We start from the raw sequence: 212,929 nt of genomic DNA on the forward strand, positions 1-212,929 counted from the left end.
TCCAAAGAAAGGTGACTTAATAGAATGCTCAAGCTTTGTTATTATTCGGTGCCATAGAGTCACCTCCAATCCATAGTGACCATATGCACAACAAAGTGAAATGCTGCATAGTCAGACAACAAAAACACTGCATAGTCCTGCGCCATCCTCACAACTGTTCCTATACCCGAGCCCATTGATGCAGTCACTGTGTCAGTCCATCTTGTCAAGAGCCTTCCTCTTTTTTGATATTACTGATACAGAACACAAGTGAAATTTTAAAGATCATCCAACAACAATTGAAACAGTACATTGACAAGGAATTGCCAGAAGTTCAGGTCGGATTCAGAAGAAGATGTGGAACAAAGGATATCATTGCTGATGTCAGATCTTGACTCAAAGCAGAGACTACCCGAAAGATATTTATTTGTGTTTCATTTGACTATGCGCACCATAATAAACTGGATAACTTTGAGAAGAATGGGAATTCCAGAATACTTCATTGTGCCCATTTAGAATTGTACATGGGTCAAGAAGCATTAGTGCAAACAGAACATGGATCAAGAGGCAGTTGAGCATACTGCATGGTTTAAAATCAGGAAAAGTGTGTGTCAGGGATGCACCCTTTCACCATACTTTTTCAATCTGTATGCTGAGCAAATAATTAGAGAAGCTGGATTATATGAAGAAGAGTGTGGCACCAGGATGGGAAGAAGGCTTTGGAAAGACAAGTTGCATTAGGTTAATACGCTACACAAGACCTCTTTAGCATATTGAAGACCAAGGGTGTTACTTTGAGCACTAAGTTGCACCTGACCCAAGCCATGGTATTCTCCACTGCATCATATGCATGTGAAAGCCGGACACCGAATAAGGAAGACCATAGAAGAACCAGTGCAGGGTAATGAATGTACAAATGAGGGTAACGAATGTACAAATGTGCTTTACACAATTGATGTGTGTATGGATTGTGGTAAGAGTTGTATGAGTCCCAATAAAATGATTTTTTTTAAAAAGATGATCCAGTGCATTTGAATTGTGGTGCTGGAGAAGGTTAGTGAAAGTACCATGCACTGCTCAAAGGACAAACCTATCTGATTTGGAAGAAGTAAGGCCAGAGTGCTCCTTACCGGCAAGCATGGCAAGACTTTGTTTTACATACCTTAGTCATATTATTAGGAGAGACCAGTCCCTGGAGAAGGACATCATGGTTAGTAAAGTGAAGGGGCCGTGAAAAAGAGGAAGGCCCTCAAAGAGAAGATGGATATAGTGGCTACATCGATGGGCCAGGCGTGGGAACAATTGTGTGGGTGGCGTAGGACTGAAGTGTTTTGTTCAGCTGTGTATAGGGTCACTGTGGGTTGGAGCTAACAACACACAGCTAGTAACTGGTAGGCTGTGACTTAAACCTTAAGCCATCTGGTTCTATTTGTGTATTTATTGTCCTAAACTGAAGAAATGTGGAATAGCTGAAGGGGACTGGGTCATTATGGCAGAAATGAAAAACACAGGTCCTGAAAGAAGCAAAATGTTACTTAGAAGTCAAGCCAAAAATTTATTTGTGGTACTGAAGGGGGTCTCCCATTCAGTTTCTATATGTGAGCAGAATTGATGAATGGATTACCGGGCTGCTCATTGAAATTGGAGGTGAGGTTGCTGATCTTGATGGTGAGCTCTGAGGAGCTGTGAGGAACAAGACACAACCCAATAGTAGAAATGAAAGTGGCATCCCGATTGTGAAAACAGGCTCACACTGATTTCTGAAAGAAATGTCTTTTACAATAATGTTTTGGATTTAGGCCTCGTATATACTTTAACAACAAGCTCTTGCTCCAAGCTCACTGCTATGGAGTCTTTTCTGTTTCCTAGTGACCCTATAGGACACGACAGAACTGCCCCTGTGGTTTTCAGAGACTAACTATATGGGAGTAGAAAGCCTCATCTACCTCCCACAGAGCAGCTGGTGGTTTTGAACTGTTGACCTTGTAGTAAGAAGCCATACACATAACCACTATACCACCTGAAAAAAATGAGGCCTCAGTGTGAATACGTGGTGTTGAAGCAATTCCTAGATTGAACAAAATTAAGAACATAAGAGAATTTTCTACTGGAATGTACATTTTTTAAGGTTTTCTTTTCTATAAAGGTTGGATGTAGCAGTGTTCCTACACACTTTCTGGTTTCATTCTAAATAAAACAGTGGCATTCTACAGCACAGCTCAAGAGGAACCCAGTCCGTTTCTGTTGTGGCAACAGCCTAGTGTTTTGTTATTGAACTCCTAGTTGCTTCCTCAATGACTGCTTGAAAGTTTCTGTACTCTCATTTACTCTGAGCAGGAAGTAAATTAGGTTCTCTTTTCTCATCAGAAACATCACTGAATTTTGTTTTGTTTGCAAGTCAACCAGACGACAGCACTGCTCTTCACAGAAATTCTTTCCCCCCACTTTTTTCCTTAATATTTGCCATGTCTTCTTAATACCCATATCGATATGAGCAAGCTCTCCTTATAGTTTTGTTTTAGCCAATGGAAAAGATAATATGAACTGTTTCTCCCATCATGCCACAGAATGAACACATGTGCATTAGGAACTACTTCTGGATCATGACCCCAAGGCATTAAAACAGGATGGCTGGTAGAGTTCCAGTGTACACATGCATGGTTTTATTCCAAGCAAAACATGTTTGAACATGTCTCTGTGATAACTGGATGGCTGCAAACAAGTAATACATTTGTCCTAGTCTTGTTTGAGTGCCTTCCCAAATAAGTTCATTCCATACAATGGCTTCCAATGGGATTTGCTAGGCCAGTTAAGTTCGACAAAGGGAGGTCAACTCAGAAGTTATAGTGATTGTTTTTTGGGGGCCTCCAAAGGCATACACTTGATTTTCTTAAGGCACATAGGATGAATATTGGGGCTTATTAGAAAGAAAATTTAAGAACATTGAAAATCTATTGGTGAGATAGGGACGGGAAAGTTGCATGGACATATGTTTTTTCATCATGATAATGCACCTGCTCATTTCTTCGAGGGTCATAAGGAGTGTCCTATGAGAATTTCATTAGGGAACCTTACTCCATCCACCCTACAGTTCTGATCTGGCCCATTCAGACTTCTTTTTGTTCCTCAAACTCAAACAATATCTAAAAAACACATGACTTGAATCCTTTGAGGATATTAAAACTGCCATTTTTACAGTTTGGTAAATCAAAGAATGTAAAATTCTTGAGGAAGCATTTCAAAAAACCTGTCACTGAGTCAGTTGAGACCCATAGAGACCGATACAGGATTTCAAAGACAGTATTTATGTAAGCACACTTCATGGAAACACCACTTTCAAAGGACATAGGTGGAGGATATATTGAGAAATAGTAATTTCACATTTTTATATTTTTGTTCCTATGATATTATAGCAATACTTTTTTATTTACTCTTACACTGTTTGGGACCATTTGCTCAACACTGAGATTCATCCAAGATGTAGGTCTTAAACTTTCATTTTAAAAATTCACAGCCATCAAGTTGATTTTGACTCATAGTGACCCTATAGGATAGGAACCCTCTGACTTTCTGAGATTGTAAATCTTTATGGAAGTAGAACTTGTCATCTTTCACCCACAGAATGGCTTGTAGTTTTGAAGTGCTGACCTTGTGATTAGCAGCCTCATTATACCATCAGGGCTCCTTAACGTTCATTACTGTATGGTATTTCACGCTATGAATATAACCAATTTATCCATAAGAGTCTGGTGATGGAGTGGGTTACACATTGGGTGCTACCCTCAAAGCCAGCAGTTCCAAGGGAGAAAGATGACACTTTCTCCCCCTGTAAATATTTTCCATCTTGGAAACCCACAGGGGCAGTTCTCTGCCGTCATGTAGGGTTGCTATGAGTCAGAATTGACTGGATGGCAGCGAGCTGGTCTGGTTTTGTTTATTGTTGATGGCCATGGAAGTTTCCAGGTTTTATCTATTATAATAATAGTACTGCTGTAAATACTCTAGCTACTTTTCTTAACTTTCAGCAGCATTAATAGCGTTCAGTTAAAATACGATGTATCTGTGTCTTTGTGCTGTCTTTGTCCGTTTTAAGATGTAATAAATGTTTTCCTTAAATTAAAAATAAAATAAAATACCATGTAATTTAGCTCACTCTCAAGTGTACAGTTTGATGAAGTTTTAGTAAATATATATAGTTGGGCAACAATAACCACAGTTCAGTTTCAAAACATTCCTAACTCACCCCAAACTTGGGTTATATCTGGTCATAGTCAATTTCTTCTCTCACCCAAAGGTCCAGACAATTACTGATCTTTGTTCTATAGTTTTGCATTTTCTACAATTTCACATACATGGAATACAGACTTCGATACTTCTTTGTTGTGTGGCTTCTTTGACTTAGCATAGCATTCTTAAGGGTCATTCATGTTAGTGCATGTGTCAGTAGGTTGCTCTTTTTAGTAGGTAAGTGGCATTCGATTGTAAGGGTACAGAATATTATGTTTCTTTAATCATCATTTTTTGGGTCCAGTTTAATTTAAAAAAACCCATTTATTTGACACTTTTACTTGGTGCAATACACCTAAAAATTTAAATCAAGGGCTCAGAATTTCATCCAAATACCAAGACCAAAATCCTAAATATTGGTATTGAGTTTCATTTTTCCCATGAATGTAAAAAAACAAAAAACGGTGGGGTGGTGATGTAACTAAAATGTACATGCTTTCCTATCTCTCTCTATAAGATAGGCAAGACAAACAATCCTGAGAAGAAAACAATGGAACCAGGGGTCCTAGGGGGACATGGGAGAAGACAGGGTGGGGATGAGGAGTGGGGACCCAACAAACTCAGGGATGAGGGAACAACAAGAGATCTAAAAATGATGGTGAGAAGGCCTGGTGGGGTTTGATCAAGTGCAATGTATCCAAGAGGAGAGCCAAGTAGGTGCCAAGAGGTGAGCATGATAGTGGGACAGGAAGGTGAAAGGAGGTAGAGGAAAGAAGTAGGAAGCAAAAGCTATTTATAGAGGTATAGCTATAGGCATATATATATGTGCTAATATATAATGAAAAGGATAGAGGCCAGTGTATTTATATGTTAAGTATTAAGATAGCAGACAGACTTTGGGCCTCTACTAAAGGCCTCCCTAAACATAAGAACACTTTGTTGTAATAACCTGGCACTTTTTGATACCTTCCCAACATGATCACTGAAGACAAGATGGATACATAAGCAAATGTGGTGCAGAAAGGAGATGGTGCCCGGCTATCAAAAGATATAGTGTCTAGAGTCTTAAAAGCAGGAAAGATAGCCCACATGGAAGAAACACACTTGCCTGTGTGACGATGCAGTGTTGAAGGGATCAGGTATCAAAAAATCCAAAACAATTATATCGATGTGAGTGGGGGAATGGAGTGGAGACCCAAAACTCATCTAGACAATTGGACATCCCTCCACAGAAGGGTCACAGGACGGGACAATTCAACCAAGGTGCAGTATAGCAATGACGAAACACACATAATGCCTCTAGTTCCTCATGCTTCCTCCCCCCCCCCACTAGTATGACCCAGTTTACCTTACAAATCTGGCTAGACTGGAGTACACACATTGGTACAGATAAGAGCTCTCAACACATGGAGTCCAGGAAAGATAAAACCCTCAGGAACAGCAGTGGGTATCGATATCATGAGGGTAGGAGGATGGGGTGTGGTGAGGAGGGGGAAAAGGGGGAATCTATTTCAAGGTTGGATATATAGCCCACCCCCCCAGGGGAAGGAATAACAGAAATGTGGGTGAAGGGAGACAGTGACAGTATAAGACAAAATAACAATAATATATCATTGATCAAGGCTCACAAGGGGTGGGGAGGATGGGGGAAGGAGGGGGAAAACATGGATACCAAGGGCTCCAGTGGAAAGATGCTTTGGAAATGTTGGCAATGTATACCCAAGTGTGCTTAATACCATTGAATGATGGGGTGTCAAGAGATTTGTAAGCCCCCCAATAAAATAATTTAAAAAGAAACAAAAATATCAACAAAAATTACATGCTTCATGAGTTATTAAAGCTAGAATTAACAAACATGCTAATGGTTCATTTTTAATTAGACACAGCTCCTGTATTTGAGCCTTGCTTACAGAAAGGCATGTTTTTCAACATGCATTCAGATACTCATCATTTTTACTAGTTTTTTTTTGTACGTTTTCCGTTTTTCAGGTAAATATCTAGGAGTGGAATGTCTGGGTTAACGGCAAGTCTGTGCTTAACGTTTTAATTGTCAAACTTTTCCTGAGTGGTGGTATCATCTTCCATCATCACAAACTGAAGCTTGTTTCCTGCCAATGTCACTTTTGACACAAGTGTGGATATTTCGCTATCAGATGCTATCTACATTTTATGGATAGAGAAGCTGAGGCTCAGGGAGATAAGAATTTGGCCACTTTCCCATAGTTAGTGTCAGAACTGGGATTTCTCACTTTGGTTTCTGTCACTAGGCCCATATTCTATTTGCATAAATTCAGAATTATGCACTCTTCAGAAAGAGTTTGAGGCCTACAAAAGTAATTCAGTATTTTTGGCTCTGAGCAGCAAAACTATCTTTTAGAAAGGCTTTTTCCCCTGGCTTTTACATTTTACTCATGGATACATTCACTTTCCATTGTACCAGGTACTCTGCTAAAGGCTGGAAGATACAACACCCCTATACATACTTGCAGAGAAGGTACAGGCTAATGGGCAAAGAAAACGGTGGCAGTGTGGCCCAGGTGTGGGAGCTTGTCAGAAGGGCACCTGAGTTCCTCGTGTGTTTCAAGACCCAGTGAATGTCTAAGAAATAACAGGATTGGGCTGGCTCCAATCCCAGCTGCATTGGCCCCCTCCCCAGAAGAATGCAGTACCAAGACAGCACTGAAGATAAAGCCCAGGGAGAGTGGCAGAGCTGCCCAGACCACATGGAAACAGAGAGAGAGAGAGAGAGATAGAGAGAGAGAGAGAGTATGAGAAGACCGCATCTGCGTCCACCAAGCCTCGAGGATGACATTTCTGCTTGGAGCAGTCAATGCACAGAGACTATTATGGGACCAGCTCACCACAAGACATGATGTCCCCTCACTGACTCACAGCACTATGAGGGACAGCACTGGGGACACTGGAAGTTGTGCATAATCTGACACCCCACCACCACCATCAGAATGAAACACGAAGGGAGTGCAACAGAGCAGCAAAGAGGTCAAAACAAAATCCCCGAGGAATCCTGAAAATAGACTTGGGGGACAAGATTTGACAACTCATCAGGCTTGATCAGAAAACATACATAAGGGTCAGCAGACAGACCTGGAACTATTTATAGCAGCCCCCCCCCTTTTCTTTTTTTTTTTTTTCATGTCTATCTCTGTAAGATAGGCAAGATAAATGACCCTGAGAAGACAATGGGGGACAGGGGAAAGGGAGAGGTGGGGGAAAGGGAGGGGAAACCAATAAACCCAGGGACAAGGGATCAACATGAGATCTAAAATCAATGGCAAGGAGGGTGTAGAATGTCTGGTGGGTTTTGATTAAGTGCAAGAAGAATTACTGAGAGCCAAATGAAGGTCAAACATGATAGTGGGACAGAAGGAAAGTAAAAGGAAATAGAGGAAAGAAGTAGGAGGTAAAATATTTATAGAGGTATAAAGACAGGCATGTATATATGTAATTTATATATTTATAACGATAGGGCTATAGGTCTATGTACATATATGTTAAGTATTAAGGTAGCAGATGGTAGCCCAATATTGTATTGGTTCCTACTCAAGTCCTCTCTTAATGCAAGAACTCTTTGTTCTAATAACTTGGCATTCTGTGATGCTCACCTTCCTGACATGATCACTGAAGACAAAATGGGTGCATAAGCAAATGTGGGGAAGAAAGTTGATGGTACCTGTCTATTCGAAGATATAGCATCTGGAATCTTAAAGGCTTGAAGTTAAACAAGTGGACTTCTAGCAGGGAAGCAACAAGCCCACATGGAAGAAGCACACCAGCTTACATGATCACGAGGTGTCCAAGGGGTCAGGTATCAGGCACCAGAAGACCCAAAACAATCATATTTATGCAAACTAGTGGGGTTGGAGTGGAGACCCAAAGCCCCTCTGTAGACAAGTGGACATCCTCGCACAGAAGGGTCACAAGGAAGGGATGAGTCAGCCAGAGTGCAGGATAGCACCAACGAAACACAACATTCCTCTAGTTAGTTCTTTAATGCTTCCTCTCCCATACTATCGTGACCCCAGTTGTACTTTACAAATCCAGCTAGACAGGATCATGTACACTGGTACAGATAAGAGCGCTCGACTCACAGAATTCAGGAGAGAGAAACCCCTCAGGAACAGTAATGGGAATAGCATACCATGGGAGTAGGGGGAAGTTGGGGGGGGAGAACTGATCTCAATGATAGACATACAACACTCCTCCCAGGGGGACGAATAACAGAAACGTGGGTGTAGGGAGACAGCGGATAGTGTAAGAAATGAAAATAATAATTTATAATTTATCAAGGGGTCACAAGGGTGGGAGGATGGGGAAGGGAGGGAAAACAGTTGATACCAAGGGCTCAAGTAGAAAGAAAATGTTTTGAAAATGATGGCTGATACAATTGATGTATGGATTGTTATAAGGGCTGTAAGAACCCCTAATAAAATGATTTATAATAAATAAAAGATTAGAGAATTAAAAAGAAATAACAGGAGCAGGCAAGGTAATACATGCTAAAATATTTGTGCCCCTTATCAGAAATTGCTTTCTTTAGAGACAGCTGCTCAATGGAGCCTCTATTGTAAGGGTGTAAAACTGGTGGCCCACCGGCTGCATGCGGCCCCCGAGGTAAATTTTTGTGGCCCTCAATGCTCTGAAATAAAATGAAAATAGAAAAAAATTGTTAGGAAGAAAATAGTGCTTAGGAGAGATGGAGTCAATCCTGTACACACAATTCCCTCGTTAACCCTTTAACTACTGAAGATGAGTATACATGTGGCCCAGTGCCTTTCCTGGGGGTTTGTGGACATGTATAAACGCGCTGACTCAGTTCCGGTGACGTTTGGAAGTGATATGTCTGCCACTGTCAGTGTCACGTAATGTAAACAGATCCCAATAGCAAAAGAGCACTTCTGGGTTGTGCTGTTATGAATCATACCTAGCGGCAGCGCTAGTTAGCATTTTAGAGGGAAGCCATTGTGTGAGAAACTATTTTCCTCCATGAAATTAAAACGGCATACAGATCAAGATTAACTGATAAACATCTATCTGCCTTAATTGAGATCATCTGTTCTCAGTCTTTGAATCCAGATATTGGAAAACTAGTAGGAGGAAAGTGCTGGCAAGTTTCAGGTACAAAAGAATAATTTTAGTTTTATAAACACATTAAATAAAATAAATGTTTAAATAAAAGCAATTATATAGTGATTTTTTAAAGTTATATTGTATTTTAATTCTATCTATATTCCTGAATCCTCACTTCCAAATAATAAATTTAACAAAATTTGTAAATGTGATGGGGCCCGCGTGAATCTTGCCTGTTGCACCAAATGGCCAGCGTTTTAATTGAGTTTGACAGCCCTGCCCTATTGGAACCTCCGGAGATGATGAGTCCATGGCTACCCAAATGATTTGGTTCAGAAGCTGGAAAATATCTTGTTGGAGAGATTGCTGTATGTTATTTAAAAGATGTGAACATTATCATTTACTATTCTTTCTTTACACTCGCCTCCAAATGGAATCTTACCAAGCCTCATTCTTTAGTTACTATATTATTTACTTACCCTCACCATCAGTACCGTAGGTAGGACCAGCTTCTCTCCGTGTATGGATTTTGACCAAAGCCTCATCTTCCTACCACCATACCCCCTTCCTCCTTAAACACTTCAGTGGCTTCATGTTACCCCAGAACACTGTTCACAATTTTTAATGCATGTCTTCAGGCTTCCCTGGCCCTTGTTCTTTTCTTCATCTCCATCTCTCTCAGCACTTCCCATTAAGTCCCCAACCCAGCCATATGCTGGTCCCCAACGCAGCCATCTGCTGCAGCTACCTCAGTCTTGCCTTGAGTCCTGCCTCGACACAGTTGTTCCTTTTGGCTGGACAACTCCTACTTTTTCTTTGGTGTCAATTGAAATGTTACTTCCTCCAAGGAGCTCCCCAGTCCCCAAGCTAGGTTACAATGGGCTCCCTCTTTTGAATCCTTTGTACTTTTAAAATTTTAAATCATTCTGTGTGGTAATTAAGGGTTTATTCTACCATCTTTCATAGAAATGAGCTCATTGAAGGCAGAGTTGAACTTGTTCCCCTCACTACCTAGTAAAATGTGTGGCTCACTGTGTAGGCACAATGAATATTAGCACTTGTTTAGATCGCATTCTGTAATTTTCTGAGTGTCTTACACAAATTGACTAATTTGTAAGGTTCGATTACATTTCCTAACATCCACTTCTTCTTTAAAAAATACTGCCCTGGGAGGGAGGGGAAAAAAGGACCTGATGCAAAGGGCTTAAGTGGAGAGCAAATGCTTCGAAAATGATTAGGGTAGGGAATGTACAGATGTGCTTTATACAATTGATGTATGTATATGTATGGATTGTGATAAGAGTTGTATGAGCCCCTAATAAAATGTTAAAAAAAATTTTTTTAAATACTGCCCTTCCTTGATGCATACCTTCCTGACACGATCACTGAAGACAAATGTGTGCATAGGCAAATGTGATGAAGAAAGCTGATGTTGCCTGGCTATCAAAAAATAAAGTGTCTGAGGGCCTAAAGGTTCACAGGTAAACAAGCAGCCACCTAGCTCAGAAGCAACAAAGTCCACATGGAAGAAGCACACCAGCCTGTGTGACCACAAGGTGTCGAAGGGATCAGGTGTCAGGCATCAAATAACAAAAAATCATATCCTTGTGAATGAAGGGAAGTGCGGAGTGGAAACCCAAAATCCATCTGTAGGCAACTGGACACCCCCTTACGGAAGGGTTGCGGGAAGGAGATGAGCCAGTCAGTGTGCAGTGTAGCAGTGATGAAACATACAACTTTCATCTAGTTCTTTAATGCTTTCCCCCACCACCACTATCATGATCCCAATTCTACCTTACAAATCTGGCTACCAGAGGATATACACTGGTACAGATAGGAACTGGAAACACAGAGAATCCAGGGCAGATGATCCCTTCAGGACTAGTGGTAAGAGTGGCGATATTGGGAGGGTGGTGGGAAGGTGGGGTAGAAAGGGGGAACCAATTACAAGGATCTACTATGACCTCCTCCCTGGGGGGTGGACAACAGAAAAGTGGGTGAAGGGAGATGTTGGACAGTGTAAGATATGACAAAACAATAATTTATAAATTATCAAGGGTTCATGAGGAAGAGGGAGGGGAAAACGAGCTGATATCAAGGGCTCAAGTAGAAAGCAAATATTTTGAGAATGATGATGGCAACAAATGTGCTTGACACGATGGATGGATGGGTTGTGATAACAGTTAAAAGTACAAGCCCCCAATAAAATAACAATATAAAAAAATACTGTCTTAAGCAAAAAAAAGAGAAAGAAAAATAAAAAGATTGCCTTTACTTACCAGATTGCTGTCAGGACAGTTCCCATTCGATCATCAATGTGGGTGAAAGCTAAGGCCCTGTCCTGTTGAGGTTCACAGTCTCAGAAACCCACGGGCAGTTCTACTCTGTTCCAAAGTGTGGCCGAGTTGGAACCGATGTCATGGATGGCAGGCAGGTTAGTTTCACTGATCACCAGGGTGACTGCGTCAGTTCCCAAGCAATCTCATGTTGGGCTGATTCTGCCCAAACCAGAAGAATTTGTGTAAATGCATTCTTTCAATGACGACTACAGGTGGGTGTCTAGCGGTGGTGGGGAAAGTGGTGCACAGAACTAAGAGACAGGTCTTCTGTGTGTCCCTCAGCTGGTGTCTGGCCTCAGTTATTTCTCACTCCTGGCTTGGTGACAGAAGGGGGCCAAGACTTCCAAGGCCCTCTGTGGTTTGGAGGAAGCTCTTAGTGCAGCACCTTAGTTAGAATCATGGGCTGAGGAGTTTGCTTCCACCTTTCACATAGCAGGGAAGGAGATCTATCCAACTAGTTTTTTGATGTTGTAGTTGAACATTTTATTGCGCTTTTGGTAAAAAATCAACTCGATGGCAGTAAATGAGGTAGGTAAAAACTAACAAATCAGTTTCCCATCAACATATAAATTGTTACATCAATACACAGATTGTTCCCCGACATTGGCTGCAATTCCTATAATGTGTTAGCACTCTCCCCATTTCTTCTCTGGTTTCCCCATTCTCATTCATGTGGTTTCCTTGTCCCATCCTGCCCTCTTGTCCTTAGTTTGGGGCAAATGCTGCCCTTGTGGTCTTCTGTAATTGATTATTCTAAGGAGCACATTCTTTACTTTATTGCCCCGTCTAATATGTGACTAACAGGTGACCTCCAGGTGTGTCTTGAGTTTCAAGTTCCAAGGTTGTTTTAGGGCACTGGGCTCAAGTCTCTTTCAGGCCAGTCAGTTTAGTCTTTTTTTAAATATTAGAATTTTGTTCTCCATTTCCCCCCATTCTAACTGGGACCTTCTTTTGTGGTCCTGGTCAGCATGGAGGTAGTGGTGGCTGGGCTCTATCTAATTTTGCTTTCAGGTTAGAGGAGCCTATACGTTCATGCACTTTGGATTAAATCCTTTCTGAGTTTGTCTTCATCTTTCGTTCTCCTTTGCTCTAGGCAGTAAGATAGTAATGGTTGCTTCTTAGGTGCCACTTGAAAGCTTTTAAGACCCTAGATGCTTCTCATCAGATTAGGGTGTACAGCATCATCATTATGAACTAGGTAACTGTGTTTTGCTAATTGATCTGGATGTCCTATGCGGCTATGGTGCTAGCTTTCAAGTCCAGTAATTCAGCCACAGAGCCTTAAGTAGTTTCTGTATTGTGCCCTCTATCTCTGTGTGCGTGTACACACACACACACGCAGAATTTACAAATCTGTGTGGAGAAATATCCTAAACCATACCTGTATATGTCCATGAGTGTACCCCTTCACCTCCAATCTACTCACAAGTTATTGTTTACTACTACTGCTGTTGCAGGATTGTTTGTTATAGTACTGACCATAGTTGTCCTTCTTTCTTTCATAGCTCTCGTTGTCTTCCTTTGCCTTGGTTGCATTGTTCTGATTTCTCCAATCCCATCCCAAGTCATCATCAAAGAATGATTTGTGGTTATTTCTAAGTAATTGGATACACTATTGGTCCTTTTGAGCTTGGCTTGCTTTAATCAGCATATCCTTCAGATTCATCCACACTGTGAAATGTTTAAATTCTTCATCCCTATTCTTTACCGTTGTATAGTTGTGGGATCTAGCCTCACATCCGGTGGGTTCTAGGGGATGTTTGTATAATTGAAGGGAAGCAATTAAGAAACAGACAAAAGTTTCAGGGTGCTCACCTCCCTGGTGTCAGGAACCAGGTCCAGGCAGGAGAGAGAGAAAATGTATTCTTATATTGAGCCTTGGGACATGCAAGCCCTCCGAGTTACAGGTAACCACATAGGTAACAAAGTGGGCTGTACCTTAATCCTAGAGGTCCCTGGGTTCATGGGGGGAGTAACCTAACACCAGTGCTGGGTGTAGGTAAGGGAGATTAAGCAGGGAGAGCAATGGCAGCATGCTGGCTCCTATAGAGAAAGCTGCCACCCAGATAGCCAGCAGCCCCTTGCTGCTAAGAGCTAACTCTAAGGTAGCCCTACTATGGGAAGATATTGTGAGGATTAATCTTAATTATGAGAATGTGATTGGGACTCACCTCTAACTCACAACTATAAAGACCTCCCTCCACCTAGAACCCTGGCCTCCCAGGCTTCTTAGATACGAGAATAAAGAATTCATCTGTGCACATTCTCTTCCCAGGCCTCAGTTTCTCACATGTTCCACAATTTGTTTATCCATTCATCCAGCTTGCTTCTACCGTTTTGCTATTGTGAATGATGCTGCAATGAACAGGAGGGTGTGTATGTCTGTTCCTGTCATGGCTCTTATTTCCAAACATATCTACTTAGGGGTGGGGTTAGGGATCACATGGTTTGCCTAACCTTTTAAGGAAGCACCGTCCCTTTTCCATTGTGGTTGTGTTAGGTTTTGGGATGGTTTTCCCTGGTTCTCGCTTCCCTACGCTGCAAGAATTCTCACAGCAGAAACACCATTGTAAATCCAAATAAGCTTTTATGAGTGAAAAGGAAGTTTAGGGGAGTACAGCCTCACAGAGTATGCACTGTGTCTGGAGAGCACAGAGGGCCCAGCGGGGAGCCGGGCTAGAGTCGGGGACCCAAAATGGGACCCTTCTGGGAGCTTTGAGAGGCATGTGGAGTTTCCAGGGGAGAACCACCTAAAACGCCTAGAAAGGTTGGGCAGTGGAAAGAAAGAGCCGGGACCCACTTCTGCTTGTATCCCTTCTCATCCCCACCTCGAGGGCGTGGTTGAGGGAAGCAGTAGGTTTTTAGTGGATGCGTTTAAGGGCGTGACTGGTGTTGCTGGCTTCTACTTCGCATGCCCAAGCTTTGGGTTCTTTAACCAAATACGTCCAGACCTTGAGTCTGTCACTAGATAGGTTTCCCCCCAAAAGGGTTCCAATGTGCACCTCATGTATTTTCACAGGAAGCCCTGTATTTGTGGCCTGGCCAGGTAATTTTCGTTTAGCACAGGCATGCAGCGGAGACAACCCCCTGCCCCCAGGCTTTCTGCCTGCAGTCCCACCAGCAGCGTAAGGGTTCCAGTCTCTCCCAGAACTCTCCAGCGTCTTTGTTCTGTTGGTTATCAGTGCTCATTGTAGCGTTGACTTGCATTTCTCTAGCAGTGTCTTTGGTAAAGCGTTCATGACCTTTGTCCATGTTTAAATTGGGCTGTTTGCCTTTTGGCGGTTGACATGTTGGTGTTTTCTATAAACCTTAGAGATTAGGCATTTGTCAGTTACGTTGTTGCTAAAAAAAATGTTCCAAGTCCGTAGGTTCTCTCTTTTCCCCCCAACAGTTTTATTTGGCACCTAATGCACATATTATACAATTCAGTAGTTCAATCATTGGATCGTATCAAGAAGAATTGTACAATTATTCTCCTGCCCATGGTTAAATCGCCTGTAAAATGAGTTGGGTATCACAATGAGTTCTAGTGCTCCCTCCCTGCTCCTGCCTTCCTAGTGTTCTCCTGAAATCCCCTTATCCTCCCTGTCACCCATCCCCCACCCCTTCATCCCCTATAAACCCTTGCATCAGGTATTATTACTACACATCCACTCCTGTGCTTTACAAACTGGGAAACTCAACAGAAACAATAAAAACAAAGTTGAAGTAAAGTGGTAGGGATAACATAATAAAAATAATATAAAGACAAAAATACAAATAATAAGTAAGAAAGAAAAAAATCATTATTTTAAAAGTCAGGGAAGAAATTTTTGTCATGGAACAAGCAAGAGATTTTTTCACCTAGTAAGGCAGCCACACAGGCAACCAAGTAAGATTGTTAGAGACGCTTGCCTGTGGCTAGAGGGGAGGTGCCAGAGGCGTCATCTGAACAGATTGTCCGCAGGTGGGTTTTGGGCTCCCACTGTCCTCCAGAGCCTCCTACAAATTAGATGTTCATCATTTTAGCTCTGATACTCTTCCCTTTGCCATATTTGAGTTTTATAATTGTCAACTGTCTTTGGATCACACAAGCAAGGGTCTCTGTTTAGTATGCAGGGTGGCTAAAGATGGAGGATGGAGGTTGTCATCTTTCATTGGTTCAATGGTGCTGGAACGGGGAGTGTTGATCTCAGTGGGCATGGTGGCAAATGAAGTGGGAACTGTGGGTGAGTGGGGGCATGGGAGTAGGTTCTCCTCTGCTTGTTGGGCTCTGTTTTCTGGCCAGGGGTGGACTGTGGGCTAGGGCAGCACAGGAATGAGCTCTCTATCTGCTTGGGTCAGTGGGTTGGGATGAAGGGTGGTTGGGAGAGACTCAGTAGATCAGGGTTGTGGCTCAAAGGTTGGGAGAGGGGAGGTGATCAGGTGACAGTGCAGAACGCAGAGACCCATTCATTTGAGGTCTCCTCCCACTACACTTCCTTGTCCCTCTCCCAAAGCCCAGAGGCTGAAGTCACTAGGCTCCTGATCCCAATAAAAATATCTTGTACAATAATTTATCACTTATCTCTTTCAGTGTCATCATTTGGATAGCACTCTGTAGGTAGATAGATAATGGGTTAATATTTCTTTATAGAAGTTAGTGGAAGGTACAGTTCCTGGCCTCTAGGAACTTACAAGAGTCAATTCTGACTTATAGTAATCCTATACTGGGTTTCTCAGACTGTAAATCTTTATAGGAGCCAACAGCCTCATCGTTCTCATGAAAAGCAACTGATGTGTTTGAACTCATCACTTTGTGGTTTAGCAGCCTAAAGACTAGCCCACAGTGATATCAGGTCCCCTTTTTGCACATGTCAGTCAAGTCAGCACAAAAATTAATCTTTTACATTATGCATTGAATTTAAATGCCATATATCAGGCCAAAGCAGACATTAAATTACAATACTTTTTACATTTTGCCTTAGTTTGAATTAGAGTCTGTGGAGATCATCTACAATTATAATTTGGGCACTGCTGAAGAGGCATGGATAGTCATGCTTTCCTAGGGTGTGGAGGATTGAGAGAGAGGAGGAGCCTGCGTCTCACATGCTTTATGAGATCAATGACCCTCCAAACAGGCAGATCACTCGGTAGGCAAAATAAGCACAAACTTCTTTTGCTTACTGATCTGTAGTGAACAATTCCAGATTTTTATTATTATTATTTTTTTACCATATCAGAGACTCTGCTTTGGGGTATGACTGGTATCTGTCTCTTTCCCAAGTCCACAGCACCTTCCTACAGACCTCAGGTGGACACTCCCTGATAGGTGTGGTGTACCTAGTCAGTGAGGTAAGCATGGGTCCCCACTGACTCCAGGGCAGTGAGTTTGGCTTGGTGCTATTAGGCAATCAGCCCCTGACAACAAGTCTGAGAGGTCAGGTTGACTATCTCCACTTTCCTGGCATAAAGATCCCACTGTGGTGAGGGCGAGATGTGGATGCGTCTGCCATAGCAAGGCTGCCTAGCAGCGGAAAAAGACAAGGATATTCTGGGTTTCTGTGATCCCTTTGAAAGATGGTCAGTCTGAAGTTTGTAAGGGAATAATGTGTTGCCCTCACTCTTGTGCCCTTTTTGGTGATCACTTTAGAAATGTCGTCTTTAAGAGGTTTCCTTCCCACAGGAGGGAAGGCAGGCAAGGAGCAGAGCTTGGTATTGAGATGGATGAGGAGGCAAATATTTTGCCAAGAGTCTCCCACAGGTGCTCGAATGCACCTCCCTGGGGGCCTCCGCTGGTGATCTGACCTTCCCAGGAGTTGCTTCCTGCTGGCAGAAGGCGGTGGCTTGGAGGAATCCCTCTCCTGGTCCTTCCAATGACAAAACCTTGGAGCGTTGGGCCACTGGGATCACACCCTGCTCTTACCGATGGCGTAGCTCAAGCCCTAAAACGCTTGGCAATTAGTCCAAAGTCACCGGACAAGAGCGCAGAGGGAAGTGCTGGCTCGTGAGGTCAGCTCGCCTGCTGACCGGACCGAGCCTCAATCTGACAAATTGGGAGTGAGAAGGGAAAATGCTGTCCAAAAATGAGACGGCAGAAAAGAAGCGTGAATTCCTTTATTGAATCAAAATTATTTTCTGAAAATTCTGAGTCCAGCTACTTTAGGTCCTTGGGCCACCGTCTATCTGTCTATCTCTGCCTCCATTCCCTGCAAGCTCCCCAGCCTTTCTAGGTCCAGCAGGGAGTGGGGCCTGTCTGGGGACAGGACTCCCGTGGCTTCCTTTCATCCTGTCACCTTCCCTCTCCGCTCTCCCCTCCCTCCCACCTGTCGCCATGTCGCGGATTCCTTTGGTCTCAAGGCTATACAAGTGTGTCTCTCTAAGACGTCTGTGGCAGTTCTCTGCCGCAACAAGCAGCTTTCCGCTGGCCTTGTCCTTCCATCGACGTTTGTACTGCGCTCACAATGCACGTTCACCTCCAGCTTCTCACGGGATCCTCCTCACCCCTCTGGGAGTCAGTCAGGGACGGAATGATTCCCCCATCGGACAGGACAGGGAACCAGGGTTTCTCTTCATTGTCCAGAGTCTCCTGGGAATAGTTACAAGCCTCAGCCTTGCGTTGGCCTGGCATCTACTCCTTTGGCACCAGTCCTGGGTTTCCTCTTCTTCCCCCCTCGGGTTTTCTGAGTGGCAGGCATGTCACAAACGTAGGTGAAGATCCAGCGGTTACCCCAAGGCTGTGCTCCCTACACTTTGTGTGGCCTTTTCGTGTCTCTAGACATGTGGGCTGATGTCCGGCTGAAGTGTCCCAGGCTTGCAGTCTTCCCTGTTTGTGCCTCATTATCTAACCAGATGTTCAGGGGACACGAGTTTACAAACCTTGGTTTTATTGAAAACTTCCATTTGATCCAAGTGGATCTATTTGGGTTTATTTTCTCTTGCCTAAATGTTAGGCATCCGACCTAATGGATTTATAAAATTAATATAATTCACGTTTTCATCTTGCCAGTGCAAAGCTAAGTGTCTTTAAGACAAGGTGCTAAAAATAGGAGTTTTTCCTTCTCCCTACCTCTGGGAGTCCTACAGCAAGTAGACAGTTCTGTAAACACGGGTGGTGAGCCTGGGCCCACGTGGGCATGGGTCGACTGTTGGCGTCCATCCTTTGGCCTTCTGGTCGTATTCAAAATGAAGATTCCCGTAATATCTGGACTTTCATCAAGGCCCGTTTCAGCTGTTCATAGGTTACAAACATCATCACGTTCCAGGCTCCCAGCCGCAGAAAGGAAGGCACAAATCTGAGGAAATAAACAAGCATAACATCAGGTGGACTAGACAGAGTCGAAAACTCCATCTCTTCGCATGCTTGCCCCAAAACACAGCATCAGACTCAGGACCAAGAGTCATCGGGACTAGAGTCCCCGTCATCAGGAGCAGGCAGAGTTTACCATCCCCACTGACGTGATTTAGGCAGACATGTCAGAAAAGGACAAAGAAAACATGTATCTTGAACCTGGGCCATGTGCCAGTGAGTTTCACACATACTGCCCAGTTAATTCTCACGACACTTCTCCAGGGTGACTGTTAGAGTTGCCAGGTGTCCCTTTCAGAAACTGGGACACAGGCACGCTGCGTGACTCGGGTGCAGTCACAGGACGAGTACACCCCAGAGATGACCTGACTGCCCTGCTGCTGAGTTTCACTGAGTCTGCATGGTCAGTGCCGAGGAGGCTCCCTGCCAGGACACCCTTTAGAAGCTGGAGCTCAACCCAGGGCCAGCACCCACAGGAGTTTGGCACCAAATCCAGTGACTCTCCAGAGTCCTGCCTGTGCCATCAACAAATGTGTTTCTGAGAGTCCCCTGCCGCAGCTGTGCTTCACAGACTCAGCGAGTCTTTTGACTTCTTTGTTGACCTCTTCAGCCTCCCTCTCCACCAACCCCCTCAGAGCCCCATCTCTTAGCACAGTTCTCTGGTGATGCTGGGCTCGCTTGCTGCGATGCATTTGCTCACGTTGCTTCCTCTGCTTGGCATGTCCTGCACTCACTTCTCCCCCTGGCAAGGTGCCCTTTGCCAGGAACCAGCTCAGGAACCACCACCTTGGCCCATGTTTTTCTTGAATCCAGTCTATGCCCCTCCAAAGGAGGATGGCCTGGTGGTAGAGAGGGTGAACTCTGGATCCAGACCCCAGATTTACCTGTCTCTAGCCGTAGACCTTGGCTACGTAACTCAGTCTTTTGGAGCCTTGGTTTAAAAATGAGGAAAGTGGTATCTCATGAAGTGTTCAGGAGGGTAAAAGGAACTAATGTTGTAAGGCACATATGTGCACAGGGCCAGGATCAGTTATATATCTTTCTTGGCTGCTCCTTGAGGGCAGTATAGCTCCGGGCCTGGTGCATCCAGATGCTCAGTGGTGTCTGGTGAGTGAAAGAATGAATTGAGAGGGTAGATCAAAGAAAGACGAAAGCTAGCGGCACATGCAGGAAAGGGACAGCTGGCCAGTTGAAATACCATTTTATAATGCCATCCCCATGCTCCAGAGCTTCCCAAGCCAAACTCACTGCCATAGAGTCAATGCTGACTCATAGCAACCCTGCAGGACAGGGTGGTTCCCTGTGCATTCCCCAGACCATGGAAGCAAGTACCCTGCAGGCACATTGGAGTAGTGAGCAGGGCATTTCAGCTCCTTGTTGGTCATGCCCTTGGCCATGGTAGTGGACTGGGTAGTCTCAGGCTCGCTACTCTGCACACATTGATCACCATGAGTGGAAACCGACTCAGTAGCAACTAACCACAACAGACTCCTTATTCTCAGCCTTCCTCGCCTCTCTGAATCAGGTTCAGGTCACTCTGTTTGGCTTGTTTAACTTCTATAGATGTTTCCTTTGTGATATTTACATCCATGCTTTCCCCTCCATAGCCTGGATTGACCCAGAGCAGGTACTTTGCACATGAAAAAAGAAGGAAGGAAAGAAGGAGAAGCCAGTACCCCTGTCTTCTCTGGGAGAGAATGTGGAGGCAGAGGAGGAGGCTCACCCCTTATAGAAGGCTGTGGGGCCCTCCTGGGCCACCATCTTCAGCATACAGTCCACGGGGCTACGGTAGCGTCCTTGGGGTGAATTCATATACCGGGTCTTCACCACATCCACTGGGGATGCCACTACCGTGGCACAGAAACCAGCTCCAAAAGCAGAGACAAAGTGGCAGGGGAAGTTATCTGTAGACGGGAAGGGAGAGCAAACATCAGGCTGTGGAACGGGCACACACACGCTGTGTTCCATGCGTGCTCATTGCTTGTCCCCAGCTCCTTGAGGACAAGCAGCGAACGCCTGGAGCCTAACCGTGCCCAGGGCTCAGCTCTTTTTAAAATTTTAATTATTTTATTGGGGCTCATACAACTCTTATCACAATCCATACATCCATTCATTGTGTCAAGCACATTTGTTGCCATCATCCTTCTCAAAACATTTGCTTTCTACTTGAGTCCTTGGTATCAGCTCCTCATTTTTTCCCTCCCTCCCCACACCCCCTCATGAACTTTTGATAATTTATAAATTATTATTATTTTGTCATGTCTTACACTGTCCAATGTCTCCCTTCACCCACTTTTCTGTTGTCCATCCCCCAGGAAGGAGGTGATATGTAGATCCTTGTAATCTGTTCCCCCTTTCTACTCCACCTTCCTGGTATCGCCATTCTCACCATCTGTCCTGGATTCCCTGTGTTTCCAGTTCCTATCTGTACCAGTGTACATCCTCTGGTCTAGCCAGATTTGTAAGGTAGAATTGGGATCATGATAGTAGTGGGGAGGAAGCATTAAAGAACTAGAGGAAAGTTGTATGTTTCATCGTTGCTACACTGCACCCTGACTGGCGGGCTCAACTCTTTTTAAGAAAAAAGCCCCCCCCCCCCCATTGCTGTTGAGTTGATTTTGACTCACAGCGACTCCGTGTGCTGTCAGCCGGGATTCCCACGACTAAGGTTTTCAGTAGAGGACCGGGGCTTTTTTTCTGAGGCACTCTGGGTAGATTCAAACCTCCAACCTTTCCATTAGCAGTCCAACCTGCTAATGTTTGAGTCACTTTGAGACTCGGAGCTCATGGCAAATACTGGCAAAATCGAGCTGCCGTGTCTCAGAATTGGAGAGATAAGAAGTGCAGCTGCATTTGACTGGCATGGACCTGAAGTCATAGAGTGACCTTGAGTTCAAGGTTACACAGGAAGAGGTGGCACTGGAGCGGGAGCGGGAGCCCTGGTCTCCCTCCAGGGCTCTTTCCTGCCCACCTCTTTACTGGACGCCAGTTCTCGCTCTGCTCCTTCTGAAGCCCAGCTGTCTTTGGGTGCTCTCTCGTCTGGCTTTCTAGGTTCTCTGGCCCACTGTGCCCCCAAGAACTCTGGAAAGGCCTGGCGGGCTGCTTTGGGAGAGCAGTCAACCTGGGACCCACAGCCTCACCAGTCATCAGGTGATAGTCTAGCAGCTTCTCCTTGATGATGTCATAGGTCACCATCTCAGCACAGTTGACAATGGCATTCCTTGTGATGTTTGGCAAAGTTCCTGTTAGGCAGTAGAGAGGGGGGCTGATGAATGGGGATGGGAGAAGCAGACACCCTGGCCATAAGTCATTTTTTCCCGTCACGCCCTCCATCGGTGGGTAACGTGGCACCCTACTCCCGTGGCCTTAGCCAGAGGATCCCATGGCAGCTGAGCAGATTCTACATCCTCCTTCACACTGTTTTACAACCCTCACAGTCCCCATGTCCTCACCAAGACAGGAAACAGGCCTCCGTGTGAGTGTGTGTGTGTGTGTGTCACAATTTGAAAGATAATCAGCGATAGCTTTCAAAAGTAAAATATGCTTCTCCTCCAAGACCCAGCTGGAGTGCAAACACGAAGTCTTTCTTTGTAAGAGGGAGTCTGGATCGCAAGTGCGCGTAGAGCCAGGGCTATGCCCAGGCGCTTGCTCTTCCAAATGGTGTAGTCTTGAACAACTTGACTCGGTCATGGTTTCTTCTGCAAGGATTCATGTGGCCACAGGCCCCATATGGCAGAGAGCCCAGAGCCCATGAGGTCACCAATGTATAGTCACAGAGGGGATCCTAAACCTCTGCTCCTAAGAAAGCCCTCTTCTCCCCACCTCTCCCTGCACACACCTCCCCCACCCCCGACCCCTACCCCAGTCCTCACCACCGCCCTCTTCCTGTGTTTCTCCTGTGTCCTGTAGTTGCCCCTCTCAGATGGTTTCTGGGAAGACTCGACCCAGGTCCACACATCTGGAGCCTGCTCAGCCTTTGAGGCCCAAGTGACATGTCATCTTCTCGCCCCTCTGGGCAGGACACCGAGCACATCCTGCCTTGTGACATGGTGTTTCTCGGTAGGTCTTAGCCCCTCGGGGTGGCTAAAGAGCTTTGAGGGTGTGGAAGGCAGTTTGTATTCATTTCGGACTCCTTCAGGGCAGCCTCTGCGAGGAGAGGCGAGGGGTTGGTAAAATGAAATGAATTTTAAACATTGTGGCAAGTGGCTGAGGTAGGCTGGGCTGGAATGTTCTTTCAGAATTACTGCAGTAGCACAGGCTGGGAGCGCCCCTCCTTGCCCTATTCCTCCCCCCACTTTGGCCCCCTCCAGAACCCAGAGCCCACACCTACCCTTCCACAGGCCCCTGATGCCTTCCTCCTTGGCGATGGTTCTGTAGGCATCCATCGTCCCACGGTATTTCCTGTCACTCCCAGGCCCCAGGTGCATGCTGGCCTGAAACCGGACCTTGACTACATCCGTGGGCTGGGCGCAGGTCACCGCCATGGCTCCCGTGGTGCAGCCCGCCAAAATCCGGATGGTGATGCTGGAGTCTGGGTTGGTGGAGAGGGAGAGGAGGGGGTGGGCTACCAGTTTCCTGCACCCCCAGCTCGGGCCCTCTTGTGGAGTGTCTGCTTCTGCCCAGTCCAGGTGGTACCCAGACACTCACGCTCCGATCCTTTGGGGGTGTAGAACTGCTTGACCGAGTCGTAGAGGCCGATGCGGATGGAGGCGAAGCTCATCTGGCGCTGCAGGCCGGCAACCAGCCCGTTGTAGGGGCTGCAGGGGCCCTCTGTGCGCATCATGGTCAGGATGGTGCCCAGCACGCCGCGGTACTGCAAGCTCCGGGCCACTCGGGCCCCCTGGTTCTCGCCCTGGATCTGAGGGACAATCGCAGCATGGTGTGAGGAGCTGGGCTGGGGCAGCAAGGAGAAGCAAGGGGGGCAGAGCAGCCCTGTGGGATCAGACTGCCGGGGATGGACCTTGAGAAGAACATGCATGCTGGTCATAGACATGGCACCGCAGCACACATGACTTAGGCGTGTGCAGCATTTCCCGAGCAGTGGTATGCTCAGAGCTGGTCAGAGGTGCAGGCCATTTTCCCATCTACAAAGGGTCAGTGTCTTTATCAAGGTCACAGCCAGTTCCTTATCTTCATCTCACACCTGTGACTTCCAGAGTCCAGGCTGCCACACTGAGCCAAGGAATTTAGATATTTTCTAACCTGGGCCATGGGAATGGGGGTGGCCTTGGGGATGGGGAGGAGCGAAGGGCCTGGTCAGGATTGGGAAGAGCGTGTTGGGGAGAGGTGTGGGGTAAATGCAGACCCTCCTTTGATGTGAACCACGACCCTGGGCCAAACAGCACCTACCTGCAGGCGGACCTTGGCTGTGTCCAGTGGAAAAGTGAGGAGGTCAGCAAAACAGGCTGCTGTGCCTGCCCCCAGGAACTTCACAGCTGTTGTAGGAGGCACCTCTGAAGGCTTCAGTCCAACCATGATCCCAGAAGACTGAACGATCCCTCTGGGGCCCGGTGGAGGTTCAAGGAGAAAGGCTGAGCTGCAGCCCTGGGTTTACTGCAGGGAGGGGGCAAGAGGTAAGAGACAGGCCAGGCGGATTCTGTGCTCCCTGGTCTTGGTTCCCAGGCTCCCCTCCACACCTGAGGCCTTTAGGTACAGTGAGGAGGCTGGACATTGCCAGGCTTGGGCTGGGTGAATCTGGTCCACAAGCACACCAGTGGAAGAATGGATAAATGAGCTTTGGTGTGTACACACCATAGAATACTATGCATCACTAAAGAAGGATGAGACTATGAAGCTTCTGTGTGAGTCCAGGTACACTAGAGAAACAAATCCAGGGAGACTCAGATGTGAATAAGAAAAAGCTTTATATATAAGAGCAATTAAATATTGAGTAAACATCCCAATCCAGTCCAGATCAAGTCCATAAGTCTGATATTAGATCATATAGCTGATACCAATCTATAAAGTCCTCTTCAGACTCACGAAACACATGCAATGATGCTGAATGCAGGAAGATCAAGGGCCAGTGGGTGGAAAGTCTTGTGGATCCAGTGGTGGCAGAAGCATCTTGGCACTGGTGTGGGTCTCCACGTGACTCTTCCAGTTCCAGGGCTCTCACTGCCATCAGTGTACCTCCATGTGTCTTGTCAGTAGAGTCTCTCCAGGAGTGAGCTGAGAGAGTGTGTTTAATAGCGGAGTTCCCAGAATCCTCAGGAGAAGGCCATGCCCACACAGAGGCCTCACTGGTTATGACCCGATTGACAGGCTAGACTCCACCCCTTCACTCTTAATCCTCTCAAATTGACAACAGATAATGTAATTATCGTACCACACTTCACATGGCATGGTGCTTGGAGAACATCATGTTAAGGAAAATGAGCCAATCACCAAAGGGCAAGTATTGTATGAGACCTTGTTATAAAGGAAAAATCAAGACCGAGGTTTTCATATCAAGAGAAGTAGACTTTGATGCCTGCCAGGTGTGGAGGGAAAGGGAGAGAAGGGGAAGTAATGGGCCAGCCCAGGGGTCGGCAAACTGGCCCTGGAGTCATCATTGGCTAAGCTTTGGTATGTGCATGTGACTCTGAGGTAAAACTGAAAAAATATAGAGGATATTATTCAGATTATGGCAATATCATTTGTTTGTAAAAATGTATTTGTGGCTGTGAAATAAGTTTTAGATTGTTGTGAGGGACAGGACTGGCTCTTCCGTCTCAATAGTTTGCCGACCCCCCCGGGTTGGAAAGTGGAGCGATGTTAACTTGGTGGAGAGCAGGGTGCTAGTCTACACCACAGAAGAGACGCCTAAGGCGGGCAGGGCAAGCTACTGGGAGACTGGCCAAGTGGTTTCCGTTGGTGAGCACACACTTGATGATCTGAAATGTACACCTTCACCTAATTTACAAGGAAAAGTAACAACCGAAACAAAACAGGCCACTATCCCATAGCCCATAGTTTATCACCTGTAATCATCCACCTGTAACCAACCAACCCTTTCCCTGACACCCCCCACCTCCAACCTGCAGGCAGGCTGCTGGTGGTAACCTCATTGTAGAAATGGGGCAACTAAGGCTCAGACAGGGACCAGACCCAGCTTCTGACTTCAAATCCCAGGTCCTCTGTCCCCAACCTCAAGCTGCCTCCTGGGAAAAGCCTCCTTTGCACCTGTGCCCCCGAGGGTCAAGTGTCACTCATCGCTTTAGATCATTATCCGCAGTAAATGCAGTAAACATTCCTCCAGACTCGACACTGAATGCTCTGCCTCTGGGCCACGGGCGCCCAAGAATGCACGCACGCCCATTTAAATCAGTCCCCCGCAAAACAAAACAAAACAACAAACCAGTCCCACAGCTCCCCAGCCTTGTCAGAACAGAGTCCAAAGCCCTTTCCTAACCTGTCTCCTGCTCTGAGTCTCAGCCCCAGGGGTACCCTTGACCTGGAGCAGGCAGACACTTGTTTCTTGCTTCCGTACTTCCTTCTGGTTCTCAAGTGTCACCTCACCACTCCTTACTCTGTCCTCCCAGCCTCCTCTGCCCATCTTCACAGCACTGGTGGCCCTTCAGGGGTCTACTGCCTGGCTCTCGCACTCGGATGCACTGTCCTTGGGAGCAGCGCCTTGATCTGTTCACTGCTGTGCTCTCCGTGTTGAGAACAGCAGCTAGGCCTGTTCAAAGAGTGAAGGTGGGGGGGCGCTTTAGCAGGAAGCCCCTTCGCACCGTGTCCATTTATGTGCTCACTCATTCCCTTGTGGTACTAAAGCATTCAATTCTGTTAAAACCAGCCCACAGCTGGCGAGAACCACCCCCTGCCAGGTTCTGAGCCTGGCACCCTGAGAAATCCAGAGATTTGGAAAAAGTCTCGGTGGACCTGCCCGTGGGGACACTCAAGGAGCCTTGCCAGGGGGCCTTAGACACATCCACCAAGGACTGAAATGCAAATTGTGATCAATGTCAGAGGGGAAGGGCAATCAGGAGGGCACTCTAAGGAGGGAGAGACCTTTTTTTGAGATGGAATATGAGCAACTTCAAGCAGGGGGGAGAGCCCTGGTGGCACTGGCCTGCGATCCACATGGTCAGCAGTTTGAAACCACCCGCTGCTCCACAGGAAAAAGACAGGCTTGACACGCGTGTAACAAGTTACAGTCTTGGAAACTCACAGGGGCAGTTCTACCCTGTCCTATAGGGTCACTATGAGTCATCATCGACTCGATGGCAGTGTTTGTTTGAGCTGTGTCATGTGGGGGGCGGGAAGATGGCAGACCTTAAAGAGTGGGCAGATGTCAACTGCTGGAGCAGTGAGGAAGGCTGTTCCAATTGGGGGTGGGATGGGAGAAGGGGAGGGCTTGATCACTGCTTGAGCTCAGAGAAGGTCCGTTCCCTAGGGCCTCTGGTAGGTGGTATCAGGCAGAGTCTCGGCCTGTGTCTCTGGAAACATGTCCTCTTTGGTCGGAGAGTCTGAGTTGAGAGGGTGAAAGTCGATCTCTGCTGTCTCTCTGGGAATAATCAGGTCTCCAGTTCAAATATATTAATTTCTCACATTGGTTTCATATGAGTAGGGCCAGAGAGACATTGAAGACTAGTATGTTACATCTCCCTATCTTCAAGATTTAGAAGTCAGGGAATTTATTTCTGTTTATGTATCAAGGCTAGTTTACAGAGTCTAATATCCTTTCACAGTATATAGGGGTGAGGTCAACTTAAGGTTTGTTTAACATATTCTTCACATATATTTATGCTCTAAGTTCAGAAATTGTTTAGGCTTACATCACATTATACTTAATTTATGCATCTATGTTTTAAGATCATTAGCGAAGCAATACAACAATTGCCAAAACATGGATCTATGAAGGGGCTTCATAATCTTTTGGAAAATTTTCATCACCTTTTAATTTCACTTTTCCACCAACTTTTTGAAGCTCCCTTGTATGTAGTCTGTTAGTAAATAAAAGGATACTTAAAAAATTACCAAAGGGCATGGTTTGCAAAAATTAAATAGTGTCAGAGCAGACACTAGGGTGGGTATTGCAAAGGGCAGTGGACAGGGAGGAGAATTTTTTAATCTGAGGGTCTCAGGAGTCAAGGTAGGAGGTGGAGTGGGCATGGTAAGCCTGATTGCAGGGATGGTGGGTCTGTGGGTCACCTGAAGGGTCATTAGGTCCTGAATTTGAATGGATAGGAGAGATTGGGATGAGGAAGAAACCAGGAAGAGAAGATGACAAGTCAGTAAGAAACATGGAGTCAGGGAAGACCGGTAAACGGAGAATGGAATTACGCTGTGTGGGAGAGTGGCCACTGCTGAAACTCAGAGAAGGAAGGAATGGCCCTGGGCCAGAGGGCCCTCCGAGTCTTATTTAATTCTCACAACTTCCCTGAAAGATAGCTGCCCTGGGACCCTACTTTTTTTCCCTAATAATTTTACTCTTCACATTCATGTCCTCAGTCCATCTTGACTTTGTTGTTGTTTGCTGTGTGGCATGAGGCCAGGGTCCTTTTTTATTTTTCTGCATGTGGACGTCCAATTTCCCAACGTTCACTTACTGAGAAGGCTCTCCTTTTTCCCTCGGATGGACTTCGCACCCTTGTCAAAGTCATTTGTCCACAGATGTATGGCTTCTCGCTGGGCTCGCGGTCCTCTTCCGTTGGTCTGTGTGTCTTGTTAGACCAGCCTTTTCCCCTACTTTGGATGCACAGGCTAAGGGTCAGCAACATTAACATGCTGGGGGAGACCTGCCTCTGGGGCTGAAGCCTGGGTCCACTCTACTAAATGAGGCTCAAAAAAAAGCCAATTACAGCTGAGAAACCAGATGGTCAACATGGGGAGGGACTGGCCCAGTCATGGTGCCCAACGCAACACTCCCGATGCCACTGTTCTACCTAGGGGCCCTGGCAAGGCGTTACTATGGCTCCCATGATCTTGCCTTCTGTTGAGCATATTCAACGCCCTCTGCAGTTACTAAATTATATGCAAAACTCATCTATGAGAAATCAAGTGGCAAGCATATGAAACAGTCATGCCGAGGAAGGCTGGGTGGGCATCAGCACCTTTTGGGGTCGATGAAGAAAACTGGCCCAGAAAGGCTCAGATTTGCACATGACAGCAGTCAGGCCCCAGGCTCCCTTTCCACAGCTGTCTTCCCAGTTTTCCAAATTGCCTCCCTGAGGGAACAACCCAAGAGGATTGATCTCCCCAGGAGAGTGGGGTGGAAGCCTATGGGCCCAGGGAGCTAAAGAGTCAGCATGACTGGGAAATGCCATCCTTCGGCCTGCCTCCTTCCCCAGTCCCCTTTGTCCTCCAGAAGGGCAGTTGTCCATGTTCAGCCACCAGCAGGGCAGCTCTGGCTCCTTTGCCTAGAGGTTGGGATCTGCAGTGCGTGCGTGCGTGCGTGTGTGTGATCTGCAGTGTGTATGTGTATGAGAGGAGAGAGAAACTCAACAACTGCCTTTCCTAATACCCACATCCTGTCAGCCTCTCTTTTTGTAAGCTCTGACAGACCCGAGAGACCTCCACAGCCCTTCCCCTCCTGTGAAGTGAGCTGGAAAGCTCAGAATGTCAGCATGATGAATCTAAGAATCTGACCCTCAGAGGTGTGGTGCCGGAGACTTTCGGAAGCTTGGTCTGAGGGTCTCCAAGCTCTCAGGCTGCAGTGGGATACTGTCAGAGCAGCCTTATGGGACGCAGCAGAATGTCCCCCTGGGGTTCCTCGATGGTCCTCTTTCTGTGGAGTGGCTGATGGGTTGAAACCACTGGGTAGCAGCTGAGTGCTTAAGCACTGCTCCAGACCAAGCTCCACTAGAGTCACATCCTCTACCCACAAACCTAGACCTATCGCTTTTGAGTGGAACTCGAACCCAGAGACCCTAGAGGACAGAGTGGAACTTCCTATGGGATTCCCAGGACTGTAACTCTTTCCCAAAGGAGACTGTCAAATCTTTTCCCATGGAGTGGTTGCTGGATTTGAACTGGTGGCTTTTCTGTTGGGAGCTGAGAATTTAACCCCTGTTCCATAGTACGAGAATACTGTTCCCAGAAGAACCCCACCAGTTAACGACTCTTATAGTCACAAACTAAGGCCCAGTGAAAGAACAAGCCGAAAGCAGTCTAGGTGGATTCCTACGCAGAGCTGTGCGACTCCAGGGCATCCTGTGGTCCAAGCCACCTGCTGTGGGATGTGCCCTGTGCCAGGCCCTACAGCGGTCACTGCACGGACTCTGCCTCCTGCTGCAGCAGGATCTGACTTCCCGTGGGAACCTGTTCCCCTGGCCAGAGGGCTCAGCAGGCAGGCGGGAATTCTCTGAACCCATGTTGGGTTCTAGGCCTTCTGGTGGCAGTCGCACGTCACTTGGTCACCCTCCAGATATGGATCCCACAAAGCAGGGACAGGGTTGACTCATCCTGCTTCTCTGCTAAAAGGTTGGTGTTCAGAGTGGCCCAAGGAGGATCAGCTGTCTAGTGACCCTACTCCCTGAAATGGGGGACCAGGACACAAGATTAGAATCCACCGCAGGGGCTTGGGCATGCTTGAATGCTGGGGTCCCTCAGTCTGGTGGGGAACATGAAGTGGCTGGTGGTGTACAGGTCGGGGATGACACGACGGACCTATGGCCCAGCTTGCTGGTGGCAGGTGAGCCGGCAGGCTGAGTCTCAGCGAGGAGCTTGGAGATGCTGAAGTCTCTCTCTCTCACCCCCCTGCAGGTCCCTACTCCTAGGCAGAGGCGCCAGAGCTGCTCTGCTGGTGGCTGAACTTGGACAGCTGGTCTTCTGTGGGGTAAGAGGGAGTGGGGAAGGAGGCCAGACCAGCAGCACTGGAGCCTCTTCCAGGGCTGCTCCGAGCTACCCAGAGGGTGAGAGTAGATGGGTATGAGCTTGGGGCAAAACCACGCCTGAGGGGCCCTTGGCCTTTCACTGGTCACAAGGATGGGGGACCAGACACAATGGTGGGCATGGGCAAGGGCTCTTGCTCCTCTCTCCAGAACAGAAGCCACTGGTCAGTGTCTCCTCAACCAGCAGCTCTGCTGGGCACGGGAGGGGTGCAGGGGTGGAGTGGCGCCTCTGAACGTTTGCTGAGGACTTCTTCTTTTTTTTTTTTTTTTAATGGGAGCTATTCCGCACCCTGGATTGATTATCCTTTCTGTTGGGTGCTGAGGACTTCTATACTGGCACTGGCCTGGCCTCGCTGAATCCCTTTGTCAGGCGACGTGGTTTTTACTTCTGCACAAAGGAACCGGAGGGCCAGGAAGTGACACCTTTGGGCCGGGCGCTCAGCTCTGCGCGACACCAGAGCTGTGCCCGATCCACTGCCCAGCATGCTTCCGTCAGAGCCTCAGGATCCCTTGAGCTGCTTGTTTACCCGCAGCCCAGAGATCTCGATTCCGGTCTGGGCTGGAGTCCAGGAACGGCGTCAGAAGCCAGTACCCGAGGTAGTTCTGATTCTCAAGCAGGGGCCAGATGGTCCATCTTGAGACATCTTGCCCGGCGCCCAGGTTGTCCCCTGGCCCCCCGACTGACCCAACCCTCCTAGCCAAGCTTCCACAGCACCCTTGCTGAGGGGACCGCGTGAGTTTACACCTTGGGCTAGGTGCCACTGCCCTCATTACAGAAGGGGGCCATGCCAGGCCCCTCAGTGCGGGAGGACCAAGCTCTGGAGGAACTCTGAGGCTCTGGGTCAGGCCCAGGAGAACCTCTCTTCTTAGTAACAGGGGTTTGTCAAGCAAATGGCAGCAGAGGCAGCCGGCAGAGTGAGGGGCAGTCTGTTTGCAGTGGGTGGCAGACGTTGGACCCAAGCCTCTCACTAGGGCTGCACTTCCCTCAGCTTGAGACAAGTGGGGCTGGACTGAACATCAGCTCTGTCCCGAGGTGGCTAGTGGTCCTGTAGCTCCAGGCTGCTCTGACCAGGGGTGTGTGGGGGATGGGAGTATGGAGAAGGGAGAGAGTGGAAGAAAAGAATGGGGTCTTACCTGTGAGTCCAGTCTGGGAGAGAGGAAGAGAGGGGTCTTTACAGCTTCTTATTGCTCCATCCGGGAGGGCAGCAGCAAGGAGCTGACCATCCCTCATTCACTGTTTCCTCTGCTGCCTCTGCCTTGGCACTGATCTTTATACAGCCCAGCTGGCTTGAAACCTTATCCTGGAAAGGCGAGTTGACAGCCCACATCACTTGACAAGAGGTGGCCAGTGAGGGGCAGGGAGGCGAGGGGAAAGGTCAGTGTGTTTCAGATCTGGTTCAGTTCGCTTGGCCTGGGGCTCTTTAAAATAGCTCCTTGAAGCTGCTGAAAGAAGAGCTACCTCAGGTGACAAGAGTGTATGAGGAAGCAGGTGGACCTGTCCCCGTGGAGAGTCCAAAGACCAAGGCCTCCCATGATAGCTGGGCAGGGCTACTTCAGGGCCTCCTCGCTGTCATCACGGTGGGCAGCCTCTCATAGGCCCCTCGCGTCGAGGGAGGTACTACTAGATTCTAAAGGGCTGAAGATGACAGCTGTATGGAGGCAGGACGCCCATGCCATACAAGTCTATGTAGACGGGCCGTCCATGCTTTCTCAACATTCTCAACCGCCATCACCATCAATTTCAGAACATTTTCCTCGTGCCCCAAAGAAATCTTGGACTCATTTGCAGCCACGTCCCAGTCCTCCTGCCCCCAACCCCTGGCAGCCACCAGTCTGCCTTCAGTCTCTCGATCTCTGGACAGCCCGTGCAGGTGGAACCTTACGGGACGTGGTCATTTGAGACAAACTTTTTTCACCTCGTTTCGGGGTTCAGGTTTACCTACGATGTAGCACCCCTGGTCCCGTGTGCTGCTGTGCATCTTAAACCTGCTCGTTTCACAGAGGCGAGGGCTGAGGCTCAGGGAGGACAGTGACTGGCCCAGGTCAGACAGCTCCTACACGGGAGGGCCTGTGGTGGATGGGGAACTGCTGTGGGTCTCTCAGCTGTGAGTGCTCTGACCAGAGCCTTGGAGGCTTCAGCCTGGACAAGGCCAGAGCTCAAGGAAGCTGGGCGAGGGTGTTTGCGGGTGGCCTGGCCCCGGTCTTAGGTACTGAGGGCAGGGTTGGGGCAGCCTAACCCTGGGACCCAGGCAACATTGAGAGGCAGGTGGAGAGGGAGTAAACTGGCTGAGGCAGAGGGAGGGTAGACGGGGGGCATTTCTGGCCTTGTGTAGATACTCTAATGCCAAGCCTGGGCTGTTCCCTGGACTGGGTCCTTCCTGGTATGTCTGCAGGACAGGAGACTGCACCAAGTGGCTGCTGAGATGGGGAGGGCTCCTCATAGGAAGTGGCCGCTGGGTTCAATCTGGAATGACTCAGTGGTGGGGTCAACTATCGGGAGGAGGCCAGGCAGATGTACAAGGAGGGGGACATGGTAGGAACCCCAACAAGGGGGCAGCGGCCGGTATAGGAGGGCCTGGTTAGCTAGCAGCATGAAGAGGTGTGGAGTGGAGGGCTAGGCACCGAATGCTGGCTATGGACACCAAGGTTTGTCTTGTGGGCGCTGGCCCGGAATGAGAGGGGCCTGACCATTCACGGAGCATCTTCAGTGTGTGAGGTGCGGGCTGGTTTTCAGTACTGTCCCTTATCCCAGTGATTACACTGATATCCTCGGGAGCTGGTTAGAAATGCAATTCATACGCTGTCATCTTGACCCGCTGAACCAGACTCTGGCGATGGGTCGAGGAGCTGTTTGAACCACTGTCTAGGTGAGTCCCACACGTGAAAACTGAGCCGCTTTCGCCCTCTCAAGCACGCATCTCTCGCAGGTCTTCTGTGGGTGCTGGACCTTGAGGGCACCATCGTTTGCCCCGTGCCCGGGTCCGCACACTAGCCTCCACACTGGCACAGTCCTTGCATGCGAGGGCTGGCTCTCGGCAATACGAGGCAGAGGCTCGTATCTGTAGTTTGGTCCCAGAAGCCACAAGACATCCTCCCAAAGCTGTGACACCCTCAGTGGGGCCCCACGAGATGGGCTGGGCCCTGGGAGGGAATCTTTGGGGTGAGTGAGGTCACAAAGGCCAAGTGTTGAGACTGGCTCGTCAGGGGGTTTGTGGCCTCGGTGTGTTCTCTTCTCTTGTTCCGCTGCTGGGATACTGCATTCCTGAAACTCCTCTCCCTCCCCAGATGGGGACGCTCCAGCCCTGCCTGGAGGAATGTAGGACTCCGCTGACTGCTGCTTGGGGGCCGGGCCAGCTCTGTCCCTTTGGGATCCCTGTTCTTAAAACTCAGTTCACGGTCAGAAGCTCCAGGCTGGATTGCTGCAGGTTCAGGGGCAACCAGGGTCTGATGACCAGAAACAACTATTTGCAAGCAGCCATCGGAGGCGTGCTCCCAGGGAAGGAGGGCTGGTGGCGCTGGTTCGTTGGTTAGGGGATCAGACTTCTACCTCCTCACTTCCACCGCTGCGGCAGCACTGGGGAAGTCCTTTCACCTCTGAGCCGGGACTGGTAGAAGTTCATCAGTACAGAATCCACTCCTTGGAAGCTTATGGCAGGTGATGGGTTCCAGCTTCTTGGGGTTCCTTTGTGGAGTCCGAGACTGCCCTTGGCCTGGGGAAGGAGCAGTCCCTGTCCTGCAGGGGCCTTCTTCTCACGTGACCTTACAGGAGGTTACTTACAGGAGCTGGGGCAGGATTTGGGAGCATGAGGCTTCGCCTCAGGCCTTGGCCTCCAACACTCCCTGTAAGATCTTGGTGGCCTCATGCAAAGTCCTGGGCTTTGGACACACAGCTGGGGGAGGATGGGTGGAGGAGTTAGGAGCACTCTAGCTGAAGCTTACGGAGTTGAGATAAACAGGTGAGAAAAGGAAGGGGTGAAGGGTAGAACTGAGGGCAGGCATCCCTCCAGCTTCTGTTCCAGGGTCACTGGTAACCTGAGGGCACAGGGCATGCCCTGCCTTGTTTTACAGTTATCATATCTGTGTGTTTGCTGATCTCCAAGAGCTGGGGGTGGGGGGTGGGGCAGGGTGGAGCGTGCTGACATTTCCCAAGGCCTTCCTCTGTGAGCCAAGTGCAGGCGAAGCACTTTTACAAAAGTCATCTTGTTTAATCTCTGAAGCTCTGCAAGGCTGGAGCTGCCTCTTTTATAGTCATCCGAGGCAATGGATGCTCACAAGGGGCAAATGAGCCGGAGGGCGGAGCGACACCAGCCCACTTGGTGGACCCTGTGAGCTCTCTGTCCCTTGACAGTGGTCTCTCCTTTCCCCCAACTCGGAGTGCTGCTTGGTCACTGAGCAGCAGCCTGGTGACATCTCTGGGGCAATTCACTTCCTGGTCACATGAACAGTCTAGTTACTTATTTGAGCTTCTGCTTCTTTAACCATAAAATGGGATCACAGCGTCTCGATACGGAGTTGTGTTGAGGACTAGAAGTAACACATGGTTGGGGATTGGATGACGCAGGGTTTCGTTTCCTCTCAATGCTGTCTCCCCACCACCCTGAGCACCTCTTGGAGGCAGGACCCCAATGTGCCCCACAGGGCACTGCCCGATGCTTCTGGTTGCAAAGCTGAAGGTGGGGTGACCCCTTCCAGAATGGGGGGCTCTGAAGCCACAGGGTTGCCTGGGTCTCCTGCTCTAGAGGCCAAACTTCTCCCAGGGAGTGGCAGCTTGTTGGGCTTTCTCTCTGGCAGTCGGGGTCCAAATGAATTCTCCCTGTTCCCTCTCCCAGGGCCAGTCTGGGAAACCCTGTACACAGAATACAAATGCTAATATGATTTTATTCAAACACAGAATAATGCCTCTCAGAGCAGGGTAAAAACAATTAAGTTAAAAGCATGGTTAGAATTGCAGACAATCAGATAAAAAGTTGATGGAGGTTTCAACTATTAATTCAATACAGCATACAAATAATTTCTATCTATAAAAATCTTCATTCCCACACAGTGAAGTGGAGGTGGCCTCAGCTACGTATGATGCATACCATGGATACTTGGCCCATCACCCATCCTTTAAGGCAAAAAGGCTCCGAAGTCTCAGCCAAGGTGGGTGGCCCCGCACAAGCACACGGGAGGATGTTCTTCAGCAGAAAGAAGCTTGCTTGGGCCCCCTGGTCAGAGATGAGGGAGTCCTGGAGTGCTCGGATCTATGCTGCCTAGCCTTTGCCTCACCATGGGAAGAAGGCGCTGAAGTCCTGGTAGGTGGGCACAGGGCTGGGTCGCATCTTTCCTTCAGCCTGGGCTGATTAGGTCTTTGTGGGCGAGGCTGGTGGTGATGTCCATGTGATGGCAGCCCTGGGGCCTCCCGCACTGGGCCAGGCTGAAGGAGGGCGGCAAGGGGGTCCTTCCCTCAGTCTCTCAAATGGCTGCGTTAGTCTTTCTTGGAGTACTGGGAAGAGAATATCCGCGCAATCCTGCGACTCTCTTCTTCAGGCAGATCAGGAGGCAGCGAGGTAGGTCTGGGGCGACAGGGTCTGTGGGGTGGGGCTCCTCCTCTGGGGGCCTCCCCTTTGTCCTGGAGTGGAAGAAGTCACCGTGGTTAGCCTCGGTATGGCATCATCACCAGATCAGTCTGAGTCCTCGCATCTTTGACTAGGACGTTTGGGCTCCCTTGTTTACACAGTACTTTACATACACACATACCTTATTTCACGCTCATCTTGGCCCGCGCTGGGTACAACACTCTGAGCTCAGAGGCTTCATGTTAGTGGCCACTGTCTGGCCCTAAAACTGCGCCCTTTCCATCCTAAGATGCTGCCTCTAGAGAAGGCTGGGCAGATGCAGCCAGGGCAGGCTTGAAGCCTCCTTCTCGTGGCACGACTTGTGACAAGTCATTTGTTCTCTGGGTTGTGACACCACGGGGACGAAACCGACTCCTGTAATATTTTCTCTGTATGACGTCCGGAGTTGTGGGGTCCCTGGAGCTGCCAGGTGACGCAAGGCTATAAGTAGACACACAACATCCTGCTACCAGACCTCTGTCTCCGGTCAAGAGCGCCTCACTAGTTCCAACATTCAGGGGCTTGCCTCTGGGCTACGGCATCGTGGTCCTTGTCCATGATTCACTCACTCACTCCTTCCACCCATTCTTGTGCATTTATTCTGTGTTAGTCTCCAGCCCCCACCCAAACCAGCTGCCTGAGAGCCAGGGCCCTGGGGAAGAGTCAGTGCCGATAGGAGCCAGGAGTGGCCAGTCCTGGCAGAGCTGGCTGATTTCACAGCCAGCCCTGCAGACAGATTACCTATCGCTTCCTGATCCCCAAACCCATGAACTAACCTAGTCACCACTTGATGGGGTACTGTACCACTCTGAGCACTGAGAACAAACTGGCGAAGACCCTAAAGGGTGAGACTAGTGCCTCCCAGAGTCTCTGCACTTCTACTGATGGGAAACTGAGGCCTGGCCAGGGGAGAATCACTGGAGTTGCTTGGGGATCATTAGCATTTAGTCATCTCCTCTTTAACATGGTTAATGTCTACTCTAGGCATCTGGGAGCCCTGGTGGCACAGTGGGTTATGTGCCAGGCTGCTGCTAACCAGGTCAGCAATCTGAACCCGCCCATTGCTCCTTGGGAGAAAGATGACGTTCTTCTTGCAGAGATTTCCGGCCCCAGCAACCCACAGGGGTCAGTGCTACCTTGTCCACAGGGTTACAATGAGTCACAATGGATTCAGTGGCAGTGCGTTTGGTTTTGGGTTTACTATAGGAGCCTACCCTGTGCCGTCCGGCAAATACTGGGCTTCTAACCATAAGGTCAAAGGTTCAAATCCACCAGCTACTCCTCGGAAGAGGCGGCTCCTTGCTGTAGAGCTACGTAGCCCTGGCACCTCGTATATAAGATCTCTAAGTCGGGACAGACTGGATGGCAGTGGGCGTGGGGTTGTGGTGAGAGGAAGACAAATGGACACAGCTGGGCTTCTGACCTCCAGAAGCTCACCGGGAAGCAAGGGAGACAGACCTACCCTGAGTTTAGAGACCCAGCTAGGATGTGACAAGGGATTCCCTGTTGGGCATCCCTACCCGGCAGCCTGGGCATCGGACTCCCTGTACAAAGGGGGAAAGGTGCAGCCTCCAGGGTCTCCTCCGTTCTAGAATTCTAAATGCCAAGGGGTGTGTGACTGAGCGGGCACTCAGTGCCCTCAGCAGTGATAGGGCTGGGCTCAGAAGGGAAGATCCACCTCCCTGTCCTCTAGGTAAGGCTGGAACCCAAAGAGGACAATCCCTGAAGCCCCTATGCCTTAGGCCAGGCTCTGCCTATTGCCCCCCCACCCACACTGGGTGTTGCTAGAGGGCATGAGAGCAGCTAGATCAGCCAGTGACCTGGGGGAAGGGTGGGGTGGGGAGGAGGCTCTCTCTGGCAGCAAGCAGCTCATTCCCTCATTCTAGACCCAGTGTTTGGCCAGGTCATGTCCTCTCAGTGCCTCTGTAACACTTGGGAGACCCTGGGTGCTCCCAGCAACTGCCAAGAGAACAGGAACCTGGAGTTTCACTCTAGTCCCTGGCTCTTCTGCAACTGGGCTTTCTGGGCCATAGCCCTACACTGAAGAGGGATCACGGAACTGCCAGCTTGGACTCCCAAGTCCGATGGTGAAACAGGTTGAAATGTGGCCTTCTCCCCCAAGCCCTGTAACCAGGCTTATTTCCCCAGGTCCAGGGTGGGGGGGAAAGGTCTCTGCTTTGGAGACAGAGGTGGGTCTTGAACGCCATGGTTAGAGGGGCGATGTACCTGGGTTCATAAAAATGACAATAAACTGACCTCCATCAGTGAGTGACTAAACTTTTCAGGAGCCTACCGTCTCCTCAACCTGAATAGCTCCTCCACAAAGGACACACAATAGGCGGACACTGACCTACTCAGCCATCACCGAGATGACACGGGAGCACCGGGAAAGGAACCAGCAGTAAGCAGTGGGCAGGTCAGAGGGAGGTTCCAATAGAGCTGGGGCTCAGGGGAGGCCATGTCTCGTAGGGCAACAGTCCAATCACAGGCCTGCACCGGAGACTCACACCTACTGGCCAGGCCAACATTTATACTGGAGAAACGGAGGGAGGCTGCTTCATCAAACCTCCCAGCATGCTTACCTGAACCCAGTGACCCAGGAGGCTTTATCTGCAGGGCCCAGAACAGGGACAGGGCTTGGCTCTGGGTGGGCTGGGCAGGGCAGGGCAGGGGTGTGGAAGGACAAGGGACACATTCAGCAGCATCTGGCTTTTGTTGACCTCAAGAGGGCTTAATTAATATCTGGACTCATTTAAAGGATTCTTCCCTCACAAAGGTTGCTAACCCAGGAGAGGCTGGACAGAGTAGCTTGTCCCATTCAATTGCTCTCTCTGCTGTGATGGCCCCCTCTTCTCAGGGGGCCCTCAGTCTCCTCTGCCAACAGGGATCCAAATGAGGAGAAAATGCAGCAGGTGGTACTCTGAAAACCATGGACTTTATCCAGGTCCCTGTGATGCAGTCTCTCCTCCCAGGAGCATTTAACCCTCTTCTTTGGTTTGAAATGGAATCTGAGCCATGCCACTGTGTTCTGTGTTCCCTGGACTTCAGCCCCGAGACAGAACCCCGAATGGGTCACCTGCTCACAGGAGAGTGGTAGGTGGATACTCCCTTACGTAACCACCCTGTAGGTGTAGTGGTTATGCATTGGGCTGTGATCCCAAAGGTCCGTAGTTTGAAGCCACCAGCTGCTCCTGGGAGAGATGGGGCAGCTTTCTATTCCCGTAAACTCCCAGAAACCCACACAGGCAGTCTACCCTGTCCTACAGGGTCACCATGAGTCAGCAACCCTGCTTCTAGGGTCTCCCTGGGACACTGCGCAGCCGTGGCAGTAGGGTAGAGAGGAAGGAATCCTACTCTGTGGCGCAGCCTCTCCCGTCCCACTCATTTGGAGAAGATACTTCCCCTCTTGCTTCTAGGAAGCTAAGGGCGTCTGTTGGCTTCTTTCCCGTCTACTGGAAAGTTCAAATGAAACTCAGCTAGGACCAGGGCTGATGTTAACTGCAGAGCAGACTGCTCTCCCCAGAGCCCACTCCAGGCAGGGAGTTAGGCGAAGTATGTCTCGAGTAGAAGTAGGGTCAATCACCTCTCCAGGGCATGCCCGACTAAGCTCTCTCCATTCAAGCCTCGCCCCCTGCCTCTGCTTGCCCAGCGAGCCTTGGGCCTGGGACCTGAGACCAGGCTTGTTCTTCTCCAGAGAAGCTTCCCTAAGTGACATGAACGCTCAGGACTTCCAAAGAACTGAAGTAAACAGCCCTCTGCTTCTGGCTGGCTGGGCTTGTCAACAGTCTGCTGCTGCTCCAGAGACAGGGCTCCACTGAGCTGCCTGCCTTGTTCCACTTTCACCCACTTGGCTGGCTGCCTTTCCCTGGTGTGCTCCCAGAGTCCTCTCCTGAGGCTGGGTTTAGGACTTCCACGGCCCCAAAGAAAGCACAAGTGGCCACAGATAGGAGCAGGGGGAAGGTGGGGACAAGATATGGAGACCAGGGGCTCCGCACTGAGAGGTAAATCCGAGATCTGACCCACACAAGCCTAGTTGTGGTCTGGCTGGTCTCCACACTCTGAGCTCACTCTCCAAATCCCTACATACCAGAGTTCTCGTCACCACCTGAATGTTCCACTGACATTCACCCCCATCAGCCCCCTCACCCCGCAGCCTTCCTTTCAGAAAGAAGCCTTTCCAGAATATTGCACGGGCCAGGAGACAGAAGGCGAACAAACCTCTGCCCAGGGGCACCCACTCACTCAGGGTCCTAGTTTCCTCCTCTGCACAGTAAAGGGGCCTGAGAGATCAAGACTCACGCCTGTCACTCAGTGTTCAAAAGTGCAGATTCTTAAGAGGGAAAGGCATCCACCTGGGCAACTGCGGGCCCCTGAGCAGAGCACCTGCCCAGCAGGCCCGCTGCCTTGAGCCGCTTGTGCAACTGCAGTCTGGGTCAGGCAGGAAGGGGTCTGGCTGTGTGCCCTGACTTCTGTACACCCTTGGCCAGGGAGCGCACCGCCTCTCAAAAGCTTTGTGGGCCTCTATCAGAACTCTGTGGGCTGCAGGTCTCCTGCTGGGGCCCAGTAGAGGGCTAGGAGTTCCTTAAGGTCTGAAAGAAACTCAGCAGTAGGCCAGGGCCTCTGTCGTGGGGAAGAGGATCGCAGTGGGCTGAGGAGGGTCTTTCAGATCCCTAGTGACCAGATCCCAGTGAGTTTGTGGAGGACTGGGTTTCTCAACAGACTCATGCACCTTTTAGCTGCCTATGGGCGCGCTTGAAGAAAGCTCAGGAAGAGAGGATTGGGGAGAAAAGCAATAGCTGGAAAAACCTGAAACCAGGCTCCAGAGCTGACCCCGGCCGTCTGGGGCAGGGCCCTCTCGGCCCTGTGTCCTCCTGGCACTAACCCAGGGTCTGCGACCACCATGGCATTGCTGGGTTGAACTCCATCGCTCCTGGGCAAATCTTATGAGACAGGCATTTTCACAACTAGAGGAAAGTGAAGCCCAGAGAAGTTAGGGAACTTACCCAAGGTCACACAGTTCCTAAGAGGCAAAGCTAAGCTTTGAACTCGGTTAGTCCGGGTTCACAGACTGTACTCCTAAAAATAGGGCCTGGGAGGGAGAAGAGAATAGCGCAGGCACAAATTAAGGCTGCGTTGCCTCCCCAAAGCCCCAGAGTCAACAGCAGAGCCAGGCATAGAAACGACGCTTGGTGCCTGGTGGATGGAGTCAGAAGGGCTGTGTCTGGCTGAGTGGGAATGAGCACACCGGGGAGGCCTTGAAGGGTAGGTACACTTATGCCTAGGCTTGCCCATTCCCTGCCCCTACACTGGGTGCCCCAGGCCTCGTCTTTGCAGTGGGTAGAAGAACCTGGGGTAGTCTAAGAAGGTGCAGAACAGGGCCCATTTTCATGGCGAGTGCTGCGTGTATGCAGGCAGGGCACAGGCCAAGACTTAGAACAGGCTGCTGCTTGCTCTTTGCTTCGGATTCCCAGCCAACTGTGACTGTTTGAGACCTGGGCCACCCGCCCCTCCTCTGGCACTTGAATTTGCATGTGCCAGTTGCTACATTCTGTGGGCTCTCTGGACCGGTTCTTCCTTCCAAAGCCACAGTGTATAAAACCTGGCTGCTGTCTTGAATTTTTCTCAGGCGATTTCCATGCGGCTTCAACTTCCTCTCCCTGGAGTAGTGCTCTCAGCAAGGTTTCCCTTAAAGCTGCTGTGCCACTTACGGAAAGTAGTGAGTGGGTGGAGGGCCAGCGCCTTTCTAAAGCTCCACGCAGACAGGTCAACAGCAGCAGGGCCAGGGCCCTAACATGACAGGCGCCAGGGTGGGTTGATAGTTAAAAGCAGCATCCAGGGAACTGTCTGCTCCCCGAGGGAAGGCTCACAACTCCTCCTTCTGTCTTCGGCAGCTAGTTAGGACCAGGAATTTGCGTATTTGCTGCCAGATATAAATTCTGAGTTTGAGGCCCAAAGGACCCTCTTGCTCCCTACCCTGCCTGTCCCAAGGCTCAGCTCTGGCTCTTCTCTTTTGGAAAACCTGGGGAAATGTCTAACTCTCTGTTTATATTTTAGGACCCTAGTGGTCATGAGTTGGGCTGCTTGCCACCAGGTCAGCAGTTCAAAGTTATCAGCCGCTCACAGGGAGAAAGATGGGGCTTTCTACTCCCTTAAAGAAACTCATCTTGTCCTACAGGGGCACGATGAGTCGGAAGCAACTCAATGGCAGTGAGTTTGTTTTTTGTTTATTTGCTACCTTAGAACTTTGGGGCTAGGACAGGATCATTGGTCTACATGAAGACTGCATGTTAGAAGAATTATGCTGGTCAAGGAAGGACTATTTCCTCATCAATTCCCAGCCGTAACGGTGCCTCTGAGTGCTTTGGATGGTGCTGAAAAATTCTAATGGCCAAAAGCTGTAAGTAAAGGCTACTTATTGGGCATTAGTGAACCTGAGCAGCTGCAACAACCCAGCAGGATGCTGTAGGTGGAGGGCCTCCTTGCCAGAGAGTTACTGACGTTGCCCAGGCTGCTCAGGAAGTAAGAAAGGCTCCATGTGTGTGTTCCTGTAAGTTCTGAAAGAAAGCCAACTTGGAAGCTAGTGATGGACCCTTTGAATGATACTATGAAATGCTAGAAAAAAAGATATACTTGATAAGTTAAAAGATTAAATGACAACATCTATTAAACTATTAAGGGCCTCTGCAGAGTCTTCCTTCTGTTTTTAGATTATACTGTAGGTGGTAAATTGTATATGTAGTGGCTTTTCCACTCCGGAGATTTTGAATAGTCTTATAAATACTCAACCAAATACTGACGCCGACACTGGGGTGAGGCTAGTCAGCGTTACTGTGTTGTGACCAAAGCAGCTGGTTTCACAGCTGGGCCAGGCACTTCACGGCCAATAAGGAGGTGTGGCCTGTGTCGCAGAGGGGTTTCCAGGCCCAAACCCTGACTCTCCAAATACACATGCACACAGTGACAGTTGGATAAGGAGCCACAGAAAATGAAAGGAAGTGACAGAAACATAAACTGCACAGCTACACAAACACGAGGCTTGAGAAAGACAGTTTTACAGATGCCTTAACCAGCAGTAATAACACAGAGCAGCCAGCCCTGTACACACACACGTGGTCTGAAATAGACAAGGGGATAAAATACACCTGAAACTGAGAGATGTACAAGTAATTTGAGGCAATTCTGAGAGACCCGACTTAAATACGCCAACAGCAACACCTATACCTAACTCATTTGCAGTCATTTAACAACATTGTTGAGGTAGGTATTTTATTTGGCTTCTAAATAGATAGCCAATTGTCCCACTGTCATAGATACATAATCTATTTCTTCCCTATAATTGAAATGCGAACTTCACCCATTCTCGTATTCCTGGATTTCTAGATTTTTATTCTGATCCATCCATTCCCTGCTTACAGAAACTTTACAGTAATATCGTGACAAAATAGTAAGGCAACTACTCCATCATATTTTAAAACTGTGGATAATTTACTGACACAATTCTTTCAAATTAAACTTCAGGAAAAATCTTTTACATTTCAATGTATTGTCCCCAAAGGAATAAACTTACCGTTAGGGTTCTGAATGAGACTTAAGGCCATTTATTCGTCAGCCTGGGGACGTGTGACAACCGTATGCCGAGTTACACTGTCTCACCCAGGAGTCGTGTGCATCCACTTATTTCTTCACTTAGGCCCTTCAGAAAACTCTTAGGGTTTCTCTTTTGATCATTTTTCTTTCATAAGAGTGTTCCATTTTAAATCTGTATTATGGGTTTTGTTGCTATGAGAGTGGGATTCCCTCAGCCCGTTTCATTTCCATGTGGTTCTTGCTGGTAAAAAGGTAAGCCAATGTTTTATATATATTGCTTTTATATACAGACTCATCTGACTATACAGAATTATGTATAGCTTAGCCAAGTTGCTGGGATTTTGTGAATACTCAAATCATATCATCTGCAAAAGAATGTGGATCTTTTTGGTCTCTTTCACTAAATTTTATACCCCTCCCCTCCTTAATAACACTGGCATGTACTGAGCATGCAGCTCTGTGTGTGGTGCTGTGGACACAGAGCTGCACAAGGCACATGGTCTGTGTCCATCAAGTTAGTTGGCTAGCCAAGCAGACATGAAATTCAGCCAATTATGCATAAGCTTACAAGTATGGTAAGTGCTACTTAGGAACAGTAATCACTGCCTCAAGATCATATAAAGGTAGAGCCAACCTAGGTGGGAATCGGGGATGAGTGAGTGACTTTTACGGTGAGCTATGAGAGCTAAGGGGGAGTTACGTGAAGTGGGGCAAAGAATCCCGTGCACTGGGATGCTGGCAGAGGGAACAGTATGTACAGACGGGCAGCACAGTGCACTAGGCCTCATTCAAAGAACTGACAGAACGCCACTGAGGCTGGAGGGTAGTGAGCAGGAAGAAAAGGGACAGACAAAGCCGGAGGCGGCGGCAGGGGCCAGGCCACGCTGTCCGTGCGCAAGAATTTGCATTTTCTCCTAAAGGTGACATGACGTTACTGAAGGGCATGGAGGGTTTCAGAAGGAAAGCGATGGGCAAAGCCAATTATTTACCCTACATCCTCGAGTATAAGCTGACCCAACTATCCGGCCAGGCACCTAATTGTAGCATAAAAACTCCATTAAAAATGTGCTGAAAAACTCGGCTTATACACAAGTATATACAGTATCTATTCACTTAAAATGTCCTATTGTGGTGATGATTGCCCTACTCTTTTAATATGATTGAGCTACTGACTTGTATATGAATTATATGCCAATAAAACTGCTAAAAATGTTCTGAGCACCTAGAATGTGGCCTGTTGCAGATACTGGGGAGAGAGCTGTGAAAATAAGAGTGCTTCTCTCATTGAACTTACATTCTAATGAAACCAATCAACAGGCAAATACATGCTCGATCAGAGGGTGAGGGTGACCGAGGAAAATAGCCAGGGTAAGGATGACAGGACGTGCCAGGCATATGTGCACAGGGGTTTGTTTTGTGCTATTTTACCCACAATGACCAGGAAAGACCACACAAACAAGGACCTGATGTTCTTTGGGAAAGAGCATTGCAGGCAGGAGAACAGGTGCAAACACCACAAGGCAAGACCATTCTCAGGAGGAATGGCAGGGCGGCCAGGATACTGAAGGGGAGAGGGAGAGGAAATCGGCTCAGAGGAGTGCCAAATCTGACCATGGAGGGTCTTGGAGGACCTTGCTTGGGCTTTTCCTCTCTGCGAGATGGGAAGCTTTGGAGGGTTCTGAGCAGCAAGTCACATGATCAAACATCTTCAAGGATAACAGGGTGCTGTATGGGGAATAGGTTGCAAAGAGCAAGAACTGAACAGAGAGGAAAGTTATTAGGGTGCTATTATAATATTCTCGGCAAGAAATGATAGAAAGTGTTAAATGCAAGGTCTAAGGTACCTTTCCCAAGCCATGGTATTTTCAATCACCTCATATGCATGTGAAGCTTGGACATTGAATAAGGAAGACCAAAGATCAATGAGTTTGAATAATGTTACTGAAAAAAAAAAAGGAAAAGTGCCATCAGAACAACAAATCAATCTGTAAATCTGTTAGGGAGGACATGTAGGCAGGATGCTCTTTAGAAGGATGGCGAGACTTAGTCTCACACACTTTGGGGATGTTATCAGGTGAGATCACACCCTGGAAAAGGACATCGTGCTTGGTAAAGTAGAAGGGCAGCAAGAAAAGAGGAAGCGTTCTGAGATTCACTCACTCAATGGCTGCAACAACGGGCTCCAATGTAACAACTGTGAGGCTGGCACAGGGCTAGCAGAGTTTTGTTGTGTTGTACACAGGGCCGCTGTGAGTCAGAACTGACAAAACAGCACCTAACAACAAAGTTTGAAAATTGGATGATAAATAAAGAAGTTTCCAGAACTTTAAAGACTCATTTCCTAATGGTGCAATGGGATGAAAGTCTGATTAGAGTGGGAGATCAAACCAGATGCACTTTGGAGAAAGAACGATAGGGGGAAATGAAGCTATTTGTGCGGATGGTAAGATTTCATATCACATACTTTGGACATAGTATCAGTTTGGAGCGGTTCCCGGGAGGACATTGTGTTTGGAAAAGCAGAGGGTCCACAGAAGAGAGGAAGGGCCTTCACAATACGGATTGCTCCAGCAGCTACAACAATGAGCTCAAACAGAGCAACGCACGTCAGGATGGGCAGCATTCCATCCCGCTGCGCACAGTCAGGGGTGCCGTACATAGGAACCACCATTATTAAGAGAAACAGTCACAGGGGCCATGACGGGGTGGACAATGGAAGACATAGGAGAATATGTTTGCCCACTGCCACTGACTCAGCTTCCAGTCACGGCAACCTATAGGGTAGAGAAGAAATGTTTCTTAGGCTTTCCAAGAAAGTGTCTATGGGAGCGGACAGCCTCATCTTTCTCCCTTGGAGTGGCTAGTGGGTTGAGCTGTGAATCCTGTGGTTAGCAGCCCAAATGCTTAACCCACTGCACCACCGGATAAAACTACCAGTGTGGGTGTGGGGGATTGAGGAGTAGGGAGAGGAAAGTTGGCGCCCGTGCATCTGGTTGGAGGAACTCCATGGACGGTGGCTGAAGCCGCTGAGAGACAGACTGTGTAGGCAGAAGAACAAAGGAAGGCAAGCTCAGTGCTGGACAGTGACATGCTGTCAAACAGGAAGGCAGACATCTTGAGGGTCACTCCCCGGAGCTTTTATGTTGCTGCAAAGAAGTATTTGCAATGAAGAAGCCATGGATCCTACACAATTCTATCACGAAGACTTTATTTCCCAATGACTGGTCCTTCCCTCTTTGCTTTCATCTTTCGCATCCCGATCACCAGTAATTATCAATGCATCCTGACTGTATGCTTGATCAATTTCAGACTGAGATCGGTACAGTTCTTCAATTTCTTCATTATTGGCTTTAGTGACTAGTGTATAAATCTGGACAACAGTTGTGCTACTTGGTCTTCCGTGTATGCCTATGGAGATTAGCCTAGCAGGGACAGCATGGACTACAAGACAGAGCTTCCTGACAAGGAGCGTGAGGACATTCCTTTCAGTCTGACTCCCAGGATAGTAAGCCATGATTGCCCTAGTCACAGAAGGGCAAAGACAATTTTGGTTCATGCATGTCTAATATATTGATCTTTATGTGTTCCGTTTGCTTCAAACTTATTAATAGATGTATGCAGTTGTCTTTTCTCATTTTGAGCCTCCCACAGCAACAAACGAAAGACCTCAAAGTTCGGCCTCATCCATGGAGGCTGACCTTATTCTGGGGAGGGAGCTCGTCCACAGTCGTATTCTGATTGCCTTCCAACGAGAACGGCTCATCTCCCGGCAGTATATCTGACAATATTCTGCTTCCAGTCTTAAGGTCCCAGTAGGCTAATCCCTCAGAAGCAGATCCCCTTTTCCTCCTTATTAGTCTGTCTTAGTTTGGAAGTGCCGCTGAAACATGTACCCCCTGGACGACACTGCTGGGATTTGAAACACTGCTGGCGGAACTCCCAGCAACACAGCAACAACCAAGCAACCAACCGCCTTTTGACACAGGGGCACAGGAGTGGTGGTTTCCCCAGCACACTATAGACATGTGTCAATCCTGCTCCTATAGCTGTGGCTGTAATCCCTTTAGGGGACAGGTTTTCTGCGTGATGTTAACAAGGCAATATTAGTGTAGAGAGCGGTTTAAGTCAATTTCTTTGGAGACTTGAAAGAGCAGATTAAGCAAGCCAACAAGCAAGCACAGAGAGGAAGACAGAAGCCACATAGAAACCAAGGAACCTGGAAGAGATGCCGAAAGAAACAATCTTCACCCACAGTAGGGGCTACACATACGGTTCTGGGAAGGTGGCGGGAGCCTTCCCCTAGAGATGGCACTCAGAATTAGGTCTCTTAGCCTCCTAAGCAGTGAGGAAGTAAATGTGCTTGCTAAGGCTATTCACGTGCAGTATGTTACAGCAACACTACACAGCCGAGGCAGATAAAGAAACCTCTGAAGAATGCACGCCATGTAAACCATGTACTCCGTGACAAAAGAAAACATTAAATCTTCACAAATTAGCCTTGAGACATAAATGTCACCTCCCTAACCTCCAACCTGGAAGAGAAGATGTGACCTTCGAGACAGCATACTTGAGTTTGATGCCACAGTGGACCTTACAGTGTAGAGTTAAGGTGAGAAATTCACATAGGGGCCCTGAATGTCTGATCATTTATTGAGAGACGACTGAGGCAGTATCAACCTCTCAACTCTCTCTATGTGTATAAAGATATATGGACAGATAAACTCTTAAAAGCAGCCAGAGAATAAATTATAATTATATTCAGAGCAATAAGAACTGTGCTACTTCGCATCAGACGCGATGGAAGTCAGCAGAATATCTTTAAAATGCTAAAAGGGAAAAAAAAACAATTCAAGAATTCTTTGTGAATGTCAAAATATCTTTTGATGAAGGCAAAAACTGCCCCCCTCCCCAGACAACTGAAGCAGAGAGAATTAAGTTACTAGTAGATCCATATTACATGAAATTCTATAAGAAACTTTTTAGGCTTAAAGTAAATAAGCCCAGATAAATATCTGAATGTAAAGAAGGAATGAAAGGCACTAGAAATGCTATTAGGGTCTCAAACACGGAGGAGGGGGGCGGGGGGCAGAAAAAGTTTGTAGGAAAAGGAATTCTTCCATGATCTTTCTGAAGCTCCCTCATGTGCAGGTAAACAAAGAAATATACTTTTTGTTTCACACTCTTTAAAGTGAGGTCCCTTTTAAGACATTGAGAGCCCAAGCGCTGAAATTAAGGTGACCCTGCCCAAATATACTTCACACTTAATCTCAAATAAACCCAAAGTAAAAGGAATTCAATCAAAGCTCTGACTGATAGTTATAATGTAAAATGTCTTTAATAACAGCCTAGGGAGAAAGGAGCCCAAGAGCAGCAGACAAGGAAAAAAATAAAGGCTGTTGGTCAAGAAAAGAAATAAAGGGTCGTAAAATGTATGGGAATTGCCATCTTCTTGAAACTAGACTTGCCCTTGAATCAATGCAACAATGTTTCTCTATCCCTCTCCCAGCCTTTGTTTGTATCTCATGTTTCATAGTTCAGAGACAGCCTGTCCCTTGGGAGACAGTACACCGTGAAGCAGAAATAAACAAGTGAGAACAGCAGTGAGGACAGTTCAAAAAGTCTTACAGACCTTCCTTCCTGCAGGGCAGGGCAGGGCTGACACTGCACCCACTTGCACCCACTTGGCAAGCAGGGAGAGAAGAAAAGGACCCAGGAGGGCCCTCTAGGACAATCGTCTCCACCACCCTATGAGGTATGAATGATTAGGCTGTGTGGCCCATCCAGGACTTAGGTCTGTGCTGATGCCTACAGAGGGAGGGCTCTGTCACCTGAGCATCCATACTGACAGGCATGTGTGAGAAACAGAAGACCCGGAGAGGAAGATGAGCTGGGTCCACAACCGGAAGAGGAAAAAGGCCAGCAGAACTGCAGAGCCTCCTGGGAGAGGACTGGAACGCCTCTCTTCCTAGGAGAGAATTTACATATTGGAAACAAACTGAGATCTGTGGGACCTTCGATTGGTCTATGGGCCAAATACAAGAGATGTCCTCAAACTGGTGCTGGGGAAGGCGGGAGGAGAGAGCACGGAGGGCCACGTGTCCGACAGCTACTGTGGGACCGTAATCCCAGCCCCGAGGATGCTTTCCATCAGTTATCAATGCACTCTGGGAAGCCATATAACATGTTTGCGGCTAATTACAAACTGAAGCTTCATAAAAAGCAGACAAACTGGCTACAACGACGAACCATACGCCAGATGCCATGATTTTCAGGTGGCTTAATGGAAGAGCAGAGAGTCTGAATTTTTTTTTTTTTACTCAAGTCTGAAGGTCCAAATTTCTGTTCCATCACTTACTGGTTAGGTGACCCCGAGTAGTGACTTAAGCTTTATGAGCATATCTGTTTTGTACATGAAGAATGGAAATACTAATTCTCAGTCTGTCAGTCTGTAAGTCTGTGTAGGAAGCTCTGGGTCTGCTTCCTTATCTACTACATGAGGACAGTAGTAACCTGTCCCTGTCTCACTGGGTTGTTTGGGGGAATTGCATGAGTTAGTAACACGTTAAGTACTTGGACTTGTGTGTTGAACAAGGGCTGGCTATAATTAAGGTGTCCTGGTGGCACAGTAAGGTCCGCATTTTGAAACTACCAGTCACTCCTCAGGAGAAAGAGGCGGCTTTCTACTCCTGTAAAAAGTTAGTCTTAGAAGCCCTCAAGCAGTTCTACCCGATTTGGGTCAATATGAGCCAGAAGTGCTGCCTTTGCATTTAGTCTCAAATATAAATTCCTTCCCCTGGTTTACTGTATGATCCTGTATGATCTGGGTTCTCTTCACCTCACTGTATCATTGTCTATGTTCCCGTCTTATTGGCTTTCTGTCCGATCCTGAATTATGCCCACCTCCTTTCAGCCTCACTTGGCGTTTTCTCTGCCTGGAATACTCTTCTCCAGCTGCCACCTGGCTGGCTCGTCCTCAGTTCAGGACAGGAGTCAGCAACGAGACTGTGGGTGCATAGTGACCGAGCCACTCCTGGGACAGTGCCAAGTGATAGAAACCTCTCTACCTTGATTGCCTCGACTTCAAACAGGATTCATAGCAGTACGAGTCCCGCTGGTCAAGACCCACTGCCATGGAGTTGATCCTGACTCCTAGCCACCCAACGGAACAGAGGAGCTCCGCTCCATAGTTTCTGAGGCTGGAAATCTTAAAGGACACAGCCGCTTCATCTTTCACCCAAAGCGTGGTTGGTGGCCCACATGCCGACCTTTCAGGGAGCAATTTAACTCACTATGCCACCAGGGCTCCTTACCTCGTTGGCTAACACATTCATTAATGGGCAACAGGAAGTGCTTAGTACAGTGCTTAGTAAGCACCATTTTCAGGTGTCAGCTTAAATGCTGCCCCCTCAGAGAGCCTGCTCTTTCTTATAGCACCCAGTGCTCGTCCCCTCATTCCCTGTGGAAGTCGGGCAAAGTGTAGAGGAGACAGAACTGATGCCTCTGATGACGGGGTTGGTGAAGAATGTGACATGTCTGAGAAAGCGTAAAACCAGAGGTGCTTAGTTTGTGTAAATACACAAGCTCAAGAGCGACATTCAACTCCCTTTACAAATCTTGACATGAGTCCACGTTGAATTTTAAAGCTGCCTTTTCTAACAGCAGTTCTTCTAACCTTGATATTGACTTAACCTAAAAAAGGCATTCTTTTTCTGTAAAGGCTGGCAGGGGCAGGATATCACAATCCACTCACAAAGTCTCTCTCCACTTTGGTCAAACAGATCTAAGATGTGATCACTTACACTCAAAGGGCCATGATGTACACAGAGCATTGTCGACAAATCTCTATCAGGAACCTTCAGAAACAGGTATGATTGAGAAAGCAACTCTAGTAGGTTATAAGAAAAAAACAAAACAAAACCTGCCCTGCCACAGTCTGGTGACCATCCTAGAATAAACTCAAGCATGTACCTTTAACCGATCATGTAAGCTCACATCTTACCCGCCTATCCTTGGTAAGTCCCTGCTTTTGTCTCTCCGACTATTTTTCAGACAATTATGGTTTTGTAATTTTTAGTTCCTGCTCAGCTATACAAGTTTTTTCCCCCCTTTAAAGAAGGCACAGAGTATCAGCACTTCGTTTGTTTGGGAGATGCTTATTAAGCTCTGAAGTGTTTACATGCTGTGCTCAAACTCACAGCCGCCAAGTCGACTCTGACTCCCCGGAGCTCTCTAGACCAGGGCAGAGCTGCCCGGTGCCATTCCGAGGCAGTCCGGCCTGAGACAAGAAAGCCTCACCTCGGAGTGGTCATTTTCACTCTGTGAATTTGGATGTCTTCCTGGTCCGGACTATCCCTATCCCACAATAGGGCTTTGTGTATATGGACATCCCTCTCTCCCCGATTTTTTCTTTCTTTCAATTCTTCACTTTAACTTTAAGCAGACTCCATTGCTGTTGCTCGATGACAACTGCCAGAGCAAAAAATCCATAAGGAAATGTAGCCCAAATGCTCCTAGACGTCTCATCATGCTGTCAGGAAGGGCCAGTCTCTCGACAATAGCAGGCTTTGTAAAGTAGAAGAGGTCTACTTAGATAAGATAGGCCAGATAAACCGGAGGAAAAAACAAGGGGATTGATGGTTCTGGGGGACATAGGAGAGGAGGAGGCGGGAGAAAGGAATGGGGGTGTCAACCAACCCAGGGACAAGGGAACAAATAGTGATCTAAAATTGATGGTGAGGAGGTTATAGGATGCCTGTGGGGCTTGGTCAAGGGCAAGGTAACCAAGAGGAATTACTGAAACCGAATGAAGGCTGAGCATGATAGTGGGACAAGAGGAAAGAACTAGGAGGCAAAGGGCATTTATAGAGGTCTAAATACAGGCATGTACATAGGTAAATATATTTATATATAATGATAGGGGAAAAATCTATGTACATATATTTATATGCTAAGTATTAAGATAACAGACAGACATTGGGCCTCTACTCAAGTATTCCTTCAATGCAAGAACACTTTGTTCTAATAACCTGCCATTCCGTGATACTCACCTTCCCAACTTGATTGCTGAAGACAAATGGGTGTATAAACAAATGTGAAGAATGCTGATGGTGCCCGGCTATCAAAAGATGTAGCATCTGTGGTGTTAAAGGCTTGAAGATAAACAAGCGGCCATCTAGCTGAGAAGCAACAAAGTCTACGTGGAAAAAGCACACCAGCCTGTGTGATCATGAGATGTCGATAGGATCAGGTATCAGGCATCAAACACCCAGAACAAAAAAATCTTATCAATGTGAAGGAGGAGGAATGTGGAGTGGAGACCCAAAGTCCATCTGTAGATAACTGAACATCGCCTTTCAGAAGAGTCACAGCAAAGAGATGAGCCAGTCAGGGCGCACCCATGAAACATACAACTTTCCTCTAATTCTTTAATGCTTCTTCCCCACCCTACTCCCCACTATTATGACCCAATTCTACCTTAAAAACTTAGCTAGATCAGAGGATGTACTGGAACACAGGGAATCCAGGACAGATGATCCCTTCAGGACCAGTGGTGAGAGGTGATCCCTGGAGGGTGGAGGGAAGGTGGGGTGGAAAGGGGGAACTGATCACAATGATCTACATATAACCCCCTCCTAGGGAGACGGACAAAAAAAAAGTGGGTGAAGGGAGACATTTGTCAGTGTAAGCCATAAATGAGTAATAATAATTTATAAATTATCAAGGGTTCATGCAGGAGGGAGGAAGAAAAAAACACGAAGATCTGATACCATGGGCTCAAGTATAAAGAAAATGTTATGAGAATGATGATGGCAACATGTGTACAATGTGCTTGACACAATGGGTGTATGTATGGATTGTGATGAGCTGTACAAGCCCCCAATAAAATAAGAAAAGAACGTGCTACACAAGGGGAAATAAAAAGTAGAAGGTCAGATAAAAAGAGGCTGCAACAATGGGCTCGAGTACAGCAAGGGCTGTGGCGGAGAGGGTCGCTATGCTTGGGAACCGGAGCGATGGCCAACAGCAGTGCCCGTCACAATCTGTAAGTAGTTTTTTTGCTCACGTGGTGCCCAAACGGACTGTGCGCTGTGAAGGCTGGGATCCTGGGTGTCCCCTGTATGTTACATGCTCCGCACCCAGCAGAGCGTCGTGAGACACGGAGTGGGCACCCTCCGCTCACACCGCCTTTGCTTAGTTGGAGTTCCCCTAGCACTCGGTGTGCTCTCCTGAGCCCACTCCTAGTTCCATACTTCTGATGTTTGTTTTTACCATGTCAGGCTTCGCTTCTGCGCTTAGACTCTTGCTTTTCGTCGCTGTCCCCGAGATCTTGGCCCACTGTTGGGGCCACCAGCTGCGCTCAGTACTAGCTCGAGGAGTGTCCACTCTTGCTGCCATTCCAGACTGCTCAGGACAGCTCTCGAAGCTGCACCTTTTCACAGAGGAAGAGACAAGGATTCTGTGGGAGGCAATGGAGTTAGCTGGCTGGTCCCTTACCTGATCTGCTGTGGCTGGTGGGGGCAGAGCTGCAGAGAGTGAGAGCATCCGCAGGGAAGCCTCCAACTGCTGGGGAGGCAAAAAGAAGTTGGGCACCACGACGGGCTCTGGGCTATACTAATCGTTAAGGGACAAATATGCGCAGAAGTCTATCCTCCCGCCTGACCAGTGTGTCCACTGAGCTAATCGTCAACATCCACCTTTCTGAGTAATTCTCGTCAGGGACTCTGACCCCCTCTTCCTCGTGTGCCACACGATCTGCACCACAGGGTGAGGCTTGGTGACTGAGTCTCATTGGACCCTCTATCGGTTTCCTTCAGTGTTCCCTAAGCTTCTCAAGAGTGCAGGGGGTGTCGCTATCTTCAGTCACCTCGCCACTCTCCCTCCTTACAGCCCTGCCCGAGGCTGGCTGGCAGGCAGGTCGTGTTGAATGATACTTGCTGATGGCCTGCTGGCCCCAAACTGACCTGTTACAGGTTAACCAGAGTGTGAGGGAGCGAAGGGAGGCTCCAGGAGCGGTGTCTTAGCTTGGAGGGAGATGCCTCTCTTGCTGGTAGCTCTGTGATCACATGCAGGAATGAGGACCTTGCATAGGGGATTAGAACACAAGTGCTGGTGGACGGAGCTGACTCATTCACCTGGACAGGAGTCCCACGAGGCAGGTATCAATTGGTGCCTGTCCTGAGGATCCTGGGGCACTATGGGCTTGACTTAGTGCCCCACAAAATCTACTGAATTATAGAACTGACAGTTTGCTGGAGCTTCCAAGGGGTAGGATTCTTTTGGCAGTTTAATTGTCCATTCCTGTTCAATTTTAGAAAATAGCTAAGTATGGTTCCTATTTCAAATCAGGTTTTCTGTTTTAGATCCATTATTTTGTTATACTGTGAACTCCAAGAGGACACAGCTGATCTGTTCATAGATGTCTTTCTGCCACCCAGCAAAGCCCCTGAGGAGCCCAGTGGCGTCACGGGTTATGGGTTGGGCTGCTAACTGCTGGGTCAGCGGGTTCAAACCATCAGCTACCCCGTGGGAGATGAGGCCAGACTTCCTTGGAAGGGCACCGGGCAGTTCTGCTCTGGTCTAGAGTGCTCCGAGGAGTCAGTCGACTTGGCGGCCGCAAGTTTGAGCACAGCATGTAAACACTTCAGAGCTTAATAAGCATCTCCCAAACGAACGAAGTGCAGTTATTCCGTGCCTCGCTTAAGCCACTCGCTGGCTATAGCGATGGGTGTGGAGTTTGAGACCCTAACAGGGAAGAACCCTACCCTTTGAGTGGGGAGGCTGAGGGCAGCTTGGCCGGGAGGTGCCACGGTGTGTCTGCAGCACGGAGCCTCGCCTCAGGCTATGTTAAGGTTCTGCGGCACAGTCATCCTCGCTCCGTCTTTAAGCTCTCCAGCTTATGAAACATGTGTCCATCTAGAAAAGGAACCCCAACCACCCACTGCTGACCTGATTCTCTACCAGTTACCAGAAACTTGCCACTCACTACATGAATACCTTCAGAAAAGAGTTTGCTTCCTGTGCCCCCGTTTCTCTGTGTGTAAAATGGAAACCACAATAGCACAGGCTGCGCTGAGGGTTAAATTAGCTTACACATGTAAAGTGCTTCGTGTCTGACATACGGCGAGCACTCAATCCAGGTGAAACTCTCCCACTGATCACAGACTCTCGAGCGCAACCAGACAGACAGCAATGATGGCAAGGAGGGAAGCCACGACAGAGCCGGAGGTAGTCTGCCTTCAGTAAGTCCTTTCTGAGTCCACACCCTGACCCTTAGGTTTCTCTGCTGCCATCAGGAGATGGGTCTAGAGCAGGGGTCCTCAAACTTTTTAAACAGGGAGTCAGTTCACTGTCCCTCAGACCGGACTATAGTTTAAAAAAAAAAAACAATGAACAAATTCCTATGTACACTGCACATATCTTATTTTGAAGTAAAAAAGCAAACAGGGCAAAAACACCCAGCGGGCGGGATAAATGTCCTCAGCGGGCTACATGTGGACCGCGGGCCATAGTTTGAGGGCGCCTGGTCTAGAGAGAACCTGAAGGCAACCTTCCTGAATTCTAGTAGAGACAGTGCTCTATCCAAAAAACCAGGTGCTTTATTTAACTGCAAGGAGCCCTGGCGGCGTAGTGGTTCCGAGCTAGGCCGCTAACCACAAGGTCACCAGTTTGAAATAATAACTTCACATTTGGACATTTTTATTTTCGTAAAAGACTGATTTTGTAGCAATATTTTTGACTTCTTCTAGAATATATAACAAACAGATCTTACTTAAGTCAGAGTTATATAACTCTAAGTCTTAGCCTCTTCACATACAGAGCAAATGACGTATCTACCTAAGGATGTGCTGTCATGATTGAACAGAAAACGTATGTAGGTCCCAGGCACAGAATAAATGCCCGTGAGTAAGCACTCTCACTCCTCCTAGGTCCTCTATTTCTAGTTTAATCACGGCTTTCAACATGTCCATTCCAGTTGGACAGCCTGCTTAGAATTTGTGTTTCTACCCACCGCAGATAGGCTGCATCGGAATCTACACTGTAACAGGATTCCCCAGGTGACATCGACATAAGCACCACCTGAGGATCTTGTTAAACTGGAGATTCAGATAGGCAAATTCTCAGCAGGGGTCCAACCAGAATGAGTTAAAATACCTGATTTTAACTAGGTTGAATGGTTTTACCCCTGAGATTTAGAGCCTTGCTCAGAGGTTATTCATTAGATTGAATCCAGTTAGGTTGGGTTAGTGAATGTGCTACCAACACCCACACCCAATGAATGTTATTATGATTTGGAAACCAAAACTAAGCCAACCTCACTGCTACCAAGTTGATGCCGACTTACAGCCATCGTATAGGATGAGGTAGAACTTCCCCTGTGGGCTTCCAAGGCTGCAACCCTTTATAGGAATAGAAAGCCTCATCTTTCTCCTGAGGAGCAGCTGGTGGTTTCGTACTGCTGACCTTGCAGCTAGCAGCTCCACAGCAATGCATCACCAGGGACAGCCTCTTTGTCATGCTTCAGAAGACTGGTGCTAATGGTACAATGATGAGCACCTTGTCCCTACAGATGAGTCTTCCGAAGGAAGCATTTTCCCAGGCCCCCTGAACATTACTCGAGGGCGCTCCTGCTCATGTTGCAATGTTAAGTCTACCCACCAGCATCCCAAAGGACTAGAGATGGCTCATGGGGCCCCCTGTGGGCAACAGCAAAGGATACAGGAGGAGGTTCTGCCTTGTGGAAGCCTCTGACCCCGTAGTCACTTGCTTCTGTTTGTTGTCAGGGCGACTGCTGAGCGGGTGGTTCAGGCTTTCTCTTCCAGTGTGGGAGGCTAGGTGTGCAGAGAGCTTCTCCGAGCTATCAGTAGAGTCGCTCAGCTCACTGGAGGCCGCCTCATGCTCCCTTTCTTCCGCAGTCCGCGAGGAACTCCAGCCGACAAAAGCAGTGCTTGCTGGTGCTGCTGCGAGTGTCAGGCGAGAGAGGCGCGGGGGGTGTGCTGAGGCAGGCTCTTGAACCCTGCCCTCAGAGGTGCCACCCTCACAAGGAGCACACCGTTGGCTAGGAGAACCGTGTCTAGACAGGTGGGTGTTAGCACCCCTTTCGGGGCTGGAGAGAAAGTCACTTCTGATGCAGAGCTTCTCCTTGGGGAAAGGCTCTGACGGACAAGAGAGGCTTTCTCTCTGCCCTTCCTTAGCCTGAATACCGATGACCTCGCTTGTGTCGGACATAAAACTGGACCAAGGGCTAGTTTTGTCTGTTACGGTGGTGATCTCATTCAGAGTTCTGGGTTCAATGACATCTTCTTCATAATCCTCATCGCTGCAGGCCAGGCCGGCCTCAGCCTCCTCGCCACTCTGCACCCTTGTAAGCCCCAGTGCCTCAGCCCCACTTTGTGAGAGTACTCCTTTTCCACTGGACATCTCTTCGACTGTAAGGGGAGGCGGGGACCTCGTGTCCCCATCTGCAGCGCTCGCCAGTGGGTGATCTTGTCCTCGTGGGGCCTCTGTGTCCTGAGCATCTGGGAGGGTGCTGACCTCTCTGCCTCGGTGAAAACTCAGAGATGCTGGAGAATTCCTGGTGATGGTCTGCAGATCTGAACAGCAACAGATAGCGCTCTTACTACAAGCACTCATTTCCCACAATAGCCTCTAGCTTCAGAAACATTCTTGCAATCGAGATTTGGAACAAACCTTAAAGACAGTTAAGCCACCCAAAAAGTCAGTGACACTATATTCCAAACAGTGTAATTTCTAGCACTTTATTCTAATATCAGAGGACCAAAATCTAATCTATGAATAAGTGTGGATACATCTGTGTAAACGCTTTCAGAGACTATCTGCTCACACTCAGCGTTTCTCAGGAGCTGGGCGTCCTGGCGGGCATGTTCAAGCTTCCAGTTACTTCAGTAATTACCTATATTAAAAACCAAAACGAGAACACACTTATTTACCTATGTGGTAACAATTGTTGAAACTATTTTACTCGGAAAATAAAAGCCAGGAAATAGCTATCACCCAAATGCTAAAGGCCGGGGAGACGGGCCGGGGAGACGGCGGCGACACGGTTTGTTGGAAAGAACATGAGGTTTGAGTGAGTCAATCTGGGTTTGAATCCCAACCATTACTTTTTAAGACTCCAATCAAGCCTCCCTGTGTCGCTCTTCTAATTTATTTCTGGGGGAAAGTTGGCTGGATGAATGAAAGCATGTGAGTTTGAGGAAGGCAGAAATAATGCTTGCCTTGGTCTCCCACACAGAGTAGTGCTCAGTAAACAGTTAACTGAATACGGTTGAGGTAATGGAGCCCTGGATACCAACAGGTTAGATGTGAGGGTCGAAAGGTTTGCACCAAATCACGGTACCCCACTTCCCTACCCCAAACAGAGAAAAAGGAACTTATTCATCCCTGTGTGGGAACTACCCATTCTGCTAAAAGCCAAGCAAAGGTTAAGTAAGTCATTCTAGATGATTTCCCAATGCTCCTCAGAGCTGCCTTGATACAGACGGCCAGTTTCACCCTGGGTTCTGACACAGTAGGGCGAAGTAGAGCCCAGGAATCTGGTTTTTAAAATAAAAGCCCCAGGTAATTCTTATTCTTAGACAAATTTGGGAACTACTTGTTCCAGAGTAGCTTTAGCCTTGGTTCCACATCAGATTTTGTGGGCAATATTAAACAGACAGTGATGCTTAGGGCCCATGCCCAGAGATCCTGATGCAATGATCTTTGATACAATGATCTTTGATACAGCATGGGTATCGGATTTTAACAAGCTTCCTAAATAATTCCAACATTCAACCAAAATGAGAACCACTGACCTAAGGTGCTTGTCAAGGAGTGGATGTGGGACTACTAATATTCAAAATCAGTGCAGATTTCTGGGTTCTGCCGAGAAGTATTTTAAATATAGTTGTAGTTGACTTTTTAAACACTCTGATACTGAGGAACCACTCATAACTCTCCCTTTCCTTTTTTGATCGGAAAAAACGAAGCTCAAGCAGCAAAAGGGCACATTCCAAGTTTTTCAAGTTTTAGCAAGTCTATGCCAGAAACCCAGCAGGGACCCAGGGACTCCATTGAGTGCTCTTCCTGTACTGTGCCCCTTCGGTTAGAGGGAAGATGGTGGAAGGCATCCATGTGTCGCAGGCGCTTGTCTGAGGGCAGACATCCATCTGCTTTTTAAACGGGCATCTAAGGCTCTCAGCAAGAAGGGTCCTGAGGCATACCTGTGATTAAGGAGCTGACTTGCGATACCAGGTTATTTGATTTCTCCAGGATGCACTGGCTCTCAGGGTCCAGGCTCCTGGCTCCTAGTCCAGGATGGTCCCTATGGCTCTCCTGGCCCTGCAAGACGGTGGGATGTGTCGGAGGGCCGAGGGGCAGGAAAGGTTTGGTGAGCTTCTGGCTGAAGTACTGCTGAATCTGATCTAGCTCACTCAGGTTCCTCCTGTAAGAAAAGAGCGGGAAAGAGCACAAAAGGACCAATCACCGGGTCATAAATCTCTTTAATGTTCTCTGACACTACTGGAGCCAGGATTTTAATAACTCTCAGTGGCCCAATAATCCCAGAACCTATCTCCAACCCACCAAGTATCACTTCACACTTCCGCCCACAACCTGCTGTGAGGAACAACTCCCTCACTCTGTCTAGCTAACGGGGTCCTCTTGTGATGTCCAGCAAAAATGCCACCACCTTTAGGGGGCCGTTTCCATCAGCATTTCCAGACTTCACTCTCCTATGCTGACAGGAGGAGGTCCCGCTTCTAGAATAACAGCGTCCTTTTCTACCTTGTCGCTATTCCTGATCCTTCAAGCATGTGGCTGCTTTGAGCCAAAGCCTCCCTCACCCTCGAAACAGGCTGAGGGGCCCTCCTGTGCTTCAGCTTCTTCATCTACTCTTCACTCGCATCTCTTGTTAGTTTCTAACTGGTTTCCCCTGGGACACGGTGGGCTTTGGGTGGGTTCCTTTGCAGCTCCTGTACCTAGTGGTGTTTGGACAGAATAACTGAATGGATAAGTGGACATAAGCGTTTAATGGGGCTAATTTTTTCTTTTCGCTCTCCAATGACACTACCGCCTTCAGTTACACATTTTATGCTTCATATACATGATCTTGTTCAATCCTCGGCCAAACAGATGAAATCCCAACCCCCCAACGTTGACTCCCTTAGGCCCTGTACGGAACAGGGAAGACATGCCCATGTGGGTGTCCAAGGCTGTGCTTCTTTGCAGGAGTAGAAAAGCCCAGTCTTTCTCCCAAGGAATGACTGGTAGTTTTAAATTACTGACCTTGCAGTTAGCAATCCAATTCATAACTACTACACAGGGTTCCCAAGATGAAATCAGTAATTATCATTGTATAAACAAAGAACTTCCAATTCAGAGACATCAAATGATGTGTGCAGGGTAAATGGCAGTGTGTAGATCCTTCGAATTTGGGACTCTAAGTCCTACGCTTTCTCCAGGAGAGTACTGGGCTGTAAGTCGTTGTGAGTCGGAATGGAGTTACTTACTGTCATGACAATGAGGTTTTTTTAAGGCTCAGAGGGTTCACCCCTGCCTCACATCTCTGCTCCTGCTGGAGCCACCCGCTGCTCTGTCCCCATTCCATTCACCTTTTAAGGTGTAGCTCCTACTTCTCCTTTTAAAAAGTCTATCATCCCAAATCACTGGGCCACTTCTCCCTCACACTCCTTCACTCTTGGCATCTCCATCAAACCTCCTATCTTAGATGAACCCCTACTTTTCTCACGAAGGGCTGGCTCCGTTCCCCTAACTAGACCGTGAGCACCTGCAAATAGAGGACCTGAGGCTCCTCTATTTCATTCAATGTGCCTAGTACAATTGCACAGCATAAACACGGAAAACCTGTGAAGTGAACTCAGTCTTCTCCCCTCTTGTGGGTCTCAGAGTCAAATCCAAATTGAATAACAGGGCAAAGCGGATACTGATTCTATCAGTGAAAGCCATGGCTCTTTATCGAACCACAAATGTGTATCCTGGTTATGCCACATGGACAAACACCTGCTGTAGGCACATGCCAATTGGCTCTATTTTGAAAAATATGCAAACCCACCGGCCTTGTCAGAGGCATGGAGATAGCACCTGGGCACATCAACTATAAACACCGAGCTGCAATACTCCCGCTTGTGAAACAGTTACTACTTCTCCTTCAGGCCTCATAGGATGGGGCCCAGGTGGGTCTGTACACCACAGGAAGCAATGAAAACGAGGCGATCTTGTTTCATCTCGTTTGGTAGACAATTCCGTGAGAGCAGTGGGTCCCAAAGCCTGAGCCCAGGATGAGGAGCATCAGCATCACCTGGGCACTTGTTAGAAATGTGGATTTTCAGGGACAATCAGTTTCAATAAGCCCTCCAGGTGATTGTGATGCACACTGCTGGATGGCTGTCAAGTGGATGTGAGCCTAGATGGAGTTTCGGTGAACCTCCTCAGGTCCTATACTTACAGAACCAGCGACAGAGCCCTCTGCAAGGAGAGCCCCACCCCCACCAGTTGATTGTCTATGAGAAGTTCTGTGAGGCTCATGCCCTAACTTGCCCGAGAGCCCCTGCTAAGCCTCCCATGGCAGTGGCATATCTAAATATACTCCTACTGCCAGATTCAACTCTGACCCCTAACGATCCCATGGGGTAGAACAGAACTGCTTCTTAGGGTTCCCAAGGCTGAAAGCAGAAAGCCTCTTCTCTCTCCCTTGGAGTGACAGGTGGGTTCGAACTGTTAACCCTGGTTGGCAGCCAGGCCACCCGAGCTCCCCACTGCCCACTCAACTCGTGCAGAGGGCCTCACCTGAGAGAAGTCAGGAGGGAGGTGTTGGAGGACAAGGATAGCGGGGTCGCTCTGTCATCACTTGTCTGGGCTGCGTCTCCCCGGTGCAGGGACTCATGAAATCGACGGATATTCTGCACATGCTCTTCATGACGCGAGGCCTGGCTCCTCAAGGTTCCAGTTCTGTCCAGGAAAAAATGGAGGCAAAATAAAGTCTTCCTGTGGCAGTCAACAGGTTGCCCCCCTGAAATGATATGCCACAGTTTTGGTCTCCATCCATTCTTGCTTGGATTAAACCAATCTCAAGTCTCTCACCCCACACGGACCCATTCTCCATACGACAGCCAGAGTAATCTTTCTAAAACAGGACGGCAGTCTCCGCGGGGTCCTTAGCACGTGCCAGGCACTGTTCCAACCGATCAGCATGTACTGACCTCGTTCCTCCTCATTTCTCCTTTCCACCACGGCTTCTCCTCCGTTCCCTCACAATCAATTTCACATCACTGATTCCAGCAGCCTTTCCTTTCTTTCTCTTAGAGAAAGAAACAACTTCACTTTAGAACTGCTTCTGTGGGGTTTCTCAGACACTCTCTCTTTATGGGAGTAGAAAGCCTCATTTTTCTCCCTTGGCGTGCGGGCGATTTCAAACTGCTGATCTTGAGGTTAGCAGTCCAACAAGGACCCAGTACGTCACCAGGGATCCTCCCTCTACTGTGATATATTACTGTATGGTCACCCATCTAAGGGGCACATTTAAATGTTGTTGTGTGTTTTGTAATGTTCAGAGTTGTGCAGCTACCACCACAACCCATTTTAAACATGTTCTGTACTTCATGAAGAAATGAAGCACCCAGCAGCAGCCACTCCCTATTTCCTTCCTGCCCTCCCAGCTCGAGGCAACCGCTACAGTATTTTCTGTCTCTATTAAAACCCCAAACCCTTACGAAACCCATGGCGTGGAGTCCACTCTGATTCAGAGAGGGGAACAGTTTCCCCCGTGACCGTCATGCAGCAGCTGCTACTTATTTCTGGTCTGGGGCCCAGCCACACACTGACCACTGTGCCCGCCACCACAGCGCCTCTGCCGCTAGACACTTGTCTGCTTGGGATGCTTCAGATAAATGAAATCATACACTAGGTTCTTAGCATAATGTTTTCAAGGCTTATCCGTGCAGCAACACAGATGAGGACTTCCTTTTTCTTTATGGTGAATAATGTTCAACTGTATGGATAAGCTATTTAAAAATCATTCATCCATCCAGCAGTTAATGAACACTTGGACTGTGTCTGCTTTCCTCACTAACGAGTAGAGCTGCTATAAAGATTGATGCACACCATTCTGTGTGGACAGACGTTTTCCTCTCCCTCGGTTCTATAACTAGAAGCGGAAGTGCTGGGTCACACGGTAACCCATGTTGAACTTTATGAGGAACTGCCAAGAATGTTTAGCACAGCGCTGTACCACGCCACATTCCCATCACCAAGGAGTACGGTTTTTAATCTACAGAATACATCTCAAATGCCTGAGGATTTGATCTCAGCAATTTTTCCTTTTTGCCAGTCATAAAACAATGAAATCCTGATATATGCTACAACATGGATGACTCTTGAAAACATTACTGTGGTTTTACTCAAGTCATGTATGGCTTCGGTATCAGCCCCTTGAGAACAAACTCCTCTTGGCCCTGACATCTGCCACCACTGACTACCACTGGGCCCCATCTGGACCTGCAGTTGCCTAGTGTTACAAGGAGCCCTGGGGTGTAGTGGTTATGCATTCGGCTACAATCTGCAAGGTCAGCATTTCAAGCCCACCAGCCTCTCCATGTAAGAAAGCGTTAGTCTCGGAAACCCAGCGCAGCAGTTCTACTATGTCCTACAAGGACTCGATGACTGAGTTTGGTCATTGTTTCGTGTGTGTGTGGCTGTTGTTTCAGTGTTACAGGCCTTGTTTGACCTGTGTTACAATTCTTCTTAAGATATTCCTTGTCTTCCCGCTTTGCTTTCTTCCTTCTGCTTCTATCTAGCTCTGAAACTTCGGTGTGTTTGGGTGCTTATAACCACACACTCCTTGTCAGTTTCAAGGTAGGATTCTCCCCAAACCACAAACTGACCAATCCCCTCTCAGTAGGCCATAGTCATATTATTTGCATTGTAGGCTACAGACATTTCATTTAATAGTCTATAAGCACTTCATCTGCATAACCTGTTGCCCAGTTCCTGCAAGGTGCATACCAATCACAGGCAGGCTGCATCCCTAAGACCAGACAAAAAGTATCAAATCCAGTTGTTTACAGCACACCCAGGAAATGTTAACAAGTAGGAGGCTCTCTGGGCAAAAGGAACAGGCTTTCTGGGGCAGAAAACTTGCACAAAGATAACTGCTCAGGGATTAAGGGGAAAATCAAGTTGTTTCCCCAAAGAAGCAAAGAAAGGGCACATACAGGAAAGGATGCAGGGTCCCTTTGTGAAGTGAGAGGTAGAAAGCTAGAAGACTGAAACTGGCCTTAAGTGTTGAAACAGTGCAGAGTGGCTCCCAGGAATGAACTGCTGTGGGGAAAGATCCTTTGCCTTAACCCCAGGGTGAAGAGAAAGACATGAAACAGACTCCGGGTGGGGGTGGGGGACCAGGAGGCTCCCCAAGGACATGAGGGCCTAGAAGGGAGCAGGGGTAGAGAGATGCAATCTCATTTTCTGATCTTGCACTTTGACAAGATGGAAATGCATGTTCCTGCCCAGACCATATGGACGTCCAAGGCTGGCTTAGGGAAGGGAGGGCCCAGTTATGTTTTTGCAAAATAACTTGGCACACGGCTTTGGGAGGGGAAAGATGATGCTTTGTTTCTTAAAATGCTACTGACTAATTTCAGGGACAAAGGCTAGGAGTCTCTGAGGATAAGACAGAAGTGTCCCTTGCTCTGAAGTGATACTTTTGATAGCAGAACAGGTTTAGGTTACTATCTTACAAATAAAATCTTGTTTTCAGAGAATCCTGGGAACACAAGGGGTGTGACAGAGCAACATCTTGTTTCTTCCTTTACCAAAGGAACCAAGAAAAAGGGAAGACAAGCTAGTTCACACCACGTGTGCTCCTGGGCCTCATTTTTCTCATCATCCAGAAATCACTCACCTTCCAGGACAGGAAGAGTCAAGTTCCTTTGAAGAGGTGTAGGTAGGTTGTTCGGGGGCTAGTCGTGCAATGTAGCTGGGTAATGCATACACATCAGAGGCAGGGAAGGCAAAGGGGCTGTATTTTGGAATCTGTCAAAGTGATGAGAAAAATGGTACACTTGTTACCATAAATTTTTGGGAACAAAACAGGGTATAAATAAGAACTTTTGTAAATAAAAACCATTTACTTTGTGTATAAATATTATTTGCTGACTGTTCTTGACCTGTGGAACATCATGTTACGCAACTTGCAAGCATTTTCTCATTTAGCCTTGCAGTAATAATCTTGTGAAGCAGGCAGTTATGCTTGTTTTACAGATACCATTAGCTTGCTTTTTAAAATGCAACTCCCGCCCCCCGCCCCAGTTGATCTGTGAACTGGTGAATGGGACATCCTACATTTTACTTATGAGGATAAGCTAGTTGTGCCATTTCTTTTCCCACAATCAGAGTCGTGCTGAAGAAAAGACCTTTCCATAGAGAGATCGCCGAGCTCTTCATGTGTTCACTCACTATTTACTGATGCCCAGTCTGTGGCCACGTCTTGGCCAGGCACGTGTGATGGAGACAGGAACAAAACTTGATGAAGCTACCGTCTCCGGGCAGTGGGGAGCATGAAAACTCTCCCTCTCGCTCAGAGTTAAACTTCTTGAAACAGCTGTTGATACTTACCATTTTCATTTTCTTATTATCTTTCATTCTTTTTTTAAAGACAGACCAATGGATTTCAATTCAACAGTCTTAAAAGTTCAATAGATACAGCCCCACATTTTATTGTTTTAGTTCCAAATTTTATCTGTAACTAATTTGTTCTTTGAAAATTGAGATTATTAGTCATATATAATACAATTATTCAGCCAAATCATACAGGTTAGGGGCTTTTAGATGAGTGAGCTTCAAAATTCCGTTATCTTTCATTGCATTTCTCCATGAACTTTGTGAACACCCCTCGCGTATTCAGAGTTGTGAACCATCACCGAGATCTAATTCCTGAACCCGTTCATCAACCTAAAGAGGAACCCTGGACCCACTGGCAGGCACTTCCATTTCTCCTCCTCTCAGCTCTGGCAGCCGCCAATCTACTCTCTCTGGATTTGACTATTTGTGACATTTCATATAAACGAAACCATATGATATGTCACCTCCTGTGTCTGGCTTCTGTAATTCAGCACACTGTTTCCAAGGCTCATCCATGTTGTAGAACATGCCAGCACTTCTTTTTTTTTAACCGCCAAATGTTCTTCCCTTCTACGGTTACACGACATTTTAACGTATTCACCAGTGGGGCGGATATTTGGGAATTAAGGATACAGCTTTAGGGTTTATTTCTGTTGGTAAGTGTCGAGGGGTGGCACTGCTGGGGCACATGGTAACCCACGCTGCTGCAAGTTTCTCAGGAGCCCCCAGAGTGTTCTCCAGGGTGGCTGCACCATTCTGCTTTCCCACCAGCACTGTGTGAGGGGGTTCCAATTCCCCCCACTTGCTAACACTCGTGACTGCCTTGTTAACATGGTAGCTCCTCTGGTGGGCATGAATACCATTCTCTTTGGACTCACGGCTACCACTCTTCATCTCCTCTATCACTGCCAGCCAAGGTCACCGGGAACACCTTGTTCGGAAATCCAAGAGTTGCCCTCAGTCTCTGGCATTAGCATTAGCAGAATGGCACAACTGGTCACTTGCTCGTCAGTTTCCAGGCCACGGCATTGCCTTCCATCTTACTAACTGCTCTTTTACGGTCTCATGTGGTGCTTCCTGACCATCTCCCTCACCTCTGCTCTCTGGAGTACCTCAGATCTTAGTCCTCTCTATTGAGAATCACGTTGTGATTTCTTTTTATTAAAAATGATTTTATTGGGGCTCGTACAACTCTTATCACCATCCATCCATTGTGTCAAGCACATTTGTACATTTGTTACTATTAGGATTCTTTTTCTACTTGAGCCCTTGGTATCAGCTTTTCATTTCCCCCCTCCCTCCCTCCTTCATAAACCCTTGATAATTTATAACTTATTATTTTTTCATGTCTTATACTGACCGATGTATGTCTCCCTTTACCCATTTTTATGTTGTCCACCCCCCTGGGAGGGGATTATAGGTAGATCACTGTGATCAGTTCCCCCTTCCTCTCTCCACCTTCCCTTTCATGTTGTGATTTCATCCATTCTTAATAAACAGTTCCAACTTGTTAAGGACGCTACAGTTACATCTCTACCTATGTCACTGCCCTCGGTTTGGCTTGCCTACATGAGTTCCTCACTTGAATGCTAGTGGGCAGCTCAATCTCAACGTATCTGTGCACTAGGTCTCCACCTATAAATATGCTCTGCACAATCTTCTCTCATTTAGTTCATGGCACTCTATTCCTTAGTCAAGGTTCAAAATCTTCCTTCATCCTTCCCTATCCCTCATATTCTCCACTGAGTTATGTTGGCTTTAACTTTAGAATAATGTGCAGAATTTACCTTTTCACCTCTTCCACAGCTACCATACTAGTCTCAGTCACTACCTTCTACTTTTGAGCTTTGCTCCATTTTCCACACAAACACAGTGATCCTGTTACTTTTCAAGTCAGTTCATGGTACTCTTCTGCTAAAATTTCCCAATGGCTTTTCATACCACTTAAGAGTAAAATCAAAACATTGTTTTCCAAGGAGAGCATGGCCCCACATATGACTTGATCCCCATGACCTCCCAACCTCCTCTCCCCTCTTTTACTGTCCCATTTATCTCAGCTACTCCAACCACAATGGCTGGCTCTTTGCTGCTCTCAACAACAGTAGGGATCCAAGAACACACAGAGCGGCAACAACACACGAAGATGCTGCAACATTAGTGTCAGGGAGCCTGAATCTAAGCCACAATGAGCTCCACTTTGTATTTTTTTTATGGGAGCAGAAAGCCTCATCTTTCTCCCCAGGAGCATCTGGTGGGCTTGAACCACAGACCTTCTGGTGGGCAGGCTGATGCCTAACCTGCAGCCCCACTATGGGAAAGATGGCCATAATGAACATAAGAAGAAAGAAAAAGAAAAGGCACACTGGTGGCAATGTGAGGAAACTGGAACCCTTGTGCGTGGCCGAAGGCAATGAAAGATGGCCCAGTCATTGCAAAGTTAAACATACCTCAGCTTCTATGGCCCTGAGACCAGAAGAACTAGGTAGTACCTTTACTGGCCACTCTGAAAGGGACCACAATACGAGATCTCAGGAAGAATGGGGGGAAAATTGGAACAAAACTCAAAGTGACGGAAAAGACAAGGTCGGATAGAGACTGATGGGACCCCTAAGACTATAGTCCTTGGCTGGAGGCCCGGGTCTCCCTACTCCTGCCGCGGGGCCAGAGGGCTTGACGGTGTCTAGCTGTGCTTAACTCTGGCCGGTGCCACCTGTCTCTGCAATGCTCCCAAGAAACAGGCTCGGCTGGGCAGCAAAAAAGTGGAGTAGAAGAAAGAAAAGGTCATTAAATCACACGGAACAAAGTCAGGACAGAACTTTTGATCTAAAGAATAAGAAAAGAGCAAAACAATAGAAGTTTACTAAGGCTGTAACTCATCAAGGTAAAAAAATTTGGTCAAGAAAATCCACGTCAGGTAGTACAAAGTGACACTGAAAAGAAATGGAAGAAAGCTGACAAGAAGAATCCCAGGAGCGAACTGAACTATTCAAACCTGCAGTTGCTGCTCAAAACATAAGAACGGCGTAGATCCCCAATCTGTGGTGTGTGCATTCTCCAAGCAAGGGCAGTGCACTAGAGGGGACAAGTGTGAGTTCTCCCACGACTGGCTCTGGAGAGAAAATGTGCAAAGTGAAGTGTTTACACTGATGCAAGAGACGAAGAACTCGAAAAGATCCCATGGGCACTTGGAATGAGAAAAAACTGGGAGAAGTAGTGGACAAGAAGCACAGTGTGCAAGCATTTCCTTGGAGCTGTTTGGGGGATGCCCTGGAGGGAGTGTATGTGTATGTGTCACCATGCACTTCTCCCTGGATTTGTGTTGAAAAAAGATAAAAAGAAAGAAGATGAAATTTCATTAGAGGATCTCATTGACAGCATTCTGCTCTAGGTCCAAATGTTAGCAATATCAGTTTAGAACAGCGGTTCTCAACCTGTGGGTCCCAATCCCTTTGGGGGGGGGGTAGAATGACCCTTTCACAGGGGTTGCCCGATTAGAATGACCCTTTCACAGGGGTTGCCCGATTCATAACAGTAGCAAAATGACAGTGATAAAGTAGCAATGAAAATAATGTGATGGTGGGGGATGGTGGTTCCCACACGCGGAGCTGTGTGAAAGGGTTGTGGGATTAGGAAGGGGGAGACCCGCTGCTTTAGAATCTTAGCTTGCATGGGGAAAAGGATGGATACACTTGAGCAAGATCTGGAAAGAAGAAAAGCAGGCTTCAAAGCAGGGAAAGCGCTAGTGATCAGTGGTCGTGAGGTGCTTGAATTCCGCCCTGAACTAGCTGATGATGATGATGAAGAAGCAGATGATACCCGTTACACCTGATGAGGTTGATGCTTCTGTGAATGTAAATGACATAGATTTAAGCCTGTACATTCCAAGAGACATAGACGAAACAGGTGTAACCGTAGCTAGTCTTGAAAGATTCAGAACACATACTTCAGAAAAGGATGAAAGCCAACTAAGTGAAGCTTCCGGAGGTGGGGCAGAAAATGAGGAAAGAAGTGACTTGGAAGAGGATAACGAAGGAGAGGCACAGGGAAATGGAGCCATTGATGCTATACCTGTTGATGAAAGTCTTTTCACTGGGGAAGATTTGGATGAACTAGGAGAAGAATTAAACACTCTTTATTTACATGAGTGACACCAAACAAGTTCATGAACAAATGAAGTCAGCTAAGCATGAGTTGAAATTGACTACATTCATTTTTTTTCACCCAGAATTCTTCAACCAATGTTTATTTCCCACGCTGGTTGTGAAGGGCTAACCCTCTCCCAAACAGGAATGTTCTCCCTACGTCTTCTCTCCTGACTTTGACTACATCTCATAGTAAGTTCAAAGTAGCTCGTGATAAATTGAAATATAATGGTCATTTGAGAAAATGACCGATGGTTATAACTGTCCACCCAAGTAGAAGTGTAGCTGCTTTTCCAACTTTTGTTTCTCACTGGGCAAGTGTTCTTGCCAGGAACAAGATACCTCTCAATATAAAACATCTTTCCTTAAGAAAAAAAAAAAGACTATGGCCCTTAAATTCCCTTCATGCCTGGACGTGAACTGACTTCCATGGCTCAACATTAGCCCAACAATAGGTAGGCTGAGAAGATGAACAATAACATCAGGGAAAGATGCACTAACACCAGCCAATAGGAGCTCCAAAGGGCAGCAGTTACCCAGGGATAAAGCTCAGAAAGGTAGGGACAGGAAAGAAAGGCTGGAAACAGGAGGCAGAGGAAGTGGGAATAGTGGTGTTACACCGTGGGGATTTCAGCCAGTGCCATGAAGAAAAATGAGCATGAATTCTTGAACGGAAAGCTGATCTGCTCTGTAAACATTCATCCAAATCATTCTAAAGTTTTTTGTTTGTTTGTTTATTAAAAACAAATGAAAAAGGGAGGGAGAAGGAGGAGGGGAAATAAGGAGCTGATATCAAGGTCTCAAGTAGAAAGAAAATGTTTTGAAAATGATGATGGCAACATATGTACAAATATGTTTGAAACAATGGATAGATGTATAGATTGTGATAAGAGCTGTAGGAGCCCCCAATAAAAAAGAAAACAGTTACATACACAGAAAGATAAGACACCAAGTGAGGATGGAAGCAAACAGAGCTACAAGCAGCAAAAGAAGACAAGGATAGCAGGTAGCCCTCAGAAGATAGCAGAGAGGCATGGCAGTTTCCCTCTCAAAGCTCCCAGAATTGTGAAAAAATTAATTTCTGTTCTTTAAAGCCAGACAACCATAACAACAACATAAAAATTAGACTCAGAATGAACACGTGCTCAGTGAGTCTACAACTAGGTGTAATGTATATCCAGCAAAAGTAAAAACCAGTACTCATAAATATGAGTACACAGCACTGTTCATATATCCAGGTTCTCATTAATGGATAGTACACATTGTGGAAAATGTGGCATGGATGAACCTGGAGAACATTATCCTGAGTGAAGTCAGTCAGACACCAAAGGGTAAACATTGCACGATCCCCACCTTACATGAAATACCTGAAACAGGCAAATATATTCAGCCAAGCTTATTAGTGGTTCCAGGAGCTGGGGAGAGTGGGGAATGGAAGCTACTGCTTACGGGGGATTGAGCTTCTATCTGGAGTGATGAAAAGACATTTAGGAATGGAAAGTGCTCTGCCTCTGTCGTACACGACCAGTTCTGGACTGAAGAGCGGGGATGGAGCTCCACTGTTTCCTTCCTGTATAAATCAGGAACATTTACAGACAGCTTCCTTGTTGGCCTCAGAAGGTGAACTGAGAGGATGTGTTAAATTCGATGGCAAGGAATGACCCAAATCGCGGTGTGTGTAGATTTACTCTCTTAAGAGGCTTTGTGTTATGTGGACAGGTTCCACCCTTAAACCTGCATTCATTAGTTACTGAACTTTTTATGAGCTGCCATTGGAACTGCAAAAAAATTGCTGTACCGATTTTTTTTTAAACTTACACTGCCATAGGTGTTTTTCTGCAGCAAACCAGAGGTAAATTTCTCCTGGTTCTTGCTGCCTGCCTGTGCAACATTTGAGGGAGGATCTTCTTAGCCACTTGTACTTGTAATGGATGAAAAAATAAACCAGATCACAAATCCCTGCTTTGTTTTGAATCTTAAACCATGTACCAAGTCTTTGGTCTAAATTATGTAGGATGAGTTAAACTTATGTTGCATTCTATTAACCATTATGCGTGTGTTTCTGTAAGCATAGTTATTTGAAATAAAGCTTAAAATAAAACAAAACAAATGGAAAGTGCTGATGAAATAAAATTTAAAATAAAACAAATGAAAAGAAATGGAAAGTGGCGAATATAATTAAATCTAAGAACTCATATAAACTTAAGAATGATGAAATGGCAAACTTATTGTTATGTATATTTTATGACAATATAAATAAGCAAGTAAAAAGGAATACTGCCTAGTCTTTTTCCTGAGGTTGTTATGAGACAGATATACAATGTGCTGTGTAGACAGCAAGCACCACATGTGTGGAAAAGGTCTTCTCATTAGTTTTGTTCACTAGATTCGATTGGTCAGGCGTGTGACGTAGGACACATACCAGTGATCCGAGGGTCTCCACTCCACGTCGTGCTTGCCTTTCTTCTTTGAAGTGCATCAAAGTCTCCAGAGGGGAGATGGCAACTTTTATCTGCCCCTGGCAGTCTCCCCCGAAGTCTGTGATGTTGTACCAGCCGCAGACAAACTGGAAGCCGGAGAGAAGTGGGGAGAGGTCCACTGAGGCAAAGCCAATCACCCTTTCCTCATCTGTGAGAAAAGGAGAAGAGACGGGCTGTGTGGCTGTGCATGCCCACGGAGGTTCGAGGCTGTACACAGAAGGAAGGACCAGGGAAGAAGACCTGAGGTGGAAACGAGAGCCTGTCTGGGCTGTCATGAAGTCCCTCTCTGCACGGCCGCTGGCATGGACTGACTTACGTCCCCACTGCATGTGCTGTACATCCCACCTCAATGCCGGTGCTCTGATCCCATTTGAGTTGGCTAGTTTGGTTACACTGATGACGCAGGTTTAGTGGAAAAGGGTATTTTGACTCAATCCCTTTTGAGATATAAAGGAGATGAAATAAAAGAGCTGAAGAGAGGAGAATGGTGGCGTGGTGGTTACGTGTTGGGCTGCTAACCAAAAGGTGTGCAGTTTGAAACCACCAGCTGCTCTGAGGGAGAAAGATGAGACTTTCTACTCCTGTAAAGCCGGTTTCAGAGGCCCACAGGGCAGCCTTCCCTGCTGTACAGTCACTGTGGGCTGGAACCGACTCGACAGCATGGGGTTTGAAGAAGCAGACAAGCACCTTCGCCCAGAGTTGAGGGAGCGCGCGCGAGAGTCTTTCTCTAGAGATGGCACTCTGAATTCTACCTTCTGACCTCCTAACCTAAACTGAGAGAGAATAAATCCTCTTAAAACAACATAAACAGCACAAATAGAGCAATCCACTCGTTAGAGTTCTGTGGTAGCTGCACCACATAGGGAAGAATGGTACGGCCGACAGAAGAGCCCCTCTCAACTCAGGAACCCTGCTCTTCTCTCTGGGACGTCCTATCCCTGTGATTTCCCTCAGGGAGTGGATCTTGAAATATATCCCTTAAAAGACCACCACTCTTGGAAAGATGAAGGGATTTACATTTTCCTAGTTATACCCTTCTCTCCTCCCCCCTCTTCTTCTGAGTTATCTAACTTGACAACCATGGCAAAGTACTGCCAGTACAGGCACTGAGACAGTGAAAGCTGGTTCTACAACTTAACAGGCAGGTTTATGACCGTAGTCAAGCTACTCAACTCCTTTGGCGCTCAGCTTGTATTCCTATAAAATTGGACTAATTATATCTAGCCTGCATGATTACACATGTTTGCACTGCTTAGTACACTGTAGTACATGAAAACGAAAACCAAGCAGCAACCTCAAACCAAGACAAAAAAACCCCACTCAAATCTGAGACGATATTTACTGTCAGGCAGGCACTCATTGAATTCTTCCACAGTCCAGTTGGGTAGTCCTATTACTATCCCCACATGAAACCAAAGGACAGAGGTCAAGTCACTTATCTGAGGTCACACTGCTGAATCTGGAGAGTCTGGCTTCAGAGTCTGTATTCTTAACACTTCTGCACTCTGCCTTTTAAAAAGTGGCAGCCAAGGACCATGAAGTCAGCACTTCCCTCCTGGGGAGTCTCTTAAAATAATCACACTCTAGACTTGAGGGCTGTCGAAACTTTGTGGGTCTTAGTTACTAAGCCAGAGTCCACACAAGGTATCCCATCGTACAAAGGGGCAGAAATCACTGTGTGACGTGCTGAACTTATGGTTCCTTTCACTGATATGAACAAAAGGATCTCTTAAGAATTTAAATCCTGTAAGAGGAGTTGAAAGAACATGGTGTTTTGTGGGATTATCCTTTAGTACATGTGGGTGGGGGGGGCATTAAAAGGTTCACAGGGAAAGGGAATTAAGAAATAATGGAATTTTCCTATGACACTTTTGAAGCCCCCTTGCCTATGTGTTCCATCACTGCCATGGTTTAAGTTGCTTAGAAAAGATGAGGGTTGGTCAATTGTAAACAAAATGTGAGCTTATTTCATGAGACAGACACTCATGGAACAACGTTCATACCTCCTTTATGCCAAACTTTGAAGACCAAGGTCTGTTGTGGGTCCAGAAGGAGTTCTTTTGATAACCTATTAAGAAAAACGGTCAGTGTAAGATATGAAAAAAAAATTAGAAATTATCAAGAGTTCATGAGGGAGGGGGAGGGGGAAATGAGCTGATACCAAGGGCTCAAGTAGAAAGAAAATGTTTTGAGAATGATGATGGTAACAATGTACAAACAATGCTTGACACAATGGATGGATGGGTGGTGAAAAGTGGTGTAAGAGCCTCCAATAAAATAGTGTAAAAAAGAGAAAAAAAAAGTTGATAAATCAATTGTTAGGAAGTTCCTGCAGTGTAAGACTTAGATCAGAAGAGGATCTTGTAGTTTTTTTAAAAAATCTTTTTATTAGGGGCTCATACAACTCTTTTATCACAATCCATACATACATCAACTGTATAAAGCACATCTGTACATTCTTTGCCCTCATCATTCTCAAAATATTTGCTCTCCACTTAAGCCCCTGGCATCAGGTGCTGATTTTTTCCCCTCCCTCCCACCCCCTCCCTGATGAACCCTTTATAATTTATAAATTATTATTTTGTCATATCTTGCCCTGTCCGACATCTCCCTTCAGCCACATTTCTGTTGTCCGTCCCCCAGGGAGGAGGTCACATGTAGATCATTGTAATCGGTTCCCTCTTTCCAACCCACTCTCCCTCTACCCTCCCATTATCACCACTCACACCCCTGGTCCTGAGGGGATCATCCTCCCTTAATTCCCTGTTTCCAGTTCCTTCCTATCTGTACCAGTGTACATCCTCTGGTCTAGCCAGACTTGCAAGGTAGAATTGGGGTCATGATAGTAGGGGATGGGAGGGGAGAGGAAGCATTTAGGAAGTAGAGGAAAGTTGTATTTTTCATCGTTGCTACATCGCACCCTGACTGCTTCGTCTCCTCCCCGAGACGATTCTGTAAGGGGATATCCAGTGGCCTGCAAATGGGCTTTGGGTCTCCACTCTGCACTCCCCCGCTCATTCACTATGGTAAGATTTTTTGTTCTGATGATGCCTAATACCTGATCCCTTCGACACCTCGTGATCGCACAGGTTGGTGTGCTTCATCCATGTGGACTTTGTTGCTTCTGAGTTAGATGGCCGCTTGTTTACCTTAAAGCTTTTAAGACCCCAGACGCTGTATCTTTTGATAGCCAGGAACCACCAGCTTTCTTATTCATCCGCTTTGCTTATTGACTCACTTTGTCTTCAGCGGTTGTGTCAGGAAGGTGAGCATCATAGAATGCCAATTTATTAGAAGAAAGTATTCTTGCATTGAGGGAGTATTGAGTGGAGACCCAATGTCCTTCTGCTACCTTAATACTAAACCTATAAATATATGCACATAGATCTATTTCACCATCCTCATATATGTATTTGCATATGTACATGTTTTTATCTAGACCTTTATAAATGCCCTTTGCTACCCAGCTTTCCTCTATTTCCATGGACTTTCCTCTTGTCCCACTCTCATGCTCAGTCGCCACCAGGGTTTCAGCAATTCTTCTTGATCATCATGCCTACCAGGCGTCCCACACCCTCCTCACCACCGATTTTGGATCACTTGTTGTTCCCTTGTTCCTGGGTTTGTTAACACCACTACCTTTCCTCCCACCTCCCCTCTCCCATGTCCCCCTGGAACTGTCAGTCCCGTTGTTTTCTCCTCCAGATGGTTCATCCAGCCTATCTTATTTAGACAGACCTGCAGAGATAATAACATGCACAAAAACAAGACAAAACCAAGCAACAATATACAACAAAACAACAAACCAATGACAAAAAACAAAACACAAGAAAGCAAGCTTGTAGTTTCTTCAAGGATTGTTGGCCTTTAGGAGTATTTTCCAGTCCAGTCTGTTGGGGCACCACGCGCTGGCCCCAAAGTCTACCCTTTAGCATTTCTTGGGGACCTCGCTGCTCTGTTCCCTTGCTGTTCTGTTGCACCCTCTGTGTTTTGCCTCGGTGTGGTGGGATCAGATTGGGTGCAATTCCCACACTGTGTCTCTGGTGTTGTCCCTGTGGGGATATGGGTCAGTGAGGGGCATCATGTCTCATAGTGAGGCCGGCCATGTGGTCCTCTCTGTCGACTGGCTGCTCTAATTGGGACCATCATCCTCATGGCCTGGATCTTGTCGTTTTCAAAGCACTCTCTCAAATACCATTTCATTACATCTTCATAGTCATGACCTCTAGGATGGCAGCTCAGAGAAGTAACTTGCTAAGGCTTGGACAGAGGCTTATCCAATCCTGTGTTTTTCCAAATTCTCTCAGAAATTCCACCCCACTCACTCTGTTGCTCTCAGACAGAGGAGGGAGTGTGCAAGGGAATGAACAGTCTTATTGGAATAAGCAGGAGTCTTACACTAGGGGGTGGGAAGATGATGAGAAAGATGGGTGGGTGGGTGGGGGAGAACATTAACAGTGTTTCTATCTTGGCCTGAAAGGGTGACAAATTTTAATATATATTTAATTTTCACAAAAGATTATGCCCTGAGTATCGGTGCCTCTATTTTATAGATGGTCAAGTTGGTCTCAGAGAGGTAAAGTGATTTGGTCAAGGTCTCACAAGAGTCATTAAGTGGCAGCCTGGGAGTCAAACCCTGGTTTCCTTGACTCCAAAGCCACAAGGCAAGGTACCCAAATGAGGAAGTGGTCAACTTTCATACCAGGTTAAGAAGGGATTCACCGAGCACTGTAGCAATTGTATATTACGTGAATTGCATAGTTTTAAATTACTATTAAGTATCTGGAAAGCTGCTGAACCAAGGCTCATTACTCTAGGTGAGCAAAATGGATATTCAGGGCACATAAGAGACTTAATTCCGTAAATCTCTTCCTAAACACCACTAGGGAACTGAAGAGAACTTGCTTCAAGACCAAGAGGTAGCATGCTGAAGTGAATGGAGTACAGTGTCAGAGATCGGAATTCCAGCTGGAGTCAAAAAGACCCCCCTTTGGATTCCAATCTACCATTACTGGCTAAGTGGCCTTGGACATGCACCTAACCTCTTTGATCCTGGCTGTCTCACCTGCTAAATGCAACAATATGATCAATCGTAAAAGATTGCTAGGAAGATCAAATAAAAGTTTTATGACAATGAAATTGTAAACAGCATCATAATTCATTATTTGTCCAACCTGCCCCTACCAACAAACTATATAACCTCCCTGAACAATCTAAGTGTCCACCTACAGATGAATGGGCAAAGAGTGAAGTGCTACACACACACTACACAATATTTTGCAAGGATAAAAACTCAAGAGGAATCCCAGAACCATCTCACAACATGGATAAACTGGGAGGATGTTACAGAGGCAAAAATAAGTCAATCACAAAAGAACAACTATTGCCTGAGACTGCTATTTTAAAACAAAAACAAGAAAAAGTTTACCCACCGGAATAAAAATAAATGAATCTCCTTGGAGACTGGGAATATCCCCTCACCAAGTTTATAAAGTTAGGTTTTGATGCAAACTCGATGGCGAGAAGGGTGTAGGAGGCCTGGCAGGGCTTGATCAAGGGCAATGTAACCGAGAGGAATTACTGAAACCCAAATGAAGGCTGAGCATGATAGTGGGACAAGAGGAAAATAAAGGGAATAGAGGAAAGAATTAGGAGGCAAAGGTTATTTATGGAGGTCTAAATACAGGCATGTATATATATTTATATATATGATGATGGGAAAATAGATCTATGTGCATATATTTGTAGGTTTAGTATTAGGGTAGAGATGGGACATTGGGCCTCCACTCAAGTACTCCCTTAATGAGAACACTTTGTTCTATAAAATGGGCATTCCATGATGCTCACCTTCCCAACACGATCACTGAAGACAAAGTGGGTGCATAAGCAAATGTGGTAAAGAAAGCTGATGGTGCCGGGCTATCAAAAGCTATAGCATCTGGTGTCTTAAAGGCTTGAAGATAAACAAGTGGTCATCTAGCTCAGAAGCAACAAAGCCCACATGGAAGAAGCACACCAGCCTGTGCGATCACAAGGTGTCAAAGGGATGAGGTATCAGGCAATAAAGAACAAAAAATCATATCATTGAGAATGAGGGAGAATGCGGGGTGGGGACCCAAAGTCCATCTGTAGGCAACTGGACATCCCCTTACGGAAGGGTCGTGAGGATGAGACGAGACAGTCAGGGTGCAGTGTAGCAATGATGAAACATATAACTTTCTCCTACTTCCTAAATGCTTCCTCCCTACCCTCTCTCATGATCCCAATTCTACCTTACAAATCTGGCTAGACCAGAGGATGTACACTGGTACAGATAAGAACTGGAAACACAGGGAATCCAGGACAGCTAAATCTCTCAGGACCAATAATGAGAGTGGTGATATCAGGAGAAGGGGAAGGTGGGGTAGAAAGGGGGAACCAATCACAAGGCTCTCCATATAACACCCTCCCTGGGGGATGGACAACAGAAAAGTGGGTGAAGGGAGACGCTGGACAGTGTAAGACATGACAAAATAATAAAAATTTATAAATTATCAATGGTTAATAAGGGAGAAGGGTGCAGGGAGGGGAGGGTTCAAGTAGAAAGCAAATGTTTGAGAATGAGGATGGCATCAAATGTACAGATGTGCTTGACACGATGGATGTGGGTATGGACTGTGATAACAGTTGTAGGAGCCCCCAATAAAATGATTTTTAAAAAATTGGGGAAAAAAACAAAAGTAAGGTTCTGGATAAACAAATCACGCTTGAGAGTTAGAACTCAGCTTTCAGGTGTCCAGTCTTTTGGACATATTTGATATGTCAGTGAAGTAACCTCGCTGCTGTGTACTGCATTATATAATTTCCAGGAGCTCACCATAGTTAAGAGACCTGGTGGTAATGTCATGTAAGCATTGAATGGCTAACTTCAAAGTCAGTTGTTCGACTCCTCCTGCCACTTTGTGGAAGGAAGATGAGGCTATCAGCTCACGTACAGATTTACAGTCTTAGAAACCTTATGTAGGATTATGAGAAGTCAGAATCCACTTGATGGCAGTACGATTGTTTCATCATAGTCCTTAGTTTTCATTGCATTTTAAAAATCATTATATTGGGACTCATACAACTCTTATCACAATCCATACATACATCAATTGTGTAAAGCACATTTGTACATTTGTTGCCCTCATCATTCTCAAAACATTTGTTCTCCACGTAAGCCCCTGGCATCAGCTCATTTCCCCCCTTCCTCCCTTGATAATTCATAAATTATTATTTTGTCTTATCTTACACTGTCCAACGTCTCCCTTCACCCACTTTTCTGTTGTCCATCCCCCAGGGAGAAGGTCACATGTAGATCCTTGTAATTGGTTTCCACTTTCCAACCCATTCTCCCTCTACCCTCCCAGTATCACCACTCTCATCACTGGTCCTGAAGGGATCATCTGCCCTGGATTCCCTGTGTTTCTAGCTCCTATCTGTACCAGTGTACATCCTCTGGTCTAGCCAGACTTGCAAGGTAGAATTGGGATCATGAGAGTGGGTGGGGAGGAAGCATTTAGGAACTAGAGGAAAGTTGTATGTTTCATCATTGCTACACTGCACCGTGACTGGCTCATCTCCTCTCCACGACCCTTCTGTAACAGGATGTCCAGTTGCCTACAGATGGGCTTTGGGTTCCCTTCCTGGACTCCTCCTCATTCACAATATGATTTTTTGTTCTTTGATGCCTGATAACTGATTCCATTGGCACCTCGTGATCGCCCAGAGTGGTGTGCTTCTTCCATCTGGGCTTTGTTTTTTCTGAGCTAGATGGCCTCTTGTTTACCTTCAAGCCTTCAAGACCCCAGACGCTGTATCTTTTGATAGCCAGGAACCATCAGCTTTCTTCACCACATTTGCTTATTCACCCATTTGTCTTCAGCAACCATATCTGGGAGGTGAGCACACAATGCTATGTTTTTTTGTTCTTTGATGTATTGCATTTCTAGAGGGTGACTCAGACCAGCCTTTCATATTACAAAACACGAGCAACTGCTGAGCACTGCTCAGTCACTATGTCTTGTGGCTGTTGGCAATCGAGTTAGCTCCGAACCACACTGGCCCTATGCACAGCAGAATGAAACACTGCACAGGCCTGCACCATCCTGATGCAGGATTCTGGAAGGGTGACAGAAGGTTACTAAATACAAACCGTGACTGCTGTTGAAAATTCCAGATGGGGGAATCTGTGTTTTCAACCACTTGGGTGCATATAGGAGATGGCTCGTCGGCTGTTGCAAAGGATACACAACAGCTGGGTACCGAGACTTTCCGCTCCGTCAAGGGGATTCCTGAAAGGAACATAATGGAGTGTCTGTACCACAGGTTAGCAAAAAAAGCTCTCGGAAGCTCCCACTGCAGAGGTGCACGCAGGCCCATTCCCAGCCTTCCTACCTTTGGGTCTGTACTAGACCGATTCCTTGTATCTGAAATCTTTCCCGTGACCTTTCTGCTACTGTAATTGTCCTTCCAAGACTCGGTTCATAAATATCTCCCGATGTAAGCAACTACTCACACCTTTTTGAGCTCCTTCCTTGCTGCGCACTGTGGGGCACTGGGAAATGCTAGACTGAGCAAAAGACAGAGCTGCAGAGCCTTGGACTTACGCGTCAGATGATCAATTATCAGCACTGTCATGTGCATTTAGTGCGACCTTGGGAAAGGACTATCTAGGCCACAGCTTCCTTAACTGTAAAATGGGGCACATTTTACTTACACCACCTGTAAGATGCCATAAGGATCAGAAATAATAATGGTACTTAATATTTACACATCACTTACTGTGTGCCCAGCTTGAGGTTTTAGGTGCTTTACCCACACGGACTCATGTAAACACCAAGGTTCGCTTACTGCTGGTTCCATGGTTAAGCATTTGGCTGCTATGTGAACACCCGGTGCTTTAACCTGCCAGCTACTCGGAGGGGAAGAGGTCTAGTGATGTGCTCCTAGAAAGACGACAGGCTCGGAAACCCAATGCGCAGTGCTTCTCTGGGTCAGGGGGCCGCTGTGCGTGGAAGTGAACTCAACGCCTGCCAGCGGCACTCCTTATAGCAGTCCTAAGGAGCAGGTAGTTTGCGTGGGTGAGAAAACTGGGATCCACAGAGAGTAAACTTCCTAATGTCATAATCAGTCCATGGCGAAACTGAGAATCAGCACACAAGTACTTTGGCTGTAGAAGTGCGTCCTTTGAGCCATCGCCTTGACTACCACGACTGCAGGGTCACACAGGTCAAACAATATGCTGATAAGAATGCCGAAGGTTAATTTTTACAAGATCAGATTTTCAACGTGGAAGGTTCAGTCACATCTCCTTTATGAAAATATAAAATGACCTTTCAACTCAACAACTGGCAGACCTATAACATGAATAATACTCATGAGGAGTGCACTAGTTAGAATAATCAAGGAGATCAAAAGGGCAGTACTTGCCTAAAAACAAAGTTCAGAAGGTTGGAAGAAACCAGAAAGGGATGGAAATGGGGACCCCAGAGAGGAGGTGGGAAGGGAGCCATTACAGGAGTCTGTAACTAATATGAAACAAAATGTGCACATCTTACTGAACGGAAAACTAATTTGCTCTGAAAACTTTCACCCAAGCCATAATAAAATGTCAAAAACAAAATGAAATGAATGTGGTTTATTTGATATTAGATAATCTGAAGTATGCATAAGATAAACTGCTAGCCACACACAGCTATTTAACTTTAATTAAGATTAAATAATATGCAAATGTCAATTCTTTGGTTACATTTCAAGTACTTAATGCTATATGTAGCTAGTGGCAATTTTACAGTATGAAAGGGCTTTCAAAAGTTCATTGAAAAATGCCATGGTCCCGTATATCCATGCAGATAGAGACCATTTCCATCGAAGAAAATTCTTCTGGACAGCCCTGGACATTAACAACAGCCAGTCTTGGATAAAAGAGACACTTTATAAGATAGGGAGTGCCAACAAGCTAGGTGGTGTCAACAATTAGCACATGTGGCTCATTAACTGAAACGTTGAGGTTCAATTCCATCCAGAGACAACTGGGAGGCCAGATTTGGTTATGCATCTCTGAAAAATGAGTCCCTGAGAAATCTATGGGGGACAGTTCTCTGACTCTCAAGGGGTAGCCTTGAGTTGGGACTGATTCAACAGCAACTGGTCACAGAATGTGGAGTCTGTAGGCCTCCCCTTTCCAACATTTTATTGTGCTTCAGGTGCAAATGCAGAGAGCAAACTGGTTTCCCAGCCACCAAGAGTTCCAAGTGTTCCTTGATGGTTGCGGGATCCCCAGGATGTGTTGGCCACTCCTCATTTCCAGCCTGCCTTTCCTCTTTCATCCCTTCAGCTTCCCTGCCCTCCTCACCCTCTCATTTCTGCTCCAGAGCAAATGCTGTCCTTTTGGTACCGCTTTGCTGACTGTCCAAAGCAGCATGATCCTCATGGGTGTGACTGTCCATCTTCTAAGCCAGTCTACAATTTTGGCTGAAGGGTGATCTCTGGAAATGGCTCCAGTTCCAGGTCAAAAGGGTGTTTTGAGGGCGATCGTTTGGGGCTTCTTCCAGGCTCGATCATTCCAGTGGATGTAAGTTTTGTTCTACATTTTCCTCCCATTTTAACAGAACCTTTTGCTTTATTTCTGGTCAGAGGGGTTGGTCGTGGTGGCCTGGCACCATCTGGTTCTTCTGGTCTCAGGCTAGAGGAGGCTGTGGTCTGGGTAGGCCATCAGTCTTCCCAACTAATTTCTTTGTGTCTTTGGTTTCATTCACTCTCCTTTGCTCCAGACCAATAACTGTACCTTAAATGGCCACCCACAGTGCTCTCAAGACTGCCCTCCCCCCTCGGATGCTACTCATCAAACAGGGGGGTAGAACACCACCTTTAGGAACTGTTTTTCCAGCTGAGTTAAATGTCCTCTTAATCTTCAGGCCCAGTAACTCATTCCCACATGGTACATGGGTATGAGGCTCTAAATATTCTACAGCCTTTCCCCCGGCTCCAAAATGCTATAACCCTCAGGATTATACATTAAAAGAAGAAAGAGAAGCATGTTTGGAACAGAATTTATATGGCCCAGGGGAACAAACACAGCACAGGATTTAAACTCTTGTCTATCTAGCTCAATGTTTCTCCAAATCTATACGCCTAATTCCATCTTGTAGGTCCCATTCTGGTCTTCCTCTATCTGAATGTTCCTTGGTCTTGCAGTGGAACACTCCTGTTAGCTAAACAAGCAGGTAGGTGAAACAGAAATCAGGCTGGGAAAGCAGATCTGTCAGGTTTCCGTGTGGACGGAAATTCAACGGGGCCTGGTTAACACTTTTTAAAAAGGTCAAATTTGGACACACTTTTAGAGACAGTCCATAAAAATGTCACTATGCCTCCCACGGGGTTGGGGCACACATAGAATGCAGTTTAGAGGACATGAGGTGATTCAATTTGCCCAAATTTTAGGGATTTTCACCAAATTTCCTGTTTTATATAAGTTTACAAAGTGGTTCTATGCTTTAAGAAAGGGATAATTGTTCCAATGATATGCATAGTCCCTTGTATCTGGGTGTTACAGCTTGCAAACTGCTTTCTTATACACCCAACGTGTGATGACAGCCTGGAGCATCACACAGGATTGGTGTCTACCCTGTTTTACACGTAGGCTACCGAGGGCATTAAGTGGCTGGCTCCAGTCACACAGCTGGTTAACTAGCATTTGGCAGATCCAGCAGGTTTCCTGATTCCCCCTCCAGGTGTTCCCACTGCATCAGTGTTTCTACTTCTACCTGGTTAAGAGATGAGCTCCCCCACCTGGCCTGCGCAGAATGAATGGAAGCTTTCCCTACAAGCACTGACCAACTTCTAGGTTTAAAAATGTCAGCTGAGTTCTATTAATCAGACCTTGGCTGACACCGCCTCTGTGTGAAGCCCTTGCACCGGTGAGTCAGGTTAGACCCCTGCTGGAGGAGGAGGACGCAGATGCAGAGTAAGACTGCATTATCATCTTACAACACAATCAGAAAAAGTTTCCGTCAGGAGCACAGAGGGCTTGGGCTCCCAGAGGGACACCTCACCTTGTCTGGCCGGTCAAACAGAGTTCTGAACGGCACGACACTGAAGCTAGTGATGATTTATACTAAGGCTTAATCTACACTACCTCCAATTACTCCCCCCCCTCCCTCTGTTGCCTCATTTGTAAAATATGAGCCAGAGACCTGTCTTGTTGAATATAAAGGAAGGTTCCCCTGAGCATTTCCTAACAAAAAATGTCCCAGAGCGCTTTCATTTTCAGGGTCACAGTGGGGACCGTAACAATTCCAAAGATGTTTTAGGTTTCAGCTGTACTGCGGGCAAATGTGAATCCTTCCTGAGGGAAAGGTCTCCACGGTGGCAGAGGGGCAGACGCAGCGGCAAGATCTGCGCGAGGCATGTAGGAAGCCAATGTGAATGTGGGCCCAAGGGAAGCATCTGCAGGAGTTCTGAAAAAGCTCGGCAATTTGTCACTGCCTCACAGTGAGTGGGCACACGCTGCCCCCGGCCCCTCCTCCTCAGCTGGGAGCTGGGAAGGATCTGAGCAATGATTTTGCACGGCCGTGGCATTTTACAGGTAAGGAAAGGGGAAATGGGCTTGTTCAAAGTCAAAAAGCAAGTTAATGGCTCAGTCAAATCAAATCTCCGTTCTCATGACTCCACTCCAGAATTCTTTCCCATGTGTCATCACTTGGAAAGCAAATTTTAGGGAGAGAATAGACAGGCCTGCATTTTCAGAGCCCAGCACCGTGCCTGGGTGACATTTGGTAAGAAAGCAGGAAGACAAGGGTGGGATTCAGGAGACAATAGAGACTTCTCTGATGTGGTAAATAGTAAGAGGCCTAGTAACAAGTGACTTGTGGTTTTGTAACTTGTCAGACGTGTGAGAGGTGCTGGGCCTCATTTTCACAAAACAGGAGGACATTCCATTTGCTTTGTTGCACTGTGAGGATCAGAATGCTGGGACACAAAAACCAACAAGAGCCTGGTGGAGACAGTTACCAGGCGCCTCCAGTACAAACTAACAAATGACATCAAAGAGGAACACAGAGGGTTTTTGTCTAGTAGAGGTGGGTCAAGGGCAGGCTCTCAAGTGTTGGCGCTCCTTGGTCGACCTCTTGGAAGGATATGGAAAGGAAATGGATATGGAGAGTCTAGGGAGAGGACACAGCTGAGAGAAGGGAGCACGGCAAAAAGTAAACTGGGAAGGAAGTTAGAAAAGATGAAAGACGGATTTGGCTAGACTGGCAGCACCTGCGCTGTGTTAGAGCCCAGCCTTTACTCGAAGGTGGCAGGAAGCCAGCAACTGATTTTAATCAAGGTCAGATTTGTTGACCGGACATACTCATGGGGCAAATGAAGATGTGTCAGAAGGGAATACTAGAAGCAGCCACTATTGGGCTTTTGCATTAGTTCAAGTCCTAAGGTTGAAGAAGATGGCAATGAGGATGGAAGGCAGGTGACCAAAACTCCCTGCTTAGTATGGGCCAGCTGTAGTTTTAAATGCTGAGTTTTCGGCAGTAAGTGCAAGAATCCTTGCCTCTGCCGGACTTAATGTTCTGAGAAAGACAGAAAACACAGAAAGACTACAGACAAAAATAAAGCAAGAAAGGAGACTAGAAAAGGTGAGGCCAAAGAAAACCTCACTGGGAGACGTGACTTCTCAGGAAAGATTTGACCGGCGTCCGAGTAGTTCCTGCAGAGTGAGCACCGAAACCACAGGTTCTGAGATGAAGTTTCCCCAAGCACAGCGGTAGCGGAGGATGATGGGAGGAGCTGTCCTAAACGTCAAGAAGAGCTTTTGCGTGCCCCGGACAACCTTCGCAGTCTGGTGAGGCCTACGGGTCTCTTCTGGAAATAGTCCTTTTAAAAATGCATCATGATTTGGTGGTAACAAAAGCATCTACACTGATCCTCAGGTTCCCAGAATGGGGATTTTATGATATTCAAAATTAGAATAAACCCCGAAGTTTCACTAAACTCAAAAGGACACTCATTCTGCTTACACTTTTAGGGTTGAGAAATATAATCATTATCGATTAAGAGGATTAACAGTTCCTAGAGATCTTGCCCTCATTTGATGGTATCACAAAGTAAGAGCCACATGTGGGTACTGGGTAGTCAAATCACATGTTCCTGAGCTGAGCTTACCTTTCAAGCTCAAGTGCATTGCTCTTTCTACCAGGATGCTGACTGCAAATGTTCCGCTCCGCTCAGCAGGGTGCTCTGGGGCTGAACCATTTCCAGCTGCGGTGCTGCTGCAGGGGACCTGGGTGCAGGCAGGAGGCTTCTGGTCACCGTGTTGGGGAGAGAGCTGGGCCTCCTCCCTTCCGGGCAGCTGCTCAGCCTCACTGTGGCTGCTACAGTCCATGGAGTCCAGCTCCCGAGTAGGCTCAGGGTGTGGGGTAAGAGAGGAAAGAATCACATGGACTCGCAGGGCAGCCCCCGAGAGGTTGGCAGCATTTCGTCCAAACAGAGGATACACACCTAAGGAAAGAAGACAGCCTTAGCAGCAGGGACCAAGCACACTCTTACTCCGAGGAAACACTCATGGCAGGGGCTTGAGCTCCTTCTCCCTTCGACAGGACACAATGTGTATGACATGGTGTGAGGTTGGTGTGAAACAAGAGCCATTATCCCCCCCCCACACACACACACCAACCTTTACTGCCTTGGATAATGGAAAGTAGTGAGGGCTCTGATTTGAAGCCAAAGCCAAAGCCAAATGGCTGGCAGGCAGCGCTGCTGTGGAAAGGGAGACCCAGATGACTTTGGAGACGGTGCAAGCCTGAGAGCTGATGAAGTCCAGAGTGGGCTGTCTTCTCTTGCAGGAGTCAAATAGGACTCCTGGCCACTCTCTCAGGACGGAAGAGAACTGTCCCACAGGCATTTCAAGACTCGTCTTTCTCTCGTGGAGCAGTCGGTGGGTCTGAGCTGCTGACCTTTCAGTGAGCAGTCAAAGTAACTCCTTAGCTGTCCCCACAGGCTCCTATTTTTCAACTCACTCCCTTCCAGGAAGTTGTCCTGGGGCTCAATTTGGCCTTCTTTCACCCACTAAATACTTTCCGGGAAGTTGGGGTTTGCCCTAAAGGTCGACTGGAAGGGAAGATCATTTGGGAGGAGGTGCATGAAGGAAGAGCAGGGGCATTCATACGTGTGAGTCTTTATCATCACCGGGATCCAGAGGGTTAACTCAACAGTCCAAGATCACTCTCCCAGTAAGCAGCAGGCTTAAAATCACGAATTTGCGGTTTACTGGTTTGCTGGAACTTAAAATGGGATTTAAGTTACACAGCAGAGGGAACTAAGAGTTCTTCAGAATGTCAAAGGATGCTTCCCAGAAAAGACAGGCTTCATTTCAATCGAGGAAGCTGGAATTAGTTGATTCACGAATGATAATATCTAATTTTTCCCATCTTCTATTTTCAGGTGGCCTGTTTTCTTCAAATGAAATGTGTATAATATATTATAAGCCTCACAAATAGAAAGCAAGTGCGAGTCATGGATGGGAGAAAATGCCCAAAGGAACACATTAAATTCATCTCAAGAAATGATGTGGAAGGATGATGTCTTGGTCATCTCGTGCTGCTGTATCAGAAACACGACAAGGGGGGTGGGGGGTGGGTTTGCCAAAGAAAGAAATCTGCTCACAGTTTAGGATGCTAGAAGTTTGAGTCACGGGAAAGTCCCCTCTCTGCCTGCTGGCTCTGAGGGAAGGGCCCTGTCTCTTCTGAGCTTTTGCTCCTGGGAAGTCTTCTGGTGGCTTGGAAGCTCTTTCCCCATCTCTGCTAGCTCAGCTTGCTTATCTATTCTCTCTTACAGCTCCAAAACAAGTCCTGGTGGCGCAGCGGCATGTGTTGGGCTGCTGACTGCAAGATCAGCAGTTTGAAACCACCCGTTGGTCCTCGCGAGAAAGATGGGGCTTTCGCCTCCTGTACAGTTCTACCCTGTTGTTAGGGCCGCTATGAGTTGGCATTAACTTGATGGCAGTGAATTTGTTATTTTTGGATATTTCAAAAAAGATAGACTCAAGATGCACTCATGCCGATTGTACATCATTAACATAACGTAACAACTCATACCCAAATGCAGTTATAATCACAGGCATAAAAGTTAAGAATTATATATTTTTGAGGGGCAAAATTTAATCCTTAACAGAGGGTAAGATGGGCAATTTGAAGGCATGGTTCACCCATTCAACAAACAACCAAATGCCATGCCTGGTACAAGCAACAAGACCGTTATTTACATTAGTGCAGTGGTTCTCAACCTGGGGGTCGCAACCTCATCGGAAAACACATTGTGATTTACTTTATGATTCATAACATTAGCAAAATTATAGTTATGAAGTAGCAACGAAATAATTTTATGGTTGCGGTCACCACAACATGAGGAACTGTGTAAAAGGGTCGTGGCATGAGGAAGGTTGGGAACCACTGCATTAGTGTGATGTGAAGTATGGCAGAACTAGAGGATGTAAAAAGTTAACCACTTCTGGTGTCATTCCATAAATGCTTGAGTTCTGATCCTTGGACCTCTAACCAGTATCCTAAACCCATTTCCTTCAACAAAGTGAGGTTAAAAGCCAAGTGAGCAAAAATAACGTTGTGTACACTCTCTGAGGCAACCTTAGACCAGCCCAGATAAAACAAGACATAGAGAATTTGGTTCCGTGGAGCCGGACTTACACATGCTGAGTCTAGAGAGAGCCGAGAATTTGGAAAAGGTTAGCCAGACACATTCAATCCTCTTCTTGCTCATTCCTGCCCAGCACAAGTTACCAGGGCTGAAATACGGTTACGTAATTCACTTTGTTCAAGTGGAAGAAAGACTAACTACATTATAGGATTGCTGACATTCATGATCATGTTAGTGAGGAATTCAGTCTGGCCACCTCTAATTCCTTCTCCAGAAACAAATCCTGACTCTTCTGCTTTGCAGATCCGTAATATAGTACTCTTTCGACTTGCTTAGCATCATCTCCCCTCCCCCTTGTGTATCTGCTCACCGAGCCAATCCACATTCCTTACACCTAACATGTACTAACTGCCTGCTTCATGTCTCTGTGCCTGACTCATGCTGTGCTTCTGTTTCAAAGACTTCTCTCCTGCCTTTGAAACTTGGGTGAAGTATGACCTCCCCTGGGATGGCTCCCTTGAAATAAAGAGGGGTCCCCCATCCCTGTCCTTCCAGGCCCCACCAGAGATACCCCTTACATAGATCTCATGATTTATTTATTACTCTATTTTCCCAGTCGACTGGAAACTCACTGAAATCGAGAACTATTTTATATTAATCTCTGAAATATCAGGACCAAGTACATAAATCAACAAGTATTTAATAAGAAAGGCATCCGGCACATACTGGCCCTCACAAATGCTAGCTTTTTCCTTTTCTTTGAGTCAATTATTAGCATGTGGCTTTTCCTTTAAGGTTTCAGAACATACCGAACAGAGAGGAAGAACAGCCTGCTCCTCTAAGGTAAGCTTTCCAGGGTCCTGAAAAGACCAGCCCTCTAGATTGTATGATAGGTTCTTAGACATTTGATTCAAAGTAGTTTCCTAAAGGCACACATTTCTATTTTCAACACATTCGCTGAGTGCTTCCAAGGTTCTAGGCCAGGCGTCCTCAAACTATGGCCCGCGGGCCACATGTGGCCCGTCGAGGACATTTATCCGGCCCACCAGGTGTTTTTGCCCCATTTGTTTTTTTACTTCAAAATAAGAGATGTGCAGTGTGCATACGAATTTGTTCATAGTTTTTGTTTAAAACTATAGTCCGGCCCTCCAATGGGCCTGAGGGACAGTGAACTGGCCCCGTTAAAAAAGTTTGAGGACCCATGGACTAGGCCCGACATGAGGTGCAGCGATGTGCTGACTGGTGGACGTGCTCTGCAACTGCAAAGGTCAGAGGCCGTTCTGAGTCCCAGCGATTCCACCAAGGGACTGCTACCCTGTAAAGCCCTTTTCAAAGCAGCCAGTTATGGTCTTCTTTTTGAAATTTCAAGTTATACAAACAATCCTAAATTATGATTAAACTTAAATTATGAAATAATGGAAGAACATTTACTAGCTTGTGAGCTTGGACAGGTTATCCAACTTGTCTGCGCTCCCATCCCATGACTGTAAATGGGCCTAAGGTTCCTGATTGGTACAAAGATTCTGCACTTGATTACTAAAATCAAGGTTGATGGTTCCAACCCAATCAGAGGTGCTGAGGAAGAAAGGCCTTGTAATGTGTTTCAGCGAAGAAAGATTTATAGAGCGGTTCTCTTCAATACTAGGGTTTGCCATGAGCTGTAATGGACTCAACAGCAAAGGGTTTGTCTTGTAGACGGAGTCTAATTCCTACCTTACAGGAGCACTGGGAGGATTAAGCACAATGGTGACTGGGATGGGTTATCACATAGCGTTTGACAGAGCGGGTGCTCCAGCCACCAGAGCTGAGCCTGGCTCCTCACTTACCACTGACAGTCAGTGTTCTTGCTGACCTCTCCCCAAGTCTGGTCAGGTCCACGTAGGCTGAGCCAATCCAGGTGTCGGTCTGGTGGGGCCTCTCCACACTATCATTGCCATAAGCCCGCCACACCTGAATTTCGAACCTCTCTTCCCTGAAGTACCAAAGCAGGGATGGGCCCCTGCTGACCTCCGCTCTTTTGAATGCCTTGAAAGTAACCATGACCTGGTCTTTGGCTACAGATTCCTTAGGCTTCTTGAGAGGAGTCCAGAAGCCTTTGTGGTCGTACAGCTTGTAGCGAAGGTAGCAGTAAGTATTCCTGTGGATGTGCTTCTGGCCGGCAAGCAGCACACAATGCATGGGCAGCCAGAGCCTTGGAGTAGAGATGGTGACAGTGGCTGGCTCCTCTTCATCCATACTGACAAGATCTTTCAGGTTATTGTCAAAGTTCCAGCCCAACAACTCAGCAGCTTCCAGCACCCGCTCTCGGTCTCCACGATGGGTGAAGGAAATGGAAAGCTCCAGGCCACCCACCATCTTCTGCATGAGCTCCAGGTTGTGAGGCAGGACGCCATCTACTGGAGATATGACAGGATACCACCCTGAGATACCTTGTGGGAGAAAAGAAAGATTTTCACTTATTGTCTTGAAAGCAAAATACAAGACAAAACAAAACAGACTTAACCACTCTTTACCCCAGAGCCATCACCGTGGGGGTGGAAGCTGAATGTAAGCACAGATCCACAGTGAGTTTGTGCTTCATCTGAAAGGCAGTGACCTTGGTAGACAGAGCAAAGGCTAGGAGACGGAAGCCGAGTTTTCTGTGGCTCCCCATGAAGCTAGCGCTTCATTCTGGGAGAGCCCTTAGTCTCGCATCTCTCAGCTTTCGTTACAGCTCCTCTTGCCTCCCTGGCAGTTTCATTCTTCTGGTTATTACTTCATGTGCTTGCTTTTTCTCTAGTTAGCAAGAATGCAACAAGGGCAAATCCTGATTTAATTTCTAGTCCTGCCAGTTACCAGCAGCATGATTATTTTTGTAAATCACTTAACTTCTCTGCACCTAAATTTTTCATCTGTCAAATAAAAATGATATGATCCTATACGTTTGCCAGGCAGGGTTATCATGGAGCACAAACAAATGTTCTGCCATGTGCTACACAACAGAATGGCTTTCACCATATCCATTATTATAGCATCATCTTTCCAAGATGACGATAACAGTGCAATATTTTGAGCTTCTTCGCTCTATTAGATGACCTTGAGAAGGCTTAGGAGAGGATGTAAAAAGTGAAGAAAAACCTTTTGAGTATATGAGGGAATTGAGCAGTTTCTGTTTATTGTACAGCGGTGATCTAGCAAGAGATACCCTCTTGTGTGGAAGTGAATGGGAAAGGGTAAGATTAGGAAGCGATCACCCAGAATCCTTACCAGATCTCTTGACCAGGAGCTCTTTGGTTGGAATCTTCACTACTCCAAGTAGATAGTCTTTGGATGTGTGGAGACTGGTTATATCACTGGCTGTTAAATCAAACAAACAGAGAACCGGGCTGTTGACTAAGAACAGTGTCTGCAGGATATCCAGACACTCCTGTCTTTATACTTACTGAGTCTCAGTTTGGATGATGGGGGACATCTTGTTTATACCTTAGTCAGAGTTTGAATCCCCTCTGTCATTTTAAAAATTAAACATTTTATTTTGAAAACTGTCAAAGACTTTGAAAAAAGTTTAAGACAATTATAGTGCAGTTCTATATTCTCTTCCCTTGAAATCACTCATTATTAAAATCTTGACACATTGGCTTTATCTGTGTGTATGTACATGTCTCTGTCATCTCCATAAGAAACAATGCAGCAAGTCTCAGAGGAATAAATATTGTCTGAGACGGCTACTGTAAAAATAAACACTAAGACAAAGGCAGCTTATGTTCTCAGGTCTTCTAATCTTCTAGTCCAGTTTCCCAGGCAATGCGGGTGCTTGCCTCATTTAACTAGAGCTCATGGACTATTCCACTCCTTTATTTGTACATCTTATAAACCACTTCAACCAGGGAGGCCTCAACTCAACCAGGTCAGTTTCCCATGACGGGGAGAGAGGGATAAGGACCAATCAGTTCCTGCCATATTGTATGGTCACCTCTACAAGAAAGATTAGTAAACCTTACTGGAAACCCAAGTCAAGAGGCGATGGGGTAGGGGTCCTATCTGTCCAGGAACTCCCAATAATTTAACTGAATGCTACCTTAAGCACCTTGCTAGCAGATTAAAGGAATGGACACGCTCCCGTGAGAGGAAGGCTGAAATGCCCCAGTGAGGGAAGCAGATGACTTCTAGCCCAAAGACATGGATGTGGAAGTCACTGGACGTTGGTCAAAAATTCTTACTTTGAAGGTGCTCAATAAATGACAGCTCAAGAGTACCTACCAGAGATGTGGGATTTCATGCTCACTTCGCCTGTTTATGACATGTATAGCCCAGGTTTGCCTTGGTGAATAAGCATTATTATAAGTTTCGGGCTCTCTCTAACCCTTATAGTTAGGGTAAACACTGTCCAGTCACCTAAATTGTTTTCTGTACAAAGCAACAATCCATGCATTTTGGTCTAAAAAATTATCTCATATATGTATACTTCCTTTTTTCTCAAGTGTTTTAAATTTTATACTACCGGCTAAATGAATGGTAATACCAACAGAACTACTATACGCCCCATGGGGATAATATATAACGTCTTTCAACAAAACAATAAGGATGTCTTTAAAATGAACCACCACGGACATATTTAAACCATAGATAAATGAATGGGCTTTGAGTGTGCACATACTTGTAGCCCTAATCTAAGAAAAACTGGTTCTTATGACATGGCCCTGCTCAATACTTATCCTGATGATCACATGTTCAGTTTGGTTTAAGGAGAACTGAGTAGGGGAGGCCACATGAATTAAGAGTGATGTAATATGCTTTTTGTATTTTCCAAATGTTTGCTATAAAACCATAAACCGTTTTAAAAGTCTGGGTATAGGCTACAATTAGAAGGAATCAAAGAAACTGTTCATGATGAAAATTGTCCAGCTATCAATAAAGACCTCCTGGCTTGGCAAGTTCATGAAAGGCGGTTAATTCTATCCTCCCTGATTTTCAACGGAACCACAAGTAAAAACAATTTTACATTAGTACCAAACCCAGTTTCTCATTTCTATCAAACCCAAACCCAACTCACTGCCACAGAGTCGATGCCAACTCAGAGTGGCCCGATAGGACAGGAGAGAACTGACCCCGCGAGTGTCTCAGGCTGTACCTGGTCCCTGGCTTTCTCTTGTGAAGCGACTGGTGCTCTCTGACCTAACTACAACCACCAGCCAATGCGCCACCACTACACCAGCCACCAGGGCTCCTTACAGTGACTGTCAGAACAACAACTTCCTACAGCAAATGGTTAATGTCCTCAGCTGCTACTGATTGGCAGAAGCTTGGCGCCTCCCCGGACATCTCTCAAAACAAAGGCCTGGCAAGCTAGGTAAGAAAACAAGACAGCCTTGGGAGCAGTGTGATGCTGTCACACATGGGGCCGCTCGGAGTCTGACTTAATTTGACGACAACTGGTTTTGGTTTTTTATGCTTCTCCTAAAGAGAATGCCTTCTTTTCCCTCTAGACTATTTGGCATATGACAAATAGTTTAAAAATTGTTTTTTAATAAACACCTTCACTTCTTTAAAGGAAAATAGTTCCAAAAGTATTCTGATATCTCCCAGTTTTCCAAGTTTTAAAAAAATACATTCTGGAAAGGCCACCAAGTTGTCACTAGAAGCCGAGTTTCACTTCTAGTCTTGGACTTTGCTGACCTTCTGAAATTCAGTTGGATGCTCTTCCTATGTGGCCTCTAAACCGTATGTCTACACTCGTTATCCTAGATCAAGCTGCCTCCCTCAGTAGGCCTCATGGGGCCTGGATCAGTTTCTTGTTCACCATGCATCTCCAGCAACTAAGCACTAATGCTGTATCATGCAAGACAGAGCCCTTCTTAATCCTAATGGTTACAAGTCCTTCAGTGCTCACCTGACTTGGTATCTTCATGATAAAGAGCAAAAGTAATCTCTGCAAACTCCAACAGCTCGGCCAGGAAACAGGCCTCTCCACTGCAGTGCTGGGTTACCACGTTACAGGAGAACTCGATGTGATGGGAGAACTCAGGGCAGAAGGAACAGGCCACAGGGCGGGTTTGCCGCTGCTCTCCTTTGGGCAGGAAGGAGAGATGAGTGGTGACAAAGGTGTTGACTCCAAATGTAGCACTGAACTGGAGACTGGGTTCCTTCTCAGCCAAAGCCCTGTAGGGAAGAGGAGTGGGAATGAGGAGCCCTGGCAACATCCCAAACCAGCCTGCCTGTCTGGAACACATCTCCACGGCTTCTGAGGCTACCAAGAAGCAAGGCCAGCCATGTGCTTCCTGCCTGGCCTTATGGAGGAGCCACGTGGGCGTTCTTAGTAAACCAGAATGAAGGTTATAAGAAACAACACCCATCTGCCCACTCAGGACAGGAGGAGGACACTCCATTGTAGAGCTCATGGCCCTCAGCTGGAGACCACGAAGATTCAACTTATAAGGCCTGGCTCATGTTAGGTGACCTATTAAATCTTATCTAGAGGAAGGGAAGATTCTCCGACTGCCATTGAGTTGCTGCTGACTCCTAGTGACCCTACAGGACAGGGCAGGGCGATCCTGTGAATTTCCGAGACTGTAACTGTTTACAGGAGTAGAAAGCTCCATCTGTCCCTGTGGAGCGGCTGTGGTTTCAAACTGCTGGCCTTGTGGATGAGAGCCCAAGGTGTAACCACTATGCCACCAGGGCCCCTAAGGGAAAATAAGAGTACGGCTAATGCTATAATCGGTTAAGAGGCAGCAGTCACGTTTTGAAAGTTAAGATAGGGGAATCTTTGGCCTTTTGGATATTTTGTTTGTGCTTAGTCTTGTTTTGGGCCTCATTTCATCATGGACACAGAGTGGCCTTGCCTGAAGCTGGTGTTTGAGAGAACCTACATCCCTTTAATTGACATGCTCAAGAATCGTGTGTGGACACAGAATGAGAAAGGCGGAGGGTTGTGATTAGTGAACTGAGAATTGACATGTAAGGTTTTCCGGTATCTGATTATCAGGTGGACTACACAGGAAAAAGTTTGGGAATGGCTTTTCTGAAGCTGACTTACTTGGCTGCTGCTTGCAGACCACAGGCTCTGATGATGTGGACTGAGATGGAGACAGTTCGGGCAGCAAGAGCTCCCTCTGCTGTCCGTGCAGTACGCCTGTATCGGAGGCCCACATCCAGCAAGCCTAGAGGAGGAGGATAGAAGGAAACACCAAACAGGCTGATCAATGAGAGGGTCAGGAGGAATAGTTCCATCTTAACCTTGCAAAGGTAAGATTGCTTTGTTTTGGCAGACAGTCCAGCAAACATGCAGCTACTGGATTTAGGGGGCCAATCCTAATCTGATGATCAATTTGGAGGGGAGGTCACTCTGTTGGAAACATCAGGATATAATAGGGCTTAAAACTCCTACTTTCTGCCCCCCTTTCATTGAATTCTTAGCTCATGCTAACTACGAAGCAGCTTCAAAAAGTTTGTGGAAGAATTCCGTTGCCTTTTAGTTCCCTCTTTTCCATAAACTTTTTGAAGTCCCTCCACACATCAGCTCATGTTACCTTGGAATATTTCTCTGAGTATACCTGATGTTAAAGGTGAAATCAACAGAGATCCATGGAATTATGAATTTTCTAAAATTACGGGTGATACTTGCAAGGTATATTCATTCTATAGAGAGGGTGTCGGATAGTTTCCATCGGATTGACAAAAGGTGGTTGTTACCTAGGGTTGGCCCAACTCGTGTATAATAGATAGAATAAAACTTACTTGGCCCTGTGTCATGTTCCTGATTTTTAGTGTGTTTGTTGTTGGAGAGAAAGGAATATTTATGTACACCGACTTTGAAAGGGAAAGACAAATACGGCTTCAATTACCCGATGATTGGTTCTTCAAGTCTTCCCTGTGCTCAAGCCTGGGGGTTAGCGGGAGATTAAAGGTCTGTATTCCTGCATCGTCGCGGTGCTGCATGGTTATCATGGCACAGATCCTTGAGAGTGGCAAGGTTCCTTTAGCGACCATCTGGTCTCTCACATTAGGATAATAGTATCTGTAAGTACAAATGGTCAGTTGGAAGATTTAGGATCAGCTTTTCAATATCTAGTTATCTTTGGGGCCCATACTAGTGTGATGTAGCTGGGGTCTTGTCTGGCTGGATTCACTGCCCATTGTGTGGAGGAGGGAACCTTGGTGGTGTAGCGGTTACACATGGTGCTGCAGTGTGCAAAGGCTGGCAGTTGGAAACTGCTCGTCCCTCTGCAGTTGGGAGACAAGGCTTTCTACTCCGCAGTGACAGTCTTGGAAACTCCCAGGGGCCGTTCTACCTGCCCTATAAGGTCGCTTCGAGTCTGCATCAACTCGATGGCAGTGGGTTTTTGGATACGTGGAAGAGGAACCTCACAAATTATGTGCTCAGGACAAAGCCCAGTTTCCCAGAGACTTTCTAACTGGAGGTAGCTGAATCAGACCTGGATCTCTGGTTGTAAGCACTCCTAAGGGGTTCCTTCTAGCCTGTAACAATCAAAGTGGTTGTAAGTAAACTAGCGGAAATCTTTTCCGAGGCTCAACCATGTTGAGGTCTACTCTCATTCAATTTGGAGGGGTAATGAGGATTTCCAAGTATCTTATTTTTTTCCTCAAGAAAAACCTTCCATTCTTGGATCACAGAGCTATAAATCAAATATAGGTGATTTCTTTAAACCTGTTTTTCTCAAATTGTGTTTAGAAGTTTCTGGCAATAGGAAAACCAAACCCACCGCCAACTCATGTTGACCTTACAGGGCAGTGTGGAGATGCTCTCTGGGTCTCCATGACAACATCTTTGCGGAGCAGGCGCCCTCATCATTCTCCCTGGAACAGCTGGTGGGTCTGAACTGCAGACCTGTGCTTGGCAGCCCGATGCAGTCCACTCTCCCACCAGGGCTCCTTGTGAGAGTCCTTACAAGAATGCATCAGAGAATACCCCCTGATGCTTTCCCCATCCTTCCATATTATTAATTTTAAATCTCATTCGTAGGTTTCTTGGGGGTGGCTACCAGTAGGGAAGTTGAATATCTTTATTCATGCAACTATGTTTCCTGGAAATCTTCTAAGACAAGGAAAGATTTATATTTTACATGGGTCGTTCTTCTGGCAGTGGGCAGAACAGAGGAAAAGAAATGAGCCGAGTTCAAAAGCGATCCTTGTTATGAGAGCCTGGACTAAATGAGGCAGTAAGAAAAGCAGAGAAAAGATTGCCATGTTTCTAGAGACACGAGATGGTAAAATGAGGCGACTTCACTTCCAAATGTTAGTGAGCAATGTAGAAGATAGTTTTCCCCATGGCCCAAGGATTGGACAGATTTCAGAAGTATCTGGCTCAGGAGCGGAGGCTCTCTGACGGGGCACTGGCTCTGGGGCACAGGCCTGGTCTGTGTACTGCACCTGCACCAGATTTCAAACTGGACTCCGCCTCCAGGCACGAGCCCCCGGGCGGAGAAGGCACTGAGGAGGAGCCTCTGCACTGGAACGTCAGCTGGCAGGAGCAGGCAGTGGCGGTGCTCACTGTTGAAGATGGGGTCTGGGACGCAGAGCGTGGTTGCAGATCGAAAGGGCTTCAGAGAGATTCCTTTGGGAAAGCAAAGCCAATCAGAATAAAACAAAAGGTCATTGAGGGTTTTACATGCAGTAAGAAACATGATAATGACACTCTATTTCCACCATCCTTTAAAAAGTACTTTCTTAATCTTTGACCAGAAGTACACCTGTGAAGAAAACAAACGAGATGTCATTACTACTACGCAGATGGGCTATGAGGAGGTTCCACGATGACTCTGAAGGACTCAGAGACCGACGACATCTTCTGTGAGATACTCCTACCTAGGTCCATTTCCCTATACCCGGGGTTCCCTAAGGTTCTGTGAGCACACAGAAGAGAGAGATCCCTTTGCCAGATTTTAATAATCCCATTACGACCACCTCAGTGCAGAAATCGGACAAATATCCAGGCTCAAAGATGATTCAAAAGGAGTAACAAAATTATTTTTAAAAATCAAGATAGAATTCATATACCAGAATAGTAATCTGTTTAAAGTACAATCCAGTGGGTTTAAAAAAAAAACATATTTACAAGGTCGTCCATTCACAACCACCATCTAATTTCAGAAAACTGTTATCACCACCAAAAATATCCCTCTGTCCCATTAACAGCCATTCGTCATTTCTCCACCCCCCTTTGCCCCCATCCCTGGCAACTATTAATATACTTTCTCCATCTATAGATGTACCCAATTATAGTGATTTCACATAAATAGAACCACATAATATGCAGAGTTACGTGCTCAACTTCTTTTACTTAGAGTAATGGTTCAATGTCCCCACTGTACAGTATCAGGACTCCATTTCTGTTTATGGCTGAGAACTATAGTGTTCCCAAAGTGGGTGATACCATGCCCTGGGGGTGCTGGAATGATCTGTCGGGGGGGGGGGCAGGTGGCAGCTGAAAAAGCAGATCCCTACACCTTATTCCTGATTACAAGCTATAGTATACAATTATTTCAATTGCCAAAGGGCACTGAGCCATTTTTTAATGAGAGCAGATGGCAAGCATTTATTGGGTCTGCCACGTGGCCTGCTCGCTGCAGGGCTGTCTCACCTCAGTGCTCCGGGACACATGGGCAGCAGTGCGGCAGTTTTCTTCACAATTCTGTACCTTTCGAACCAAGGTGTGCAAAGCCCTGAAAGGCAGCATTTGATGAGCTTCTGAAGGCCTCCTTCCTGAAATGTGCAGCCCCTGCTCTCGGACTTGGAACATGTGGCCCGCAGCATCTCAAGGCTCATGGGAAACGCCACGTGGTTGGTTATCTTAGCCTACCTTTCCCTCTCTTTTCTCTAATTTTTCTTTTAAAGGAGGTGGTAGGCCAAAAAGTTTGGGAATCTATAGTATAAAATATATCAAATTTTAAAATTCAATTCATCTGAGCAGTTTTTTTCTTCACTTTTTGGCTATTTAAGCTGTTTTTTCCCCACTTTTGGGCTACTACAGACAACGCAGCTAGAAGCATTTACGCTCTGAATTTGAACGTACACTTTCAGAGGTCAGGCAGTGCAGTGGTTAAGGGTTCAGCTGCTTTCCCCGGGGCTGGCAGTCTGAAGCCCCCAGTCCTTTCTGGGGAGAACCGATGCCGGTCTGCTTCTGCAGATTAGGCAGTTCTATTGTGTCCTTGACGGTCACTATGACGGTCACTGGAGGGGACTTGACAGCAACAGATTTTGTTTGTTCTTCACGGATACTCAGGAGTAGCATTGTGGGCTCCCTTGCTAACTCTCTGAGGAACTTCCAGATTGCTTTACACAGCGGTGGCATCAATTTACATGCAGCAATGTAAAAGGGTTCCAATTTTTCCACATCTTTGCCAACACTTATTATGTTTTCATTTTTAATCATAGCCATAGCGTAGTCTTGAAACATGATAAAAAATGGATGAACCCTGAATTACGTCAGATACAATAAGACAACTATTGTATGGTCTCACTTATCTGAAGTAACAAGAGTAGCCAATGCATACAGACTACAGTTTATTAGTGGTTGCGCAGACAGAGAGGCTGAAAGATTACTTTTTAGGAAATAAGAGTATCTGTTTATGATGACAGAAGATTTAGCAATGGCTATGTGTGATGATGGTACATGATTCATATAATTGCTGTCACTGAGCACCTGAAAAGTGTTGAATTGGTAAATAGTGTATTATAGATACATATTTTACAATAACAAAAATTCTAACCATCTTAGTGGGTGTGAAATGGTATCTCGTGGTTTGAGTTTTCATTTTCTAAATGACTAATGATAATAAGCATGTCTGCATGTGCTTCTGACCATTTTTATTTCTCTAGAGAGCTATCTATTCAAATAAATTCTTGGCTTATTTCATTATGTTATTAAATACTTTTATTGGGGGCTCTTACATCTCTTATCACAATCCATACATTCATCCATTGTGTCACACATTTGTACATATCCTGCCATTATCATTTTCAAAGCATTTTCTTTCTACTTGAGCCCTTGATATTAGTTCATTTTATCCCTTTCCTCCCTCCCCCGCCTGCCCTCCCTCATGAACTCTTGATGTTACAGATTATTAATTACATATCTTAAATCATCCTCTGTCAACCGTTCACCCACTTTTCCTTTGTGGGTCCCCTTGGGAGGGGGTTATATGTTGATCCTTGTGATCGATTCCTCCTTTCTCCCCCACCTTCCCCTAGGCCTCCTGGAATCTCTATTCTCATTGTTGGCCCTGAGGGGTTTATCTATCCTGGAGTCCCTGTGCTGTGGGTTCTTATTTGTCGCAGTGTGCATGTTCTGGTCTAATCCGATTTGTAAGGTAGAACTGATAGTGGGGGAGGAAGCAATAAAGAACTAAAGGGCAGTTTCCTCGGTGCTACACTGCACCCTGACTGGCTCATCTCTTCCTTGTGATCATTCTGTGAGAGGCTCTTCTTGGCTTATTTTTTAACTGGTCTAGCTGTCATTTTCTTGTTGAGCTCTAAGTTGACATATTCTGGACACTGGACCTCTAGCTTTCAGAGCTATGATTTGAGAATGTTGAGTTTTGACGCCCCGCCAGCAGTTCTGGGTAATTCAAGAGTGCAATCACATCAGGAAGCGTGCGCAGTCATCACCACAGTCAGTTGAGAACATCTCCTTCAATCTTGTACTCATCATTACGGGAGTTTTCACTTCTTTCAGTGTGTGTTTTGATGTGTAACATTTTAACTTAGCTCTCTGGTCTTGGCTGCAGAAGCGACATGACAAAGGGAACATCATCCTTCAGAAAGTGTCGCATTAAGATGCACACCTTGTGCTGCCGCCGTGGCTCCAAGGCCTACCATTTCTAGAAGTGAACCCACAGCAATGTGGCTGCCCAGCCACGCGCAAGAGAAGGCATGACTGGAGTGCCAAGGCTACAAGACGAAGTGCCACCACCGGCACTGGTCGAATGAGACGCCTCAAAATTGTGTACCACAGATTCAGGCCTGGATTCCGTGAAGTAACAATTCCTAAACCCAAGAGGGCAACGGTTGCAGCGTCAAGTTCATCTTAAGGATTTCAACATGTAGTGTGTAATAAATGTTCTCGTATTATAAATGTAACAAAAAAATTTTAACTCACTGAAGTCTAACTAAATTTCCCTTTGGCTGCTTGTGCCTTCTTAGCATCACATAACTTTGATGATTCTCAACATGGGGGAAGTAACAAGAATAGTTAAGAATGTGAATTCTTACCCTCGCTGTCTGGAGTCAATTCTGAATGACAGAGACCTCACAGCAAAGGGTAGAACTGACCCTGTGGGTTCTGAGATGGTCACGCATCACAGGAGCCGAGAGCCTCAGCTTGATCCTGTAGAGCGGCTTCAAATGGCTACGCTTGCAGGTGGCAGCCCAATTCCTATCCACTATGCCTCCAGCTAATTCCAATAATAGTAGTAATAGGTACTCATACAGTACTATCTTATAGCTTCCAAACACTTTCAAAGCTAACGTATTTCTCATAAAAAAATCTGTGAAGCAGGGTGTCTCCTGATCCTGCCCCACTGCCAATCACCAGCCACTTCTATTTAATAGATTCGGAAATAGGCTGGGAGAGATTCAATATGCCCAAGATCACCGAATTAGGTGGAAATAGAATTTAAATCCTGAAGTTCAATTTTTTCCTTTATAAGCTTTCCTATCACACCAGGCTTAAATACCTAGGTAAGAACGGGCACACCCAATCTCTGTAAAGAGAGTTATCTACCATAGGGTAATTCAGGTGTGTACAGAAAATGTAATTTAATCTGTCTACCTAGCTATCCTTTCATCCATTATTTGCCAAGGGTTTATTAGCATCTATGTTTAAGGATCTTAAAATCAAAAGTGAGAAACAGAAGACTAAACAATTATAGTGGTAGGATAAATAACAGGGCTGTCTCATCTGTTAAACAGTACAGAAGTGAATCTCTGCTTTGTGCTTTTGCTTCTAAGTTTGAAGGACAACCGGCGCTCAGCTAAACCAAGAGGAACATTTGAGGAGGTACAAATAGCATGCAAAGCCATCTGCTTGTTCCTTTCAGCACTGTGGAGGGCAGGATGAGAGGTATTTCTGCGATTTGCAGTGGTTTGGCTAGCTACAGGATTGGCTGCTTTGTGTTCCATACGCACTGTCTTCGCCTCCATGATGGTCTGCTTCTAGAAGGGAAATGGATCTTCTAGCAGAGACTGCTCTTTCTCTTTCTTCTACCCCTGTACTCTTCTCACCCAGACTCCGGCTGCTGTCTGAACTATGAATGAACTTTGGACCTCCCAGCTTCACCCTGTGTACTTCCCTTGTCAGTGGTTTTGCTCCTCTAGAGAACTAAGATACAGTTGAACTTTTAACAGTGGGGTTAAGGTCCCCCTCCCTCACACAGTTGAAATCTGCATTTAACTTTTAACCCCCCCCCCCGAATTTAACTACTAATAGTCTCCCGCTGACCAGAAGCCTACAGATAACATGTCAATTAACACATACTGTTATGTATGTCTGTACGTACACACACACACCCCCACACACACAAGCTGCATTTTTAATATGAGATGGAAAAAGAATTTTGCAAAAAGTGCAAGGTTTTCGTGCCTGCTTGGCGTAGCAGTGACACTTTCATGAATTTCTTTTTCATAATGGCCTTTAAAGCCAGCTTCATTGGTTCTGAAGTGGCCGGCAGCCCCGGCTGCAGACCTCAATCTACAGTGCCCATCAAGCAATTCAACTGTTGCCTGTATTGCCATTTCTTCTCGCTGCTTCTTGAGAGCACGGCCACCATCACTAAGTGGCACTTCGTATGGGTCTCGCGTTATTCAAGGCTTAGAGTACGGCATTAAATACAATGAAAAACAGATATGAACTTTTAAGAGATGACTTTTTAGTGTGATATGCAACTTACTGGAGATAAACTGCTCACACGAAGATGATTAGCAACATTCATGGTTGTTTATTCAATTAAAAAAAATTTGAGGTAAACAAGCAGCCCATCTAGCTCAGAAGCAGCAAAGCCCACATGGAAGAAGCACACTAGCCTGTGCGATCACGAGGTGCCGAAGGGATGAGGTACCAGGCATCATCAGAACAAAGAATTATATCATAGTGATTGAGGTGGGGAGTGCAGAGTGGAGACCCAAAACCTGTTTGTCAGCCACTGGAGATCCCCTTACAGAAGGGTCTCGGGGAGGAGATGAGCCACTCAGGGTGTGATGTAGCAACCATGAAACATAAAACTTTCCTCTAGTTCCTAAATGCTTCCTCCTACCCTACGATCATGATCCCAATTCTACCTTACATATTTGGCTAGACCAGAGGATGTACACTGGTACAGATAGGAACTGGAAACACAGGGACTCCAGGGCAGATGATCACTTCAGGACCAGTGGTCTGAGTGGCGATACTGGGAGGGTAGAGGGAGAGTGGGCTGGAAAGGGGGAACTGATTACAAGGATCTACATGTAACCTCCTCCCTGGGCGATGGACAACAGAAAAGTGGATGAAGGGTCACATTGGACAGTTTAAGACATGACAAAATAATAATTTATAAATTATCAAGGGTTCATAAGGGAGGAGGGAGTGGGGAGGGAGGGACAAATGAGGAGCTGATGCCAGGAGCTTAAGTAGTGAGTAAATGTTTTGAGAATGAGGAGGTCAATGAATGTACAAATGTGCTTTACACAATTGATGTATAGATTGTGATAAGAGTTGTATGAACCCCTAATAAAATGATTAAAAGAAAAACTTTTTAAAAATCTGAAATTTAACTGGGTCCAGGCAGTTCAAACTTGTTATTTAAGGGTGAACTGTACTATCTAACCCCTCAAACCAAGCCCACTGCGTTCTGACTCACAGGACCCCGTGTAGGGTTTGCAAGGCTCTAAGTCCTTGAGAGAGCAGGCAGCCTCATCTTTGGGTCTGAAATGCAGTGAGCCCCCTGGGCTCCTCACTGTAATGTCAAAAACAGGCAAGGACACAGAGACAAGATTCTAACAATGGTTTGAGACCTCAGCTTTTGATATAAAGTGACATCATGATTACAAAAAAAGTTCATGCTCAGAAGAAATATATTACAGAAAACGAGTAACCATGTAAATGATAACAGGTGGAATAACATGTAAATAATTGGTAGATCTGAGCATAGAGTATACAGAAATTCTTTGTATTATTCTCTCAATTCTTTTGTAAATTAGGTATCATATCAAAATAAAGAGTCACAGAACTGTTTTTAAAAATAAAAGTAAAGAAATTAGTCAATCTCCTAGTTTACTGCCCAGATAATGTTAAAAACATTCAGGAACACAACGTTCACACAGGAGAAAAATCCGTAAGCGTACCTATGAAGACATACTCTCCCTCACTTACCGTTTTCAAGGGTCTCAGGTCCCTCCAGCAGGCTGGGTTTCGAGTCTTGCGTAGGAAAGTAGTACTGGATGTAACAATCTGCTTCTCCCCAGACTGTTGCCTGAAGGGGGGCCAATCCTTTAACCTTCTCCATGTGGAACTCAAAGTGGTGCTCCATCAATCCACTTCCTTGGCCCTCTAACTATGAAAGGAAACAGAACATTCAGTGGGCTTTAAACTAACTTGCTTAGAACATTCCTAGTTTCCTGTGAGGCCTGAGTATTATTCATGGCCATCGAGTCGAAATGGATGCATATTGACCCTATAGGACAGGGTGGATCTGCTCCTGTGAGTGTCCAAGGCTCTAACTCTTTACTGGAGCAGAGAGCCCCGCCCTCCGAGGGGCTGGTGGTTGTGAGCCGTGACCCACAAATGTGCACCATCAGCTGATGCTAAAACAGGTACTTCATTTTCCATGGGAAAAGATCTCATAGGAGTCCTGATAGCACAGTGGAGTAGGTGTTGAACTGCTAACCACCAGGCTGGTGGTTCAAACACCCCAGTTGCTCCACAGGAGGAAGATGAAGTTGTATGCGCCCCAAAAGTAGAAATCTATGGAGTTCTACTCGGTCATCCAGGATCACTAAGGGTCAGAAGCGACTCAATGGCAGTGTTTGTTTTTTTAAAAAATAGATCTCACAACTGTTTAGTGATGTAATTGAAACAAGCTTACTCAAGACTGTGAGAACAAATCATTAGCAAATGCACTGATGTAATTCAGCATGTTATGGAACAAAGGGAAAAAATATGATCTCAATAAAGGCTCAGGAGGTAGTTGATAAAATCCAACATTTGTTCCTAATAAAAAACTCTGAAAAAACTCAAAAAACCAAACTGACTGCCACTGAGGCCGTTCTGACTGAAAGGAACCTTAAAGGACAGAGCAGAACTGCCTTGCTAAGTGTCAAGACTTCACATCCTGGCAGTAGACAGCCTCATCTTTCTCCGGCGACTGTCTGGTGATCGGAACTGTAGACGCTGTGGGTGGCAGCAGCTCAGCGCATGGCACACCATGCCGCCAGGGCTCCTCTGAAAGCTCTTAGTACACCTCACCTCCGAGTTGTTAGGGAAATGAACTATCAGGATACAGCAGGTCAGTGTGCTTTCTCAAATGTGAGGCACTGTATAAAAATCAATTTTTAAGTTATGGCAGAAAAGCAAGGGACCTCACTAATAAACCCAACGTGGCCGTTGGTGGGCAATGAAGGTTTGCATATTGCTGCTCACATTTACAACTTCCACACCAGTCTCAATTTTAAAAAGGAAATTACGTAAATGATAGGATTAAGAATTGTCCACCCAATTAGATTTTCTTTTCTTTGTTTTTTCAATTAGATTTTCTGTATAAGTTTGACAAGATCCATTTAAATCATGAACATGAAAATACTAATGATTCATTTGAGTTTACAGTAACTCTTGGACTGCCAATGACATGTTTTTACTCATTCTTTCATTACTGACACAGGGATTCAGGCAGTGGTTTTACTGAGAGATGTAAGATACTGTTCCTGCGAGTAATGAAGTGCTTAGGCACTACCATAGCAACAGATGCTTTAGATGCTGGAGATGGCTGGTCCAGGAAATGAGGTGGCCTAGGGCCCAAGGGCGGGAGTATTCCTTCGTCATTCTTTAATCTCTGCAGTGCCATTATCTGATCTGAAGAGCCCATAGCTAAAAAGACTCGAAGGCTCCCTTTTTGGTGGCCCGAGAAGACATCAATCACAGGCATGTAGCTGTCCACCGCAACAACTGGGTACTGAGCTTCAAGGAGCAGGCGAGAAATTTGGGGATCTCTAGAGTGAGAGAAATCGTAGGAGAGCAATTAACAATCATTGATCATGTCACAGAGCACTTTCATTTGCTACTTGGCTTGTTTTCTCACTTTGTTAAAAATGAATCTACAACTAGAAAAGTCACAGTGTTTTAAAAGCATGATCCCATGAGTAACCTATTAAGTGAAAATTGCCAGGCAGACACGTTCAGAATGCAGCAATCTGAAGGCAGGGAGTGGGTTCAATTGGCCTCTCTATTATGACGGTCCCGAGCCTGGGGTATGGTATTGAACCGAGATCTCAATAGAAACTTAACTGACTACCGTTACTGTTCAGGGAGACACATGTGGCAAAATGGAAAGAAGGTGGCTCTGGAGCCTGGCAGCTCAGATTTGGATAACAATACCAAAAAACCTCCAGACCCATTGCCACTGACTGTCTGCCATCCACTATGTGTTATGTGGTAGGCACTTGACATGTCATCCGCCTGCACGGAAAGATTGGAAATATCCGCTATTAACATTTGAGACAAGCTAGATTCACAGAGTTCAGTCACGCAGTTGAAGACACACAACTAGCAGGAAGCTGATCTGGGATTCAAACTCTGATCCATGTAATCCAAATGAGTCCACGTGTTCCCCAAGAAACTATGCTGAGCTCTAGCTCTGCCACTATTTGCTGGATGACTCGGGGTAATGTAGTCCGAGTCTGTTTCCTCAGCTGTGAAATGCAGAAAATAGAACTCCCAGGCCAGGGCTGTTGTTTGGATCTAACTGAGAGAAAGCGCATGTTCGGTGTTTAGTAACTGCTCTCTCAGAAGTAAGAGGGGGAAGGAAAATACCAGTAGACAACTAGCATCCCAACTAACACAGGGAGCAAAGTCAAAGGCCGACAGCTGGCAGTGCTGGCCATCGTTTCAGCGGTACTCGTCAGCTGAGCACGCCTTTCAGTGTCACCTTTATAAACGGTTCGTGTAAGCTGTCCCCATTCCTACTCTGGTCCTCCCACTGACTCTTCTACACGGTCTCAGTACCTATCTCAGAGGGCGGTGGTGAGGCTCAATGAGAGGGCACGGATGGCATCATGCTCGCAACATCCTAGCAGTACTACAGGGCAAAAGAGCAACTTGAGAAAAGTTCTCCAAGTTAGCACTAGGCTTGTCATGCTCCCCAATCAAAAGAATTCTTCTCCAGTCCACAGAAAGTTTAAGATGCAAAATAAAGAATACTCCAAAAGAGCCAATTTACTTGAATGACATGTAAAATTGATGGAGGGGGAGTTTCACCAGCCCGAGCAGCTTGTCCTGTCCTGGGCTCCGCACCTTGTTCCAAGTTTCAATTATCATCACATTGTTCTTAAGCCTTTCCAGGTATTTGGGAGAGAGAGAGATAGGAATCACCTGGGGAAGAGGAACAACCAAAAAAACATAACAAATAAAAACCCGTAAATACGATAGTGGATTAATTTATACTTAGGGTCAATAAGCATTTACTGAAAATCTACTGTGTGCAAAGCGGAAGACGCTGAAGTAAAGTCTACTGTGTATTCTCAAGAGCAGCCAGTCTGGTGTAAGAGAGAAACATAATGAAGGCCAAGGTCAAAACAGAATGAGCGGCTCTCTGATGGCTTGGGGAGGGAGAAGATTGTCAGACACAGTAAACATGCCATCGGCCAAGCTCATCCAACCTTTCTAGGGGAAAGTAACCCCACCGTAACCCCGGTAGAGGAAGATGTTTTGGAAAGGATGCTAGGATTGAACATCTTATCAAGGTCAGTCAATTTGTGGACTGGATGGTATTTTAATAGTCTAGTGCAAAGAGCTCTGCCCAACAGGTGTTATGGTTCATAGCAACACCAATCAGCCATCAGAATTAGCCAACGAGTTGAAATCGGAAAGAGAAGCAGGACCTGGGTCAAAGAAGAGCTTGGCTAAATTAATGGGCCCATGAAGTAAAAGGACCCCAAGCTGCTGTACCAGCGGTCATAGGAGAGAGCAGAAAAGCGCAGTAACAAAACCAACAGAAAACACCAGAGCCCCAAAGGGAAGCCACGAACACGGACGTGACTGGAAGGAAGCCTGGTGGCGCTGAGGGCTAAGCCTGGACTGTGAACTGCAGTGAGCAGTGCCAGCCCACCACACCAGCCCCGCCACAGGCCAAGACGAAGCTGTCTGTCTGCTTCCCTACAGAGTTACGTTACTGGAAAGCCCCAGGAGCAGTTCTAATGTGTCTGTGCCGTTGCTGAGTCGGAACAGTCTCTACGGCAGCGGGTGACAAGGTACGTGGGAGGAATAAATGAGAGTGAGGAACACTGAGAGACTGAAGAAACAACAAAGAGAGTGGACATTTAACTGACAAAAGTCCGACTTTGGGCAAACCTACAGCTTGAAAAGAAATGGACCGCGAGAAACCACATCAGCTGAAAGAGGCCAAGAAGGAAGGCATGGAAGTGTTTGGTAATGCTGCCTGCGTCTTTCCTCTCGCTGTTCAACAGCGGGGCCGCCCGCCTGTACACCAGCTGCCCGTTGAGGCCCCTCCATCGGAACGCCAGCGGGCTTCTCAGGGGGCACTGCCTTTGGGAAAGCTACTTGTGTCTCACCCCATAGATCGTAGAGGACACGGATGAAATTACCTGAGAGAAGTTAAAGACCGGTTGTGTCATGCCCCAGGCGATGAGAGAGCTGGTGACTTCCTCTGTACTGAAGAGCTTACAGGTCAAATAAACATTGCACGGCGGCTGCTGCTCCGCTTCCCCGGCGACGAACCCTTTCCCATCTGGCACCATCAGCAGCACGTGCAACAGCAAAGCACTCTCTGCAGCTGCATTGCGGGAGGCTGGCAAAGCCACGAAGGGTGAGCGATTTGGTATTACAAGGCTTGGTGACTCTGGCTGGGGGAGCAAAAAGTCCTGTTCGTTCTTTGCAGTTTCCTCACAAATCTGGCTTAGAGGCTGTGCATTTTGGGCCCCAGGAACATGCTGGCCAGCTTCTGGGAGCTGCTTCTCTGGACTTGCAAGAGCACACAATGGGGTATGCTGGGTGCTGCTACTTAGCTTACTGTTGACACCAGTGAAGTCTTTGTTATCTATAACAAGTTCCACAGTTACCTAAAAAACACAAAAGGGAAAGAGCTAGTAACAGTGTCACCCCAAACCAGAATTAGATTACTAGAGAATGAATGCCCTCATACTCCAACACAAACCAAGTTATCAGGCACCACTTCACAGTCATCATAGTGATACCTGACTGACGTAAACCTAAACAGAGGGACATTCTACAAAATAGCTGAACTTATTTTATTTTAAATATCAGTTCACCAAAGCAAAGAAAGGTTTCAGAATGTTACCACTAATAAGAGTTCCTATCCTGGAACAGCAGAGCCAATTCACTAACTCTCAGAGAGAAAAAGCTTATTTTTTGGAATGTTTAACCAGTAAGGATGCCGACAGCAAGACAGCAACACAGACTGTCATGATGGCAACCCATTTGAAATCCGAATACACAGAGAACATAAACATTTTACTTTGGAAATACACCCCAGGTGAGTCATATACAGGTGTTTCTCATTAAAGCAGATTCCAGGATAACCACAGGAAATTATCGCTGATCGTAATAAGCGAGCAAACAGAACAAAGTTCATTTAAGTTTTAGGCCAGTCTCAGGATGCCTCTGTTGACTGACTAGATCACAGGGCCTAGCTTTGAAGTCACTAACAGGCAAATAAGGGAGAGAAGACTCAGTTCTTTGGCCTTTCCAAGTGACATTCCCATCTACCCTGATTGCCTCCACACAATGTAATGAGTTTAAAAAATCCCAGGGAGACTCATTAAGCAAAGTAATTTAGACTAACTGTATTAAGCAACTTTGGCGACAAGATGAAAGGAGACTAGAGAGATGTGACAACTAAGCACAATGGATGATTTATGACTGAAAAATTTTTTTTGCTAGAAAGCATAGTAATGGCATAATCTAAAATTCTGAATATAGACTATGATACAGTGGTCAACGCTGAATCATTTTTTGCTGTTAGATGAACATGGTAATTAAATGCTTCGGTCAGCATTGACGTTGAACTCTGTAAACCTCTTAATCGGTGCAGTTCCCTCCCTCCCTTCCCACACAGCCTCACCAAAAGCTTTCCTCACAACATCTTGTATCATGTAATGCCAGTACCATGGAACGTCTCCCGCCCTTCACACACATGTTCAAACAATAGTGCAGGGAACAGTGTATGTAGCATGCGCGTCTCATGTTAAATGTCACCTTCCCTGACTGCCAATAGCTGGTACTGCCTCTCTGGTTATCCCAAGTACATCATACCATTTATTTCAAACTTCCTAGCATTTCTGTCACCCTTGTTCAGTATAAGCTATTTAGGGGCAGAGACTCGAGTTTCCTATATCTTGCTCTCACATCTCAGGGCCAGACCACACTAGGAGGTGCTCAGAAAGGATTTCTGACCCTATGACTATTTATTGACATACCTTGAGGGGGCCCAGTGGAGCCTGACCGTGTTCCTGCTGCACTGGAAGCTGGGCTTGCAAGGAAAGCAGCTCTGACTGGAGGACAGCTCGCAAGGGGAGGGACGCCGATCCAGTGACTTCTGGCTGAGGGAAGAGGGCAGGAAAGTGTTCAGGTTAAATCAAAAAAGGAGCCACAGGGAAATTAAACTGAAGTGAGACACAGCGTAGCAGATAGAGGAACCAATGCTCAGTGAAGTAAATCATTCAATAATTCGATGGAGGTGCCGTGTCTTGGCATCCCTTCTGGGTTTCACACGGCTCCCTGAAGGCTGTAGAAGGTGTCACATGGCACAAGTAGGTTGAACAATAATTGCTATTTTTAGGTTTTTATTAATGAAAAATCTTTAAATTCATATTAAAAATAAAAATTAGGCTGAGTAAAATTATAAAAATATATCTGATGCCATCAGGCCTATGGAGAAAAAAAGGTTGCCTGCCGTGTGTGGAGTTGAGAATATAGACTGGTTAACATATTGTATAAAGCAAACTTGGCAATAAATACAAAAAACTTTAAATATTCCTATGCCCGGGCTCACAGACTACTGTGAATTTTTGCTAAATAAATAATGAACAATACATAAAAAATTTATATACAATTATGTTCTTTGCATTATTGGTTATAAGTAGCTAAAACTTAGAAAAAAAGTATTAGAATTAGGTATCCAATAATCAAGAATGATTAAGCTACTTATTGTACCTCCCTACAGGGGAAATAGTGCACTTATTGAAATGATGTTTATTATGAATTCTATAATAAAAATAATTAATCTTTTAAAATAGCATAAGATTATAAACAAACTATCAAATACTTATGAAATGATGAGGAAAAGACTATATTGATACCTTTGAAGGATAATGAATAAAAACACTCAAGATACTGTTAAATTTTAAAAATGAGGACAAAGACTACATACAAAAGAATTTTAAATCTTTCCAAGACTTAGACCTGTAATATTGTACTCATTTGAGAAAGACACAGGAGATATGTATAAATTTTAGCAAAAGTTATTTCTGGGTGATAAGATTATCAACAAATTTTTCTTCCTTTTATCATTCTTGTTTTTCTAGAAAAAGATAAATATAATTCTTTTGCAATTAGAAAAAGTTAATTAATTAGGCATATAAAATGACTCAATATATAGCAAAAGGTTAATAGAATTTGTCCTAAAGTTGTATAATTATGATTCCTTCTCTTCTTTTGCTATGTTTTCCTTAAAGAACTTGTATTATTTATAGACTCTAGAAAAGCATAAATGAAAATGACACATTCCTAATGCTATTCACGTCTAAGTGGAAGTTAAAAGATGATAAAAGACTACTCTGAATAAAAGAATGAAAATGCTCTAAGTTTATTGATTTATGCTGTTAGCTGCAAGTGGATTTTACACACTTGGAATTAAAAAGCAAACTAACAAAAACCCAGTCAAACTCACTGGCCTGGAGCCAGTTCCAACTCACAGCAACCCTATCAGACAGAGAAGGACGCTGCGGGTTTCCGCGACTATAACCTTCATGGGTGTAGAAGGCCTCACCTTCCCCCCATGGAGTGACCGGAATGATCAAAATGGCTACCCCTAGTTACATTATTTTGGATATGGGCTAGACATCTCACAAATTCTACCTGCAACCAGGAAGTAGACTTACAAGTTATAACTACCAACCCCAAAACACTCACTGCCACTGAGTTGATTCTGACTCATGACAACCCTGCAGACAGGGTAGCACTGCCCTGGTGGATGTCCCAGACACTAACTCTTTACAGGAGTGGACAGTCCTTCTCCTCAGGGGCAGCTGGGGGTTTCAAAGTGCTGCCCTTGTGGTTAGCAGCACACGGGTGACTACTACGACATCAAGACTCCAATACAAACATAGTCAACTCTTCATAGTAAGGACACATTTAAAGAGGCTAAGAGCTTTGAGCTGCAGTCAGAAGATTTGGGTGGAGCCCTGGCTTTGTCTTGAACTAGCTTGGGTGATCAAAGCTGTTACTTAGCTTCACTAAGTCTCCGTTCCCTCGTCTGTAAAATGAAGATAAAAAAGCTGTTGTGAAGATTGCATTTGAGTGCATGTTCATGTCCAGTCTTCACGGCAAAGGTGTCTTTATGGTTCCGGTCACTCCGTGCTCATCATGTCACAACCCGATGGATCTCCTCCTTTAAACCACCAAGCATCTTTAGTGATGTTTATTATCAATTTTAATCATGGGATATGTGACAAACATGGTTATAAACTGTTTAAATACTCTTCTTCTTCCTTAGATGGCCTGGATACTAACAACATTGTTTCATAAAATGGTTCCACACTGAAGTACAACATTGGTCACACTATGACTAAGGGAGCCCTGGTGGCAAAGTGGTTATGCCACAGCTCAGAAGTGGGAAAACCCCAGCCACGCTGCAGGAGGAAGACAAGGCTGCTCCCTCGGGAGAGAGCTAGCAGTCTCAGAAACCCGCAGGGGCAGTTCTGCCTTGTCATTATCGGCTCCCTGTGAGTCGGAATGACTTGATTACCAACTATGAAAATACCAGCAACCATGTGCTTGTCGTGTGTGACGCGCGGAGAAGCATCATTATAATTGGGTAACAACGAAGCTGATGGGGTTAAAAAAAGTAAATAAGCAGAGTTTTAGCCTGATAGGTATGTTAATATATGTCAACTAGGCTTATGAAAAATGGTTTTATTGTTATAACCCAAACAAGATTTTGATACAAAATAATCAATTTTGCACAACAGCTGTTGCGTTGCTGTCAGCTGCTGACAGTCTGTATTTCCTATACCCCATACTAGAGACAGAAACGCTTCAGCACGGCCTCGGGCCCAAACAAGCAGCACACCCAGACAAACCATTAATGTTGCTTGAGCCTGAAGAAATTCCTACTTTAAGTAGGCACATCAGTGTAAGTATGCTCTAAACCCATTGGCAAGAGGCCACAATCCATTGAAGTACCTTTTTCTGCGGACTTTTCTTTGTGTAAATGTGGAAAGTGAGGTTGGAATCCCACCAGTGCTCTATCATTGGGCCACCAAACTGTACCGGAAACACACATCGCTGCTGGAACTTTACCGCTGTGAAGAGAGCCGCACGTCACACCGTCTGTCTAGAGCCATCATCAAACCATGCCACGCACCCACCCCCACTCCCTTTCAAATGTAACTCAAACCCAGTGTGATTCCACTGACAGGGTGAAGGGACAGGGCTGGACGGCAGACAGAGAGGGAACCCCTAGGGGTAGCGTGTGGGAGTGAAGCAGAGGACACTGCTCTGCTTCCTTCTCAGAAATGAGTGTCAAGCACAGGGGCAAACATGTGCAGAGACAGCCCCACAGGCTTCAATGGACGTCCGATGCTATGGATTACTGGTTTTAAAGTTAGGTTGGTAGGTAGTGTATCAAGAGGGTTTACCTAGAAAGATAATGTCTATGAATCTCAAAAGAGGTCTGGCTGGGAGTGAAATAAAGTGGGATATATAAATAACCGAACAGACTATAAATCCTCAATAACAATGCAGGCATCTTCTGAGTGAAGAGCGGGGCACGCTCTGCCATCACACTCACACAGGTCCTGGGTGCTGAGGTTAGCTTTCTGTGTTGGGGTAGCTTTCTGTCATAGCAAGCCCACATGGCATAACGCGAGGGCTGTGTCTCACTGAGCTTGTGCTCACTACGACAGGGACGTTAACAGTTCATAGAGGGAATTTGGGACTAAGATCAAACATCACGAGTTCAAGCCCCAGTTCTCTATTAGTGAATGCCTCGCCCACATTTATCACTTGAAAATGGCCTTCCTGTCCATTAATTTCCAGATTCTTAAACTGGTACCGAAGAACCCTATAAAAGGTCCAGTTGCAGAGAGAATCGATATTCTCTGATTTCCTATTAACAGCTCCAGTCATCTCCGGCCACCTACTTTCCTGACTCTGCAGACTTATCTTGGTACTCTTACACAGTACACGGTCTTGCTATCTGAATTCACATCTAGGAAGTACGGACACAAGGTTTGGCCCCAGAAAGCACACACCCACTTGAGCTGATTGTCGGGTTGTATTACCTGGAGGAGGGAAGTTGGCCTGATACCTCCCTGGCATGAGGACCAACTGAGGGAGGAAGTGACTAGGCACTCTGGAACCGCACACTCCTTCAGGCCCAAACAGACCTCTAGTCCAGCCTCTTGCTACTCAGCATTCTCCTCGTGATTTGGGTACTTTTTTGTACTAGGTTATCAAATTTCTCACACAATTATTTCTTAAGCTCTTTTCTTTAAACCACCAAGACTGAGTCTGGGTTGATAGTGAGGAGAAAATTCATGGAAACAAATTGCTAATGATGTTCTAAAGAAGTTTTTTCTTCAAGAGTTGGAAGGGACATGAAAAGTTATTTTAGTCTATTTCAGTGTGGAAAAGTTCACAGAGGAAAAAGTGATCTTGACTAAGGACACACAAACTAGTGTATGGTATAATCAGAACTATGACCGAGTCTTCCGGTTCCTGCCTTGACGTCTCCTGGACACTCCCTCAGGATCTTCCTATGGAGGAGAGGTGGCCAACTCAGCCACTGTGGCCCAAGTAACAATGCTTGAGAAGCAGGCAACTTAGCCTCCAAACATTTCTAAGTTCAAATTCTGCTTATATCAGAGACCAGTTGTACGATCTTAGCCAAACAACTTAACTATCACATGCCTACGTTTCATCTATAGTTGAAAGAACAGAATCTAAGTGTCAGAGGTTCTTAGCTCTATTCTCAGTTATGTGATTTATGTCAGGACTCATCTCTGAACCAGCTCATTCACTTATAAATACATTACAGTAGGTTCACTTAAAATTCTTTCTAGTTCTAAGATTCTTTTTTTTATTTTTATAAATCATTTTATTGGGGCTCACACAACTCTTATCACAATCCATACATATACATCAATTAAGTAAAGCACTCTTATACATTCGTTGCCCTCATCATTCTCAAAATTTGCCTTCCACTTGGGTTCCTGTCTAGTTCTAAGATTCTATGATACTCCAGATTTCAGATAAGTAATTATGAGTTCAAAATTCTTCAAAGGTCAAAATGTCTAAGGAGCAGAAACAAATCTCTTACTTCCATCTGCAAGTTTACTGGAGGCAAGTCGAACCACCTCAGTTATCAAAGCTGTCTTTTTCAATCCACTTTTGGAAAAGCCCACAGGAACGTGAAATTCCACAAAGAAAGTGCTAAAAATGCAAACAAAAACGGGTATTAAAACAAAACAAAAACAGAGAGACCAAACAGGATGAATAGGTGGAGCACTGAACATTTTCAGGGCAGTGACCCAATTAACTACTGTGGTGGCAGGCAAGGACATTACGCATTATCCAAAATCCATAGCAGCTGCACACCACCAGGAGCAAACGCGAAGGCACAGGTTGGACACTAGCTAATAATGTGGTTACACTGGTTTATCAGCAAATATACCACAGGAATGAAGAATATTAAGAGAAACAATGTGAAAGGGAGGCAGGCATATGAGACCCTCGGTACTTTCTGTACCATTTTTCTGTAAAACTTCAAATGCTCTAAAAAATCCCGTAAACCAAACAAATGAACAACCCCTGTATACCTCACATCCCTTTGAAGGTCCAATCCAATGCTTTCTCTTTTCCCAAGCCTTCATCAATCCTGTCAGGCAGAATATAAAGGCTCCCTTCCTTCTGTACCCATGAAGACCTCTTAGGACCCCTCAGATCCTTTATTATAGACAGCCATTTCAGTGGGTCTCTCGCCGGCTAACTAGAAGGCTGTCAGAACACCCCCAGGTCTTAGTTTTACTTTCCTAGCACAGTGCAACCTAGTGGGGACTCAATGCAGTTTGCTGACTGACTGACTGATGCTTGGGAAAGCACTTTTCACACCATAAAGTGTTATACACCGATACATTATTGTCTGTGTCAAATTTAGCTTTCCTGTACAGACTACATACCGCCTTTTTGTTAGGCTAGGGGGTCTCCCAGCGGAGTTTTTCTTGCCAAGCGTCATCTGAGGCCTCTCTTGAGGAACTCCTAGGGCTTCAATGATGACTCTGATGGAATGTGCTCTGCCCAGAAGGGCCAGTCTGTCCACACCTAAGGTCACTGAATGGGCATCCGCTGGGGGGTCTGCGAGGCTCTGCTGTTCAAGAAAATTGCTGAAAGGAATTCATACAGACATGAGTAAAGACACGAGAGGCATGTGGTCAGAGGGCCAAGAAATTCACACACTAAAGAGGAGAAAGGGAGGCAGGTATTTTAGGTCATAAGGTACCAGGTTTGAGAAATGTCTTTAATCACCAGAACTCAGGTCCTAATCTGCAATGAAACGTAGCTCACAAAAGGTAGACAACTTTTTCTAATCTAAAGGCGTATTTCCACTAAGAAAAAGGTGTTAAAAAAATAAATGTTTCTACGAGCGATACAAATTTGAGTTTTACATAGTAAACGGGAATTCTTCTGCCATTTCACAAAAGTACTTGTGCCTCTAAGAAAGCATTTGGAGAAGAGCCTCACCTGGTTTTCTTGTCGGCTGCCTTCTTCCGCTTATGGCTGTCTGTGTCCAGAACCTTTGGTGACCTGGCAGGAGTCTTTGACTGGTTCATTTTTTTGGAAGGGACACTATCCTTACCTTCACTGGGGGAGTCACTAACGCTGGTATCAGATTTCTGCAGGAGAAGAAACAAAGGAATTGCACTAACAGAAAATTGCTTTGGTGACATTGGTAATGAAACATTTCTCTTAAAGTAAGCAAATTCTCTTCTGCACATCTAGCATTCCCCTAGCCAAAGAGATAACGGACGGACACCAAGGAGATAATTCCACGTTTCTGTTTTTTTAATACAAAAATGATCTGACATTTATATCAAACGATCAGAAGTTCTCAAAAATAACTTAGAAGATCAGTTAAAAGTAAATTCTTCTTTGAAATTCTCAGCAATAATAAAAATTAAACCCCTGCCATCAAGTCAATTTTGACTGGGAACAACCTGAAGGCACAGAACTGGGTTTCCAAAGTTGTCGGTCTTTACAGACGCTGACTGCCTGGGTTTCCAAGGCTGTCGGTCTTTATAGACGCTGACTGCCATGCAGGTTTGCCACAGAGCGCTTTCACCACAGTGTCACTGGGGTCAAGTGATCACAACCACTATTCATCAACTACATGTCTATTCTAGCTTTACCGTTTTATTTATTTTTATAAACTACATTTTACTTACCATCCTTGTAGGTATATTACTATCTGCATTTCCCACATAGATTATATATATATTTATATAATAGCTTTATTCACATATATCACACAATCCAATACAATATATCCATTTACATTCGATCCTGTTGTTCGAGTGAGGTTATATAATCGCCATTGTGAGCCGCTCCTCATCTTCCTGCTCCGTTCTCTACCCTGAGTGAACCATTACTCCTGTGACTATTTCGGAAGGGTTACCTATCTTGACTTTCATGTACCACATAATCTTAAAGATACAAATGAACACCTGCAAATCTAGGTTGGTTTATGAAGTAACACAAGTAAAATCCTTAGTACTAAGGGAGGGAATATTTATGAACTAGAGGATGGTTATGGTAGTGCTCCCTGACTAGCATCCTTTCTGGGTGGCCCTTCTGAGAGGGGCTGCCCAATTATCTTGTGGGTGGGCTTCGGGTCCCCACTCCACACACACCCCTTCACATCGATTTGGTTGTGCGTTTCTGGACTTCTGGTACCTCTTCCCGCTGACACCTCATGATCACACAGACTGGTGTGCTTCTTCCATGTGGGCTTAGCTGCTTCCCTGAAAGATGGCTGCTTGTTTAACTACGAGCCTTGAAAACCCTAGATGCTATATCTGTTGATATCCAGGGACCATCAGCTTTCTTCACCACATTTGCTTACGCACCCATTTTGTCTTCAGCAATTGTGTCAGAAAGGTATCATCTAATGTCACATTGTTAGAACAAACCATTCTTGTACTGAGGCAAGATTTAAGTAGAAGCCAAAAGTCCGTCTGTTTCCTTGTTGTATATATATATACACACACAAGTGCACACACACATATTTTTTTCTCTTACCCCGCTATGTTTACCCATCATTTTTTCAGCAATTCCTCTGATACAATCTACTGAACAAACATGATCAGAAAAGCAACACTCTCCTTGCCATCAGCTTTAGAACACTGCCTATTCCCCTGTGCCCATCATTGTTGGCTCCCAGCTCCCCTCCCTTCCCCTCCCATGCCCCCGCTGGACCTATCGGTCCAGTCACTGTCTCCATAAGAATACCTGTCCTGCACCAAAAACAAAAAATATATAACACACAAACATACAGAGTCACAAATCTAACAGGGATCATGACATAGAACAGATCTCTGTGTAATATATAGAAGGACATTTCTTTCAGGTTTCCCTAACCCGAGTCCCGCTTGTTTAACAACACACACACCCTTTTAGTCTTCATCCATCGTGTCTGAAAGGTGAGCATCCTAGAGGATCACACTGCTTTCCCACTGTCAGGGATGGAGTGTTCTAGTCCCTCTCCCCCGCCCACCCCCTGCAGCTATGCCTTTAGACTTTCAGGGTGGCCCCTCGACTACACGTGTATTTTAAACATTCATTGCAGTCCCTCAAGATGCTCTTCTCTCAGCTTTCACAAGTGAGAACACCGAGGATCAGAGAAGGTAGGCAGTTTATGACCCTATCTGATCTCTAAGTTGTGAAGCCAAATTTCAATCTAAGTTCCAATGCCTGTATTTTTACCACAGTTTGAGGTCAAACTGGTACAACGTCACTTAAATCATTATGATTGTGCAGATGTAAACAAGGCGCTTCCTTTACCCAATTTACACTACTACTAATCATTCCATTTTTCACCTTACTAACATGAGTGCATATTTCATTTCCCAAATTTCCTTAGTGAGGAAACTAATGGTTAAGCCCACTGTAGTTCATTTATTTTGGGAAAAGATAGCTATTACAGTGGATGATTGGTCGCCAATAGCACAAAATGCAAAAGAAAAAGACACAGTTACAGTTATCTGACTCCAAGTTAAAAAAACAAAAAGAGCATACAGCTTACCAACATAAGGCTGGTAACCAATTCAAAGTCATTTTAAGTTAATCACATCCAACTTTCATCAGTATTTTAAGGTGTAAGACAAGTAAAAAGTACTGCTATAAAATCATAGAGCCTTTATTAAACAAAAATACCAAAATGCGAAGCTGTTGTTTCTTGACAGATCCTCCAGCGGGGTGTAGACACTCTTGAAAGTGAAGTCTCCAGAGAAGCCTGAGCGCTTCGATGTGGACCAGGTCAATCCACCAGCGTGGGCGTCCCCAGGGGACTCACATCACGCTCCTTTTATGCATTCTTTTGAGTTTGGGGCAAAAAAGTCTCAGGGCAAAGATCACGGCTCAAGGGTGATAAGTAAGGTTTCCAAATAAATGTCCTTGCTACCCACGAAGAATGAGCAGATAGATGTGTTGTTATGGTGGGAAAGAAAGCCCTGGGACCAACTTCTCTCTCCCTTTTCCCACCAAGGCATTTCCCAATTTTCTTTAAATTTCATCATAACAAGCCCCTATGATCCACCTGTGTCCTTTAAGAAAATTTATCAATATTACCCTTTTGAATCCCCCAAAAACAGTTGTGACAACCTTCTGGACTGATCTCTCTGCCTTGAATTTAACTAGTCCAACAAATTCCCTAGGAAGTCACAGTTTTGATTGGATGCTAGGTACCCTAACACAACTAAGACAAGTGTATTACTGAGTTTTTTCTGGAGCCCTCAACTGATCAGAGACACGTCTGCCCAAAATGCTTCATATAAACCCATCCATGTATTCACTGGAAGCCTAATAGCCACACTGCTTGACTTACCTGTGCAATGTATATGCCTGTGATAAAGGGGCAGAATAATAGTCATGACGTAAACTCAATAAAAGGTCCTTCTGGTCTGTCTAAATAAGATAGGCTAGATGATTAATCTGGAGGAGGAAACAACGGGACCAACAGTTCTGGGGGGACATGGGAAAGGGGGAGGTGGGGGAAAACGAAGTGGTGTTAACAAACATAGGGACAAGGGAACAACAAGTGATCCAAAATCAGTGTTAAGGAGGGTGTAGGAGGCCTGTTAGGGCTTGATCAGGGTAATGGAACTGAGAGGAATTACTGAAACCCAAACGAAGGCTGAGCATGATAGTGGGACAAGAGGAAAGTAAATGGAAATAGAGGAAAGAACTAGGAGGCAAAAGGCATTTATAGAGGTCTAAATATAGTCATGTACATATGTAAATATATTTGAGGATGGGAAATACATCTATATGCATATATTATAGGTTTAGTATTAAGGCAGCAGGATATTGGGCCTCCACTCAAGTTCTCCCTCAATGCAAGAATACTTTGTTCTATTAAACTGGCATTCCATGATGCTCACCTTCCTGAAACGATCGCTGAAGACAAAGGAGGTGCATAAGCAAATGTGGTTAAGAAAGCTGATGGTGCCCAGCAATCAAAAGATATAGTGTCTGGGGTCTTAAAGACTTGAAAGTAAACAAGCAGCCATCTAACTCAGAAGCAACAAAGCCCACATGGAAGCAGCACAGCAGCCTGTGTGATCAAGGGGTGCTGAAGGGATCAGGTATCAGACATCAAAGAACAAAAAATCAAATTAATGTGAATAATGGGGAGTACAGATTGGGGACACAAGACCCTTATGTAGGCAACTGGACATTCCCTTACAGAAGGGTTGCAGGGAAGAGACAAGCCAGTCAGGGTGCAGTGTAGCAATGATAAAACATACAACTTTCCTCTAGTTCCTAAATACTTCCTCCCCCACCCCACTATCATGAGCCCAATTCTACTTTATAAATCTGGCTAGACCAGAGGATGTACAATGGTACAGATAGGAACTGGAAACACAGGGAATCCAGGATGGATGATCCCTTCAGGACCAGTGGTGAGAGTGGCGATAAAGGGAGGGTGGGGTAGAAGGGGGGAACCGATTACAAGGACCTACATATAACCCCCTCCCTGGGGGACAGACAACAGAAAAGTGGGTGAAGGGAGATGTCAGACAATGTAAGATATGGCAACATAATAATAACATAAAATATCAAGGGTTCATGAGGGAGGGGGGAGAGCAGGAAGGGAGGGGGGAAAATGAGGAGCTGGTACCAAGGGCTCAAGTAGAAAGCAAATGTTTTGAGAATGATGATGGCAACAAATGTGCTTTACACAACTGATGTATGTATGGATTGTGATAAAAGTTGTATGTACCCCTAATAAAATGATTAAAAAAAAGAAATTATAGTAAATAACAGTTTTTCAAAAAGATAAAGATGTCAAGAACCCAAACTACATACTTAACAGTGATGAATTTTTAAGTTTTGGATTTTATTCAATATTAAGAACATCAAATGCTGACTCTGTGAAAAGACATAATTCTATCCCTTTAGTTTTTCCATTCCCTGTGGTCAACTGATTCACTCCTCACAAAAACTATATATATTTTCTAAAATAAGGTTTAAATGGCACTCATACTACCATTATGCATTCATTTATGTATTTACTGAATGCTCAGTACTATTAACCTAGGTTTTGGGCTTGTTGCTTTTATGCTCTATCGAGTTAATTCTGACTTGCAGTGACCCTGTGCACAAGAGAAAGCAACCCTGCCTGACCCTGCACTGTCTGAGTCCACTCCTGCAGACATGGTGTCAGTCCATCTCACCGAGGGTCCTCCTCTTTAGCGCCGGCCCAGTTTACCAAGAATTATATTCTACAGGGACTGATCCCTGCTGAGGACATACCCAAAGTACATGAGACAAAATCCTGCCATTCTGGTTTTTAAGAAGCATTCTGGCTATATTTCCTCCAAGGCAAATTAAGGTACGTAAAGCGCATAGCATTCTGTCTGGCATTTGGTGAACGTGCCTGCAGCTCCTAATATTAACACTCTTGTCGTTTAATCTACAAAATTTCAGATTCAGTAACTTACAGGTGCTATGTAAAATAAGTTCTCTAAGAGGCTCTGGTCATACTGAGGGTCATTCGGCTCACTGCTGCAATACACGTCGCTCCCAGGTGATGGGGAATCTGGAGGAGAGCCTAACCCATTCCAGTGGTGGTCCTGGGATAATTCAGCACTGCAGATATAAAAAAAAACAAAGGAGACATTTCAGCTCAGTTAATTCTTTTCTTGGCGGAAGTTTCCTTAAGTTTTTAAACACAGATGACAATTTGTAAGCAAAAAGCCTCACATAAACAGAGGATTATCTGAAAATTATTTCTATATTATATTCCCTTTCCTCAGGGATGCCAGCCAGCAGCTAGTGTTCAAAAATACTACTCACACTATTGTGAGCTCACTCATTTATCCAACAAACACTCATGGGGCCCTGTTAGTGGTCAGACATGGTGCTAGGTCCTGGATGATAAAACAGGCAGTTAAACTAAAACAGTCTCTACTCTTTCAGTGCTTATGTTCCAGCAGGGAGCAAAAAGGTAAACAATTAACTTTATATAATTCTATGAGTTTAGTGTTAAGATGGTGTTCTTGTGAAGGGCTGATTCATAAATCTGCCTTCTTCCATTTAACAAAAAAGTACAGACTTAGAATTATGGCAATATTAGTTCTGATGGAGCCCTGGTAGTGTACTGGTTAAGTGTTGGACTCTTAAATGACATGGTCATCAGTTCAAAAACATCAGCAGAAACTCGGGAGAAAGACGGGACTTTCTACTCCCTTAGACAGTCTTACAAACCCACAGGGGGTCACTGAGTTAGCACTGACTCGATGGCAGTGATATTAGTTCTGAGGAATATAGAAAGAAATAAAACAGATACCTAATTTACAAATATTTTATAAACTAATAAAATTAGAAATATTTTCCCTTAAAGTATAAATTCCTGGAAGGCAAAAGAGATGCATTTTGCTTCTCCTATACTGACTAGGTTACTTGTGGGCCTGCTAACCCCAAGGTCAACAGTTCAAACCACCAGCCACTCTGTGGGAGGAAGATAAGGTTGCCTACTCTCATAAAGATTGACAGGTTTGGAACCTACAGGCACAGTTCTACTCTGATTCAGTCACTGTGAGTTGGAATTGATGGCAGTGGGTTGGGAAATAGTGACTAGCATTTAATGAACATATATTGATGAGCTAAATGAATTCTTTTAATTTTATTTTAAACGTTTTATTAGGGGCTCATACAACTCTTATCACAGTCCATACATATACATACATCAATTGTATAAAGCACATCTGTACATTCTTTGCCCTAATCATTTTCTTTTCTTTCTTTCTTTTTCCTTTTCTTTTTTTAAAAATTTTATTAGGGGCTCATACAACTCTTATCACAATCCACACATATACATACACCAATTGTATAAAGCACATCTGTACATTCCCCGCCCCAGCTAAATGAATTCTTAAGGAACATCTGGTGGTAGTATCAAAAGCAGTAGTCTTTATTAAATATCTATTACGTGTCAGGTACTACAAGGTCTGCTGGAAACAGATGTGGCTTTCTACTCCTGCAAAGAGTTACTGTGTCAGAAACCCACAGTGGCAGTTCCACCTAGTCCTACAGGGTCACTCAGAGTTGGAATCAACTCAATGGCCGTGAGTGACAGTTGACTAATAGGCTGAGCAGCCACTACCCTTGATCCATGTTAGGTTTTCCATCACTGTAACCAGTACCTCATCGCTCCATAAATGATGCCTTCCTTTTTCCCTTTCCTCCCGCCCAGCCACTGACACGCTTTGGTCTCTACACTCTTGTCTATTCTTGTCACTTTACGTACGCGAGGGAACACCATGCTTGGCCTTTTGTGGGTGGGTTATTTCACTCAGCAAGGTTCACTCATGTGGAAACATAGGCTGACTTCTCTTTCTGGCTGCGTCATATTCCACTCTGGGTACTTGGGGCTGTCTCCAGACACTACCAAATGCGTGGGGTGGGCTGAATCCCAGAGTGCTGTGCTCACTCTCGCCTACAGTAAGGAAGAGCCCGGTGGTGCAAACGGACCAGATCCCACGCACTGCTCCGTCTGCTTGGCCTCGGCAGCGTCTGAGCACTGCCCCTTCTAGAAACCCGCTCTTCTTGGCTCGCTACAGGATTCTTCTATTCTCTTACGCGGTTGCTTGCTTTTTCCCTTTTTGCTTACCTTGTAAAATTATGGATTTTCTTCCCTTACAGATACGGTCATCCTATTTGACTTTTAACCTAGGTTTAAGTATTCTTTGATTGAAAGGTATATTTAGGAAGAAGAAGATAGAGCTGAAAGTGCGCTTATTTTGTGACTAAACAATAGGGGCAATTTTTTTTGTGTCAGAGAAATTTTATTTTCAAAAAGCGAAAAGTCTACACTTAAATTTGCCTTTGTCCTTAAGGCAAAAGGTAAGTGCACTTTCAGCTCTATCTTCTTCTTCTAAGTTTATTTCAACCATAAGCCTAGTTTAAAAGTCAAACAGGACTACAGTATCTGTCTGTTTCCTCAGAGGCCCTCCCTTTCAACTCCTCTAGATGTCTCTTCTGGTATCTTTCTATTGCTACATAAAATGTGTACTGCTATTTTCTAATTCTTCAATGTTCTAAAATGCATCTGTACTTTTTCTTTTTTTTTTTGCATATGTACTTTCTATGATGAAAATAAAGGGTTCACGCTCTTATACCATTACTCTTGGGCCAAAATTTTCCTTTACTCCACCTTCCAAATTTAATTATATTAAAATTTTTGTTATATTGATTTTTAGGGTTAGGACTGTATTGTAGGTAAGATAATTTGACCCACTGCCATTGAGTCAATTCCAACTCAGAATGACCCTCTGTATCAGTGGTTCTCAACCTTCCTAATGCCGCAACCCTTTAATACAGTTCATGTATGGTGACCCCTCCAACCAAAAAATTATTTTCGTTGCTGCTTCATAACTGTCATTTTGCTACTGTTAGGGATTGGGCAACCCCTCCAAAGGGGTCGCGACCCACAGATTGAGAACCATGGCGCTATAGGGTTTCCAAAACCTTTATGGAAGCAGAAAGCCTCATCTTTTTCCCTCGTAACACCTAGTGGGTTTGAACCACTAACCTTTCAGTTAAAAGTTTAATGTTTATCCACAGGCCACTGGGATTCTGTAGTATAGTTTAAATATACTTTATTACAATCTATTTCTTATATAACATTTAACTGTCTCAATTTCTTATTTGCTTTATTGTCTATCACTATTTCACCATTTGACTCTAGATACGGGTTCCTCACTTTTGCCCATGTTTTCAAAGGCCCAGCTTTTTGGTTTCATGGATTCTTACTATTGACAAATCACACCAACTCACTGCCACTGGGTCAATGCTAACTCTTAGTGACCGTATAGGACATGGAAGGACTGTCCCTGTGAATTTCCAAGGCTAGCTCTTTATGGGAGTAGAAAGCTCTGTCTTTCTTCCGCTCCTAATTCACTAGCCTTAAATTGAGGTAGTGCCTCCAGCAATACCTGTGTTTTAAACTCCTGAGTCTGAGCTTCTGCAATCAGATTACTGGTCCTCTAAGGAGCTTGGGGCGTAGTGGTCACACACTGACCTGCTAACTCCAAGGTCAGCAGTTTGAAAACCTGCTCTGCAGGAGAAAGACGATGCTTTCTACTCCTGTGAAACGTTCGCCTCAGGAACCCACACGTGCAGCTCTACCGTGCCCTATAGGGCCGCCACTGAGTCACAACTGATTTGATGCAGTGCATTTGGGGTTTTCTTTGGAACGGTCCCAGCGCCCTGCAGGGGGACAGTCTCATCCACTTTGAAAAACACTGCATTATAAGGCAGAGTAGACGACTCTCTCAGTTTTCGAAAGCTGCAAATCTTGATAGACGTGGGGTGGCCGGTGGGTTCCCATCTTGATCCTGTTGGTTAACAGGCCGAAGCTGAACCCACTGTGCCACCAAGGTCCGAGTCCCCTATCTTAAACTCACTGCCATCAAGTCGATTCAGAGCACCTCGAATTTAACAGACTTATATGCTCACAGCTAAACTTATGCTTCGAACCCCTCGCCTCATGCCTGCCTAAGGATTCTGATGTATTAGAATCTATGGAGTTGCTCAAGCAAAAGCCTACGGCCATTTTTGACCTTGCTCCTCTTTGTACAATTCCAAAAACAAACCAAGTTCACATCCATATAATTGATTCCAACTCGTAGAAACCCTACAGGATAGAGCAGGCGACCTCAAACTATAGCCCACTGGCCACATGTGGCTCGCCGAGGACATTTATGTGGTCCACCGGGTGTTTTTGCCCTGTTTGTTTTTTTACTTCAAAATAAGATATGTGCAGTGTGCATAGGAATTTGTTCATAGTTTTTCTTTTAAACTATAGTCCGGCCCTCAAACGGGTCTGAGGGACAGTGAACTGGCCCCCTGTTTTAAGTTTGAGGACCCCTGAGATAGACGATGAGGTACTTTATTGTGCCAACCTGGCCGAGAAACACATGTGGGGTTAATTGAAGAACGTAGGGATAAATGGCTCAGTGAGCCGCACTTTTTCAGTTCTCGGGTCCCTTGCTTTGTGATGGTTGGACCAGGATGCCACTGCCTTAGCCAGTTCCCTGCTTTAGCTGGCAAGGCTCACTTCCTGCAAGACATCCCTGAGGAGAAGCCACATGGACCTACCCCAATGCAGCCCTGGGTGCTGGAGCAGCCGTGTGGAGACCTCCACCAGTGCTGAGATGCTTACACATTCACTGATTCAGCTTTCCTCCTGCAGTCGGCATCATGGTGTGTGTTTTGTGAGATGGAGGACGACTTTGTGGATTGGTGTCAGACATATGGGCTAATGTTGGACTTGTGGGCTTGGGCAGCACTTGGTTGGGATGTTTTCTTGATGTGCACTTACCCTTTATCTAAAACTCTCTTATACACGCGTTTCTGTGGATGTTTCTCTAACGTTCCCAGACTAACACAGAGGAAAATGGCTCCTTTGGGTTTCTAAGGCTGTGAATATTTATGGGAGCAGAAAGCCTCACCTTTCTCCCACCGAGCGGCTGAGGTGTTGAACAGTCCCACGTACCCCATGAAGCCCCAGGGTTCCTTTCTTCTGCAGTCCCCACTATCACAGGGACCCTACATCATGTTTGGGTCCCAAGGCCTCGCATCTTTCTTGACAGGAGCACCTCTCCCATTCAGAGGAGCTAGGCTGCTATTGCAGTCAGCAGGTTACAGCTTCCCAACAGCACCGGCAGGGGTCTATTTCTACAATTAAACAGTCATCAAATCTTACCATTTCAACCTCCCCACTGCCACTAGAGGGGGGAATTCCCACATGGTTTCCTACATCTCCTACTCATCTGCACATGCCCTTTCGGTACAGATTTTCAGTGAACTTTCTACTCTTTTGCTCAAAATAATTTGGTCTTTATTTCTAGAAGATAATGTCTAAATTCATTAACACAATCAATATAATAACCCAGACATAATATTCCAAGTCTGGCTTCCAACTCCTCTACACATTCCATCTATCCTACTGTCAGCCAGAACAACTAACTATAGTCATGCAGTCTAAATTTTAGTTACATAAAACTATCGGAATTTCTGAAAAACACATGCTACCTTACATCTCTGTAACTGCACATATTGTTGGGAACATATCCTACTAGCTTCCCAAGACAAAAATGCATATAGCATTTTATTGAGGAGCTAGTACATAAAAGTCTGGCTCTAGGGCACAAGAGCCCTGGTGGCACAGTGGTTAAGGGTTGGGCTGCAATCCAGATGGTCAGTAGTTGGAAACTACCAGCCACTTCTCGGGGGAGAGACGGCCTTTCTAGTCCTACGAACAGTGACAGTCGTGGAAACTCGAGCAGCAGTTCTACCCTGGCCTATAGGGTCGCGATGAATAGGCATCAACTCGATGGCATTGGGTTTGTTTTATTGTTTTGTTTTGTTTCTGTCCAGGGCACATGTTAGTAGCAACAATATCAGAAATACTATTAGCATTTATTGCACACCTACTTTGTGTTAAGCATAGTACTAACTGTTCTATGTGTATTATCTCTACTCTTCACAAAGTTAGGTATAATCCTAATTTTACTGACCTCTCTGGGATTCAGAGGTACCTGCTTAAGGATACAGAGTTAATAAGGGACAGACTTTGAATTTCAACTTGTATCTGTTTAAAGTTGAAGAGCTGTATGGTACCATGCAATCCCTGGCGTTGCGTACAGTTAAGAGAGAGGAATGACAAGCTAGTACGTGAGAGAAGAGAAGAATAGGGTGTAAAGATTGGGCTTTTATTCAGTAGGCAGTGAGGAGGGAATGACTTGGTGCATCTAGTAAGCACTGTTTTGGGAAAAGGAAGCTGTTAACAAGGAGCATTCAAGAGCTGGAGTGCGAGATTGACAGAAAGGAAGCTGGCCAGGAGCTCTCACCTGCCCAAGAGCAGCTGGATGGCTCTGGTTTCAGCTTTCGTCGTCTCTGTAGCATGGAGAAGGTGGTCACCAAGGTGGCCTTTCAGTGGACTTCTAGACAAAGCTCTAATTCTATAATTAAAAGAAAAATTCTCAGTGGGTAACAGATGGGAAAACTCTAAGCCATAATGAATTGAGCTAAGAAATGGCGCATGCCGGCTATTAAAAGATATACAGTGACTAGAGTCTTAAAGGCTTGTAGCCAAGCAAGCGGCCATCTAGCAGGGACGCAACAAAGCCCACATGGAAGAAGCACACCAGCCTGTGTGATCATGAGGGGTCAAAGGGAAGAGGTACCAGAAGTACAAAAACAAGCAACCAAACCGATGTGAAGGGGTGTGGATGTAGTGGAGACCCAAACCCCACCTACCTACCTGTAAGATAATTGGACAGTCTCTCTCAGAAGGGCCACCGAAGGGATGAACAATCCAGGGTGTGATATAGCATTGATGAACCACATTTAACTATCTTCTAGTTCTTTAATATTTCCTTCCCTTACTATTATGGGTTTTGCTTGTTTTACCTCATTAGTCCTTTTAGATTTGCGTATGTTCATTTGTATATGGAAGGTGGGGTAAAAAGGGTGAACCGATCACAAAGATCTACATATAACCCCCTCCCTGGGGGATGGATAATGGAAAAGTAGGTGAAGGGAGATGTCGGACAGTGTAAGACATGACAAAATAATAATTTATAAATTATCAAGGGTTCATGAGGGAGAAGGGTAGGGAGGGAGGGGAAAATGAGGAGCTGATATACCAAGGGCTTAAGTAGAAAGCAAATGTTCTGAGAATGATGATGGCAACAAATGTACAAATGTGCTTGATACATGGATGATGTATGGGTTGTGTAAGAGTTGTATGAGCCCCCAATAAAATGATTAATACAAAACAACAAAAAAAGATCATTCGGTACATGAAAGCCTAGATAGGTAACCTTCAGAAACAGTAACAGGAGTAATGGCTCCCTGGGGGTGTGGGAAGAGATGGGGAGGAAGGGGAACGGGAAGCTGGTAGCATTGATGACTACATAATCGTACTCGAAGGTACTGAACAACAAAATCGTATGTGAATGGATATACTGGATTGTGTACCATATGGCCAAAAATAAACTATTATAGGGAAAAAATTAATAAGGGTTCCTGGAAGTTAGCGAGGGGATAAAGGGAAGGAAGCTAAGGTCAAGGAGTGATTGTAGTAGCAATTGTTCAATACTGCTAGATGTGTTTGAATTATAGAATGTTATCTGTAAGAGTTCTCAATAAAATGATTAAAAAAAGAAAGGCACACGAAGCTAGTCCACTACTGGAAATTACATGTACTTTAAACCTAACGGTCTTTTTAGGGAACCTAACAGTCAGCGCTGTTGTTAGGACTCATGGTGACCCTATGAACATCAGGACGGCCTGTGCCATCTTCACCAGAGCCACCATGTTGGAACCCAATGTGAAACCGTACACTCTACAAAGCACTTTCCCATATTGAAATCCCATTTCATTTTTGCGGGATAAGATGGAGAGAGTATTCCCACAATTTAAACATTAAAGTTCAGAAGAAGGGAAGAATGTATCTATTTACACATTTAGTGTCAGTGATATCTTGAGAATTCTTTTCCACTACATTAGGGATTACTTGAAGTGTTAAAATTATTTTACAACTGGACAAGAAAGCTCCGGTTAGGAATTAATGTGAAATGTGATGCTGAAGGCTGCAACAGACCCTACCCTCGGATCACAACAGTCGCAGGTACTGTCCATCCTGTAACTTACTGTGCTGACGCTCTCCCGGGCTCTTCCTTCCGAGGAGGGGGACCCTCGTCCAACAACATGCTGCTATCTGGGCTTGACTTCATTGCAGAAACCACCATGGCGTTGCGCAGTTTACTGCCTTGTTCTAACAAAACTGAACAGGGAAAAGCAGACACACACGATCTGAAACCAGCAGAGACACTTGCAATGCTCAGTGCATTTCCTTCCATCACAGGGTATGAGGAGGCTTCAAAAAGTCCACAGAAAAACAGAATCAACAGACAGTGGAATTCTCACACAAACTTTTTGCCATTCAATTTTCCTGCCTTCCCCACTACCTTGAAAATTCCTTGGGGATATCACTCAACAACAAATCTGCTCAGTGCTGCAACTGTGTGAGCTGGTGTGAGAGCACTCCGGATAGACTGACTTCCTTAGGGGCGTTCTGGGGAGAAAGACGAGCTTCCTACTCCTGTGAACTCCTGGAAACTCACAGGGACGGTATGGCTCTGTCCTATAGGGTTGCTATGAGTCAGCATCGACTCAGTGGCAGTGAGTGAGTGGGTTTGTTATAGCCATTCACTTAATCTGCCAGTTTGTAATGATATATAATAAGGTTAGTGATGTCTATGTGTTATTATTTTTCTTTCTTTTTTTAAATTATTTTTATTATTTTTTTTATTTTAACAATTTATTGGGGCTCATACAATTCTTATCACAGTTCATACATATACATACATCAATTGTATAAAGCACATCTGTACAGTCTTTGCCCTAATCATTTTTTTCTCCTTTTTTCTTTTTTTACATTTTATTAGGGACTCATACAACTCTTATCACCATCCATACATATACATACATCAATTGTATAAAGCACATCCATACATTCCCTGCCCCAATCATTCTCAAGGCATTTGCTCTCCACTTAAGCCCCTTGCATCAGGTCCTCTTTTTTTCCCCCCCTCCTTCCCCTTTCCCCCTTCCCTCATGTGCCCTTGGTAATTTATACATCGTTATTTTGTCATATCTTGCCCTATCCGGAGTCTCCCTTCCCCCCTTCTCTGCTGTCCCTCTCCCAGGGAAGAGGTCACATGTGGATCCTTGTAATCAGTTCCCCCTTTCCAACCCACTCACCCTCCACTCTCCCAGCATCGTCCCTCACACCCTTGGCCCTGAAGGTATCATCCACCCTGGATTCCCTGTACCTCCAGCCCTCATATGTACCAGTGTACAGCCTCTGTCCTATCCAGCCCTGCAAGGTAGAATTCGGATCATGGTAGTTGGGGGGAGGAAGCATCCAGGATCTGGGGGAAAGCTGTGTTCTTCATCGGTACTACCTCGCACCCTAATTAACCCATCTCCTCTCCTAAACCCCTCTATGAGGGGATCTCCATTGGCCGACACTTGGGCCTTGGGTCTCCACTCTGCACTTCCCCCTTCATTTAATATGGTATATATATACATATACACATATATACACATACATACACACACTTATATCGTTTTGTTTGTTTTTTTTTTGCATGATGCCTTATACCTGGTCCCTTGGCACCTCGTGATCGCACTGGCCGGTGTGCTTCTTCCATGTAGGCTTTTTTGCTTCTCAGCTAGATGGCCGCTTGTTCACCTTCAAGCCTTTAAGACCCCAAACACTATCTCTTTTGATAGCCGGGCACCATCAGCTTTCTTCACATTTGCTTATGCACCCATTTATCTTCAGCGATCCTATCATGGAGGTGTGCAGTCAATGATATGATTTTTTGTTCTTTGATGCCTGGTAACTGATCCCTTTGGGACCACTCGATCACACAGGCTGGTGTGTTCTTCCATGTGGACTTTGTTGCTTCTGAGCTAGATGGCCGCTTGTTTATCTTCAAGCCTTTAAGACCCCAGTCACTATCTCTTTTGATAGCCGGGCACCATCAGCTTTCTTCACCACATTTACTTGTTCACCCACTTTGGCTCCAGCCGTTGTGTCGGGAGAGTGAGCATCATAGAGTTCCAATTTAATAAAAGAAGGTATTCATGCATTGAGGGAGTGTTTGAGTAGAGGCCCAAGGTCCTTCCGCCACCTTAATACTTGACCTATCAATATAGACACATAGATCTATTTCCCCATCCTCCTATATATATTTGCATGTACATGTCTTTGTCTAGACCTCCATGAATGCCCTTTGACTCCTAGCTCTTTCCTCCATCTCCCTTGACTTTCCTCCTGCCCTACTACCATGCTTCGTCGCCACCTGGACTAGAGTATACCTCTTCTCTAAGCAACCTTACCCTTGATCATTTCCCACCAGGCCTGCCACTCCCCCTTCTCTACCATTTGGGGTCCCATGTTTTTCCCTTGTCCCTGGGTTTGTTAACACCACTTCCTTACCCCCCTCTTCCCCCCCACCCCAAGTCCCCCCGGAACTGTCAGTCCCGTTGTTTTTCCTCCAGATAGTTCATCCAGCCTGTCCTAATCAGACAGACCTGTGGAGACACTAACATGCACGAAAACAAGACAGAGGAAAACAAAGCAACAGTATACAACCAGACAACAAAACAACAAAAACAAACCACTGACAAAGAACAGAACAAAACAGTTCACAAGAGAAAAGCTTGTAGTTAGTTCAGGGATCGTTTGCTGGCCCTTAGGAGCGTTTTCCAGTCCAGTCTGTTGGGGCACCACGCCCTGGCCCCAAAGTCCACTTTCAGCATTCCCTGGGGACCTTGCCACTCCATTCCCTTGCTGTTCCGCTGCACTCCCCCAGTGATTTGCCTCGGTGTGGTGGGATCAGGTCAGGTGCAATTCCCACACTGTGTCTCCGGTGCTGTCCCCTGTATCGCCCTTAGTCACTGAGGGGCATCATGTCTCATAGTAGGGCCAGCCATGTTGTTCTCTCTGTGGACTGGCTGCTCTACTCAGGAACATCATCATCATGGCCTGGTGGGCCAGGCTGTGCTCCACTCTCTCCTCCTGCCCCTTCATCTTCTCCCGTGTGCTCTGATCAGATATGTTCATCTCCCAGAGCTGCAGAGTCAATGTCGTCCTTTGGAACAAATTCTTTTCGGGGGAGGGGCAGTCTATGTATTATTTTTGTATCGAGGCACGTTAGTGCATTCTCTTATTGTTTCTAAGTTCTAATAACATTCTACCCAAGAAACACTAACAACTATTCAAGCTAAATATCTAGGAACTATAGTGATTTTAATCTTATATCTTTACAGATGAAACAAATGAATGCCAGAAATTTTCTAAGGCTTGTCCAAGATTCTATAGCAGGCTATGAAAAAGTTAGGCTGGAGCCCCGTCTTGAGACATTCCCACTGCTTAAACTTACCTACCCTCAGATAACAATAGTAGCAGGGAATGTTTATGGAGCCCTCACCACGTGCTGTTGGTTAAGCACTGAACTAACCGAAAGGTCGGCGGTTCAATGCACCAGCCACTCCTCAGGAGAAGGATGAGGTATCCGCTCCCGTTAAGATGTACACCTTTGGAAGCTCTATCTACAGAATTGCTGAGTTGGAATGCATTTGACAGCACTGAGTTTGAACTTTGGGGTTTTACAATGAGCTGGGTACCGTTCTAAGTATTTTATGAACATTAATTCCTATAATCCTCCCAAAGCCATCTGCCATGGGCGCTACTATTTTCCCTCATTTCCTAGGTGAAGAACTGAGGCAAAGACAGTAATTAACTTGGCCAAGTTTTGCCAGGGTGCACCACACAGGCAGAATGATGCCACAGTCTACGCTTTAACCAGCAAGCTACATATGGTTTTGCTTAACTTCGTAGGCTTCCTTTCGAAAGTCGAGGAAGCGTGGGGTGCTTCCCAGGAACAGTGGTGTGAATCTGGGAAGCACGAGCAGTTCTTGAGGCTCTAAAGGGCCTTAGAAGGTAAGCTGGGCCAGAAGGCAAGTGCCCACCTTTTCCTCAAGAGTGATAGCTTCTAGCCATCAAAGTAAGAATCGGGCCAAGAGGAGAAAAAAATCTGAGAGATGCATCAACCCCTAGCATTTATTTAACATCGCAGAAACACTTGGAAAAATTACTTATTGAGTTCAATGGATGATGTGCGAATTACAACTAAATTAAAGCATAATAAGATCACCCTCTGGTAGGAAGAATTTTATGAGGCCACCAAGATTCACATCTCCTGGTGTGCATATACCTTCTCCAAGTGATTTAATTACTAATCTAGGTAAGGTCTCAAGTCAACTCACCTCTTAAAACTGAGAAAGTATCTTGGTGGGCAGACCTGATCCCAGCTGACACCTAGTGATCCTCTGTGATAGGTAGGTTTATTGTGCCAACCTGGCCAGTAGGAACATGTGGGATTTATCAGGTCACAGTTTGATTGGAGGGCAAAGAGAGAAATGGCTCTACACAGCCTGCCACCCACCCCTCTCTTGTTCTCTGGTGATTGGACTTGCATGCGGCTGCTTTAGCTAGTTTCCTGGCTCAACCTGTGAATCATGTCGCTAGACCTCGAGGCTCCTTTGAGACCTGTTTCTCCATGCTGCTTGGTGCATAATCGCTTGAGCTTGAGGCTGGTGAATCCTGTCACCTTGCAATGCTTGAGTTCCATATCCTATCCAGGACTGCTTGGCTAAGATGCTGGCTGTTGGTGACCCTCCCTGCTGTTTGCTGCCTGTGGGCGGACTCTGCTTGCATTGCCTGAGGGGAAGACTCAGCTGTCTGCTGCTTTGACCTTGGACCCAGCAGTCCTGGAGAGTTGATGGACTTCCAGTATATTAAGTGTTCCACAGATGTGAATTGAACTGAGCCCTCTGTACTGCTATGTGGATTAATTAACTTAGCTGTTATATTCTTTACATATATATATATATATGTATGTATGTATGTAATCATACGTGTCCTGGTTTTGTTTCTCTAGAAAACCCTGCCTAACACATTCTCTAAACAGAAAACGCAACTACACCAAGCGGAACTTCTGACCTAACACAACTGGAAACCAAAAAAAAAAGATGTTGTTTTTAACTCACTAAAATAGCAACAACAGAACTTTAATATACCCATTAACATCATCATTCAGGAACATCCATAGTTACACTTCAACATGTCTACTAAAGATTTTATCTATGCATACATGTACTTGTGTCATGGGCATACACTTTTGTTTTCTAAAAACAGGGTATCATATACATTGTAACTGAGTTTTCACACTGAATTTGCAATAGCTTTTTTCTGTCAATAGTTGCATATATTCCAATTAAAATTCACCGTATTTATATTTACGTTTTTTGTTTTTTTTTAAAGCTTTGGGATTCAGCTGGAAAATGACTACCTTGTTTAGTGACTGATAGAGTGAGGAAAATACGGCCTTGGAAATCCGAGTGAAACCGAAGTTCTCCAACTAAAGAAACTTGGTATTATGATAAGATCCTCTGAATTTCTAGTTGGCACTTGGCTTTATGGGATTTAGTTTAAAATTCCTGAGTGAGGTTGTTGAGCTCACTAAATCTGAATGGAGGTTAATGACAAGCAGTGCCAATAATAAGTTCCACTAGGTATCAGCCATGTAAAAAATAATTTTTCTCCTGACCCCCAAAACATTTCAAGAGTGATGACAGCACTGGTTTTTAATGATCCATCCATACCAAACTATCTTTAATTCCGTCAATGGAGTGCTTCCTCTATTGAACTCTATCAAAGAATTTATCCTTAGAGGAGGGAAGGAATAAAGAGGAGCCAATATTAAGGGGCTCAAGTAGAAATAAAATGTTCTTAAAATGATGATGGCAGCATCGGTACAAGTTTGCTTGATGCAATTGATTTGTGGACTGTTATATCTGTAAGAGTCGCCAATAAAATTATCAATTAAAAAAAGAGAATTTATCCTGCAGTGTATGTCTGTCTCAGCCAGTTGACTGAATCTAGGGATGCGCTCCTTTTGGTCTTTGTATTCCTAGTGCCTGGGCCGTGCTGGTCAGGTGTTTGATATAATGTTTTCAAACGGATGAGGACTTCCACTGGTGCAGGCTTCACACCTTAACTATAACGTATGACCTTTAGAAGCGGCCTCCTTTATTACACTGAATCCCCGAAAGGCAGAGGCTGCATCATATTTATCTTTGCATTCCTAATTTTCAGAATAATCACTGACACAAAATACAACACTCCAAAGATTTCATCAAGTAATATAAACTCTTTGGTGAGAAATGTTTTCGGAATCAGAATGGGGACCGGTGCTTAAGATAACTTGATAAAAGCAGGCACCAATCAACCACGCCACCACGGCTCATTAGTGCCCTTCTATCAGGTGTATAGTTAATAAATACTAGTTAGTTGACTGAGTTAACACTGTGCTCTCTTTCCTGGTAGCATGTTCGTAAACTGAGTGGGAAAAAAAGCCCAAACCACTGCCATCAAGTAGAATCCAACATAATGAGCCTATACAGGGTTTCTGAGACTGTAAACCCTTACTCCCAAGGTTTGAACCACTGACCCTAACCCACACTGAAGAAGAGGAAGAGGTATCTGGTCTGTTACTCTCATGACCTTAGCTCTGGACCTATTAAAGTGGCCCATTTAAATCTTAGTGCTCAAAAAAAAAAAATCTATCAATCATTAGTCAATCTTACTGCTCCTGAATCTGATGGTTAAAAGGACCCGTTAAAAATCATACCCAACTATTTCGGAGTGTCCTATCAGGAGGTTAGTTAGCCCAATGTTTGACCATTTTTAGGGATGTGAAATCAACTGCCTCTTACGAACAGTGCTCTGCCATCTGTGGACCAGCTGGATTATTAATTCAGACTGAGCAAAAATCCATCTGATCTTTAAGCCCATTGATCCTAGTAACACTGATGGAAAGAGAGCCAGAGTGGCAGCCTATAGATTATGCCCATATTTTATTTAACCTGCTCGATTGACGAGCATTAATTATTAATCAGTTTATTAGAATCTAAGGGAATAATGAACTGGAGCAGGGAGCAGCTGCTTTCGGACAGAATACGGGCTCCCCGGCTTGCTACCCTTTCCTTGCTCTGTAACAGTTACGTGTGTTTTGTCCATGAGGTGCCAACACACTGAATCTGACTCTGATCAAGTCTGTGCAACAAGACCACACACCGCCTGGTCCTCAGAAACATGGCTGTGCTTAAGCTCAGGGCTGCAACCACTGGTCGATCCATCCCACGGGTCTTCATCAACAGTGATACCCTTGGCCTCAAAGAGGGTTCAACAGGTCACTTAGAAACTCTGAGTCTGTGTTGTAATTTTTAAATGGAGATAGTAATCCCTACCTTATATGGGTTTTGTGAGGTTATAAAAGATTATGTATGTAAGGCACTTGGCACAGTAGCCAGCCCAGAACTCCAAAACAACAGCCGACTCACTGCCATCTCATCCATGACCTATAGCGACCTACTTGTGGGTTTCTGAGACTTCTGGTTTACGGGAGTAGAAAGCTCCTCTTTCTCCCGAGGAGGCGCTGGGTTTCGAACGCACAACCACTACTGTTGCTTCAGGCTAGATATTTTCTGTTGGTGATCCCCGTCATCTTCCTAGTCTCTCTCCTAGGAGAGAGTCAGCGTCCTTAGGCTTTTACTCTGATGTTACCTTCTCAGTGAGGCCTTCCTTTGTCAATGTAAGAAAACTCATGTCCCCTTCTCTGAATTTCCCCCACTGCACCGGGAAAATTTACTGCACAAGACCACTGTAAAGTGTTAAAGCGCAAGGATGTCACTTTGAGGACTAACTGTGAACCTCCTATGTATGTGAAAGTTGCACAATGAATAAGGAAGATGCAGGAGAAGAGTTGATGTGTTTGCACTGACGCTAGGGAACAGAGTGCTAGGGACTGTCAAAATAACAAGCACCGTCTTGGAAAAGGCAGGCAGAATACTCCTTAGAAGCTAGGACGGTGATGCTTTGAGCATGTTCCCAGGAGAGACCCTCCTGGAAAAGGGTGTCATGCTTGGCAGAAGGTCAGTGGGAAAGGGAAGACCCTCCAGGAGACGAAGTGACACAGTGACTGCGACCATGGGCTCAACCATCAGCTGTGAGGCCGGGCAGTGTTGCTCTGCGTTGGGACTTACCTGGCAGCCCAGCACTACAGGCTTCTTTAAGAAGCTCGTCATCAACCTTTCCACATCGGATGCATGGTTTAGAAACAAAACTGGCCTTTTCTTTTCAACGCTATCTCCCTAGCTCCTACAAGAGTGCCAGATACTTGGTAGGTCCTGAATAAATAAGGACTGAATGGATGAATTAACATCTTTCTTGGTGTCTGGTGCCCAGGTGCACTATTCTAGTGCTGCATGTAGTGGGACGACGGCATTTTCTTGCTAATGAAGCCTAAAGTTACATTAAAGACTAAAACCTTGGCATATATGTATATATATCTACTTGCACACATACACACACACATATATATATATAAAATGGATCTTAGACATTTCTACTGAATTAAATCCTTACTAACTGAGCTATGTATGTAATCAAGGAGTTATTTAAAAGACTTTTAGACTGCAGATAACGCACTCTGGACATTTTACTGGTAGGGATAGAGACAGATTCGTGCATGTCCTTCAGGCGGAGAACTCCATGGCTGAGCCCACTCGGTGTGACACAGGCACCTCAGCTGCTTTCATTCTACTCTCTCTCACCTGCTTTAGGGCTAATTTTGTTCCTCTTTGATTTTTATTTGTCTAAACTCCAAAAAAGGGCAAATGGATTCATTCAACTTCTGCTTTAAGAGAAGTCTGGCCTGAGACATTTCATTTCTAGACTAATATCAGCACCTGCTATGCGGGGAATGTTCCCATATTACTGCCTTAAACTATTTGGGGGGGGGGGAAGAGCAGGGAAATAAAGATTTTTCTCCAATAAAGATTCTTCTCCCGTTTCATTTAAGTGGTTCTTTTCCCCAACCTATAATTGTTGTTAAGTGCCTAGTAATTATTTAGCCGTTAGTTTAAAAGGGTTGCCTTTAAATGGTGAAAGATTTTGGAGTGAGGCAAGATTGCTCACTTTATTCGGCCGTTGATAGCTTAAGGAGAAGTCTTAGTTCTCGATGGAGGCTGACGAACGAGCAGAACAATCCCAATGAATACAGCTTCGGCTCAGTTTTCAAATGGACACACACACACCCTACGGGCAAAATAGGGAATCACATGCACGTTTAGATATACCTGAAAGAAGGTCCTGGGTAGGAGGATTGTTTGAAGAAAGAATGCATGAGTCACTGCGACTCTTGGCAACTGTCCCAGTGTGGGGCTGGAATTCAGAACTGTTGAGAAGAGACATCTGTTTCCGCGGAGCGTCACCTTTCAGAGTTACAGACTCTGCACTCTGCCCTGAATTAAGAAGGCGCTGTAGTCCGAAGGGAGAGTCTTTTATGGCGTCAGAGTTATCTGCAAAGTACAAGAGGTCCTTTCCCCTGTTTTTAAAAGAAGAGAGAACTTTAGCAGTATGTTACCAAATTCCACTACCATCCTACGTAACAAGAGCAAGGAAAGGGGTTCGGGGGTATGGCAGAGGAGTGTGGGCTCGGAAAGTGATGATTTAGGTATTTGCTGTGTGACTTTGCAGATCTGTTTTTCATCTCCCGAATGAGGAAATACTAGATGTTTTACCCTCAACGAGGGCCGAAGTGATAATGAAACAGAGTGCAGAACAGGATCTGACACAGAACCAGTGTTGAGTAAATAATTATTTAAACAAAGTCCAATTTCTCTTACTCTGTTCTGTGTCACCACTCTCCTTTTTTCTCTTGGACATCTATCATAGCATCTGTAGTGCAGTGACTTACTTAGTATGGCCCTTCTAGTCACGGTCTTTCTAACTTCCACCCAGTGACTGGGTGAGACCATGAAAATAAGATTTATGGGGCTATCCTCTTAGGTTTAAAACAAACCATCTCAGAAGCAGGAATGAAGGATTGAAAGAAAAGCCAGGAGTGAAGTGCAACCTTTACATCTTAAACCTTCTCATCGAGGAGGCAGAAGTATGAACCGGCGATGAGACACAATAGTAGTAGCAGCAGAGGCAATAGTACCAAGAGCACAAGGCAGAGCTGGCATCCTGGCCCACTGAGCAAGCAAGCTGAGTGCCTTCTGGCAGGAGACTTGCTTGAGTAGGGTGCTTGCCAATACTTAATTGAGAGAACGAGGCTTGCTGACCCGCAGAGCTAGAGCTAAGAGTCCTTAAGTAGAAGTGTATGATGCAGTGGCATGCCCTCTGGACACTTAATGGTAGTGCTTAAAAAAAAAAGCTTCGTAACACTTACTTGAGCAGGACAGAAGTCAAGGAGCCAAGTGGTTGAGAGACTGAGGAACAGAGAAGGGTATGCCTGTGGGAATGGTTGAAAAGGCGATACTCCTGACTGGAAGAACTATATCCTGAGCATTTCTGATCTTGAATTATAACCTTAACTTCCCTAATAAATTTTGTAATTGTGAGTTTGGTCTATAAGCTCGGTGTGGCCAAGCAAATAGATGATCATACCCAGGGAAACATAGAGAACACCTTGGGAGGGATGGTTGGTGTGAGTATGGGAAGGTGGGAGGGAGGGGGGGATGTCTAAACTCTGCCTCATAGGAATTAACTTGGGCTGATGAGCTCTTCTTAAGTCAGTGGAGGTCAGACACTGCTTCCATGATATTCTTTTTATCGATATATATCATTTAGTTGTTCTTAATTTATTTTTATATCTGCATTCCGACTTGTTAGTGAGTAGTCCTTGAAAATAGAAGTGTTTCTTATGATTGCTACACCCAGTATCTGGACTAGCGCAGGAACTACTAAGTGGGGACTTACTAGGTGTGCGTTGAATAGCTCTTGTAGTCTTTCATCAGCTACAACTCAAAAGCAGAATTAGCTGGCAGTTCTGTTGGTATTCAGGGTGCTCATTACCTTGGAGTTGTTGGCCTACCACTGCTGGCTGCTGACTCTTTCTCTTCCGTTTTAGTGGTCGGAATTCTACGAGGCCCAGCAGCAACCAGAAGCTGGGTATTGCTGGATTCACTATTCCCTTTGAATGCTGGCTCAGATAAAAGCACATTTTCGGTCATGTCCGTGGTAGGAAGAGGATTGTAGCTGTCATAAGTTTCTGACAAAGGCTCCAGGGCTAATGAGACCTGAAAGAGAGTTTTATAAATCAAAATTTTTCATTAGTACTGGTTGATTAATTTTATACCCCCACCCACTTAATACAGGCTTGGCCCCATACCTTATAGGATTAAGCTAAAAGCTTCTGACTAACTCTTATTGTGTTTACCTCTTTGTCCCTCTCTCCTAGATACAGCCAGGAAGGTAGGGTTCCTGACATGAACTTTCTATTTCACTCCTTTATGCCTTTGGATATGCAGTTCCCTTCAGCATTATCACCTCAGTGGAAACACAGTTGTTATGTCCAGCAAAGTCCTTCCTCAGTGTTTTACACACTGTGAACCTACCCGTCAATGTAACCTACACCCTTTATGGAGCATTTCACTATAGGCGAGGAACTGTGCTAAGGATATAACCCTGTCAGGAAAGTAGTGAGAAACGTTTCAAATGAAACAAAACCAGCAACTAAAAAAGCAGAGGCCTAGGTGTATCCCACTTTAGTTTATTTATCACCACAATTAGGTTATAAACCTTTGAAGGTATACACTGTCTTATATAATTTTCCTATGGATTCATTAGCAGTTACTTTTCATGCACATAGATGACTTATGTATATATATAAAAAAAGCACAGCACTTTCTGCATTCTGACTGTTAGTTGCCTGGGAAAAACAATGCCCTTGTTCTATGCTGGGGCTTGGGGAAGGGAACAAGATAGATGGGAGGAACCCTAAATTGAAAGGGTTATCACTTTTTAGTTTGATGATATCATTCCTGAGAGTTTAGGCTCTCTGATACACAAGCATAATACAAAAATAAAAAATAAAGCAAAGAGCCAAAACAAAACCTGAGAGGAGAAATTGGAGCAAAGCTCCAAAAGAAGGGCACAGCAGCTGTCAGCCTTCACTTTCGGTGACAGAAGGAATTGTTTAAGCCGCCACGAGTTAAATCGTGATGGACAGCCTAACACAAAAATGCACGACTGAAATCAGCTATTATGTGCTGTCTTTGGGAAGGTCAATGGAGCAATTCATGCAGCACCACTGCCAAGGAACACTCAACAAGATACTTCTGACTGTTGATGAGAAGTCTGTTCAGGAACCAAGAAACATGAAGGACCTTAAACCTATTCATCGTCAAGGGTTTTCTCTGAAGACAAAAGAATGCAGCAGAGCACATACTCTGCGTAGTGTTCACTGCAGGAGCAAATGCCGGAGAGTGCTCCCTCTCCCAGGCATCCCTCGTCAACGGACTGCCACTGGTTATAAAGGCTGCGGTCCTGGCCTCGTGGCAGCCTGCTGACTGACCACACCGAGCTTGCTTTTTTCAAAGCGGATCTGAATCATAAATAAAACAGCTCAAAGGCCTAGACTACCCCTGGCTCTTTGAATAAAGGGTTGGAGAGGTACAGGCACCGCCACACCCATCTTCCAATCAAAACATAGGGCTGTCCTCCCTTCATCCAGTCAAATATTTATTGAAGCCATCCCTGTAGCCGCTGCTGGCATAGCAATGACAAATCCATGAAATTGGACCCGGAGCAGCAGAGCATTATCCAGAGGAACTTAGAGGGTGATAATTTCAATATAAACTGATAAATTTAGACAAAGTTATCTACTTGGTGCTAGGGAACATTAAACAGGGGCTTGGGGGAGAGGGTAACTTTGAGATGAGTTTCTTTCATTCATTAAAACACCTTTGAGATTCAGCCACAAATTTAGTTGCATATATTAGGAGTTCACATGTTTTTTAGCTCCGTAGTATTTGTGTGATATTGATTGACTTTTGAATACTGCATCTGTTTTCCTTTCTTGGGGAAAACTCCACCTGGCTGTGGCAATTTTCTTCTTTCTCCATATTGCTGGATTCAACTCACTAATTTTTGTTGAGGAATTTTACATCCAGCTAAGTGTAAGATACTGGTTTGTCGTTTGCTTTTGTTGTACTGTCTCTGTCGAGTTTTGGTATGCAACTAGTTCTGGCCAAAATAAGTTGACAAGTATTTTCTGCATGGAATTGGTAATATTTTGTCTTTAAATTTGCTAGTGAAGTTATCTGGGCCTGGAGATTTCTTTTTTGGAAGGTTTTTAACTACAAATGCAATTTCCCCTCTAAGAAAAAAATTGAAATGGTCTTGAAGTCTTTAGTGACAAGTTCATTTCAAAAAATAATAATTATAGTTCTGTTTAATTAATCTTGGGTGAGTTTTAGTAGTTTGTGGCTTGGTTTTAATTTTTTTTGTTGTTGAAAATATATACAGCAAAACATACACCAATTCAGTATCGTTTCTATGACAATGACTGCATGCTTCTTGTTGTGTGACTACTCTCATCCTCCTTTTCTGAACTGTCACGCCCTCATTAACATACTCAGTACCCTCTAAGAGTCCCATCAAGTAACTGGTACACCCTGGATCTCACATAATTGTTAAAAGACTATCATACTCAATGCAGGTGTTTTCTACTACTTAAGTGGAACTGCTGCTTGGTTTTGAGAAGACTTCTGGGAATGTTTACGGTTTAAGGCTTAAAGATGAGCTCAAGGCAATAGTTTCAGGCATGTGTTTTGTGATTTTTGAAGACATTGTTGATATTGGATTTGCATGGCCATCAGGCAGCTTAGGGTTGGGTTTTAAAGAAGCATTTTAGCTTGAGTTAAAAGAAGTCTCTGGTTCATATCCAAGGTGAAATCTTGGTCTCATACCACCATTAGCGATGAATCAAATATAGGTCTCCTTTCATTTGACATAAAAACTCCTGAAAATTTTGATTACTCACCTGCAAGTGCATTCACAAGGAACTCTATCTGACTCAATTTACTCATTCTTTAATGACTGTATTTCTGTAAAATTTATTTGGAAAGAAATGAATGATCTATCCTAGTCGTCTATATTTTTAATTCATTTTTATTAGATGACTTTCACACCTACCTGCTTAATTTTTTTCTCTGTGAATTTCAGAATATATTTGCCAGGTTTCCATCTCCCAATCCTTATTTCTAAGGGACGCACCCATTCTGAGCTCACTAAGCAGTCCCCCTTGAAAAGTCCGCGAGGGGGCCATCCCTCAGTGTCCAGTCCAGTGCAGACCTAGAGCACGCTATGTATCACCTGTTACCTCTCTCCTTCCTCCACCAGGGTTTTGGAAAATTAATATAAAGACCACCTCTTTTATCTCTATAGCCTAACCTTCTGGTACATAGAAGTGAGTCAAAAAAAATGTAAGCTGAATCAATGAACAAATACATCAAAGACACTACTTACATGAGTCAAACAAGTTATTTATTGCTTGGCATTTTAGGGATGGTCAGGAAAACAAAGAAAGAAGAAACCATATTCTTGCCTCTCAGGGAAACTATATACTAATTAAAGGGAGAATACTAATGCATAAGTTTGAAGGATATATTATAGAACTATAATTAGAACAATGATTTTGTAATTAATGGTATTGCAAATTTAATAGGGTCCAGAGAAGAGTGAGTGAATTAGGTGCTGAGAAAGACTGAAACCAGAGGAAATTTGGAAAAAATAAGCACTAAGAATTTGGGTACTTGGAAAAACAAGAAAGGGTAGCTTCTGTCTTCCCTTCCGGTAGAGCCGAACCCTCCCGTCTCTTCTGATGATGGAAGCGAATCCTAATGTCACCATTTACTTAACTGTGCAATCTAGACAGGTTCCGAACTTCTCCAGACCGCAGTCTCCTATCTGTAAACTACGGTTCATATGCTTGCCCTCAAGGTATGCAGATTGCCCAAGGTATGCGAACAAGGTATTTGAATTGCCCAATCTGGTTTCTGACATGAGAAACTACTCAGTAAATGGGGACTCTGTCAGGATGCCCAGCTGAAGGGGTGAGGCAGGGAGCGAATTCCAGCCAGTGTATGCCTGCGAGACTGTCTGCTGGATATGAACATGTTGCTCTAATTTCAGAAAAGCGTCCATGGGCTAGCAGTGGCCCTGTCAACAAATTATAGATAACTTAGCAACACAAAGAATGAACTGAAATATTAAATGCTTGGATAATCACTTCCCTGAACACTATAAATTATCAATGTTGCCTGGTAATGCTTGGCTGCTGCCACAATCATTTGTAAAACATGGTTTTTGAAGGGTGAGGTAGTTTATTGTGCCAACCTGGTCAATAAACACATGTGGGGTTAATTGAAGGGCAGAGGGATACATGGCTCGGTGAGCCTCGTCTTTCTAGTTCTCTGGTCTCCTGCTTTGTGGTGGTGGGACCAGGGTGCGGCTTGCCTTAGCCAGTTTCCTGCTTCAGCGGCCAAGGCTCACTTCCTGCAGGACATCCCCAAGGAGAAGCCACATGGATCTACCCCAATGCAGCCTTGGGTGCTGGAGCAGCCGTGTGGAGACCCCTGCCAGCGCTGAGCTGATTACACATTAACTGTCTCGGCTTTCCTCCTGCAGTCGGCATCACTGCGTGTGTTTTGAGATATGGAGGACTTTGTGTAGTGGTGTTGGACATATGGGTTAATGTTGGACTTGTGGGCTTGGGCAGCACTGGATTGGGATGTTTCCTTGTGCACTTACCCTTTATATAAATCTCTCTTATACATGAGTTTCTGTGGATTTGTTTCTCTAAAGTACCCAGACTTGACACAAAGGGTAATGGTCTAATATTCATAATGTTGGCAATAATTTGATCAGACTTGACTGGCATTAACGAAAGCCACTGAGAGCTTTTATATACATATTAAAAGCAAAAACAAGCAAACAAAAACAGGGGAGGCTAAAAGTATCTGAATAAATACATGAGCAAGGACAATGGATGGGAATTAGAGTGGGATACAGGAGTCATGTAGGCACCTCTTCTATAAACATACTCAATTATTTCTGCTCAAAAAGTTTTATTCTATGGAGCAAAGAGTTGAAATGTAGTTTTACCTGGAGTTCTCCAAGTTTCTTAGATGTTGGTGAAACAATAGTAAAGCAGCCGTTGATTTGATGGGTTGGAGAAAGCTGGGCTAGCCCACTGATCTGAACTCTACCGACTGGGAGACGGTCCAACTGGGTGATGACGTCCAGAACCAGCACCGCCATGTCTAATCAAAACCAAGAACACACCACTGAGATAGGCTCCCATCTCTTTTTTCCAAGTCAACAGAGGCATGCCCATTAGAAAACACTTTTACTTTAAATAGAAATATTAGCATAACAAGGAAGATATATCAGAAAATGTTCAATTTATTTGCCAAGAACTTGACGATTTGTATTTTAAATCTGAAAGCAAGAAATCTGTTTCGTCACTCTCATCATCTCTAGTCTTGGAGGAGGCTCTTGCCCAGCTGCAGGGATTTGGGATCCTTGTCTTCCAACGTGAACCCGCTGCCATCAAGTTGATTCTGACTCTCAACAGCCCTCACGGGCACCAGAGAACTGCTCCACAGGGACTCTGAGACTCAATCTTTACAGGAGCAGGCAGTTTCAGCTTTCTTCTGCTTCTAGTGGTAACTCATGGCTTACTCCTGGCTTATAGTCGAGGCACGGAGATTGGACTCCCCTGGTTGCCTGGAGCCTTGAACTAGAAGTGGCAATAAACTCCTTAATGCTGATGTCTGATGGATCTGGTTGGAAGCAGAGAAGGAACAGCAGAAAGGTGTTTACCTGTGTTTTACTGACTATGCAAAGGTAGTCAGCTGTATGGATTATAACAAACTATAGGGAACACTACAAGGAATGGGTCTTCATGAATACTGAATTATGCTCATGCAGAGCCTGCACAAAAGCCAAGAAGCAATCATTTCAACAGAGCAAGGGGATATTGCATGGTTTAGGATCAGGAAAGGTATGTCAGAGTTGTATTCTTTCATCATAATTCTTCAATCTGCATGCTGAGCAAATAATCCTCGAAGCTGGACTACATGAAGATGCACATCAGGACTGGAAGAAGACTTGCTAACAACTTCTAGATGCAGAGGACACACACAGGGCTTGAAACACCTGTTGATGAAGATTAAAGACTACACCCTTCAGTATGAGTTACAACACAACACAACACCACAAAGTCTCACAACTCGGTCAGTAAGCAACAGCACGATAAGGGAAGAAAAGACTTAACTGTCAAGGATTTGATTTTAGTTGGATCCAAAAACCAATGCTCATGGTAGTGGTCATGAAATCAAAGGATGTAATGTGTTAAGCACATCCGCTGCAAAATGTTAAAAAGCAAAGATGCCACTCTGAAGACTCAAGAGGACCTGACCCCTGCGGTTAGCAATCAGTTCACATGCAAATATGAAAACACGGGGGGGGGGGGGGGGGGGGGGGATGGGTAATGAATAAAGAAGACCAGAGGAGAACAAGATGCATTTGAATTACAGAGCTGACAGAGTACTGAATATACCGCTGACTGCCAGAAGACCAAACAAATCTGTTTTTGGAAGGAGTCTAGTCAGAATGCTCCTGAGAGCAGAGCATGGAGGCACTGCATCTCACCTCCTTTCGGCATGTGGTCAGGAGGGCCGAGGTCCTGGGGAAGCACATCCCATGTGACAGAGGCTCAGTGAACAAGATGGACTGACACGGCGGTTGCCACAATGAGCTCAAACACGGCAATCACTGTGAGGATGGTCATGCCGTTTCAGAGGGGACACTGAGTTGGGAGTGACTCAACATCACCTACCAGCAATAAACTGTTCCCTTTAACTAGTCATTTAGATCTAATGCCTTTCTGGCCATAATGCACATAGGAATAGAATAAATGCATTTGGAGTCTGAGAACATTTCAAGACAGTATAATTTGTGAATGCTTCTTTAAATCAAAGTTGGAAAGCAGTTCATTTTACAAACCATTTGGTTAATACTGCAGTGAAAATAATACGGGGTTTGCCAGTAGAAGACTTGTGATCGTGTCTTGGCACCAATATTCACAAGCTACTTGCTTAGAAGTACACTTACTGTAACCTGGGCATCAGAATGCCAACGGGATTACTGTATGAGGACTAGGGGAACTGCAAGCAGACCACAGCACAACGTCCTTGCACTGGGTAGTGGCCTAATGGCTGGTACCTGACTGAAGGCAATGTCACCTCGCACAGACGGTTTCTAGCGAGAGCATGGCGCAGAAGAAACTTTAAGGATCGTGGAGTTAGAAAACCTCTGAATAAGGAAAAACCTAGGATCAGGAACTCTTAACTTACTGGACCTCCAATACTTCCCCTAGAAAATGAAGAGAGTGTCCAGTGCAGATAACCAGGGCCACAGAGCATGCATCTGTCCTCAGAGGCCACGCCTTACTCCTCCTAGTGCATTTCAACTGTGGTGCTGGCAAAAGATGCTGCCGAGAGAACAATTCTGTCTGGGGAGAAGTACAGTCAGGATGCTCCTTAAACATGAGGGGACGGTGAGGCTTTGTCTCATGGACTCTGGACACGTTATCGGGAGCGAGCAGTCCCTGAAAAAGGACACCGTGCCCGACAAAGGAGGGCAATGAAAAAGACGGCTGCAACGGACGACAACGTAGGGACCGTAGTGGAGATGCTGAAGGACCAGGCAGTGTGGCCTTGTTGTACATGAGGTTACGATGGGTCACAACTGACTTGAAGACACCTAACAACGTGTTTTCCCTTCAACAAAAGGATTAAAATTTTTGAAAGTTTAAATAAATATTTTCTCATGAATTAAAGTGAAAATCCTACTGCTGCAATTTAATCTACTCTTGCAAATGCTTTAGCTACTGTTCAGAATAAGGTGCAATATAGACAAATGAATCCAAAATAGCAATTCTGTTTATTTCACAGGGTTATTTTAAGCATCAAATTAGATGGGCTTGAAAGTATTTTGTTAACTGTAAATATGCGACACACTCCCCTTGTTCCTTTCTAGTCTTTGTCCAGCGCCACCTTTTTTCCACCAGGACCTAGTCAGGCTTCATGCTCAAATGTCACAACATATTCAGGATGCTTTGCATTTTTTCTTAAATGGAGTATGCACATACAAGGGTATATATAACTTAAATATCAGTGATAAAATACATATGTAACATTCAGCTTAAGAGACAGATATGCTTTCTCCAAGTTTTCAGCTAGCGTACACACCCTATGAACTAGTGTTTGATCTTGTCTGACAGCTGGTTTCTGCAGCTGACGCATCACTTACACGGTTCAGCTCACCTATCTTCTATCCAAATCCTATTTTCTTTATGATTTTTTTCCCCTAACTGTACTCATGGAATTTGGATGCTTGTATATTTGGTTTCTAATCCCTTCCGTTAAAGCCCAGGAAATAAAGTGGCTTGCTCAAAGTAACGTTACACATGCACAGAAGTAGGATTCTAGTTTCCTAAGAGAACACATGTATACCCACTCAATCAAGTTGCTCCTTATGGAAAACCCTACAGCCCACGGGCCACATGCGGCCTGCCGAGGACATTTATCCGGCCCACCAGGTGTTTTTCCCCCTGTTCTTTTTTCACTTCAAAATAAGGTATGTGCAGAGTGCATAGGAATTTGTTCATAGTTTTTTTAAAAAAAAACTATAGTCCGGGCCTCCAACGGATCTGAGGGACAGTGAAGTGGCCCCATTTAAAAAGTTTGAGGACCCCTGACCTAGATGATGAAAGGGACTTGTTGTATTGCACTTTACAGATGAGGAAAATAAAAAACTAATCCATGGTACCATCTCAGGGATGGACTCAAGAGTGACCCTCTAGGGCAGGATAAAACTCCCAGGTTTTCTGAGGCTACAAATCTGCATGGGAGCAAAAAGACTCATCGTTCCCCAATGAAGCTGCTGATGGGTTTGACCTGGCAAACCTTTGTGGTTACCAACAGTAGATGAGGGGGCGGGGAAAACAACCCAAACCCACTGCCATAAAGTTGATTCAAACTCCCAGGGATCCTTGTATAGTTTCCAACACTGTTCGTCTTTATAGAAGCAGACATGGTGAGATCAGTGGATTTGACTCACTGATCTGCAAGTTAGCAGCCCAATGCCTAACCCACAACATCACCAGGCCTCCTTACAGATGAGGAGAGAGTCAGAAATGCAAAGTTATTTCTTCCAAATCCCAGAGCTGGGGCAGCAACCAGAATGTTCAGACACCAACTCAATGCATTCTCTATTACATCACAGGATTCTCAAATAAGTATCAGACTTGACTGTCATATTCAACATTACTGACTGGCCACGTGTATATTCGTGTTTTCGTGCCCCAAAGCTGCTGACTGGTCTCAAGTTAACTCGTATTTGCACTTACATTAGTTCATGAAGTCTGTAAGCCTGAAAGCAGTATTGACCTTTATGGGGCCCATTGTGTGGAGAAGTTTTGGCTTGAAGCAACTGGTTAGCAGAGTGCTCAAACTTATCTTTCCTTTCACTAAAGAACTGCTGACTACCTTTCATTTTTAACTCGCATAAAAATATACCCCAAGGGGGGAAAATACATCCCAAGGGTTTAAGTGTTAGGTTTTACAGTATAACACTGTAAACGTCCTAATCAAACAGCAAACTCCCAAATCCATGAATCTTCTTTAGGAGATCTGAAGTCAAATGGTTAGTATAAAAATGAAGGGAAATAATCACTGTAGCTATTTGTCAACATAAAAAGCTGGTACAAAAAAAATTAAGAATAAGCCACTAATAGCAACCAAAAGAGAATCAGGGGAGATAGTATTTATTTTATGCCATTACTAATTTTTCTCCATCGGGTGCCTAGAATTGCCTCTTTTTTTCCATTGTTACTTCAGGCCCTCACTATATCTTACATGCATTAGTGCAACAACCTAAAGGAATCCTCGTTGATTTTCCAACAATTACTACTGCCCAGTACATACTAGGTGTACACTATTTCTTGCCAACAGCTTCACTGCATGCTTATTAAACCTGCCGGAAAAATAGTAAGACAAAGACACACCTGTTAGATAAGAGGTAAATTGCTTCGGACCACACCGAATCGCGTATCGTGTGGTGGTCCTCACAGCTTTGGGCTCAGTCTGCAAAGCATCCCTGGGACAAAAGAGGGTTCCATCTGATGTCTCTCCCCACCACCTCACTCGGACGAGTACACAGGCGGGAGGCTTTGCAATCTTCCATACGACTTTAGGAATACTAAGTTTCAGAAAGCAGCGTAGCTGGCCTTCGACCAGAGGTGGTAGGCTTGTCGATGGAGAAATGTCACTCAAACCTGTGGAATAATCCAAGAACACCAAGTCCAAAGTTAGTGTAAGTACAAAAACTTGAATGAAAAACAAAAACACTCTGCTTTTAGCAATGGTGTTTCACTGACTGAAATACAGGACATGTAACCATGAAGTAACTTATGTGGTCATTTAAGCGTAAGGCACACTTTCCTGATTACTAGGATTGTTGTCGGTCGCTGTCAAGTTGACTTCAACTCACGGTGACCAACTGCAGAGTATCCAGGATACTGCTCCATATCGTTTCTAAGACTGTGGCCTCTTGGAAGCCAGGTCTTACATTTCCAAGGTGCCTGAGTGGGTTTGAACCACCAACCTTATGGTTAGTAGTCTAGTCACTAACCTCCTGAGCCACCCAGGGACTCCAGCCCCACTGATCATCATTCTTTAGGTTTTGAGCCAGGTTATTTTAAGTAAGGTACTTACTTACTACATACTAATACCAACTCCTCTGTAATTGAATTTTACTATTTAAAAAATACAAATATAATGAAACCAGTTTTTAAATCTCAACAGTAGCTGTAATTGTTCTGCCAAGTACTGGTGGTTTGATAATAGCAACCTCCATGGATTTTAAGATACCCTTTATCTTTACCTACTTGACTTATTTTTAAAATAGCTCCTTATTCACTCAACTCATAAAACAATTTAGTCTAAACCACACAAATCAATGGGCGATGAACACCACCTTAGACGGTGTCTGGCCTTTTCTACCAGGATCGTATAATCAATGCCGACAAAGCTGTCACCTACAGATTCTGTCACTATGTTTTAGCACACTACTGGATTCACAATATTTACTGGCTTTCGGAAGATGATAAATTATGAAGCAATGAATCCTGACATTCTAGAAATCCTTCCCTTAATGCCTTGACTGTCTTCCATTCACAAGCATGAGTAAGAGTCCTTCCCGCTTCCTGGATGGACAGGAGCTTCAGTCTTCAACCCGAAGACCTTAAGGGCCTCTCACTATTCCTGACACGCTTCCTTTCCCGTGGTTGGCTCTGTTGATTCTGACTCATGGTGACCCCATGTGTACAGAATAGGTCTGCTACACTGGGTTTTAAGGCTGTGATCATCAGGCCTGTCTTCTGAGGTGCCTCTAGGTGGGTTGGGACCACCAATCTTTCAGCTTGCTGTTGAGCGCTTAACCAGGTGTGCCACCCATGGATTCCTTGAGGCCTCATAATGTAAAGAAGGCAAGGTTACCAAATATTCTTTTTCTCAAAGGTCACCCGGTAAAAATCCAATGTCCAGTTTTCGATCTGTCCTAGCTTCCTAGGCTGGAGATTCTCACAATGGTCAACACATTCCCACACTGTTGGCCAGGTGGCTTCTTTAGGAGGGCCTTCCCCTAATCAGGTCCTGTTGTATTTATTTGTGCCACCTGCCCTCTAGCCCTCCCCTCTCTGGGCACCTTGTCCTTCAGAAGACGGTGCCTTCCTTCCCACTCCAATCCTACCGCACCCTGTCTCTCCTCAGTGACCCTATTTTCCCCACCTTGTCAGTACTTTCCCCTCCCTCTCCCATAACTCTTTCCCAACTAGGTCTCATTCACCCAACACTTGACTCCTGCTTGATGCTAGTCCTTGGGAAGCCAAGCATGTACACAATGTCCCTTCCTTGTGCACTGAAACCCCCTCCTGTCCTTTGGCTCCTTAAAAAGTCCAAAGTTATTCCATTCCACCCCCCTTCCTGTTACCAAAAACACTCCTGGAGAACGGTGAGGCACTGGTCCTAATCTAAGGCTTAGATGTGTAAGTCTACAACGTTTAGTCAAACGATAGACAGGCCTATAAATGACGCCTTACAACACTCCCCCAAACAAGATCATCAAAAGGCAGCGTTCGCCCGGTGATCAAGCTCGGCAGGAATGAAAAATGGGAATCACAGGGGCCAAGGGGGTAGGGTGCGGTTACACGACGGGGAAGGTCATTGACGCCAGGTGACAAACCGTGCACACGAGTTGTTCAATGTAAAATCTAGATGGTCTATATACACTTTCACATAAAGCACCATAAACAGTTAAGAATCACCACCACGAACAAAGCACTCCCGGGTTTGTGGCGGTCGCTGGTCTCCTCTCCTAGAGCTGTCCCGTAACCCTTTCCACTCGCTCCCACTTACTGCCCGCACCTGAGCGCCTTTTTCCTTTTCATTCTTTGGAGGACAACTGCCCTCTTTTAACCCACTGACTCCCTGGTTCTTCTCCCTTCTCCGCCCTTCTTTCTCTCACCCCCAGCACCTGGCCCGAAGCCCGCCCAGTTTTCCACGGCCTTTGGTCGCTCAGGTAAAGTTACCTTTCTTCTTGCGGCCACGGCCGCCCCCAGCCCCTTGGCCTTTTCGTTGTTTCATGCTGAGTCCGAGCTCTTTCTCACCCACTTAGCTCCCGACTCAGCTCGGATGTCGTATCCTCCCGCCATCCCGCCCCACCGCGCCAGCGTTCCCCGGCAACCGGCGCCGCTGGGAAGCCTGGGAGGGAGGAAGAAGACACTCTTCCTCCAACAGTCTCTGGGAAGCCGTGAAACGGAAAGGCGCCAGGACGTCTTCCTGCTAATAGACTACAACACCCAGGATGCTTTGCTAGGCTACCTCGGCGGGTTTGGAGGCTGTCACCTCCTCCTGCGCAAGCGCGAAGGGCTAGGCCCGGCGACGACTCCATTGCCCAGGGTGCATTGCCTCTAGGAGCGCTCCTCCTTCCGGCTAGGACGGTCGCGTTCTCCTCCTCGGGTTGAGCGGTGCGTAGACTCCGTTACCCAGCCTCCTTTGTGGGTGGTTCTGTGGCGCACTTCCGGTGGCGGCCCTGCGAGGCAGGGGGTGGGGTTTGCGGAGCCAGTGGGCGGTGGGCGGTGCTGCCGGTAGCTGGGCTGTCTGGAGGCTGTGAGCGTCGCTAGGGGAGCGATCTGAACCGGTTGGGCCGCGCTTAACCGTCGGACTGAGCTTCGACTGCTGTTCGATTACGTGTGGCCTTCTGTTCATGTCCACCCTGGAGAAGAGCATGCACCTCGGCCGGCTACCCCCTCGCCCTCCCCTCCCCGGCGGCGGGGGCAGTCAGAGCGGAGCCAAGATGCGAATGGGGTACGTGACCCATACCCCCTCTCCCTAGAGGCCGGGCCTCGGCCATTGGAGCATGGCGTTTCTGGGCGTTCAGAGGAGAGAGAACGCTGGCAGCGGCCTCAGAGAGGTTTGGTCGGAGCCAGAAGGGAGACCTGGCGTTCTAGAGGAGTCGCCGGGTCAACGGAAATTGTAGGACACCACCAGAGAGCGGCTTGAAGGAAATCTACAGGGGGATAGCGATGTTGCAGGAAAGGGGAACGAGGCAGAGATGGGCGAAACAGGGATATTTTAGAGATGTGGGAGGCACCAGGAGAGGAAGGGTGGAAAAACGGTTTGAGGAAAGGGGAGTAGAGCCGTGACAAAGATGGGGCTCACGGGAGGGGGCAGGCTGCTAGATTTGCCAAGGAGTGCTGAACGAATTAGGGAGTGACTGAGAGAAAAGTTAGGGAAGGAGGGGAATAACTAGGGAAAGGTGTGGGAGTGGTGTGAGAACTCTTATCCCAGAAAAACCAAGGCGCACCAGGAACACCAGAGACGGCGGAAGGTTCTAGACCGGGTTCCCAGAGGTTTAGGGGCAGACCCAGGGAGAGTGGGGTGACTGCGCGATGAAATCTTTGAAGGGTGAATGGAGAATAAAAACAGGCCTGAGGAACGACGCAGAAGATGGCCCGCGTGAGTGCTAGGAAAATGGGAATGATTTGAGAAGCTGGGGATCCACGGGGAGGAGAGCGACTTGAGGGGTGTGAGGAGTTTGGAGAGTGATCGTGATTCAGAAGTGACTGAGGAAAGAGTTTAATGACGGGATGTGCTGCTGAGGCGGGGTCTGGGAAACTTCAAGAGAAAGATGAGTACAGTTGATTTTTAACTAGGCAAGTAGGTTTGAGGGAAGCCATGCCTTGGCCTCAGAAGTTAGGAAGCTGTGGGAGGAACTACTTTTAATGTTCGTGGGAAACACTTTGCTGGGAAAGGTGGCTTCTTTGTGATCTTAGGGGATTGGTTTTGGATTTGGGTGTCGTGCAATGTTTTGTGCCAGGTTTGGGGATATTTATGCAGTGGAGAGAAGAAGTACAATGAGCTCAAGAAGAGGTGGTTGTGACTGCTGGGAATTGAACAAGCCAGGTGGATTGACATGTGTTTGTAGTATCAGGATGCTAGGGACTAGTAACTGCAGAAAGGGGTTGGGATGGATGTTTAGGTGTGAAGTAGTCAAGAGCAGGTGTTTGGGGCTCCAGAGATGGCTTGGTTGACCTGGAAATACAGACTAGCAGGGAACCCTTAGGTTCAGAAGAAGCACTAATACACAAAAAAAGGATCAATAATGGAAGGAGAATGAGAGATGCAGTACTGTGAAATTAGGTCCTGGGAGTAAAGGGAACAGAGGGGGAATCCTGTAAATTAAAAGAGTGGAGAAACCAGGGAAGGAAACTAAGATTGAAGTGGTGACCTGACTGTGGTCTACAGTAGGAGAAATAAGAAAACTTTGGCAGGAGTTAGACTGATGGATGCCCAGTAGAAAGCTACATAAAAGAATAAATGGGGATTGTTTTGGTGTTTCAAGAAAGGTAGAACAGACTGTTATGAATTGGGGGTGGTGGTGGTGGGGGGAATCGCATCCCTAAAAAACAAAAAAAAAAGAAAGGTAGGACCATAACATGATTAAGCGGAACCTATAAACCAGGACTTTCAAACTGGTTCACTAGGTCCGTATCCCTGTTAAGAATTTTCAGTTTCACCCCAGATATACTGGATCAGAATATATTTTATTCAACCCTGAGGATCTTGTTGGAGCCCTGGTGGCATAGTGGGTTAACATTGTAGACTGCTATAACCACAGTTCGAAACCACCAGCTGCTACATAGGTGAAAGATGAGGCTTTCTCCTTCTATAAAGATTTACAGTCTTGGAAGTCCACAGAAGCAGTTCTCCTGTGTCCTATAGGGCCACTGTGAGCCAGCATTGACTCAATGGTGATATGAATTTTGATTCTGATTCAGTGTACCTAGGCTGAAAAGGCAAATTCTCATCAAGGAGTCAAAGTGAATGAATCAGTTTGAAGACCTGCTGGAAACTGGCCATAACAGATTATTTGTGAGATTTATCATGGAGTATAAAATTTGTTGTTGATTGACTCTTAGTTGCTGCCTTTCTTAAATTTTCATCTTTCAGTACACCAGCACACTCTCTGGATAAATATATTAAACTATTTTTTAAATTAGCTAAACACACCAAATGAATCTAATGAGAGCTCAGCTTCTTGCCTTATCAAAGCCAGCCCTCTGAAGAGGAAGAACTGGAGGGAAAATTCCTCCAGGAAATAAAGGAGGAATCTGCTGGTTAGAAGATTATAGAGTTGTTAGTAACTTAACCTTTTTAGTAACTTGTCCTTTTTAAATAGATGTGTTGGGCTTTGTGATTTAGGTTAACTGCTTCTGAAAATAAAGTAGTCTAGGAAGATTTTTTTAAATTTATTTTTTTGGAAGATGTTTTTTTATAGTACTGGAAGAAGAAGAACATGGTTTTATCTGTATTGGTGAATATGATGTGTAATTCAAGTGGTTCATTTTCCTACTTTTTGTTTTCAGCTTCCTTATTTGGTACATTGGCACGGCCTCGCCGAAGTCTAACGTTAATGCTAGAGTGCACTGGCTTCTTCCCTAGCTTCATCCATAGACCAGAACGCAGAGTAATCGCCTCACACTATTTCATCTTACGCTTGAGGAAGCTGAGGCCCAGAGAATTCTGTTCTGTGGGGCAAGTTAGGGGGGATAATACTTTCACCTGGTAAATGAGAACCCCGAAATGAAGCTTCCTGCTTTTAAACAGCCAGCCGAGTGGCAGGAGCTCTAAGGATTAGGACTTGGATCTTTTGACTCTCTGAGACCTATTGTGGGTTTTTTTTTTGGATTCATAGTTATTATCCTTCATGTAACCTATGTATCTTATGCTTTTGCAAATTGTCTCAGATGCAGTCTTTTTCCGGTTATTGTTGATTTCTGAACCATCACTTCCACCCATTGCAAAGCCTCACTCTTTATTTATCCTTCTACTCACGTTCTTTTTTCTTATTCCCACTCCCTCCCCGTTTCCACTTCCTCATTTATCTCTTACTCTCAAAGGCGCATGAGCATATTCCCTTGATAGTCTCTCTGCATGATCTCTAGTTCTCAATTCCACTAACCTTTATTTAGGTGTGTTTGAATATAATTACAAAGTATTACCAGATAATATCACACTATGAGTTTTTTTAATGTATATATTATATATAAGGTAACTTGTATGCATTATTTAATCTGCCCCAGCAAGGTAGAAATTCCTTGCATTTACAGGTGAGGAAATTTAGATTTGAAGAATAAATAAAAGTCACTCACCAACTAGGCTGCAGAGCCAGGATTTAGTCAAGGTTTAATCTGTATAATATAGTCCCTTCTCAGTACACCATTTCTCTTGAAATGAGAAAATGAAATCTTGGTTATGTTGCTCTTGAATGAATGCCAGCAGGAGTTACCAAAAATTGTTTTTGGACTTTCTTTGGCTTCCCTACCATTCATTATTATTTTTAATTATTTTTGAAAAATCAATAGTACAGGTAGTCCCAGATTTCCAGCAGTCCCCTCTGGAAGTCAATTCACACTTAAGTCAAATAACACTTTCATTTTTCTTTCAGTATTAAGACTATTGCTTTTTATTATCAATATCTTTATAAATCTGATTTTTGAACATCTGTGAGTGAACATGAAAATGATAACACCAGCACATTACTTGTTGCAACATTGTAGTAGATTTTACTAATGATAAAATATAATTTACTCACAAAGTGTATTTATAGTAATCGAAATGCAATGTAAATTGGCGCAAAAATGTCATGGTGGTGGCATCGGCATCTAATCTCCTCTTACTTCATGAGGTGGGAGGAGAATTAAGATTGTCTGGTCCCTGTGCAGTGGCGGCAGACAAGTCCTCCACCCTTTCTACCAGTTCTGACCCCAGCCATTCCTCCCATAGTACTCTCTCCTTCTCTGGGCTCAGCAGTGGCCACACAGAGCTCACAGACAAGAGTCATGATTTGGGGGGCTGATTAGGGAAGTTAACAGGTTATAATTCAAGATCAGAAATGACTTAGGATACAATTCTTTGATCAAGATAGCCTCTTAGCAGTGCCCACAGGAACCTCTCTCTAGTCTTCAGTCCCTGCCCTGCCTGGGCAAATGTTACAGCGTTTAGCTCTGCTGATTTAAGTACCCTAAAGGCACACCCTGTTCTGCCAGGAAGCCTCGGCCAGAAGGTACGCAGCTCTAGCTCTTTAGGTCACCAAATGTAGCTCTTTTGACAAATGCTAGGAAGCACCCCACTGTACCAGCAAGCCTTCTCTCTGAAGGCACTCAGCTTTCTTGCTCTGTGGGCTGGGAAGCCCCCCCTCACTGGTGTCAGTCTCTTGGTTCTTCTGCAGTGCCTCTTTGCTGAGTCTTTTTGTCTTCTAGCTGTATCATCATCTCTAGTATCACACTTATCTGTCTCTTGGATCACACAGATTCCTGGTGTGGGGGCCTGGGTCCAAAGGACACTATTCCTGCTTCAACCTTCTTGGTGGTTATGAGATCCTACTTTTACCAATTCCCGTGCTAGGGTTCTGCATACAATATGTGCATGGTCCCACCCTGACAAGGGTGCCATGTAGCTTACTTATATTAATAAGCTACCCCAGTGTTTCCCATAGTGGTCAGTACAGTCCCCTGGGAGGTGTCTCAGTGATCCAAGGGTGGGCTGGGAGTGGAGCTACAAATGCAGATAACATGCTTTATAGTACAAAAGTTTGTAATTGCCAATGGGTGCTGAGTAAATTTTTTCCTGAAAAGGGATGGTGGGCCACATATGTTTGGGAACCTATGAGCTATCAAATTCCCAAGTGGGCTACTCTTGCCCATTTATTTGGTGGGCTTACAAAGCTTTGGCTAAAAGGACTTTATGGAGTAATCACTGTCCTGTACTTAGGGACTTGCCTGCACTACTTTTTTTTGGTAGTGCTATATGCCTGATATTTCTCTAATGCCCTAACAAGCATGTATACGTTAGTGTGTATATTTTTTGTGTTCTTTCAGGGGAAGTACGGCTTGTTGCTTTTGTTGTTAGCTGCTGTGGAGCCTGTCCCCAACTCCTGGAGCCCAGAGTAGAACTGCTCGGGTTTTCGTGATTGTAATCTTTGAGGGACCTTTCTTCCACGGAGCCACGGGGTGGGTTGGCAGCCAATTGCAAACAGCTTATGCCACCCAAGCTTCTAAACTAGGGAAAGGGTTAATACAATCTTAAAATAGATAGATAAATAATTTTAGTAAATGAGAAGAAAATAGGCTCAAATATTCATCACATTGCCTAAGATCCGATTTATTAGGTGGCAGACGGAAGATTCAAACCCAGCATTGTTTTACTCAAGCCAAGGGAGAAAGATGAGGCTTTGGACCCCCGTAAAAGTTTACAGTCTCAGAAACTCACAGGGCCAGTTCTACTTTGTCCTGCAGGGTCGCTGTGAGTTAGAGCTGACTCCTTGGCAGTGACTTTGCGTGTTCTTAGAGGTGAAGTGATATGAAAGCAGGAGTTTGATGTTTGAAGTCCTGTAGATCTGAGTTTGAAGCCTCGCTTGAATATTTACTTTGGTCAAGCCGTCTAGTCTCTCACAGAAGGATTTCTCACCTCTGAAATGAGGATACTTCTGCTTATCTTACAGCATTCAGAGACTAAGATGATTTATAATTCCTGATACATAGCTCTTGAAGGATAGGTACATTGAGACCTATGAGAAAGGTTATTTCTTTATGAAGAAGAAGCTCTTCCTTAATTTCCTCTCATGTCAGCATTTCTCCTGCTCAAGCTGTACATTTATTCATATCTGATTAGGTTGTCTTTCACTCAAATTCTTAAATTTATTATGGGTCTAGGGCTTTTAGGAAGACTTCAATGAGCTCTACTCACAGATGGGAAAGTAAAGGACAAAGTTATTTGCTGTAGGTCACAGATTGAGTTAATAAAAAAATCAAATCCCACTGTTTTTGTTTTATTTTTTATTTTTTAAAGTCAAGTTATAATTCACATGCTATACAATTCACACTTTTAAAGTAGATCATTTAGTAGGTTTTAATATACAGATGGCCCCCAATTTATAATGGAGTTCTGTTTTGACTAATTAGATACCTCTTTTGTTTTCATTGTTACTGTCTTTTATTATTGGTCTCTTTGTAAATCTGCTCCCTATTTGTCTTTGAACTTCTGTGATTGAAACATCTAATAATGATAGCATCAGCCAATTACAAGCTACAATAATATGTAGGATGTATTATGTGTTGATATGCCAAAAAAAAAAAAAGACAAAATCATAGGCATGCTTAGTATAACTAGAATATGTCCTAAGTCAGGGACTACTTGCAATTGCAAGACTGTGCTGCTATCAGCACTGTCTAATTCTGGAACATACCCATCACCAAGAAGAAACCTGTTGAGTACTCTCCACCTCTGTCTAGTTGCCTCTTCTTGCCATTCATATAAATGGAATCCTACCATCTGTGGCCTTTTTAAAATCTAGCTTTCACATAGTATCATATTTTCAAGGTTTATCTACATATCTACTTATATCAGTCCATGTGTAAGCACTTCTTTTTTTTTATGACTGAATGATGGTACTCCATTGGATGATATACTATATTTTGCTTATCCATTTATCAGCTTTTACTTCATTTCTTCCATTTGCTTTGGCTGTTTTACAACCAAGAATATTGGGTAATATTGCCTTCTAAGCATTAGTAAGTCTATTATGCAGGGATAGGAAGGTTTAATACTGGTAAGATGGCAATACTACCCAAATAGTTGTATATATAATTTACATTGATTCTATAGAACAATGTGGGTAGTATTGCTATCTTACTGGTATTAAAAATGGAAGAAATGATGAATTAACAGCAGCTCGAGAAAACAGAATAAAGTATGAAATCTACAAAGACCTGGAGTTAGAAAACCTGTAAGGAAAACCATGTTCAACATAAATCAAATTGAAAGAACTGAAGAAGAAAAAAATGAAGACTCATATTGCAATATTGAAAGATTCTATGGACAAAATATTGACTAATGAAGGAATCATCAGAAGAGGCGCTGTTTTAAAAGAACTACTAGGCAACCAATTCAAGAGATAGCCTATAAATAAGAACCAGTGGTACTGAAGGAAGAAATCCAAGTTGTGCTGAAGCATTACCCAAAAACAGGTCTCTAGGAATTGATGGAATACCAACTGAAATGTTTCAACAAGGAAACACTAACCTATGCCAAGAAACCCGGAAGACAGCTACCTGGCCGACATACTTAAGAGATCCATATTTGTACTCGTTCCAAAGGAAGGCGACCCAACAGAATGTAGAAGTTATGAAACAGTATCATTAATATCACATACAAGTAAATTTTGCTGAAGGTCATGCAACAATGGTTAACCAGCAGTACATCAACAGGAATTCTAGCTGGATTTAGTAGAGGATGTGGAATGGGGGGGGGACGACGGACCTCTGCTGACATCAGATAGATCTTGGCTCGAAGCAAAAAGTACCAGAAAGATGTTTACTTGCCTTATTCATTATGAAAAGGCATTCAATTTGAGTGGATCTTAACAAATTATGAATAACATTAAGAAGAATGGGAATACTGAGTGGGTTAAATTTGGGAAAGTTGTATCAGGGTTTATTCGTAGACTAATTCAATCTGAAGATCACCATTGTTCTTATTATTACTTGTGGGAACCCGAGAAGTGGGAAGAGAGTGTGCAGATAAATTCTCTATGCTCCTAATGAAAAGTTTGAGAAGAAGACTCTGGAGGAGGAAGGCCTTCAGGTTCGGGAGTTAGAGATGACTCTCCTAACTAAAAGCTATCCCCCCAAAATGTCTCCTCTCCCCCAATCTTATGCTTCTTACAAGCTCATGGTTGCTTACTATACCCTTGAAGGTTATCTACCTAGAGGTTGCTACAGAGAGCAAGCCGACTTTATTGTCTGCCTGCCTTAAGCCCTGCCAACACCTTTCTTAAGGATCATAGTGTTCCCCTGGAGAAGAGCTCAGGACACCTAAATCAAGTGTATCCCCCTAGTACCTCCCCTTGCTTTTATGTGTTTGTCTTTAGCACGTACCCTTCCTGTTACGTATGTGTAGGACGTGGCTTGCATGCCCCGAGATTATATAAGCCTGTGAGAGAATACATTTGCCTGCTCTCTGGTTCCAGACTGCGTGGAAGAGGTGAACATGCATGTTTTGCATGTCTTTCAATTAATTACATAACCACTCCTTAGGACCCATCAGTTGTGGAGGCTGGTCCCCCACAATTACTCTTAGTTAATCAATGCTGAGCAGATAATAAGAGAATGCAAATGACACAGCCTGCTTGATGAAAGTGAGGAGGACTTAAAGCACTTGCTGATGAAGGTCAAGGACTGCAGCCTTCAGTTTGGATTGTAACTTAGTACTATAGTGAAAGTACTATAGACTGACAAGTACAAATAAATCGAGGCCGTGGTGGGTCCTTCGGTGCATCATTTCCATTTCCCGGGGTTTACCAGTAGGAGCTGTGATCAATTGTGCTGACAACATGGGAGCCCCAAATCAGTATATCATCTCTGTGAAGGGGATTAAGGGCCAGCTCAACAGACTGCGTGCTGCTGGCTCAGGTGACATGATGGCCACGGTTAAGAAAGCCAAACCCGTGCTCAGAAAGAAGGTACATGCTGTGGTGGTGATGCGACAAGGAAAGGTTCTGCCATTGCGGACTCGTGGCCCACGATTGCGTCCACTGGCAGCAGCATTGCCTGGTTTTCCCATGTATTTGTAAGAACTGCAAACCACTGTATTAAACATTATTCGCACACAGTTGGGGGCAGGGAGCAAGAATCAAGAATGGCAAGTTTTTGTCTTTCCTGCTTTGGATGTTACCGGGAGAGACCAGTTCCTGGAGAAGGACATCATGCTTGGTTAAAGTGGAGGTGTGGCTAAAAAGAAGCTGCTCTTAATGAGATGGATAGACAGGGGCCCAGCTGTAACCACAATGGTCAGGTTGGGGCAGGACGGAGCACTCTTTGGTCTGCTGTGCACAGGGTTGCTGTGAGTCAGGGCTTTGATGGCACCAAACAAAACTGAGCTCCATTCACATGGGACGTCTCTCTGTTAACTTTAATATTTTTTTCAGCAGTGTTTTGTAGTTTGCAGTGTTTACATGTTGTATTTCTCTAATATATTCTTAAATATTTTGTATCTCTTGATGGCATTATAAAAGGAATTACTATCGAATTGGCTCATTGCTGTTGTATAGAAATACAGTTGATTTTTGTGCATTGATCTGCTTTGCTACCTTGTCAGACTAGGTTTTAGTTCTAATTGTGTGTGTGTGTGTGTGTGTGTTCTTTAGTTTTCTATAAGATCATGTCAAATAGCAATTTACTTTTTCCTTTTGACTCTGAATACCATTTCTTTCTGTTGCTTCATTGTCCCCAAGTACAATGTTTAATAGAAGTGGCAAGAACCAACATCTCTAAATGTTAACCTTAAGGAGAAAGTATTCAGTATTTCACCATTAAGTAGAATGCTTACTATGAATTTTTAACAGATGCCCTCTGTCAGTATGCCAAACTCATTGTGATCAAGTCAATTTCAACTCATAACCACCTACAGGCAGAGTAGAACTGCCACTCTGGGTTTCTGAGACTACATTTTTAAAGAAGTGAACCTAGTTTTTCTCCCAAGGAATAGCTAGTGAGTTTATACTGCTCACCTTGTGATTCTCAGCTCAGCTCAGCTCAGTTCCATTCCTGATTCAAGGAGGACTATTTTGTTTTGTTTGCTCATTATCATAAAAGAGTGTTGGATTTTGTCAAGTACTTTGTCTCTATCCACTATGATGCTCATGTGGTAATTGCCCTTTATTTGGTCAATATAGTGCATTACATTTATTTGTTTTCAAATGCGGAACTAACCTGGTTGAGATAATCAACTTATCCTAGGATAAGGCCTATCTCCTTAAACTAGCTTTCCTTGAAACTTAGAAAATAGGGTTTAAGATCATATAAAAATGACTTTTTGCTCAGTTTTCTATGTTAACCACCTGAACCACATTATTACTGGTTGAATTCCTCTGTAAATGATCTGTGGTTTAAGTAGGCTTGAGAAGGGGCTCAGAGAATCTTCTAGTATTTTATAATATATTAAATCAGCGGCCTACTCTATAAACTTATAATTACAAAATACAGATCCATCTTTAAGTTTGAAAATCTCTATACTGACCTTTCCCCTCACCTCCCCACTTTCACCGAGTATGGAAAAATTGTAATCTTTTCTAGGTAGTTAAAAGGGCCCTGATGGTACTGTGGTGTTGGGCTCCTAACCCAAAGGGTAACAGTTCAAACCCACCAGTGTTCCTCATGAGAAAGATGAGGCTGTCTGTTCCTTTAAAGATTTATAATATCAGAAACTATATAGGGACACTATGAATCAGAGTTAGTTTGATGCCAGTAGCTTTGGGTTTTTTGTTTTGTTTCGGATTGGCAATTTGAACCATCATTGGCAGATTTGTACCATCATTGCCTGTTCTTTTTTTAGGTCAATACTTAATAGGAATAGTACCTTGGGAATTTCACATCATTTGATTTCACAAAACCTTCACATCTTTCTGAATCCTATCCTGGCCCAATTTTATCCCAGCTAGTTCCAAGTCAGACTAGAGAGTTCATCTGGGAATGCGTAGACATATTTCTGTCATGATTTCCATGTAAAATGATTGTTGACTTACTTTCTTAGGTGTGAGCTAGTTGATGGGCACGGACCAAGTTTTGTTCTTCTGTAGGAACATCTGTCCTGCTCACTAGTGTAGAAGACATGTATTAGAGCATGGCGTAGAGGGTATAATCTTAATGCCTCTTCAATGAGATTAGAATTTAATTAATTTTTTATAGAAACACCTTCACTGCATCCATTCCATTTGACTCATAGGGCATCTCTAGGACACATGGAACTGCTCCCTATGGTTTCTGAACTATAAATCTTTACTGGAGCAGAGAGCCCAGTCTTTTGCCTGCAGAGCAGCTCGTGGGTCGAACTGCTGACCTTGCAGCTAGCAGCCCAACGTTAACCCACTATGCCACCAGAACTCCTTTGGTACCAGAAAGAGGTTCTAGGATACTTTTCTTAAAGATATGTGCTGTCCAATAGGCTGGAAAGTAGATAGTATAAACTCTGGTAAAGGGGAAGATGATATATTGCATGAAGGAGATGGGGGCAAGGGGGTGGGCGGAAAGAACAGAGCAAGATTTGGAGACTCGATAAGTTGTATACAATGATGACTGGAAAAACAATGATCTAATATGTAAGCCTTCACCTAATTCACAATAAAACAGATAGTTGCTGTTTTCTATGACTTTTTTCTAATCATGAGTATGCAAGTTGGTGTGGGGATGAAATTATTTGGCAATTGGTTTTAAAATACATTTTAGTAGGGGATTCTATGTGAACTTCATTGACTTTAAACTCTGACCTTAAACCTGCTTGTTTTCTTCCTGCTATGTACTAGCTAGGCATAATTGTAGCTTACATAAGGTCTGATTGCTGTGTAATGTCACGCAGAGATTATAAGGGTGAGCAGCTAGAAAACTTCAAAGAGTCTTGCATTCTGTCCTTGCTTCATTAAGGACATTTCAATGGTTGTGTGTGTGTGTGTGTGTGTGTGTGTGTGTTAAAAGTTTTATTGGCACATAATATACTTATCATAAAATTCAGTAGTTCAGTCGTATCAAGAAGAATTGTACAATTAATCATCACCACAATCAATTTCTTTCTCGTACTCATGATTATTAGCTCCCCATACCCCCAACCTTCCCTGACATACCCCCAAGAAACCATTAATCTAGTTACTGTCAATAGATATCTCTATCCTGGATTTCATATACAGAGGGACATACAAAAACAAACCAAGAACTAACAACAATAACAAAGTAGAACAGGACAATCTCAATCAAAAACAAAGCAGGAAATAGAAAAACAAGAACAAATTTTAAAATGGGTCAAAAGGGAGATCAAATGATAAGGTGTTGGGTTTTAACCTAACTGCACCCGCAGCCATCCACTTTGCAGCGCACTCGGCGTGATAGCCAGGCAGCACACACATCACTGGTCTGAGCAGAGGCTTAATAGGGCCCGTGCTTTTGTTTTCAAACCCAGTTATTGTAGCGAAGTTGGCGTTAATCTTTCCACCCTTTTTATTTCAGAGTTTTGGAAAAGGTTATTAATTATACTGTGGTCCTGTTGAGGGGGCTCGTTTTTGAGGTCTTCCTCAGCTTTCCCATGCTAGATCCTCGGGAAGCCATTGATTTACATGGGGGAGCATTCCCTAAACTGTTGTAGTCCTAATCTTCGGCGATTTGCAAGGATGTCCACTTGAGTGTTGGTAACAATTTTATGTTAGCTCTGACCTCGTTAATTTTTTTCTATGGCATCAAAACAAAAGTATCCTTTTTTTTTAAAGGCGCTCTTGTGAGACCAAGACAGTTGTATCAGTGAGAGCGTTTGTCTTGCAATCATCTAGTGATGGCAGAGACGGGCTTGACTATGTTTTGTTTGGAAGAAACATATGCATTATACGAATCTTAGTAGCATTACTTTTTGACGTACAGGTGTTATAAAACTATGGAATTAAAAGAGTGGAATTTTCCCATAAACTTTTTTTAGTGCCCTTGTGTGTATAAATATGTGCATACATATATATGTACGTGTATGTTTTATTAGGTGCCATCACATCTGTTCCGACTCATAGCAACCCTCTATACAACGGAGCAGAACAGAACCCTTGCGTGGTCCTGCCTCAGCCTCACAAAATAGTTCCTGTGCTTGAGACCATGTCACACCCAGTGAAATTCCACTCCTTGAGTCTTTTCTACTGACCAAGTCTGGCCTCCTTCAGGGGTTAGATCCTCGTAATAACTTGACCTAAGTACATGATGTGTTAAAGAACTATGTACATATTACCTTTTTTTTTCTTTTTAAAGCTTTAATTTAAAGATGGGGAAGTACTCACATCAAGAAATCGTTTTATGGCTAATGTATTGATTATTCTCATATTGCATACAGACAGGTGCCCTAGTAGCACTATCAGCAGTTCAAACTCTCCAGCTCGCCCCAGCTGGTTCCCCAAAAGATTTCACAGTCTTGGAAACCCTGTGGAGCAGCATTACTCTGCCCTACAGGGTCCCTCTCAGTTGTAATTGACTCTGGCAGTCTGTAATACAGATTTACTCTGTTTTGTTATATTTTACAGATACTGTTTTATTTATTTGTTTCAAACAAATTGAAGGCTTGTGGCAACCCTGCCGTGAACAAGTTAAAAGGTGCTATTTTTTCAACAGCATGTGTTGTTCATGTTTTTACATCATATTTTCTTAACTCTTACTAATATTTTAAACCTTTCCATAATGCCATTGCACATGCAGTTGAGTACCCAAAACAAAACAAAACTGCCATTGACTTACAGCGACTCTACAGGACAGGGCAGAAGTTCCCTGTCATTTTCTGAGACTGTAGCTGTTAACAGAAGAAAAGCTCCTTTCTCTCCCTCGGAGCGTCTGGTGGTTTCAAACTGTTGACCTTGCAGTTAGCAGCCCAGTACTTAACAACTACAACCAGGGTACCTTAATAGATTACAGTAAAGTGTAGATATAATGTAGGCACTGAAAACAAAAAAATATATATGATTTGCTTGGCTACACTGGTTCTTTTAGCCTCGCCGTGCTGCGTTGATTCACCTGACTGTGGCTTCACCTTGCTGCACTGGTTCCCCTGGCGGCACATGCCTAGCTGCCAGCGTTCTGCTCAGTGCTCGGGCTGGTTGTGAGTTCTAGAACAAAACTTAAATTATCTCTAAAGTATAGAAATATATAGTGAAATAAGTTTATACCATACATTTAATTTGAATCCATCCTCACAGAGTTCATTCTAGTTTTCTTCTTTTCCATATTTATGAAATCTTTTTTCAGTAGTGAGAAACCTAGTTTCTGCTTGTATATTTACATATGAGGGGCCTTCAAAAAGTTCATCGACAAATGGAACTAAAAAGTAATGTCATTTTTCCATACACTTTTTGAAGTTCCCTTGTACAGGCATATTGATCAAATATCTCCTACTCCCTATTGGACTATCCTTCTCTCCCCACGTTCTGACTTTCCCTTCTAGTTTTATCCAGCCACCTCATCCCACACATAACTACTCTATTCCACTTGACTCTGACACCTCACATCCCAGAGCACCCTTGCCTAAACGTCCAGCTTGTCCTGTTTGGATTTATAACTCCTCATGCCAAGATGACCCCAATCTAATATGACCTTTCTCCATTCCTCTTTGGCTTGTCAAACCAATATTTATATTATTTTGACTTTTCAGCCACTATTTCTATTACTTTGACTTTTCAACCAATATTTATATTCTTTTGCCATTTAGAAACAATCCAAGCATCCATTAATAGATGGTTGGATAAGTACAACATGGTACAGACATACACTGAAATATTAAGATGTACATATAAAAATGAATATAGTTCTACATATACCTTTAACATTGATTAACCCTGAAATCTTAGTCTAAATGAATTCGTCAGACATTAAAGGACAAATAGTTTATGATTCCACTTATGTGAAGTGTCTTTCTCCAAACTCACAGTCATTGAGTGAGTTCTGACTTGAAGTGACCCTGTGGAACAAGGTAGAACTGCTCCTTTGGGTTTCCCAGACTTTAACTTTTACAAGAGTAGGTAGTCATGCTGTGGACTGGCTAATAAGTTCAAGCTACTGACCTTGTGATTAGCAGCTCAGTTCATAGCCCACTGAGCCAACAAAGCGCCTGTGAATTTTGTAGTATAGGGATATTTATACAGACAGATGTATATCCGTCATTGCCAGGAGCTGGAAGACTTGGGAAGGGAAACGGTGACTTCTGAAAATTCAGATTACTATTTAGGTGCTGAGAATCTTCTAAAAGTGATTATAGTGATGGTTGGTACCCTTTGACAAATATACACCCCTATTTTTAAGCAGTTATTTTTACCCAAATGATAATGTGTATTTTGTTTATTTCCCATATCCATATATAAACAATGTCATTTGTCCATAAATAATTTTTCCTTCTTTTTTAGAACTTAATTGTATTTTTCTGTGTACCACGGTTGATTCAGCCTGCTGGTACACTTTCGGTTGTTCCCAGTATTACTGTATTTCAAACATTGAATGGACACGTCATTTTACTTCTGTGAGCATATCTTTGGATAAATTCCTTGAGAATCAGAGTATTGACATTCCCATTTTGTCCTCTGTGAAGGTTCTGTGTTGTTTGTGTAGTTAATGACAAGTATGGAAGATGTGAGGGAATAAAAGTGTGAAGAACCAAAATGGTTGTAGCAGGAATATTAAAATGGGATGAGAGGACCTGGGTGAGCCTAGAACAAGAGCAAGGGAGAAAGCTGGCAGGTTCTGTGATGAATGTATGCATGGCACTGGTTTGTCGCTGATTTGATTTATCTAATCAAGTTTTTAAAAGTAGTATTCATTAGATATTTGAGATTTTTTAGAAAATTGTTTTCATTTAAGATTTACATTTAATATTTGTTGTAAAAGTTGTTTTTGTTTGTTTGTTTCATGTAAAATACTTTTTACTTGAAATGTATCTTTTTCTCCCTTTAGCCCTGGAAGAAAGCGGGACTTTTCCCCTGTTTCTTGGAATCAGTACTTTGAGTCCATGGAAGATGTGGAAGTAGAGAACGAAACTGGCAAAGATATATCCTTTTACAAAAGGCTTGTTCCTTAATAAACATAACACTGTCTAGGTTTAAGAAAACGAAAAAATAATACATGTGACGTTTCTAAAATAGTCTTTATTCCCTATCTGTACAGTATGACATATTACTTAAAAGCCCATGCCAACATCTCATTGGCTTTAATTGTGCATAATGCATGGGAAAGGATTAAGAATTAAATTGTTGAACCTGATATATCTCTTCAGGGCCCAGGAAAAGGTTTCAGGAGTTGAGAGACTGTCTGCATTAAGGCAAAGGGAATCTCCCCCCACCCACCCACCCAGTACAAAAATGGGTATGCTGACCTCATGGTTCAGAAAACAAAGTTGTTCTTAAATTTGGAAATCTGTAGTTTTGCATACCGGTTGGTACCGCTTGGGTTTTCTAATCAATGCTGTTATGATTAAATATTTGAAAATATCATTGAGGTAAAAATGTGTGTTGTCTTTAACTATTCATACACTTTTCGAGTTTACAAGAGCGGTTCCGAGGGCCCAGTGCTACTCCTTCTACATGGAGGGGGCCATTCCGCCCTTTCCTGGGCTGTGTTCACAGTAAGTAAGTTGTTGATTGTAGCTCTTAGCTCAGTCATTGTTTAGTTCTGGGTGAACTTGATTAGTTTAATGACTTGCTTTATGACTTTCATTAGCCGATGACTTCCATATGATTTACTATAAGAAAGCTAGAGATTTGACAATACCACCATACATTTAAACCAGAGGTTTTGAACTAGATGGGACTTATTAGTTCCTGTTGATTGAAGTCTGGCAATTTGTATATATGAGCGTTGGGATGCGGGGGATGGAATCTGTGCCCTTTCACAAGTAGGGGCTTGTATCTAAGTAATCCAAATAAATACTGAGTTCTTGGAAATTAATGGCATAGGGATTCAGTGATTAAGAAAGTTTGAGAAGTGTGTATATAATATCTTTCCCTTCTTTGGAAATCCTCCCTACATATTGACATATTAAGGGTGCTGAGATGTTGTTCTAAATAATCTATGTAGTTTTAACTGTATCTACAGACTACTTGGGTAGCCATCTTGTTTATTTTTTCTAAAATACCTATTAGCTTCTCATATTTTGGGAAATTCTGTTGTAGATAAATTATTATGTTCTAGTTGTTTATTTGGTTTGCTTGTATAACCAAGGAAACTTTTATTAGTTTTTAGCAGGTAACTTTTACCTGGTTATTTTTATTGGTCTATGTTATTCTTAGCAGTTTTCTGTAGCACTGAATGATTTTATATATGACAGTGGTTTGCAAATAAAATATCTACATAAAAATTAGTTCTCTAGCAATTGAACCGACTCCAGAGTCAAGTTTCCTCAAGCACGGTACTATGTCTGTGGATTCAAAGCTAGTTCTGGCAGAGAGTGGTAATAAGCCCCAGCACCTTATTATCTCTCTCAAATCTTTGCCCAGATGATATTGGGCAAATAAAAATGAGCCTAAATGGAGATACCTCTCCCAATAAGTGGAAGAGATGAGCAACTGTGATGGACATTTATGGTGACAGAGTGTGAGCTCCTTGACAGCAGGGACTGTGTCTTATTAACTTATCTAACACTTTACATAGTGGGGGCAGAAAGTCTCATCTTTCTCTTGCAGAGCGGCTGGTGGACTTGAATAACTGACCTTGTGGTCAGTAGTCAAACACATAACCCACTACGCCATCAGGGCTCCTTATTTATTGTACAGTAACTCTTATTTCTGGCCTCTTTTGAAGATAGCAAATTGGAACTGCCTGCTATTGAGTTCCTAATAAAAGTAAAGTGATTCTAGGGGAAAATTCCAAGTTCATGTCATTTGTATGGTTCAAATATATCTTTGGATCAAATGATGCCATGTGAAGAACAACTTGACCTAACTATCTAGTACAACACACATGACTTTAAATAAAACTAGTTTTATTTATAAATAAAATAGACCAGCTAATACATGAAAATATCCTGATTTTTGTTTTATTTTATTTACATTTTTATTGGCACCTAATCCACATATCATACAATTCAGTAGTTCAGTTGTTCATATCAAGAAGAATTGTACAATTATTACCACAATCAGTTTTAGAACATCCCCCACCCTGAGGCTAAATTGCCTTTAAAATGAGTTGTGTAAACACTAAAGCTGATTGTTCTTACACAACTCATTTTAAATATCCTGATTTTTAATGGCCAAGCAGAGTGAAGAGATATTTCTGAAACATGTTCTGTATCTCAAAAACTAGAGCAGATAGGGGAAAACTTGTATCATTTTTGAAATCAGCATGTCAAATAATACCCATAAACAAGCCTAACATTTGAGGTACCAAAATATGTGTTGATTGGCTATTTAATCATTTGGTTCTAAATATTTGTTACCAGTATAAAAAAGAAGATTCAATTTAAATTTCCTACTAGGTAAAAACACTGTTACAACACTGCTTTAAGCTACCCAGTTTATTTTGAAACAGCATCACGTTGTCATTGACAATGCAAAAAAACTATGAGCCAATCTCATTTATAAAGTAGATGCAAAAGTCCTAGATAAAATACTATCAAATGGAATCGAGAAGGGAAGTAAAAAATTCCGTTTCATCTCTGTAGTCAATCTCTTAATTCATTTCTCACCTTACGTGATGCCAAAAATATGTAATCAAATACATCACCCACATGTGTTGAAAACTTTGGGCATGGATGAGAAATCTCCTTCATTTGATAAAGATTAAGCATGCGTAAGTCCAAAAGTATTGCTAAAATAATAGAAACCTTTATTACATAAAAGTAGCAAAATTTGAAGCATTGTTTCTCAACATATTTACCATCTGGTCCTATATACTTCTAAGGACAGAGGTTTTCATTTCTCTTCAATTCTATCCTCTCTGGTTTACCCCATGTCAAAACAGCAGTTTGAGCACCCTTAAGGAACTCCAATCATGTTCCTTTTAAATATTGAATTTGAGGAAGAAAACAAAAGTTTGAAGCAGCAAGATCAGTACTTATTGAGGGAGTTAGACTAATTTTATTAGCCAAAACTTTGAGGCTGCCATGAGTAGGAGTACTCTCCACAACTAGTTAGTTGCTACTACTGTTGTTGTAGTTATTTATTGCCCAGACCACAAATTCTGGTGAGAAAATATATTCCTAAATAACTGATTTTCACTCAACCATATCAGAAGTGGTCAAGTTCTACTGTTTGAGATAATAATCTGGAGCACCTTCCATCGGTATGTTCTGATATTCCCCCCACACACACACTCAAAACCCAAACCAGTACCAGCTACTAGATTCCTATTCATACTGACCTTTTGGGTTTCCAAGTCTGTAAACCTTTTTTTTAAATCGTTTTATTAGGGGTCCATACAACTCTTATCAGAATCCATACATACATCAATTGTGTAAAGCACATTTGTACATTCATTGCCCTCATCATTCTCAAAACATTTGCTCTCCACTTAAGCCCCTGGCATCAGGTCTTCATTTTTTCCCCTCCCTCCCCGTTCCCCCTTCCCTCATGAACCATTGATAATTTATAAATTATTTTTTGTCATATCTTGCCCTGTCCGACATCTCCCTTCACCCACTTTTCTGTTGTCTGTCCCCCAGGGAGGAGGTCACATGTAGATCCTTGTAATTAGTTCTCAGTTTCCAACCCACCCTCCCTCTACGCTCCCAGTATCGCCACTCACACCACTGGTCCTAAAGGGATCATCCATCCTGGATTCCCTGTGTTTCTGGTTCCTATCTGGACCAGTGTACATCCTCTGGTTTAGCCAGACTTGCAAGGTAAAATAGGGATCATGATAGTGCGGGGGAAGGAAGCATTTAGGAACTAGAGGAAAGTTGTATTTTTCATCATTGCTACATCACACCCTGACTGGTTCGTCTCCTCCCCGAGACCCCTCTGCAAGGGGATCTCCAGTGGCCTACACATGGACTTTGTGTCTCCACTCCGCACTCTACCCCTCATTCACTATGGTAAGATTTTTTGTTCTGATGATGCCTGATACCTGATCCCTTCGACACCTCGTGATCGCACAGGCTGGTGTGCTTCTTTCATGTGGGCTTTGTTGCTTCTGAGCTAGATGGCCACTTGTTTACCTTCAAGCCTTTAAGACCCCAGATGCTATATCTTTTGATAGCCGGGCACCATCATCTTTCTTCACCATATTTGCTTATTCACCCACTTTGTCTTCAGCGGTTGTGTCAGGAAGGTGAGCATCATAGAATGCCAATTTAATAGAAGAAAGTATTCTTGCATTGAGGGGAGTACTTGAGTGGAGGCCGGATATCCTTCTGCTACCTTAATACTAAACCTATAAATATAGGCACATAGATCTATTTCCCCATCCTCATATAATAAATATATTTGCATATGTCCATGCCTTTATCTAGACCTGTATAAATGCCCTTTGCCTCCCAGCTCTTTCCTCTATTTCCCTTGCCAAGTCTGCAAATCTTTATGGAAGGTGACAGCCTCGGTTTTCCTGTAGAGCAACCGGTGGTTCAAACCACTGACTCTGATCAGCAGCCCGACGAGTAACCCAGGACACTACCTGCCTAGACGCAGGCCTTGGTCTTTGGACTTAGGTTCTTCATGGATTGTTTTCCAGTCTTTCTCTACCACATTATAATGCCATCGTGAGTGTTGGCTTGACCCATCTTTTTCACTTCCTATGGTTCCCTTACTCACTTGTACCAGATTTATAGCTTAGAAATATTTGTTGAATAAATGAATAAAAATCCCCCGATTACCTGACTTCCTAAGAACTCTCTTAGTTTCTTTTCTTTTTTTTATTGCTTCAGGTCAGTGAAACGTAGACTTTATTGAGGGCCCAGGGCCATTGGGCTCGGGAGAACCCCAGCACGAGGCAGGAGAGCCGGCAGACAGGTTTTACTTGACCTTCTTCTTGAGACGCAGGTTGTTGGTGTGACCACACTTCTTCTTGAGGCAGTGAACCGCACGGGGGTGAAGGCAAGCATGACACTTGCGGCAGATCATCTTGTCGCAGTGGTACTTCTGGGCCAGCTGGCGCAGGCACGGCTCGATGATAGCACCACGCAGACGCAGCATCAAGTGCAGGGTGGACTCTTTCTGGATGTTGTCGTCCGAGAGAGTGCGGCCATCCTCCAGCTGTTTACCAGCAAAAATCAGACGCTGCTGGTCCGGGGGAATGCCCTCCTTGTCTTAGATTTTAGCTTTGACATTCTCGATGGTGTCGCTGGGCTCAACCTCAAGGGTGATGGTCTTGCCTGTCAGGGTCTTCACAAAGATCTGCATCTTTGTATTAGCCGCTTAGTCAAGCCCGACCTGCAGGGCGGCCTCAGGAGCCTGCGGGCTCAGCTTCCGGACTGCCATGGATGCCCACAGCCCGGCGCGGCCTGCCTCCTGGCCTTGACCCAGAGTGGCCCCCCCACGCCGCCGATACTTCTGTTTCTTAATGCTGCTGTAACAGAAATACCACAAGTGTGTGGCTTTGAAGAAAAAACTTAATTTCTCACAATTTAGGAGGCTGAAAGTCTTAATTCCGGGTGCCAGCTCCAGGGGACGCGTGCTCTGTCTTGCATCCTTGTCTGCTTCCAGTCTTCGGCTCCTTGGTGTTCTCATGGCGGCATTCTTAGTTCCCTATTCGAGTTTGCTTGCTTCTTTGCCTAATTGTTTACATCTCAAAAGTGATGGTTTCTAGACGAAGCGGACAATGCCCAGACACCACTACTGAACACTGTTGATTAAAGACCCAGCAAATAGAAGCATGGGACAGAACCTCAAACCCCTACAGAATCCAGATTTACTGAACCCAGTGAAACTGGGGAGCTCCCAAATCTGATACCCAGAAATAATATTTAAACCAGACGTCCTCAAACTATGGCCCATGGGCCACATGCGGCCCACCGAGGACATTTATCCAGCCCTCTGGGTGTTTTTTACCCATTTTGTTTTCTTACTTCAAAATAAGATATGTGCTGTGTACATAGAAATTTGTTCATAGTTTTTTTAAAAACTATAGTCCGGCCCTCCAACAGGTCTGAAGGACAGTAAACTGGCCCCTGTTTAAAAAGTTTGAGGACCCCTGATTTAAACCTTGAAGCACAACTATCCCATGAAGCCATCTTTGACTAAACAGTAATTTGGCCCAGTGAATGAAGAATGTTTGCCCTAGCATAGGGCTATTATAAAGAAATGTTTTTGAGTGTAAACTGCAAACAGTTCATCTAGATTTTGGTGGTTCTCAACCTTCCTAATGCCGCAACCCTTTAATGCAGTTCCTCTTGTTGTGGTGAGCCCCCCCACCATAAAATTATTTTCGTTGCTACTTCCTGTCATTTTGCTACTGTTGTGAATCAGGCAACTCCTGTGAATGGGTCGTTTGACCTTTCACAGATTGCGAACCACTGATCTAGTGCACTGATGAGAGCTTTAACGAGCAGTGAGCTCAAATGAATGGTGATGAAACAAAATGGAGAAACAGAATGGTGACACAATGTGAAGTTTATAACCGAGGCTACTGAACTGTTCATGTAGAAATTGTGAGTGGATGTGCTTTTGGCTATGTATATTGCTAGCACAAAAATCTCCAATGTTAGTTTTAAAGTGAGGAGTTTAAGACATACCCTACACAGATATGGCTTCATTAATATAACAAAGAGCTCTATTTCCAAATAGAATTCGGATTTACAACACGTATTTTTGGAAGACACAATTCAATCCGTGATACTGGCTGACAGTTTTTATCAAAAGAACTTCCTTCCCATAATGGGAACATGATGGAGCCCTGATGGCATTGTGGGCTGCGATCCATAGGTCCAAAGTTTGAAACCACCAGTCACTCCTCTGGAGATAGAAGGGCTTTCTACTCTCCTGAACAGTTACAGTCTCAGAAACTCACAGGGGCAAGTTCTACCTGGTATGATCGCTAGGAGTTGGCATCAGCTGGAGAGCAGTGAGTCTGGTTTGGTCTTTCCATTTCATGGGAACAAGTACTTGGGCCATGTTCTCAGGAGAGAGCAGTCTCTGGAAGGACATCATGCTCGGGAAATGGAAGGGCAGTGGTCAAGAGGAAGGCCTGGACAGCATGGGCTGACACTGGCTGCAGCGACGGGGTCGGACGCGATTGTGAGAAGGGCTCACGACTGTTTCGTTCTGTGATTCATAGGGTCGCTGAGTCAGAGCCAACTTGATGGCACCTGACAACAACAACAACAATGGGAAAATGATAACCAGGGAAACAGATGAAAATCCTAGACCAGCAGTTCTACTCTGTGGGTCACAACCCCTTTGAGGGTCGCCCGATTCGTAGCAGTAGCAAAATTACAGTTATGAAGTAGCTGCGAAAATCACGTTATGGTTGGGGTCACATGAGGAACTACTGTATGAAAGGGTTGTGGCATTGCGAAGGTTAAGAACCTCTGTCCGAGATAACAGAGCACAAGGAACCATTGCGCAGAGGTTCCGTTTCAGGGCAGGCTAGGGAGAGTCAACAAGTTTCAAAGTGCGGTTTGAAGCTAGGGCAGAACTAGCTGTACTAAGAATCATCATTCTGTTATTTTGCTTAAAAGTGAAATTTTTTCTTTTAGTTCTCCCGAGTTCCCTTGGTTCACCCAGCAGTGTATGTAGCAGAGTGGTCATTGGTCATTTGGCGCACTTGGCGACTGCACGTGTATTTTACTTCTCCCTTTCCTGTTTCTTCTAGGCAGCGATCATTAGTAGGGTTCAGTGTAGGATTGTGGCTTTGGATCTCCGCAGTCATGGTGAGTGATTCAAAAACATTTCATATTACTACAAAACAACGCGGGCGATTTCCTGTGGAGTTTGGGGAAAATCCTAGCTTCCACCCTTTAGAAATGTTAAATGTTGACGAGATATGTTTTGTTGGGTGGTGTAGCTAAAAATGTCATTTAAGCCAAATTCTGGTGCTTGCAGTGTATGTCACGTGGGTTCCTCTTGTCGAGGCTTCTGCGATTGTTCTCCTTTGTGGTGGTTTCACAGGTGGCTGTAATCAAGATGTGTCTCTAAGGTAGAAACTCTTGCTAAATAGCCCACCAGATGAGAGTATGACGTCTCCATTTCCTTGTCCAAAAATGAGACTTTTCAAGAGGATATTCTTTTATAATTCTGCCCATAGGAAGTTAATTTTTAAGGTATTTTCTTTTTAGGTGAAACAAAGGTCAAGAACCCTGAAGACCTATCTGCAGAGACAATGGCAAAGTAAGTAGTGGCCTAGCAGTGCTTCTCCATGGCCTGACTCCTGTTACGATTACAAATATAATGTCGCTTTCATCAAAGCACAGAAGAAAGTTCTTACACTTCTTCTCGCCTTTTGATTTCTCCCTACTATGTAATCTTGAAAGAAGTGCCCATTCTTTTCATGTGTCCCACGTGAGAGTCAGCTTATAAAGCATTTGAAAATCCTTCAAGGTACAGTTCAGTTTGTGCTGTAATATAAAATGTTTTCTTCTATCGGTGGAGCTGAATAGAATCTGGATTTCTATTGTAGCTGCATGCGTGGGAAACTGGTTGTCCACATCCTTTGTCCAATTACATAGAAAGATGGAAACAGACTATATATAAAAATCACTAAGGACACCTTTCCCTGGGCCTCAAAGTAGTCTGTGCATTGGCTTCCAAATCTGGCTGCCCAGCCAAAGAATTACCTGAGGACCTATAAAAATGCAGATGGTTTGGCCCTAGCCCAGAGCTACTGAATTAGTACCAGGGACATCTGGGCATCTCTATTTCCAACAAATTCTATAAAGGGATTTGATGTAGCCAGTCCAATGATTGGTGTTGGAGAGCCAGTGATCTATAACGTGACCAGAGATCATCTAACTTCCCTGCTGTAATCCAGTCTCTTTAAAAGACATGCTCTCTCAGGTATTTCATACATGCTCTCTTAGGTCTGTAGCCAATTTCAGCTAAAAACCAAACAAAACACCAAACACCTAGCTCTCTTTTACCCTAGCAGCTTTAATCCAAAGGTAAGCTGTTTTTCCTTCCGAGCCTAAACTCATGGCCATAATCTTATTATCATTGTAGGTGCCATTTGTGTGCTTTCTCTCTGCCAGACTTTATTAAATGTAAAGTAAGTATTAAGTTTAAATAATTAACTTAATTCATTGAGATTACTTGCCATTAATACAATTATTATCATATATGATCTCTTTCTTAAAAGAAGAGGAAATTGGCTCAGATAGGTTGAGTAACTTGTATTAAGACACATGGTTAGTAGGCTGTAATTGTAATCCTTAATTATAGTGGTTGCCAAAGAGAGAGAGAGAGAAGGAACCATGTACATGCCTGTGTGCCAGTCCACACAATGCATATGCCTGAGAGACCATGAAAAGGGTCCTAGCGACTGCTCCCCAGTTGGGTTTAGTTCCTGGTGCCTGTGTAACGCGAGCAGGAGTAGTCTGGAAAGGTCCAGCATGTGTGTCCTATCTGCGGTAAGACTTAGGAGTTGTGTTTAAGGACTTAAATGTGCTCTCTACTGTTGACAAAAGGGTGAAATATATTATCTAAGTGGCCAGACAGCCAAACAAATGGATGGTGATACCTTGGTTGACATTCTAGAGGAAGAAATCGAGGAATTAATTAAAGACCTCCAGGAAAGATTGGCTCGTGTGGGTTCTCTCAGGAGAGGAAAACCACACAGTGCTTTGAGCAGGGGAAGTCTAATAGAAGGACTAGAGAACTCTGAAGGGGAATTGCAGTAATGAAGGCCTGACCGGTGAGTAGAAAGGACTCTGACACACGTACGAATAGCTAATCCAAGGATCAGCCACTGCCCCTTGGACTGAGATAGCACGCTCAAGGGACATCACACACACCCTCCCTCCCTCCCTCCCTCCCTCCCTCCCTCCCTCCCAGGCAGGACTGAATGTAGACCGTGGTGGAGAGGGCCTGCCTGTGGCTCTTTGAGGGCAAGGGAGTCGCTGTGATGCACATTAGTTGACCTTGCTGGAAATTGGCCCTCTGGAACCTGCCCAGCCAAATCTCGGATGCAAGGGAGTGTGGCGTGCCGCAGGACCTGGGTGCTGGAGTCTCTGCGCTGCCCGAGCTTGCTAAGGGAACATCCACACAACAAAACAAAACAGCGGGACTGAACTAGACAGCCCACTGAAGTTGTTCAATTGGAGAATGTTTTGTTGTGTATATTTTTGCCATAATAAAAAAATTACACTATTAATAAGTACAGGGAAGAAGCAAATGTTCTAAAATTGATTGTAGTAATGATTGTGCAACTCTTCTTGCTATGATCGAACTATTGAATTGTGTGTTCTATGGATGAAGTTGGTTCCAGGAAGCTTTCTTCTAGCTCTGTCGTCTCTTCAGCTCCCTCTACTGACATAGTTTGGTTTCTTGCTAGTTGGCAAAGGAAAACTACTACTTCAAGGGTTCAGATCTATTGTTGCAATTCAGCAATGAGGAATAAATTGGAGCCCAAAAAGTTAAAAGGCATAAGTGACAAAAATTATTCCCAATAGATGATGATTAAGAACACGAAGGACCAGCAAGTTGGAGTCCTGTTGAAATTACCTAAGAATAAAACATGAAAATAGCTGAATTCACTCACTCCAAATCAAAAATTTTAAATGGGCAGGCCTAATGGGTGATAAAGAATTTATGCATTTGAATTACGATGCTGGCAAAGTATAGAAAGTACCATGGACTGCCAAAAGAACAGTGAACGAATACGTCTTGTGAGAACTATAGCCAGATGCTCCTTAGGGGCAAGGTTGGCAAGACTTTGTCTCAGGTACTTCAGCCAAGTTGTCAGGAGAGACCAGCCCTGAGAAGGACACCATGCATGGTAAAGCAGAGGGACACTGAAAAAGAGGAAGATGAAGACCTTTGACAAGTGGATTGACAAAGTATCTGCCACAATGGACTAAACATAAAAACAATCATGAGGATGGCCCAGAACCTGGCAGCACTTCCTTCTGTTGAACACAGGGTCACTGAGTGGGAATCAACTCAATGGCACGTGGGCGATTAGTGATACTGTCAAGTAATTTTGACCATGCAGTTTTTGCTCTACACGTTGAAAACTTTCAGCTTTTTGTAGAAGATAAAAGTGGAAAAGCCAAGATTTGAACTTGGTTCTTTGTGTTTCCCTTAGTCTGTATTGTGCTTTCTAGGTAATGAGCTAAGTATTACAATAAATATGACAATCCCCTTAGAATGTATTTTCTAAACTTGTCATACATCCAGTTACAGGCTAGACTTGTAGTTAACTGCTGCTGCTTTTTCTTTATTTCTCTGGAATTTTCATATTTCAAGAAATGCACTAATCTTTATGACTGAATACTTGCCCTGATTTTTATAAGAGTAAATTTCTCCTGGTGGTAGATGAGGAGCCTTGGTGGCAGGGTTGGGTGAGTGTTGGGCTGTTTACCACAAGATGGCAGTTCAAACCCACCAACCACTCCAAGGGAGAAAGATGAGACTATGTGTTCCCAAAAAAGATCTATGTATTTTGTGGGGGGGGGGGGGGTTGTTTTTCTTTTTTGCTTGGTGGTAGACAGTCAAGTGACTGATCACATATTCCTTACATAAGCTCAGACATAGTATTACATTGGTTTGCTTCAGATCCTGCCTACCTTTATACATGAAGGGGATATAATGGAACTCCCTCCAACAAAATTAACAAAGATTTTAAAGAGCCTTGGTGCTGTGGGGATTACTCATTGGGTTGCTAACTGCAAGGTCCACAGTTGAAAACCACTAGCCTCTCCTTGGAGAAAGACAAGGCTTTCTGTCCCTTAAAGAATCAGTCTGGGGACCTCACATGGACAGTTCTGCCCTTTTCTGTAGGACATGATGAGTCGGCATCAACTCGGTGGCAGTGAGTTTTCTCAGACTTAAATAATCTTCCATAGCACCATTTTATGTTACCAAACAAAAGTTTGTTGGAATTGTTCAAGAATTATTCTAGAAATTATACATTGATATTTAACACAAACATGTTCTGAACTTGTCTTTTTTTCTTTTAGTCTGCTCAATTTCTTTCTTTTCTTTTTTTAAAATCATTTTACTGGGGGCTTGTACAACTCATCACCATCCATCCATCCATCCATCTCTCCATCCACTGTGTCAAGCGCATCTGTACATTGTTGCCATCATTATTCTCAAGACGTTTTCTTTCTCCTTGAGCCCTTGGTATCAGCTTCTCAATTTTTCTCCCTCCCTCTCCCCCTTTTAAAATCACATCAAACATGCTTTGAGAGTAATTGAACCTGTAATTTTGTTTTGTGTATCAGTTTTATATGCGGAATTAACTTTAGCATACTACTTGTTTGTTTTTCAGACACTCCATACAGTTTTGCTCTTTGCTACTTATTTCAAAGAGGAACCGTTGGTTATCTAGTTTTTGCTTTTGATGTTTTCAGTAGTCTCTGGACAAAGACATCTATGTTATGACTTTATGGAGCTGCCTGGAATCCACAGTGCTGAATCTCTGGGAAATGGCGTTAGGCACACTTTGATAAGGTAGCAGGAATGTGCGGTGTTTCTTAGCTGGATAGAAATTAAGTAATATTCGAGAGGTCTAGTGAGTGTAGTGAACATGGCTAAGCCATGTCGTTGTTAAATGCTTCCTCATCGTAAAGCAGTGATGTAAAGGATCACAGAAGATGATGATCATACAGCACATGATCATAAAGAAAGAAACCCAGTGCCCTCAAATCAGCTCTGACTCACGGCCGTTCTACAGGAGAGAGTAGAAGGGCTTCATGGGGTTTCCAAGGCCGTAAATCTGTGTAGAAGCAGAAAGCCTCATCTCTCTCCCTCTGGGGGCTTCCTTCCGCTGCTTCCTTTGCAGTTAGCAGCCCAGTGCTTAACCCACTGCACAGTCAATGTGCCTTGTTGCCCACAATAAATACCTTTCTTTGCTTGGGTGTCATTTTGTTTTCCAAAGAGAATTCTGTATGAAACAACATGGGTGCAAAGAAACTTGGGCTTATTTTTATCTAAACTATATATCATCTCTTCAGATGCCTCCTACTCTGTTTTACTTTCTGCCTTTGCCTTAAATTCAACTTCAAAGCAATGTAAGCAATTATTTGTTTTGACTTGGAAAGTTGGGTAGCCTCTGTAGCTCCCATTCAGTGTGTCTGCCGACACTGCAACTTCCCTGGGCGTACTTGAAATTGTAGAGCGAGATTTTCAGAATGACTTCCGTCTTTGCCTTTATGAGCATTGTGGAGATCGTATTTGACAGGCTTTGTCCCTACATCCAGACCTGCTAGCTTTGGTTCACACAATGAGTGTGGGAGGTATGTACAGCTGCTCATCAAGCTAAACCCGTTGTTTGACCTTGACTGCGTTGGCCTCTTCCAGAAGGCAGCCAGGGTCCCTTACTGTGCTCATTCCACCCATTGCTGTAGCAAGGAAGGCCTCTATTACAAACAACAACAGTGTGAACTTCAGTTCCATTTTCAGAAGCATGCCTTTGTTGAGTTGCTTCACTCGTAAGTGAAAACTAGAATAGAAAGCCAACTAAAAGTCGCTCTGACACCTTAATTTTTCTGAGCATTCATTATACTTAAGTTTCTGTTCATCCTTCAAACAACTTCATGTGACAAATTCCAGTTATTAAAATTTGAAATAATACTTGACTCTTAGTAGTTACTTTATTGAGTGGAGACAACGGGCAGTGCAAGACAGGACATAACAATATATAATTGATCAAGGATTCACGAGGGAGGGAGGGGAAAACAGGAGCCGATACCAAGGGCTCAAGTAGAAAGAAATGTTTTGGAAATGTTGATGGCAACATGTATGTACAAGTGTGCTTAATACAATTGAATGATGGATTGTCTGAAGATTTGTGAGAGCCCCTTAATAAAATGGTTAATAATAAAGTAATTTCACATTCACCATTTTATCTCATTTAATCCTAAAACAATCCATAGTAGTGTGATATTCTTATCTTCAGTTTATAGTTGCTTAAACTCAGTGCCTGAGAGATTAAATAACCGATCCCAGATCACAACATAATGCTTAATAAATTGGTTTCCTGTTTTATAAAAGGGGAAACTGAGGCACAAAGCAACTCACTAATTTGTCTGGTTTCAAACCTGATTCAAAATAACGTCTTTGCTTATGGAATTGAACCAGGGCTTTGAAGCCTGCTCTTCCAGTTCATGCATGGTCAAGAAAGCAAAACAGGAGCAAAACCAAATTTGCAAAATGTGGTAAACCAGAAAAATAACTATACTGGAGAAACACACAGTTCACACCTTACTAGAAGAAACTTACTAGAAAACAAGGACTGGGTGTGTGTTGCCTACGAACCATATCTCTTGACTGGCAGAGTCCGTAATAGAAGTCAGGAAAGTGACTACATCACTTGGAATGGCAGTCATCCAGCCTTACATATCAGACTCCTGGGAGGGCTTGCTATGCCTCCTCCCAAATCTCCTGTTCTAAGGCTTCATTCAACCCATTGCATTTCCCATTGCACTGATCACTTCGCTGCACCTAACTTTTAAAAATTCAGGTCTGTTCCAGTTTTCAGTCCTTAACTTGCCATGTATTGGGATACCAAGGTGTGTGGCTATCTACATAGATATAGGGGGATATGTTTGGAAGTTTATGTAGATATGTTTAGTAAGGTATCTTGGTAGACCTTCACAGTCTCCCAGGATATGACCTGGGAAGGGAAACCATTTTACAATATGATTAGAGAGAGCATTTCCAGTTTTGTGTGCTTCTTTTTGCAGAGATGTCGGCAATGTGGTTGAAGCCATGTACGGGGATCTTCCTCCTCCAATTATGCTCATTGGCCATAGCATGGGTGGTGCTATTGCAGTCCACACAGCGTCATCCACCTTGGTGCCAAGCCTTCTGGGTCTGTGCATGATTGACGTTGTGGAAGGTAAGTTTTGTTAGTGCTGACCACATCAGGACCGTTGACAGCCACAGTAGATTGTTAATCTCTTACTATAATTGATTGTTGATTTCATATATCGTAAAGTACTTGTCTTTTTATTTCTTTTATATATAACCGGCTTCTTCCCATGCCATTAAAATTTTTTCATAAACCTTTTGAAATGGCTGCATAATATTTCAATTGTATGGATGCCCCATGATTTTGTTTAATCATTTTTCTATTATTGGGACATTAAGGTTGGCTCTAGTTTTTTGCTCTGTTTATAATTAATTTTTACTTTAAGAAATAAATAACTTATTGAGAAATAAACAGCAGAACACACCCCAGTTAAGTAGTTTCTGTATGTACAATTCAGTAATATTCACAAGTTTTTGCATCCAGTCTCACCCTTCCTTTTCCAAGTTGGCCCTCCTCTATTAACAGAAATTCACTGCTCCTATTAGGGTTCCCTAGTTTATCATTTACGTTGCATTTTTCCATTGGATACCAGTTATCCAATTAGCATAGATCTTAAAAAGAGCACAATACTGAAGGCAGACATTCTTTATTGGTTAAGCTAAATTTTGCTTGGTTTTAAGAATACTTCAGAGAATATTTTTTATTTAAGGTTTAAAGATTCTTAGCAATAGTTTTCAGAGGTTTTCCATGATTAACCTCCATGATTCCTCAAATTCTAGACTCCATGAGAATCTGAAATGCTGTTCTGCACTTTTCCCCTTTTATAATCAAAATCTTCAGTAAAGGTAGCCAGACACATCCCATTCTCCTGGTTCCCTGTCAAAGGAGGCAGTTGACTCCTCCTTCCTCTCTGCTCCCGGTGAACAGAGACCAATGGTGTGTCTTGGATGGCCACTGGGGAGCTTGTTTTGTGACCCTGGGTTCTGCACAGCAAGCTAGGAGGGAGAAGGGAAATGCTAAGCACGTTGCTGGCATTGTTAACAAAGATACTCTGAAACCATGACCCCAACCCTCCAAACCAATACCAAAAGTTTGCTGTACATAAGCAGCCTTAGCAGCTACTGGCCCCCTTTTTTTCCCCAGTTAATAGATCTACCATGCAAATTTACATACTTTAGCTTTTTATTGATACATCGCAGTTACATTTATAGGCTGTGCAGCTCTACCATTAATCAGTGCCATTTTTTTCATCATTGTAAATAAACGAAATCAGTTCTCTGTTAATAACTATGGCTTTGTCCCTCCTTCCCATCCTTGGCAACACTCATAAACTTTGGTCTCCGTATACTGGTATTTGCTGGTTCTTGCCTCTGTATTTCTGAGATCACACATTATTTGCTGTGATTGACTTCTTTTACTCAGAAGAATGTCTTTAAGCTCCGCCCATGTTGGAGCATGTGTGTAGACTCGCTGGGTATATTCCATTGTACATAGATACTACATTTTGCATTTTTGTCAATAGGCATGTAGGTTTTTCTCATCTTTGGTTTTGAATTACATTTTAATATAAATTATATTTATAAGATTGTATATTATTGGGTTGTATTTTAGCCCCCCCAGAATGGATGCCCTAAAGTGGAAATCTTGGATCAGGAGGCATGGGTGTTTTAGATGCGCATCTTATTTTAGATCCCAAGATATATGGCCTTTGAGTTTGATTAAGAGCACCAAGGCCAACTATGGGTTAGTGGATTTTCTACTTTGTCATGTACAGAGACTGAATTTTTTTAGGGTTCAGGAAAAAGTGTAAGTTAAATAGTCCATCTTTAAATTACTCTAGAAGCCATTTGACAGCCATTTAAACTAGATAAAGCTTCTTTAAGACCCTGTGTAGATTAAAGCTATGTCTAATCCAGAACACTGGAGAGGTAGCCAGACTCCACCAATGTAATCAGACATGTGCAGTTTTCTCCCTTCCTGAGATTTTATGTACAGCAAAAGCTGGAACCTAGGTAAGGCAGAAACTTGTCAGAGAAGGGAACTGCAAAATACTGTCCACTAATTGTAATAGAAAAATGGAAGGAGTCCCATTAAATTCTGGCTTTCACTGTATAAGTGAATATTTTCATAAAATGCATAATATTAAAGTACTTGTAAATGAAGAATGGCAAGAGAAAATCGCTGTTTAAAATTTTTATAAAGACAAAATCAGCATTCAGAACAAGCTGTGTTCAAGGATTTCAAATCCCGAGAGAGTTCTCCCTAAAGTTTAACAAGAATTCATTGAACAATTAAACAAGGAAAAGATGACAGGAGGATTTAGATCTGAGAACTTTATTACCAGTTATATCAGTTTTCTATTGTCACAAATCAAATTACTTCAAAATGTATTAAAGCAATAGTAAACATTTAATTTTTTACATTCTCCGGGTCAGGACTCCACAAGTAGTTTATTAGCTTGGCGTTTCTGCCTGGCGGTCTTTTCATGCAGAGGTTAGCAGGGATGGAGTCATCCGAAGACTCACAGAGGTGATGATCCTTTCCCAAGGTGACTCACTCTGTGATGACGAGCAAGGTGAGGGTGGCTTTTGGCAGGAGGCTGCAGTTCCATGTGAACCTCTAAACTGGCTCCACCAGATAGAACGGAGGAAGCTGCCATGTGTTCTGTGACACAGCCTCCGAAGTCCAAGTCACTGTCGGAGGGGCCTGCACAGGGCAGTGACACGCGGGCAGAAGTCAGAGGAGGTCATCACATCAGGCTTCACAGTTTTGTTTCGGTTTACTTTTTAAATTATGGTCAACTAATCAGGACAAAGCTGAGGCCACCTGGAACCAACTCAAAGGCAGTGGGCTTGGGCATGGCAGATGTACATCTATAACAAGCCTTTGTTATGACAGCCTCTTTTACATGTACAGTGGAGTGCCATTAATTGCATTAGCCCTGTTGTAGGACTGTCACCACACTCCCTTTCCAAAGTTTTCATCACCCTTAACAGTCCCTTAAGCAATAACTCCCCCTTCCCCCTCCCACCTACCGTCTTCAGAGTATTCTTAAACTGCATCTGTTTTCCTCCCAAGCATCACTAAATTCTGTTTTGGGGGACAGTTATATAGAGATGACTGAGTAATTGCTCAGAATACATTATATATTATAATTAAAGTTTTTGTGTAACATCTAGGCACAGCCATGGATGCTCTTAATAGCATGCAGAATTTCTTACGTGGCCGCCCTAAAACCTTCAAGTCTCTGGAGAATGCCATTGAATGGAGGTAACCCAAACATCTGTATCTTCTCTATTTAAATGCTAGCTTGTAGCTTTCCTCTTTTACCAATCCAAGTACCATATTCTAGGAAACAGAAATTGCTTTTTCCAAGCATTAGCTTTGTTGTAATAGCATAAGAAGAAACATTTGTGTAATATGAAGAAAGGCTTTTTTGAATAATTGAGATATTTCAAACTTGGTAAGTTGTCTAACGCTATAGCCCCTTCCTTTTTCAGTCCACTAGAAGGCCAGCCATGGTAGCACTCTTGGATAAACATTGGGCTGCAAGCTGGGAGGGTGGTGGTTCAAGCCCATCAGTTGCTCTGTGGGAGAAAGATGCTTGCTGTCTTCTTTCTGTTCCCCTAAGTTGACGGTCTCAACCTGATATGGTCACGGTGAGTCAGAGTGGTCTCCTAGTCCAGTGCCTCCTAGAATTCTGGATCGTCCACAATAAGAGTTTCAACTAGGTGGTCTCCAAAATCCTCTCCGACCTTGGATGCCATGCTCTGAGATTCATTTCCGTATTCCAGATACATTGATGGAGAAATAGAGAGAGGCCTCGTCTAGATTCTGTTCTGTCATTTTTATCTTGGCTAAATAATTGATCTCAGTATTGAGTTTTTATAAAAATCATTGGTATAATTGGCTCTGGTTTCCACGTAAGTACAGGCATCTAGTCATTAGTTTATTCAGTGATCAATCATTTTGAATAAACTTATCAAACATGTTATTTTTACTAAGGGGTAAATATACAGAGATGAGCAAAATGCTGTTCTTTCTTGAAAAGAGGTCAGTCTTGGAATAAAATATCTGCATTATTTTATCTTCCTACCTATTCTTCCAAAGTCTACCTCCTGATCTAGAACTCCTTCTCCAAATCTCCCAAATCCTCAGTTTTAGTAATTGAAGATGTTCAGATCTGTGGTCTATTGTACTTTTTATCCCTTACGTCTTCCAGTTTTCCCTTGAGGAATATACCCATGTTGTTCCTTTGCATCCCTATCTGTCTTAACGCCCTCCTACATCTTAATGGCAGAGCCTGCCATCTCTTTTGTGCTTTTTTGCACAGCGTATTGCTGACTGTGCTGGCTGGCATTGTGCATCTGTTACCTGAATTAGATCTACCAAGTGCAAAGTTAGAGCCTGGTAAATATATCCTTGAGCATTTTCGTAGGACAGATGGTTTCTCAGGCCAGAATAAGGCTTGCCAAATGTGTGTTTGGTAAGGTGGCTACAGAGGCACCAGCTCTGTGCAGGGTGACTGTAGCCTGTCAGACTGCAGCTGCTCTCAGATGGGCATGTGTCCTGGGCACCCTGTGTGCACCCCCAGTAACAATCAGTGAGACAGTTATTCCAAATCACTACTTTGTTTCTATTCAGTGATTTCTTTTAGTAGGTAAGATGCATCAGTACCTGACCTAAGTGGAGATGAATCAGCCTCTATTCTGAGCATAAAAAAATCTGGGTATACGAAGAGCTAAACAACATAGCACAATGAAGGAAGCACAAAGCATACAGAAAAGAGGTGGGACCCTAGTCTACAACTGGGGACCATGGTATGTGTTCTCTTAAAGGAGAAGAGAGGGTTTTGATTCTATTGCCAGATGCAAGAGATGATATGCATTTTCTTTTTGACTGTTAAGTGTTATGTGAGCACTGATCTTCAGAGATCACGGTCTAAGCCTAAGAGTTGGAAAGAACTCTGTGAGGTAGGGTTGGTAATTTAGTTGTCCAGTGTCTGGCTATCTGAATTGAGTTTCTGACTCATGGCCATTTTGGTTATTCTAGTTTTGTTGTTTTTTAATAGAATTCATTAAAGGTTGAAGTGGATTCCTGGTTTACTCTTTCAGACTTCTAAACAGGAGACAGTGGGGGTATGGTCATTAAAGCCTGAGCTTTGGAGCCAAACAGATACAGATTCAAATCTTGGGTTGGACCATGTTGGCTGCTGCGACAATCAGACAGTAGGGAAGGTAGGGTGGGGCGTGGAGGGAGAGCGAGGGGGATAATGGACGTGGTCCGGAGACTCTCGTGTTGCAGTGGAGAATGACAATGGTGTACTTAGATTAGCTTGGCAACGAAGAGAGTGATAAGGTCAGATTTGGGGTATCTTTTCAAGAAATTTTGAAAAAGTAAAAAGACTTGCCCATGGATTGCATTTGGCCGCGGGCGGAGAGAAAGTGAACGTGAACTCAAACAAATGGATAAATGGAAGACAGAGTAGGTAGATTTGGGAGCCAGGAAGGAGGCAGGGTATCAAGAGTTTTGTCTGGATAAGTTGAAATACTCTACATTTAAGTGAACAAGTCTGTTGTGTGTGTACTAGACTAGAGAGATATGGAAGAATCATCACCCAGATGATATTTAAAGCCTAGAAATTTGATGTGTACATAAAGAAGAGTGTCTTGGAATTCTCCGTATCTTTTAGAGGCTGAGGAGAAGGAAAGATTCAACAAAAGGAACTGGCAAGGCATAGTTAATGAGGCAGAAGAAAAACCAAGCGAGTATAACAAGTGTTTCTAGAAGGAGAGACAGAGAAGCTGAGAGGTCAAGAGAATCCAGTGAGATGAGCAGAAAAGGAACCAGTGGCATTGACACAATGGAGGTCTTGGTGACCTTGACAAAAGTACTTTAAGGCAGCTATTTACAGGGAAGCCGTTGGTCTCTCTTCCTCAAGAAGTAAGAACAGTGATGAAAATAGACATATGGAAATAATTAGTCCAGTGTAATCTATTTCCATGACTCTGAGACCAGAAGAACTAGATGGTGCCCAGGCATCACCACCAACTGCTCTGAAAAAGACCTATATGAAAGGTCCTGGCAGAGTGGGAGAAGATGCAGACCAACACTCAAATTCATAAAAGAGACAAGGCTTACTGGTCACGTAGAGACTCCTGGGACCCTGAGACTATGACCCCTACCCTTCTGGTCTGGAACAGAACTCACCTCTGTAGTAGAATAGTCAACCATTTAAGGGCAAAGGGGTTGCATGTACCTAGTGGCAGAGTTCCAAGACTTAGGAAAGGAAGGAAGAAACGAGGAACACAGGGCTAGATGAGGATGCACTGAGGGGACTGCGGTCTACGAGTTGACACAAAATGTGTATGAATTGTTGAAGATAAACTTCGACCTGCTCAGTAAACCTTAACCTGATTCTCTCTCTCTCTCTCTCTCTCTCTCTCTCTCTCTCTCTCTCTCTCTCTCTCTCTCTCACGCACATGCACACAATTTTTAAACGAATTTCAGGAAATAATTGGGAGATAAACACATCTATTGATGTAGGTTGAAAAAAGAAGTGGAGAAAGGATGTAAAAAAAACCCTCTTTTGTAAGATAAATGGTTTCAAATGTTTTTAAAGTCTAGATCATACAGTATTGTTATGATATCCAGAGGGGGGAGGATGATGACTCAGGGGCGAGATGGGATGACTAAAGGAAACAAGATCCTTTCATATGCGAGAGAAGAGGGTAGCCACCGCCCATGGCCGACCCTGAATAGGAATAAAAGTATCTCGCATATCCGGCAAGCATCAGGGCAGAGTGTCTGGTGGATCAGTAGATTCATCTGGTGGTAGAAAGATGGCGTCGTAGTTAGGGTGACTTCTGCATATAATTAAGACGCAACAAATAAAACTCATAGAAGAGTGGTTAGGAGGAGCTTTAAGATTTTGAGCGTTTTTTTTTTTTTTAGCTTAAAATGTGAAATTTAAAGCAATGTGTTCTTCAGATCACCTCTTTCAAGGGGTGCTCCCGGTTCCCACAGAGATGCGTATGAAGTCCTGCTTGCTCGGGGCATACTTACACAGACAGCGGTGAGAAGCCAGGATGCTAAGCTCTGTAGTGTATTAAGGAACTTCTGGGACTTGGCCTTACCTCCTCCCTATCCTATTCCGATTCTCTCACCACCACCACCCCCCTCCCCCCCAGGTTCTCTCCCACACTCCTCCAGGCATTTGCCTTTCAGAGGATCCTTCTGCAGACCTGGTTCCAGTGCTAGGCCTTTGTACACAGGGTGCCCTCTGCCTGGAATGTTCTGACCATGCTTTTTATCCTTCACTTGCTTCTCGTCTTTGGTCGTCAGTTTGGGAAAACCTTTGGGAAGCTTTCTCTGAACTCCTTGTTCAGAATAAATGCTTTCTTGAACTGGCTTATTTTAATGATAGACATGATCAGATTAACGTGCTCTGTTTGCCTCCTCCTCCAGTTGACGTAAGTGCTGCTTGAACACAAGCCTAGCACGTAGTGTCCTCTCGGTGACTATCTGCAGGAGTGAAAAGACTGTGACCCTGGCTTATTGCCTCAATAGCCAGCTGCACATTCGTGGTGCTTGCCACACTAAGCAACAGTGGCAACCACACCTTGGAAACAGATCTCTTTTTAGGAGGCTCCCTAGAGTTCATTTGGTGCTAGTAACATACGATGGATGCTGAAAACCTCCTCTGTCCTTTGTTCTCTCCTTGTAGTGTGAAGAGTGGCCAGATTCGAAATCTGGAGTCTGCCCGTGTCTCAATGGTTGGCCAAGTCAAACAGTAGGTATTATTTGTGCCCACCTTGGACTGGTTAGAGGCTAAAACAGAGAAAGAAGGATAGATTGTAACGTGTGTGTGTGTGTGTGTGTGTGTGTGTGTGTGTGAGAGAGAGAGAGAGAGAGAGAGACAACAGGGAGACGGAGTTTGTGTTTTAATTGTCACATAGGTTTAACAACGGAATCTTCCTGCTGTTCATGATCAGGATGAGGTTATCTTGAACCTCCCAGTCCATGGGCCGTGGACATAGAACACTTGGGCCTAAATGTGAAACTTGACATCTCCAGACTTCATGTGATAAAGCATTGTGAACATGTGTTTTGTTGACAGTTTGGTAGAGGAAAAAGAGAAGGAAAAATTGCCCTTCTTCAAAATCTACCACTGTGAAGTTTCACTGACCCTTCAGCTTATCCAGTTTATCTATCTGCCTGTCTGCTTTGCTCATGTATTTGCGGTGTGAACATGTAACATATTTGTCAAGTCTGTCTAGACTTTAATACATGCCATTTCACCAAGAAGTAAGGTCTGCTACCTGGACCCTCGGGAGCTTTACCTCTATCACTTGTCCACGTATTTTCCCAGCATTGTTGTAAAAGGAATTATGATACTTGCTGTTGATAGAATTCTTGCGTTACTACATAATAAAGAAGTATCATTTTTTGGGGGGGGGGGAGACAACAGTTGATTGGATCACATGTTCTAAATCCAAGGCTCAGCTGGCTATGGTTGCAGTTTTCTGTCAGCAAAAGTGGGGTTCTGTTAGCATTCTGTTTGGCCTGTGCCCCACTATCAGCCGGCGCAGCAGAAGCAGACCATCCTTTGGACTCACTGGGCCTAGCTGAGCGTCCCGAGGAGCCCTGGTGGTGAAGTGGGTTACGAGTTTGGCTACTAACTGCAGGGGTGGCTGGTTCGAACCACCAGGTGCTCTGAGAAAAAGATGAGGCTTTCTACTCCCGTGAAGAGTTACCCTTTCAGAAGCCCACAGGGGTGGGTCTCCCTTGTCTTCTGGTCCCACCCACATCTGGGTGGCATTGTGTTTGGTTTGGTTTGGTTTATGTTAGCATCCCAGCTTGATCCAGTCCTCTGCTGGGTGACTTGGCAGTTTTTTTAACTTCTCAGGGCTGTTTCATAGGACTGGCAATACAACTCTTGTCATCATGCCAAAGGAAATGCTTCCCCTCCCTCAGGGCATCAGTGTCGTGAAAGAGCTAGAAACCAGCCCCTGCTGGAGTAAGTCATGTATTGGTCCTGATCGTCCGTAGTCCTGGACTACTTTTGCATATTTCCAAGTGCACATTTCCCCATCTCCCTCCCAGGAGCATTGTGAAGTTTTAGTTACTGTCTGATTATGAGGCCTTCAGGATAATTTGTCTATAGAAAAGCAGTGTGTAATAGCACTTTTTAAAAAACCAACTAGGTGTGAAGGAATTACAAGTCCAGAAGGTTCAAAATCTATAGTGGAAGGAATCATAGAGGAGGAGGAAGAGGAGGAGGAAGGAAGTGAATCTGTAAACAAGAGGAAAAAAGAAGATGACATGGAGGTGAGTGAAGCCCTGGGAATGGTGTGGGTGTGGGTGTGGGTGTGGGAGGGGAGGTGACCACGTTATTTTCATCTACTGTTGAGCAGACTTGAAGGATGTTCCCAGGGGACCCACAGGGACTGATGGCGCTGTGACTGGCATTCCGTCGGGCAAGCCTGTGTTGTTAAGGACTTTTCGAGTGAGGCACTGGGAGGAAAAGAGAGGCCCTTGCTAGATACCGTTGGGTGGGAAACTGCATCCTGCCCAGCAGAGCACACCCTAATAGCTGGCTTTCTGCTTCTCTTACCCAGAAATCCCCAGGGTACAAAAAGCCAATTTAGAAACACCCACTACTTGCCTTTGATTGGTATGTAAATATGTCCGTTCCTGGGAATGACTGCACCCGCCCTGACAACAAACCCTGCTCACAGCCTCCTTCACTTGCTGTGCTTGCCGCTGCTGCTCCTTGAAGGGCTTCAAGCCCTTCCTTTGTGCACTAAACCAAGAACCATTTGCACTTATTTCTGTTTGCCTACAAATCCCACTTAAAGACAGAACAGAACTTGTTAATGACCAGGGACTGCCTGTACATCAGTCTGTCGTATCATCTTGATCAGAGTTAAGCATCTAAACTAACCTCATGGTCCAACTTTGCAGTAGTGGCCAGGCAGTGCTGGCCAGATCAGCCCACAAGTCAGTTCACACTTTTATCCTCCCTCAGCATTGTCCCTCTGCCAGCATCATATCTGTTCCTGTCAATAGATAATTGGCTATACATTAAAATTCTAAAATATGAATGCATGTTTCCTTCTTCACCATTATCCTTGGAAGTTCTCTTACTTTGAATCTGTCACCTGCAGGGTCCTATAAGGCCCTGCCCCAGGCAGGAGAGCTGATCTATTAGGAATGAGAGATAAGTGGAAAGTGTGGCAAGGCATAGGGCAGGCTGAGGTTCGAGGCTGCAATGGAAATCAGATTTCATGCCGTGTCTGTGGCCTGTGTCTGGGAAATATTGGTGGAAGAGAATAGAATGGGTGATTGAAAGAGAGCATTAGAGCCAGAAAGTACCTGTCTGCCTCCTTTAACTGATGGGCATTCAAGAGAAAGAATGGAATCCGAGCAAGTCAGTAGCATAAGGTCCAGATTTCCTCACTTGGTATCTAGTGCAATTTAACCCAGCATCTTGCTGTCTCATGAGAACTTATAGATGGCCATATCTTGATTGATATGATTGGTTTATCTCAGTTCCAATGTTTCAAGTGTTTCAGTCAAGCCAAAAACTGGATACAGAGATGCATTCATTTGCTCAGCTAGTATTTGATGATACTCTGTCCACTTACCAACTACCAAGACTTCGTAGAGGTGGAAATGTTGTCGCGTTTATATTACTCTCTAAAGGGTGGTGCAGAGATATTGTGTCCTCATCAAAAACCAAAATCAAAGGGGAAAGAGACCGCTACCAACAGACAAGCCTGTTGTCCCTTTTCCTTCCAGTTCTCGCCCATCAGTATACCACATCTTTCTGACTTAGATGTCCTTTTGTACTCTACTTTTTTCCTTTCATATGTAATATTGTGTCATAAGCATTCCTTTTTCAAACTACACTGTGTTCTTTGTGATGACTCTTTGGATGGTTTATCCTTTTTGACCAATATAGCCAAGGTCACTCAATCTTGGCTAGGTTATTTTTGATCTTTAAGAAGTTTACTGAAACTAATGGAAATTAAAAAGTAAACATCTCTGTTTTGAAATTGTTGATGGTAACATTTGTACATGTCTACTTGATATGATGGATGTACGGATTGTTATGTAAGAGCCCCCAATAAAATGATTTATTAATAAAAAAGACATCTGAAAATCAAAATCATTATAACCTATCTCATAAGGCTGTGGTAAGCATTTAATTTACATCGAAATGTCTGGAACACGGTAAACTGAGCCCAGTGCCAGTTCCCCTCCCTTTCCTTCTCCCAGGCGACACACTGTTTCTCCCAGTGCTCTAACGATCGCCCTCCGAGACCCAGACCTGTGCTTTCTCCTCCAGACCAAGAAAGACCATCCGTACACTTGGAGAATCGAACTGGCAAAAACAGAGAAATACTGGGATGGCTGGTTCCGAGGTTTATCCAATCTCTTTCTCAGTTGTCCCATTCCTAAATTGCTGCTCTTGGCTGGTAAGTGTGTTTGTGGAAGTATACTGACATATGGCTATGTCGCTGTTAAAATTCCTCACCAAATTAGCTTGGTGTGCCGAAGTGGAGTACCACCCTCTCTTCTGTGCCATTTCTCGTCCCTGTTCCAAGTTCCTAAGCCTGACTCAGCACAAACCACTCACCTGGGATGGGCTGACTCTGGCAGGGCCTCTGGAGCTAGATGCAGGGTGGAAGCAGGGCCAGAGTCCCATCGTTCATTGGCCAGGAAGCCCTGTTTCAGAAGCTGCTTTCATTGGGTGGCGTGAACACAAGCTCCTCCTGGGAGACCGCACCTGATAAGAACACCAGCTGGGACATGTCAGGCGGCCAGCTTCGTAACAATGTTTACTTGACACTTTTTCGGTAAGCTAGTGACGGCTTCTCTTGTGTTCTAGGTGTTGATAGACTGGATAAAGACCTGACCATTGGCCAAATGCAGGGTAAGTAAGTTGTCGAGAACGTTGTCCCTACGGATCAGCCACCCAAGGCAGAGTAAGCGCGAGGCCGCGTGGGGATGAACGCTCTCGGAGGTGGAGAGCATGAGCTTTTCGGAGCTAGACCCAAATTTGACAGCTGCCTCTACGGCCGACCCACTGCTGCATCATGGGCAGTTTCTTTCTCTTTCGAGTTTGCGCTTGTTTTAATCAGAGTGGGGATTCTAATAGCCCGTCTGAGTTGGGAGGATTAAAATGAAACAGTGTTTGAAAAGGGCGTTATAAGCTAGAAAGTACTCTGTACTTACTGCTGGCAAGCCGGTGCTGACTCAGCAATCCTATAGGACAGGGAAGAACTGCCCCCGTGGGTTTCTGGGACTGGAAATTCTCACGGGCGTAAAAAAGGACTGTGTGGGTGTATGTTATTATGAAAGAAAATACTCCAAATTCTGATCAATGTTTTCATTATTGGGTTTCTTAAGGAAGGTATGGGTCTGAAATAATCTGTTAGTAAGCTCTAAATTCTGTTTAGAAGAGAGCCTAGTGGGGTGGTAAAAGTTGAGAGAACTAAGTCCATTTGAATATCTCTTCCCTCTGACCTTTTTTCCCTTGGATAAGCTAGCTAGTCTGCTGTAGCTTTAGTTTTCTGAGTCTGAAAACTGGGAAAATTGGTGATTGTCCCACAGGACTCATGGGGTAGAATGTTTGGAGTTCTGTCCCAAGGTGCATGTGGCCACGTGACAGGCGGTGATGGGACCAGATGTGTGGATGCTCCTGTTTTAGTGTGGAGGAAGGATTGCTAAATGTAGGCTCCAGAGGCCTGGCAATTGGAGTAGTAACAAGAAGAGAGTCCAAGACCAAGGTTTCAGGCTTAATCAGGTTCTGTGCTTGGCCTTCCTCCTCTGGACTCGGTATCCCTGGGGATCCCAGGCTTTCCAGCTACATTCCAGTGACTCCCAAAGCAATAGGTCCATCTGGCACCCCTCTCCTGAGCTCCGGACTTGACCAATGCACCAACTTCTGGGTGGCTAGCTCAACTTGGATGTCTCGCGGACCCCTCCATCTGTTCTTTTAGCCACCTGTGAGCTCGACACACAGAATGGGCTGTATTCCCTCACAGTACTTGTTCAGAGGCTTTTGAGTGACTTCAGAAACCGACTGCACACCCTTAGACCCTGGCCTTGCTCTAACTAGCGTGGCCTGCGGCCCGAAACCGGGACCACACGTGGATGTTGGAAATGCTAGCATTAGAAATACCCGCTGGGCAGAACTTCGGTTCAAGCATATTTTCCTCAGCACCCTTTCTGTGCATGGCCTATGCTATTCCAGGGCTGGGCGCAGAGAGACGAGTCGCTCTCCTGCTACTCTCTGGAATAGCGTTCATAGCCCGTGGTCACTACCAGTTTTGAGACCAGTCAGTCAATCCTGGGAATTGCTAACTTGGTCAGTCCCGAGTTGCTTCCGCTCCGAAATGGAGAGAGGTGGTGGCTCGCTGAGTTTCTGTGAGTTTAAATGAGGAACGAGGAGCTGAGCCAGCGTCTGGGAAAGGAGAGTGCTCATTACCTCCAGCAGGCACTCCGAGCCTCCTTAGCTGCCCCTACTGCAAGACTGCCTTTTCTTTCACGCCTTCCTCGAATGGAGAGTCACTGGTGAGGATGGGCTGCCTCCTAAAAGAAGGGAAATGGCTCCATCTGCATGGAGTCGGAGCAGAACGCTTCCTAATCACAGGGCAACGTGGATGAGTAATTTAAGTTGGCTGAGCCTACGGATCCGCATCTATCAAGTGGCAGAGGAGGACTTGGAAACATTCCCACCGCCTGGAATAGTTATGCGGATGACTCATGATCTGGCTGTGCTTAGTATGTTCCTGGCACAGGGTTATTAGCATATGTGCCTTATATGCACACCTCAAAGAGGAATGAAATATACGAGGGGGCTTCAAAGTCTGGAAGTGGAATTGAAAGAGAAGCGGTTCTGTCTGCAAACTAGTTGAAGCCCCTTGTATACCTCTCATCATCAGAGCCTGATGTAGCAGGAAGATCAGGGGGGCCGGCATTGTAAGTTTTGGGTCCAGTCATGATTCAAGGGCGATTATGGTAGAAGGGAGAGGCAACTAAGCCATGTGTGTGTTTCCTCCCGTGAGAGCAGAATTCTTCCTGCGTGCCTGGTCCGGAGTCAGCGCGCACAAACTAGCTGCAGGAGGGAAAAGGGAAGGGAAAGCGGGGTCCCCAAGGTTACCGTAATAAGTAGAACTGCCCTCATCAAAGCTCATTCTCTGGTTCCCAGAGTGCGCTGGGGAGGGTGACACCAGAAACGAGCTGAGCTCCTGGAATGACATGGGGCTGCAGAGGGTTAAGCTGAGGGCCGTCTGCGGCTTGGAGGTCACCTAGACGTGTTGTCTCCTCAGGGAAGTTCCAGATGCAGGTGCTGCCGCAGTGTGGCCATGCCGTGCACGAGGACGCTCCAGACAAGGTGAGAGGGGCTCAAGTACCCCCGTCACAGGAGCCGGGGTTCCCACACAAGATGGGGCGAACGTTTGAGTCGTAGCCTGCATGCAGTGCCTGAAGCTGGGTGGGGCCTGTGCAGATGCACCTCCTTCCGGTCCTCAAACCTCTCCCTCGCTCTTACACTTGTCTCTCAATGGCCATGGAGTCCCTTCTGACTCCTGGTGACCCCATAGGACAGGGCAGGCCTGCCCTTGTGGGGTTCTGAGACTGTAACTCTTGAATGGGAGTAGACAGCCTCCTCTTTCTCCCTTGGTGGTTTAGAACTGCTGACCTTGTAGGCAGTACCCCCATGCATAACTACTACATTACCAGGCTCCTTCTCCCTGGCTCTAGGCTTGGATTTTTCTATGTAGTCTGAGGTGCTGCTGGCCCCCTCATATTTCATCTCAGGGCCTATGATTAAGCTCTACTCTTCTATTTCTGCCCCAAACCATCGGGTAGTCAGATTGCTAGGATAGAAACTGCTCCCTGAACTATGTACAGGCTCATCCTTCAAGGCATGGTTCTCAACCTTCCTAATGCCCATGGCTCTTTATGTTGTGGTGACCCCTCCCCCAGCCATAAAGTTATTTTCGTTGCTAATTCCTAACTGTAATTTTGCTACTGTTAGGAATCAAGGAACCCCTGTGAAAGGGGTTTGACCCCCACAGGGGTCACGACCCACAGGTCGCTGCAAGTTTAAGGTGAAAGTGCTTATAAGTCTAAGGAGATAAGCCCTTCACATTGCTCCAGGACCTTTAGAGCCCTCCCTGGTAAGCGTGGTAGAGAGAAGTCTCCCCAGCCTTTCCAGGAGCCAGATCCTTTTGATTTCAAGCTACTCAGAACTTCGGGACTCATGAGCCTCAGCTGCCCAGAAGCCTGCAGGATCTCCAAGATCAGGTCCATGGCTGACGGACACATGGCTCCGACTCTCTCCCTTTCTCAGGTAGCTGAAGCTGTGGCCACTTTCCTGATCCGGCATAGGTTTGCAGAGCCCATCGGTGGATTCCAGTGGTAAGGGCGGGGTGAAGGACATGCTCATTGGTAAGGTGGTCAGTGTCTGTCCTAAGCCCATATGTGCTTCTACAAGAGTACTTCTACACCGACTATTTCTGTGTGTCTGGTCATTACTGAAGTTGAGATGAACTTGTGCCTACCCATCCACTGCAGTGGGGCGTGCACTTTTCTTGGGATACCCTTCTGTGAGGAGGTTCAGATGGGAATCGTGCTTACGGGGTAGGCACCTAGAGAAGTCCTCTGCCTGTTCCTGCTACTGCTGAGGAGAACTAGGTGGGCGGCGGAAGTGGTGTCGGGCCCAAGGAAGGCCTTCTCTGCACAACTGACGTTTGTTGCCTCTTCTCTTCCCACCCCGTACAGCGTGTTTCCTGGCTGTTAGTGACCTGCTGCCCTCCCTCCCTCCGCACTGAGCTCTGTTCTAAATACATCGCACCAGAGGTCACTGTGATGCCGCTGTCTCCTCCTCACCATCCTGCCCCGCCATGTACACCGGCTCCCTGTCCATGGGCATCACCAGATAACAAACCCTTCCGTGTGCTCCTGCCAAACGCATCCTTTTCCAGGGTCCTTGACCAGCATTGGTCTCCCCAACCAGGGCTCCCCAGCACCTTCCCCTCTCCTGGATCGAGGTAGCCCTGCTGCTCCCTGCCTCCGTCAGAGCTGCCCCTGGGCCCTTGTCCAGGGATCAGGCGATGCACCTGGGTCCACATGTCTCCCCAGGCTCAGCAACCTCCATGCCTTGAGCTTGTTCTTGACAGGGAGGGACCATGCACAGGGTGGTCCTTGTTTCCCCTGCAAAGGAGACATCAGTCATCCCACTCTCAGCAGGTAGGCAGAGGCCAGGCTCCGCCCCTTCGGTACAGGGAGGGCAATGGATAACATCCCAAGAAAGCAGCCAGAAAGTCAGGTCCCGCAATCCAAGCACATGGCCTCCCAGCCGCGTAGAACCTGCTCTCCCATTCCACACGTCTGGACCTCTTCCCTGGGCTGTGGCCAGGCTGCTTCAGGGGCCCCTAGAGCCCTCCTCCCCCGCCACAGAAGGACCCAGGCTGAATCCAGCCCACGCACAAAGCCACAGCCAGTGGAGTGGTTTTTAATGTTCAGCGCTAACCGTCTTCATCTTCGGTCCTGGAGGTGTGCAGAGTCCCTGTTTGCCTCTTCTCCATCACAGCTTCTCTGCCATTTGTGGCTTCCTTCACAGTCTCCATAGCAACAGTACAGCCCCGTGCCCCCTTCTTCCCTTTCCAGGGCCCCCTGAGAGCACGGTGGTCACCCCTGCTGCCCAGGCACGCCATGTCCAAGGGCAGGAGGAACAGCCTCCTGAAGCCCATCTTTTCTGTCACTGTCTTAAGTGATACATGCTCCCCACCTTCATCTACACACATACATCACACACACACATACTTTTCACTCCACAATTTCTATCCCTGTCCGGCTGCACAGTCCAGAGTTGGGGACCTACCTGGTTTCTTTGTTATTTATGACCTTGTTTAAAGAGAATAAATATTTCCCAACCTTTGCTGTTGTGGCCTTTCTTTGTCGTGTTATCCAGCTATCTGGGGTCAGAAGGAGTTGAGGGAATTCTGTGCTCCAGAAGACCAGCACCCCTTTCCTGTCGCCTGAGCACCTTGCTCTGCCTGCTCACCAGCCTCAGGGTGCCAAGGAATGGCTAGGGCTGGCCTCCACTGGACTCCTAGCCCAGACAGAGTCTGAGCTGGCCACATGACCTCGGGCACCCTTGACTCCACATGCACCAATGCCCAAACTGCCTTATCAGACCATCGCAGTTCTGGAAGCCTGGGCCATCTGCCTCCTCGTAGCTCTCCCCGAAGACTGAAAGGCCCTGATTCTGAACACGGAAATCACCTTCCCCCTGAGACTCACTCTGCATGCTTCCCAGCTCAGCAAAGAGCAGGTCCCTTTGCCTCTCCCAGTTATCCAGTCAGACGCTAGAGTCCTGGTTTACTGCCAAGTCCTCCCTGTGCTCTCTTAAGTCCCTTGTTCCCGCTCCACAGGCACTGCCTGGCTAACACCTCAGCACTCTCCTCTGGCCTCTGCAGGCCTCTTGCTGCCCTCTTTTCACAGCCCCTCCTCCCTAGGGCGTCCTCGGAGGACTGAAGGCTCTGGAGCCAGGTGCCGAAATTGGGGCCCGAGGCCCCCTCCTTACTCGCAGCTGTACATAGAAACCGGCGTTCTCTGTGCTGTCGTTCCCTCATCTGAAACCGGAGGGCAGAAGTCGATTCTGATGCACAGCCACTGGGTCAGGCAGGGCTGAACTACCCCGTGGGTTCCAAGAGTAACTTACAGCTAGAGAAAGCCTCAACTTTCCCCACAGAGCACCTGGTAGTTTCCAACTGCTGACCGTGCGGTTAGCAGCCCACTGCTGAACTTTAGCAAGCACCTTAATATCTGATACATTCTGGTTTAGATGTTCTCTACATTTCATATTAGAACATGAACCGCCTCCTATATGGTCCGATTCTTCAGTGGTTGAGAGCCCTTTGGGAATGTCTCTTCTGGGTTGTGTGCCTTCTTGTCCACAAGGGGGCAGCATGACCACGTCCATGGTTTTCTAGGGACATTGACAGTTTGGTTTACCAGGCAAGTCATAAAATGCACTGCTACCAGTTGATAACTCACAGCAACCCTATGAGGCAAGTCGTAACAGCCGTGTTCAACATTGCTTTGCACGTAACACATTCAGTCTGCACAGTAATCCTAGGAGACTCATGGGGTTGCTTTTCCAGGATGGTGGGGCCAAATCCCTACAGCTGAGCAGTGACTGTTGGAAGTGGACCCTCAGTGGTGTCCACGTCACACTGCCTCCTGCACAGCACAGGTGCCCCTGGACATTGGAGCTGGTTGTGGTCCAGATGCCTGTCCTGTAACATGACGGTGGAGACCAGGGAAATGAAACCCTTTGGGCTTAATGGAGGAAAGCGGAGAATGGCTGGAATGTACACTGAGCTTTGTGTTTGGGTCTGTGCTGGACAAGTCCCATACCCAAACCTGACTCAGACTCAGCTGTCATATAAGCCAAAGCAGAACTGCCCCTGGGGGTTTCCATGACCCGAAATCTTCACAGAAGCAGACTGCCACACCTTTCTCCTGCAGAGCAGCTGGTGAGTTTGAACTGCTAATATTTGGGTTAGCAGTTGGGTGCTAACCACTGGCACCACCGGGCACCTTGTGTGGCCCCTGCAGTCCCTTTGGTCCTCTGTGTCCTCATGTGATAGAGGTGTTACTGTCCTCTGTTTACAGGGCAAGGAAGCCAGCTAAGCATGGGAGATGACTTAGCTATAGCCACAGCTGGGAAATGGCCACACCTGTGTCTTCTGATCCAAAGTCTACTGGGTTTCACTACATCTCAGCAGAAATTTTTAAGAAGCCCGTAACTGTCCTTGTTATGTCCCCGATCGGCTTATCCAAACTTAAGAGAGGGAGGGAACCCAAGGACACTGAGTGAAAGATGGCCACAGTCAGGTGAAGCATATGTAGGCCAACCCCAAAACCATGTGTTACAGCAGTAATTCTCAACCTTTGGGTCAAGACCCCTTCACAGGGATCACCCGATTCATAAGTAGCAAAGTGACAGGAAGTAATAACAAAAATAATTTTATGGTTGGGGGGTCACTACAACATGAGGAACTGTATTAAAGGGTCGCAGCATTAGGAAGGTTGAGAACCACTGTGTTACAAACATGCATAAGAATTTCCAAAGGAATAGAGGAAAGAGCTAGAAGGCAAGGGCATTTATACAGGTCTAAATAATGACATGTGCATATGTAAATATATGAAGATGAGGAAATAGATTTATGTGCATACATTTATAGGTTTAGTATTAAGGTAGCAGATGGACATTGGGCCTCCACTCAAGTACTCCCTCAATGTAAGAACACTTTGTTCTATTAAACATATTCCACAATGTTCACCTTCCCAACACAATCGCTGAAGACAAAGCAGGTGCATAAGCAAATGTGGTGAAGAAAGCTGAGGCAGCCTGACTATCGAAAGCGTCTGGGGTCTTAAAGGCTTGAAGGTAAACAAGTGGTCATCTAGCTCAGAAGCAACAAATTCCACATGGAAGCACACCAGCCTGTGTGATCATGAGGTGCCGAAGGGATCAGTTATCAGGCATCAAAGAACAAAAAATCATATCATTGTGAATGAGGGGGAGTGCAGAGTGGAGACCCAAAGCCCATCTGTAGGCAACTGGACATCCCTTACGGAAGGGTTGTGGGGAGGAGACAAGCCAGTCGGGGCTCAGTGTAGAAATGATGAAACATACAACTTTCCTCTAGTCCCTAAATGTTTCCTCCCACCCACTGTCATGATTCCAATTCTACCTTACAAATCTGACTAGGCCAGAGGATGTATACAGGTACAGATAGGAACTGAAAACGCAGGGAATCTAGGGCGGATGATCCTTCAGGACCCGTGGTGAGAGTGGCGATACTGGGAGGGTAGAGGGAGGATGGGTTGGAAAGGGGGAACTGATTACAAAGATCTACATATAACCTCTTACCCCGGGGGATGGACAACAAAAATGTGGGTGAAGGGAGATGTCAGACAGTGTAAGACATAAAAAATAATTTATAAATTATCAAGCGTTCATGAGAGGGGAGGGGCAAAAATGAGCTGATGCCAGGGGCTTACATGGAAAGCAAATGTTTTGAGAACGATGTGGATAATGAATGTACAAATGTGCTTTATACAATTGATGTGTATATGGATTGGAATAAGAGTTATACGAGCCCCCAATAAAATGATTTTTTTTTAATTCCAAGGGGCGCTGCTTCCAAAGAGGAAGATGGGAAAATTTGGGAGTAGCTTGAGAGGAACCACGGGACTGGGTACTCGTCCTGTCAACAGACTATTAGAAACCTTTATGTGCAATTAGGCAAACCTACACACCTATCCTGAACCAGACTGAAATGGACTTTGGAGACAGGTAAACTATGAAACCCTTAAAATGAGCTCACAGCCGAAAGAGAGAGTTATAACGACAAGTGCGCTGTATAAAGGGGAAACGATGGGGGGGGGTGCAGCTAAAACCTACCTGGAAGTAGATGAGGGAAGGTCCCCCTTGAAGCCTCTCCAGGTGTCAGAGGAAGGGAAATACGTCCCGGGGCAGGAAAGCGCCTCAGCGGAGGCCCTGGACGTGGAGACGGTGGCCTGAGCAGTGTAGGGGGGTTGGTTCAGTCTGCAGTCCAGGCTGCGACAGGTGAGCACAGAGAGGCCCAAGTTGGAGCATGAAGGCCTGGCCTGGCCAGAATGGTGAGTTGTCAGACGTTCCTACACACGGGTGGGACATAATCGGCCTGTTTTTCTCATACTGTTGCTCTGACACCCTGTGGTGATAGATGGGTGGACCTCAGACTCAAACTCACTGCCATCGAGTTAGTTCCGACTCACAGTGACCCTAGAGTAGAACTGCCCTGGGGGTGTCCCAGACTGTAACTCTGCAGGAGGAGAAAGCCCCGCCTTTCTCCTCAGGAGCGCTGGTGGTTTCAAACTGCTGACCCTGTGGTCAGGACTCCTCAGGGCACCAAACAAGCGGGGAAATCAAATGAAGGATGAGAGGAGGAGACAGGCTCACTATTTGGGAGGTGAGAGGAACAAGACAGAAACTGACTGGAGAGGGAGAGACCGAGGCCCCTCTCCACTGGGATTCCAAGGCCTGCCACAGAGCTAAGCGTTGGGGTCGGTAAAAGCCAACCGGGAGCAGAAAAGGCAGTCACCGCAGACAGCAGTGTGTGACTTGACATCTTTGAGCCAACTGCTCTGCCCCAGCTGGCTTCCCCATCGGCAGCTGAAATCCACACATTCTCCGGGGCTCCTGAAGTAATGGAAACTCAAAGGGCTGCCTTATTCCTAGAGTTGGCTTCATCTCCCATCAGTTTGCTCGAAAACCTCAGCCTGTCGCCAGAGAGAAGTAGCCAACCTTTTCCAGGTGAGTGAGGAACTAGTGACTGGTTAACGGAGTGGGGGTGGGGGGTTGTTGGCTGGTGATCAATGAGGGTGCCGGATAGCTAATAACCTGATCCACACGTGTATAATTTTGTGGGAGGGTTGTATTTTTTGGTGAAAATATATACAGCCAAACTCCCATGCCACAATTCATTTCTACTCAGTGTGCCTTTTCTCGACGGTGTTCACCTCCTTCAGCGTCCTCAGAATGCCCTGTGAAGTGCGTCCTGCACAGGCACACAGACTAGCACCACCACCCCTGGGGGGATGGGGGGCGGGATGGGAGCTCTGGCAAGGAAAGTGGTTGGCTGAAGGCCACACATTCTACTGGCGGTGCTCAGAACACTTGATTCTCAGCCCAGTGCGTGTCTGAGCACTCCCAGACCACACTGGGAAAGAGACGAGAGGTGAGCCAGGTGTGCGCCTTTAAAATGCCTGGAGTTCAAGGACCAAGAACAGGAATGAGATGAATGGGGCAGAGAAGAGAACAAGGCAGCATCTCAGTGAGGAAGAAAGCAGGCTGAAGCAGGTGCTAGGGGACAGCCACCCTGACGTCAGACCTCCTCGCTGCCCCTCCAGACCTGGCGCAGTCGTCTCCTCAGCCCCAGCTTCCCCCTCTGCCAAAGGGAGTCTCGTGGGAAGAAGACGAGGTCCATCAACGAGGATGTGCACATAGACTTTTCCTAACCCTTAGCCGATTTCCGCGTTTGGCGGGATAGATGGGGCAACGCCCCTCTGTCCACATTCACCTCACCCCTCTTCTAGTCGCTCGGCTCCTTTGGCCGCCTGGAGCTTGAACAGCCAGGCCCCCCCACAGGGGACTCTCTGAGTGGTCCCATGAAAGGGCAATTTGTGCTGCCCTTGGCTTCACTGGTTAAGGAAGGGTCCCAGAATCAACATCCTCTCTCGCCTCCTCTGAACTCCCTTGCCCTGTCCCCTTGTGTGAAAGGGGGAGGGGTGGTGGCTGCTCCCCACGATGCACCAGCTGACCTCGTTCCTTTGGACCTCCAGGAAGCAGGAGGCTTCCCCCCAGGCTAGCTCACGCCATAGAAACACTGGGCCTCCCACTGGGTGTTCATAAAGACGCCTGAGGCAGCTGGCAGCCAGCACAGGAGGCCTTCCCTGCGGGACCACGGAGCGATGGGGAACAGAAGCGAGGACGGAGGTGCTGCAGGAGCAGCGCAGTGTCAGTCCAGGGGGGCCAGCCTACTGTTGAGGAACCCGAGCCAAGTGCCTGCCACATGCCCTGTTCACACGTGCTCACGTATTCGGCACCCATCAATATGCCCTTAGCTTCCACTCGTCCTTCTGCCGAAAAACACTTCTCACTGGACTCTACCTATGAAAAGTCTACCTGTCCTCCAGAGCACAGCTCAAATGATGCTATCTCATTAGTGATCCTGCAACATTTGAGAGCAGCTGCACGGGCTGTGAGTTATTTAAAGTCTAACTCCCACCCTGTGGCCTTTCCTAGCACGGGGCTGGTAAGAAGGTGTGGGGAGGGACTGATAGGAGTCACCTGTGAGTGACTGCAACAAGACTCCCTGGAGTGGAGAAAATGTGCCCTCTGGGAAGCAGGAGGAGGGCTCTCATGGCCAGCAACAGCCAGGAGGGGAGCTGGTCCTCTGGATCCGAGCCCCCTGTGCAGTGAACTCCCTGGGTCCAGATGGCAGCTTTACCGTCAGAGGAGCAGCAGCGGAACCAGGAGCCGGAGCATGGAACAGCGTGATGGACTTCCCGGCCCACGGAGCAAGGTAGGCTGAGTGCTTGTGCGCAGCGCCTCTGGGCTCTTACTCAGGGAACTGGGTTTGCTGGCACACAGCGGCTTGCTTGAGGGCCTTCAGGGTGCGGGTTGCTGCAGAGTGCTGCCCCTTAGGGGCACTTACTGGACCTGAAACTTTGTAACATGACCTGGTAAACAGCTACCCTGAGCAGCTCTCACTGACATTACAACTCGTTGACTTTCTTATTACACTCTTTAATCGTGACTTTTTTCCTGTGGTTTCTGTGTAGCCGTGGCAATGGGTCTTAGAACCTAGAGGTCAATTCCAGACCACCCATTATATCTGCACACTCCCATGAATATTTCGTCTCGGAAAGCCACCCTCTAGGGGGGTTCTGATGAGTTATGACAGACTCGGTGGCAGTGGGTTTAATTGTTTTCTGTTTACTCAGTTTTAAATTGGACCACTTCTCGGGGTCTGAGAGGAATAAAGGACTAAGTCCAGTGGGAGCTGCCAGGAAAAATAACTATTGGTGTTCTGTGAGAGAGATGATAATAGCGGTATTAAGTGGAGTGGGGTCAGAAAGCAACCTGCGAGCGCCTGGGAAGGCAGCTGAACATAATTAATCGGTGAATAAAGTAATTTCATCGTACCCTACGTGCTGTGTTAGGAAGCGAGTCGTGTGCCCCCAAGATGTATGTTGAAGCCCTAACCCCTGGTCCCTATGAACTTGACCATGTTTGCAAATAGGATCCTTGAAGATGTTATCAGTTAACATAAGGCGTGCAAGAGTAAATCTGGAAATGTTCTTTTGACATTAAGTGTAACACCGTTCCTCTTCAATGTGGCGTGCTTTGAATAGTAAACCATAGTCTGCCCAGTTCAAAATGGCCAGTACCAGCCCTTTCCAACTCACCAATGCCTAGGTTGTTGATCTTTATGCGTTCCAGTTCATTTGTCATAGCTTCCAATTTTCCTAGATCCAGACTGCAGACATTCCACGTTGCCATTGGCAGTCCTTTCTCCTGTTTTGCCACATCAGCAAATAAAGGTCTTGAAAGATTTCCTTATCATTAAAGCTAATTCTACTTTGAGGAGGCAACCCTTCTGCAGTTGTATTTTCGGAGCCTCGTCTGTCAGCACCACACCATGCAATGCCCTGCTATTCAGCGGTTTGCATTGGGCAGTTTTTTTATAAGTAGCTCACCAGGTTCTTTCTCCTATTCCATTTTAGTCCGGAAACTACTGAAATCTGTCCACCCTAGGTGACCCTGCTTGTGTTTGAAATGCTGGTGGACGATCTCCTCCATATAGTGAAACCCAACATAAAATAGAAATGCCCCAACATGATCAGAGGAGACAATGTCCACATTGTCGATTTCCTTCACTGAGACCCACAATTAACACCCCTGGAAGCAGCAGTGGAGAAATCGAATGACACAGTGTTAAAAGCCAGGCTGTCATTTTGAAGACTGAGACACACCCGGCCGGAGCCATGGCCTTTTCATTTACCTGAACTACATGCAAAAGTTGGGTGATGAGTCAGAAAGGCCAACGAAGAATTGATGCACCTGAATAAGACATACCGTGGATTGCCAAGAGAATGAACCGATCTGTTTGGAAGTAAAGCTGGCATGTTCCTTGGAAGCAAAGGAGGCGGTCCTCTAGCTCACTGACTTTGGACATCTTCTGAGGGGAGTGCAGTCCCCGAATAAGGGCGTGGTAGGGAGGGGGAGCGGGGAGGGAGAGGAAAAATGAGGAGCTGATGCCGGGGCTTAAGTGGAGAGCACATGTTCTGAGAATGATGAGGGCAATGAATGTACAGATGTGCTTTACACAATTGATGTATGTATGGATTGTGTTAAGAGTTGTATGAGTCCCTAATAAAACAATTAAAAATAAATAAGTTTTTAAAAGTTAAATATAAACTTAAAAATGGATGTATGTATAGATTATGATAAGAGCTGTAAGAGCCCCCAATAAAATTACTTAAATAATTTTAAAAGGGTGTGGTGCTTAGGAGAGGCCCCATGAAAAGGATGGAGAATTGACACAGCGGCTGCGGCATGGACTCAAACACCCCGTGGAAGCTTCTGGAGCATGCAGCATTTGGCAGTGGTTTGTTTTCTCTGTGGTAGTCAGGGTCACGACAAACCAATCTGACTCAGCACCTAACAGTAACCATATGGGAGCAGGTCAAGTTCTAGTCCAATGTGAAGACGAGAGACGTGC

General features: G+C 45.1%; 3 protein-coding genes and 3 pseudogenes across 4 annotated transcripts; 3 read left to right on the plus strand and 3 right to left on the minus strand.

Annotated features, from left to right (window-relative positions):
• Positions 1–18,771: 18,771 nt before the first annotated feature.
• Positions 18,772–24,375, minus strand: UCP3 (uncoupling protein 3). The gene is made up of 6 exons (XM_075548662.1): positions 24,250–24,375; positions 23,548–23,758; positions 23,231–23,431; positions 22,041–22,142; positions 20,624–20,804; positions 18,772–18,886 (listed from the first exon to the last, which is right to left on the minus strand). Exons 1-6 carry the CDS (start codon positions 24,373–24,375, stop codon positions 18,772–18,774), a joined length of 936 nt encoding a protein of 311 aa, XP_075404777.1.
• Positions 24,376–35,591: 11,216 nt separating this feature from the next.
• On the minus strand, positions 35,592–156,433 carry C2CD3 (C2 domain containing 3 centriole elongation regulator). The gene is made up of 33 exons (XM_075546264.1): positions 156,201–156,433; positions 153,618–153,887; positions 148,649–148,806; positions 143,555–143,778; positions 141,832–142,079; positions 132,706–132,838; positions 130,899–131,009; positions 124,485–124,632; positions 119,008–119,159; positions 118,446–118,649; positions 117,587–117,699; positions 115,450–115,568; positions 112,464–112,586; positions 110,613–111,086; positions 109,229–109,380; positions 107,747–108,002; positions 106,171–106,351; positions 99,195–99,378; positions 97,649–97,821; positions 96,841–96,964; positions 95,695–95,963; positions 93,072–93,161; positions 91,652–92,254; positions 87,339–87,674; positions 81,331–81,469; positions 75,161–75,225; positions 73,100–73,305; positions 65,817–65,947; positions 62,708–62,869; positions 60,124–60,344; positions 57,621–58,494; positions 54,398–54,509; positions 35,592–36,330 (listed from the first exon to the last, which is right to left on the minus strand). The coding sequence occupies exons 1-33, from the start codon at positions 156,253–156,255 to the stop codon at positions 36,187–36,189; spliced, it is 6,954 nt and encodes a 2,317-aa protein (XP_075402379.1). The 5' UTR covers positions 156,256–156,433; the 3' UTR covers positions 35,592–36,186.
• On the plus strand, positions 68,855–70,683 carry LOC142444283 (zinc finger CCCH domain-containing protein 15 pseudogene; annotated as a pseudogene).
• On the plus strand, positions 102,558–102,853 carry LOC142446941 (large ribosomal subunit protein eL37-like; annotated as a pseudogene).
• Positions 156,434–156,738: 305 nt separating the features above from the next.
• Positions 156,739–204,522, plus strand: PPME1 (protein phosphatase methylesterase 1). 2 transcript variants are annotated; one of them, XM_075546265.1, is made up of 14 exons: positions 156,739–156,978; positions 172,683–172,776; positions 173,257–173,349; positions 180,468–180,525; positions 180,931–180,982; positions 187,498–187,652; positions 190,745–190,835; positions 195,292–195,357; positions 196,772–196,895; positions 198,919–199,048; positions 199,462–199,506; positions 201,908–201,972; positions 202,933–203,000; positions 203,364–204,522. In XM_075546265.1, exons 1-14 carry the CDS (start codon positions 156,878–156,880, stop codon positions 203,380–203,382), a joined length of 1,161 nt encoding a protein of 386 aa, XP_075402380.1. In that variant the 5' UTR covers positions 156,739–156,877; the 3' UTR covers positions 203,383–204,522. The 2 variants fall into 2 exon arrangements, with proteins under 2 accessions (XP_075402380.1, XP_075402381.1); XM_075546266.1 differs by lacking the exon at positions 156,739–156,978 and adding an exon at positions 181,811–181,856.
• On the minus strand, positions 177,671–178,057 carry LOC142444905 (ubiquitin-ribosomal protein eL40 fusion protein pseudogene; annotated as a pseudogene).
• Positions 204,523–212,929: the final 8,407 nt, after the last annotated feature.

Source organism: Tenrec ecaudatus, chromosome 4 (assembly GCF_050624435.1).
Source record: "Tenrec ecaudatus isolate mTenEca1 chromosome 4, mTenEca1.hap1, whole genome shotgun sequence".
NCBI classification, from domain to species: domain Eukaryota; kingdom Metazoa; phylum Chordata; class Mammalia; order Afrosoricida; family Tenrecidae; genus Tenrec; species Tenrec ecaudatus.

Bases quoted from the DNA above. Each gene is read 5' to 3' on its own strand.
- C2CD3 (XM_075546264.1), bottom strand. From the start codon at position 156,255: ATGAAACAACGAAAAGGCCAAGGGGCTGGGGGCGGCCGTGGCCGCAAG. The intron at 109,381-110,612 runs GTAATTTCATCC...CCTCTTCCCCAG, and splicing joins CGGTCTTTAACTTCTCTCAG to GTGATTCCTATCTCTCTCTC. The intron at 93,162-95,694 runs GTGAGCACTGAA...TTGATTTAACAG, and splicing joins TCATGAAGATACCAAGTCAG to CCAGTGATATAACCAGTCTC.
- PPME1 (XM_075546265.1), top strand. From the start codon at position 156,878: ATGTCCACCCTGGAGAAGAGCATGCACCTCGGCCGGCTACCCCCTCGC. The intron at 180,983-187,497 runs GTAAGTAGTGGC...TTCTTTTTGCAG, and splicing joins TCTGCAGAGACAATGGCAAA to AGATGTCGGCAATGTGGTTG. The intron at 190,836-195,291 runs GTAACCCAAACA...CTCTCCTTGTAG, and splicing joins GAGAATGCCATTGAATGGAG to TGTGAAGAGTGGCCAGATTC.
- UCP3 (XM_075548662.1), bottom strand. From the start codon at position 24,375: ATGGTTGGACTGAAGCCTTCAGAGGTGCCTCCTACAACAGCTGTGAAG. The intron at 23,432-23,547 runs GTGAGTGTCTGG...CCACCAACCCAG, and splicing joins CACCCCCAAAGGATCGGAGC to ACTCCAGCATCACCATCCGG. The intron at 18,887-20,623 runs GTGAGCCTCCTC...TTATTTCCTCAG, and splicing joins CCCACAGCCTTCTATAAGGG to ATTTGTGCCTTCCTTTCTGC.